The 224,364-nt window shown below is 33.3% G+C and overlaps 4 protein-coding genes and 1 long non-coding RNA gene across 6 annotated transcripts in view; 4 read left to right on the top strand and 1 right to left on the bottom strand.

Annotated features, from left to right (window-relative positions):
* Positions 1-14,657: 14,657 nt before the first annotated feature.
* LOC129227643 (uncharacterized) lies at positions 14,658-17,125 on the top strand. The gene is made up of 2 exons (XR_008580860.1): positions 14,658-14,770; positions 16,737-17,125. It is a non-coding gene; the product is annotated as an uncharacterized LOC129227643 (long non-coding RNA).
* A 34,884-nt stretch (positions 17,126-52,009) lies between these two features.
* Positions 52,010-52,798, top strand: LOC129234339 (uncharacterized protein K02A2.6-like). The gene has a single exon (XM_054868332.1). It carries the CDS (start codon positions 52,010-52,012, stop codon positions 52,796-52,798), a length of 789 nt encoding a protein of 262 aa, XP_054724307.1.
* A 1,032-nt stretch (positions 52,799-53,830) lies between these two features.
* On the bottom strand, positions 53,831-79,741 carry LOC129234522 (transcription factor IIIB 50 kDa subunit-like). Of its 2 annotated transcripts, none has more exons than XM_054868529.1 (3): positions 79,586-79,741; positions 69,365-69,412; positions 53,831-57,959 (listed from the first exon to the last, which is right to left on the bottom strand). In XM_054868529.1, the coding sequence occupies exons 2-3, from the start codon at positions 69,410-69,412 to the stop codon at positions 56,826-56,828; spliced, it is 1,182 nt and encodes a 393-aa protein (XP_054724504.1). In that variant the 5' UTR covers positions 79,586-79,741; the 3' UTR covers positions 53,831-56,825. The 2 variants fall into 2 exon arrangements, with proteins under 2 accessions (XP_054724504.1, XP_054724503.1); XM_054868528.1 differs by lacking the exon at positions 79,586-79,741 and adding an exon at positions 76,435-76,486.
* An 8,304-nt stretch (positions 79,742-88,045) lies between these two features.
* On the top strand, positions 88,046-171,806 carry LOC129234520 (trichoplein keratin filament-binding protein-like). Its single transcript, XM_054868527.1, has 12 exons — positions 88,046-88,495; positions 89,489-89,603; positions 123,674-123,787; positions 136,535-136,588; positions 137,337-137,405; positions 141,542-141,715; positions 146,676-146,788; positions 146,883-146,949; positions 155,765-155,934; positions 158,927-159,008; positions 165,133-165,318; positions 170,786-171,806. Exons 1-12 carry the CDS (start codon positions 88,305-88,307, stop codon positions 170,867-170,869), a joined length of 1,419 nt encoding a protein of 472 aa, XP_054724502.1. The 5' UTR covers positions 88,046-88,304; the 3' UTR covers positions 170,870-171,806.
* Positions 171,807-217,147: 45,341 nt separating this feature from the next.
* Positions 217,148-224,364, top strand: part of LOC129234338 (LIM/homeobox protein Lhx1-like) — a 119,817-nt gene continuing 112,600 nt past the window's right edge. Inside the window, exon 1 of the mRNA XM_054868331.1 lies at positions 217,148-217,323. Within this exon, the coding sequence (XP_054724306.1) occupies positions 217,148-217,323 (176 nt within the window). The remainder of the gene's footprint in view (positions 217,324-224,364) is intronic.

Below are 224,364 nucleotides of genomic sequence, written 5' to 3'. Positions count from 1 at the left end.
CGGCATTCAAAGGAGTGGTACGGTGTCCATCCCCACAAAAACGATACCCTCCCCCCTCCATAAGAAAAGAAAAGAGACCCCACAAATCATCAGGGGTCATCACGACGGTTTAGCATGATCAAAACTCCTGCTAAGTTGTCGTTTCATGAAAATTTCAATGGTACGATCTGCGCTACAACCCCAGCAACTCTCTCGTGGGCACACCTGACATGGTTAACTATCTGAAAAGGCATAAACAATTGCTTGTATAGTATGGTTCTGATAAAAAGATGTATGACCTTGAGAGAATTCATTTCAGTGTGGGCTAAAGAAGATAGGGATACTCGAGGGGGAGGAGGAGTCCTGACGCAGACTGCGGCATTGATATATTTCAGGAGGGGGAATAGTTTTAGAAGTTTTTGATTTTTTTTTTTTTTTGTCTTATTTATGGGGATGCTGTGTACCATTTGAAGGGAGGATTTGATTAGGCGGAATAGTTTTTCAGGGTTCCTGATATCATTTTGAGGGGGTTGTGACTGGAGGATAAACGAAGCGTTCGAGGGGTTACTACTCTGCCTATCCTCCCAAGAACGAGATCCCCGAATGTGAGATCAAAAATCCTCTAAAATACCCGCCACCCTATTAAAATTGCAATGGTACAGTCTACGTCATGAACCCTATACCCCTTGTAAGCTTCCCCAACATATATTTGTCTGAAAAAGCTTAATCGAGCAATCATAAGTATGGCTCTGATAAAAAGTTATTTGACCTTGAGAGAGTTATTTTCCATTTCGAAAGAAAGAAAATAGTATTGTTAATTTCTTTCACTACTAAAGCTAACCGCAACAGTAGGTTAGCTTTAGAAATGATTTTTTTAGGAATTGAGGATTATATGGATTATATTGGGAACCTCCCTGTAAATGATAGCATTCTTAAACTCATCTTTAATTTCGAAAAAAGAAAAAATCAGAGGGAACTTCAAACCTACTGCACCCTCTTTCCTCTATTGATAACAAAGCCTATGAAAAGTTGCTTCTTTATAACTTCTGTATGAAAAAAATCTCGAGGAAAACCTACCCTTAAAGTATTCTACAATTGCAGGGGTTGTGCGTCATTGCGTCAAGGTTTCGATTTTGAAATTTTTCCGATGGAGACCACCGAACCCATTCCTTATCTGGCAGTTTGTCACTAAAAATACCCTACAATTTCGTTTCTCAGAATTCAGTGAAAATTTTCTGAAGAGGACTTCCGAATATTCCTCTCATCATCACCGATAGTGCTTTTAAAGCATCAATTTCAGAAAACTTGTAGGAGGAGCCTCCAGTCCTCTAAGTCAAATTAAAACGTCTTCAGATTAAAAAAAAAAAAAAAAAAATCAAAAATCGAAATTTATATAAATCAATTTAGAAAAGTTCTCTGAGGGAAAATCTGCACTCCTTAACCCTCACATCACAAAAATTGCGTCCTTATATACCACTAAAATCGTGTCCCCTCCTAAATATATCTATGTATAATGTATATATACTTGTGTCTGTGCATCAAATAAAACGTTACCATTGCGTTAATAGAAAGGTAAGCGATTACGACCGTCTAGGCCCGGATCTGCGTGCCCGCTGACCCCACAATGCGGGGGAGGGGGGGGGGCACGTCCTTAAGGAGCCCTACGCAAAAGAAATGGGAGGGGAAAAAAGCATTAAAGGCTTGTTAACGTTTCAAATATACTGCCTTGTGGGGAGGGTCCTACAGATTTTGCTGCAGAGGGGGGGGGGGGGCAAAATTTAGGGTTTATAAGAGTCAAGGAAATTTAAATTATTCCTTAAAATTTAAGGAAAGGTCGTCCTGAAAGAAGTATCAGCAAAGTTTACTAAAAAACGCTATTTCTTAGCTTTACACAGAAACACAGTCAGACCTTGACTAAATTAGGGAGCTAACCACCTCCCCCCTCAAAAAAAAAAAAAAAAATAAATAAATAAAAAAGAGGTAAACTCTCAACTGAACAGTTTGCGCCTACCCCCCCCCCCCCTTCGATACGAGGTCACCCCGCATATACAATCACTTTTTTAATGTTTCATATATTGAATAGAAATTCCATTCTACATTTCGGACTAAAAGTCAAATATGAACTTTTCTTCATTTGACTTTCTATTATTTTTTTCACACTGGGAAGGATTTAATCCCTAAATCCCCCCCCTTGGACACAGCCCTGGAATTGAAAGGAGGAAAACCACACTGTGGCCATCCGTTTCGGATTTTAAGGCTTTGTCCTGTATTTTGTAGAGGTCATTCAATAAATTATGACGTTAAAATTTAGTTGTCTAGTTCTTTAAATGAAGAGTTAGTTTCAAGCCACCCCCCCTCCCTCCCCGCCCAAGGTTTTTTTTATACCAATTGCCTCTGGACATTGACAGAAAATAGTGAATCGGGGATACACAAGCATCATCAAGGTTCGACTGTATACAAATACTATAGAATTATAACTGTCCGAGTCCGTCGGGCCCGAACTCGGATAATTGGATAGGCAATTAAAGGATGTCCATGACTGAAATGAAATTAAAGTTATTTTTTAAAATGACTCAAGTTTTTTGAAGAGAGCAAATGTCTGTTTTTGTAAAATTTAGTAAAAAGTTATTATCGTATTGGCATGTGTGTTCAAGCTTAGGATTGTAGCTGTTAATGCTGGTACAACATTTTCTGAATTGCAGAATAAAATGGAAAAAAAAAAAAAAAAGCAGAAAAACTAAAACTTTCCAGTTTTTTTGCTACAAAAAAAGATGATTATGAAATCTTTTAAAATTCAGTGAACTCCAATCATCTGAATCAATTGGAACCGGACCCCATTCAAATAATTAATTTTCTTCAAAAAACAGGGTCTATTTCAATTAATTACTGAAGGTATGCATTAAATAAGGGGGAAAAATTTATTTTCAAAGAAGAGCTTTTCATTGATGAATGTACTTTTAGGGCTATACATTAGCAGAATGGCCAGAGGTTGCAAAAATAGTTTGCTTCATATATATATATATATATATATATATATATATATATATATATATATATACCAAGATGTTACTTTATGTTTTTTACCTCAGAATATTCAATGCATCATTGAAACAGGAATCCAAATGTTAAGCTAGTTCTCTTAGTAAAAAGCTTTGAAAGCAGAATAAAGGGGAGAGTAAAAATGAATAAAATAACTCACTGGCTTTGGTTTAAAGGTTAAGCCCCCCCCCCCCCCACCTTTAGAAGGTGGATGTAGGCCTGCATTACTGGATATAACTAAGAACAAACTTTATCTTTCAGTTAATTTTCATTAGTGAAACCATGTCAAATTGGCTATGCTATCAGGACAATAAAAATTTGAAGAGAAACAAACTGTAACTAGTATGTGTCATTATAAACTAGTATGTTGTGGCCATCACGATACTTTCTTCTATATCTTTCTTATAATTCTGATCCCTCACCACTCTTGACGAGGAAGCAATATTCCCAACAAAAACAAAATTACACATGCAAAAACTTGACAACCATCCCAATGTCTGAATTATCGCAAAATCAAAGCAAAGAGTGAAAATTGAAGGTTATTTTAAAAGACTTGCTTGTATTAGCTACAAATATTTTATTTGTTAACAAACATGAGATGGCAACAGTTAAAAGTTTCAAATCATTTTGAGATAATATTTCCAATCATTTCCATACAATTAAAATCACAAGGAATACGCAGACGACAGTTTATTACGATTTATCTTTCTCATTGTTGCATTCATAAAGCGATTTTTATTCGCAAAAAAAAAAATCAGCACCTTTTGGAGCGATTGGCGTGAAAATTGAACCAATGCCTGTTTCATATGAATTCACATTTATTCCGAATTTCATGCAGAACGTAACATTACTTCTTGAGATATGGCACTCACAATGGAAAAAAAGAATGTTCGATTACCCCACCCCCTTTTCAGTTGTTGACACCAAAATAAAATCAGCTCTTATACCTTCTAAGGGCTACCTGTCAATAAATTTTTGTTTGATTCCGTTCATTATTTCTTGAGATACAGCAGTCACAATTGAAGACAAAAAACGTTCTATAGCTCAACCCCCGTTTGAGATATCGACACCAAAAATGAATCAGCACCTGCTCCTGTTAATGGCAACATACGGACCAATATTTGTTTGATTCCGCCAGTTACTTCCAGAGGAATAGCAAGCACGCATAATTCAAGAAACGTCCCATTGCTCCACCCCCCTTGGAGGAATTCGCGCCAAAAACCAATGGGCACAAGTTCACATTGAGGCACATATGTGTACCAAATTTTGTTTGATTTCATGTGGTAGTTTTTGCTGTAGAGCGGCCACAAAAAACTGGTCACACACGTACGTGACACACACACAAACACTACTCTGCACACCCCAAAACGTTCAAATCTATCAAAATTTGCACGAATTCAATACTTTTTTCTATATATTAGACATAGAAGAAAGTAAAAATAGTTTAACCCATATTAAAGTACAGGTAACTTGAATAATTAAAATATCCTAAAATTTTCTACTTTTGATTTTCCAAAATTGCAGAGAAAAAAAAAAAAATAATAATCTTCATGTACAAGTATATTTGGAGTTCTTGATTGAGAATTATTAAAATTGTTTTAATAATATTCTGATTTAGGTCTTAATTGTATTGTGAACAAAATTATACATATATTTTTATTTTTTAAGAGAGGACTAAAATGTAAATTTTTCCATAACCATCTCTCTTCATTACAACCTTAAAATTTCATGATAGACGTTGTTCAGTGTCGCACTTTATTCTGACTGAATAATAAATAGCCAATTTATCTGCTTCAAAATGATTGATTTGTTTTTTAACAAATAAAGTACAAATTTGATAATTCATTAACAGCAGTTTTCATAACTTCAGACTTTCAGCTGTATATTTTCATTATTTATTTACATATTTAACTCTTTGCACTAGACACCTTTTTTTCTTGCTGAATTTTCATTTCCAAAATTTGAATGGAATAAGTTAATTCCCTGGTATCAAATAAAATTGAATATCCTCTAGATACGGCAATATATCACATAATGCATAGGGATTAAAATTATTTCTGATGTAGAAGTAGAAACTTTCTAAAATTACATGGAGATGTTTACTTTAAAGTTAAAAATATACACATAATCCAAACAAAGTTTTGTGAATAAGAGTTTTATATGCATTTTACAGGTACATTCATAGTTCATGATTTCAATACATCTTTTTTATAACAATAAAAATTCAAAAGTAGTTGATATAAGAATACATAAAATAAATCTCACAAGATTCTCAAGTTAAAGTACATTTCAGAATCTTCATACACTGAGTAATTGAATTATCATTCCACTCGAAAAGCCTAGCGCACCACATTGCTAATATTAGACAAAACAGAGCAACACATCATTCAGGATTAGTAGTAAAGTGAAATAGTCTGTTCAAATCTTCAATTTTTGAGGAGATATCCAGATAGACCACAAGCATCTTCAAAACATACAACTGGTAACATCAACTGTTGGAGGGGTAGGGGTCCAGGAGCAGTATTTTTCAAAGAACTAAAACCTACAAAATATAGAATAAGTACAGTTAATACAAATAAACAAACTCGGGGGAAAAAAAGGAAAAGTTCTAGGATAGTTCTTTAGAATTTATAAGCACATGCATTTTCAAAATATGTAACTGTATGACCAATAAATGCATTATATCATTTAATGTTTTTCCAGACTAAAAATCGGAAAAGAAAAGATTAAAGTAGAATTACTACAGGAGCATATGAAAACGATACAATTGTTTGTATAGATATTTCAAAACAAATAAACAGATTGCATGGGCCCAGCAGTGTCACCATAATCAATTTTTTTCAACTTATAGCATCTAACAAAGTTTCCACAGATTGTAGAACTGCAGAGTAAAAAATTATATATTTATGATTTAATACATCTTTTTCACCAGTACAAATATAACTGTTTTCAACAATATGTTTACATGCCAGAAACCGGAAGCAAGGCCCACATAGTATCCCTTTGACACCGGTCTTCATTTCTTCATCAAGATTTTTTTCCCTGGCTTGTTTATCACTCAATTTGATATTACAGTTACCCCTTGTTATATTATGCTTTTCGGGGGACAAAGAAAAAGCACGTATTATCCGAAAGCGTGAAGTAACCAAGGTTATTAAAAATAGTAATCTATCCAACACATACATGTAAATTAGCACTCACTCTTTTTGACATGATTTTCAAAAGGTTTCGATATATTTCAAGAATTTACTATCGCACGTATTAAAACTTATACAAGATTCAAATTTAAGCAAATTTTCAGCGTCAATATGAAATGGTGACTAAAGATGATCTTCATCAAGAGTGAGCATTCCAATACCCTCTTATTCCCAAGGGACTTTCTAATCCCTTCGATTTGCAGTAGAAAGGATGTGAAAAGTAAAAGTAACCAGATTGTTTAGAGAACTCTTTTGCCCGTCCAGAGCATTCTTCCTTTCTTTGATGCAAATCTTGATCCGTGGAACCAAGCACAAATCTTCTGTGCTAACAGGCAGTCAGAGAGGGTGTATGTTCTCTTCTACTTAGACCAGTATGACACCTGCCTGCTCTCTCAATCATTGTAAAGGTCTTGGTATCAATACAAAAGAAAACGTGAAGTAGTTTCCAAGCTATATCTTAAAATGAAATATACTGCATGTATGTACATTTGGATAACAAGAGTTGCCACTGCTTTTCCAGCAAATTCAGAAGTTATTAAATACAAACAAAAAACCTGACTGCGTAAAAACCAAAAAAACTTAAAAGAAAAATGTATAAGCCCAGTAGTTTAGAATGTTATTAAGTACTACTGAATAACTACACCATTGAAATAGTTTTATAACCGTACACAGGTAAGACAACAGTGGGACAGGATCAACAGTGGGGGCCCCATTCCTTTCTGATTCAAGGAACCTCGTAAAATTTGAATGGGCTCCGACTGTTGATCCTTCTCTTCTGCTTTTGAATTTATGATTAGTCTTATCTGTGTACAATTATAAAACTATTTCAATGGTGTAATTATCAGAAACACTTAATAACATTCTTAACTACTGGGCTTATACATTTTTCTTTTTAGGTTTTTACGCAGTCGGGGTTTTTTTTTTTTTTAATATTTCTTTTTTATTTTACACTTTTTAGTTAATTTTCATTGATTTAGATGATTATGAGAGGATACACTTCTCAATCTTGTCATTTTATTAAGAGAGTTTGTATCTTGAGGTTTATTAAGTAACTTGCGGTGGTCTAAACTACTGATAATTAGTCCCTCTAGGCAGGGTCCGATTAAAATATTGAGGGGTCCTATGCCAAATACTTTTTTGGGGGCCCTTGTGTTCAAACTTTATAGCATTAGCCATCGGCTGAATAAATTTTAGCAAGACTAAAGTAATTTCAGACATTTAGGGGCCCCTAAATATCGGGAGCCCTAAGCCCCGGCCTAGTTGGCCTGTTCAGCAATCAAGTCCTGCTCATGGGTGCAAGTTTGGTGATGTGTTCAAGACGGAAAATATTTTTAGCCCCCCCCCCACCCACATGCAGGCTTAAGGAAAAATTTGTATGTATAAATGTTGTAGATTTTAACAATGCCTGTTTTTGAATCTGTTTGATTTAAATTTTAAGCCTTAACATTGTAATATTTAAGTGATTTGACATCACAATTCCAAAAAGTCTAAAATCCGGCAATAAAAGGGGGGAGGGGGGTCTGGGGGTCCCCCCCATAAATTTTTTCAAATTGAAGTCCAAAAAACGCTATGGTAGGCCATTTTGGTAAAGTTCAGGGAAAGGAGGGGTTCAGGGACTCTTACATCAATTATTTCAAACTGATAGTCCCAAAATCACAATATTGGGCAACCTTCAAAAAATATAAGAGAAGGGGGGGGGGATGCTATGGGCTTTTCCTGAAATTGAAGATTTAAAAACAAATTGTAATTTAAATTTCATAACGTTTGTACGCTTTTTGAATGCACTATTGAAGGGATGAAGTTCAGGAACCCACCTTCGGTAACATTTCGAAATTGAAGTTTCAAAAACACAATTTTAGACTATGTTGGATAATGTAAGGGGTAAAAGCGTTTGCAGCACCCCACCATTAGTTTTTTGCCGATCGTAAACGTTTTTATTGTAGCAATAAAATCGCTTAGGACATAAGATTTTCACTTTTGCAACATAAATCAGTTCTGATCGGAAAGTCTACCCAAGGTAGCGCTAACAAACTAGAAAAGAAGGAAAGGTGGGGGAAGGGTAAAGCCGACTAATGATAATGAACTGTCACCATTCCCCCACACAGTCTTCATTTGAAAAAGAATTCTTTTATAAGATAGAATTAGCAATGAAAAATCGCTTCAGTGAAGTCGATATATTTTTTAAACAAGGTACCCTTTCCAACATTCATTAATTAAAAAAAGAAATAGGGGAACCGAATCCTAACCCCAGGCAGAGTTCCCGAATCACATCCCTCTTAAGGCACTCAAATATAGTCTAAAGTGGAGCTTTAAATATTTCAGCATCAGAGAATTTTTGGAAGAGAACTCCCGAAACCCTTCCTCTGAATTCACCACAAATGTCCTAAATTTCAATTTTTAAGGCTTCAGTTTCTAAATTGTTTTGTAAGAATAGTACCTCTTACCTATAAACATGACTTATGACCGCCTAAAAATTTTAATACTTTAATTTTGGAAACTTTTTTAAAGAATCTTCCTACATCCTTCCCCCTTAAGTCAGTCAAAGATAGCCCAAAACAAAGCTCTAAAAATTTCAGAAACGAAAATATTTCGGGCTGAGGGTGCGGAATACCCCCCTCCTCTCATTGTGTTTACTAAATGCAGTGTAAGTTTTTGTTTAAGGTTAATTTTTCTATTGAGAGAGCAACTCCCTTCCACACATCGCCAATGACAACCCAAAGTTTTAAGACTTCAATATCGAAAACGTTTCGAGAAAGACCCCTGAATTCCCTATCTCTTAACTCACTCAAAAATAGCTAAAATAGCATTTCAATACTTCCGGGGAGAGAGACCCCCCCCCCCCCGAACTCTTTCCTCTAAGTTCACTAAATTTTACTTAAATTTACGGTTTCCCCTTTTCATCACCGAAGATTTAAGAATTTAAATTCTAAAACGTATTGAGAGAAAGCCTTCGAATTCCCTCTTCTTAAGTCTTCCAAAGATTACCTAAAGCTGAGTACTTCAGCTTTGAATATTTTTTGGGAAAGGAGAACCCCGAACCCCAAGATGGTCTTAAGTTGTGCTTTTAAGTCTCCAATTTCGGAATTTCGCCTAAAGAGAGCGCCCTCCCTCCCTCTTAACATTGCCAAAGACAGCATGAAAGTTTTAAGACTTCAATTACAAACACTTTTCGGAAGAGGGTCTCAAATTCCCTTTAACTTAAGTCATTTACGTATAGCCTCAAATAGTTTTTAATACATCAGATACAAAACATTTTCATGTTAAAACACCAAAACCATCTCTCATAAATTCACCAAAGATTGCCTAAATTAGTGTTTTTAAGTCTCCAGTCTTCGATTTTTTTTTAAAACCTCCCCCTCCCCGCTTTTACATCATTAAAGACAGCCTAAAACTTTTTGACTTTTAAATTTTTAAGGGTTTGCAGAGGAGAAATATCGAACCACTCCTAGCTTCAAAAATATTTTCAATTCGGTTTTTCGATATTTTATACTGTAACCCGTGAGTAACCCCCCACCCCGCCTTAGATTGTCTAAGATATCAACGTTTTAAAACCAACGTTTTAATTTGCGAACAGATTACCCTCTTTGCAAGAGCAGCGTTTTTTCGCAAACTCGTGCTCCGTTATTTTTCTTCTTTCCTTTCTCTCTCCCCCCCCTCCAATATTCCCAGTCTAGCGAGTGTTAGATTCAATGACAGAATTTAGTGTTTCCTCAAGTCTTTGTCAAAAATGCAGGAACGGTTGCCCATCGGTGTTTCCAACCAGCAACTCCTTGGTCAATGCAGTGAGTTGGAAATAACAGAGCTACACCTAAAAAAAAGTGAAACGGCACGAGTCGAAAAGCCACTCCTCCAAAATGCAAACAAAACGAGCCCTGGCAGAAAACCGAGAGAATGTCGATGTAAATTCGTGGTTATGGAACGGTCCAGTAATATTAAAGCATATTTTTCAAACACTCAATTTTTCTTTTTTCATTAAAAACTAAAAGAAAGTCATCGAATTTTTCCGTCCCGACCTCCGTCTCGGAAATTTTGTCAAGACGGAAATCCGTCCTGAGACGGAAGGTCTTGCACCCATGGTCCTGCTTCTAGAGGCCTAACTTGGCTTAAAGCTACATGTGCATGACCTTAAGCAAAAGCAGCCTGTATAACTCATGCTGACGCGAGCTAGGAAACGGCGTCAGTCAAATCTCGCAAAACTAAAAAAGGTAGACAAGAAAGTACATAACGCAAAACTCAATCTCCTGAATCACGACAAAAACAAATGCAACATGTTAGAGATGAAAATTGAATTAGTAGACTTTCTTTCTTTTGGTGCTTATTGCACGGGTTTATTTTGATGAGGACTACAATCTGACTGTCTTGCCTCCCTTACGCATGATATATTTTTTATTTCAGTAGATTACATATAAACAACACATGAAAGAATTTACATCAGAAAGAGGGGGAAGTACATGCGGAGCGAGGGTGGGAGTTGAACTCACTGCCTCAAGCGTGAGAAAAGCCTGATCGGTAGAGTGTCGGATTCGGGGCCGGAGGGTCCTGAGTTCGAACTGCGATGGTCGAAGACACACTGTCGTCATTAAAGGGGACTGGGCGACGTTAAATATGCTCGTGGTCTCAATGTCCTCCAAGTGAAACGATACCTTTGGGGGTGCTAGTACCAGGTAGCTATTAGCTCCTGGACTAATTCTAAATTCTCATTAACTGTTCGATCCGGTGATGGTGCTGCCATCTATCGGTATAAAAAATAATGGAAGCAAGGCACTTAGTATGCAGTCCTCGACATAAATACAGTTGTGACTCGGAAGCGGAAGTGTGAGAAAGAATCGCTTAGACCACTCGGCCACTGAGGCGGGACCGCCGCGAATCTTAAGAGAGAAGGGAGGAAAACATGGACATGGGAACCGGTTCGCTTAACTAGATGGATGTCCATGTGGTAGAAAAGTGATTCCTTTTCAACCAACGATCGTCTGCCATTTTGTGGGCAAGTACTTCCCACTGCACATCCAATAAGCTTCCTATGGGTTCGTTTTCCGCAATTTTTGCGGGGATTTTCCATTTTAAAGTACCACTTTCAATGGAACATCTTATTTTTTGAAAAAAAAAAAAAGTCTCAAAATAATTTTCTATTGGAAATTCACTATTGGAGGTAATTTCAGAACAGAAAATAGATTTCGCATCTTCCTAATTTGTAACTCATGTTTAATTCGGCTATTTGAAACATTCAAGTACCTACCTTTCTCGTCGACGAAAAACTAATTTAGGGTTTTATGGATTCCGGGTAAGTCAGTTTGAATCTCTAGAGGCCATTCATTGATTACGTAAGGATGATTTTGGCAACTTGCTTACCCTTACATGGGGGAGGGAGGGGGGTCGAAAGATTTTTCACCCCCTCCTTATCTTACGTAAAATTCCATTTCGATTTTCAAAATAATAAAATAACAAATCTTACATCGCTGGAATCGTTATTCTTTTTTTAAAAACCTTTAAGTGTAAAAAAATATTTACTAAAAGGATTCTAGACTGAATGTTTTTTCGATAAATATTTTTTGTATATAATGAAATACTAATTTAAAATAAGACATGCAATACACAGTGCGATACTTTTATTATATTTTACACTATTCATTCTATGAAAAACAAGTAAAAACAGCTCATCCTTATACATTTTTACCTTCCCGAAGAAAATAAAATATGATCCTTGCCAAACCACTTGACCGCACAATTTCTAATATAGAATATCGACTTGAAAATTGCCCCTTCTTTTTCTTATTATATTAGAGCAAAAAAAAAAAAAAAGCAAAAATGCTTTGTTCCATTTTTGCAATTTAAATAGTATTTTCGCATTTTTCAAAAAATGTGACCATAGCGGAAACCTTGATTGAGACCAGAACATTATAAATGCTTTTCAGGCCTTGACACAAGCAGTTTTTTTGGGGAGACAATATTTTTTTCAGAAAATGAGTGAGAAAAAAAAGTGCACACTGAACAAATCATATAAATGCATTTTAAACAACTTATAACAACAATTTTAAAATGACAAGTAGAGAACTTACCCTTGCCACCTTGTTCAACAAGACTCTTTCAATGGATAGATATCAAGGAACTTTGTCAACCTTTTCCATCTTCAGATTGCTCAAATTGAGGGCAGTCCAGTCGATTCACAGGGAGACTGCAAAGAAGGAAATATGTAAAGCAGGAAGATACTGGGTTCAAAGCCCAGTTTTATAGGAAAAATATCCGCTTTGTAGAGGAACCATCGTTGAAGACAGGATGCTTAGGTTTTCTGCAAAAAAAAAAAAAAAAAGGTGATTTAAAGAAAGAATATGATTCACATGAACTGCATGCATTGGGGACAATTAGTTACCTATTTCACAAACTACTTTGACAAATTGTCAAATTTTCATCTTAGTAGTAATTACCCAGGGTTGGCTTTCTGCCGGCAGAAACTAGTTTTTGCCGTGCCAGTGGCAGAAACTGGTTGTAACCGGTAAAAACCGGCAGAAACTGGCAAAAACTTAAAAGCATCTTTAATTACTTAAGTGATTGCTAAATGATATTCGTTTAAGTAAACTAAAAAATGAAACTTCATTTCATCATTTAAAAAAAATAAAATTCTATGCTAATGCCCTTGATTTAGTTCGAGAAGGGAACTTTTCATTTGCAGATGCTCGTAATGTTTGGATTAATTTAACAAAGGACGAAAAATCATATAGGTGCTCAGGAAAGAGGAGCGACATACAAAATTAAAAGGCATTTCAGATTTTAATTTGCTCACTTATATGCTTCATCTAAATTGTTTGTGATCGAAATTATCACGTGCTTCAAGAAGAAAGTGCCAGAATTTTACTTGCCAATATTAACATAGATTTTGTACCTAATGTCACAGCTTTGCAAAATAAATTGGCCCTATTTCTCGAAACTTATTTTCCAGTCGAATTTCTCCCACTACCCCAGTTACTACATGGTGGACCAGTTAAAAAAAAAACAATAGATGAAAGTTTCAAACATTGCTTGTTCCTTCATGCATTGCCTGGTAGCTCTTCTGTTGCAGGAATATTCTAAAGTTTCTCATTTGTGCATATTAGATTGAGAAACTGTTTAGATTTTAGAAATAACCTTTTTGAAGAAGCAACTGCAGGGTCCAAACAATGTAATATTTGATTTTAAATTGTGGTAATATAATTAAAATGTGCTTTGGTTAATAATTATTTTTTCCATGCACTTCCTATTGCATGTCAATAATTTTTTTTTTGTGAGTTTTTGCCAGTTTCTGCCGCAATTGTGGCAGAAAGTGGTTTTCGCCATGCCGGTTTAACCAGTTTCTACCAGTGGTTTTAACCGCCTCCGCAGAAACTTGCCAACCCTGTAGCTATCAGAATAGAGGCTCTATCCTTTGAGGAATGCACTAGCCCAAAATACATCTTGTCATCATATAATTCCATCAATCAAATATTGTTTTTAAAATTACAGATTATCAGGGGCTCTCAAACCGCTGTCCCTTCTTAGATGGCAGGACGTTTTCACCCTAGGAAGATTTGAAATTATTACATGAAAACAAATCACTTGTTGACGATTTGCAAAGCAGAGGAGAAAACACAGCATTTAACTTACTTTTACCACATTGAAACATACTTAGCATAAAAACGCATCGAGTTATATGCTTGTAGAATCGTAATGTCATGAATACAAGAAGTCATAAAATCCACCTCGGGAAGATGCTCAATATTGTTTGATATTAATTTTCAATTTTACTAATTAGCCTGCTCAAAAATTAATTTCACTCTGCTGCAATGCTTGTAGCTAACATTACAAACAGATCGGCCCAATATAATAGTTAAAACAAAAATAACATACTTCGTATATAATTATACAAAACACAGTGAAACAACCATTTAGCTCGAACACCGTTGATGCGAAATTAAATATTACGTTACAAATATAATGTTTAATATTATGCACAAGCAAAAATAACCAGCGTACTTTGCATTGATCAGTACGACTTAAATATTAGAATGAATACATTAAAGATTCAATATATATTTTCTAAGCCAACAAGAAATATAAATAATACACAATAAATATCTACAAACTGAAACTATTATGGTTAATGATTGATCAATTTTAAAAAATAATGATACAAACGCCGGAAAATTCAAAACCACATACCTCCACCAAAAACCGCTCGAACGTAAAAAAAATGGCTTCCTTCCGGAAAAACATGAATACCCTGCCAATAATCTAATCGCCAGATATACAAGCCAACGCCAAGTGCCGGTTAGATCAAAAGATGGACAATTTCTTTGGAGTGCCGCGGTTGACCTATTGTTCTCCGGTCAGGTTTTCCTCGAATGTGCAAACTCGGGAACCCATATTAAACATCGATGAGAAAAACATTTGATATCGATAGCGAAACTTCATTTTCCTTTTAATAATGTAAATAAAAAAAGACCGACATGTATCCTGATTAGATTACATGATATCAGAAGTAATGAACGTCCTTTTAAAATAAGAAATATGAATGATTTGATGAGATATGGTTACATTGAATACAGGTTAGTTTTTTTGCTGCTTTCTTTTCAAGAAAGGGACAATTTGTTTAGCAGTGTCATAGTTTCTGGGTTACTTAGTATAATTTACCCAACCAGTATTTCGTAAGGAAAATATCCAGATTAGATTACTCTCGTTATTACTTAGCAGCACTTTAATTCTTTTTACTTACCGTTCTAGTTTTGTGGTAATATTTCTTGAGGAAATTTCATTAGTATAGTACTAACAATTTCCTCAAAGAAAAAGATCTGAATAACTTGATTCCAATTATTGTTACATTTGGAGAGAATTTTCAGTGTAAGTTCGCCTCAGGTAAGATAAATAAATGACTAAAATGCTAAAGTTATTACGTTTTCCATTCGTGTTGCTTATTAATGAACAACATGTTTCTCTGAAACATGTCTTGTTTTTTGATATGAGGTGTGTCCATATTGTATTAAGAAAGAATATTACACAATAAGGTTCAAAATAATTCTTGAAACAATAAAATGAGTTTAATTTTAATATTTTGTAATGTCTTTTGTATAAGCTTTCCATATTTGCATTTCTTTATGCTAGTCTTAAGTTTAAAGAAAAAAAGATGCTAATTTTTTCTTGCCTCTATTTCATTTGCAATCAACCAAATATATATTTAAAAGAGAAAAAAAATAAAATAAGGTTTTTAAACAAATTTTTAACCAGGGGTGCCCACTTAGGGGAGGGGGGTTCATGGCGCAGACTGCGGCATTGAAATTTTTAGATGGGAGTTGTTTTGAGAGGTATTTTTCTCATTTTTAGGGGGGGGGGGTGTCTTCACAAAATTTAGGTGGGTGCGCTTTTGCTCTGAGGGGGGGGGGCTGTTTTAACTCTTATAACTGATATTTGTGGAACATCGAGTTTGATAGGTTGTAAATTAGTATGAAATCACTACGTATAAAACAAATTTTATTATGCATCCTGTAATTTTATTAATATTACCTGTTTCTCAAACTTTTATTCAAAAGTGGTGCCCTCTAGGGCCTTCAAATAGGGGAATCCGGCATTGTTGGGCACTAGTACAATAGACCTCTGGTTCAGGGGTGCCCATCCCCCTCCTCAAGGTCAATGGCGCGAATTCCCCCCCTCCCCCCCCCCCCCAATTTTCTGAACACTCTTTCCCTTTTTTTATTTTTAATTCTTTTTTAAAATTGTTTTATTTACCTTTTTTAAAAACTAGTTATTTACTTTTTTTATTTTATTTACTTTTTTTTTTCAATATTTTTCATTTATTCATTTATTTTTGTTATTACTATTATTATTATTATTTTATTAGAAAAGTCCAGTGCTACGCCAGTGACAGACATGCACACAAAGTAAATAAACAAATGAAATATAAACACAAATTGAAATTAATAATTTAAATTCAAAATAAATCAATGAATAAATTTTAAAAAATCCTCCCCAAAAATTTTGATGGCGCAACTTGTGCCATAATCCCCTGCTCTGGTTGCAGTGCTTGGTTCAATCAAGCTCCATTTCTTTTTTTCATTTAAAACAGTAAATTCTGTGTTGCAAATATACAGGCATTGTTAAGTCAATTAAATTTTGAAAGTTTTTACCCCACCCCCACCCCCACCCCTCCTTAATTCAAAGCTTTTAAATGTAAAACCAACTACTATTAAGAGGTAGTCCTTTAAAAATTTCTCCCATGTTTGTTCCTGACAATTGCTCTTTGACTCTTTTTGATAATGCCCTTTTCCAAAATGAGAAACTAGATCTGCCCTTGATTTAATACCTGTTTTTATTGGAATGATTATATAATTTCTAATTTATTCACAAAATTATTTGTGTTTTCATTATCACGCTAAAATTTTTTCATTAAAATTTTGCCCAAAATTTTAACAATAGTAATAGTAATTTATTTAGTCCCAATGCCCAACATTTCGTTGTGATAGTTTATTTTTGTTGTATATTAACTTACTATGAATTAATTAACTTTTTCTTTTCTCATAGCAAGAAAAGGGAGATTTTACTTTTCAATGGAAACTGAGAACATTGTAAAAATGTGCTAAGCATGACTAATGATGACAAACAGTGACTGATACATCAAGTGAAATAAGAAAATATAAAGATTTGAATTGGATGTTTAGTCTAAGAGAGGCATGTTTTACATTTTGTAGCACTTTTTTTTTAACTACAGGAAACAAAAGTACCAACAAATATGATGGTTAAAAATTGTTAAATATATTTTGTATTGATAAAAGTTAAGCTGGTTTTGTGAAAATGTTGTATAAAAAGATGTAATCTTTTTCAAACAGTTTAAAAAATATTTTAAAAGAGTTTGCATCTACAGATTCCTTATTTGAAACTTGATGAATAATAAAAACATGAATTTCAATGTTTTACTGCATCCATTTTAAAATACAATCTTTGGTATTAATATAGCCATTTGAATGCTTTGGTGCATGTAAAAAAAAAATAATAATAATCAAAATATTCAAGTATCTTCTGCTCTAGAATTTATTTTATTGTGTTTCTTAAATTAATTTTTGTTCTAAAAGGTTTGATTCAAAAATTACAAACTTGTAGTCAATTCAATACAATTTCAACATTTAAAACATCTTTCTGGTATTATTCATCTCATTTTAAATACATTAACAATGGTTCAGCAAATATTAGAAATGGATTCAGACATTGATGTGAAACCAGATTTAGATTTATTGCCCAAAATTGAGCAAGCAAACGTATATGAGTGTGAACACTGTAAGAAAACATTTACAGAACAAGTAAAGTTTAAAAAACATTCAAAAGCTCATGTGAGAAATAAGTCGTTCATTTGCAATGTTTGTAATAAAGCTTTCCCTGGCAGATCTCTACTTGACTCACATTTTAGAACTCACACAGGGGAAAAACCTTTTGTCTGTAATAGTTGTGGCAAAGGATTTGCTCAAAAATGTCATTTAAACTCACATGCAAGAATACATTCTGGAGAAAAGCCTTATGCTTGTGAAATTTGCCAAAAAACATTTAGCCAGAAATCCCATTTGACAACTCATGTCAGAGTGCATTCTGGGGAAAAACCATACAGTTGTGAGCATTGTGGCAGAAGATTCACTCAAGTGAGCCACCTGAAGACCCATTTAAAGTCCTTTTTATGTGAAAAAACTCCAAATCGGAAAGTATTGAATGTAGATTCGTTAGCACTCATGGAAAATGTCGAAGACATAAAGGATATCTTTGATGACATGAAGCTGATGAAACTGAACTTTCTTGGCGAAAATCGTCCTTATGAATGCAGTTCTTGTAAGAAGAGTTTTTCATCGCGACACAATTTGACATCTCATTTACGGATACATACTGGTGAGAAGCCGTACACATGCGAATTTTGTCCCAAAAGATTCACTCAAAGAGGCCATCTAATATCACATTTAAGGGTGCATTCTGGAGAAAAACCGTATTCTTGCGAAGTGTGCTATCGCAGTTTTTCTCAAAAGAGTTATTTGGCAACGCATCAGCGAACTCATTCGGGTGAAAAACCATTTTCTTGTGAACACTGCAGCAGATGTTTTACGCAAAAAAGCCACCTTAAAGCCCATTTGAAGAATTACTCTGCAGAAAACTCATGTGCAATACTTAGTAAACGAAAAGACACAGACAATTCAACCCCCACACAAAATCCTACAAAAATTAAATCTTTTTTATGTGATAACTGTGGTAAAGCCTTCACATATCAAAGTAGTCTTAAAAATCATTTGAAATCACATTTGAAAAAACAGTCACACAGCTGTGATAATTGCGGTAAAGTGTTTTTCAACAGGCAACATCTTATCTCCCATTTGAGAACACATACCGGAGAGAAGCCATTTTCTTGTGAAATATGTTCTAAAACTTTTTCTCAAAAGAGCCATTTGGTTTCACATTCAAGGACCCATTCCGGAGAAAAACCGTACTCTTGTGACATATGCCAGAAAACATTCAGTCAGAAATGCCACCTGAGGCTGCATGGTAGAACCCACTCTGGCGAAAAGCCATATGCCTGCGAAAATTGTAACAGAACATTTACCCAACGCTGCCACCTTATTGCACATTTGAAGACAAAAGCAGCCGAGAGTTCTTGTGCTTCTAATTTATGCGAAGAAATCAAAATACAAATTAAAACCGAAGAAAAAAATACTGATAAAAGTTTAAACCAAAGCCAGAAAAAAAATTCAGAATTTCAGTCAGAAAAGAAAACTTTTGAGTGCAATCAATGTGGGAAACTTTTCCCAAGCATGACTCACTTGAAATCCCACTTGAAGATTCATTTTAAAGAAAAATCTTACACTTGTGAGATATGCAAGAAAGGTTTTTATGAAAAGAGTCACTTAAATCTACATTCAAGGATCCATACCGGCGAGAGACCTTTTGCTTGTCATTTGTGCCAGAGGAAGTTCACTCAAAAAGCTCATCTAATAACACATTTGAAGATACATACTGGTGAAAAACCTTTTTCTTGTAACATCTGCGGTAAATCTTTTAATTTAAAGCATGTGTTGAAAATTCACATGAGATCTCACTCAAAAATCAAGTTGGATAACAAACCAGTTCCTAAAGCCCTACACAGTCGTACTAAAACAAGTACTCATTTCAGATGTGAAATTTGTGAGAAAATTTTTACTCAAAGAGCTCATCTCACTGTACATTTACGAACCCATACTGGAGAAAAGCCATACTCGTGCGAGCAATGTCAAAAAAAATTCACTCAAAGGGGACATCTAAAACTGCATTTGAGACTTCATTTAGGCATAATGCCTTACACTTGTGAGCACTGTCAAAGGAAATTTACGCAAAAGCCTCATTTGCTATCCCACCTGAAAATTCATACCAAAGATTCAGCCGACTCTAATCCTGCGAAAAACCAGAAAGAAAAATCCTATAAATGCTTCCTTTGTGAAAAAATATTCAACCACAAAACCAGTCTTAATCTGCACTTAAAAGTCCATGCTGGTACTAAACCTCATCATTGCGATCACTGCTTCAAGTCATTTACGCAGAAAGGTCACCTTATTTCGCATATCAAAACCCACACAGGGGAAAGGCCGTTTGCTTGTGACTTGTGTCAGAAAAGGTTTTCCCAAAAGGCGCACCTCAGGGTTCATTTAAGGATACACACGGGAGAGAAACCGTATTCTTGCGAGTACTGCGATAAACGGTTTGCTCTCAAAAGCGTTCTGAAAACACATTTGAGCTACCATACCAATGAGAAACCATTCAGCTGCGTTATATGTGAGAAAAGGTTTGTTCAGAAAGTTCATTTGAATGCTCACCTTCGGACTCACACAGGTGAAAAGCCGTTTTCGTGCGATTATTGTCAGAAGATGTTCTCTCAAAGGAATGGTCTTAAGATGCATTTGTCCCGCTGTGCATCCTATATAGAAAAAACGGCTGCCTAAATCAAAGTGGCAAATGCAGTGCAAGCTGTGTCTAAAGTCAAACTTGGTAAAATGCAGAAAATTGTCTGAGGAGAAGCAATTTTTAAATTCATGATCAAGTCTTATAGAATGAAATGGTTATCTGAAACAGCAAGGCTTAATTTGCATGGGAGCTGAGCTCCTGCACTTGATGCAGAAAACCAAGATATCATCACTGAATATGCCAACTAGAGCATGGCCTTAGGCCCTCACCTTTTAGGGGACCCCCAAAATGCTGAATTTGGTTCAGCCAATGAATAAAATTGTAAGGTTTGAATACAGAGGAGTCCCCAAAAAGTGTTTGGCCTAAGGCCTCTCAATATCTTGGTGTTCTGCAAAACACAACACTTAAGTGTGAACTAAGTTCTCTCTTGCACTCTTTTGTTGAAAATTCAGTTTTGTGAGACTGCTTAACACAGGTTCTTACTTTAATGATGATTCATTGCATATTTATATTATATTCAAGAGAGGTGCTCACTAAGGTTCATGTGCAGACTGTTATTAAAATTTTTATGCGTTAATTTTCCTCTTTTTTTTTTGAGGGGGGGGGGAGTCTCTTTTGTGTTTGAGGGCTTACCATTTCTCTTAAAAGGATGGCCACTTCTCTTTACAAGTCAACTCTCAATAACTTGCGACCTTATAACTCCCTTATCTTGAAGTTTTCATCGTGGCCTAAACTCTTGAGAAGGCTGTGAGAACTTCCCATTGCTCAAAGGTTTTAGCCAGTCCCTTGGAACTTTGAGCTATTGAGGTGTGAGTATGTGTTTTTGTGTTGTAAAAAGTTTCATAATCATAAATGATTTCATAGGCATTGTAAAGACCTACAAATGACATATATTTAGGCATAATTTTCAGTCTGTTCTAAATGTAAAAGAACTCCAATTAATTCATTTCATCCATAATGAATAATTCTAAATCAGCACACATTTAATTTAGGTGAAAGATTAAAATGAGCAATTTAACTCACGATTTCTATTAGATGATTTCTTGGAATTGTATTAATTGAAATCAAATTATAAAATTATTCAAAAAAATATTTCGAACATTAGTTTAAAAAATTGACAATTCAAATGGATTATTTTAATATTATACCTGTGAGCTAACGTTGGCAGTTGTAAAATTTTTGAAACATTATTCAAGTTAAAGATAAATTAATTTTCTGGATATTTACTTGTTGTCTGGTTTTTTGTATGATTGTAGGAGGGGAAGGGGTAGAACGTGCGCAACGAATTTATTTCATTTCTATGGCAAGGTTACCTTGTCTTAAGATATTTCTGCTGATGCTGTCCAGATTCCTGACAATAAAGAACAAGTAAAACAGCTTCAAGAGTATTTACATAAGATTTCTAAGTGAGCAGTAAAGTGGGGAATGTCATCCAAGATTAGAATGTGAGACTCCTTTGTTTAGATTGTGGAAATAAGCCTGCATACTATTATTTACTGAAATCCATTATTTGAGCAAAACAAGAACAATTTTTGATCTATATGTGTTTTAAAAAGCCAGGACTAAATGTTTAATCAGTAGTGCAATATAACAAGTAATGAATCCAATAGAATGCTGGGTTTTATTAACAGTAGATCTATTTTGTATAATTCTAAGAAGGTTGGTTAGACCTCATTTTGAATCTGCTATATTCAGTTTTGTTCTGAAGAAAACTATTAACTTATTCCAAAAGGTTTAATGGAAAGCATTATGTTTGTAAATGAACTTTCTCATTTAGATTATGATTCTATGCGTTGAGTCTTGCACTGTCTTAAGCAAATGAGATTCCAAGAAAAATAATCTAGTTCAAGAGTAGGGGGAGGCAAGGAGTCGGTGGAAATTCTAATTCTTTAAAAGGTACCTCAAGTTAGAAAATTTTGGGAGCCCGGGGCTATTTATTTGAGAAAACAGAAGATGCTGACAGACTAAAAATCTGGTATGAAAAGAAGAACCAGGGGTCATTGTTTTAAGCTATTCAAATATCAACCTTGAAAAACAAAAGCACTTGGAATAGTTTTTCTAAAGTAATTGTTACTTGAAATGGAATTCATTAGAGACCAATACATTAAATATAACCAGTCCTTGTGAGCACCTGAGCCTGTTGCTGGTCCTTAATTTTGTATTGTATTTGTGAAAAAGAAACTTTGCAGTGACAATGTGAATATATATTCATGGTATGTAATAATGGTATATTTATACATATACAGATAAAGAGACTTACAAAACTGTAAAATTTTAGATGCAAGAAAAGCATTTCAAGTGCAAGACATAATTTTTGTTGCCTTTCTGACATAACTAGTCAACAAGTAATTTTTTTAGTTACCCAGGACATGTCAGACCCTGTATAAAATATAACCAGGGGTATACTCTCCCGTCTCCCACATTAGTTCCCATAGGGTGTACTCTCAAAACATTTTTTAGACGTGTATATGATCACATACACATATTGCGCATAATGAATTACTGGGGGGTTATACCCTTAGAAAATGGGAACGTCACTGAATGTAACCTTTTGAGTTTGAGGTTATGCAGCATTACTACTAGAGTTCCGAATCATCAGATATGTCAAAATGTAAACCCCTGTTGATTCCTAGCTTTTTGAACTGATGCTTTCTTGAGAAGTTATGCACTGTGAATTCCTTAGGAGAAGCTAGATAAACAAAATGTTTTAAGCCCTTGTTTCTGACTGTGTGATAGCGTATAAGGGAAAAAAAAATAAGTAGCAGTTGAATACAGTAAAACATATTTCTGGACACATAAATTATTTGCCCTCATGGCTTCGTCATAGAAATATAAGGTCATAAAGTCTGCAAAAATTTTAAGAAATTTGCCAAAATTTAGGAGTTTCAGTGAGTAATGGAAGACATCTTTCACAGCTTTGCAATGGATGTCTTGCTGCTTGTAGATGGTGAAGCCCATTTCTTGCCAAATCTTTAATTTAATTTTGATGCTTTACTTAAAATTTTGCAGATTTTGAGACCTCAATAAGAGGGAACAAGAGCAAATAATTTTTTTGTTGAAAAAACAAAAAAAAACCCTCAATATGTTCTTTCAATTGTTACCCATGTAAATTTTTTTCATCATTCACTATTCATGTGCTTCCCGGTGAGAATAATATGCTTATGGGTGCTAATGCTGTATTATCTTGAACCAAAGGTTTAAAAAGGTTCCAACTTATGTATTTTCTGATCATTTTCAGAAAATACTTGAAAATATTTCCTTTTCCCTGGCTATGAATTCATTAGGGGAAAATTGGAAAGGGTTCAAAGGCGGGCTACAAGGCTAATAAATGGACTTTCTGAATTAGACTATGATTGCAGGCTTTACCGAGGGGACATGATTCAGTTGTTTAAATTTATTAAAATGAAAGATGTTACAGGGCTGAAGTTTAGCACTGAAAACAGGACAAGGGGTCATTGTTTTAAGCTATTTAAATCTCAGGCTAACACGGATATTAGGAAAAATTATTATAGCAGGGTAGTGGAACCTTGGAACAGCTTACCGGAAGAGGTGGTAATGATCACGGGAGTAGATAGTTTTAAGAGGGCCATTGATTTTCACTGGGGATTGTAAATTGACTAGGACAAAGTCTAGCTGGGCCCAGAGCCTGTTGCTGGTCGCCACATTTGTATTTGTATTATATAATGCATTCACATGCTATATAAATTATATAAATAAGCATGATTTACATGTTAAAATGTGCAATACTTTTTGTGCTTTTTCTTCAGAGTTTTTAACCTTTATTAAATTGGTATTGTTTAAAGAGGGGGTCTAGAAATCTGTGAATGGATTAGTTTTCACAGAATAGATTGGTTGATTTTAATGACTCAAGACGCTTCAAATTTTAAACTAATCAATGAAGTTATGGTTTTAGAATATTTATGTATATTGAAAAATAAACAAAGACTCTGTAGGAAGTTTGAATACTTTATGGATCAAACATTTGTTTCTGTTGAGAATCCAATGTTTGAAAGTATTAACTTGTTTGTCAAGGCTTGGTCTCAACAACATTCAACACAAAACAAGGTTTACTTTTAATCAACAGACCCATCGCCTAATGTTGAGCTCTTATAAATTTATGAAAAATTAAGGTTAGTAAACCTTATGTTGAGTTTTTAAATTTTATATTTTTCCCATGGGAGGAGTATCTCCACTCTTGCAGCACAGCCTTGTGTTATTCACTGATTCCCATCAAAAAAGCATTAATAGATGAATCACAATACAATATCATCTCAAACTTGAAACAAGTGAATCAGATGAACAAAAACATTCGTAAGTTCAAATCTGCAACCACAATACTACTATGGCATATTGTCACCTGAGGGCAACAATAGGATGTGAGCAAAAAGAGACTAGGATTTAACCCAGTGTGTTACCTTAAACTATGATGAAATTTGAAACCCTTAATATAAAGTTATGTTTTGTGTACAAAAGACGTGAAAGCATAAAAATGTCCGAGTGTTCCACAATAAATAAAGGCACATTTGATAATATTTGCAAGAACAAAAATATTTTCATTTATGTATTATTATTGTGAGAATTTCGATGTTTTACTGTTGCTCTAATGCGACATACTATGAGGGATATTCAGAAAGTAATGAATGTTTTGAACGCACCTAAAGCTCCTCCTCATCATCTTCGTCATCAAAGTGCTGTGTTGCTACCCAATTCTTCATTCTTGGAAACAAATGATAATCACTAGGTGCAAGATCAAGGCTATAGGAGTTTTTCTCTCATGTGCCCTAGCATCAACCTCTCCTCATCGTGAATGTTAATTCTGCCTTTTTAAACTAAATTCACCATTTCTGGACAGAATCATTCATTCATTACGTTGTTTCTGTATACTCCAAGCACTTGCCGATAGATTTCTATACATTTAGGTTACAAAAATGCCAATGCTGCAGGGGTGCAGACTGCTGCCACAGACTGCACCCCTGCAAGTTGTGGGGTGCACAGACTGCACCCCACAACTTGCAGAGTTTTCAAATGCAGTGCACATTTTAAATTTGAATATCGAAAAAACGGTCAGCACTGAGAGCTTCCCATTATTGCAGCTGGGGAGCAATCACAAACTAAAATATACATGATCGATATGCCCTAGCAGTGTCAGACAAAAAGTTCCCTACTTTCCGAATGGCCCTCATATGTTCCACTGTTCAGAGGCCGTGATTGGTCGAGGCGGCCAACCTAGCCTCCCCAGTGGCTATCATATATTAAAAAATCTTGTTTTTAAATGTATAGTATAGATCAATGTACGTATAAAGATAGTTTTATGTATTCTGTTATTCATTAGTTTAGAGTTCTATATTTATGTTAAATTATTTATGTGTGATGTTATTAAAGTTTATTGAAAAATCAACAGCATCAGGGTTTTAAACGGTGTGATTACTTTAAAATGATGTATGCAATGTCTTGTCAGCAGTTTTTTAGTCTGGTACATAAAATGCTTACTTAACAGGTAAATATTGATTATCAAAATACTTATTGATTGTATTTTATTATTTTTTGCAATACTTTATATTTGTGTGCATTTAAAAAAAATTTTGAAACTCTTACCAACTTGCACACTTTAAAATTTAAATTTCAATATGTGCAGTTGTAACTAATATAAATACCTCTTAATTGAAAGATAATAAAGTTTATAGTTCTGCTAAGATTCTCATAGTTTTTATTCACCAAAAATTTCTAAATTTCCTTTTGGTTTTCAACTGGTGTTTGCAGGTAATGCAAAACTTTCTTATTCTACAGACTTAATAGGTTAATATGTATAGCCTAGAGCAAAGGAGAGTCAAAGGGGACATGATTCAGTTGTTTAAATTTATCAAAATGAGAGATGTTAATGGGCTAAATTGTTGCATCGAAAGCAGGACGAGGGGTCACTGTTTTAAGCTATTCAAATCTCAAGCTAACCTGGAAATTAGGGAAAATTACTACTTTAGTAGGGTCGTGGGCACTTGGAACAGCTTACCGGAAGAGGCAGTAATGACCAAGGGGGTAGATAGCTTTAAGAGGGCCATTAATCTTCATTGGTGACTATTAAACTGACTAGGACCAGTCTAGCTGGGTCCAGAGCCTATTGCTGGTCGTCACATTTGTATTAGTTTCCTACTTCAATAGCTTCAATTTATTATTGGGCAATTCCACGGGTAACTGACTGGCATTCACAAAGCAAAACAATAAGTATTTTGAAACATAAACCACAAAATATTATTTTTTAAAAAGATATTTCTCCTTGCTTATTGTGCTTTTTAAGCTGAATTTTAGGGTATAATTGAATTTCCAAAATACATATTGGGTGATTTTAGAAAAATTGTTAAAAGCTTGGTAACTGACTGACATGAATGCAAGGCCGCGCCAAGCCTGATCGGCGCCATCGTGCAAATGTCCATTGAGCGCCTTCATGCATTGGTATTGGGGGGGGAATATGTTTAACACCTGGAAAAAGGTTTTGTAGACAAATATAATGTGAGTAAAAATATTTTAGGCAATTAATTTAAAAAAACAATGTGTAAACATTTTGTTCTTTGTTAATATCTACACTTAAATACATTGATTGAAACAAATTTTGTTATTTTTTAAATAGCATTGAATGCAAATTAATACTTATGTGCAACTATTACATGCTGAAGACATCCTATACTAAATAAACTGACGGGCATTATCTGTTAAGGGTTACGAATCAGTGACGAAACCGGAATTCAGTTTTAGGGGAGGGGGGAGGATACTTAATGGGTTTTGTTTTCCTTATAAACTAAGCTTCAATTCTTCATCAGCTTAAACACGCAATTTTATACGATCTATGGGGATGCAGAAGGGAGAAAAAGTTCCTGGAATATCTCCAGTATTTTCCGAAATTGATGCCTTAAAAACGCGTTTATTGACCATACTTGTTGCCATTAGAGAAAGTAATAGGATTTATAGGGTTTCTGATCGATTAAGTGTCCCCTCCCAATGTTTCAAAATTTAAGTCCTCAAAACGAAGGTTTTAGACTCTCATAACATTTTTTGCAACCCTGAACATTTTTTGAAAAAAAAAAAAAACAGTGGCGCGGCAGCCCATGATGAGCCTACTGTGCCCATCTCAGTTTTCCTGACTGAGGGCTCTGAGGTGCAAGCCTGATGTTCCGGTTAGGTGGTCAGTCGAACACAAAACCCCCAGGATTTAATTCCTAAGCACGCTTGGCACTCATTTTATCAACCCACTGAAGGGATGAACGGCTGAGTCGACCATGCCCAACCCGGGCCTGCAGCGTGGAAGTGCGAAGCGTTACCACTGAGCCTTTGGGCTTTGAAATTAAGACTTAAAAACGCAATTGTTGACCATTTTCTAGTAATCATAGGGTCTCGGCAATTTTTCCAAATAGAAGCTCCAAAAATGCAATCTAAGACTATCTTCAATGTTGTTAGATCACGGGTGTTTGGTGTCTCTCCTCAAATTGAGGACGATTTGTAATGATTTTGGTTTTATTTGGGGGGGGGGAGGGAAGAGGACTTCCAGGGCTTGGCATTTTAAAAATATTTTCATCTCGATACGAAATAAAAAAAGTAAAAAAAAGGAGGGAAATAAAAGAAAGAGAAATGAGGTTGGAACGTAAATACAGCTGACAAATAAATCTGCAACATAAACATTTTTAATTAAGAAATTTATTTTAAAAATAACTAAGATTTTCCCCCGACATTTTATAAGCTGAAGTGTGAAGATCTTAATACTAAATATGAAATGTTCTACATTTTCCTATTTATTATAAAACATTTCACAGGAAGGAAAATACAGGAAGTTAAAATCTTCATTGATTGACTATACTAGTCACGAAAATTTTTCACATGCATTTAAATCATTTTCGAGTATCCCTTTCGGTTTCAGTGCGAGGTGCATCACTACGGACTTATTATACATCCTAAACCGTTAAAGTAAGAAATGAACTATTAATTTCATACCAAATGTAGCTCAAGATGGTGGTGGTGCTCTCTACATTTTTTTATTTAAAAAAAAATCTAATTTGAAGAATACATTTAAGACATAATAAACGACTGAAAAATTTTCCTCTGAAAATCCGTATATACCCTGAAATCGGAACATGGCAAATATTTAATTTGAATACAGAGTACATTTTTACTTCATACCTCAAAGTTATTTCGAGTTCAGTACCCAAAATGAAAAATAGCAAATTTGTTGCGCTGCACCGCCTTGTATGCTCACCCAGAACCACTACAGAAAAAGCATTCACGATTGCACATTAGGAAGAAAAATGCTAATTTACGCATTAGTTAGCATCAAGTGTTTTCAGAGTAATATGCGCTTTGGAATATCATGTTTTGACACAATAAGGCAATAATTTTTCCTTAAAGATAGGTAGAACGACTGATTGCTTGTTTCAATGAGCAGTATTATTTCATCGCCACCATTCAAAAATTTAAAGTTTAACTTCATTTTTTCAGTTGTAGATTTATTCCCCTATTTGAAACATTTTTAATCGGTAGGGCTCGGCGCCTTTTTGACTTTGGCGGCGGTATGCACTCCACGACCTCGCACATAGGGACGGCACAGCCTTGAATGCAACCAATGTGAAAAGTAATACTGATTCAATAAGAGATTTTTCTGAAAGTAAAAGGCATTTTTATTAAATTCAAATTAGGGTTGAAGAACAACGAATATACTTTCGGCCTATGGCATTTGAGTTGGAAAATATTGCTACAATAAAGAATTACAGTAATTAGAACTGCTTGGTAACTGACTGACATTTCTGAAATTTTCTAAATATACTAATGCAAATGTTTAAAATTAAGCAGCAAAACAAATAAATAAGTTTACATAAAAGGCGAGCAATGAAAATACATGTTAGATTTGATACAGTGGACTCCAGTTAGTTGAATCAGTGAAAAATTGAATCAACTGCTTTAATGAATCAAATTTCCAAAAACAGAAGAAAATCCAGCTTTATTGAATTAGCCGCTTTATTGAATCAGTCATTTTGTGGAATCAAAAGTGTTTAGAACAAATAGGTTCATATACTCGGCGACCAGTCTATTGCTAAAATAAAGATTTGCAGTATTTACGACAAGTTGGTAACACTGTCAGATTGGCAACTGACTGATCTTACAAACATGCAACACAAAATATTTATTAAAAAAAAAAAAAAAAAAACATTTTCTCCTAGTTTATTGATTTCTTTAAGCTGAATTTAATGGTATTATTGAATTTTTAAAATGCATTTCAGATGATTTTAAAAAAGTTAAAAGCATGGTAACTCAGTGACATGAATGCAACCTGCGGGAAAAGTAATATAGATTCAATAAAATATTCTCCTCTGAAAGCAAAAGGAATTATTCATAAATTTTAATTGGGGTCAAAGAAAAATGACTAACCTTCCTGCAACTCTCTAGCATTTGATTTCGAAAATATTACTAAAATAACAAAACTAGAGTAATTAGAATAGCTTTGTGAGCTAACTGACTGACATTTGTAAATTTCCTACATATCCTAACATAAAAAATTCAGAATTAAACAGTAAAACATATAAATGAGTGTACACGAAAGCAGAGCTTTATTTGCCTTTAGGGCTAGATCAGAGAACCCTCAGCCTATGAAGACCCCCAAAATAATAAACGATATAGAAAATTACTATAAAATATGGTTTTAATATGCTACTTATGACGTTTAAAAGCAAGGGCGATACAAAACGTATAAAAAGATTGATTTTTAACACCAAAATAACAATTTTGTGCTATTTAGTATTTTGTTAAAAAAGTTTACACCCTCAGTGTACTCTAGCTGAAGTATATGAAATGACAGAAACTGTAGGCTATTGCAAGTCTGCAGCACTTCCACTGGTAGTATTTTGTGTAGCATCAAAATTGTGTTTGACCAAATGTCTAACAGCGTTAAAATTTGTAAATAAAACTCTACGCAAAAGAAATGCAATTTAAATAAGATCTTATTTTTTTCTATCAATAACCTCTTATCCCCTCATACTCTTTTTAATTGCTAGAGGATTTTAAAATCTTTTCCTTTCCTTCAATATTTAAAAATAGATCACATCCTTGTAAAATTAGTGAGCTATAACAGCGGTTCCCAACCTTATCTCCCTTGCGAACCCCTTGGATATTAAGTAATAAGTTACAAGAAAGAAAAAAAACGCACACACACAAACAGTAATATTTGGGAAATATTTTTTTGGCTTTGATGCTGCTCCATAGTTTGTTACAAGAACAAAACCATAATTGCAAAATATATAATTACAAATAACTGCTACAAACTAAAACGATAGCTAAATATATATGTATGCAAAATAAATTCATCAAAAAATATATCCAGTGATTACTTTTTTTAAGCTTCTGTCAACTTTGAAAAAGCTTTTAAATTGGGATATTTAAAGAACGAAAAAGGTTAAAATTAGGCTCAAATATGTGACATTTTCAATCTCATCTTAGGTTCAGCATTCAATTTGTTTCAGTATTAATCTCTGTTTATGATGAAAATCCTTCTTCACATAGAAATGTAGGTAATCAAAAAGTAATAATACAAATACAAATGTGACGAACAGCAACAGGCTCTGGGCCCAGCTAGGCTGGTCCTAGTCAATTAATTAGTCCCCAATGAAGATCAATGGCCCTCTTAAAGCTATCCACTCCCTTGCTCATTACCGCCTCTTCCGGTAAGCTATTCCAAGTGCTCACGACCCTGCTAAAGTAGTAGTTTTTCCTGATTTCCAAGTTAGCCTGAGATTTAAATAGCTTAAAACAATGACCCCTTGTCCTGCTTTCCCAGCAAAAATTTCATCCATTTACATCTTTCATTTTGATAAATTTAAATAACTGAATCATGTCCCCTCTGACTCTCCTTTGCTCCAGGCTATACATGTTAAGCCTATTAAGTCTGGCATCATAATCTAAATCTGAGAGTCCCCTTACTAATTTAGTTACCCTTCTTTGAACCCTTTCCAATATAAAAATATCTTTCTTCAGATAAGGCGACCAAAACTGAACAGCATACTCCAAATGAGGTCTTACTAAACTCCTATATAAAGGCAGAAGAATTTTCTTAGATTTGTTTGAAATAGATCTATTGATAAACCCAAGCATTTTGTTGGCTTTGTTACTAACAATACTGCACTGTTGACTAAACTTGAAGTCCTGATTAATAAAGATACCCAGATCCATAACATTGTCTGCCTGATTTATGACTGAACCCTGTAAACGATATCTCATACGTTTATTTCCATGACCTAAGTGTAGCACTTGACATTTCCCTACATTAACTGCCATACCCCATTTATCTGCCCACTTAGTAATATGATCTAAATCCTCTTGCAGCTGTTTTACGTGTTCTTCATTTTCGACAATCCCCATAACTTTACATCGTCAGCAAAACAATTCATGCTTCCAGAAATATTTTCATTGATGTCATTCATAAATATAATAAACAAAAGAGGCCCTAACACTGATCCCTGAGGAACCCCACTTAAAACATCACTCCAATTAGAATGATTTCCTCTCACAACTACTCTTTGCTTCCAAACCAGTAAGCCAATTTCTAACCCAAAGTAAAGTTTTTCCTCCTATTCCTATGTCAGCTAACTTGCTGAGAAGAGCAACATGCGGTACCTTGTCAAAAGCTTTTTGAAAATCAATATAAACAACATCCACACATTTTTTGTTATCTAAAGCTGAGGTAACCTTGTCGTAGAAATGCAATAAATTAGTAGTACAGGATTTACCTTTCCTGAAACCATACTGCAAACTAGTCAACAGACTATTAGTCTCTAAGAACTTCATGATCTTAATTTTGATCAAAGTTTCGAAAATCTTACAAATCACCGAAGTCAAACTTACAGGTCTATAATTCCCAGCAATACCTTTAGACCCCTTTTTGAAGAGTGGCGTTATGTTAGCCAGCTTCCAGTCCTCTGGCACCGTCCCCGAGTTATAAGAAGCATTGAAAATATTCAAAATAACATCCACAAATTCCTCTGCACATTCAACTAAAATGTTTGGATAAATATTATCTGGTCCCGGAGCTTTAGTTGCTTTAATCTTTTTCAAATGAAATAAAACCTCCTCCCTGGAAAATACAAAATCATCAAGTTGTATAATAGCTTGTGTCTTGTTAGTGTCAACTGTTGAGATACAGCTATCGTTAAACACACTGGAAAAAAAGTTATTTAGAACATTTGCAATATCCCTATCGTTTTGGATTAAATTTCCATACTCATCAACCAAAGGCCCAATTTGACTGTTTCGAGCTTTCCCAGAATTAGCGTAAGCAAAAAACCTCTTAGGGTTCCCATCAGTGTCATCTGCCAGCCTTTGCTCCAATTCCCTTTTCTGAATCCGTATCAAATACTTAAAATTTCGCCTTGCCTTACCATAGTGGAGTCTCTCCGCACTCTGACCACTTTCTTTAAACTGACGAAAAGTGGCTTGCTTATAATTAAGAGCTTCTTTAGTCTCCCTGGAGAACCACATGGGCCAAATTTTGGTACTAACACCTTTTCTCCTAAATGGAACATAGTCCCCAACCGTTTTAGCAAGTTTATCCTTACATTCCGTCCACTGCTGATCTACGTCGCTATTTTTCAATCCTGACGAAAAAACCTCTTTCAAGCTCTGCCTAAGTGCAACAAAATCAGTGTTTCTGAAATTGGGCACAAACCTAAAATTATCATCTTTGCACACTTCAAATTTAACCCGGAACCTAATGCTGTTATGATCACTATCTCCAATATGCTCCCCTACACACAACCCTTGAACAAAACTACCTATGTCACAAAAAACTAGATCCAAAATCACCTCCTCTCGAGTTCCCTGAGTTACAACTTGATCTAAGAAACAGTCACCAATTACTTTTAAAAATTCCTCTTCTTTGCCATTACCAGGATAAAAATTATTCCAATCAATACCCAGAAAATTGAAATCCCCCATTATGATAACGGATCCCTTACTGGACATGTCACTAATAATACGGTACATCTGTTCATCTTGTCCCTAGTCAGGATAAGATTTAAAGTATCTTTTCCTGACATAGGGATATATTTCTCGCTGTCGCTAAATTAGAAGTCAGTTAAAGAATTATCTTTAGAAATACATTTCAAAGAAATGTCTCAGACTAACCAAATGGTCTTTTTTCTTCCATTAAAATCAGAAAAGTATCTAAATTTATGTCTTCTTGAAAAAGACTACAAGTTCTGCTGGTTTATAAGTACGTAATTGCTCACAATATTCAAATACAAATACAAATACAAATGTGACGACCAGCAACAGGCTCTGGGCCCAGCTAGGCTGGTCCTAGTCAATTAATTAGTCCCCAATGAAGATCAATGGCCCTCTTAAAGCTATCCACTCCCTTGCTCATTACCTCCTCTTCCGGTAAGCTATTCCAAGTGCCCACGACCCTGCTAAAGTAGCAGTTTTTCCTGATTTCCAAGTTAGCCTGAGAAATATTTTCATTGATGTCATTCATAAATATAATAAACAAAAGAGGCCCTAAAACTGATCCCTGAGGAACCCCACTTAAAACATCACTCCAATTAGAGTGATTTCCTCTCACAACTACTCTTTGCTTCCTACCAGTAAGCCAATTTCTTACCCAAAGTAAAGTTTTTCCTCCTATTCCAATGTCAGCTAACTTGCTGAGAAGAGCAACATGCGGTACCTTGTCAAAAGCTTTTTGAAAATCAATATAAACAACATCCACACATTTTTTGTTATCTAAAGCTGAGGTAACCTTGTCGTAGAAATGCAATAGATTAGTAGTACAGGATTTACCTTTCCTGAAACCATACTGCAAACTAGTCAACAGACTATTAGTCTCTAAGAACATCATGATCTTAATTTTGATCAAAGTTTCGAAAATCTTACAAATCACCGAAGTCAAACTTACAGGTCTATAATTCCCAGCAATACCTTTAGACCCCTTCTTGAAGAGTGGCGTTATGTTAGCCAGCTTCCAGTCCTCTGGCACCGTCCCCGAGTTATAAGAAGCATTGAAAATAATCAAAATAACATCCACTAATTCCTCTGCACATTCTACTAAAATTTTTGGATAAATATTATCTGGTCCCGGAGCTTTAGTTGCTTTAATCTTTTTCAAATGAAATAAAACCTCCTCCCTGGAAAATACAAAATCCTCAAGCTGTATAATAGCTTGTGTCTTGTTAGTGTCAACTGTTGAGATACAGTTATCGTTAAACACACTGGAAAAAAAGTTATTTAGAACATTTGCAATATTCCTATCGTTTTGGATTAAATTTCCATACTCATCAACCAAAGGCCCAATTTGACTGTTTCGAGCTTTCCCAGAATTAGCGTAAGCAAAAAACCTCTTAGGATTCCCATCAATGTCATCTGCCAGCCTTTGCTCCAATTCCCTTTTCTGAATCCGTACCAAATACTTAAAATTTCGCCTTGCCTTACTATACTGGAGTCTCTCTGCACTCTGACCAGTTTCTTTAAACTTACGAAAAGTGGCTTGCTTATAATTAAGAGCTTCTTTAGTCTCCCTGGAGAACCACATGGGCCACATTTTGGTACTAACACCTTTTCTCCCAAATGGAACATAGTCCCCAACGGTTTTAGCAAGTTTATCCTTAAATTCCGTCCATTGCTGATCTACGTCGCTATTTTCCAACCCTGACGAAAAAACCTCTTTCAAGCTCTGCCTAAGTGCAACAAAATCGGTGTTTCTGAAATTGGGCACAAACCTAAAATTATCATCTTTGCACACTTCAAATTTAACCCGGAACCTAATGCTGTTATGATCACTATCTCCAATATGCTCCCCTACACTCAACCCCTGAACAAAACTACCTATGTCACAAAAAACTAGATCCAAAATTGCCTCCTCTCGAGTTCCCTGAGTTACAACTTGATCTAAGAAACAGTCACCAATTACTTTTAAAAATTCCTCTTCTTTGCCATTACCAGAATAAAAATTATTCCAATCAATACCCGGAAAATTGAAATCCCCCATTATGATAACGGATCCCTTACTGGACATGTCACTAATAATACGGTACATCTGTTCATCTTGTCCCTGGTTTGAATTAGGTGGCCTATAAATGTTTTCAAACCGTAGCTTTTTGCCCTTACTGCTCATCAACTCCAGCCAAACCATATCAATATCAGTAGGCTTATCATTTATGACCAATTCATTGCAAATAAAATTGTCTCTAACATAAAATAAAACCCCACCACCTCTTTTACCTACTCTGTCCTGTCTGAACAAATTATACCCAGCAATATGTAATAACTCTGCATCAGATTCGGTAGCCCATGTCTCTGTAATTCCAATAACATCCAACTTCTCATCCATAACTATGCTTTTCAATTCATCCATCTTGTTCCTAATACTGCGAGCATTGGTATAGAAAACTTTAAGCATGCCTAAGTTGCTTTTATTTAACACCCTGAAATTTCCTAAATTACAATTGTTAACATTACTACTCTTGTTCATCACTTTATTTCCATTTCTAGCAATACCCAAAAAAATTTCATTCTCTCGATACCTGATGCTTGAACCATGCCCCCCATTCCAACTTAGTTTTTTGACTCCGAAGCCCTTAAAATTAATCCACTAACCATTTTGACCCCTGTAGAGCTCAGATGCAGGCCATCCCTAGCAATCCAATCCCGTTTACAATGACTCCATACATCAATGAACCTGATACTGCGCTTTTCGCAAATTGACTTCAGTAGCAAGTTCATACACCTCGCACGTTGATTTAGCCAGCTCCTATGCACTCCATACCTGGGAAGCAAACCAACCACTTGGACATTCGTCGAAAAGCTGGTTGCTTTATCCAACAGGGATTCCCATTCCCTAGAAAACTCCTCATTTTTACTGTGGCCTACATCATTTGTTCCCACCCACAAAGTAACCATGTCCTCCTTATTCAATACTCCCTTCTTTTCAGCAACCATATTAACGTCTTTTACCCGAGCCCCTGGTAAACAACACCTAGCCACCTTACGCTTTACTCTCCCAACTGTGTTACCCACCTCCCTTACCATAGAGTCCCCCAAAATTACACCCTTAGTTTCCCAATCTAACTCCTCATTTGAAACTTCCCCCTGAATCTCTGGAACATTTATACCCTCTACAACTGGCTTACACCCTAATGCTAACTGGGCTTCCAAAACTAGCATCTTAAGTCTTAAGTCTGAGAGTTCAGCACATTTAGTGCAAATATAATCCTCCTCAAAAACAGACTCATTTTCCCCCTTATACAGGCAGAACATATGACATAAATCACAAGAGATCCACCTGTCCCCCTTCCCACTCTTTACCTCTTTCATAATGCATATACCCAGACAACCACAAATGTCTCTTAGACATCCAAAAAGGTCCATGACATATCCAAATATCCATTGGATTTGCCATACAGCTGATGGATATCCATATCTGGTTATGTCTATGGATATGGATTTCTGGTATATCTTCAAGACATCCAAACGGTTACATGTTCTAGATGTGGATATTCGGATAGCTTATGGATATCCAGGTTTTGGATATGGATTTTCGCAAGTCGTCTAGCTATCCAGATTTCTACATGTTTTAGATATAGATATTTGGATAGCTTGTGGATGGCTGTTCAATAACCTGAATGTTTAAAAAAAATATCCATCTAAGTCTCATTTATGGATATCTGCTAGATATTTGACTTTTGGATATTACTTGATTTGTTTATATTCAGGTCTCTGTGGCAAAATTCTTTTAATTTAAAGTTTTGTTGATTTCAGGTGAGTTTTTCTTAAATTCATTTCCTTTTAAAATGTGGTGAACTGAGAAAACTAACACTTCTTCTTCTAAACTTCATTGTTTATCAACAAAATCGCGATCGCGATGCGGCGTGAGTTCGGTGGTAACAATTTTGTACTGGATACTTTTCTTTGCTGTAACTACATTAATTAATATAGCTATTTTCTTTTCTCAGATAAGTGTTTCAGATGCTGCTGATTTTGTGTTTTTCACATTTTAGAACATTTGTTGGTCAGCAAAAGTTAAGTGTTTGTATGTTACCTACCGCTTTTCCGTTTGATTTGAATGTCGGCCATTGCTACTTTGTTTGCTGTTTTAAAAATTTAGTGGAGTATTAAACTGTTTTGAAGTTTTTCTTTTCTTTATTGGTATGTTTCTTTGTTTCTGGTAAATGTATTTTTTTTTTACTCAATGATAATTTTTTCACTAATGAGGAGTTAAGTTCACAGGTACCCTAACTTTGATTTCTGTTCGTGTATGTTCGATCTGTATTTCTTCCACAATGTTAACTTTTCATTTTTTTAAACATAAAAATCTATCTTGCAAGTAGGCTAGGTATTAACTTAGATTTCTTTGCATGTGTTGTGTTACTTTGCTGAAAGAATTAAAACTCTAAAGTTGTTTTGTGGAAATGTTTAAGGCTTATTTTCTAGAAATTTTTATGTTCATGAATGTTCAGTTTAACCATTCGATTTAAGCATGCATTCCCCCAAAACATCTATCCAGTTTGTTAATTTTTACAATTGCACATTGCTTGAATATGTGTTTGCATTATAAAGATAAAGATTGCATTTTAGTCTTTCCCCTTGTTGTCGGATGGCACAAAAAGGCCCAATGCTGAGTTTATTATTTGCATTCATGTTTTAGCACCTCTACTTTTACATTAGCAAGATGAGCACTACTATTAATATTATTTCTCCCTAAAAGCTATGAAATCTCATATGCTGGAATTTTGGTTTTACCAATGCATTAAAAGTGTCTCACTTCTCCTCCATAATAATAAGCATTTTTTGGCATGATTTTTTTTTTCAATTTCCCGATTGTTTTATTTAAATTCAAATGGTATTATATTTGCTTGAAAACTCAGCCCACTGTTGACTAAAAAGTGGTTTTGTTTAAAAATGCCAGGTTAATGAGAGTGCATATGTAAAGTTTTTCTCTCAGGTGTTTTCGTCCTGCCAGAATGTAGATGAGTTTTCTGGATTTGACGGGGTTATTAAGTATCAAGTTTTTGGAAAATCTAACATATTAAAATTAGTGTAATGTTTTATAAGTCTCTGAATGCTGTAAATTTTGCAACAATTAAATATGAATCCAAGTTTGCCAACTATTACTCATAAAAGTTTGGCTTCAAAATTCACATTGTATGTATTTGATGTGTAGGTTTCACTAGTGCCGTACCAAGTAGCTCTTAGTTCGAGTTCAGAGCATCAACCTTGTTGACATACACTTTACCGAGCACTTAGAATGACACTAAATACTCATAATACAATATACAAATTATTCTTTTGCAAATATTTAATTATTTTATAGTATGAAAGAGAAAATAGAGAATGAGAAACATCCGGAGAGGAACATTTTACCGCGACTACCTAATAAAATTGATGTAGTTTCTTTTTTATGTTCCTTCTCTGTCAAGCCAGTTTTTTTTTTTTTTTTATTGCAGTATCCTGTGTTTGTCAAGTATGTAAATATATAATTCATAAATTGTTATGAAAAACAAGATAGCAAATATTTATTTCTTTATTTTAGCAGAGAAGAAAAAAACCAAGCGGAAAAATTACTGAGAAAAACATTCAGGAGGAACTATTTAAATTAATGTAGTTTCTCTTTTATGTTTGTTCTCTGTGTTTTCGACATCTTTTAAAATTATATCCTTTAACACTCAAACATATAAGGTAAGTATATCTTATAATTTAATAATTCCAAATGTGAAAACACATGCTTTATGCAGCATCAGTCCATTATTTTTGCAATTTTCTCATTTTTTGAATTAAAAGGTTTTCTTGGCTGTTTTTCAGAACAAAAATTAGAAAAGGGAGATGTTTAATTCAAATATTTTGGAACAGTTTGGAATTTTTGGTGAAAAGGTCTTCACGCCAGTTACATCTGCAATTGTGGTTATGGCTGCAATTTTCTTGAGTATTGTATACTCGACTGCAAGCTTACTTGACAATGGAGAAATAAGATGAGACCAAATGAAGGAAATAGTTCATTGTGTCTTTTCCGATATTCGGGTGAAATTACGCTCTACCGTTTAGAAATCAGATTTGTTCGTTAAACCCACGCATACTACCTTTTTTAGTCATAATTTCTGTCAATCTTTAAATATTTTCAATTTTACGAGCGAAGCAGCGCGGAACATTAAAACCATTTGAATCAAACATGCCAGCCAGTAGCAGCTCATACACAGGTGGTGATCTCCTCTTATTTGTGAAGCAGGTAGGGTGAGGAAGCTAGTAAGTGTGACGTTTTATCTGTTAACACGGTTTTTCTTCTGTGTGTCGTGATGATGTCACTGTCCACTTGAGTTGCAGGCAAGTATAGTTCCAAATGTCATGATGTTATTGTAATTGAAATTCTAAATTTTTGCATTAAATTCTAAGTATTTTTTCCTGCTGTAATATGTATTAACAAAGTTCCAGATGTTGCATTGGCATTGCCAAAATAAGTATTTTTATAAATTGGTTTTCTCCCAGTATTAATCAAAATTCGGGCAACAGGTTCTGCCATGAAAGTTGTGGTTAAAAATTAGTTGCGGCACATCAAAACCTGACTAGATAAAATAAAATAAATAATAATATTAAACCTGAATTTTTGACATCTTGAATTAAAATTAAGCTTTTTGCAATCATGAGTGTGCATGTACTGGTGCGTGTGTTTTTGTGTATGTGTATTTGTAAAGATATGTGAATGTTTGATGGCGTGTGTGTGCGTAAAGACGTGTGTATGTTTGAAGGTGTGTGTGTAGGATACAGAAGCAACCGCACAGCAGGAGCGGATTCTGGTGGTCAGTGCTGCTGGTTTAGACCGTGCTTGCTGGAGAAGCAGGACTTGAGCCAGTTAAGGGTAGTACTCCCGAGGCTCCTTTTCAAAAATCAAAGGACTAACATCATTCACCGGTGAAGTGAAAACAAGAAGCAATTCCTGATTGCTGAAAACAAACATAGATGTTTTGTCCCTGTCAAATTTTCATGCAATTGTGATGTTTTGTTTGTATGCATTTTTTTAAATGTTAGTCAATAAAAACATTTTACAGTAATTTTGATGACATTAAAGCTTTTTTCACTACGTAGAATTTAGTTAAAAAAAGTAGAGATTTGCTGTGTGTAACTCATGTAAAGGAAGGAACATATAAAGGTAGGTCATTTTGCCTAGGAATATCAAAATTTTATTGAAGTTCAGTTTTCAGATTTGAAATTCGACATCTTTTAAGAGATATGAAACAAAATAAATATTTTCATATTTGTCTATTATTTTTTTTCAGATTATACATGCATTAATCACAATGCATCATAATATTTTAGTGTTATAGTTAATTCTTTTTGAACACTTATCAAATAAACTAAACTTTATTAAGTATTATGCTTTATTAAGTATAAAACTTCCAAAAAGAAAATGATACTTCAAAATTCAGAAAACTAGAATTTGCAAACTAAGATTAAATTTAATTCATTTTTTAGAGGAAATAGGAACCGTTTTGCAGAAAGGAGGGGGAAATACAGTCGAGCCCGCCTATTAGAATATCGGTTAACTGTATATCCTGCTTAATGTAATACATTTTCAATGTACAGAACCATTTATGTCTATTTTAATTCTGTTTAATAGAATATCCGGCATAATAGAGTAATTTTTGTGGAAGACTGGCTATTCCATTAGGCGAGCTTGACTGTATTTGGAAAAAATCGTAACACTGTGCAATAAAACATTTTATAGTGCACAAGTGATAAGAACTCATCCTTTGAGGATCATCAAGTCAATAGAACAAGCCTGTAAATAGAATGTTATTTTTATTAAAATTTTTGTGGCATATACTTTAAATCTATAGACAAACTTACACGTTTTAAGATTGTTTTTTTTTATCAGCAAATAAGTTATTTACAAATATTAACACTTTTATTCATAAGTATCAGGAACAGATCTTACTCATGGTGCCAAATAAGTTACTTAAAGTATTAAAGCTTTCGCACTTAACTACAGTTATTAACATTTTTCCGAATTATTATTAGCAGAGATGCTAAATTTAGGTGATTTATTCATCGACACCAAAGAGTTGCTACTTTTTAACTTGTAAAATTGGTTAAAGCAAATTACTTGGAAAGTCTGAAACAGTATGCGAAAAAGTAAAAACTCCTTTTATAGGTACCCACAGGATGAAAACTCATCCTTTGATGATTATTGAAAAATGAAAAGTCTGTAAATAACTTATGAATCTAGACTTCATTTATTACTAAATTTTGTGGAATATATTTTAAAGCTGTAAACAGATTACAGGTTTAAAAATTACAATTTTTTATATCAATAAATTAATTTATTTGCAAATATAACACTTATATTCATGACAATCGGTGAAAAAAATCTAGAACAGTATGCAAAAAAAAAAATTTTATAGGTAGGTATAGAATAAAAATTCCTCCTTTGAAGATTGAAAAAAAAAGAAGAAAAGTTTATAAATGACTTTTATGACTGAAGACTTTATTTAAAACTTATTACTAATTTTTCTGAAATATATTTTAAAGCTGTAGACAAGTTTACAGGTTTCAAAATCACAATTTTTGTGTATCAATAAATAAGTTATTTGCAAATATAACACTTTAATTCATATTTATCAGTAAAAAGGATCATCACTGCATTGAGAAAGCAAATTTAAGATATTTTCCAAATAACTTATTTTTTAATACACAAAAAGTTGCGTGTTTTAAACCTGTAAATTTGTTTCCAGCTTTAAAATATATTTAAAAACATGAAATCTATAAAACATCGATTCTAATATCTCCTATACATCTATATGATCAAAAATCCATATCTATAAGCAGTTATAAAGACATCCAAAAGCTTTCTGGACATTACATCCTATGAATAGGAAAGAAATATCCTCTACATGTGCATGAGCTATCCAGAATATCCCCTTCATATCTCTGAGATCGCCGCAGAACGTCTGGATATTTTGGATGTCACTGGAAGTTAAAAATTTTCAACCTTTCGACCACTGGTGGATATTCAATTAGACATTCGGACATCCCATGCACATGTTTTGTATTTGGCTCATATCCACTTCTATGGCTAGTGGATCTCTTGTAGATAACTTTTAAAGATAGGTGGTTGTCTGGGTAACACCCATTTCTACTCAGTGAATATGTTCCAAAAGGCAAAACAGAAAGATAAAAATGCAAAAAAACACAGAATAAATACTAAAAACAGCAGTAAATAAACAGAGTTGCTACACCCAATAAAGCACACAAGATCAAAAACCAGGAGATCACCACATGTTAGGCTTAGCTCCAAAAAATGCAAAAACACTTCAAGAATACAATAACAGAAAAAATGAGCCCCCAAAACACAATAAAACTAAATTACATGATAAAGTGAAGTAAAAAAACCTAAAACTAGACAGTAATAATGAAAAATTATAGTAAGAAAACACTTATCAAATCAGCAGCAATAACACTCCCTGCATCACAGGCGCCCTCTAGTGGCCCTGTGATTCATTTGATTGCTGAAGAATTTTCTTGTCCTTATGCTATAAGTGAGGAATAAACTACGTGTATTGAAAAATGTTAAAAACGTCTATGATGAATTCTAATTAATTACTAAAAAGTAAATTTTACTAAAGCAAATATTTTTAAGCTCTCACTTACTACAAAAGGAAATTTCTGCACAAGTTTTATGAATTCTTTATTTATACATATAAAGTGCAAATTAAATTACATGGTTGTAGTCCATTGATTATTTTTACTGCATATTCCTCACACTGCCAACCTTCACTCAAGAAAATTTTCTGAAGCAATTTATTTTAGCATACTTCCTTTGGTATTTTTGGGTTGCTAGCCATTCTTTTTAAACCATAAAGATCGAAGTAAATTGTAGTCTATGTAGTATGAAAGTTATAGCAGCAAATAATAGCTTGATCGAATTTCTACCACAAAAAAAGTGCAACAGCTAATTGCACACAAATAATTAAGAAACTAAACTTCAAAAATAAAGATATTTGAGATGCTCGCATATGCTACATGTAATGTTTACATCAAATTTAATTGACTTTTCCGATCAAAAGCTACTGAGAAAACCAACATCTTCATATTCTGTCAGCTGAGGACATAGTATTCAAAAGTGGAGCTTTTTTTGTTATGGGTTCAATGCTATAATTCTTAATGATGGAGCTAAAGCCCGCGTTTTGACTTAGTTCATTAAGTGTAAAATATGTATGCCAACATTTTAATGCTAAGAGTGTCAAAAGTCTAAGAGTGTCAAAGACAATGAATAACTATTGAACAAAATTTGCTTGAAATCGCTTGAACAGGAGACTTCATCTCAAACAAGAATGTTCAAATTCTGCCATTACAATATTATTTTCGTGAACCCCCTTCATACCTCTCGCGAACCCCCAGGGGTTCGCGAACCAACGGTTGGGAACCACTGAGCTATAAAATGTCAACTATTTCTATTTCTTCTACACCATCTTAGCCACTCATATGATTGAACAAGTCCTTTTTATCAAGAATTTCACCTTAGCCTTTCTCCTATTACCATTTACCACTCTTGCCAGGGGCGGCATTTCAACGTTTCATTTGGGGGGTCGATTTTTTTAAACATGAATTTTCTCAATAGGTAATAAGATATGAGTACATTTTTTTAAGTAAGGTCATTAAAGAAATTCAAATTTTAATTTCCACATTTTTAATTTATTTTATAGCAAACTGTAACAGAAAAGATCTTGATACGTACTACCGTTTCTAAAGTAAATTTTTATGTACGATTTTTGGAATCCAGAAGAAAAGGAAATCTTGGTACTATATTCCGTCAATATCCAGTGGCATGCTCTTGGCAGTATAGCTGAAGATGAAAGTTTTGCTTGTCCCATCATGCACCAAAAAAAATAAAAAATAAAAATTAATTTGTATTTTTGGCATCTTGAATTCAAATTATGTTTTTCGCAATCACGAGCGTGTGTGTTTGTGTACGCGCATGTGTGTGGGTGCGTAAGTGTATGTATGCTTGTGTGTGAGTGAGTGTTGTGTACGTACGTGTGTGTGTAGGCTTTCGTGTGTGCGTCTGTGTAGGCGTTCGTGTGTGTGTGTGTAGGCGTTGGTGTGTGTGTGTAGGCTTTCGTGTGTGTGTGTTTAGGCGTTCTTGTGTGTGTGTGTAGGCGTTCATGTGTGTGTGTGTGTGCGTTCGTGTGTGTGGGAAATGGACGCCACCACCCAGCAAAAGTGGATTTCGGGGGACAGTGCTCAGGACCAGCCGCGCCGCCGCCGGTGGACGGTGGTGCTGCAGGCCTGGTTCAAGCTGAAAAAGGCACGGATGCCAAAAACGGTCAAGTGAGAACAATAAGCAATCGTGATTGCTAAAAAAAAAATTCTCTAACCTTCTGAGACATGAAAATGATCTTTCAAAGTTAGCTGAGTTGATTGGAATCGGTGGAAAATAATTGAAGCTACAAAGTTATGTTAGGAAACGTCTTAAAAAACTTTCGCTTTAAAAACCCCACGCAAATTTAAAATTTGTGCTCTAGTCTTCATTGTTTATCATTGAAGTACACTGGCTCTTCACAAAACAATTCTTTTTGCTTCGTTCAACAACTTTTATATGTAACTGAAGTATTTTATTTATCTTGTTCAATAACCTGCACATATAATATTGAACTTAGATTTATCACTAAATCTTGTGTTAATTTCATTAGAAACTGAACGAATCTATTATTTGATACAAAATATTGAGCCTATCATGTGGATTTTTGTCACTTTTTTAAATATTTTTTAAATGGGTCCAATAAGTCCAAATTAACAAGAAGCTCTTAATAAGAGCTCAATCAAGAGTTCTAGCTTTAACTTTTGAAGACCATTTTGTACCTCTCAGTTAAAGAGCACCCCGCAAAAGTATTTGTTGATGCACGGTTTTTTTTTTTCTTTCAAAAATAGCGTGTCTTTTATAAGTTTCCATGAAAGTATACAATGTATTGAATTGCCCAAATATGCATATTAACAGAAGGAATCAATATTCACTCGCTAACTGAACGTACATTTAAAATATAAGCGTAACAATGAACTCAAAATACCAAGGAACTTCTCGTAAAAATCGGGCCAGTCACACCTCTGCACTTTTTTCACATTGGAAGCAGAAGCATCATCTTAACCCTAGACTTAGAAATATGAGGCGTTTAACCCATATGAGGAAATTTCGTCTTTAGTTGAAACAAACTTATTCTCCCTCTGCTTTTTATTCTGGAAGTTCTGAAAATGATTCATGAATTTCTAAGTTACTATCCAAATAGCGAAAAACAGTTGCTCGTGTCTGGACAGGTTTCGATTTTCATCAACTTTTACTAAAGATCATCTGTAGATTCTTTTTTTTTTATTTTTTAATTTCCTATTTAATTTTTCAATTTCCTTGTATATGATGATCACTGATTCGCGCGTTATGTAAATTGAATTTGCCGATTTCTTAATATTCTGCGCAAAATATTTCGGGGTGCAACCGCACCCTCTTGCTCCCCCTATTTGCCGCCCCTGACTATTGCTACAAAATATTGTAGATCACAAGAAACTCCACCAAAATGTTCTTTACTAGCCGTCACTTCCAATATATTTCTTAATTTTATTCCTCCTTGTGAAAGTTGTAATAGTGTAAATTTGCCATTTGGCTGTTCTGACAGTAAAATGCTCTCCTCTTTTGTTATGAATTGATGTATATTTCGAATATTAGGAATTATTTATGAAATTTAGGCTCAAGCATTACTAAATTATGTAAGAATGAATAATGTATAAAATCAATAAAATATGTAATCATTCTTAAAAATTAAAAGAGCTGGGTTGTTTGATATCACTTAAAGGGCTAAAAATGAAATACAGTTGGCTCTCTGTTTAACGACTTTCTCTATTTAACGACAGCTTTTCATGGTCCCAGCGATCCACTACAGTGTTAAAAGCATTTTATATAAGGACCCGTTCTGCTTAAGGATAATGTTTTGTGGTCTCTTGAAAGTCGTTAAACAGAGAGCCAACTGTAGTTCTGTTTTCAGGAGTATTAAATTAAATGCATTGCAGTCATTTTAAAGTTGAACAGAATGTCAGTCAGTTACCGAGGAATTTTTGGTGTTCCAGATGTAAACTTCCAATTTTACTTATTCAGCATTTAAATACTTCTGATGTACGCAGAAAATATGAATTTTCAAAAATTTCCACCAATAATCTTCATGCTGAGGGAAAAAATTCATTTTTTATGGTAACTGACTCACATTTATAAACTGATTTCAAGATTGTTTCTGAACGAAACACTATAAAGATATTTACTGATATAAGCTTCTAGTATAAAACTGTATTATGAGTACAACAAAATACACTAACCTTCTTTCCTTTTAGTTAGAATTTGTTTCAGAAAACAATTTGATTACTAAATGTCAAATTTTCCTCCAAAAATCCGGAAAAAATATAGGCATCGTTACGGCTAATTTTTAATATGAAAAGTTATAAATTAAAATTTAGTTTGGTACACTTTAAAAATATATATTTCAAGCTTTTGAATGATATACAATATTTAAAGTTTTGTTAATATTGAAATTTTGATGATCATGTTGACATTTTCGTGGAACTGCCCTATTTCAACTTTCAACATAGAAATGTGCCCCACAAAAAACATTATAAAGAAAGGACGGACTGGCTTCAAAATATTTTTGTATGGGAAAAATATTTTGCCAGCCCAGCTCTAAATTACCCCCCCCCCCAATAAATATGCATGAATCTGTTAGAAGTACAGCATTGAACAAAATGTTCAATTTAATAACCACATGTCAAATCATTAATTTTTTATGTAGAAGTTTGATTCCTTGAGAAATAAAATATTAGTGACGTCAGTGGCAGATTAGCAAAATACCCTTTCCCTGGCATACTGGAATTGTCGATTCCCCATAATCCCTGTTGATTTTAAACTGACTAATGAATTGGAATCATTTGTCAATCTTCTTTTGCTGCTTTTCTTGTTCTTTTTTTTTTTTCCAATAGCTGCTCTAAAACTCACAGAAACTAAAACGAATGGTTCTTTTTTTCATCTCCCAAAAAATTTTCTTTTGTTTTCCGATACATTTTGTAGGTGATCATCGATAGATTTGCTAAGGTGAGTGGTTTCTTTTAAAGTAGATGACATGCACAAATCTACAGGAGTTTTCGGAGGATTCATAGCAATTTTTGCTGTTGTCATATTATCTTTCAGATTTGCGTTTTGTGTTACTTATAGTCAGTATTTCAGTACTGTTGGGTCATTTTGAGAAAGCTCATTCTGAAAAAAAGCGAAACTTTGTTTAACGTAGGACATGTATTATTCGGGATTCCACCCAGAGATTTCAGTGCTTTTATTTTATCATTTCAGCTCCTATAATAATTTTGAAGTCTTTTAGAGGCATAAACTTATTTCTTACACTAGCCTCTGATTTTTCTGTAGCTAAACATTTAGAGCAATATATAGTGCTTTCATCAAAAGGACAAAAACTACATGCTCTAAACCCATTTATTATATTTTCAGACTTTAAATCATTCAAAATTGTTTTCATAATAATAGCATTGTTTAACATCGTCACAAATTACCCCACGTTTTCTGCTTAACATTGTCCTGCTTTTTGGTACGTTTTTTAAAAGATCTGAAAATGGATTCGAAAGCTGGTTGAATGATTCTGGTAGTGTAAGGATAAAGAGCAATAAATTCTATTCTAAGCTCCTAGCTACCTGTTTTCAAAAAAACATTTCTTAATGTCATTTTCAGACATGCAAGCACCTGCTTTACTTCTTTGCTGATTTTTTGAGATAAATTTGGATCACGTTTTAATAAAGTTTAAGCCATCCCTGACCAAGTCTATTATTCGCAAAAGGAATATCTCATGGATTATCAGACAAAAATGTCTGTACTGTGTCCCTATTAGAGGAAAAAATAGGTGAGAAATTAAAGTTCTCCCCCTCCTTTGTTAAAATTAGAGTGAGATTTTTAAAAAATTGAGAGCAATTTTTTAAGAAATCTTATTATTCAAGTACAATTTTACAGATGTGACAAAATTGTGAGAAAGTCCTGCATCAAAATATTTTTCAAGTGTGATTTCTTTTAAAAGTGCACGATTTTCGTGGTCTTGCACTGTGTAGAAAACATCCTCCAAGTTTCCTGAAAGCTTTGCCAGCAAGTTTAACTAACCACTCTTTGATTGTGCCTTCCTCTTCACATGTTAAATACAGTGTTGGCCTGAATTATGATCTTAAAGCTGGTGTGGTGTCTGCTTTCGAGGATATCGGAGTTTCCCGATCTCTGATAGAACTGCGTTCGAGACTAGAACGGGGACTCGGGGTGAACGAGATAAGAGGAGTGTAGCAGAGCGTGGATAGATTTGTAAATAGAATGTGTGTTTTTGCCTAGTGTACATAGTAAGAATAAATAGTGATGTATCCATAATGATATTGTTTGTTGAGCACCCTAACATGAACCTACAACCAAAGCATATACACTACAGCTGGCGACGAGGATGTGTAAGCAGTTTTTTCACAGCTTTTAGTGCAAGTGCGTAACGGTAAAGCAAAACCGAAAGTGTGGATTAAAGGGATTTCCCGAAGTCGGCTCAAGGTAAAGCTTATTTAATTTTTATTCTTAAAGGATGGAGAAGCTTGTAGAACAACTCATCAAGCAAAATGAAGCTTTGATGGCTGCATTGCAAGAGAAATCAGACCACAAACAAGATAGAATATCAGTGTCATTTGAGAAATTCGATGAAAACACTGAAAATTTTGATTCGTTCATAGAACGGTTTGAAGCTTTTTTGGACATTCAAAATGTTCCAGAGGCAAAACGTGGGAAAGTTCTGATTTCTACCTTGAATGCGAGATTGTATAATTTGTTAAAAAATTTGCTCTCTCCGGATAATCCTTCGGATAAAAATTTTGCTGAACTTAAACAGGTTCTTAAAGATCATTTGAATCCAAAAGCTTTAATAATACCTAGTCGGCATATGTTTATTAATAGAAAACAACAGGAAGGGGAATCAATAAGTAATTACATTGCTCAATTACGCTCGTTAGCAATTCCGTGTGATTATAAGGAAAATATGTTAAACACGATGTTAAGAGATGTTTTCGTTAGCGGTCTACGAGATCGTAACATCTTAGATCGATTATTTCAGGAAGATGATATAGATTTAGAGAAAACATTAAAAATAGCCTTGTCAATGGAAAAAGCTGTTAAGAGTGCAAATGAGATTATTGGGACATCCGCAGAAATGAAAGTACTTAAAACTAGGAAAAAAGGGTTTAAAACGCAGAAACAAAACTTTGTAGCTAAAAATAATAAAATCAAAAATGAAACTTGCTCGCGTTGCCTGGGGACGGATCACAATAAAAATAATTGTAGATTTTCGTCTAGTGAATGCCTTTCTTGCAGAAAAATCGGACACATTGCAAAGGCGTGTTTCGCGGCAAAGAAAAATCGGCAGGTTCAGCAGAAAAAAGTAGATGCAAATGTTGATCCTGAGTTACAAAATGTAGTTCCTATTTATGGATTTAGTTCTAAAAATAATGTGTTAAGTGAGGTAGAACCGAAACGACCGCCAATAATGGTTCAAGTTAAAATTGAGAACAAAACTGTTAACATGGAACTTGACACGGGAGGAACAGTTTCTGTAATGTGCATTAAGGAATTTAGAAAAATTTCTAATAAAGAGATTCAGCCCACAAATTTAGTGTTTAAAACATATAGAGGTGATAAACTAGTACCTTTAGGTTACGTCACAGTCAAAGTGGAATACCAAAGCCAAAAATCGGATTTGAATTTATACATTGTGAAGGAAAATTTGGATACAATTTTCGGCCGGGAATGGCTGTATAAGATCAATCTTGATTGGAGTGCCATTAAAACGTTAAAAACTTCTAACGAATTGAGTTTAAAAAAATTGCTGGAAGAGTATAAGGAAATTTTTGACGGCAAATTTGGTGAAATAAATAATCATGAGGTAAAGCTGAATTTAAAACCTAATACTCAACCTATATTTTGTAGGTCAAGACCCGTACCTTTCGCGTTAAAAAATAGAGTTGAATCGGAAATCGATCGGCTTGAGAAGGAGGGTATCATTGAAAAGGTTGAAACTTCAGAATGGGCAACACCAGTTGTACCCATTGTTAAAACAGATGGTTCCATTAGGCTTTGCGCCGACTACTCTGTAACACTTAACCCTAATTTGGAAGTACCACAACACCCTTTGCCAAAACTGGAAGAAATATTTACATGTCTTAATGGGGGTAAACATTTCTCGAAACTGGATTTTAGCCATGCATATTTGCAGATGAGGGTGCATCCGGAGAGCCAACATTTATTAACCCTAAATACCCATAAGGGGTTATACGTTTGCAAACGGTTGATGTATGGGCTAAATTCGGCCCCTGCCATTTGGCAACGTTATGTTGAGGGATTATTTCTTGGTATTGAGGGGATAAAAATATTCATGGACGATGCTAGAGTAACTGGTTCGGATGACCAGTCACATTTAAAAGCATTGGAAACATTCTTTAAGAAATGCAAACAACACGGTTTAAAATTGAACTTAGCTAAAAGCAAGTTTTTTCAAGGTGAAATTAAATTCCTTGGCCACAAAATTGATGCCCAAGGACTGCATAAAACCGATGAAAAAATTTTGGCAATTACGAACGCCCCAACTCCAAAAAACGTCCAAGACGTTAAGAGTTTTTTGGGCTTGGTTAATTTTTATGGTAAATTTTGTCCAAATTTGGCAACATTGGCTTATCCCTTAAACAACTTGACAAAAAAGGAGGTCAAATGGAATTGGTCGAAAAATTTCCAAAATGCTTTTGAAAAAATTAAACAGGTAATATGTTCAAATAGAATATTAATGCATTATGATCCCACCTTACCGTTAACTCTGGCTACGGATGCCTCTCCTGTGGGTCTTGGAGCGGTGCTCTCCCATGTTTTGTCCGATGGAACTGAAAGGCCAATAGCGTTCGCATCGAGGACACTTACTGCCACGGAGCAGAAATATGCCCAGATTGACAAGGAAGCTCTCTCAATAGTTTGGGCAGTCAAAAAGTTTTATCTTTATCTAAAAGGAAGACGGTTCACCTTGGTGACAGACCATAAGCCCTTGGTGGCAATATTCAATTCAAAAAGTGGACTTCCTATCCTCACAGCTACTCGACTGTTGCATTATGCGCTGATATTACAGGCATATCAGTTCGATATAAAGTATAGGAACACTAAAAAACACGGTAATGCCGACTGTCTTTCGCGCCTACCTCTTAAGTCCGAAGATTTGAAAATTAAGGATGATGTAGACATCTTCCAACTCACTCAAATAGAAATGTTACCAATCACCGCAAAAGAGATAGCTAAAGAAACGCGTGCGGATGAAGAATTAAGTACTCTTCTCTCGAAATTAAAATTGGGTGAAAGTCTAAAAGGTAGGGAAGCCGAATATACCTTACAAGATGACTGTATTCTAAATGGACAGAGGGTAGTTATTCCAAAGAAGTTCAGATCTAAGATTCTCGATGAGTTACATCAAGGCCATTTAGGAATCGTTAAAATGAAGGCCATCGCTAGATCCTATGTCTTTTGGAAGGGAATAGATGACGATATTGAAAACGTCACAAAAAACTGTCCCGATTGTATTAAATTTAAATCAGACCCAGTAAAGGCAAAGGTTCATCATTGGGAATATCCGAGTGCTCCATGGGAGCGCATTCATGTTGATTTTGCTGGCCCTATTTTCGAACGAATGTTCTTTATAATAGTAGACGCACATTCGAAATGGCTAGAGGTCTTTCCCTTGAAGTCAGCAAACTCTTTCAAAACAATTGAATGCCTTAGAGACTGTTTTTCCAGATACGGCCTGCCTGTCGCTATGGTGAGTGACAATGGTCCTCAATTCACATCTAGCGAATTTGAAGTATTTGCGAGGAACAATGGAATTAAGCACAGGACGTGCGCGCCATTTAAGCCTTCAAGTAACGGGCAAGCTGAGCGGTACGTTTATACTGTTAAACAAGCTCTAAGAGCCATGCAGAGTCATCCTGGAAACATTAATCAAAAACTTAGCACATTCCTAATGAATTATAGGAAAGCACCTAATTTGACAACCTTGCAAAGTCCAGCCATGCTTTTCTTAAAGAGAGAAATTAGAACTAGGATTGATCTAGTTCGTCCCAATCTGAAGCAAAGAGTTGAAGATCGTATCCGAAAGGATTCATATCATTTCAAGGACAGAAGTTTTGAGATAGGGGACAGAGTCGCTATTCGTGATTACCGATCGGCAAATCGCCGATGGAAAATTGGCACAGTGATCAACAAGGACGGTGTGCTGCATTACACTATCGATGTGCAAGGAACATTGATACGCCGTCATATTGACCAAATGAGAGCAGTAGGGAGTGAGGTACAGTCTTCTCCAGTGATTTATGAACCGTATGTAGCAGCTACTTCGAAGGATGTGAATCCAGAACCGCGGTCTGTGGTCAATGACTTTAGTAAAGAAACTGAAGTTTCGCCGACTACACCTGCTAGACCTGGAACGTTGGTGGTGTCCAGAAACACAATCCCAACACCACCGGTGAATCAGGACTTGGACTCACACCAACCTGAACTGAGGAGATCTACACGAATCCGCAAGACTCCCCAGAGATTAGATCTCTAAATAAGTGGGGAGGGATGTGGTGTCTGCTTTCGAGGATATCGGAGTTTCCCGATCTCTGATAGAACTGCGTTCGAGACTAGAACGGGGACTCGGGGTGAACGAGATTAGAGGAGTGTAGCAGAGCGTGGATAGATTTGTAAATAGAATGTGTGTTTTTGCCTAGTGTACATAGTAAGAATAAATAGTGATGTATCCATAATGATATTGTTTGTTGAGCACCCTAACATGAACCTACAACCAAAGCATATACACTACAGCTGGATTTTTGAGTTACATCTAAAGTTGTTCTTTGAATATTATACTCTAAAATTACTCTCAGAGATACTGTTTCATCATTCAGTATTCTTCTAATGCCTCGTCAAGGATTTCCTTTGTATACATTGGCTTCTTTGGCATGTTATTTTTCCTTTAGATTCAGATAGTCTGACTGTTAAAAATAATGTTTTTCTTAAAAAAAGAGAAAAAAAAAAGAGCCTTCTATTTAGTTTTGTCTTTTATTTACCATTTGTGTAACCTTCATCAAAATTAACTCAGATGGGAAAATATTGACTGATTTTTAAAAGTAATTTCATTTCAAAAAAAAATTCTTCTATTGCTTTTATTTATCATTTGCAGAAATTTGCTAATGTATTACAGTCGACTCCTGCTACAACGCGATCTGACTTACGCGAAACGGCTATAACCCTATTTTTTTCCCCGGGTAAAGAATTTCAGACCTAACGCGAATTCTTCGCCCGCAACACGAAAATTTTCCCAAAGAAATCGCGGTGTGAAAGTATCGACTTTGTTATTGGATATTAAAATTTTTTTACATTGAATGACCTTCATCCCTTTGGCATCACTGAGAGTGGAAGTTCCCACACCATACTAGTCTGAACATCGCTTATACAAATAACTACTCCTCATTTTCCATTTATTTTTTTCATTCTATATGTCAAAGTTGATGAAATATAATGACACCTAAGAGTGCTGTTCCGTTTAAAGTTTGAAGATAGAATGAAAAAGAGAAAGTTTCTGACAATTAAAGAAAACTAAAGATTATGTGCTTGAACAACTATAAAATGCGTTAAATGTAGCACGACAATTAGGTATGGGTGAATTTTTCATATCTGCAATTAAAAAGGAAGGAAAGGAAATCCATAAAAGTTCACAGAGTAGTTTCTAAGCAAAATGCAAAAATTTTGAAAATGGAAGCTGCTTTTGTATTGTGAATTTAAGAAACCAGGAAGAATGGAAACGTTATGAAAGAACTGGTAAAGCAACTTTATTGTGCATTTAAAATTACATAAGAATAACGGTTTGATCACGCTGCATAAAATCACCATCTGCGCTTTTTTAAGTTAAATATCATTACTGGATCTATTGTACAGTACAACTAGTGCATTTGTTTTTCTTACTACATAATGTATGTATCGTAGTGGTTTATTTTACGTCTTTCTTCCCCATTGATCATTGATTTTGTGCATCGTAGCAGTTTTTTATGTTGAATAAAACAGTTTTTTGTTTTAAAACGCAAATAAAAATTCAGTTTTTTATGTGAGAAACAGTAATGTATAGTTAAGAAATGGTTTTCAACAGTTTGAGGTGGTATTTACAAGAGTCTTTAACTATATGGGTATGTTTATTAAGTTTTTACGCATACCCTTTTCCACAATGCGAAATTTCGACTTACGCGAGGGGTCCTGGAACGCATCCCTCGCGTAAGACAGGACTCCACTGTAATCATATCCCACCCCGAAAAGAAAAGTGACACAACTCGAAAACAAAAACCCAGCAATGGAAAAAATCAAGGTTTTATGCAGTAGTATTTTTAAATGATTTTGTCTCAAATATTACAATAAGTGCAAAAAATTTATAATGTGATGTTCACTGGTTAGTTTTTGTTGTCTAGATTAATAATGAAAAATAGAAGTTCGAAAATTTTACTTCTAAAGTATGAAATTTTAAATGATGTGTCACTGTTGATTATATCATTTTTACACCACCATGCAGCAGTTATGTAAGCTAACTTTATGGGAGTTTAGTGGCAAGAAAGAGATTTAAATTTTAAATCAATAGCTAGTAGGTTTTTAAATTTTTGAGTTATCACTTTCCTTGTGGCGATGCAAGGAAGTATGCTTAGGCAGTGGTTAAGAGTTATGGTTTCTTTTCTTCTTTTCTTTCATGATTATGAATGTTCATGAGAGAATTATGAGGGTTTTCATTTTTTGTATTGAAATATGCTGATTTTTTTTTTTTTTTTTTTGCTTGGTTACATTAAAACTTCTCTTTTTTTTTCTTATATAAAATTGAGTTATTTTGAAATTCAACTCAGTTTTTAAGAAATGTTGAGGAATATGCTCCAACTGAAAGAAGCATAATAATTGGCCTATTTTTTACATTGGTTAGTACTACGAGTAACAAAGTAATTGGCCTGGATCACAAAGTTCCAAAATGCATGGGAATTGGAAGGAAAACATATTATTGAAATAGGATGAGTTATTTAATAAAATTTTCTTAAGCATAGGATAAATACAGTAATTAGCATATGGGGTCAATTACCGTAGGCAGCTGCTACACCAAAAAAGTAGGGGGTCAAAGAAAACATTAAAATAGAAGATATTATATAGATATTATAGAAGGTATTATAAGCCAGGGCTAAGGTTGGCTTATGGGCTTACTGCCTAATACCTAAGTTTTGTCTTTAAGAGTTGAACTGAAGCATGCTGCAGACTGTGTGAGATAAACATACATTATCTACCAGTTTGTTGGCATTCTTGGCTTCAACGAGATTATATCTGCCTCCAGCTCAGTTATTCACTATTCTAGACTGATTGGTCCATAACAAGGACAAAACTGCAGTTTCTGGATCCGTAATAACCGGATGTCTGTATATTGCATAGTTTTGCTTTAGCCCTGGCTTACGGTAACTTGCTGCTTAACACAGACACTTTTTGGAGTTTATACTTTATAGAGAGTTTACAAGTCTTGCACTAAACTAAGAAACATCAATACATGTAGCAAAACTCATGGCTGATTAAATGTTACAAAATTTTTTTATTGGAATTGTAACTTTTTGTGAAAATACATTGGCAACTTGAATAAATAAATACAGTTGATTCTCTAGCTAACGACTTTCAAGGTGCCTCAAAAAATCGTTCTTAAGTAGAATGCATCTTTAAATAAAGAAAGTCATTAAATAGATCGTCATTAAACAGAGAACCCACAGAACGTAATTCATAAAAACACATTTTACAACATTTAGATTTTAAACATCAGAGAATAACTCATATCATAAATTGCTCAAAATTAAAGTGTTTTCCCCCACAAAAAAGAAAGAAAATAGAATGTAAAATCAGAATTCGAACTTCAAAACACAAAGCTACTGAAATAATACTAACTTTTGAAACAAAAATTTGAAAAAAATAATTGTTTGAAACTGCAACAGTAATTCTTAAAATTAATTTTGACAAATATTTTACAGATTTATAGGATATTTATATAGCATTATTTTAACTTATGCTATTACTTTCTTTATCAGAGTTATTAATTATTTAAATGCAAACATGCAGTGATGGAAAAGATAGAAGTGGATTGGTTTGGGAGGGGGTCTTTGTCTCCGAGGTCAATGAAGTCAATAACTAAAAATATGTTTCTCAACTGTTTTGTTGTTATTCCCTGAAAAAATTTTAATATTAATTTCCTTGAAATCGTCTACATCTTTAAAACTTTAAATGCTTAAGAATGTAATTAAACATACAATTAGGTTATGAGTGCAATAAAAGTACAGTGTTAGTCTTCTGGCATATCTTCCATGATCATAAAATCCTGGAAACTAATTTCCTACACCAATATTTTTCTTGCTTAAGAAATTTTAATGGAAAGTCTTAAAAAATGAATATCTAAGACTTTTTCTCCTATTTCATACTGCACTTATAAGTTGACGCATGTATATATATTTTTTTCTTTGTGATTTCGTCCTTTATTTTAATAGCAGGCTTTTTTTTTCAATGCTTCTGACCCAAATATTAACGTTGTAGTCAGCTCATCATTTTAAAGCCAATATTCTATCGATCACAGTTTTTTGCTTGCTTGTAAGTAGATAACTTGAAATTTCCTCATCGTCTAAAGGTTCTTCTTCTTTATCTGAGTCATATTCTTCAATGCTTTCAGGAGGAGCAGTTAATGTTTTCTTACTAGGCTTATTTCTAAACATGGTGTATTTCTCTTGATCCATAGCTTCTTGACTCATAACTTTAAACAAATCATTGCATAATGTTTCAAAATTTTCCAGGATATAATCTAAATAATATAACACATTCTTTTTGGTAATACTATTATTAGAATAAGTAGGAATTTTGCCTCCAAGTTTTAGTAGTACATTAGTGATTTCTGAAATTCTAGCATCATAGGCTTTGGATGCCCTACTTGGCCCACTTAACGATAATTCTGAGTAAAATTCCTGAAAAGTTGTTCTTCTACGTCCAAGATTAAGAGATTTCCAACAAAGGAAGGCACAAGCTACAACTACATTATAGGGATTTCTCCCTTCACACAACCAACAAGCATTTGCCAATTTTACCAACTGCTTAGTTTTCTCTACTAAAACAGGTTTATCTTTATCATTTAAATTAATAAATAGGGAGTAAACATGTGATTCAACTGAAGTAGGCAATATAAGCTCTTGAAATTTTCTATCAGGTGTTGATAAAGCACCACTTGAAGTTTCATTAACACTTCTATGGGTGTACCAATTATCAAAATACCTCTTGCTGCGGAAAAATGTTTTTTTATCACATTTCAATTTTGAACACAAATCGGTCAGAGATGCAGACACATTGTTAATGTTTAATACCTGATTCACACAACACCCCACCATCGCTTCAATGGCCTTGCGATGTCTGTAATTCCTTGCAAAATATGCACCTTGAAATAAAGACTCAATATCGGTTTGTTGCTCTTTAGTTATAGTATAAATACGGCACAAATTTTCTAGAACATCCATTCCATATTTGAAAGATGGTGATTGCAGTCCTGATTTAGATTTTTTATTTTTTAAATATAAACGTGGTGGACCAAAACCATTGTGTGCTGATGACTTCCGTTGCTCTTTAGGCAGGAAAACATCTGTTTGAAAAGTCCACTCATCAACACAGAAGCCACATGAATGACAGATCTGATCCTAAAAAAAATTTCAAATCTTAGTAATAATATATACTAAAAAGCTCATAAATTGTTCAACTTTTATATAATTAATAGATAGAATATTTTTTTCTATTTAATATAACAATTTTTCTTACTCATTGAGCAATAGATGCAAACAAATATAATTAAAATCGTGAATAATAGAACTTTTCAAACATTTAGATTTTGAACATATAGTATTTGGAGGTACAAAAGAGAGTAACTCTCGCATCAAAGGTCAATAGATTCTAGGGCTCGACCAATGGCATTTTTTGGCCGATGGGCCGATTGTTCAAAGATGGCCGATTGCCGATGGCAAAAAAAAAAAAAAATAACAGAAATAAATTGATAAGATTGTCAGGGATTTAAAGGATCATTGAATCATTTCACTTTACTTCCCTGCTCCAAATAAGGAATTGTTATCACAAAAAAATAAAATAAAAAAACAGATTTTGACCTAAATTTCTATTTTACGATCACTCAATTTAAACTTCACAACTTTTTTCGGCACATCTGTACATGCATATGTAACTAAGAACATATAGATGACCAAAATATCCATTTTGAACCCCTACTTAGTTAATTATCGCAAATTCTCTTGTGATGTCTTCATGTGCGTAGACTTACGTCACTCAAAAAACGTTATGAAATAGTAAATTGATCTAAAAGTTCGAGGACAAGTTGTATAAAACCTTACCCTGAATATTTCACATTACCGAAGTACGTCTATCTACAAAATAGTCACCTGGAATGACTATGCACTTCTGCCAACGTTCGTATAGCTTTTAGAAGGACTCCTGGAAGACATTTATCGCAAACTCCTGTAAGGCCTCTTGTGCTGCTGCTTTAACTTCATCGTGGGGAAGAAGTCGACTTCATGTTGAGGATGCACGGTTCGATTGGTCAATGCTCTGATATGTCAAACAAATAACATAACGTTTCTTCGAACATAGCTCCGTGTGACTTTTACATGTTCCCAGCAAACAAAAATGCATGGACGCCGCTTTCATCCGTCAAGAGAAGATAAAGCTGCATCACAGAAGGTAGCGAAAAAATGGCTTCCAGGAGTGTATCCAAAAGTTATATGAACACTGGCAGAAGTACATAGCCCCTCAAGGTGACCTCTTGAAGGTGGATGTGCTTCGGTAATGTGAACTATTCTGGGCAAGGTTTGATACAGCTTGTCCTTCGAACTTTTGGATCGTACTACGTACAATCTGTATAGGGTGTAGTTATGCTTCTCCTTTTTTGACTGCTTTATGATGGAAGACAAAGAACGACAAAAAAAAAAAAAAAGAAAGAAAAAAAGGAAGAAAACAAAGAGACTGTTTAATAACCAATTGATTTGTTTTGTTTTTTAAATTGAATGTATAACCAAGATTTCTGTAATATTGTAATAATGTATGGATTTAGGTGCACTAAACATAGTTAAAAAACATTAAATTATGTTGTTTAATTATTTAAAAAAAATTAAGAATAAAACTATGAAACCGTCAACAAATTACGCAATTAAAGTGGAAAGATTGCACGTAGACTTTTTAGTCAACGATTTAAACAAAAAAGTAACAGATAAATTAGAATATTAAATCATAGCAGGAATATTTTTATACTTGTTTAAAATTTATGAACAGAAAAGTTTGCATTTTGCATAAAAGCTATAACAGTGACATAAATTTTGCGGAAAAAAGAAATAGTCATAAAAAGAGCGAAGGTCTTAAAACGCAGCCACAATAAACATTTACCCCAAGTTAATAACTGAATACATATACTACTTGATCTGATGTTTGCACACGTAATATTGAACAATTTGATTGTTTAATCTTTTATGAAGCACTAAAAACAAGTTAAAATTAAATTTTTCAATTTAACAATATTTTTCTAAAATTGAAAAAATTGCATAATAGAAAATCCTTGAAACTTTTCTCTAATACATAGAAATTGAAAATATGATGAAAACGAAAATAACTTACACATTGATTTTATATAGATGCATAAAAATAGTTACTTACAACAGAAAAACAAATCGAACGCTATTAATGATGCAAAAAAGAGGGCGCATTACGAAATATTGATGAAACAAGTATAAGAAATATGCAAAATGACATTTCTTGACCAAAATAAATAATCTCTAAATATTTAAGAAATGCTTGAAACGGCGAGGGTGGGTTAAGGGGTTCACCCTCTGATTTTGGAGTAATTCACAACATTAAATTTCGGCCCCAACTTCGGCTTCATTTTTTTAGTACAGAATCGCTACCACCAATGCCTCGGAAGAGTTTCTGAATCTACTTCAGCACTTCCGAAGAAAAAATTGAAAAGTTTCTTTGATTTCCGAATTATGTCATCATTCAAAACGTCTTTGATCAATTTTTTACATTAATGTTCTAAATTCTTCCTAAACAATAGATAAAGCTTGAAAAAAAAATCTCTAATTTTATGAATAGTGTTAGTTTTAAACAACTCAAAAGTACAACTGGAGTTTAATTTCAGAAATTGAGGGAGTGGGAGGAGGGGCACGCAAGTGTTCTCGGAAATACAAAAAATAGTCGTAAAAATAGAGTTCAAAATAATCATAATCATTGAGTAGAAAAACCCTTTTAAAACTTGCACCAGATTTTGTTTTGACGTGCAGTGGCGTATTTAACATATAGCAAATGATGCAATTGCGCGAGAGGCCCCATAACCATTAGGGGAACCGTAGGAATTACAAAAATGCTTATGATAAATGAAAATGTTTTACAACTTCTGTGACAGAGAAATAGAGCACCAAAATGTATTTCGACGAGCCCCAAACTGGTAGCTCCGCCGAAGCGATACAGAAAAGACTGCATTACTGTGATACGTATTACAAATATCGAAAATTATAAATTACCGTCGGTTCAAAGGGAATCTAACAAAATGAAACAAAACCGGTTTCGCCATCTCATATTTGTTTCCATGGTCTCCGATTCGGCAATGTATCACCAAATGATCGTCAGTCTGAGACGGTATATTAGTTTTGCATCGAAATAAGTAATTAATAGCCACAAAAAAATTAATAAATAGGCTTTTTAGAACACCCGATCGAAAACAAAAAGGGAAGTGCACAACTGGAACGTACACACACCCCACATGCAAAAATTTAGCCTTCTACAATTTACCATTTTTGAGTTATGACTTATGAGAGATACATACGTACATCCAGCCGCAAGAAACAACGCAATAATTAAATTGTTTGGTACCTGAATGCAGTATTAAAAACTCTTTCAAGGGAGACTAAAATAGAAATTCATACTGAAATTTAAGTAAATAATTTTATATGAAAACAATAACTCCCTTTACTTTGGAATAAATAGTAAAACAACAAAGGTCTTTTTTTTTTTTTTCAAAAAAATCGGCCAATTCCATCGGCTTTTGGATGTTTTTTAAGGCCGATGCTTGCCGATGCCGATGGCTAAATTGTTGAACCATTGGTGCCGATGCATCGGTAGAGTCCTAATAGATTCTACACTCAGTCCATATGAGCTTCTCTAAATGGCAGCCTCTCATCAGGATTATTTTTAAGGAAAGGGTTTTCAGACCTTTCAGTGAGAATCTAATAATTCCAATAAACTGTTAGTTTAGCTCATGTAAAATGTTTAATTGCAACTTGTAATAGTCAGTTATGATGTGTATTATACATTTCTTGAAAAACATAATCAAAGAAGGGTTAAAAAAGGTGAATACTTTTTAAAAGGTGAGAAGAATGGTTGATAGTTCTGAGAAAAAACTTGTGCAAAAATGCTTACTTAATGGAAGACAAACACAGATACAAGGTAGATACGGTGCCATTGCCCTTCCCTTGAGAGACTCGCCACTGGTAAATTTTTGATATTGCAGTTCAGAAAATGTAATTGTAGGCTATCCTTGATAATGTTAAAATTAGGAAAACAGAGGTTTGGGGCTCTCCCCTGGAAATGTTTTTAAATTGAAGTCCTACATGTTTGCAAATCAGGATACATAGCAATGGGTATGTAAAAAAATCAATCGCCCTTCCCTTTAAACATTTCTGGATAGAGGAATAATTGAAATTGAATCTTTGCATTTTTAGCTACAACTACTACAGCCCTCAGCAGCAAAATTTTCTTCAGCAGTGTGCAATCCAGATTAAAAATACAAAAAATAGCCTGCAGAATAATCCAACATTAAAGCAATATTAAAATCTAAATCCACTCCGAGAAATGCTCAAAAATAAAAAGCTAAATTAAAAAAATTACACGAGTACATGCTAGCAGTAGATCCATGTACATCCCAGAAAATATGGTACAAATCTTCCTCTGCTGAAATTCAAGTATTTTTTTCTTTCAACATTTCAGATTTTTCTTCTCTCTTAACTAAGAAATAGTCTGCAGACTATGTCAAGAATTTGCTTTGCATGTCTCAGGGTTGTCCTGTCTCTGCCACTAGGCCACAGTCTATCTGACCTTTGACAAAGGGATTTCAGCCTTGTTTCAAGCATTCAAAAATATCGATCTAAAATTAGCTGCTGAGTCATTCCATGGCAAGTGACCTAGGGGTCCCCACTCGACCATCTTTGATTTGGATGAAATTTTATAGAGGTGTAGAGATGCTTTCGAAACTAACCTATGCAAATGTTCAGCTTCCTAGATCCAAATCCTGAGGATCTCTGAAAAATGTGATCCATTACGGTGGATCAGCTTTTTGTGCCAAATTGCCAAGTTTAGACTAAGTTAACAGAAAATTTTATCAAACTGGAAGCTTGAAATTTTAGGCCCTGAAAGTACATTTGACTGTTAATATATTCCATTATTTTTGTAAATTTGAGCTCGTTAGATTACGTGTAGGATGCACATGAACTTGTGAAAAAGCGCGATGGGGAAATTTTTTTCTTGGATTTTAGGTTGTCATAAAATCTGAACAAAAAATATTCAAAAGCTAATACTTCGTGATTCTATTGTAAAAATACTTGTTTTTAATGGGTTACAGTTACAAAGCTTAAATATCTATATTCTAAAAGATATTGACATCCAAAATGGCTATCAAAACTGTTCAAGTGAAAAATTGCCTATTTTCAAAGCGCTATGGCTCAAGTTTGTTACTTCCCATCTCAGGGCATATTTCAAAGAAATTTGACTGTGTGGGCAACTCTAACTTCCTCGGAAGGGGGGAGGGGATTGTAAATGTGCAGTTTATATTAGTTGAATAATCGTCAAAAAAGAGTTGGAGTGTAAAATTGGAATTAGGAAAATTATTGCTAATGGTCGTTTTGTTCGATAGGAAAGAGTGTAAAGAACATAAACGCTGTGACTCAGTGTTTAAAATAGTTCAAACAGTCACTGAGTTTTTGAATTTTTTTAATTTCATTCATTATAATACAACCATTCATTTTCATTTTAATATAACCAAATTCAAATAACATTGTCGTTTTCAAAAAAAAAAGATTTCATATAAAACCTCTCTAAAAGTTCAGCTTCTGGTTTTCCTTCTCTTCGGTTTTTAATTTACAGAAATTTTATGACGGATGGTCGCGGGTTGAAATAGGCCGTCTCACAGCCATTTATAGCAATATTCAATCTTTTATTTATTGGTTCAATTGTCGTTCCGGCAGGATGGTACGATTTGACTATATTATAACTGGAAACTACCCGCTCCACCTGCATCGAATAGGGAGTTGCCATGATAAGTGTTCCAAGCAACTTTTTGAGTGGCCCTTTGGATACGACGAACATTTTCTTCAGTCTTGTGGAAGTGCAGGAACCAATGTCCGAATTTGCTGGGAGAGTTGGAATTTGATCAATGAGCGGCCAGCTTTCACATACCGAATCCGCAAATTTAGAAACTTCATTCGGAAACAGTTTGGAAAGTAAAATTTCTCCGATGGAGCAACACATAAGGCTTTGGCAGTTTTTCAAGTTTTGGACTGTTCGTCATTAACTCTATCTTTAAGAAGATTTATTGATGATAGGATAATTTCTTGTATTATTGATTCAAAACGTCTTGAATATGTTGTGACATTAGAATTGACTTTCTCCAGACGTTTACTGGGGTGGTATGTAGGTGGGAAATTTTATTTAACTGTGAGGACAATTTTATTTGACTGTGTGGGCAATTGTTCAAAAAAAAAAAAAAAAAAAACATTAAAATATGCCCTGTCCATCTTCTTTTCGTTAAAACTATTAGAAAGAGCGGATTTTTTTCCTTTCAAAATAAGTTTTTTCTTTGATGGTGTTTTTTCTTTAAGGATAAAAAAATGAGCTTAAATTTCGGACTGTCGTATTGAATTGCAATGTTTAAGAGCAGGTGGTGGCAAAATTTATCACATTGTAAGCATGAAATTTTAGGGGTTTAAAGTACTTTTGGTTGTCCATGCATCCTAGTATTTTTATGAATTTAAGTTCTTTAACTTTTACTTAGCATGTATGCAAAGCTGCAAGAAAAAGGCAGTGGAAAAACTTTTTCCTGGATTTTAGAATGTTATAAATTCTGAACAAAAATGATTCAAAAACTTGTACTTTATAATTCTATTGTCAAAATACATGTTTATAGTTGCAGAGCCTAAATATTGATTTTCTGAAAGATATTGGCATCCAAAGTGGCTGTCAAAATCGTTCATGTGAAAAATAGCCTATTTTTAATGTGCTGTAGGTCAAGTTTGTCACCTTGCATCATCTTTTTGTTGGCACCATTAGAAAGAACAGATTTTTCCTATAAAAATAGTTTTTCTTTACGATGGTGTTCTTTCAGATAAGCATAAAAAAATGAGCTTGAAATTCTATTTGTCGTTAGCGAGAAAATCTTGATCTGCAATAAATAAAGAATGGCGAATGGTGCTTCCAGAACAGGATTTTTTCTGTTTCTAACGCATTTAATTTGCAAAAGAATTTTTAAGAAGAAAATTAAAAACCTATTTCTGACTAATGACAGTTGCAAAATCCCATTAGTTGGTGTCCACGGCATTCAAAATTCTTTATTTATTGTAGAACGATGACATTCTAAAATCCAGGAAAAGTTTCTCCACTGCGTTTTTCTTGCGACTTTGCATTCGTGCAACAAAAAAGTTGATGAACTGGAATTCATAAAAATACTAGAACGTATTGAAAACCAAAAGTACTTTAAGCCCTTAGTGATAAAATTTGCCACAATTTGCTCTTAAATATTGCAATTCGTTACAACAGTCGAATTTTCAGCTATTTTTTTATCCTTAAACAAAAGAACATCATTGAAGAAAAAACTTATTTTAAAAGGAAAAAGTCTGTTCTTTCTAATGATTTTAATAAAAAGAAGATGCGAGGTGACAAACTTTAGCAATAGCGCTTTGAAAATAGGATATTTTTCACTTGAACGGTTTTGATAGCTACTTTGGATGTCAATATATTTTAGAAAATAGATATTTAAGCTCTGCAACTGTAATCCATTAAAAACAAGTACTTTTACAATGGAATCACAAAGCATGAGCTTTTGAATAATTTTTGTTCAGATTTTATGACAACCTAAAATCCAGGAAAAATTTTCCCCATTGCGCTTTTTCACAAGTTCACGCGCATGCTACACAAAATCTAACCAGCTCAAATTCACAAAAATACTTGAATATATTAACGGCCAAATGTACTTTAAGCGCCTAAAACTTCAGGCTTCCGGTGTAATAAAATTTTCTAAAAACTTAGTCTAAATATAGCAATTTAGCAAAAAAGCTGATCCAACATTTTGGGTCACATTTTTCGGAGATCCTAGATCCTCAGAATTCAGATCTAGGAAGCTGAAAATTTGCATAGGCTAGTTTCAAAAGCTTCTCTACACCTCTTAAAAATTTCATCGAAATCGGAGATGGTCGAGTGGGGACGATATGGAAAATTAGCCCATGACTCTGCTATGTTGGGCAAATGTCTCAAGATTGTCAAACTTTCTAATTTAGAACTTGTTTGTTTGAAAATGTAGTCAGCTGGGTGGTATGGTGGCCAAAGCATAGAAGGCACTGGCCTTCTATGCTTTGGTCCTGGGTTCAGACCCACAGTGGCTAGTCGGTGGATTTTCGAGATGCAGAAAATCATTAGCGGCCATGTCGTATGATTATGCTGCATGTAAAAGATTCCTTTGGGTGTGTTATGGTTCCTTTTAGGGAACCTATACTCACTGGGACATGTAATTGGTAATTGATCATTCACACATTATAACACTAAGACTTTACTATTCTTATAAATACATTGACTTAATACATAATGCTAAATACAAGACAGAGTGTCGCTAATGAGCACAACTCCAGAGTCCGTTTAGATCTGCTCTGTTCTGAGAGAATGTCACTACGATTAAAATAGCGGAATTTGATTAATTCGATACACCACATTCCTCCTTTTTTAATCTTTAGTAGCCCAGTCTATTTGATGCTTTTCTCGTGCAGGTGGAATGCCGAAGTGGAACATGTGCAGCTGCTGGCTCAACTGGCATCTTGGTAACTGGCATAGGTCTGGCGGCTTCTGGTCAGACATCAGTCATCTCCGAAGGCATGAACTGGTCTCCATAGAGATTGCTGCTGTCATTGTTGGCTGGACCGCTTTCAGGAGGTACGTCACTGGATCTTTCCCGAAAGAAAGGTCGGCACACCCTGTTGACATCTTCAATGTCTCCCCCGTCATGTATTTGGTCGATGTGACGTTGCCAGAGTAGACCATTCAGATCTACTGTCTAGTGTAGTTGGCCGTCTTTGTTTTTCACAGTTCCAAATGGTCATTTTCTGTCACCTTGACGATAGTTTCTAACTACAACCTTGTCTCCTACATGTAATCCTCTATCCGAAAATCTATAAGTACCCTTATAAACTCTTTCCTGGACTCTGCTCTTTTCCAGAAGCTTTTATCATCTCTATCTAATATTATGTCCATAATTTAACGGAAAAATAAATTTTCAAGGTTAAATTTTAAGCTCCAACATAAATTGTCTCATAAAGTCAAATAAAACCATAATAGCAAAAATCTTGGAAGTAATAAAAACATTGCAAAAACCAAAAATGTTCCTCAGCTGGCTATTCTCATGCTCACTCTCCTGAATGTCAAGAATTAAGAGTTGGATAAAATATATTCAAAGACAAGACATGCTTGGAAAAATAATTTTCAACTTTTGCACCTCTTAATTTCATGTTACAGTAGAGTGCCTAAAATCCGCCAACCTAAATTACGCTCACAAAGTTTTTTTAAAATTTATCTATCTTGTTTTTTTAACATTAAGAGATAAGTATCTAGCATTTATAAAGAAACTAAATTGTGCTACTCAGATTAAATGATCATTTGTAATGCAATATATGAAAAAATAAAACTTGAATTAGTGTTTCAAATTAAAGTTTTAAAGCAGGTTGTTTCTCCGTTTTTACTCTGTTATACACATTTTTAAAATTAAGTATTTTTGGCCACATATATGGTAACAGCACAAGTCACAGACATTCTTAAAACATCGCTCTCGGGTTAACTCAACTTTCTGAGCCTTTTAATGCATTGTCCGTTTTCCACGAGAAGGCACTTCTCCCTGCTTTCTCGAATGCAGACTTATGCCAAGGTCATCAGTAAAGGTGTCTCTGCTTGTAAATAAGACAACCTTAATTTTGGCGTGCATTTTAATATGCAAAATAAGTCTTAGTATCCTTTACATTGCTTGCTTCGCTTGTCTGTTTCTACTTTCGTTATTCTTACATTTTAAAAACTGCTGCTTTTAAGACGAAATGCTATGATCCAAATATGCCTTCTGCCGAAAACAGCGAAAAAGAATAATTGGATATCACGTGAGGAAGGGGGAGTCAAGTGCCTTCTTCTGGAAAACACACAATAGTTATACTTTTTAAACTATTTTTCTCTCATGCTAATGCATCCCATCTAATGTTTGGCTGCTTCTGGATCCTCTGAATTAGTTAATTCTATTTTTATTTGCTCAATTTCAAAAAAAATTCCAACCCCCAGTAACTGACACTAAAATATCTGATGGGACCCAGTAACAGACAGGATGAGTAATAGACAACATTTCCCTTTTCTTTTCAAAAAGTGTAAAAGTTCTTTATTTTTAGAACTCAAGCCTTATCAAATTTAAATGAACAGGAAACACCAGCTGAATGCTTGGTGGCTGTTCACAACCTTCTGGACTGCCTTGCAAATACCAACTGGCTCATAAAATTTACTCTGATTACACTAGATGTCTGCACTGTATTCATGGGTCACAGTTTTACCCACCTAAAAGGCTAATTATTTAAATTCAAACTGATGACTGTCTATTACAGTTACTGGACACTTGTCTGTTACTGGTGACCTTACCATAACTGTAAATATGTTATTCGATGAGAAAGTTTATACTATGTGTTTTGTTCTTTTTGCTTGAAATCTGCTTTAATAATTCAAAATAATGATCATTATTTTATGTCCCTGCAATCCTAGAATGAGCACAACCTCTGGTCCAAAGCTGTGAACTTTTCGACTATTGAATGTACGGTATCCGCCACTAATAAAATCACGAGATTATAAAATCAACAGCTTTTTAAAATCAAATCTGGAAGAACAGAACCATTACAATACCAAAACATGTTAAACACAATTTTTTAATAAAATCACTATTGCCGTTTTATAAAATCAAACTTATTGACATCATACTTAAAAAATTGTTAAAGAAGCACCAAGAAGTGAAGGAATCAGTCTCTGAAAATGAAAAAAACTCAGAGTCAAATTTGCCTCTTCAATAGATGTCAGAAAAGCGCTTGGTAATGTATGATGCACTTTAGAACAAAGAGAAAAATATAATGTTGAACGTTACAAAAACACTTTGTAAACTCGCAAACAATATTGAATCTTTGCTTTCCCGATTCTGTTAAGCAAACAACAATACACCTATATTTTAAGATCCTTGTGCAAATAATTTTAAAAATGTACCTAATGTTTAGTTAAAATGATGACTGTATTTTGAAATACCTAAAACAGAAATAAATGAAGTAATTCAATTCATTTTTAGAGTATTAAAACTTCAAAACCTTTCTTTTTTTTTTTTGAATGCCAGTTAATAAAATCAGCCACTTTATTAAATCAAATGTCCACAGAACTAATGTGATTTTAATAAGCGGCGGGCACTGTAATATGAATCAAAGATAAGTAAGAGGGTTTAGTGTAGATAGTAAAAAAAAAAGAGGCTGATATGTTGAATATTGTGAGAAAATGAAAGAATGAGTGATTTACTATTTTTTCCTGAAACAATTTACAGACAATATGGCTTTAGTAGTCTGACAGATTTAATGTTGAAAGTACATTTTATTCAATCTATCCCATTTCATTTAGAGAAAAGTGAGTATGAAGAAAACAGCTGTCTCTATGGTGTTTAAAAATGTTTACTGTTAATAGGTTTTACAAGCTTTAAAGATTACGTTCAAAATAAATGAAAACATAGTAAAACAAAAAATCTTACTTCCTCCATATCCATCTCTCCACATTTTTCACATTTGATGCTATCCATCTAAAAGGAAAAAGAAGAAAAAAATAAAACATTACATATTTAATTATTTCAGAAATGTCATTGGAATAATGTCATAGACAGAACCCAGAATCATGCAGGTGCAGATTTACTAACCACCATCAAACACTTTAAAAACTAACATAATAAAAGCTGACAAATTGCTTTTTATCACACACTGAAATGTGCTGCTGGACTTTATCACTAAGATCGATGATCAGTAGCTTGCCTTTTTAAGGAATCTAATGGTGTTGGATGACACTTATTATGTACAATTATATAGTACAGAATCAATTATTATCAACTTCAAAAAAAAAAAAAAAAAAAATAATAATAATAATAATAATGTCAGAAAATTAATGAGGAATTTCTTTATTTTGAAGGAAGCGCTAAAGAAACAATACATACAGTTTTAAATACTTAATAACCATACATAACTTACTGTCCGTCCATCACGAGAAAAGCCCCCGCCGAACTGTCTGCACCTGTCTATTGCTATAGCCACAAGGCTTGTCTCATTTTTAACCCCTGACACACAAAGGAAGGAGGTTATAAGTTTGACGTGTCTGTGTATCTGTGCGTGGCACTCTAGCGTCAAAACGGATGGATCGATTTTGAAAAAAAAAATTTGTTCGAAAGGAAAGTTGATCGAGGGTGTTCTTAGCTAGGTTGTGTCTTTGGATGACATTAATTAATGAAGATATTGATTAATGAAGACCTCTAAAAGGTTTTTTCTGATTTTTGCAATGAAAAAATATTTTTTAAATTATTCAAAATTTAATACCAGAATAAAGAGATTTTTTCTGTATCTGGTAGAAAGTGTTTGGAATTTCCATGTTACATATAATTTGAATTATAACATTTTTTAAAGCAGATTTTAATACCGGCTAAGCCTTTATGCACGCGATTGATCACCAAATTAATGGTTAGCCGACAAGGAAATTAAACACAATGATTTAAAATTTTTATCTGTTGCCAGTTTCTATTTGTTCGCAAATAAAATGACTGAAATTGATTTTTAATAGTATAAGGCTTTTAAAAGGATTTTCAATTTTCCCTCTTAATTCTACAGTTGCGACTCAGTCGGGGTTTTTTAAATTTTTTTCTTTTCAAGGGGAGCTTAATGTTTTGGAAAAACCCGTATGACTGCACAAAGGCGAGAAGACGAGTCCAAAAAACCTCCTGCTAACCCTTGCAGAAAATGAACGAAGTCCGTCTATATGGCAGTAGACAGCTCAGACTTTACGGCCGGAGCTTTCCTCGTGAAGATGACAGCAGACAGTAGTGATGCAATTAATATTCAATTTTTAAAATTAAATATTAAAAATTGAATAAAAAATACATAATTCAATTTTTAACTAAAAAGCAAGTCTACTACTGGGCTCTGGTTAAATACCACTGAAAAAACAGCATTTTTATTTTTGCATTAACAAGTGTTTATAATTGCCACATTTAATAAAAGTTTATTTAAAACTATCTATAAATCGCTTTTTATTTTTCACTTTCCTACGCTGACCAACTTTTACCACTTGTTCTAAAAGAAAGCAAATTCATGTTAAGTTTTTAAAACTACATGCTAAAAAAGAAAGTGAGCACAAAAAAATTTAAACAAGATAGCATAATGTGTTTTCTTTCAATAAGTGCTGATGCTAGAAGTTGTTTGGTAAAGCACAAAAAACCTTGTTGCCAGTGGCATTTTTTTATTGGAGAGAGGGGGGAAGAGGGGACGCCCCCAAAGGAATAAAATTAATTCAACTATTCCATTAAATATTCTTAAACTTATTTATTAATAGCACAAATTCTTTAAAGAATTACTTAAAAAGGATTTCATGAAAACTTAGTTATGAAAAATTGATTTGGAGGCACTTTTCCCTTTTACTCTCTCATGGCCCCCTCCAAAAACTATTTCTGTATCTGCCACAGTAAGGAAATTAATTTGCTAAATGGTTTATACAGTCGTCTCTTTTCAGGGTTCATACTCGATTTGGATGAAAAAATTCCATGACTTTTCCAAGACTTTTTCATGACTTCAATAAAAATTTTCATGACCTTGTTTACGAAGAGAATAACACTACTTAATCTCAAACTTGCAAAGTTTTGGAAATGAGCTTTAGCACAACGCCTATAGGAATGCCACAGCCTCATTGAAGCACTTACTCGTAATGGAAAAAATATAAGTGTACACCTAAAAAACTAAACTATTCTTATTTGTCTTCATCACTTAAATTTAAGTAAAGTAATAATGCAGTGAAACTAAAATTATGATGCTGAAATGTCTAATTTTTATATATATATATATATAAACAAGCAGAATAATAATGAATGAGACAAAGGTTGAATGAGTCATCATTAAGTTTCAATAAATTTGCTTCAAAAGTTGCCTTTTAGTGTCCAACAGCGCATTTAATCATCCACATAACTTGACAGTATTTTGGTTCTTTAAAGTAAAGCCCCATAGTTTAGTTATGTTTCTAAACCAGATATTTTTTGAAAAAACCATTCAGTAATGAATCAATCATCTGATTCAAAAGTACATGATTTGTTTACTTATTTTCACATTTTTAAATGCATATAAATTAATTGATTCAGAAAGTCCAGAACATGTTCGATTCTTGACATTGAACGTAGCAGTGGGTTGCATGGATTAGTTTTGTGGGCCGTATGTTGGGCACTACTGTAGTACAACTTTAGTGTATTAGAATTCCCCTTTTTCTGTATTCTATCGCCTGACTAAAGATCTTTATTTTATAGAACCTTCAACAAATTAAGATAAACTTTGATAAATTTAATAACAAAGATTTTACAAGTACTGGAATCAAACTCGGATGCAATTGGATTGCTTTTCTGAGCGGGCGTGACAAAACCAAGAACTTGCAAGTTCGCTACTACATAATATAAAACATAAGAAGTGTTGAAAATAACAGTAAATTCAAAATAAGAGATGTCCAAGCAGTAAAATCACATCCCAAAAAACGCAAGCAGCTGCAACAGAAGTGAATACAATAATTTTTCAAAATTCAGATTTGATTTTGGGATAGTTCAAATTTTCCACTTTTAATAACTCTTTTTTGCTATCACTCAATATTTGTAATGCTCTATTAGTTAATGTTATTTTATCTCTGTCCAGGATATTTTTCCATGACTTGAAATAAATTTCCATGACTTTTAATGGAAATTTCAATTTTCTATGACTTTTCCAGGTCTGAAATTCACTTATTTTTTTTCCATGACTTTCCAAGATTTCCATGACCTGTACGAACCCTGCTTTTTGCCAAACAGTTTTGTAGACTATAGGTATCATCAGTAACAACAAATTCAGATTAAATTAAATCAATGTCGTTATCAATTTCCTTAAACAGTATTTATAGTGCTGACTTTCTGCACGTCCTCAGCCCACCCCAATTCATATTGCATATACGTAATTTTGCAAATCTTTGTCCGATTCCTTGGTAAAGGGCTGTTCATATAAATAATGTCACACTTTTTTTCAACATTTTTAACCCCCTCCCCCCCTGTTCTTCCCTTTGTCACAAAGTTTATTTTACAAGCTTCTTTTCATACACATATTCGTATTAAAAAATGCTTGATGTCACACTTCTTACTCTTTCGTTCCCCCATATCACAAAGTCGCAATTTCACGAGCCCCCCCCCCCCCCACACACACCTTAAACATCATTTGTGCTGTAATAATCCACAAATACTTCTAATACTTCTTTATTGCCCATCAGGATTGTCGAATTCATTGAAGAAAGAGGAAGTGCGCGATCCTTTCAAGTCGGTTTGAAATTTGTAAATGGCAAGTGTTCCATTTTTTTTGCCATGAAAGTGCGTGTTTTAAATTCTGTAACTTCTGATTGGTTGAATAAAATATAGCAAAACAGCATATCAAATCAAAGGAAATTTAAAGCTATACAACTTTGTCATTGACAATTTTCATGAATACTGATCCTGGAAGGCACTAGGAACAAATGTTTGACAAAAAGAGAGAATTTTTCCGGAAATCATCGATTTTTCATAACATAAACCCAGAAAATTATTGGAAATTTGACAAATATGTGTAGAAAGTTTCATAGTAACTTTAGTCAGCTTGAATTTTTATTTCAAACGCATTTTTTCCACCGTTCCCGACATTTTCTCAAGAAACCCAAAATTTGCTTCCCCCTCCCTCCCACCTTTAGCTCACCCCCCAAGATCGGGGACTTTCAGTATGTTTAGTTACTAACTACCCCTAACAATATTCTGAAGACAAAAATTATCGCATATTCCATGTACGCTACAATGTGCTCATTGACTGGACTATTAGCCCACTTTTGGGTTTTTTTTAATTTTCTGAAAAGTTTTTAAAAAAATTAATTAATTTAAATACTTTCACACTTTAAACTTTTTTTTTATTTGTTCTTCACCACAGACAATGAACATAAAAAATGAATTTCGAACTGTAATAGTATTTCTTAACTCATAACGGCATTAAAAAAATACTTCAAAGATTTTAAATAAATGTATTTAACTTTTTTCTTAAACTGGTCGATAAATAACTCAAATTAACTTGAACAAGTCCTGTCACGTCTGATTTTCTCAATATTTGTGGATTGTATAGAGGAAACTAATCTAGTTAAAAGGCTTTCATGTGAATTATTTTCTGCAAACCAACACGTCACAAATCTCGAATAAACACAAGGTATATTTTTTAGAAATAAACAGATTTTTCAAACGGTCGACAGAAAACAGAACAGGTACAGCATTTGCATTATCTTACAAAAAAGTCGAATATTTCTTACTCTGTACACAGAAATAGAAAAACAGGCAACATAAAATTCAAAGAAATATCTTGATTAAGCTGGAATTCAGTAAAAAGGGATTTAAACTACTTGAGGATCTACAGTAGTTTTGCATAACAAAATGAAATACAATAAAGTAAAATGCAACAAAAAAAATGTAGTAATTAAAAACGAACAATAGATTTTATCACTAGAGAAGCAACTTTGCCTTAACTGTTGGTAATAATGAAAATTAAAAAAACTGAAACTTCACTATTCTTGTGTTTTTTTGTCTTTTATACTTTTCTTCAGAAAATGCTGAATTTTAACTAGATTTCCAGCTTTTTTTTTTAAACTGAAGACAATTTTTGCACTTTGTCCATATATTTACGCTACAATATGCTAAAAGTACCCCACATTTTCCCTAAAAAAACCCCCATTTCTTTTAAAAATCCCAACTGTAGTTGGGTTTTTTTGGGTTTTATTTTAAAAATCCCAAAAAACCCTGGGTCCATGGGCTTTTTTTAAAAAAAAACCTGGGTTTTTGCCAACCCTGTCCCTAATACTCGAAAAAGAGGCAAAAGTAATCAAGTCAGGGGCGGATAAAGGAGGTCATTAACCCTCTGAAACCGTGGACAGTATTTTACCAGCAAGTAATATAGCCCTATGACTCACCCGCCAAAAAGTAGCTTTATGGGCAACCCCCCTAGCACCCCCTTTTTTTGATGAATCAGCTATATAAAGAGAGAGGGCGCCATTGTTTGCCTTGCAAGCGGACGCTCAGAAGATGCCTAGTGGCAGGCCTGTAAGCTACATTATTAAATGATCAACTTGAACTGATTTTGGAATAAAAGCGTATATAGTTAATTTTAAGAGCATTAAATTAACTATGAATTTTTTAAATGCAGTGAACTCTCGATAACTCTAAGTATCCAGGGCCCCAAAGCAGAATACTACTAAATAAGCGACGTACGTTGCAGAACAGATGCCTGAGCTGCAGAACATCTCTGTTCAAATGTGAGAGCAAAACTCTGATAAATTTTCTGCAGAAATTCTACAGATTTCTGTGAAATTTCTGCAGAAACTATAGATTTTCTACAAATATTTTCCAGTTCAAGAAAGAATTTTGCAAAAATTCTGCATATTTCATTAAATTAGAAGAAAACTAAAATTATAGCAAATTACGATAACTTGGTGGAAAGCTCGTGCTGTTGAATTTGATAAGTCCTTTGCAGGAATAGATTTACTTTGAATTTAAAGAAATCTGCAGAATTTGTACAAAATTAAGATGTTTGCAAAAATGCAGAAAATAATCTTTGACTGCCTACAACCTGCTTTATGCCTTTAAGCACCCTACAGGGATGATATTTTTTCCAGCGTTCTATGTCTGTTTTGTAAAGTTTTCCCTCTTTGCTTTACTTTTTCAGGCCTCATAGCAATCTTATATTTATGATGAACCTGAAAAGATTCTGATTTTTCTAATGTTTTTGGTTCCTTTTTTCCTTATTTTTTCCAATCAATCTTCATCCACTGCAATTTGCATCATAAATGTATGTTTTGGAAACATGCCAACATTAAAACACGTTCATCACCAAAAATTAAGTGTCTTGTTTGAGATCTCAATCTCTTTGCATCCAGAAAATCTTTTAGTTCATTTAGAAAGTCTTGAAGCGTTTTATTATATGCAACACAAACTCGTTTTTTTTTATTTATTATTTTAGTAATTCATTTATTTAGTTACATTTTTTTACTGCTCCTTCACGCCATGCAAAATTAACCAAAAACACGGGGTTTGACGCCTATGTTTGGATTTTTATTAAATTCAATATCTTAGTTCTTTCTATGCATTTTAGAAAGCAAAAGAAAAAAAAAAATTTGAGAGCATCATTTAGGTTTTGCACCTTGTTAAAGTTTTTTTGATTTTATAGCTTTCATGATCAACTAATTTTATAAATTCAGTGCTCTTAAATTAGTCATTTGATTGATGTGATGTTTCCAAAAATATCTCATTTCTAAAGAAATAAATAACAACAGTCCATTTTTAAAAACTGAAGAAAAAAAGAAAACTTTTATCTGAAACGATTTAGATTTTGGACACCCAATTTGTGGAAATGTCACGTTTTTACCCGCACAATGCTGGAAGAACATGCAGAAGAATTTTGGTCAGATAATTTTACGTTGCAGAACATCGTAAAGTATTCTGCTTTGGGGCTCAAGGGACTGGCTAAAACCTTCCGAGTAATCAGTCATTCGAGTTGTTGAAAGCACCTTTTCCAGCCTTCTGAAGAACATTTTTATTTTCTTTTTCAGGAATAACAGATAGATATGGTTAACACATTGGCTATGTTCAGCGACCTCAACTGATAGCTACTGGTAGGTTGATCACATGACACCTAATGACATCAGACGAATAACCCAAATTAAAAAATACTTAATATTGGTCAAAAATTTCACGTGCTTCAATTAACAGCTTAAATTGAGGTCGACTGGTAGATTATAGAACACTGCGGTTAGTCACCGGTCGACCAGTCAAGATTGGCAAACGCAACCTTATAGTTTGGATAAAATTAATTAATAGTAATGTAAAAATATCTTCAAAGAGAATACATTTTATTAGGATATTTTGAAAAAGTAGTCCAATTTGACTGCTTACATTTTTTATCGCCATCTTAAAACGTCATTAAGTTTATTATGTCACAGGCGCAACTTCTTCTTTCTTGATTTCAATTATTTGCAACTCTAGAGCTTGAATACGCTACCTTGCGGCGATTAACAATACTAAAGAAAAAAAAACATTCCATTCCAAGTGTTTTCTTTGGAGTAAATTACAGGCTTCAGACAGCTGATGGTGTGATGTAATTTCAGAAGAATTGAAAAGAAAGCTTCCCACAAACACAATGAAAAATTACTGTCATTCACTAAGCGTCAAAGCAAGTTATAAGTTAGGGCATTTGTTTGTTTTACCTTTTTCATCCATCATTAGACAGTGGCTAAAGCGCTCCCTATAATTTATTGGAGTTGCAAATTGCATTTGTCATTTTGTCCCAAAATCAGATTATTTGAATCAGCTCCTCAATAATAGCTGGCAATGAAATTTTAGGCCATCAGCCAAAGCAAAAAATAGCTGTATCCCATACTTTTACTCAAATTCGCAATACTATGCTCATTAAAGAGCACTACAGTTTATAAATTATCTCCCTCACATAAGCTGATAAGCAAAGCAATGTGTTAAAAGGGGGGGGGGGGACTTTTCTTTTCGCTTTCTTTGCATTTTTATACATAAAACGAAAACGAAACTTTCATAAATGCTTGAACTTTAAAGAAGCACATTCGAGATAACTTTGCATTGAAAACAGTAAATTATTTTGGGATCGAATGAAAACTTTGAGATAAAGGAATATTCGAGACATAAGGCTTCGAGTTATCGGGAATATTTCGATTCGATAGACTCTTGGCGACGCTGCCAAATTTTGGCGATAAACAATTTTTCAGTTGCAACCCTGCTCCTCCAGATTCCCATCGGCAACCCTACTCGACTCCTCCGCCAGCTGTTTTGGCGATAACCGATTTTCCGATGGCAACCCTGCTCCGCTCTACTCCTCGGAATTCTGACCGGCAACCTTACTCACCCCCTCCGAACCGGTCTGCCGGGGTTTCCGCCCCCCTTTTCCCACCTCGGAAATCGCTCCACGTTGAAGCATCGCTTCCTCGTGGTATTTTTTTTTAATCATTAATGTATTTTATTAATTATTTTATTTCAATGTATGGGATCGCAAGATCCCTATTATACCTATGGATCCCCCGGAAGCTGTGAGTATCACTTTTTGATGTTTCATTTATTTCATTCTGTATGTAATTTTTCTCATAAAACGGCTGGTTAATAAATAGTGTTTCATGTTACATGACCCCCTTGTTTTGAATAATTTTCTAAAAATAATGAATTTGATAAAGGCTAATATTTGATTGAATTCTAAATTTATGCTTTTAAGTCGTTTTTTATTTTTTTGCGGCTCAGATGCTATTGGATTATTCCACACATGGGGAACAGTAATTTTGCAACCATGCCGTTTTATATTTTTAATATTGTAATTTTGTATATATATATATATATTTTTTTTTTCTTTTTTTCAACTGTTGCTAAATTTTTTGGCCTCAAAGCCTATACGTAATTATTTTCCTTCTGCCGATGAAAAAGAGGGAATTTTTTTTTTTTACTAACCTAGTGTCGTTAAAAATGGTGTTTTTGAATGCTTATTTTTTCATTAATTACCCCGTTTTGATGGGTTGATTATTTGTTTTATTGCCTTTTTTGTCGTGTTTTTTAGTATTTTTTTCTTCTAGTTTTAGTAGCTTTTTAAATATATTTTTGAGGGTTTATTTGTTTATAATAAGTGTTTTTGATGACTAAATGATTCAAATAATTACTCTGTACTGATGTGTTAATTGCTTTGCTGCCGTTTTATCGTGTTTTGTAGAATTTATTTATCTAGTTTTAGTAGTATTTTAATGTATTTTTGAGGGTTTATTTATTCAGATTTGTTTATAATTAGTGTTTTTGAGGGTTAAACTATTCGAATTTATTGCTCTGATGCGATTATTTATTCAGATTTGTTTATAATTAGTGTTTTTGAGGGTTAAATTATTTGAATTTATTGCTCTGATGTGATTATTTATTCAGATTTGTTTATAATTAGTGTTTTTGAGTATTAAATTATTCAAATTTATTACTCTGATGCGTTAATTTGTTTTAATGCCGATTTTTTTAATTTATCCAGTTTCAGTAGTTTTGATGTACTTTTGAGGGTTTGTTTATTTAGATTTGTTTATAAATTAGTGATTTTGAGAGTTAAATTATTCAAATTAATTACTCGGTTCCTATGGGTTATTTTGAGTATTGTCCTAGTTTGACGGTATTTTAACATAATTTTGAGGGTTTTCTTAGTTGAGGGTTTGTTTATTTAGATTTGTTTATAATTAGTGTTTTTGAGAGTTAAATTATTCAAATTAATTGCTCTGTTCCAATGGGTTTTTTTTGAGTATTGTTCTAGTTTGATAGTATTTTAATGTAATTTTGAGAGTTTTCTTAGTTGATAATTAGTGCTTTTGAGCATTGAAGTATTTTTTAAATTAGTTACTGTTTACTTTCTTTATTCTGTTTCAAAAACACTATTTCATTCGTTTTTCAGTTGGTTAGTAAAAAAAAATATATACTTTTTCCCTTTTTTCTCATCGGCAGAACGAAAATAATAGCATCTAGGCTTTGGCGACAAAAAATTTGGCGACAGTTTAAAAAGTCGCCAAGAGTCTACCATATCGCAATTTTCCCGAGTTATCAAGAGTCGACGACAGTACTTAGTATTATTCAAAAATGATACCTCTTGGCGGCTGCACCTAGAGGAAAAAAAAAGCAAACTAATACCTTTGTTCAGTTATTTTTGTTGTCACTTTTCTTGTTCTATTACACAAAATAACTGTATTTATACAATTGGAATTTAAAAGTGTCGAAAAAATTACATAGGGATTAATAACATTAACCTAATTAAGCCAGAAACTTTATTTTTCATTTCTGTGTTGTTTTTTTAGCGGAACAACTATCAACAAAAGAATAACAAGCAGCTATTGGTCAACCACTGATGCCAAGTTTTACTTCGAAATCATTAAATATGCTGTGGTTCCCCCTCCCCTCCCCGTTTTCTAAATTTTATTCAAAAATCTAATAAATCATAGAAATTTTAAAACATTATCTTTTTTCTCTCTTGTTTGAACTGCATTCTTTTTTTAAATGAACATTCTGGTTGTAATTTATTTAGGATACCAGGGCTACATTCGGAAATAGAGTCCCTATATGAAAACGTAGTTTTCAGAGTTGCGACAACAGCTACGCTCGGGAAGCGCTACCGGTTACAGGGGGAAAATAGGGTTGCCGCCGAGCTGCAAGATTGGCTCCTTGTTCGCTTTCGAGTTTCATTTTAAAAAATAGTCGCAAACGGGAGCGGAAAGAGTGGCTGAAACGGGTTCTGAAGGATGTAAGCACGCGGATTCGAAAATGCATGCTGTTCAATAAGTGAAACGCTCGATTTTGATTCAAACATTAAAAAAAGACAAAATGGCCCTGTGTTAGCAGAATTAAGAGCAGATTTTTCTAAAATCTTATTTTCTTTAATACGATCAATTTTAAACTAATCAAAAGATTCCGAGACAACGAAAATTATATAATAATTTTAATTGATTCAAAAGGAATGAAAGAATAAAGACTGATTAAGAAAATGAAAATAAATAAATAAGCAACAAATAACGAACATAAAAAAATTGCTTGTTTTTGCTACATTAAATTAAGCTTTATAAAGATTTTTGAACATAGAAATATTTCTTATATTGATATCAAAAGCATTACTTATTTTTTTTTCTAAAAAAGGAAAAATATACAATTTTCTGATTTAAATGGAACAAAGTTTAGCATTAGCTTAAAAATTCCGAAAGGAAATATATGCCTGGGATGCCCACATACGGCGGGGGGGGGGGAGTACTGTTAGGGGTGTGGCACCCATGTATATGCAAAGGAAAGTTTGAAAGAGTAATACTAGAAATATGTAGAAGCTTAAAACAAGGTATCCTATCCAGGCCAGGATCTATACATTTTAGGCCTCCTGCAACAAAATCTGTATAGCTCCTCCCCAGAGGCCATCAGTGTATATTTGTAACGTTAAATAAGTCTTAGTGCTAGGTTTTTTCAATTTTCTTCTTTAATATCAGAGGCCATTGAACCCCTTAAGACGTGGGGCGCCCCACACTGCGGGGATCCAATCTCGCCCCAACCCACTCCAAAAAAAAAAAAAAAAGATTAAGAACCTCTGAATATTTTAATGGTTTAGTGGGTACACAGTTAATAGATTAATTTGTATAAAGTTGAAAACTGAAATTATATTAATCAGAGGTCATTTTTATTTGAAACTAGATGCAGATAGAAATATTCAGAAATAAATTGGGAAGTAAAGGAGGGGGGGGGGTGTATTTTGACACATTATATTTTTTCAACATTCTTATATGCATAAGAAACAGATGTCTCCATTATTTTATTTATTTCTTGAAAGTACACTATCTATTATTTAAAATTTTCAACAACATTTTTATACCAAAACAATACTAGAATGAAAGGTAGTTAGATAGTAGACATTTTTTTAATGAAACAAAATTAAAACAATTCAGAGCACCAAAAAAGGACTTGTACTTATTTTGAATTTTTATGACAAAGCAAAAACTAAAAATTGAAAACAATTTAGCATGAAGAAAACTCATTTATTTCATGCTAAGTTTTCAGATCAATAGCATGATCTTATTGTTGTAATCTTGTTGTTGTTGTAAACAACACATATCTCTGTTGTTCAATTTACTTTTTGGTGTTATTGTATCTATAAATTTTATTTAAAACACAAAATTTTCAGCATTTTCATCCAAAAAAGAAAACATTAGTTTAATTAAAAACTTCAGTCACTAATGGGCTAATCTTCAAAAAGTGCAACTTTGCTGTCACATGCCTTTTACAGTTAAAACTAAGTGATAATTTATTATTTTTTAATTTCAGCAAAAATATATCCATATAAATCTGCCGACAGTTTTTTTTTTTTTTTTTTTGTAATAATTTTTTTTTTTTTTTTTGGTTAGCAGCATGTGAATTCTCACCTCCATGTGTTAGAATTTAATTGATTCAAAATAAATAAAGAGATAAAAAAAAAGGTAAGAAAATGAAAATAAATAAATGAATGGAAAGGCAAACGTTGTAAAGAGTTTTAAATCTAAAAATATATCCTGTAACCATCTAAAAAGCTATATCACTAATTAAAATGGTTTTCTATTTTAAAGAAATGCTAATTAAAATTGTATGTTTAAGTTTACCCTGTACAATTTTCTGATTTAAATGTGATTAAGTTAAACATTAAATTAAAAATTTGAAAGATAAATATGCAAAAGAAAATTTGAAAGTTCAAAACTAGAAATAGGTAACCCCCCCCCCCAAAAAAAAGAAAGAAAGAATACCAAGAACCTCTAAATATTTTAGTGGTTCAGTAGGCACTCTTGGTTAAAATATTAATTTGAATAAAGTTGAATATTATTTCTTTAATTTGATGTAGATAGAAATATTCAGAAATAAATTGAGGAGTTGAGGGGGTGTAATTTTAAACATTACTTATTTTCAACTCATATGAATAAGAAACAAATGTATCTATTGGTATTTATTTATTTCTCTGCATCATACATCATTACTTAAATTTTGAACAATATTTTCACATCAAAACAATATTACAAAGAAAAAATCATTCACAGCAAAAGTAGAGGACTAGTACTTATTTTCTATTTTCGTGGAAAAGCAATGTTTACATTTAATTTTGACAGATATTTTAAATACAACTTAGCATGAAGAAAACTCATTAATTCCATACTAAGTCTTCAGGTCATTACCACATAAAAATTACAACCAAAGTCTCTAATGTTCAATTTATTTTTTGGTGTTGTTACATCTGTAAACTTTATTTCAAACACAGAATTTCCAACATTTTTACACGAGGAAAAAACGAGGAAACAAAGACATTTTTCTCAACTAGGCAATCAAACTCAAACTCAGGGTACCGAAACAGGATTTGTAGTTTTTATAGATTTTGGGACAAACTATTATTATTAATAACGGCTTAAGTAACAAAATAGGCAAAGATTAATCTTTATGTTTGCTGAAATGCAACGTAATGTCAAAATATTTAGATGTTCAAAATGTAGTTATTATTACCAAATTTTTAAAAATTCCTTACTCCAAAGTATCATTTCCTAAAATTAATAATTATGGACAAAACATTAGTTTAATCAAAATTTTCAGTCACTTATAAACATAAAGAAAATAAATTTTGTTATAGGCTTTATTCCCATTTACTCAATCAGGGAGTTTCGATTAGACAGGGCAAAATATACTGATGCTTGTAATTTATTTTCTCTTATACTATTCGTGAAGTGAATTTTTATGAAAAAAAACTCCCTTGATTGAAATAAATTGAATTTTTTGTTCAGATTTTTTCATATAGATTGTTATTCCATTCACTACTCCATATCATGGATGGATGAACACGACGTATGTTCTAATACACTGAAAAATGCTTCCAGAACTCAGTCAGAAACAGAACAGGTGCATTGACAGTCAGAAGTGGACTATGATAACAGTTGCTACCAATCCCTTCCAAAATTGGAGCTATTTGCAGTTATTCAAATTCTGTCCTGTAGTTTAAGTGGGGAGAAAAATCTCTTTTTGAGAGGGGAGGGGGTGTTTTGGATAATTACAGGAACAGAATAAGCAGAAATGAACTGTTCATTTAATGCTGAAATAAGGTATAACAATAAACAAACCTAAATATATGTTTCATAATTTTATGTATACCTAAATTTTTTAGTCTTGCCTTAAATACCAAAAAATTTATTATAAATCTGAATTGAAAACAATATTTTTACATGACAAACAAGCATAAACCTAAAGAAAGCACTTGATTTACAAAACAAATTCAAAACTCTAAATTTAGAGAATCAAAACAGAATTCCAGCAAAATTTCTGTTGCAAAAGTATTGTTTGTTTAACCTCTTTACATTTCAATATTATTATACAAATGAATGATAATAAATTTGACAATAAGCGTAACAAATCAGAAATACAGCATTGTCTGTATGAAGATCAAAATTTCATTTAATTACACTATTTAGCATTTAAACACAAAATTTTCGTTGGTTTGTATGTCGTTGTTGAAAGTCCAAAGACCATTTCAGCAACAAATTTCCTGAAGTTTTCAACATAACAAACATGAATGGCATATTATACATGGAAATTTATTATTATTTTTTAAACAACTTCATTAAAATTAGTTTTAATAAAGCTGTCAAGCTAAGAAAACTTCGAAAATGATTTCTGGACATCCTTGTAAACTTAATACTGGAGATCATTCTATTATACAATTTTTTAAGCAAACAGTACAATATTATCATGAGTTTTCTAGAACATCTGCATCAGGGCTACAATTCAATTAGTAGTTGAGCTTTCTTTAAGTTGCAGAATATCTGGAAGAAACTTAAAAAACATTAAGGGCAAATAAATTTAAAAGCTGAAGTAAAACTCTTCAAATGTGCTAAATCATCAATACGGCTGATGTTTTGAATTGGCAGGAATGTTTTTTAAAGTAGTTCATAAAATTATAAATGGAAAATAAATAAACATACTTTAATTGAAATAGAGCTGTATTTCAACTACTTTGCATTAAGTGTGTTGTAAAGTTTAATTTCAAATAACAGGGTGTTCTAAAAACACATGAAAAAGTAAAACACATATTACAGGGAATATTTTAATTCATCAATCTCTTTTGACTAGCATAGATTGTGTTTTTCATTCATTTATGTACATAATATTATGTACATATTTTTTAGTGTGCATCATCTTTGCTCTTAAGAAGAGAAATCATCAGTTTATGATGACTAAAATAAGTAATGATTGTTCGTGATTCCAAATTTTATAGGAACCGGGAGAAAACTTTCTTGTTTTTTCTGCATTTCACTTAGGAATATCCACAGCAAAATTGTAGGGGTAGGTGGGGTATGTTGGACAGTGGGGCACGTTGTTCGAGTCCCAATTATTTTAATAATATTAATATTTTTTATTTTATTTTCTGACCAACAAATAGCTCCTATGGTCCTACAAATCCTATCACGAAATCACATGGCACAGTTATATTGAACAAATTTTTTTCCAGAAAGTGTTATTTCAGCAGTCCTGAGTAATTTTCAGAAAACTATAAATTAATTTCTTTAATGGTTTTAGTCAAGATTGAGGAGAAAAAAAATTAAACTCCTGTCTTAAACTTTTACGTGAATGCCACTACCTCATCAAAGAGCTTACTTGTGCTTGTGATTGAAAAAATGTGAGTGCATACTGTAGAAACTATTTATAAACTGTTCTTGTTTGGCTTTAACATATAAATTTAAGTGAAGTAAAAATATAGAGAATGCAATATAACTGATGCTCAAATTTAGATTCTTTAAAATAAAGCCACATTTTTCAGTAAATTCATTTATCTATACCAGATATTTCAGCTGGCTACATGAATCAGTTTTGAAAGCCGTATATTGGGCACCATTGTCTTAGAGCATTTGAATTCCCCTTTATTTCAATGTTCTATTTCCTGAAAAAAGTATTGATTTTCTAAAGCCTTTAACAAATTAAGATAATCTCTGATAAATTGAATATTTGTTTATTTATACATTTATTTTTATGAGTGGTTGAAATGAACTCGGATGCAATTGAATTACCTTTTGAGTGGGTGAGGCAAAATCACGAACATGTAATAAATGAATATAAATAATGAAAGAAACATTACTTTTAAAGTGGATGCATTATAATAATAATAATAATATAAGAGAAATAAACAACTCTGATTTAAGGAAGTAGTTACTAAACACTTTATTTTGCATTGATTGAAAACATCGGATAAATATCAAAATATCCAATATATATCAAAATATCGGATATTTTCGAACCCTGATCTTTACGGATAATCTCAAAAACCCATTATGACAGCCTTTATTTTAAAATGCCACACTAGTTAAAATTTAACTCCACATTAATCGAGATAGATTATTTAAAAATCATTTTTCCACCAAATATCGAAATTTTTACGAACTTGATGTGGGGTGAGAGCTTCATGTACTTTATTTTTCTGCTGATCTAGAAGAGTAGACTAAAGTTTGATTCCAAGAAACAGGTTGTGTCATAATGACACACGATAGACGTGAAACATTTTAACTATTCATCAAACACTTTTGAACAGATTGTATTTCTTATTCATATTTTTACAAAAAATTATATACATGTGTCCACTGATAATGATCATCTTCTTCCTTCTTAAGAAGAGAAATGATCTGTTTACGATATTTAAAGTAAGTAATTACAAATGTACATATTGATCTCTGCGCTGCCTGAACGCAGTACATGCAACCATACAAAATGAGAAAGGAAGCGAGAAGAGTGTAATGCCTCACTTTTCTCCAATACCTGAAGGCAAGCAAGCCATTGCTTTCCTTCTAACCGACATTGCTTATCCCCACCACTTTTCGTCACACAAAAAGGTTGGATCATAACTTCAAAGCTATCGCATAAAAAGTTTCACTTAAAAAATCTTTGATTCAGCATTTTATCATAAAAGTATTGATATTTCAACCTGCAAAATTTTAAATGTACCTAATTTCTGACAAACAAGAGCTGTTGCTGGAAGGATTTTTACAATCTCAAAAACCCTTGATAACGGTCCTGATCTCAAAGGTAATTCAACACTCGTTAAAACTTAATTATGTATCAATCATGGCCATAACTATTTAAAAATCATTTTCTCAATAAAAATAGAAATTTTTACTAACCTGAAGCGGGGTATAAAACCTGATGATAATAACCTGAAGCATGTACTTTATTCTTCAAGTGATAAAGAAAGAGTAGCATGTAAAGGAAATAACTAGGCAACCTAAAAATTAGTAAACCCTAATTAGAGCACAATAAAAAGTACCAACACACTACTTGAAACGAACTTAGAACATCTCAGTTTTCTGTTTATGATGGAACACACAGCGAGTGACATGCTTGTTGAATAAAAAAGAGTAAATTACCAAAATAACCAAAACTGCCAACAATTCATTAAATTTTTAATAAAATAGTACATTTTAAATTGGCTCGCTCAACCTAAAAAATCGATAAAAACTGCCGTGTGTCAAGCAAGTGTTCTACTTCATATCCACTTCAAACGCTTTGGCAATTTTTTACAATTTTTAACTAATAAATATTTGGCAGAAAATCATAACAAATCGTTTTTCCTTAAATCTAAACGTTATTAAAAGATACTGCCAGCAAGCATTGAAAGTTCTATAATTTATAAGCATTTTACTTCCTCTGCATCTCCTTTCAAAAAACAAAAATTTGACATTGTAAATACTTACGTTGCATAAAGAGAAGATTTAACTTGGAGTTTTATAGCTTGAAGGAATATTAAAAACGATACATAAGTCAATTTTTGTCAATGATCAGGAAAAATAAAAACCCTAACATTAAAACATAAGTTAAAATGGGTTTTAATATCAAGTCACATTTATTTTTAAAAAAAATTTCTGCAACATACAGCATTTATAATACAAATCACAAGTTAAGACATCCTCACGTACATCACAAGTGTATGTTTTGTTTACTTCCACTCGTCGCCAAGCACGAAATTGATCGCGCCAAACCGAATACAGAGATCTATCGTTAAAAAAATTTAATTTACACAATTTAAACTTTTGCCTTGTCTTAAAGTGTTGTTTTTCAATAACGTTGTGATTGGATTAACTGATTTAACAGGAAAACTAACAATAAAAGACCCAAATAAAGTGTCAGAAGGGAATTTTAGCACACCGGAACACATGTTCTTGATATAATTACGCGATAGTTAAAGAAATAGGAATGGACTCACTCAAGTAAAGCTACATACGTATAATTTGAACATTGTAGAACAGTAATATGAGCATTAAAATCTTGGACTCACCTTTAATTTATCAGATTCTGGGTTTTTCCACAGCACTGTCATACGCTCCATGTTAATCCTACGGGAGAAGAAGAAACCTTGCCTCAGGCGGTCTTCGACCAATAGGAAAATGATACCGCGTTGTCGCAACTCTGAAAACTACGTTTTCATATAGGGACTCTATTCGGAAATAGGCACCGGTCTCACCGGTGCCACTGCAAGCGGCCGAACGCTTGCGGTGGCAGCGGTGTGACCGGTGCCTGTTTCCGAATGTAGCCCAGACGGAAACGAACGTATCAGCAATCCGGTGTCGGAAGTCAGATAAGCGATCCGTCATCGCGCGTATTTTGTTTTCTGAAGATCTGTTTTAAAAAACTGTGTTTGACAGGAACTCCTGAGGTTATGTAAAGTTTTCTTCGTGAAAACTTTCAAATTGGTTGAAATCTGTAGTGACTTTTCGCAACGTACTCAAAGCTTTTAAATCTTCATCTAAACCGTGCATTTATGCTTCACGCAAGCTTTTAGTAGATCACTAAATAAGAGTCCAATATTTTTTGTTCTTTGTGAAAAAATAGTATGTCATTGCCTTCCTATTGGGTATCTGTAAATCGTAAAGATTTAGCAGAAAAAGCCATAGTTGCAAAGCGAGAAAAAGAGGCTTTGCGTGCTCAAAAATGTAAAGAAGTTGCTTCTTATCATAAGGAATTGGCCCTGAAGTCTTCAAAATACAGAAGTTTAGAAGAAACTCAGCCAATTAAAACTCCCAGGTATCTCGATCGTATCCTTATATCGGCATATGTTAAGTTATTTTATATTTTAATTTGATGTTGTGATATCTATTGCATGCAACATGTTTTATGTATGTTGGCTTCCATCATCTTCAATCATCTGACTTTTTCTGTGAATCAAAATGTGCTCCCTAAGAAGAAATATATGCTTTCAAAATGAAACACAAAGTCAACAGAGCAGAACTCGTAGAAAAATATTTTTAAAAGAAAAAAAATCAGAAGGTTGCTTCAATTTCTTATACCTTGTCCCCCTCTATATATGCACAGATGGATGTTCCTATTTCTTTTGCCGATAAATTTTCAGTCATAATACACGTTCATTCAAGTTTAGAAGTGAGAATTGTCCGAAAAAAACGAAAGTTTCTAGGGGAAAATTTGTTGTTTCGAGTTTTTTGTCATCATAAGGTTTATGCTCACACGAAAAATTAAGTATTTCTAGCATAAAAAAATGTATCTGGACATTTTTGTTACTGGTAGAAACAACAAATTGATAGACTAAATCATGGGCGTAGCCTGAAGAGGGCAGGGTGGGGCAGCTGCCCCTTCCTAGAAGAGAACCTCTGGCTCCCACGCTCTTGACAAATGTCACTAAAGATAATTTGAAATTACAATTTTAGGACTTGAATTTCGAAAAATTTCCAGGGGAGAGCCACATAACCACTTTTTCTGTCCGGATGTGACTAAAAATAGCAGAAAATGCTTTTTAAGGGGAGAGGAGAAACTATAATTCGAAGCAATCTCCAAACTTAGTATGGGGAGGGGGGACAACTGAAAACCACTGTCTTGTTGTGCCTATGCTTACCCCTCCCTAATGGGAATCCAGGCTATGCCCATGAACTGAATTGTGCTCTACCTAAATTTTACATGAGTTTTTCTTAACTTTTATGTGGGTGTAAATACCACTTAATTGCTTCAGTATTGCTGCTTCAATGGGGACTAATGTTTATACTGTGTTCATGTATTGTTTTTCAGACCTAATGATGAATCCAGTGTCAGAGAAAAACTTGCTGCTGATATCAAAGAGAGACTAGAAATTCGCAGACAAAGACTTGCTCATCTTTTGGCTGTTGAAAATGATCAGTATATGGTATGTAGTTCTTATGAATTACTGTAGAAATAACCCTCCTTATCTTGATCGATTGAAATGTTGTGTATCCTTATGTAGGTCCTTCTTGTGAATAATAAGAAAAACACTCAAAAGTAAATAAGTGCAAAAGTGATTGGACCATGCCCAACCCTGTGAATTGTCTGCAGTGTGGAAGCACGAAGTGCACTAAGCCCTTTGCTTACTACCCTACCTTTAGCTTCATGCTTTTAAGATACCTTGTAATATTCATAAGAAATAAAAGTTACTTGAATTAATGGCTAAACTAAGAGTCAACTGAGCATAAGCTACTAACTAAATATTTGAATTTTCATGTTGAGTTAACAGAATATAAATTTACAAGAAATAACTTGAAGAGCTTATATAGTTTTGATAAAACTTCGCAGGGTTTTTTTTTTTTTTTTTCTTTCTTTCTTTTTTTTTTCAGAAAAGTGGAAGATATTGAGAAAATCGGAAGCCAAACAAAAAGAATGTTATGGAGTATTAAAATTCATTGTTATGTAATTGGCTGGCCACCAATTATCTCTTAACAATTTATTAGTAATTTTCCAATTTGCTTATCAGTGTGTCTCTAACTATCTTCCTTAATTTTGAATTTTATTTTGTTTAGCTTATTTTGTTCATGTAAAATTCCGCTAATATTACCTCAAACATTGTAAAGTAATAATTAGAGATGCACAGAATATTCAGTTTACTGCCTATTCGGCAGACAAAGTAAATATTTGGTTTGACCAAATACTTGCAAGTATATTCTGCAACCAAATAGTAAACAAATTTAAATATTTGGCAATTGATATAAAATCATATTTTTTTTTATAAAATGAATGAATGTTGTAGTATTCAAATTGTTACTTATTAACAATCACATACATAGTAATTTTAATGAAAGAAAAAATATTCAAGTACAAATACAAAAGTGACGACCAGCAACAGGCTCTGAGCCCAGCTAGGCTGGTCCTAGTCAATTTACAATCCCCAGTGAAGATCAATGGCACTCTTAAAACAATCTACTCCCTTGCTCAGTACCACCTCTTCCAGTAAGCTGTTCCAAGGTTCCACTACCCTGCTAAAATAATAATTTTTCCTAATATCCATGTTAGCTTGAGATTTAAATAGCTTAAAACAGTGACCCCTTGTCCTGTTTTCACTGCTAAACTTTAGCCCTGTAACATCTTTTATTTTAATAAATTTAAACAACTGAGTCATGTCCCCTCGGTCTCTTTGCTCAAGACTATATTTTTAGTATTCTAAGCCTGGAAGTAAAAATAGAGTAATTAGCGAAATTATCCACACACTTTTACTGAGACTGCAATGAAATGGTGAAATCAAGCAGCATTGCTGTAAGTACCTCTTGCTGTAATGAATCAAATTCACTGATAAAATGACAATTGCTAATGAAGCTACAAGGGAAAATATCAGTGCAAGTTAATTTGGATAACAGCAAAACACACATCCTAGAGGCATCATTTTTGTCCGTAATTTGCAGTTCTTGACCCAGCATGAGGGAAAAAAATCTATTTCAGAAGAAGTTAATACGAATCTTTTTCTAAATGTCCACAATTATTTAATTTTAGTAAAACCAATTGCAGTGAGTGGAGCCACAGCACGTGTTTCCATCAAGCGCATTATTTTTAGAGGAAAAATCCTTTCCCATCCCATACAAGCGGTACACTTTTGCTTACCAAATGATAATTGCTAATTAATAGAGACGTACCGAGTACTCGGTAACTACTCTGTACTCGGCCAAATTCTGATCAGTTACTCGGCCAATACCGAGTAGCTGCAAAAAATTGAATATTGTCCAAGACAGATACTAAAATTTATAAAAAAAAAAGAGCAAGCATTATATTCTGTAATCATTTACAATTAAAATTTATAAGTCAAATTTTAATTTTGAAAATAATGAAGTTTGTTATGCTTCAATGGAATAAGTCTTTATTTTAATGTCTCCAAAGTTAATAAAACTTATTTATTAAAAATTATGCAAAAAAGGTAAGTATAGAAAATATGGAATTTTTATATTAAAAATAGATTTTTGCTTCACCCAAAAATTAGTTATAAAAAATATAAAAATACCTTTGCTTAAAAAATAAAAGGAAATAAAACAATGTTAAAAGTACAGTGCAGAAATACTGCAGACACATGTTTTGGCATTACAAGGAATTCTTTCTTCAATGCACAAAATGGGAGCTCGTAAATTTAAAGACAAAACTCGGATTTTTTTGTCGAATGTCTTTACATTCTTTAGCTCACATGTAATGCACTGAAAAAAACGTTCTTTATAATGGGGGGGAGGGGGGCAGAAACACGTGTCTGCAGTGTTCATAGGCGGATTTACGGGGGTGCCAGGGGGTGCACCGCACCCCCAACATTTTTCGTCGGGTTTTGAAAAAACTTAATTTAGTATATTTCACCCAGAAATGTCGTTGGGGGAAAAAAAATTCATAGCTGCTATACTCAGAGCTAGCTGCCAACTTTTGAAAATCCAAAATCGTAGCTGCATTTCGGGGGGGGGGGGGGGGGGGCGCTGCTTCAGAATCAAACAGTGATAAATTGTCAACAGTATAATGTAGAAAAACATGATACTTAATGAATTTCAAATATAATACAGAAAATATTAATACGGAATAAAAGATTTTATACTGAATATTTTAAGATAATAAATTCTTGATTATTAGCTGTACCTTTCACCCGGTCGTCATGTCTTTTTCAAGTAACATCACGACCACCATTTTCAATTGAAAAATCGCTATTGCAAATAGTACATCTTACTAAAACAGTCTTTAAAGATGAAACAAAGAACGACCGAATGCTTTTATATTCTTCACGACATTTTTGGCAGTTTTTCAGCTTTTTTTTGCCGAAGAACGCATAAAATGCATGAAAACTAAACCGGCAGCACACGTCTAGAAGTTTGATTTTCTGAACTTACCGATTTAGTTTTCACGCAGTTTGTGATTTTGGGGGGGGGGAGGTTCTTGGGTTATAAATTAAAAATGCAGAAAATCGTTATTTTTGGACCCGCATTCGTAGTGTCGTAGTTTTAATCGGTAATTCGTAGAAACTACGATTTTTTTGTAGCAGTTGGCAGCTGTGGTTATACTAGTAAATTTGCTTGAATCCAGTGTATCACCACAGGTCACTAGGGCGAGAAACACAGACCTGTGCTCATATTAAGAATTAAAGTAATTTTATCCATTTGGGGAAAAAAAACGTAATTCATAATTTCATGCAAATAAATAAATTTCTCAAACAATTTATTGTTCAGTGCTGCTTAATGTGTAGAATAATTGCATGTTCTGTAATTGGGCATTTATTCGTACATCAAACATCAATACCAATTCTTCTATTTTGAAACAACTATGGTTAATCAAGTCCGAAAAAATCACTATTGCAACAAACTTAATCAATAAAATCTACTCTGAAATCAACTAAAATCCAACATTTTTAAGGTAAATTTTCGAACATTTTTGAAGGAGGATTCCCGGACATTTTTCTGCAGTGGTGCATCCAGGGGGGAGGGGGCACAAGACTGGTGACCCTCCCCACAAAATGCTGAGTTGATGTTTTTAAAAAAAGTATTTTTAATTACTGAAGAGAGGAAAAGATCTCATTTTGGGAACAATCAGTTCTTTTAAGAAAAAAAAGAATTTTGGGAAAAAATCCTAATTTCTCTTTCAAAAGGGAATATTGACATTTAAATTTTTCAACAGCTTCAGATTATTGTCGGCGAATTGTATGCCTCCTACACCCCCTCTTCAAACAATCCTCTTTCTTTAATATCTCTCCACGCCCCACCCCCCACCCCCCTTTTTCATTTTTTTCTATTAGTCCTCAAAATTTTTCTTCTCCGAAGCCCTCTCTCCAGCCAAAGTTATTACAGAGTATCTCAAATTTTGTTTCTTAGGCTTCACTTTCGCAAAATTTCCAAGGAAGATCCTCTAATCACCTGAAAACATCGAAAATAGTTTACTATTGCGTTTTTGGAGCTTCGTTTTTGAAAAACTGCAGTGTCCCTAACGTTACCAAATATGGTCTAACACTCATGTGTAGACTTCAATTTTGGAAAATATTCAAACAAGGGCCTCTTTTCTAATATCATCAAAGATTGTTAATATTTTGGTTTTGAAAACTAGTATTTCGTAATATTTAAGTGGGAGAATCTTTTGGGACAGTAGCCTTCGAAATCCTTTTTTTAATACCATGGAGTATTCCATAAGAACTTCATTTTTAGGACTTCAATTTCAAAACTTTTCCTGGGGAGAGCTCCAGAACACCCTGTCGGTAACAGCATCAAAAATTGTCCACGATAGCGTTTTTGGAACTTTAATTATGAAAAACTAAAAAGGTAGTGTGTGTGGGGGGGGGGGGGGGGGCGTATTTCTATCTGTTTTTCAAAAACTCGATTGGAGACAGTGCATGAGTCTCATTCCTAACCCAAACTATAAATATGGACTATAATCACATTTATAAGACTTTAAACTTCTAAAAATAGCCTTGGAGCCCCATGTACCTTTCTTGCCCCTAAAATGTCACTAAGAACTGTAAAACTGCGTTTTTCAAAATTACTATTGCAAATTTTTTTCTGGGGCGCGAATCCCATTCCAAACTAAATATTGGATTCACGCATTGTTAATCAAATCTAACTATATGCTATCTAACAACATCGACTTTTGTTTATTTGCAGTTTGAGATGATAAAAATTGCCGATCCCCTAATGTTACTAAATATGGTTTACATCGCGTTTTTTAGACCTAAAATTGCGCCACTCCCTAAAATTATTTTCCGATTTCGCCACTTCCTTGCCCCCCCCCAGATCCCTGTTATTGTAGCACCCCCCAAATTTTCGGCCTAAATCCGCCTATGGCAGTGTTCCTGCACATTTGTTTTATCTGCTTTTAAAAATTATTTATATTTGGCAGACTAGAATTGATTGGTATACAGTGAAAACCCTCTTAACGTACACCCCTCAAAGGCAGACACCCCTCTTACGTGGACAATTTTTAATTCCCCAACAGGGCCGATCCTAGCAGGTGTGCAGAGTGTGCGCCGCACAAGGGCGGCCAAAGCAAGGGGCGGCCGCAGGCCGCATCATATAGTTCTTATAATCAAGCAAAATTCCTCCAGAATTTCTCACAAGATAACTTATAATAAGTAGAATAAATATCCTGATTTTTAAATGTTCAATTGTAAAAGTATGTGTCGATTTCCCGACAGCATAGCATAGTTTAAGAAAAATAGAATCTTAGGGAACATTGTGTTGATTCATTGTCCATTAATATCTACTCTTAACACACATGCTTCATTTGGTTGCAAAGTTTGTGACAGAACCGGTAATCAGGCATGGATACAGGGGAGGGGAAAGGCCCCCTTCTGAAGTATGAAATGGTGCCGTCTAAAAGGAGCACCAAGGGCGGCCACTAATTTTCACCCCCCAAGCTTTTATAGACCTAAACAATGAAGACATATTTTATTTATTTAAAAAAAAACTATACTGATTAGGTACTCTCGCAAGCATTTCAAACAGCAAACTATGCAACAAACTCGGTGTTTAAGAATCGTGGATGCGTGAAGAGAAAGTGGAAAATTGCGACTCTCTTGAGAGTAACATATTTGAATGACGAACTAAACTGTTTGACTTTTCCCTCTTTATGACATTTTTTTAAAAATTAAAATCTTGAATGAACTGCCCGGTTTCAGATCAGGTAAGAAGACAGGGCCCTTGCACCGGGAAGTGAATTTAAATGTAGCTCCAAAACCAAGATGGTGCCATGACCTCCTTGACAAAACTAAAGAAGGTTTAAAATTGCGTTTCTAGGACTTTACTTTCGGAAAATTTCGTTGGTTGAACTATAAATCTTAAGGACCCGATTAAGTCTCTGATTCACCTCTTCCACCTTAACTTAATCAAACATAGCCAAAAAATGTTGACTCCAAAATCCAAAACATGTTTTCAGACGACAGCCCTTCCTATCATCAAACGTCATATAAAATTTCTTTGGCATTTTTTAAAAATTTTTGCAGTGGAGGACTTTGAAATCCATTCTCAAACATTACTACCTAGGACAGTCGCAATTAGTATCTTTAGAGGAGCCCATAATTCCACACCTCTCACTTAATGTATTGAAAAACAAACTAACATTGCGTTTTTCAAACATCAGTTTCAAGAACTTTTCGGGATAGACCCCGGATCCCCCTTTTCTCCAACACAATCACTATAACTGAAAATTTCGTTTTTAAACGGTTTCGTAGAGTCACAGCTTCCTGCCTAAACTAGCCTGAAATTGACTTCAGTTTCAAAAACACAGTTCGTGAGGGCACACTGAACCCCCACCCCCTCTTAGTCCCATCGTTATTGCTTAAAATACGATTTTGGGACTTATATTTCTAAAGAAATACGGAAGAGATCTGCCAGACTTATGTAACTTTTCACGGCGCTAAGGCATATTCATCAATCGTCAAGGTGGGGTGGACAAAAGTCTATAGTTATATTTTTCGGATATTAATGTTGAAAAATATTCGAAAGATCCGTAGAAGCTTCCCAGTTTTGTTAACGTCACCAAAGATAATATAAAATTGCGATTTTATAAATACAGTAGGGGCCGCTTAATGTGATCACACTTAATGTTATCAGAATCACAAAGTCCCGGAACACCTGTATGTTAACACATGTTAAAAAAGTCGGGTATTGTAATCAGCGTCTTCGTTTATTGTTATCACTTTTTTATTAACTTTCAATTTTTTCCCCGTTTTTGTTCCTCGATTAACAGAAATAATTAGGCAAACCCTGACGAGACTAACTTTCTTTGTAGCATTTAATGGTTTTCAATAGCAGTTCAAATTTTTTCTGGGAATGAAGCTACAGAAAGTTCGTCCCCAGTGACCACAGACTCCTCCTAAGAAAACTTTCTTTTGCACCTGAAAAAAATTCAGTCGCTGGACATGTTGCAGGCATTGGTGTAGGACCTCTATTGTTGCCATTTCTTTGTAAACTATTAAAGAATTATGTAGAGATTGAAAACAAAGTCAAATTAAATTAAAATTTAAACAACAAGCAAAACCATGCTGAAAAGATAGAAAAGCTGAATGTGCTTTGAAACTGGTTTACGAATGTCAGGAAAAACGGTCGTATTTTATTTCACCTATTACTATGTGATTAAAAATTGCATAATTTAGCTTTAACTTTTTATAATTCAGATTTTTTCCATTCTGTTAATTTAATAACTTAAAACTGCTTTCAGTTGAGTCATTGTGATTTTAATTTGAGGTTGCCAAAATAAACGCACCTTAATTGGGAACAAAAATCATTATTTTGTGTCTCCTGGATTCTTATCGGTTATTGTTATCAAATTATATTTGTCTCAAAGCGATCACATTTAAGCGGCGCCTGCTGTATCCGCTTAAGAGCCCCAAAATCCTTTCTTTCCAAAAATAGCCTATAATGGATTTCAGTTCCAAAAAATATTTTGGTTCGGAATATTTTCACGTTTCCCCTATTGTTTTCAAATCTAGCCAAAAACGGGTTTTTGAAAAAATAGTGCCAAGAAATTACTGGAGGGTAGACGCCAAGATTCCCAACCGTCTACTGTCACCAAAGACGGCCTAAATTTTGCGTTTTTAAACTTATATTTCGAAATCTTTCAATGGGAGACGATTGTTGAATCTCCCTCCCTCTTGCAACGTCAACAAAGGTAACCCAAAATAACGGGTTTAAAATTTCAGTTTCGGAGATTTTTCGGGAAGAACGCCGATTCTTACTAAGCTACAGTCTTAAAAAATAGCTTCAAATTGATTTCAATTTTGAAAGAATTTTAGGAAAGAACTGCAACATTACTTTCACCTAAAGTCTCGAAAAAAGTTCCTAAAATTGCGATATTTGACGTCAATTTCGAAAAATTTTCCATGCACCTTGAATATACTTGACTCTTTTGTCCTTACAACCAAACACAACTAAAGATTAACTAAAAATATTTTTCATACGCCAATTTTGATAATTTTCTTGGAGCAATCATCCTCCCTTGAACCTCTGACACCTCACTCCACGCTTCCCCTTCCTCCGTTCATTCTCTGATGTCACCGAAGAAAGACTATAAAATGCAGAAACTTTGACAACATATAAAAAAGCACAAATTCGCAGATGGTGATCTGCGAATTTGTGCTTTTTATACATTGTTACTTTTCGTTTCTTTACAAGAGCACAAAGGTATTTATTTATCTTACTATAAAATGCGTTTCTACGACTAGTAAATTTTGGTCTCTATTACTTTTTTCAAAGATATAAATTGTACCTAAGGAGTTTCTTACTATAAAAAACTTCTTCCTTTTTATAAGATCATTCTTCTGTCCTCCCTCCCCCCCCTTTTTAAATTCGAACTTGACATAGAAATTTAAAGAAAGATTTATATCGACGTTAAAGATTAGTCAAAATATGCAAATAACTCTTGAGGGGCGGCACATTAGTTCTTTGCACACGGGCGACCGACACCCTAGGATCGGCCCTGTTCCCCAATTCCAATGCAAATAACATTCTTAAACCCCTGTCCTGCGGACACCTCTCTATTGTGGACAAAAAAATGTCCTGTTAGTGTCTGCATTAGAGGGATTTTACTGTAATTCGTTTTAATTCCAACTTGATTAATCATACCTTTTATTTATTTTTAATGTTAAAAATAATTTTTTTGTAAAATTTTAGACACAAACAAAATTGGTTATATAATGCGTAGTTAAATTTCAGCAGGAATTCAGCTTTAAAAATTATTATATGGACAAGGAGGTCTATACTACTATTCCAATAAGTTTAAAGTTCATCACATGTGTCGATGGTTCTTCTTAAAACATAATTGGTACTTCGTAACTCGGCCGAGTACTCGGTACTCGGCTACTCGGCCAAAGTGCTACTCGGTACATCTCTACTAATTAGGATCTGTCTTTGTAATGCTTTACCATTGCTGTGTGGAATTTAAGAAGACTATTAATTCAAGTAATAGAAGCATAAAAGCAGTTCTTCCTAAAAAGCATAAATAACATTTTCTATTTGACATAAAAATTTAATTTTTAGAAGAATAAAGTCGATCCCATGATCCAGCGGGATTGGCTCGTTACAATTCTGAAATCCCGCGAGACTGAATTCGGCGCAGGATTGAAAACCCTAATTACTTCTTTAGCAAACAAAAATGCTTTTATTCAAATACAATTTGTGTCCTTTGTGCTCTTTTAAATAACTAAACATTTCTTCATTTTATATAGAGAAGTCAATTTAAAAAAATTAATAAAGAAATAGTTACTTTAATTTTCCCTTTTGAAGGGTGCCCACCCCCCCCCCTGCTCCCCTCCCCCCAAAATCCACTACCCTGGTGACCCCGATGACCAAGAATTACCCCAGTAAACTAGGGAATAAATCCATATACTTTTAATACTCACTTTTAAATACAAAGCTCAAAGGCGTATAAACAATTTCGACATACGAGTATATTACTCTCCAGACCTGAAATAGCAAGCTATCTATTTTGTCTACAGTATCCGAGTTGTTATTCTAAATTTGCTTTTAATTAGCAAAATGTAACAGTGCGATTAATAAGCACTATCAATAAGTGATGTTTATCATGACTTGAAGGCTAACAAGGGCGGATCCAGAAAATATTCCAAGGAGGGGCGATTGATTTCAGATAATTTTATAAAGTCCCAACCCTCCACCCCCTAACATCAGGGGCTGCCCCCGAACCCCATTGAATATCATGTAAGTCTAAAATTGAGGTTTTAGAACTTCAGTACCGAAAATATGCCAGCGGAGAGTTCCTGCATCTTGGCTCAAGGAGGGGGCGATCGCCCCTCCCTTGTATCTGCCCTTGAAGGCTAATCGTAGCAAAGTACAGCACAGCGGCAAACCTAGAAATGGAAAAATTCCTTTTTCGTTATTTCCTTTTGGGATGTTTACGTTGTTGTAAGGAAAAAATACGTTTTGAAGCATTACGGAAATATTCTGTTAAAATCGGTCAGAAAACTACAGTGCAGAACCTTTTATCCGGGAACCAAAAAACCGGGAAATCAGAAAACCGGCAACCTTTTGCCGATTTTCCCGCCATTTTCTAAAAATATGCACTTTTGGCAATTTTTGAAAAACTAAGCTTTTTTTTTTTTTGAAATAACTAGAAGAAAATGAGCGGTTTCTTAATAAATACCATATTACTCATCTATAACTCGGGAAAATGTTTACAAAAATGAACTTCAAAGGGTTGTCTGTAACGCAGGGGAAAATTTCCGGAATATTTTCTTGAACTAAAAAGTACACACGTAAGTCTGAAAATTTTGTGTTTTATTCCAACTGAAAACTAAAGAAATGAATATTGTCAAATTATAATGCAATATTTTATTGAATGACCTTTAATTAAAACCGTTTAGAGCGGAGTTTACGTCGCAAAAGCGCGTAAAACGCCACGATTCTCGAATTTTCCGGATAGTTGATGGTGGAATCTAGAAATCGTTAAACGCAAGACTGTAATAAAGCTGCAGGAACTCATAAATTAAATTTCAATTGGTATTAACATAATGCAAAAGCAATAGTTATCAATAATCCCTAACGCCAAACCTTTACAAAAAAAGTGGAAAAAAAAACGCGTTCATGAAAACAAATTCTCTCATACACTATAGTAAAAGAATTGCACATAGACGTTCAAAAACTTGTTTCTTGCCCTTCCCTTCATTCTTTCATTTTAAAACATCGAAAATTGGTGTTTTTCTTTCCTTTTCAAAATGAGTATGAGAGTCTCAGGTCTTATTAAATAACTTAAGGTTTTTGGTGTTTAAATTATTCTCTCACTAAGTAGTTTTTAATGTTTCAATATTGATAAGCATTTCTGAACAGTTTTTTTCTTATTTTAATATGTATTACTATTTATTATAGTAATTCAAGTTTTATAAACAATCGGCCAAAAGCTCTTTTTAGCGATCCAGAAAACCGGGAAATTCAGATGTCCGGGATAGCTATGGTTCCGAACTTCCCGGATAGTTGGTTCTCTACTGTACCTGAATTTTCAGTTTTTTTTTTTTACAGTGTAGTAATACAAATACAAATATAACAACCAGCAAAACGTTCTGGGCCCATCTAGACTGGTCCTAGTCAATTTACAATCCCCAGTGAAGATCAATGGCCCTCTTAAAACTACTCCCTTGCTCATTACCACCTCTTCCGGTAAACTGTTCCAAGGTTCCACTACTGTCCTATATCGATATGTAACCAGTTAGCGGTAACCGTAACTGTGATCTTTGTGCATGAAGTTTCAGTTCGGGTTCTGTTCAAGATGTATATAGTTGTGTGTTCGTGATGTGAATAATGTGTAATAAAAGTATTGTGCTGTATTAAATTATGCCTCGCCTCTGCTATGTGTAAATACACACATGCCCACTCCATCTCAAAGGATAAGTACATCACAGCTGGCGATGAAATGATTTGCAAACTCGTGAAGTAATGAAATTCTTCAGCGGAACTCTCATGAAGTGTTTCGACAGAATCTAATGGATTAGGATAAAGTTCGATGCAGCCAAGGTCAAGATAAAAGTTTTGTATTGAATTTTCTAGTAATATTTTATCATGGAGGCTCTGGTTCAAGCTTTATTTGAGCAAAACAAACTTTTAATGGACAGATTGGCAGTTACGCCAGAAACGAAACCAAATGAAGGTTCAAAAGTTTCTGTTAATTTTGAAAAGTTTAAAGAAGGTCAGGAAAACTTCGATTCATTTCTTGAATGCTTTGATGCATATTTAAAGGTTCAAAATGTTCCTGAAGACAAATGTGGGTTAGCTTTTATTTCAAATTTATCCCTGAAAATGTATAATTTGCTCAAGAACCTGCTAGCTCCTGATAATTCTTCGGATAAAGATTTTGATTGCTTGAAAATTACTTTAAAAGAGCATTTAAATTTGAAACCACTTATTATACCCACTAGACATGTGTTCGCAAGCAGCGGGAAGGGGAAACGGTTAGTGACTATCTGGCTGAGTTAAGATCCCTTTCAGTTCCGTGTTGCTATGGGGAAGCCATGCTTAATGTAATGTTAAGAGATGTGTTAGTGGGTTGCGGGATAAAGCTATTCTTAATAGAATTTTTGAGGAAGATGATACTAATTTAGAAGGAACGCTGAAAATTGCTTTGGGTATGGAAAAAGCTCTCAAAGGTGCATCTGAGCTTTTAGATAAAACAGTAAATGTCCATCAGATGGGAGAAAGGAAAATTGAGAGGCCAGATGGGAAAAATAAATATAAACAAAAAAGTAAACAGAAAGATGCATTCAAGGCTAAGAATAAATCGTGTTCGCGTTGCTACGAAACGAATCATGATCGTAACAATTGTAAATTTATAACTAGTCAGTGTCATTTCTGTCAGAAGGTTGGGCACATAGAGAAAGCTTGTTATGCAAAACAAAAGTCTAGAGAATGTAAACAAAGACAAGTTAGTGTCAAACTTGATTCCGAAAATGGAAACCAAAACTCAGTTCCATTACATAGCATTATTTCGGAGGAGGGGAAAAGTCCTCCAATAATGCTGACGGTTACATTTGAAAGCAGCCCTATAGTGATGGAGTTAGATACTGGTGGAGTGGTTTCTGTGATGAATATAAAGAAGTTCAGGGAAATTTCTAAGAAACCTTTGCAAAAGACTAACTTGGTTTTCACTACGTATAATGGGGGGAAAGTTGTACCAATGAGAGTAGTAAATGTAAATGTTGAATATAACAATCAGAAATTAAAATTAAATTTATAAATTGTTAGGGAAGACTTAGACACCATTTTAGGTAGGGAATGGATTTTCAAAATAAAAATAAATTGGAATTCAATTAAATCAATTCATGCACATGGGAAATATGATCTGAGTAAACTACTTAATGAGTTTAAAGAATTATTTGATGATGAATTAGGGGAAATAAACAATTATGAGGTAAAATTGGAACTTAAATCAAACGTTACACCGAAATTTTGCCAATCAAGGCCTGTTCCGTTTGCTTTAAAAGGTCGTTTTGAAAAAGAAATTGACAGATTAGAAAGGGAGGGAATTATCGAAAAGGTGGAAACATCTGAATGGGCAACGCCAGTAGTACCAGTCGTAAAATCAGATGGATTAATACGTCTGTGTGCAGACTACTCGGTAACCCTTAATCCTAGTATAATGGTACAACAACACCCTTTACCAAGGTTGGAGGAGATATTTTCTTGTCTAAATGGGGGAAAAGAATTCTCGAAATTAGATTTTAGACACGCTTATTTACAATTAAAGGTACACGAAAATAGTCAAAAACTCCTAACAATTAACACAACAAAAGGGTTGTACAAATGCAAAAGGCTTATGTATGAGCTAAACGCGGCTCCAGCTATTTGGCAGTGCTATGTTGATGGTCTGTTCCAGGGAATGGCAGGGGTTAAAGTGTTTATGGACGATGTTCATATAACAGGACCTACTCAAAATGCACATTTTGAGGCACTGCAAACTTTTTTTCAAAAATGCAAAAAGCATGGATTAAAACTAAATTTGAGAAAAAGTAAATTTTTTGAGGAAGAGATTAATTTTTTGGGTCACAAGATTGACTCCAAGGGTTTGCATAAAACAGATGAAAAAGTCTGTGCAATAGCGAGTGCCCCTAAACCAAAAAATGTGCAAGAAGTTCAAAGTTTTCTGGGGTTAGTACAATTTTATGGGAAGTTTTGTCCAAATTTGGCCACAATTGCTAATCCATTGAATAATTTAATGAAAAAAGAAACAAAATTCATCTGGTCGAAGGACTGTGAACAGTCATTTCATAACATTAAAAAAGTGATTTGTTCCCCACAAATTCTGGTATACTATGACCCTGTACTTCAAGTAACATTGGCAACCGACGCGAGTCCAGTATGGTTAGGTGCGGTGCTATCCCACAAAATGTCCAACGGAACAGAAAGACCTATAGCTTTTGCATCAAGAACTCTTAACAACGCAGAGAAAAAATATTCACAAATTGATAAGGAAGCCCTTGCAATTGTGTGGGCAGTTAAGAGATTCTACCTATACTTAAAGGGACGAAGATTCATCCTTATAACAGATCACAAGCCATTAGTTGCAATTTTTGGATCGAAGAAAGGTCTACCAATTTTAGCAGCAACACGACTTCTTCACTATGCTTTGACTCTTCAATCCTTCCAATTCGACATCATCTACTGTAACACCAAGGACCATGGGAATGCTGATTTTCTCTCAAGGTTACCGACTCAGTCAGAAGAACTGGAAGTCCGAGATGATGTTGCGCTCTTCCAACTGCAACAGATTGAGACACTCCCAGTCACTGCCAGGGAATTAGCCAATGTAACAGAAAAAGATGAAGAAAGCAGACCACTGTTGCAGACACTTCGAAGTGGAGAGGGTCTAAAGGGGAAGGAAGCGGAATACAATCTCCAAGATGGCTGCATCATGTACGGATCTAGAGTCATGATTATTTATTTAAGAGTTTTAGAAAAATATAGGCACTTCAACTCAGATTTTTTTTTCACAACATAAATTGATGTTTTAGTTATATTTAATATATCAAACACAGTAGCAGCAGGGCGGGAGGGGGGGGGGGAGCATTTTTACCAACGGGAATAAACGGATAACTTTCTGGGGGGAGGGGAGCCGCCTAAAATGCGTTTTAAGAGGTTCTGAAAAATATAAGTGCAGAAATCCTGTTGTATTTTAAATTATATTTAATCCAACAAACCCAGTAAATCACAATGATGGGGGAGGAGAGGGGGGACCCTCTAGGGAGTGAAACCCAAAATGTATTTAAGAGTTTCTGAAAATATAAATACTGAAATTCCAATTTATTAGAAACAAAATTTACTTGATTTTTATATCGTTCAGACAAAAACACTGCCATCTGATGGCGCCAGAATATCTGTAACCAATTTTTTATAACACCTTGTTTCGTCTAATATTACTTCTTTTTGGAATGTTTAGAACTGTGAGTAGTGTTTAGAGATTGTTTATGTATAGATGCGTGGAAAATCCTTTTTATATCGTTTATCAGGCGGGAAAAGAGATACAAAATAACAAGTGCAACGAATTTCACAGTTAAGACCTATTTTTAAATTTAATTTTAGCCTTTAGCTATTTCTGCAAGATTAGTTAGATATAGGGCCAGGAGCGGCATTTCATTTGGGGGGTCGAGTTTCTTAAACATGAATCACCTCAGTATGGAACCAAAAGACATATTTGCTAACAGCAAGTAATCATAATATGGGTTTAGAATTAATAAAAATTAGGGTTTAAATACAAATTAAATTTTTATGACAAAATTTGTAGTTCGTTTTATAATATACAAATACAAATACAAATGTGACGACCAGCAACAGGCTCTGGGCCCAGCTAGGCTGGTCCTAGTCAATTAATTAGTCCCCAATGAAGATCAATGGCCCTCTTAAAGCTATCCACTCCCTTGCTCATTACCGCCTCTTCCGGTAAGCTATTCCAAGTGCCCACGACCCTGCTAAAGTAGTAGTTTTTCCTGATTTCCAAGTTAGCCTGAGATTTAAATAGCTTAAAACAATGACCCCTTGTCCTGCTTTCCCCGCAAAAATTTAATCCATTTACATCTTTCATTTTGATAAATTTAAATAACTGAATCATATCCCCTCTGACTCTCCTTTGCTCCAGGCTATACATGTTAAGCCTATTAAGTCTGGTATCATAATCTAAATCTGAGAGTCCCCTTACTAATTTAGTTACCCTTCTTTGAACCCTTTCCAATACGAAAATATCTTTCTTCAGATAAGGCGACCAAAACTGAACAGCATACTCCAAATGAGGTCTTACTAAACTCCTATATAAAGGCAGAAGAACTTTCTTAGATTTGTTTGAAATAGATCTCTTGATGAACCCAAGCATTTTGTTGGCTTTGTTACTAGCAATACTGCACTGTTGACTAAACTTGAAGTCCTGATTTATAAGGACACCCAGATCCATAACATTTTCTGCCTGATTTATGACTGAACCCTGTAAATGATATCTCATACGCTTATTACCATGACCTAAGTGTAGCACTTGACATTTCCCTACATTAACTGCCATACCCCATTTATCTGCCCACTTAGTAATATGATCTAAATCCTCTTGCAGCTGTTTTACTTGTTCTTCATTTTCGACAATCCCCATAACTTTTACATCGTCAGCAAAACAATTCATGCTTCCAGAAATATTTTCATTGATGTCATTCATAAATATAATAAACAAAAGAGGCCCTAAAACTGATCCCTGAGGAACCCCACTTAAAACATCACTCCAATTAGAATGATTTCCTCTCACAACTACTCTTTGCTTCCTACCAGTAAGCCAATTTCTAACCCAAAGTAAAGTTTTTCCTCCTATTCCAATGTCAGCTAACTTGCTGAGAAGAGCAACATGCGGTACCTTGTCAAAAGCTTTTTGAAAGTCAATATAAACAACATCCACACATTTTTTGTCATCTAAAGCTGAGGTAACCTTGTCGTAGAAATGCAATAAATTAGTAGTACAGGATTTACCTTTCCTGAAACCATACTGCAAACTAGTCAACAGACTATTAGTCTCTAAGAACATCATGATCTTAATTTTGATCAAAGTTTCGAAAATCTTACAAATCACCGAAGTCAAACTTACAGGTCTATAATTCCCAGCAAGACCTTTAGACCCCTTCTTGAAGAGTGGCGTTATGTTAGCCAGCTTCCAGTCCTCTGGCACCGTCCCCGAGTTATAAGAAGCATTGAAAATATTCAAAATAACATCCACTAATTCCTCTGCACATTCAACTAAAATTTTTGGATAAATATTATCTGGTCCCGGAGCTTTAGTTGCTTTAATCTTTTTCAAATGAAATAAAACCTCCTCCCTGGAAAATACAAAATCCTCAAGCTGTATAATAGCTTGTGTCTTGTTAGTGTCAACTGTTGAGATACAGTTATCGTTAAACACACTGGAAAAAAAGTTATTCAGAACATTTGCAATATCCCTATCGTTTTGGATTAAATTTCCATACTCATCAACCAAAGGCCCAATTTGACTGTTTCGAGCTTTCCCAGAATTAGCGTATGTTATCATACAAAGTATTTTGATGCTACAGTTTTCACCTTTTAATAAACTTTTGATGCTTAGTTTTTAAAATACGGAAGAACAGGAAATCTTGTTACTAATCCAGCAATGCCCAGTGTTATGCTCTTTTTCCAGCAAAGTTTTTCCCCCATTATGCTTCAAAATCATTCTCCAACCTCCTGAAACACGAAAATGATTTTTCTCTACTAGCTGAACTGATTGGAGTAGTTGAAAAATAATTGAAGTAACAAAGTTACGTATGAAAACACACCTTTCATATCTTGCTCTTCAAAATCACCAAGGAACTTTAAAAATTGGGATAATCTTCACTTTTCATCATTGAATAGCCTATTCTAGGCTACTCTCTGAACAATTCTTCTTGCCTATAAATTTTACTCATAATTGAAACAATTTATTTTTTGTTTTCAACATCCAATCCAGATAAAATAGAGCCAACAATATAGGAAAATATTAACCGTCAAATCTTGTGTTAATTTCATTAGAAACTGAATCTATTATTTTGTACTATATGGTAAATCAATGTTTGACTTAATATCATAATGTGTATTTTAGTCACCTCTTCTAAATTCATATGAATATTCTTTGCACCTTTTTAAAATTCTCTTGGAGTAAAAATTTTTTTGAAACGATCCATGCTTGGTTGTAATATACATCCATCTGAAATTTATTAACAGTTTCAACTAGTGATGTGGATCGGGTAAATACCCAGCGGGTAGGTAAATATTTTTTGGGTATTTACCCGGGTATTTACCCAAGGCCTGGGTAAATACCCAAAAACTGGGTATTTTACAAAAAAATGCAAAAAGTGAATGGGAATTTTTTTTAAATCTAATCTCTTTAATTAAAACTGGTAAAACTGATACATAAATATGTATTACACAGTTTATAATATTTTTTATTGAAAGACTTGATGAAATTATGAAAGAAACATATCGTGAACCAAAGAATCTTTCTTTTCAAAGTCATAATTGGAGATGATGTTTGCTTTTCTTTGTAACCAGTTAAGCTTTTTACTTTTTGTAGAATGGCTTTTTATACTTGAAATTTGGCTATCAACATTGATTAGGCGTATCCAACACATTTATTGTGAATATCATATTAGATTGCTTAGTTGTTTTACACAATAATTCTTTAAATATGTGATCAAAATACAATTTTTAGACAAAAATTTATTGTTTTGTATATGGTTTGTTATACAAGGTGTATTACAAAAGTAATGCAATGGTTTTTTCCAGACCGCTTTTATTGGTCGGAGTATAATCGTACTACTTGGTTTAGGTGAGGGAGACCCTAAGGCTTTCCAGAAAATCAGTCTCAGGGTTATCCAATGTGTGGAAGTGGCCAGGCGTAAGTTAAATGTTAACCTCTGAGCATCTATATCGTGTCACGGGAGAAATGGTACGCGATTAAGTTTTGTCGCTTAACTAGCAAAATTTCTTGAGGAGACTAACAAAATGATTCGTGAAGCTTACGGGGCTCTTCTCTGTCGCATTCACAAGTTTTGAGGTGGTTAAAGACCTCTAAAGAGGGACAGGAAAAGTTTCAAGATGAAGAACGCTCTGGGCGGCCGTTAACCAGCAAACCGACAATAATGCGGCTCGTGTTCCTCAATTATTGGACTTTGACTCTCGATTGACTAACAAGATGGTTGCAAATGAGCTGAACACATCGTCTACTGCTGTGTTCCACATTGCTCAAGATTTAGCGATGAGAAAAGTGTGAGGCAAGTTCGTGCCAAAGCACCTTGCCATAACGTGCTGCGAATCTGCTGGTTCCTAGCTGAAAACACCAGGTGAAAACGTTGTCCCAGCCCCCTTATAGTCCTGACATCCCCCCCCCCGGCAGACTTCTTTTTGTTCCTTCGAATTAAGGCAGGCCTGAGATAAAACCATTTTTCATCCCTAGAAGAAATCCAATCAGCCGTGATGAAGACCTTAGAGCAGGTCCCCAAAAACGTCTTTCAGGGCACTTACCATTCATGCCAGAGACGATGGATGAAATGAAGCAGGCCCAAGAAGCCCAAGGACATTACTTTGAAGAATTTTAACTGTTTGTGCAAATCTGTTCATTAAATTACCTTAAAAAAAGTAATTGTATTACTTTTGGAATAGACTGTATATAATACACAGTGCAATGCATACAGAAAAGTATTTTAGTTGAATATAAATTTTTGAAATAAATACCCGGGTAAATACCCATTTTGGGTATTTACCCGGGTATATACCCTGGGTATTTACCCCTAAAAATAAATACCCGGGTATTTTACATCACTAGTTTCAACTGTAGTTTAAACTGAAGCGTGAACAGTCCAAAAATTAAGGTTAGCTGATCGAAGATGTTTTGATACAGTAAAGCAGTGTTCAAAAACTCTCCGCAATACAAACAACAAGAATAAAAATTCATATGAAGTAGAGACGTACCGAGTACTCGGTAACTACTCGGTACTCGGCCAAGTTCTGATCAGATACTCGGCCAATACCGAGTAGTTGCAAAAAATTAAATATTGTCCAAGACAGATACTAAAATTTATAAAAAAAGAGCAAGCATTATATTCTGCAATCATTTACAATTAAAATTTATAAGTCAAATTTAAATTTTGAGAATAATGAAGTTTGTAATGCTTCAATGGAATAAATCTTTATTTTAATGTCCCCAAAGTTAATAAAACTTATTTATTAAAAATTACGCAAAAAATGTAAGTATAGAAAATATGGAATTTTTATATTAAAAATGGATTTTTGCTACAAACAAAAATTAGTTATAAAAAATGTAAAAATACCTTTGCTTAAAAAATAAAACAACCTTAAAAGTACAGTGCAGGAACTCTGCAGACACGTGTTTTGGCATTACAAGGAATTCCTTTTTCAATGCACAAAATGGGGTCTTGTAGATTTAAAGGCATCCGACAAAAGTCGTATTTTTTTGTTGAATGTCTTTACATTCTTTAGTTCGCATGTTATGCACTGAAAAAGACGTTCCTTGTAATGGGGGGGGGGGGGCAGAAACACGTGTCTGGAGTGTTCCTGCACATTTGTTTTATCTGCTTTTAAAAATTATTTATGTTTGGCAGATTAGAACTATAATTGATTGGTATACAGTGAAACCCCTCCTAAAGGGGTTTCACTGTATACCCCTCCATTCTTTCCCTTTTTCGACAATAAAGCTTGAAGTAAATTGTAGCCAATGTTGTGTGAAAATCATAGCAGCGTGATCTCACTTCTATGCATTTTTGACTCAACAGAAGGGAAGAGCGGTAGCTCTTCGTCAGACTCAAATGGTAAAGAAACTCAACATCAAATTATTTTTGGCGCTAGTCCATGCTCAGTGTTGGGCATTAATCAATTATTTTTTCAATTGCCTTGTCAATTGATTAAAAAAGTAATTGCAATTAAATTAATTGCAATTAAATCAATTGCAATTAAACTATTAATTGTACTTTGCACTTAATTTAATTACATTAATGTACGTTAATCGCTTTTCACAATTAAAATAATTGCAACTAATTTTTTAAATCGTTTTATGAAACAATTAAAACTAACAATTAACTTAATGTATCAATAGGTACAGCGCAGCGTACAGAGTTCAAAGTATTATTCGAATTCGTATTTTCGTTCAGTGTTGATTGCTTGCTCGCCGCGTGAACTATTCTCGTCTTGGTAAGTTTTTTCCACACGTAAATGTTTGTGTTTTAATTATGTGTTTTAAAATTGTGCAAATCATTGTTTGATAGTTTAACCTGTAATAGGGGAAATCAGAAAGAAGGACATAACAGGTGACGTAAGATCTCAGAAACCGCTCTGTTTATTTTTTTTTTAATCGTGTAATTAAGATGCATTTCTGTAATTTCCCTCAGATGTGCTGCGGACTTTTACTAGTACGAAAAAAAAATTTTAATTGAAATATACCTTTTTTGAGGATATTTTGCCAGAGCCATAAGATTTTTTGAGAAAAGTCATATGCTGCAGTAAATAATTTATTACTCATTATAAAGTTACTGATAAATGAAATTCACCGCCAACTCAGTCATTTCCAGCCGAGGACTGCAGCTTGATGCTTATTAGCCCTCAACAGCCAAGCATAGGAAAGCGCATGAGCTGGAGATGGAAAACATCTTAAGGAAGCCAAGAGTGCCAAACAAAGTGGTAGCTAATATAGAATTAGCGCAGACCAGGCGAGTGACCGAAGCAATGGTTCGGTTCAACTCGAGTATTTCATATATTTCTGCTTTAGCCCTGGCTATTGGGCGGTAATATACTGAAAGTTACGGATATTTTATTGATATTTTATTTGTTGCTAACATGTGTATTTAAATAGATAGTAATATAGTACCCGTTTAGTGTCCACGTCCATGGGCAGATTTATGGGGAGGGGCAGAGGGGGCAATGCCCCCCCCAGTTTTGGAAGGACTTTATGTAGTAACAACACATCTTCCAAAAAATTTTTAACATTATTTTTTTCTTTTTTGACTAGTTCAGAAAGGCATGGGTGAATTTATAGGAGGGGGCCATAGGGGTTATGCCCCTCAGTTTTGGGAGGACTTTAAATAGTAACAACACATCTTCCAAAATCTTAAAACAAAAAATCATTATTTTTTTTCTTTTTTTGAATAGTTCAATGAAAATGAAGAGGATAGCAGGCCGAGGAGTCAGTCACCTTTCTCACCTTTAGTCACCTTTTGAAAATTTGGTTACTTTTAGTCACCTTTTGCAACTTTTGTCACCTTTCTCACCTTTCTTCTTCAAATGTGTCTTAGGATTTTTTTTAAACAATTGAATCCTGGAAAAATATCTGAATGATAGCTGTAACAGTGAAATTAGTTAAAAAAGTAGCATTAAATATGCCCTCCCCCCCCACCTTGTTGTTGTTTAAGAAAAATAGCTATGCTACCGGGAAATCAAGAATTTTTTTTATCGCTTGCAATTGCACCCTATGAGCAGAACCTGTCTTTCAATCCCCCTTCAACCGTCAAACGCGTTTTCCGCAAGTCTCGTCTAAACACCATTATGTTTCCTATCGTGTTTCTGGCCATAGAGCATTGTTCGACTAAAGTTCTGTTGCGCAATTGGTTTCTGCACACTTTTTTGAGTGAGCGGTCATCTTATGCAAGTTGTCTTCTGTGTTTATCAAGTGACGTCATCTGGAGTTTCTGAATCTCACGCTCATCTCTAGCCGGGTACGTTACTTGCTTGTTTTACTTTTATTGACCTCGAAAGCCGCTACTAAGCACACAGAAATGCTTAGTTTGGGTTCTATTTTTGCTGTGCAAATGCGAAGTAAACTTGGTCTGTGTAAACATTTTTTAACATTTCCTTTTTTGGTGCTTCTCAGAGAATCTCCGAAAGTTTTTTTTTATTAGGTTTCAACGCTTAATATGGCTAGTTCCAGTAAAAATAAAGCTTTTTGAAGCAGATGCTTTCCAAAAGCTTTATTTTATGTATCAGCGAGATTGATTTTATTAAAGCAGTTTTAATATGGTTTGGTAATGTAATGATTCGGTTCTTCCACATTTTAAAAAGCAGCTGATTTTATAATACAGAGATTTTATAAGTGGCGGTTAGTGTTTATTTATTTATTGTATTTGAACAAAAAAACTGCTGTAAACCTATTTGAAACAAAATGCACTACAACAGTATTTTTGATCAATGCGATATTATTTTCCTAGATTCAATAAGGAATAAATTTATGTTCAAAAAAAAAAAAAAAAAGAGAAATAAAAAATAGCCAACCAGCGCATCTAACAAATGAATCCCGATTGAGCTACAGCTTTCGCATGTATAGTATGAAAGATACTTCCACTATTGTTGAACTAATTTGGACGATGAAATCAGTGTGCAACAACTATTCAATGGATTCAGCTCAAGATATTCCTGGTGTTTTTAAAGAGATGTTTCCTAATAACTTTCCTGAGCATTTCTCACTTTCACCTTAGATATTTAATTATAGATGGACTTGCTCCTTATTTTCGGGAATGTATGTTAAAAGAAGCATGTGTATCCTATTTTACTTTGAGCTTTGATGAAACTATCAATATCAAAGACGAAAAGGAACTGCAAGTAAAAGTAAAATATTGGTCTGAAAGCCAATGTTGCATCACAACAAGGCATCTCAAAACTTTCTTCTTGGACAAGGCAGGGGGGAATTTTGATTGAGAAGCTATGTGAAGCACTTACCGAGAGTAATTTATCCATGAATAAATGTCTCATGCTTGCCTCAGATGGTCCTTATGTTAATAAAAAGGTTTTTATGTTGTTTGACCCAATTATCCTTGAGACACGAGGAAAAAGCCTAATAAATATTGATATTTGCACTGTTCATACAATGAATAATGCATATGTCAAAGCATTGCAGTATTTAGGTGAAGAAGCATCAGAACTTCTTCTTAGTACTTATAGCTATTTTGATGGTTGACCTTCCCGTTGGGAGGACTTTGAAGAAGAAGTGCAAGAGCTCAACTGAATACACCTCATCACAAGTTCCTGAAACACACAACTACCCGTTGGCTTACCCTTGGACCTGCAGCAAGCAGACTGCTGGAACAGTGGGATGCTCTTCAGTATTATTTTTTTTTAACATGTGCCTTTAAAAAAGAATTCAGCTATGCAATGCAGGTCATATAAAGCTGTTGCAAATGTTTTAAGAAAACCTTCTATAAAAGCTGAGCTGCATTTTATCATTTCATCTGCTGATTTGTTCATGCAGTTCACGAAACCCTTTCAATGCCAAGTGCGTATGATACATAAATTGTACCAAGAAATAAAGACCATTGATCAGACTTTTATGGCTCGGGTTATAAAAGCCTGTGTTATAAAGAAAGTTGATTTTTCAAACGTAGACACGGATGAACTGTTTGCAGTTGGTAACAGACTACCTCTTAAAGATCTTGTTGCTAGTGGGGGAGGTGACAGATGAACTGTCAAAACTGAAAGAAAATGAGAAGGTTATGTTTTTAAGAGCTGCTCAAAAGCATTATGTGACTGCAATCAAGTATGTAATAGAAAAAAGTTGCATATCAAACGGGTTACTGAAAAGTTTTAAATTTTTGGATCCAAAAGAGAGAAGTAAATCTAGAAACTGTAAGGATTTGATAAAGGTTGCCAAAATCATGCCTTTTAATGTTCCACTTGATAGGTTGCAAGATGAATGGAAACTTTTGCAGCTGGAAAAAGATGATGAAGCATCCGAAAACAAAACCATTGATAACTACTGGCAGCAGCACATTTCATAAAAGGACTCAACTTCCAACGATCTAAAGTTTCCTAATGTTTCTAAGGTGATAAAGCTTCACTTGCATTATCACATGGTAATGCTGATATTGAAAGATGATTTTCCATTTCAAATCACCTTTTGGTGAAAATAAGACAGCAACGACCTAAAGATTTTTAAACAGCATACTTATAGTTAAAGATGCTGTAAAGAAATATCCTCATTTGCTTTCTGTATCAATTGGTCCAGAAATGATTTAATATGCACTACATGTACATGCAAATCACACAACATACATGGAGGAATGTAAAAGGAAAAAGGATTTGGAATTGAACAGAAGCAAAAAGAAAGGATTGTGAAGAAGAAATGAAGAAAATGGAAAAAATAAAAACATCTATTGAAAGTGAAACTGAAGCTCTGAATGAAAAAAGAAAGGATCAACTTCAAACCAAAGCAGCAAGAGAAGAGCTGTTTGCTGAAGTTTCTCAGAAACTAAAAAGCTCTGGAAAAAAAATGACCTTAAAGCAACAAAAGTAGCTCAAGCTATACTCGAGGGAGTTAAAAGTATCCAAGCTGAAGAAAAAGAAGTACAAATAATTCAGAAGACAGTAAAAAAAAAAAGAAGAAGAAATCACATCATTTTGCAGTAAAAAGCCAAAAATATAAGGAAATAATACCAATGCAACATTTTTCAACCCTCATATAAGCTTCAAGCCCCTACATCCCCCCCTCCACCCCCAAGGAAAACTTTCTGCATCTTGTAAACATTTCAATTTTTTTTTTAATTGAAAGTTATTCTTACTTGTACTACTTTTGATAATCTATTTTCATTATTATGTTACTATAATTTTTAATAACTTGATTTAACGCTACATTTTTTACCTCCCATGGACTTCTCATGGAATATTTTCAGAGCTTGTTAAAAAAATAAAAACAAGAAAGAAAAAATCATGAACATTTTCAGGCATAATGAAATGATATTTTCAATTTCATACTTCAACATCATTCTATTTTTGCATTGTTAGTACAATTGAATTATCATTTTGTTAAAGTGTGATTTTTCAAATTGGTTTTCTCAAAGCTTTCGATTGATGCTTTGTATTTACTAAGAAAAAAGAAAGTATGCTGATAATTTTTCAACAATCTAAAAAAAGAGAAAAAAACTACTAAAAATGTGATTGAATAACATAAATTATACGTTCAATAAATGTATCATCTTGCTCTTTACTTTACAATTGGTAAAAGTCAGTAAAAAGGGATAATCCTTTTCTGTTTTTTGAGTTCTTAACAAAGCTTTTGGTCACCTTTTAGTTACTTTTTTGTCACCTTTTAGTCACCTTGGTTTTCAAATTTGTCACCTTTCTCACTTTTTTCAAAGGCCATCAGCAGTCTTCGGCCTGGGATAGTGAATGTCCTTTTCTGATGGGAGAAAAGAAAAAAAAGAACATTAAATACAAATAGTACAGCTGTCACTGGGGTGCTGAAAATATGCCTAAATTCACTATTTGGACTGAAAACCATTTGGGCAAGTATACAAATGAAAATATAGTCAAAATGAGCTATGCATTCAGCTGCAACACTTATAATAATTGACGATTATTTTTAAATTAGAACCTAAAACAAAGGGACCCCCCTCCCCCATTTGCGCTAACAGAACGATCTGCTCGTTATGATTTGTTTTCTTTCTTTTCAGAATGTTTATTTTCAATTTGTGTGATTTCAAAAACTAGATATTTTGTGTTGTTACAGATGAAAGATTTTGAAGAACCTTCTGGATTCACACGTTCAAATTGGTAAAATTGTAAAAATCCTTTAACCGTAAAAACTGATGAACTTTCGTAAAAATTACAAAAATCTGCAGGTAATAGGGCCGGATTAGCCTATAAGATAAACTAGCTATAGCTTCGGGCCACTGCTTTGAAGTGGGTCCGTAACTTGTAAAAAAATTGCATGATTTGTTCCTTGAAAAATGGAAAGTGCTTGAAAAAACTAATTTCATCTTCAAGTGCTTGAAAACCTTGGATATTTGGAAAAGCGTGGCTACAAACCTTAAATTTTAAATTTCTAACAAATGGTGGGGGGAGGAATGCCAAAATATGTCAAATTTAGCTCCTTGCTACATCGTGCATCAAAAGTGTAAAAATCAGAGTTCTTACGTATGTAACATATTACTTGAAATAAATTTTTGTGACTCACATGTTTCATATCTTGCTATTTATTTAATCCCGAATGCAGTATTTTGGAAATTCTTTTGTATTGATTGCTTTTATCTTGCTTCTACTGCATATTGTAATCCGTTTAGTCCAGAAAAAATGATACACTACCTCTATTCCTCTTTGTTTTCTGCACTGCTTATAATTAAAAGAAAAGGTTGTTGTAATGAGAGAATTCTATAGTTTATTTTTTCTTTTAAACTTAAAATAGCTGTTTTTTTTTTTTTTTTTTTTTTTTTTTTTTTTTTATACAAAGTTTGAATAATACTGTACAACTGTATAATCTAGTGCTTAATTTCAGAGATTGGAAAGTGCAAATGAAGTGCCTTAAATTATTAAATGTTGTAAAATCCTTGAAAAAAAAAATGGCACAGTATAACCTACTGGGGCTCTGCGCTAAAACATCCAATCTAACCAACCAAACCTTGAAAAGTAATTAGACAAGTCTTTGAAAATCCTAAGCAAAATGTGCTTCGATTTTATTTCTTATCAAGTGTATAAATTATGAATTGTTCTAATAAGTAGTATGTTACTCTCATGTTACATATTTTCTAATCCTGTACAGCATCTTTTAAAGTATTAACTTACATCACAAAGCACATTTAAATCATAAAACTTAAAAAAAAAATGTCTATTTTTTCCCCGAGATTTTTGTTTTTCCAGTTAACACTTGTTAGGCTTAAAAATGCAATTTTACATCCATTTTACAAAATTTCCTCCGGGGGGAGACCCCCGGACCCCCTAAATTTGGAGATATTCTTTATCCCACTTAAAAGGGAGCCCTGCGTCACTCTCTTGATACCAGTCACCTCTCTTAAGGTCAATTCAAAAAGGACAGCAAGAAAACACACATTAATGAAAACGACACACCAAAGAAAAAAAGAGTAAAAGCATGGCCTTATGCATCGCAGGAAAACAGACCAAAAACGTGGGGGGGGGGGGGGAGCAATTTAAAATGTTGCTCAAAAAAATAATCCTGCCCCCCCCCCCAGGAACTCGGTCCTAAATCCGCCTATATCCACGTCCCAGGTAGACCTGTCGTCTGTAGAATATATTGTACAAAACCAGTAATTTTTTTATGAGTTAGTTTTAATTAAAATTCACAGAACAATCGACAATTGTTAATTGTAGTAAACTGAAATCAACAATTGTTAATTGTAGTAAACTACAATTAACAATTAATTAATTGTAGTAAACTACAATTAACAATTAATTAATTGTTAATTGTAATTTTCCACAATTACAATTGATCAATTGTTAGTTGTTGTGGTTACGTTTACCGATTAATCAATTGTTAATCTTTAATTGTCAATGCAATTAAAGTTTGACCAACTCTGTCCATGCTCCATACAATGTTTTCATCAAGTTTAATCAATCTTTCTGATCAAAAGCAACTGAGGAAACGAAAGCTCTGAAATTCTTTCATTTGAGGACATTGTATTCATAAGTAGAGCTTTTTCAGCATGGCTTCAGGGCTGTCATTGTCAATGGAAGCACTAAAACGGGCACTTTGCAATGACAGAGTAAACTATTTAAATGTAAAATATGTCAGGTAGTATGCAAATATTTTCATGTTAAGAGTGTTAAATGTTGAGAAATACAAATGAATAAAAAAGGAACAAGCATGTTAAAACTCTGCTATTACAATATTTTTTTAGCAAACCCAGGACCAGATTAAGCCAGCTCGGGGCCCGTAGCAAATATTTCCAAGGGGCCCTCGTTTTTGCATGATATAGTAAATAATAGAACTGTTTTTCATGGAGATGGGAGGTGCACTTTTAACGCGCATGAGTACATAAATGTGGATATAATTTTAGAGCTTTACGACGGTTAGGACCCTCTTATATTGCCCCTCATCTTCCCATTACCATTACTACACATTTTCAAACTTTTAATTCCAAAAATGCAATTTTTGGGCAATATAAAGGGTCCGGGGTCTTAACCACGGAAAATTTACGATATTTCAATACTAAAAACTCACTTCTAACGACTCCTGGTGATATTAGGAAACAACTCCTGGTGATATTAGGAAGAGAAGATTCAAAGGTCATCACATTTGGAGAAACTGAAGTCAAAGAACGCGATTGCATCCTATCTTAGGTAAGATCAAAGGAAAAAATTTGGGTTTACTGCAACTCTCCCCAGGCAGTTTTTTAAAACTGAAGCCTTAAATAAAACTGTAGATTATCTTTAATGATAATGATGTTGCATAGAGCGGAAAGAGGGGTGTTCAAGGAGGTCCCATTGGAAAATTTTCGAGTTTATTACATATTATGATTTATGAATCTAAAAACACAATTTTAAACGAAAATTCTCGAAATTATATACTTTGAAAGGGTAGTTTTTTACCTTCTTTGGTGATTTTGGGGCGAAGTTCACGAAAGCCATCCCCTCGAAATTTCTGGAAAGTAAAGTTGTGAAAACATGATAGATTGTAAGATTGGAGGCCATCGTGGGTTATGTATTGGTATGGGTGGGGTTCAGGCACTCTCCAAGGCAACCCAGAAAATTTCCGAAGTTGAAATCTGAAATGTACATTTTGGACTTATTGTTAACAATGTTGGAGGGGGAGAGGTACACTCCCATAGAAATTTTTCGAAATTATAATCCAAAATACGCATTTGTAGGCCACCTTATTAGTCAACGTTATAGGACAGGATCGAGCTCGGGATTGCACCCGTGGAAATTTTTTGAAACTGAAGTTCCAGAAAGCAGTTTTAGCGGCTTTTCGATTATGTTAAACAATTTTCTTTCTGAATTTTTTCTGAATTTCAAGTTCAAATAAAAAAGTTTTTGGCTACCTTTGGAGATGCAAAAGAAATGGGTTAGGTTCGGGGCATGGGCGGCAGCTTTTTAGTTCCCTACCACTCAGAGGAAAAAATTAAAAACGATAGTTAAAGTCTTTCTTCTACCCATAATTATTTTAGTTCATCAAAAAATAATATTCTCTTAACAATTTATTTATTTTGCTCAGCATAAGTGTGAAGTCTCAGAATCTTTTTCTTTTCTTCTATCATGATTCATGATCTCTTAATTTTGCTCATTGTTGTTTAGAGTGCCGGATCTACGGGCTCGTGCCGCGGGGAGGAGGGGGGGGGGGATTTTGAGGGTGACAAATTGACATGAAGTAAAGTAATCAAAGAGGATTTAGGATGACTAATAATTACCTTTTCAGAACTCCAATCTCAAAAGTTTTATTAAAAAAGGCACTTTCAAACAATTTCTGGATGGTAACCCTTTCCCATCTCTTTTCTAATATCGCCAAAGAGAAGTTTGAAATGTGGTTTTAGGATTTTTGCTTGAAGAGTTTCAGCATCCTCCTTCTCTGGCTATCAACAAAAATTGCTTAAATTATTAGACCCCAAATTCCGAAAAATTCCGGAGAAAACCCTTAAACCATCTCGATTTCAGAATTTCAAAAAAATTCCAAAGGAGATTACCCACCTACTTGCCTAGTTTCTCAACATTTGTGTAGAAAGGCTCCAAACCACCACTCTTTACCCAAAGCTAAAACTGAAGATAGCCTGTGTCTTGAAATATTTCATTTTCTAACATTTTACGAAGCAAACCTGTATCCCCCCCCCCCTGATAAAGTCTCCAGTGATAATCTAAAACTGTGTCACAATTGTTTCTGGGGGTTTCTTTCTAACCCTTTCTCTAATTTTCCCAACTAGCTTGAAATTTTGTTTTCAGCTATAACATGGGACGATCCCTTAAACCCTTTCCTCCCATTGATAGCCTGAAATTGACTTCAGTTTTGAACACAATTTCAGGAAAGAACCCCATCCCCTATCCTCTATTATTATCAAACAACCTAAATTTTCTTTTTTTTAAGCTTGAATAACTCAAAATTTTAGGACCCTAACTCCCTTAAATTTCTTAAGTTACCTTAAAATTGACTTTATTTAAAAAAAAAAAAAATCTAGAGAAAACCCAATTCTCTGTTCTCCAAACATTGCCTAAAATTGTAATTTTTAGGTCAGTTTTGAAACTTTTCTGACCCAATAGAGCTTTTTCTCCTTCCACTAAGAAAGATCAACTAAAATTGTGTTTTCAAGACTTCAATTGAGAGAAATTTCGGGAAAGCAAGCCAACGAAAAAATAAGATTTTTAAGTTACCTGCATATTTAGAAAAGCTAGATCTAAATAAAAAGATAAAGATAGAGATAAATTTAAACAGATTAAAGTGCGGAAAAGATTTTTTTTTCTGGATTTTTTTTCTCATGGGGCAGGGCCCCCAGAAGCCTGTAGCATTTTCTACTTCTGCTCTATGGCTAATCTGGCGCTGAGCAAACCCCTTGAAAATCTCTCACGAACCCCTGGGGGTTCCGCCACTATGGGAACCACCGGTTGGGAGCCACTGCTCTATGGGAACACCACTGGTGCTGTTCAAATTTGGTCTCCTTATCTCAGGAAAGATATTTCTGTATTGGAAAAGGTTCCAAAAAGTCTAGACTAGTAAGGGGACTTTCAGATTTAGATTATGACACCTGACTTAAAAGGCTTAGTATGAATAGTTGGAGCAATGGAGAGTCAGAGGGGACTTGATTCAGTTGTTTAAATTTATCAAAATGAAAGATGTTAATGGGTTGAATTTTTGCACGAAAAGCAGAACGCCGAATGCAACAACTTACACTACGGGGGTTTCTGTTTTAAACTATTCAAATCTCAGGGTAACCTGTAAATCAAGAAAAATTCGTACTTTACTAGGGTTGTGGGCTCTTGAAACAGCTTACCAGAAGAGGTGGTAATGAGCAACGGATGGATAGCTGTAAGAGGCCCATTGATCTTCCTAGCCAGGCCCAGAGCCTGTTGTTGAACATCACATTTGGATATGTGCATAAAAAACACTAGGATGTAAAATTTTGCCATAATTTTAATTTCTGAAGTTTTACAATGTATGAAATATTAAATGTTCTTTATTAACAAACCAATCAGATTGATCTTTGTTATCAAAGTTTAATAATTGTGCAAGAACATCAGGCATTCTGCATTTTCATGTTGCAGGCTATCACATACGTATTTGTACGTAAGGTAAATGCAAAATTCTTTATTTACTACATAACATGTTACCATGATTATCAGTTATCAAATCATATATCAGGAAGGAAGTAAATTGTCAATTTATGCAAAATTGCTGATAAACATAAACTAAATTACCAATTTAACTGTATCGATTTGCTTTTGCTTTTGGAGTTTATTTTAAACCAGCTTTTATCCGTGGCTTTGCTCACTTTGATGTAGTTTTTTTTCAATCGATTCAAGTTAAATGGTCAACACAGGCAGAGATCAAATAGTTAACAAAAAATGGTTTGTCCCCAGTTTCACCAACATTTTGAATTGCCTTCCCCCTTTAATATATCAAAAAGGTATGATTAAAACTGAAAATCGGGGGGGGGGGGGGGGGGGTAAATAAAATGTCAGTGAAGCTGGAAAGACACCCAAAAAATCACACTACTTATTCTCAAAATTTCCAAATCAAGTGGGGTCAACAATTCTTAAATAAAGTTGAACATTTCCTTTATAATCCCGATCCCCGTCAAATGTTGTCCAGTGCTACACCGGCAACCTAAATAATTGTATAGCTTCTTACCGGAGAAATCGTCCCTAAATAGGGTCATCAGTCACTACAAATCCTGATTCTAATAATGTCCTTAAGAGTGAGAACTTCAAACCTTTAAAATCGCCATCAGAAGGAAATCAACTGTTTCTAAATAACTTAAACGGTCCTGATTAAAAGACCAAAAAAAAAAAAAACGTTCAGAGTAAAAATACCATTAAAATCAGAGTATGCACAATAGTTTTTTTTAAGTTCCCATTTAAATAAGGACAATAGTGCAAAAAACTTCTCATTTCAGAAAAAGAAATATTCCCTAAAGTCTCTATTAGAATGGTGATATCAGCGTTTTCAAATAACATCTCCTTCTGAAGATCTCCGTCATGATTTATTCCAAAAATCATCATCAGTACAGGTCTGATAGCATAAAAAACAAATTAAAAAAAAAGAAGGATAGAAAAAAAGAACAATATTCTCCATTGTCGTATTTACAGTAGGAACAATAATTCCACAAAATCCTAATTAGCATCATTAATCCTTAAAAACACACACAAAAAGAAAAAAGAAAAAAATCATAAAAATTTAAAATAATTCGCCAATGCGCTAACGTAGTCGCCTGGTGAAACTGAAGATAAAAAATGGATTTGGCAGATTAATTTACATTTTAATAATAGTTTTAATGTTATTTGAGCGTGTTGTTTCACTAATTTGGCGGGTTAATTTTAACTTCAATACCTTATACATAGTATTTAATAATCTTTTTAACAAAATTAATTTGGCAAAATTTTTACATTTTAATGCAACTTTTGTAATTGCTGTAGTGCCAAGGTTTTTGAACACTCTTCCCAACCGCGTTATCATAACTCTGCCCATCGAATAAATTTTCAAAATGTCATTTTGTTTAACTTCATTTTCTATTTTTGCAATTAAAAGCAGTGTAAAATTGTAAAATAATAAATCCAAATCTATTGTTTATCGCCAAAGGACCACCGTATCATACATTCACCAGAGACTTGCCAAGTTTATAAAACTGAGTAAAATATTAACTTAAGAATATATATTCATGCGATATGATTTTTATCTCTGAACAGAAGATGCTACAAAGAAAATGTTTTGCATGTATTTGACCGTTCCAGCAGAAAATATATCTTTTTCAACGGTAGCTAGGCATATGGGGGCAGACTCTATTTAATAACTTTCTTTATTCAATTACCAGATTATTGAACATAGCAAAAATACCCGGCATTGCCTGGGTCTGTAATAATTATGAGAAACAATCGCTTCTTTTATTCGTTTTCTTCTACTGAAATAACTCAAAACACACTGCTTTGACATGATTAAAAATTGAGTTTCTTCCATACCCATAAAGGTAAAGTGGCAGTAAAATTTGGTAAATGTTTGAAATTGTGTGCAAATTTATGCTGTTTGCTTAATTTAGTTGGTGGATTATTTTACATGTTAACAAATGATTTAAAGAAAGAAATATTTAAAAAATGACCACATTTTGGTTACATGGTGAAAACCAAGGAACAGTATTGCGTAGTTTTTAGCTTCAAAAGCAGAGACAATTGAAAACATTGCGGAATGCCTTAGCTATTTAAATGATTCCGCAAAAAAAGTCTGGCGAGATTCTTGCTGTTTGATCAAATACCAGTCAACACAAGAAAATTAAAAAAAAAAAAACCATAAATTATTTCAAAGTTGTGTTAAACTGGAAAAAGACTAAGTTTATTGAAATTTTTTAACTTTTAAATTTCCAAAGTTTGAACAGAACAACGTCTGTCGTGTCCTCTAGTTTTATCATAAAATAAGAATTATTACAGTTGAATACTTAATATTTGGTATTTAGCAAAATATGGTATTCGGTGCATCTCTGTCAATAATGTTTGAGTTTTATTAATTGATATTTACAAATCTTTTTTTTTTTTTAAAGGTTGAGTTTAAAAAACTTTTAAAAGAAAAAATAATGAAATGTAAATTTGAAAAATATTTTAGAGAGAACTGAAAGAATTACGAGATAAAGAAAGGGAGCAGGATCCTTGGAATATAAGCAGACTAAAGGAACAGATTGAAGAGTTACAAAAAAAGAGAAAGGAGACTGAGCAAAATGTAAACACTTTTTCGTCCTTTAATATTTTGAGTTTTTATTCAACTTTTGATCATTATTATTATTAGTAGTAGTATTTTAATTGTATATAGGTAGTGATGTAAAATGCCCGGGTATTTATTTTTAGGGGTAAATACCCAGGGTATTTACCTGGGTATTTATTTCAAAAATTTATATTCAACTAAAATACTTTCTGTATGTATTCCACTATGTATAACCAACCATATACAAAACAATAAATTTTTGCCCAAAAATTGCATTTTGATCACATATTTAAAGAATTACTGTGTGAAACAACTAGTGTTGTGGATCGGGTAAATACCCAGTGGGTAGGTAAATATTTTTTGGGTATTTACCCGGGTATTTACCCAAGGCCTGGGTAAATACCCAAAAACTGGGTGTTTTACAAAAAAATGCAAAAAGTGAATGAGAATTTTTTTTTTAAATCTAAATATGAAATAATTGGTAAAACTGATACATACATATGTATTACACAGTTTATAATATTTTTTATCGAAAGACTTAATGAAATTATGAAAGAAACATATCACGAACCAAAGAATCTTTCTTTTCAATGCCATAATTGAAGAAAATGTTTGCTTTTTTTTTTTTTTTTGTAACCAGTTAAGCTTTTTACTTTTTGTAGAATTGCTTTTTATATGTGAAATTTGGCTATCAACATTGATTAGGCATATCCAACACATTTAATGTGAATATCATATTAGATTGCTGAGTTGTTTCACACAATAATTCTTTAAATATGTGATCAAAATACAAATTTTAGGGAAAAATTTATTGTTTTGTATATAGTTGGTTACACAAGGTGTTTCGTTTTAACCTGCAAGACCTTTATTTTTGCAACCGTTAGTCCTAGATGCTTACTTCCAATTGCAAAAATATTCAGATGCAGAGTAAAGATATTGGAAGTTTGAAGCAAAAATAAAAATGAGTCAAAAACTACAAAATTTAACTTTTTATACAGCTCTAGGTCCCCTAACTTATATTTAGAGAAATGATCTAAATTTAAAACTTACTGACACAAAAAAACTTGACATTTGTGCAATGAAAACTCAAGGAGATATTCCATTTGAAAGTTTTAAGGGACCATGCAGAAGATGAGATTAGAACTTATTACCCTTTCAGAATAATGACAGGTTGGCAAAGTAAAAAACACAAGGTATTACATTTTTCATTTCTACTCAAAAATTCATGCAAATGTTATGCCGTGATACACAAAACACGCTGCAAAACCTTGAACAATTTGAAAAATCACTCTGCACACATATAATTTTATATAAACACTCATTAACTGCTATATTTTCCCCCAAAAGATGTTACTGACGGCGAGTGTAAAATGGTGTAAGTTACAAAACGCTGCGTTTCATATCTCAGTGAATATTGGTCGTACTAATGTCAAACTTTTTTTGTAATTGTTTTTCAGTGGAGATTATTTCCCTAAATATCAATAAGTCAGAGGATCTGGGGCCCGTGTAAAAAGTTAAAATTTGTATTTTTTTACTCATTTTTATTTTTACTTCAAATTTTCAATATCTTAAGTCTGCATCTGATTTTGAACATTTTTGCAATTGTAAGTATGCATCTAGGACTAACGTTTGCAAAAATAGAGGTCTTGAAGGTTAAAACAAAACACTCTGTATATATACATAGTGGAATACATACAGAAAAGTATTTTAGTTGAATATAAATTTTTGAAATAAATACCCGGGTAAATACCCATTTTGGGTATTTACCCAGGTATATACCCTGGGTATTTACCCCTAAAAATAAATACAAAGGTATTTTACATCACTAGAAACAACTTAGCAATATAATATGATATTCACATTAAATGTGTTGGATATGCCTAATCATGATAACCAAATTTCAGATATAAAAAGCCATTCCCCAAAAGTAAAAAGCTTAACTGGTTACAAAAAAAAGCAAACATCAATTTTTTAAGGTCCTAGTCTTTTATAACCCAGTAATATGTCCCTGCATGCCATCAAAAGTTAACGAAATGTCGCTCAAGTTATTATTACTACTTATTTACGTAGATCTTTTGCAGAAATTTCCTCCAAACCTAGTTCAAGCATATTCTGAATCTTTATATATATATATATATATATATATATATATATATATATATATATATATATATATATATATATATATATATATATATATATATAAAATTAAGCAAACAGAATTTCAAATATTAAACAAATTATAAATAATTAATGATGATAAAAAGGAAAATTGCAAACAGCTATTAAGTAGGAAAAGATAAAGTATGAATCCTCTTTTCAATATTTTTCACTTTTATTATTATTATTATTATTATTATATATATATATATATGTATATATATATATATATCAGGGATCTGGCCAGAGGATATTTGGGTCCGTTAACGGACCCTTCACAAAAATCCGATCAACCAAAACGGACCTTTCACAAAATCCCGGTCAACCAAAACGGACCTCTCACAAACTCCCGATCAAACAAAACGGACCCTTCACAAAATTCTGATAAACAAGATCTAATCTTTTACAAATTGTTTATTGAAAGAGCAAATCTGAAAGCAAAATAATGCATATTTCTGTGTATAAACCGATAATTTTTGGAACCTTTTTTAAAATCAAATTAGAGGAATCAGCTTATACAAAATCGGCTAATTTTGAAAAAAAAAAGAAAATCGGTACTCTTGCGATGCTTCTGCAAGCGATAAATAATTGCTACTGCCAAATAAATATAATGGTTGTTTGTTTTATCACAGCTAATTAGCAGCGGTGTTGTTGTAAACTTTTCTGAAAAGGCATTGGTAAGCACTTTTCTCCCCGCTCATGATTTAATAAACAATAATAATATATATCTGCGAAATGAACTTAGAACTGCAAAGGGATAGTAATGGTGGGAGAAAAATATGATCGCTTCAGATAGGGTTACCAACTTCAAAATTATCACCACTTAGCGTCTGGCGTTGAACCTTTATAATGACTTGACTCGAAAATATTCTCATCATTTTACCAGCTTGTCAATATTTGCGTTTTTACGGATGCAGTGCGGTGCGATGTTAAATTGTTATTATGGGAGAAAATTATATGGGTTTCGATTTTTCGATGCTAACAAGGATGATTAATTTTAAATAAACTCTTTTAATTACCGTTTTTTTTTCTTTAGATGTCTACATTTTGAAAAATGCAATCTTTTAACATCCGATATGAGAATCATATTTTGTTCTTTTTTCAAGCTAACTTCGCTGTATTAGGATGCAAATAAATGAAAAGTCTCTTTATTTCTGTTAAAACTCTAATTTCAAGTTTTTAAAGCAAAATTCCATTTTCTGTTATGAGTCAAAAATTAAAATGCTGAATAGATGGTTTATTTTATTTATTTATTTATTTATTTTCTTTTTTTTTTTTTTTTGCGTCAACTGTGTCCACAGATATTAATGAAATGCTTATCATAGGACTCTAAAATGCAAATTTAAAATAATTTTATCAAAAATATTTTTTTACAAGCCGTTTTTATACTTTTGATGCCTTCACTTTGAGAATTGCGATCTCTTTGCATCCGCTATAGGAATCCAATTTTTTGAATTTTTGATGATTATTACGCTTTGTTAAGAGGTAAACAATTAAAATATCCTTTTATTTTTGTTAAAATCACGGAATTTATAAGTTTTAAACGAAATTCTGTGATTTTTAAGAGTGTCTTGGGTCAAAAAGTTAAATGCTGAACCCCCTATTCTGATTTTTATGTTATTTATTTATTTTTTTGTTACAATTATTTTAAATGCTGTACAGAAATATTTCTAATATAATTTAACATAATGTAGAAGGGTAGATAAATATTGATACTTGAGAGGGCGATGCCTCCCTCTCCCCCGAGCCAAATATTGGAAAAACACTCCAGAATGATTTTCTCGACATAGAAAAGGAAAGCACTCAACTTTAAATTTAATTGATGCAGTTTGTGCCATCTCTTAATTCTAAAATTTCGTTTTAACATTTTTTTTTTTTTTTTTTTTGCGAAGTTATTTGATTTTTCACAAAAAACGGACCCTGTGAAAAATCCTGGACAGACCCCTGTATATATATACTCACACACACATAATATACAGAAACATTTAAAATTCAAAAATAGAAAGAAACAAACCAATGATGTTCTGTAGAATGGACCTTGCGAACTAAGTGGTTGGTCTACCCCCTAATAACGTATCAGTCCTTAGTTCACTTATTTCATTTTGATATTTTGACTTTCTCTTTTTATTGTATTTCAAGCATATGTATTGAGGTGAGAAAAAATAGAGACATTACAGCTGTTTTACAAAGTTTTAATTTAAAGAACAAAACAATTTAATACTAAAAATAAATGCAGTACAACATAAATGTCTGTATAGAAATACTTGATCAATCCTTTTTCAGTAGAATGCTTTAAACTTTTGTAAATTATAAAGGAAAGAAACTGCTGAGGTTTGTTTCAAAATGATAAAGCACTGATAATGGAAAAGGAAAATTAATGATAGCTGCACTGCAGCAGGAAGTAATTTTGATACTGTCTCAAAAATCCTGTGTTACTGATGGAATGACTCTTAAAATCTCAAAATAGTATTTTAAAAAGAAGACAATTTGAGACTAAAATAGTTCATTCTAAACTCTGACAGTTTTTTTTTTTTTATTATTATTAGATTTCATTAAGCCTTTAATTTAAAAAATTATACTACGTAAATTTTTATATTTTTAATCCTTTCATTTTACGGTTTATGTTTTAAAAAGAAAATCAAAACCTTTTGATACCACCTAAAAATTTTTTGCAAAATACGCAATTACTAGGTGATTTACCCTGCCTTTGGATAAATGCCCAAAAAAAATTTACCTTTCCACCCTACATCACTAATTGCTTGTATTAAAAATAGTTTGAATAAATTTTCATAATGAAGTACCGGGGAGCAAATGCAAATGAACATTGAGCAAGGCAACAGAAAACAATAGTTTGATTTTTTTTTTTTTTTTTTTTTGGCTTATTAATGTGAAAACTTTCTGTATTTGCCACGTTATCACTCCAACAGCAATAAAATAAATAAATAACATCATAGTCTTAATAACTTCTCAGTTTATTCTTCCTAACATCCGTCATGCTTCCTTTTTTCATTTTGGATATGACTAACCTAGATTGTGATTTTGAAATCCTGAAGTTCATCATTGAATTGCTTATACTTCTCCAAATATGACATTGAAAAGAAAGAGTCTTTGGTTCACACCATATGTTTCTTTCATAATTTCATCAAGTCTTTCAATAAAAATATTATAAACTGTGTAATACATATGTATGTATTAGTTTTATCAATTATTTCATATTTAGATAGAAAAAAAAAATTCCCATTCACTTTTTGCTTTTTTTTTTTTTTTGTAAAATACCCAGTTTTTGGGTATTTACCCAGGCTTTGGGTAAATAACCAAAAAATATTTACCTACCCACTGGGCATTTACCCAATGTACATCACTATATACAGGTCACCTCACAGAAACTCATTTTCATATCCTCATTATAATTTTATGAATATTTTAAAATTGATACCAGAGGTTGTTTGTGATCCTAAAATTTCTAATTTTTGGGTTCCCGTTTCCAAAAATTTTAGGCTGACATTACATTTTTAAATTATAAAATTAGTAAAAAAAAAACAACTTTTAAAATATTTTTTTTAAATGATTTCAATGATTTTTGTATGCATATTTGAAGAGTTTTTACAGGGGGTCAGAGTTGAGCTTTGGGAAATTTCACACGTCTTCAGAAAATTTTACTTGAGTTCACTGTAACCCCCTGACTGATACATAATTTTAGAGGTTAAAACTGTCAACATGTTCATGGGACATGTTTAAAATCACAACAACTAATTGCATCAAATGTGGAACCTCAGTATATATTCATTGTAACTTAAATACTTGTACAGACCTCTCCAATGTTGAGTTTTGTGATGGTCTCCTTACCACCCGCAATAAGAAAGAATGTGTTCCTGAACTTCTTAGACAACTGGCCCTGGAAGTCATCAATAAAATCTCTCCAAACGATATTACAATATATTCAGATGGCAGCAAAATGAATATTTAGGCAGGTAGTGGAACTTACATTAAAACTCCTCAAGAGAAGTTCTTCCTAAAGCAACGAAATCCAGATTTTTGTTCAGTTTTCCCAAGTGAATTAATTGCTATTCACATAGGACTGGAGAAAATTATGTGTGAAAACAACTTCGGAGATCTTTGGATACTTTCTGACAGTAAAAGTTCAATTCAACACCTCAGAAACTGGTCCCTCATAGAAGACAAAACTAGCCTATCAATCCTACGTAAAGTAAAGCTCATATCCCTTCAGCATATGGTCCACTTTCAATGGATCCCTTCCCATGTCGATATTTATGGTAACGAGCTGGCCGATACTCTTGCCAAAGAGAGTCTTGCCCATCCAACACCTTTCACCTCAGAGCTCACCTATCTAGAACTGTTCTCCAAGCAAAAAGCCAATAATAAAGAAAAATGGTTAATACCTCCATCTCACAATTGGTACAAAGGCAAAAGGCCAAGACAATCTCTTGCCCTTCCCTGTGACAGGCAGACTAACACCCTTCTGTCTCGCCTCGCCAGTGGACATCTGAAAAGTCTCACTTTCTCTGGAAGCGCCAAGAGGTTCCCCATCTGCCTTAAATGCCAACAAGACCAGGCATCACCACAGCATATCTTGAACTGCCTGGGATTGGACAGGAATGACATATTCGACAGTCCACTGCTAGTGTCATATTTCATAAGGGTCAACGGCTTCATCGATTTGGTCTGACTCCATCAGACCAAAGGGAGATTAAAAAACAACAAGAGGTTAAATGCTTTTCGGAATAGAGATTAACAAGATAATAAAAAATATATTTTATGTAAGTAATATACCGAAATATTAATCCCTCACTTATCCCCACTGTTAGTAAAAGGTACAGCTGTACACAATTAATGGCACGAAAAGACATTCCAGCATATTTTTGTGCTCAAGTTAATAAAATTTGTTTGAAATTGTTCTGAATTCATCAAACAAGGTAAAAAAATTTACATTTGTCATTTCCTCACTTTTTTGGTAAATGGATGAAGTAAAGTATTGCACGAAATCTGAAACAATCTTAAGTTACTTCCTTGTTATTAAACTCAATCAGACCTGACAACTAAAATTAAATTTGAACAAATTTGGCATTCCCTTGCTAATGTAAAAGTGAGAAAACGATTCTGAAGCATTAACTGGTCAAAATATTCTCTTTTAATATCAAATATATTTATTTTATTTTTTCTTATTCTAAACAAATTCTTTTCATACATCGTCTTCTGTTCATAATTGTTCTAAGCATGAACTACTGAATTACAACAGTTATGCCAGCCAATTCCCCCCCCCCCCTACTTATAAATGTCACTGTTGTAATGTTTACTGCTGCTGCACTGTTATTAAAATTTTCTTATTCAATATAACTGTGTTTTTTAAAGTAAACTATACCTTGCTCTGATGATATCATTTTCATTCAGATAAAAGCCACTAATTCCAAAACTCCAATTTTGAGACATTGTGCATTTATACTTTCAAATTGTTATTTAAAAAACTATACAAACTTTACGAACCCTTAACTCTGACAGTAAGATTATTGATGTAACTCTTAACTATATAATTGATTTGCGTCATGAAATAACTTAACTACTAAGCCTAATTCATTGCAGTGATTCATCAAACTTTTTTGTTTACTTAATGGCTTTTGCAAGAACACTAACAAAAAATCAGTCTCTCATTTTGTCTTGTCGTTCCGTAACTATTTGTTGTGAATACTTTTCAGAAAACACATTTTTTACATAAAGAATGTTTAAATGGTTTCCAGCCGCCTCTACTTTTCTGAACATCATGAGCTCAAAATGACTTTTTGAGAGAATGACCCAAATAGAATAAGGGTTATCAAATATTTGAATATAACAACATTAGTAAATTTCAAGGGCGCCCATATGCAAAATTTTAAGGGGGGGGGCTCAAAAGTTTTCCCCATGGTTTAACTGAATATTTTCCCCGTGGAAACCAATTTCAGGACAGATTCGAGATTTTTAAATTTGGCATTTTTAATAACTTATTCATTAATGGCTGGAAAAGAAATTTTTATACAGTTTTGCAAAGAAAAAAGCAAAAGCAAGGGAGTTTTCATTTCTAAGGGGTGGCTCAAGCCACCTCCCCCCCCCCCTTTGCCCTCCTATATGGGCGCCCTTGGTCAAGCTGAGAAGAATCCCATGAAGAATCATTGCATGGGGATATAAAATAATTAATACAAATATATATAAATCTTTAAGTAGTAATTCTTTAATTCAATTTAACTAAATGTTTACTTGGTTACACAAAAAAGCAACTTAAGATTTTCCCGGTTTTGCAGAAAATATTGCTTCTCCACAATTCATAATCATGGTTTAAGGTCAAGTATACTATTCATATTTAATCTCCTTATCTTAAGAAAAACTTATCGGAAAGGGTTCAAAAGAGGGATATAAGATTGGTAAATGAACTTTTTGCTTCAGATTATTATTCCAGGCTTGAAAAGCTTAATATCTATAGGCTTAAGCAAAGGAGGCCAAGGGACATGATCTAGTTTCTTAAATGGATTAAAATGGAAAAATGTTGATGGGCTGCAAGTGGCAAAACCAAGACTCATTGTTTTGAGCTTTTTAAATCTCAATCTAATCTTGAAATTATGAAAAATTACTGCTTCATCAGGGTTGTAGGCATTTTGAATAGTAAAAAAGTTTTGTGAATATCTATACAGGGGCATTCTTCGAGTTTTAGTGGCCCTGTGCAAAATTCGTTTTAATTGTCAATAAATAATCATTTTTGTTATTTATTTATTCTCTCCTACAACACAACCCACGGCATTGTGTTACCCAGCTGCATAAGTTAGTTCGAGATTTTTATAAGTAATTACAATATATTAATTAGAAAAAATGTGTTAGAACAAAGTATGGTTGCAAAGAAAATTTTTGGAATCCAAAAGCGATGTAATTCATGAAATCAAGACTGGTATCCGAATTGCGTAGTTTTCAGCCTGGGGGGCATGGGCGGATTTATGGGGGGCGAGGAGGGTCAATGCCTCCCCAGTCTTGGGAGGACTTTATACATGGTAGCAACACACCTTCAAAAATGTGAAAAGAAAAAATCATGTTTTTTTTTCTTTTTTTGAAAAGTTCACAAGTGAAAATGAAGAGAATAGCGACTTTCCTTTTCTGATGGGGGGGGGGGGGGGGCAAGAGTAAAGCTGTCACCGGACATTTGAAATGTGCTGAAAACAACTACTTTGAATTGAAAACCATTAGAGCAAGTATATGAGTGAAAATATGATGAATCAGCCGTTATACTTAAAATAATCAACGACTGTTTAAACTAATTGGAAACTAAAACAAAGATCTAAGAAAAAACAGATTTACCTATAAACTAAACAAGCTATAGTTGAGGGCACCCGCTTTGTTGAAGGCCCCCAACTCCGGAAAATTTCATGATCTTTGTTCTTTAAAGAAAAGTACTTGAAAAAATAATATCCATTTTAAAGTGCTTGAAAATTTGGAAAAGTGTGGATACAAACGATAAAAATTTATAACAAATGATGTGGGGTAGGGGGAGAAATGCCGAAATGTTTCAGATTTAGCTCCTCGCGACATCCTGCATCAAAAATATAAAAATCATGGTTCTCACGTTTCTGTAGCATATTACTTGAGATAAATTTTTGTGGCTCACATGTTTCATATATTGCTGTTTATTTAATCCCAAATGCAGTAATTTTGGAAATTATTTTCAATTACTTGCATTTATCTTACTTCTTCTGCATATTGTTAATCTGTTTAGCTCAGAAGGGGAAAAAAACACTGCCTCTATTTTTTTTTTTTCGTTTTTTGCACTTCTTATAATTGAAAATAAAAAGTTGTTGTAATGAGAAATCAATAGTTTTTTGACTGAGCCCTATTTTAGGTGGAAGAGTCCGACTTTTGCTCAGACACATAAGACAGATAGCACAATTCAGATTTATTACAATACAAGGAAATCAGAAGAACACCCAGGGCAGCAGGCGGGAATTGAACCCATGCCTCTCTGCATGCAAGCAGTTGCTGAGCCACACCGCTCGGACACCGAGGCTCCAAACTTAAAATAGTTGTTTCTTACAAAATTAAAATAATACTGTAAAACAGTACAATCAAGTACTAAATTTCAGAGACTGGAAAGGCCAATTTAAGTGCCTTAATTTTAATTGTTCTCGAGTCCTTGAAACGGATTAGATGTGAGTGAAATTCCTAAGCAAAGTGTGCTTCAACTTTATTTCTTATCAAGTGTATAAATTATGAATTGTCCAAATGGGACTATTTTCTAAATCCATACACCATTTCTTTTAAAGCATTTATTTACTATTGATCATTTTGTATTTAATTCCGTGTTGTATTTGTCGGTGGGTTGGAGGCGTGATCAAAAACTGATTGAATTGAACCGACAGCCAAAGTAAGCAAATAACAATGCATAATCTTATATACTTTCTCGCTTTTTCTCTCTGAGAACTGTTGTAATTGATTTGTCAAACCCTAGAACAATTTTTACTGTGCATTACCGTAATTTACAAAAGAGTATTTTGCTATTTGTCTCCGAGATTTTAGTAGTTCCAATTACCCCTTCTATGGCTTCAAAATGTAGAATTTTATATCTATTTTACAAAAATTCCTCCGGGGGAGAAACTTCTGGACCCCCTAAAATTACAGATATTCTATTCCCTACTTAAAGAGACTCCATTTTCCACCTTAGACCTTATGTATAATGCAAGGGGAGGGAGCTTTAAAAAATGGTCTTTTTTGCCACCGATAGAAAAGTTGACCGTACTACTAAAGAGACCCAAACCCTGAAATAGTTTAGGGACAGGCTAAGTCTAAATCCAGCCAGTTGTAATCAATACAACTAATGATACTAAAAAAAAAAAATGCTGCCCCCCCCCCAGGAACTCGGTTCTAAATCCGCCTATGCTGGAGGGGGGGAATGAAATACTAAATTGAGATCTAACTTCAGAACAATGTTCCGAAAAGAATGAAAAATTTTGACCTTTGTCTGCCTTTTCTCTTTTACTACTAGCAAATATAGAAGAGTCATTCCATGTCAAGTGATCTAAGGGTCTCTGCTCGACCATCTCTGATTTGGATGAAACTTTATATAGATAAAGAGATGCCGTTGAAACTAACCTATGCAAATTTTCAGCTTCCTAGATCCAAATCCTGAGGATCTAGGATCTCTGAAAAATGATCATTATGGCGGATCAGCTTTCTGTGCTAAATTGCCAAGTTTAGACTAAGTGAACAGAAAATTTTATCACACTGAAAGCCTGAAATTTTAGGTGCTTTAAGTACAATTGGCTGTTAATACATTCAAGTAAAGTATTTTTGAAAATTTAAGCTCATTAGATTTGTTATAGCACTCATGTACGTACACTCGTGAAAAAGCGTGACGGGGAAATTTTTTCCTGGATTTTAGGTTGTCATAAAATCTGAACAAATATAATTCAAAAAGGTTCGTACTTCGTGATTACATTGTAAAAATACTTGTTTTTAATGGCTTACAGTTTCAGAGCTTAAATATCTATTTTCTGAAGGATATTGTCATCCAGTGTGACTATCCAAACCGTTCAAGTGAAAAAAAGATTATTTTCTAAGCGCTGTTGCTCAAGTGTGTCACCTCGCATCTTCTTTTCGTTTATACCATTAGAAAGAACAGATTTTTTTTTCTTTCAAAATAAGTTTTTTCTGCTATAGTGATCTTTCAAATAAGGGTAGAAAAATTAGTTTGAAATTCTGTTTGTCGTAATGAAGTGCCATGTTTGAGCTCAGATTACGGGAAATTTTATCACACATGAAGCCTGAAATTTTAGTAGCTCAAACTACTTTTAGTTGTCAATACGTTCTAGTATTTTTATGAATTTGAGTTCATTAACTTTTGGGTATCACGCAGGGCCGCAGAGAGCCAATGTCGCCCCCCCCCACCCCCCGCCTCCTGAAAAAAGAAAAGAGAAGGGAGAAAAGAAGGAAAAAGGGAGTAAGAAAGGAGAAAAATAAAGAAAAGGGAAAAAAGAAGAAAAAAGGGAGGGGGAGGCGAAACAAAAATGCTTACTAGAAAACAATTAAATCTATTTTAAGTGCCACAGAGTAAACTTTTCTAAATCTTTACTTTTTCTCTTTTTCAAAATTTTCCCCCCTTTTTATTTCTTCCTTTCTTTTTATTTTTTATTTCCTTTTCTTTCTTCCTTTCTTTTGCGTCAGTGTCGCCGAGCCCCCCCCCCCTTCCCCTAAGGCCCAAGCCCTAGTTTCCGACTAGTCTGATATGGCCTCTCATTGGGCCTGGTAGCACATTTGGGAAGTCGCAAGAGCGTAAATATTGATTTTCTGAAAGATATTAGCATCCAAAGTGGCTGTCAAAATTGTTCACATGAAAAATAGGCTATTTTTAATGCGCTGTAGTTCAAGTTTGTCACATTGTATCTTCGTTTCATTGGTACCATTAGAAAGAAGATATTTTTTCATACAGAAATATTTTGTTCACATGTAATATTTTAGTGGCCCCTTAACTTCAAAATATTTTAGTGGCCCTGTGGGGCCGCACAGTTTGCCACCCCCTAAGCATGGCCCTGTATCTATGATGTGTACTAGAGTATATTAATGTGTTCTTCCTCCTCCTAGATGCAAAAGCGACATATGCACCATTTGTTCAGAAGCAGCGCATCTGTTAAAGAGGTAACATAATTTTTAATGCTTTAACATTGTTATTTATTAAATATGATGACGCTATCACTTATAAAATATAGAAAAGAAAGCTTCCACAATTCTTTGAAGTTTATGCTACATACGTGAAGAGCAGTCTTTTCAATATCATTTGGATAAAAAGAAAATAAATAAATCAACTTGAAATTTTTTAACAAGTTATAGAAATTTTATTTCTAATTAATAATTAAAAATATATGCCTTGGGTAAATACCATATTTTTAAAAATAATACAGTTTGTTGTTTTATTCTTTTTATGTTTAAAAATAAACTATTTTAATATTATATTCAAGTAAATTACTGCCCATTAGCCAGGGCTAAAGCAGAAATACGTGAAATACAGCACCAGCTCAGTCATTTCCAGCCGAGGACTGCAGTTTCGTGCTTATTAGCACTCATCAGCCCGGCGTAGGAAAGTGGCTGAGCTGGAGATGGAAAATCTATTGAGGAAGCCAAGAGTGCGAAACAAACTGGTAGCTATCTCCAGCTCAGTCACTTTCCTATGCCGGGCTGATGAGTGCTAATAAGCACTAAACTGCAGTCCTCGGCTGGAAATGACTGAGCTGGCGCTGTATTTCACATATTTTAATATTGTTCATTTTCTGTTACATTTTATATTTAATATTAACAGCCCACCCCCCCCCCTTTTTTTTTGCTTTAGAAGTTTCAAAACAGTTCAATTTTTTTTTAGTCTAAAGTCGAAATTTATTTATTCTTCTAGTGTGAAGAAAATCAGCTGCAAGATGAAGTTGTCCAATCATGGGAACAACGTAAGGAAGAACTTGAGAGGGTAATATATCAAACTTAAAACATTTTTTTTTTCTGGAAAAAAAAAATTACTTAAGTCAAACCTTATGTTTGAACAATCCAATAATGTGTGCTTTTTCACTTATTCACACATTGCAAACAATTTCTTTTGTTTTTGTCTAAAATGAAAGCTTTGCGTAGTTGGTCGTATAGTGGAAAATAAAATGGCAGTGGGAATAAACTAAATAGCTACAGAGTATAAGTTGTGGATGACTAGAGTCTTAAAAAAGTTTTTAAACATTATCCATCCTCTCATATAGATTACAGTGAATACAGGGGTGAAAATCCTTTTCCATTCAGCAGCTTTTCTCCTGTTTGGAAAATTCAAAACTACTGCCCCAACAATAAAAAACAGTAATATTTAAGTTTAGGAAACAAAGAAATCTCTTTCTAAGCTTAGAAACAGAGGCTTCATGTTTTCCATCCGTATGGGTAAGAATCTGGTCATTTAAAAATGTCTGGAGACGTAAGCTTGATTCCAGAAAATCACTCTTATTTACTTGAGACTCTTTGAATTTTATGGTACTGCATTTTGTGTTCTATTCTGCTCTTCCCATCCATCCATCCAAGTTATTTACATATTTACAATTACTGTATGACTTTAAACACATTTCTACTTTTGAATACAGGTTTGAAGTTGGACTTTGAGTCAGATTTAACATTAATGATCACAAGTATAATGTTTTTCTTATAAATCCACATTTTTCAGGTTCTCTAAATACCAATCTATGTACTCTTTAATCAGTTTCATAACCCTTGACAAAACTTCAACTGTTTTTGGATATCATCAACTATATTTGATGGATATTTTCAATGTAATACAGGAGGAAAATAACCCTAATCTTGCTGTCAAAAATCCATGACATTTCAGTCATCAGTGTTTGTTAACGAGGTAATCGAGTTACAGAGCTGTATATTTTTCAAGCTGAACTATTGAGATATGAAGGTATTCTTAAGTCATATCCTAAATTATTCTTCATATCGTTTCATATAGCAAAAAAATTTTAATGAAAAATTCCATGAAACATGGACTTGTACACTTATTGAAAGTTGCACAATGTAAAAGTTTTGTCCATTGATCTCCCAAACATCGTGGATCTGGTGATCCAAAGAAATGACTACTGTGCCAATTCTGAGAACTTGATGTTGGTTATGGCTGTGGGCAATGGTCAAAATGTGAAGCAGTTGAATCAGAGAAAAGCATATGAGGCAAAAGATCAGGTAGATGCAAGAGATGGATTTATAAGAGCAACTTTATACCTATGTTCACAATGCCGTAACTCAATCGTAGGTCCAACTTCAACCCCTTGTCCAAACATCGCAATTTGTTTAAAATCGGTCAGTAAGAGTAAATGTAAGGCCTGTAATGACTGTGTTTCTAGGTTGGATGGATGGGAAGAGCAGAGTGGAGCATGAATTTACAGCCACTCCCTTGTAGTGAGTTCTTGGTTGTTAATGCAGTAAATATATTTGCATTTTCAGCAAACATATGCATAGTGTACATTTATTGTAAAAAAATTTTACTTGACCATAAAAGGAGAAATGTTGCAAAGTACAAAAACGAGTAAAAAAAAAATAGATTTTGGATTAGTTTCATGAAAATGTAACGTTTATTTGCGCACTTACAACTGTAAAAGAATGTAGTTAATCATAAAGACATGTGAAAAGAGTGTTAATAAGAAGCATTTGAATGGTTTTAGAACAACTTTCAAACATTAGTAGTTTCATAAAAATTTTGGAAATTGTCTATTTTTTCAAATTTTTAAACTCATGTCCCAATAGCTAAACCTTCATATCTTTCAAAAATAATACCAAAAATGATGTTCTCGGCTGCAATACATTGCATCCCAAATGTGCATGTCAAAGTTTAAAAATTTTATTTTTATGACATACACTGATGTACAGATCAAATTTCTTGAGGGGAGGTCGAGCCGGAAGGAAATTCTTAGAACAGTTTCGTACGTCTTAAAATATTATGTTGCAAGCTCTAACGGGCTGCTAAGGTCCCGCTTAATGCCTGAGTGTATATTTACTTATTAGCTTTCTATTATGTGCAATGCTTTACAGTGTAGTGCACCTTAATCCATTAAAAATAGTATTGACACAGACTTGGGAGAAAATACCTATTATTTCTTAGCGAACTCAAAAACTGTCCCACAAATATGTAACGCACCTTCGATTTTATTGTTTAAGAAATCATGATTGCGTAATAACATTACCAGAAAAAAAAAGCTTATTATTTGATTATGCCACTCTTCTTCGCAAAAGAAAACCTCTTAAGACAATTACTTCTTATTTACAAAAAGTATCAATACATTTATTGAGTAAAATAAGTACTAGCCTCAAAAAATAAAAAAACTAACGTTCACACACACAACATTTTTTGGAATCACCAAAGCGCATAAACAACAAGTGAAAAAAAAAACTACTCATAAACGTGAAAATCGGTAAAAATAAGCACATAAATCGAAATAAAATTGTAGATATTTAATTTTCGAGGATAAAAAGACACTTTGCCAATGTATTAAGATGTGTATTTTGAAATTATTTTAAAATTTTCATCTTGATTTTCAACATACGTTAAGGTTGCGTCTTTCAGACTTCACTAATAAAACCTTTCCAGAGGGACTTCTCTTCATTTCTAAAACATTACCAGTTATAGCTTAAATTTGCGTGTTTGATGTCAAGAAATCTCCGATACAAAACCGCCTAGTTACTTTACCAGAATTTACGTAAAACTCCTTCTTAAAGACTCAAATTTGAAAAAAATTCTAAAGTAAATCCTCAAAACCTTCTTCTCTTAAGTCAAAACGCTGTAGAGGCGTGGCATTCCACACGGGCGGCCGACATCCTAGGATCAGCCCTGAGCGTCGGAAAAAAATAGATTTCAAGAGAGTCAAATTTTTAATGCTAGGAAAAATTGGAAAAGTTTTTCAATGAATTTAGAAATAACCATCCTAGAAAGGAAAAATAATGAGTAATAATTATTTTAACAATTAATAACATGCAATTCCATACATGAGTAAAAAAGTCATGCTTTTTAAATCACCAATATAGTTAGATCGTTTGTACGCTATTCTTTCTAAGTGCTGCTTTGTTTCTAAACTATTACCAGTAAAATCATAACTAGAAGCAGTGTAATTTTATTTATTCATTTAGTTTCTGTTTTTTGACAAACTGCTCTTTTTAAGCTATCTCTGACCTCCTAGCAAAATTTTGAGAAACTTAGATTCGGCGATTCCGCAATATAGTGGATGTACGATTAAACCAAAATTTAATGGTTCAGATGGAACAAAAATGTGATTAGAAAAAAAATTAGTGCTGTCGTGCAAATTTAACTAATAAAAATATTTTTTCAAAGAATCTTGTTTTAAAATGTTTCTCATTTTATTTATTTTGAAATAAACAGGAAAATATGTACCAAAAATCTATTTGAAAACCACTTTCTTTTTTTTTCTCAAATTACTGTAAAGGTTACTTTTACTAGCAATGTCTTCATAAGTAGCTGTGGTTAACTAGACAAAAATTTCTCTTTTTTTGAAAACGTAAATTAAAATATTCCAAAGTATTTTCTTTTGTGATATTTTCTGCACAAGAATTTTAGTCATTTTTTAGAAAAATTTATAAAACATTTACAAAAAAAAAAAAAAACTAAAATGCTGAACTTAGTTTCAAAAACATACATCACTTTAAAACGGCACAAAATAAATTTATAAAAGATTAATAGAGCGTAAAAAAAAATCTTTCATTGAGCTTTTTTTAAGGATATTGGGCTTAAAACGCTGCAAATTTCACTATGGCTTCAAAGCCCGGTGTATATCTCTAAAAAATCTACCTTTTGAAGCCACAATAAATGGCTCCAAAATGCGATGAGTGGTTAGAAACGGCTTTTGAAGCCAGTGGCTTTGAAACGCGGTGAGCTGTTAGACGCTAGCTTCGAAACGAGATGAACTCAATTGTGTGTATATATATATAGTTTCATTTTTGAAAGCACTTCAAAGAATTGAAAAAAATTCTTTAAAAAACATTCCTAGCATCTTTTAAATCATGGTATTAAGCCTGTACTAGTAATAAATCATCAAATTAAATTTTCGGTTTGTTTCTTTTTTTCTGATATAGCTGAACTTGGAAAAGAAAGAAAAGAAAAGAGAAAGGCAAAAAGTATTAGAATTAGAATACATGAAATCAGATAAAGAAGCAAAGGAAGTGGAAATGGAACTTTTAGATGAACAAGAAAAGTGGTCATGTCTCGTACAAAGCAATGTAGCAAAGCTTAATGAAGCTGAAGCAGAGGTAAGTTCTGATGTGTAGTTATCAAATAATTGATCTGATCTGCATTAAAACAGAGCACATATATTCTGAAATGATTGCATATGTTTTCATTTTATTGCATTGGTATAAAATATTAAATTTTTGAATTTCAGTCTCAAAATGTCAGAAATTCTTTCTCTAGTGTAATAAGTAATTCAACAGAATACTTGGGTTTATCAATTGATCTATCACACAAATCTAAGAAGATTCTTCTGCCTTTGTATAGGAGTTTAGTGAGACCTCATTTGGAGTATGCTGTTCAGTTTTGGTCTCCTTATCTCAGGAAAGATATTTCTGTATTGGAAAGGGTTCAAAGAAGGGTTACTTGACTAGTAAGGGAACTTTCAGATTTAGATTATGATAACAGACTTTATAAGCTTAATATGTGTAGCCTGGAGCAAAAGAGAGTCAGAGGGGACATGATTCAGTTGTTTTAATTTATCAAAATGAAAGATGTTAATGGATTAAATTTTTGCAGGGAAAGGACAAGGTGTCATTGTTTTCAGCTATTCAAATCTCAGGCTCACCTGGAAATTCGGGAAAATTACTACTCTAGTAGGGTCGTGGGCACTTGGAACAGCTTACCAGGAGAGCCGATCATGAGCAAGGGGGTTGATAGCTTTAAGAAGGCCATTGAATTTTGTTGGAGACTTATAAACTAACTAGAACCTGCCTAGCTGGACCTGGAGCCCGTTGCTGCTCGTCACATTTGTATTTGTAACACAAATTTAAAAAGTGAAACATTGGTGCTGGAGACTATAAACTGATAGTAGCTATTTGCCAGTTAACCCACTGGCTACTAGCTTAGGGCTTAAAGTTAGTCACCACTTATGTGTTATGCATTGCATGTGAGAGACATTGAAATGACTAAGTGTCTAGTTCTAAGTTTTAGTACAGCTGTACCAAAATGTATGCCTTCCTTGTGTCAACAGGATAAGGTCACATGGTAATACAAATATGATGACCAGCAAGAGGCTCTGGGCCCAGCTAGGTTAGTCCTAGTCTATTTAAAGGTTAGTCCCAATGAAGATCAATGGCCCTCTCAAAGCTATTCACCCCCTTGCCTCTTTCTGTAAGCTGTTCCTAGTGCCTGCGACCCTACTAAAGTAGTAGTAGTAGCAGGGGTCGAAGTGGTCCTATATATCCTATATTTCCTATATTTTCAAAAAAAGTATGAAAATCGTCCTATATTTCCTATATTTTTGGAAAATATCCTATATTTCCTATATTCCTGTTTTTTATCCAATTTATTTCTTTAAAACAACAGTAAACAAACTATCTGACTTCGGATTTTTCGTCGAAAGTACGTGTGTAAACGAATTTCAAATTAAAAAACACAACTCACTAAATCCTGCAACAGGAATCTTCTCTCATTGGTCACAGCAATATGACGTCACTGCAGTGGGTGGAGTTTCGAGAACGAATTCTGAAGTTGGTTTTAGAATTTTGCGTTTGGCAACAGCAGTTTGTTTTGTTTTCCAGCGTGGTTTTTTTTTGGTTTTGTTTTCGTGGTTTTTTTTTGGTTTTTGTTTTCGCGGGTATATTTTTGTGTTCAGTGCATTTTCTGATCGGAATTATAATAGTCTTTTTGCAATCTTTTCTTTTTGTGGAATTTTATAGAACAAAATATCTGTATGTTTGTGCTACAAAGCATTGGTTATTTCCTGTTAGTTCTCAACACAAAGACGGTTTTTATTTATTTATAGAAGCTATGTTTGTGACACTTCTATCCCTGCAAAAATTGTGAGTTGCTGTGTTAATTATCAATAAATTTCACAGGGTTCGTACGGGTCATGGAAATCCTGGAAAGTCATGGAAAAAAATTAACAGAATTTCAGACCTGGAAAAGTCATGGAAAATTGAAATTTTCATTGAAAGTCATGGAATTTTTTTTCAAGTCATGGAAAAATGTCCTGGACAAAGAGAAAGGAACAGTAGCTAAAGCAGCATTAGAAATCTTGAGTAATTTAACAGTATAGCACATAAAAGCTATTAAAAGTGGAAAACTGAACGTTTTAAAAATCAAATCTGAATTTTTAAATCTCATTGCATCCACTTCTGTCGCAGCCGCTTGCCACTTTTTGCGATGTGATTTTACTGCCTGGACATCACTTATTTTGAATTTTTTGTTATTTTTAACTCTTCTTATGTTTCATATTCTGTAGTAGCAAAATTTCACGTTCTTAGTTTCGCCACGCCCACTCAAAAAAAAAAGCAATTCAATTGCATGCAAGTTCGCTTCCATCACTCGTAAGGACTTTATTATTAAATTTATCAGAGTTTATTTTAATTTGTTGAATGTTTTAGAAAATAAAGATCTATAAGTCAGGTGATAGAATACAGAAAAAGAGGAATTCTAATGCTCTAAAACAGTAGTGCCCAACATACGGCACGCAAAACTAATCCATGCGACCCACTACTACGTTCAATGTCGGGAATTACAAGTGTTCTGGAATTTCTGAACCTATTAATTTATATACATTTGAAAATATGCAAATTTGTAAACAAAACAAATATACTTTTAAAGCAGAAGATTGATTCATTACTGAATGTTTTTTTCAGAAAAGATCTGGTTTAGAAACATAAAGAACTAAACTATGTGGCTTTACTTTAAAGAACCAAAATACTGTCAAGTTACATGGATGATTAAAAGCACTGTTGACACTAAAAGGAAACTTTTGAAGCAAATTTATTAAAACTTAGTGATGACTCATTCAACCTTTGTCCCATTCAATATCATTCTGCCTGTTTTTTTTTTAAAAAATTAAGCATTACCATATTTGTTTCACTGCATTTTTACTTTACGAAAATTTATATGTTGAAGACAACTAAGAATAGTTTTTTAAGTGTGCACTTATATTTTTTCCATTACGAGTAAGTGCTTCAATGAGGCTGTGGCATTCATATAGATGTTTTGCTAATGCTCATTTCCAAATATTACCAAGTTTGAGATTAAATAGTGCTATTCTCTTCGTGTAACGAGGTCTTGGAAATTTTCATTGAAGTCATGAAAAAGTCTTGGAAAAGTCATGGATTTTTTTCATCCAAATAGAGTATGAACCCTGATTTCACTTTGTTCTTTTTTTTTTCTTTTTTTTTTTTTTTTTTTTTTTTTTCTACAAAGTACACTTTTTTCAAAAATTATTCTTTCAACTACAGGAAAGTCATTTTAGGTGTAAGTTATAATTTTGTTTGAAGGTTTTTTTTTAAACAAAATCATTGATAAGAATAAATAAATAATATGTAAGTATTATTTCTTTTTTCATAGCGAAACTATTCATATAATGTGTCCTATATTTGCCCTATATTTTTTGTGGAAAATGTCCTATATGTGACAAGTCGATCACTTCTACCCCTGTAGTAGTAATTTTTCCTAATTTCCAGGTTAGCCTGAGATTTAATAGCTTAAAGCAATGACCCCTTTTGACAAAATTTGGTCCATACGTTGCCCCTAACATGTACAGGTGCTGATTCAATTTTGGTGTTAATTGCTCAAACGGGGGTTGAGCTACAGAGCGTTTTTTGTTGTCAATTGTGGCTACTGTATCTCAAGAAAAAATGAACAGAATCAAACCAAAATTTATCGACAAGGAGCCCTTAGAGGGTATAAGAGCTGATTCTATTTTGGCATCAATAGCTGAAAAGGGGTGGCACAATCGAAAATTCTTTTTTTTTCCATTGTGAGTGCCATATCTTAAGAAGTAATGCCATGTTTTGGATGAAATTTTGAGTAAATGTGAATCCGTATGTAAACAAGCATTGATTAAATTTTGGTGGCAATTGCTCTATGGGGGGGGGGCTGATTTTTTTTTTTTTTTTTTTTTTTTGTATCAATAAAAATAGCTTTATAAATGCAACAACAAGAAAGATAAATTATAATAGACTGTTGTCTGCGTATTTCGCGTGATTTTAATTGTTGAAAAATGGACAGAAATTCGCGATGATTTAAACTTTTTAACTGTTGCCATCTTGTGTTTTTAACAAATAAATGTTTGCAATTATTTTAAGCAAGGCTTTAAAAATAATTTTCAATTTTCATTCTTTGTTTTGCTTATGAAATAAATCGGGAATCGGGATTGTCGTCAAGTTTTGGCATGTGTAATTTTGTTTTTGTTCGGAATATTGCTTCCTGGTCAAGCATGGGGAGGGATCAGAATTTTAAGAAAGATATAGAAGAAAGTTTTAATGATGGCCACAACATACTAGTTTGTTTTACTGTATTTGTGTTCCCTCTAACTCTAGGACCATCCATTTGTTATAACAGAATCTTTTTTGCCCATTTAAGCAGTTCCATTGTAAGAGCATCACATTCTCAAACATTTTTATTTATGTCTTAAGAGTTTTTTTAAACACGCTCATCTTTACTTGCTGTATTTCATTTGCCTTCTATGTTGTCACTTTGTACTCATTTTGCACCTCTTCCAATATGAATGTTCACAATTTCGTAAAATTGAGGGTGAAAGATATCTGGCTGTGTAGCATTGCATTGGCTCATTTTTTTTTTCATATGTTTTTACGATTTAAAATATCAATCTTGTTTCCTGTTAATCTTTTCACATTCTGCTATTCATTTTATCATAAATGCCATAGCAATCTACATGTGCAATAATAATTTCTATACTAGGATTGGCAATATAACTTAAAACTATAAGTTCTGGAGTGAGTTGACACCCTCCCCCCCCCCCTTCCCCCAAACTCTTGCTGTGCGTCTTGATCTTCCAGTTATGTTAAAAATGAAGAAATAGTAAAAATTCTGCAATATCCGAACATCAAAGCTTTTGCTTGCGTTCAAGTTATAGAATTTATGTGTGTGTGTGTGCTATTGAGTTGCCTTTAAAAATTCATAATTTGAAAATATTTCATTTTATTGACTAGTTGCTTTTTGTTACTTTGTTTTTATATTATAATATTTGTTCTGAGTGAGAGTTAATTTTTTTAACAGATTAAAAGGCTTAAAGTAGAGCATGAAATTCTCATAAGTCATATAGAAAAATTGCTGAAATATCAAGAAAGAAGAAAAATGCTTCGAGATTTACAAAGGCAAGGCACAACACGGTAAATACAAATTTTTTCCTAAAATGAAATTCTTTAATGATTAATTATACATTTATTATCTCTTCACTAAAGTGGTGCTTCTCTAATTTTTCAGTATTCACTCATTGTGGCAACCTAAAGAAAAACTGAGGAGGATGTCAAATGAAGCTCAACATGCCTTGGTAAATTCATTGAATACAGTAGAACCTCTTTAATCTGAAGTAATTGGAACTGGAGAGAGTTCGAACTGTCAAATCATTTTAAAACAGTACATACCTCTTGCTGGCTTTTAGCATATTTTACTGGTCTGTTCATTCTCAATGCTATGAGTACAGTAAACTCAATTATCCGCCAGCGGGATTATCCCCAAATCAATTGACTATCTTGAACATGTATTTTCTCAGCAAAAAGGAAATACCAATAGCAGTTTCTTGTCGAAAAATTAAATTTAGTTCTTTATTGAAGTCAAGTTCTGTGACATCAATAAAGAACAAGTATCAAATATAAGATCTGTTGTGCAAGGATCAAGGATCAACAGTCGGGGCTCATTCAAATTTTACGGGGTTCCTTTAATCAGAAAGGAATGGACCTCGACTGTTTATCCTTCTGAATTTATGATTTGTCTTGTCTGTGTACAGTTATAAAACTATTTCAACAGTGTATTCAGTAGTACTTAATAACATTCTAAACTACTGGGCTTATACATTTTTTTTTTTTACGCAGTTGGGTTTTTTGTTTTTATTTAATTTTTTCCTTCTCATGTATTTTTAAATTCCTTTTCTTATGACATCATTTCTCAAAATCATTTTTTTCATTGTAATTTCATTATTAATTTTGTAATTAAATATCAAACAGTTAAAAATAAATGGTTTTAATGTTGCCTTCGCTTGATCTTCAGATTTGTTAATCAAGAAGTTCAGTATATAATATATATGTACATGGTGAATTCAAGCGGTAACGGAAGGAAAAAATCGATGCATTTCTGTCTGTGAGCATATCAAAGTTAATATTTTTTCAAAAACTGATGCATAGACTTTTATACACATCATAGTAAGTTGCCAAAAAGCCAAAGCCGAGAATGTTTTGTTAGTAACTTTTTTTTTTTAAGTTAATAATTTTTTTTTCTCCAAATTTAAAAAACGGTAACGGAAGGACATTTTTGCGACAATTTTACGCTATCATGTTCTCTACAAAAGTTCAGCTAAACTATAAAAGGGTAAAAATTTGAGCACATACAGGAGTGTTCAGTCATTACAATTCCACCTCTAGTTTTAAAAAATAGTTGTTTTAAGCATATAAATTATGTATTTGTTAAGGGTAACGGAAGGACAGTAAGGGAAGGACGTGAAGTTCAAAACAAATAACTTGCAAAATGTCAGCTTACAAACATTTATTCGGCTAATACAGCAGTCTGAAACAATGATATCTAATGCCTGAGCCATCTGTTACAATTCTGAATTCTTTAAATATTCAATATTTTTATCATAATCTGAAGAACATATATCTTCTTTCCCAAGGAATGCAATGATCATTTCCACATTATTATGTATTCTCAAACAAGTTATTTCTATTCCTTCATCTTCTATATGAAGTACCTGTCCAACATTGATCTTTGTTAATTTTTTTCCCTTCCATCCAACTAACAAAACTTGTCCAAACGTTAATGAACCCCTTGGCATATTCTTATGATTTGGCGTTTTTGATTCAGAAGTGTCTTCATTTTTAACATTATTTATAACTGAGAGTCTGTTGACTTTGAAGCGAAATCTCGTTCGATTTGTTGAAGTACTAACTATATTCAATAACATAACTTGTTACAGGATTCAAATAGCACATATCTTGTGTGTCAGGATGAGAATGGATCTTTGTGGATCCTTTTCTCTCCATCTTTTTGAAAGCTGATCTATGAATTTACTGATCTCTTCGCAATGTGTTTAACAGTTAAATCAGTGCTCTCAACAGTCCTTTCCGACTTGTGGCAACAAATCTGAAAGCAGTTTCAGTATTGTTTTATTCCAATATAAATTTCAATTTTTTAAGCATATGTTTATGTTTAAATCGGCTTGTCATGTCTCAAACATGTCATACCAAAATGATTTTCACATGCTTAGAAGTTTATTTTAAGTATAGTTTTCATGATTTTTATCACATACAATAAAAAAAATAAAATTACTAAAAATTTAAAAAAAAAAATACATTTTATTTTTTAAATAAAAGCACACCTAATTTTTGTACAAATATTACTTATATATACAAACACGAGGACCAACAACAATCTCCGGGCCCAGCTAGGCTGGTCCTAGTCAATTAATTAGTCCTCACTGAAGATCAATGGCCCTCTTAAAGCTATCTACCCCCTTGCTCATTACCGCCTCTTCTAGTAAGCTATTCCAAGTGCCCACGACCCTACTAAAGTAGTAGTTTTTCCTAATTTCCAAGTTAGCCTGAGATTTAAATAGCTTAAAACAATGACCCCTCATCCTGCTTTCCCCGCAAAAATTTAATCCATTTACATCTTTCATTTTGATAAATTTAAATAACTGAATCATGTCCCCTCTGACTCTCCTTTGCTCCAGGCTATACATGTTAAGCCTATTAAGTCTGGTATCATAATCTAAATCTGAAACTCCCCTTACTAATCTAGTCACCCTTCTTTGAACCCTTTCCAATACAAAAATATCTTTCTTCAGATCAACTTTTTTCAATGCCGAGAATCAACTATAGATTCAATAAGTTGTCTTTTATTGGATGAACGCTTTTTTCATGCATGAATATTCAATAGTCGCCACAAATTTTCAATTGTATTGAGATCAGGGCTGTTCCTGGCCATGGTAATATATCTATTCCTCTATTTTGAAACCATGCTTTGCATACTTTTGCTGTGTGGCATAGAGCTGTATCCTGCTGACAAATAAATGGTGCTTTGTTGGGGTAGAGATCCCTGATGGAAGGTATCAATTTTGGTTTCTGGACAGTTTCGATGTATTTTTGGCATTCAGGATGCCATCAATCACTTATATTCGGCCCACACCATCTGCAGACAGACATGCCCAAATCATGACATTTGTTGGGTTTTTTGTAGTTGCTTCAATGCAATAAGGATGAAACGTTTCACCGACTCTACATCTCACGTATTTTCATCACTATCAAAGAACGATATTTTACTCTCATGGCTCCAAATTACTTGCATCCATTGATTTGATAACCTTCTTCTTATTGTTCTTGAACTTACTGCAATACCCATTGCATTCATTTCACATCTAAATGCATCTGATGAAATTTTTCTATCTTTAACTCATAGCCGTTTTATTTTTCTATCGTCAGTAGCTTTTGTGCATTTTTTTCGGCCTGATTTGGTCTTATTTTCCACTGATTTAGTTTTTTCATAACGTAAACACAACTTTTGTACACTAAAACAAGTCAGCATAAAAGAGGCTATTTTCTCCACTATGACAATTCGACTTCTTTTTGTAGATGTCCAATCAATTCTTCTTGTTGGTGACATTGTTTAAAATTAGTTTAATTCAAAAAATGGTTTAAAATATTCAAAAACAGCAATACTCTATTTAATTGTACTAGTATGCATCATTCCGCAGAATATTTCCACAACAATAACTCTTTTACTATTTAAATAGCCTAAACTATAGTTATAGACACTTGATTGGTCCTCAGAATAGTGTTTGTGTTTGGCTAGTACGCTTTTATTGCAAAACATGTCATCATTCAAAACAATTTGTATTCATTTGTCCTACTAAAATGAGCATAACTTTCTTTATAATTCAGATAGTTTAATTATGTTTTTAAATTAAATTCTACATTAAATTACCTTCAATTTCATATCTAAACATTTATATTTAAGTAAAAATTTTCTACAAGCACACAAAGTTGAAAAACATGGCATTTTCAAAAAAATGTCCACACTTTTGGCCACCAAGTATTTATATTAGGTTAAACCAATAAATTACACATACCAAAAAAAAAAGATTATTTAATAGCTCGTTAAAACTTACTTGCTGTGGTGAAGTTTTTAAATTTACCCATTCTTTTTTGCTTTCTTTCTTTCCCTTTTTTTTTTTTGAATATGTTTTTGAGTTTTATGAAGCAAATTTTAAAAATAGGTATCAAAGCACTATAACTTAAATGTGCACTAAAGCAGTGATGTGTTAAGCAAAGTAAATGTGTGAACAAAATTTAAATCACAGAAGAAGTGTAAGAAAAAGTAGAGCAGGACAGGACTGGTCTTTTGAGAAAAATATTAGGTGAAAAAAAATAATAATAATAATAGCAATAATAATAAATTAGTAGTTGGAGTAATGGTGGTTTTGCATCCTTATTCTCCTTTTTGTTATTTTATCAGCTCACACATGTTTCTGTTTTTGAAATATACATAGTTACCCCAAATTGATGAAAATTTGAATTTTTGCTGCTGTCAGCTGTTTCAAATTTGCAATTTTACTGCTCCAGGCTGATCCAAATTCTCTGTTTTACTGCTCCAAGCTGCTCGAAATTCAAAGTTTTACTGCTTCAAGCTGCTCCAAAAGTGAGTTTTGGTTGGCACATCCCTGTATTTGGCCTTATAAAATTTATTTGTGCTTAACATTTTATTTATTTTTTTTTTTTTTAATTGAACGCATGTTTTGTGGTAACTTCTATTCCTTTACAAGTTCAGCATTTATAAAATAAATTCCATATTTAACAAAAGAAAGCATGCACAGAATTTTTTTCATTGTGTGTGTATATATATATATATATATAATGTGTGTGTAGTAGTTCCTTACTTCAAAGCATACTTTTTGATGCTCCAATTACACTATTCTCGTGCTCCAAGTTTCTACAAAAACTTTTTGGTGAGCCAAACTGCTCCTAGTTAACTATTTTCCTGAACCAAGCTGCTCCAAAGTCACTATTTTCCTGTGCCTGAGATTGCTCCAAAAGTGGGTGGTTTGAGCTGGCACATCCCTGTTTTATAAATAGACAAGTAAACATACTTAAAAGAGCAAGATACTTTCAAAAATTAAGAAATTTCTATTTTTCTCACACACAAATACTCTCTTTATAGTAAACTAGCCACCTGCGACGACCAGCTGGTTCGCCTTCTTACGCCATTCGCCTTTCTGTGCAAGCATCCACCTACGGTGGCTATTTGGCTAACTTGTCATTTACCTTTTTACTTCAAGTTCGCCGCCTTCGGCAACTGTTTAAATAAATTTGGCAGCAGTATTAATCAATTCATCAATCTTTTTTTTTTTTTTTTGTGCCATTCACATTTTTACGCCAAGATTGCCACCTTCGGCGGCTATCTACTTTTACGATCTATCTCTAAATTTTCTTATCCATCTCTATTTATTTTAACCTCCCCGCCCATTTCCTAATAAAAACAAAGATTATTCAAAAAACTGCATTTTTTTTATTTAAGTAGAGCAAAAAAAAAAAGCTCAAATTCCCCGTAGTGCGCAAAAAGTAACGTTTCACAAAGATAAAAAAATCGTGCTGTTTTTATTGAATTAAATTCGCACAACTATGAAATGTAACGTAATATAGATACAGCAAAAGGTCCAGCTTGGGGGGGGGCGTAGAGAGGGCAGGGACCGTCGTGACAAATCCTCCTCTGAAATTTTTATTTATCTCCAAAAAATAAAGAAACGAAGACAATCTAATCAAAACTCTTCCTTCGATTCCTCCTTCACTATCACTTGGCCTTGTTATACAAATCTTCTTTCATTCAGACCTCTTCTTTTTGCCCCTCCCTCCACACCACGATACAAATTTTTTTTTTTTAATTTCAAAAAGTCCTCATTTTTTCACACCTTGGTACATTACTGATTGCTAATGACTCTTGTTACGGATAGCATTTTAAAAACATTCTTTGATATACACATCAACAAGAGACGTAACATATTTACATGATCAAAACTATCATTATACTTTTGATTACATGCTTAATTTTGAAGATTTTAATAAAGCCTTTAAGAATATTACTTTATTTTTTGAGGTGGTGAGTGTAGAAAACTTTTCAGCTGTGACTATTTTCACTTATTTGGGTGAAACTTATTCTAAAAGCCCCCGAGGCATGCATTTCTAATTGCAAACATGTAATAAACACTGTATCAAGTGTTATAGATCGTAAAAGCGTACACAGTCCTCTTATTTTGTGAACTCGCTAATAAATAATTCCGATGGAATATAAATTAGTTATCAAATATTAATGAAGTAATTAATTAAAATAATTATTTGATACAAATTTTTTAAATACATTGTTGTTTAATTTTTGCAAACAACATAATAAACATAATTTTTAAATGCTATTTTTCCACTTGATTATATGTACTGGAACCACCTTTGCCTCGACCATGTCCCTCCTTGAAAACATATTCTGGCTACGGCCTTGGGGAGAGGAAATGGAAAAAGAAATAAATGCAATCCCTAAATAGAAGAAAAAAAGCAAGCGCTGCCGGAAAAACAAAAACACGTCATAAAATGTAGAAGTAAACTATATAGTAAAAAAAAAAAAACATTGTTTGCGATTAAGATTTCATCGTAAATATCGAATCGAATTCCAGGTAGTGACGTCACAGGCATAAAAGATTGAAGAACGCTTTTTTCGACCAATGCCTGAGAAAAGACATGATGTGTTCAGCATTAAAAAATTGTAAACAAAAACAAAAAAACTATTGCGTATTTTTTAGAACTTTTTTTTCTGAAAAGGACGAAATGTTTTTACTATTCCCAACTTAAATTTTAGAAATGAGGCTTTGATTCTTCTCGCAGGATGATATTAAAAAAAAATAAAACCCAGAAAAAAATGCAAATTAAAGGTTTTTTCAAAAATTCATAAAAAATACAAAAATTGCTCAATCTTCAAAATTTTTCCATTCTTTATATTTAAAATTAAATTTTCTACACTATAGTACAAAAAATATTTGTGTGGTGCAATTGGTTCGGGGTCTGTGAGGTAAAAAGTACTAAAAAGTGCAAAAAAACACGTAAAACATTAAATAACTCTTTTCCTAATTAAAAGATAGAAAAATCGAAGCCCGAGGTGCACATCTTCAGCAAAAACTGTACCTGTATACCAAATTTCATCTTTCTAGGCCTTACCATTTTCCCGGGAAGCGCGCCACACACACACACAAAAATCTTATTTTATTATATGTATAGATAAAAGTAAGGTTTCAATTCAAATTCTGGGAGGAAATCTGTGGCGGATCTGCGTCCAGGAGACCCCGTAGTACCTACAGCCTTGAAATTTTTTACAAAGTTATTTCGAGCCCAGGGGGTGTGAACCTGGGGGTTTATTTTTTTTAATTCGAATTAGTTTTTTTGTAATTAATTTTTTAAGTTCAAATTTCGCTTAAATTGCCTATTATAGCTTATTAAAGGGGTGAAAAATTACTTGCACATATTAATATTATATATCGTTGGAAAGGGTAGAATTTTCCACTTTCTACGCAATTTGTTTCAGTGCTCTAACTTAAATTCGGCGGGAGTTATTTGCGTTTTTAGCTCCAACTTTTTTAGGCTTGGCTAAAATTTAGGCACTACTTTCTTCATTAAATCTATCAGTAAAAAGCAAAGGAATTGTCCCACAGTTTTTCTTTTTGACACCACTGGGAAGAGCGCCTTCTTTTACTCCAGATCTAACTCCACCTATGGTCGAAAAAAAAAGCTTCCATCTCCAAAACAAAAAAGAGTTACAAACAGTTAAAAATCAAGTTTGAATAATTTCATCTCCATTAAAATTATTGATGTTTTATTTGGCATTGCCATAGTTACGTCTTTTCGATTCTCATATTTCTTATTCACAAACTTTAAGGGTTTCGATTTTAACGGAAAAGCTTAGGCTCAACTCAATTCTGGCCCCGAGCAAAATATATCACTAGAGGCCACGAATATGAAAGCGACTTTTCAAACGTACAAAACTGCAGTTTTTCAATGCTCATGAGCCCCTTAGCACTTACGGCTCTGCAAGTTGGTACAAGCTATTTTGAAACCCGGAAAAGGGGTGCTTTTTGATCCAAATGGAGCTAATAATGCTTTTTTAATCTGTATCTTTCTAATTGATGATTTAAATCTTTGCAAATCAAATAAGATTGCGAAGCAATCTTTGAGGCTTGATGAGCGTTAGTGAGCAGGAGGCAGAGTCCCCTAGCTGTTTAAAAAAAAGAAGGGGAGAAAAACGATATGGTTTTTGAGGTAGCTTTATATTTAAAAAAAAAAATTGAGGGGGGGGGGGAGGATACAAGGGTATGGGTTGGCAAGCCTTTAAAATGTCATGTTTGCACTGAAATTTAAATGAACTGATGAATTCATCATTAATTTTATTATTGCATGTTTCCTTTTCTTTCAGAATGTTAGTGAGTTTACATACGTTTATAAGATTCATATACAGTTATTTTAATTGCATATCTCATAAACATATGTTTATAAGATTGAAACATATGTTGATTTAATATGTTTATAAGGTTGGAATATTCAAAGTTGTGAAAATTCTAATTCTATTCCTAATCCTTATTTTCTTTTTCCTGACATGAAAGATGTATATTTTACATAGGTATATACATTTATCTTTAAACAAATTTTAAAAAGTTGTCAACGATGATGATAATAATAAATAATAGCATGTGTCCCAAATTACCCTAGTTCTAAATATGAGCCTAAGTTGTCACATAGGTAAGATCATTATCTCTGGATTTATTAAGTTGTTGATAGTAGAGCTAAAATTTCTGAACGTAAAATTCCTTGAAATGTTTGATTTTTTTTTTGTGCAGAATTGGCTAGCTAGTGCCCTTTTTTATTTTGCTTATTGATGCCCATTAGGTCATATTAATTCTATATTGTTCCATTCCAATGTCATGTTATGAGCTCTCCTAATGTGATGTTATACTTGAATTTAAACAACGTTGGTTGAGTGTGACAATTTTTTTCACCACAGTTGTGTCATTTTATCTGCATTTCTAAAGTGTTTCAATTCTGCTAAATCCATTGTTTGTTTTTCAGGATTTGGATTATAAACTCTTGATCAGTTTATCAGAACTGAATAATTTAGTTGCTGAAGATACAGCTTTATCATTAATCAGTTTAGATTGTGTTGATGATGCGAAAAATAAGGTAGAAATGCAGTTGGCTTTAGAAAAAACTAGGGAATTTGAAATTCAACAGATGTACAAGTAAGTCAAAATTAATTAGATTGCTTATTTATTTTTATTATTGTTTGCCTTTAAAGAATAAATCAAAATGTTATTGCCAGCAACTTCGATTCTGTAATTTTGCAGCCAATCTTAATGCTTGATCTTAATTAGGTGTTCAGAAAAAGTTGTCTATAACTGAAATTGTTGGAATTCTCTTCCATTTTTCATACATGAATGATTCCCCACAAGATAATGTCTTTTGGTCCCCTCCCCAGTCAAAGTTTTTTAAACGAAATTACCCTAATAAGGAAGGGCACAAACAAAGCACTAACTGCTACTTCTTCCTTTAGAGCATTACCGAAATGTCTGAAACATACTGTTTGTCTACTTAAAAATGTAAAAGTCTCCATAGATCATTACTTTTAATAAACATCGGGCAACCATTCTTCCTTTTATTAACAATTTATGTGACTTCTATCTTCTCTTACATTTTACAATTCACATAATATTATCATTATATCTTTACTAATAATAAAGCAGAAAGTCTCTCTGTCCGGAGGATGTCTGGATGTCTGTAGGATGTCCGTAGGATGTCTGTGACGCGCATAGCGCTTAAACCGTTTCGATTTTCATGAAATTTGGCACAAAGTTAGTATGTAGCATGGGGGTGTGCACCTCGAAGCGATTTTTCGAAAATTCGATGTGGTTCTTTTTTTATTCCAATTTTAAGAAAAAAAGTATCATAAATTACGAAATTATCGTAACGTGGAACCGTAACATGGGCACAAGCCAATTGGCGAGATATGAAATTATCATAACGTGGAACCGTAATGTCGGTACAAGCCAACTGGCGAGAAAATTCACTATACATTATTTGTAAATATACAGGCGAACCAAAAGACCTTTTGATTTTTCTATTGCGGGCGAAGCCGTGCGGGTATCACTAGTATCAAATAAAACGTAAACTGAAAAAAGATTTATATATTATAAGGTAAGGACTATATATATGGTATAGCTAAGGACTAAGCTATTGTAAGCCAAATCATGTAAAAGTAGTAAATATTTGCTGTTCCATCTTTTAAATTTTATTTCATTTTGTTATTCATAGGGATGTAATGTATCTCTCTCCTCCAATCACCAAAACTTAATTTCTTTCTAATACTTTTCCACCCTTGTAAATCGATCTTTTTAAATTGTTTCTGTTAGTCAGGTTAAACCAAAAAGAGTTTTCTTTAATTGTCTTTTTTTTTTTTTTTTTTTGGTATTTGACTGTAATGTGCATAAAAATACATTGTGTTTATCTCTTTTATAGTTAGCATGCTTCTTAATATTTTTTTTTAATCAGCTTTAAAAGGAATCGACTTTATTTTCTTGATTAATTTTCCTGAGATGCTTTGAAACAATCATGCTTATCAATGGTAATTCCATTTTTAATAACTTGGACATTTTGTCAAGAACTTCTCAGTGTTACTTGACTTTTATACATCTTTCTCATTTCAAGCCGTGAGAAGCAAAGGGATGTAAGTAACAAAATTAAAAATTTGGAGATGACCAGTACAAATGGTAGGTTTACCGCTCCTCTATCTTGGGGCAAGATATACAGTAAAACTCCTCTAATGCGGACACTAACAGGACAATTTTTTTTGTCCTTAATAGAGGGTGTCCGCAGGATAGGGGTTTGATAATGTTACTTGCCTTGGAATCCGGGAATTAAAAATTGTCTGCATAAGAGGGGGGTCTGTTAGGAGGGGTTTTACTGTTGTAAAGGGTATTCCAAAATTAACTCAAGATTTCAATTTGCTGCTATCTTTGCCATAAATTGTTGGCAGCCATGAAAAAAGAACAATTTGACAGCTGAGAGTTTAGGGTTAGTAAAAATGGAGTGTTATGTTTCTATACAGCTAGTGAAACAATTTAATTACCGCATGCAGCATTTCTTGATCACGTACTCTCTCGTTTCAGTGATCAGAATTGGCACCCTTGATCATCTTATTTAACATCATTATATTTCTTCTTATGGGGTTATTTGAAGTGAAAGGTCTATGTCATCAAGCCCACAACCACCTGTGCATTACTGTGTTACGATATCAATTGCCAATAACAGTTTCACCAGCCTCAACTTCCATTATTTTTTAAGTAACTGTTCAATAATGAAAACGCGTTATAGTATCGTGTAACGCTCCGTTTTTAATGACCCTAAACTTTTCTCTGTCAAATTCTTCTTTTTTCAGGGTTGCCAACAATTTACTGCGAAAACTGCAGCAAATTCAAATTTTGCGTTGATTTTGGGACACCCTTTGTAACCCTACTAGATGCTGCTTTAAAACATGATTTAGAAGATTTTTTAAATTAAAGCCTACCTAGGATTTGAAATTTAAACACAATTCGCTTGAAACTTTAAACAGTCCACTTACATCCCTTTGCTTCTCACTGCCCCATTTATACCTGGATTTTCAATATTTTTGTTAGATCTGTAGTATAGTTATATAAACTTTTATTCGAGTTCGTTATTTCACGGCACATTCTCATAAGCAGTTTTTGAATCAATTAACATGTTAAAAATAGAACAGTGTAAGCAAAAAGAGTGATGAATTATAATCTAATTATCAGTGAAATTGCGGAATGTGGGAGAAAAGATGAAGATGTGGTTGATGTGATGAATTGAAGACATCACAATATGTGTGATTAGTTTTGAAGAAAGAAGGGGGCATTATATTTATATACTTTTTTTTATTATTTTATCTATCTATTTTTTTATTTTTCTCAAAATTTAAGAAAAAATAATAGTATATAGGCAGTTAAACAGCAGTGTAACTAAAATTTTTGAGATCTAATTGCATATTTATTTTGTTCTCGCTAAAAAATAATGGAATTGGATATTCTTTTCATTGTAGGCTTATCCTAGATCAAAGAAGCATTATTGTTTTAGTTTTATAATTTTTTCATTAAAATGATTTTTATTTTTCTTCACTAATGAAGAATATAAATGCTTCTTATGATCATTATGTAATTCTTATAACTTTGTTTTTAGTGAAGAAGCATCAAAAATGTGGAACAAGATGCAAGAGGCTTGGAGCTCAGAAGCTGTTGCTAGAGATGAAATTTTGCATGAAGTGTGTTTTATATTTTGAATGTTTTAAAATTCATATTAAGTTTTCTTTTTCTGATTTTGTTAGCTTTTTTTTTTTTTTATACAAGTCTGAAAAGAGAAAGACGGCATAGTATGCTTTCAACTTCACAAAGTCGAAGAAACCTTTTAAAGAAATGAAAGCTAACAAGGTTATAACCAAAGTACATAAGTTCAGGTATAAGCACAACATGTAATTGTTCTAAAATTTAATGTCACGATAGATGAGAATAAACTTAAATAGATAATAACTCACAATAATTTTAAATGATTCACAATAATTAATGTTCCAATCATTCTGTAAAATGACATAGTGTATGGATAGTATCCTTAACTTGGGATGCACTCCCTGCTTTTTTCCATACGCAAGCTCTCAAAGCAATTTCTGACAGATATCCAAAAGCCAGCTGGATACATATCGCTTGTTTGGAAGTAGAGTACCACAATACGAAATTTTTAATTTTCTTTTTTTTTTCTGCTAAGCACAAAGTCGTATTTGCACTTTTTGTCAAAATTGAGTTATAATCACCTGTTGGTGATCGTACCCAAAGAACTATTGGTCGATGACCAATAGTTCTCGCATATTTTACCTAAATGCAAGATTTTGTGGTGATTTGTCAATGGGAAATATTAAAAAAAAAAATCTGAAAAATTTGCATCTAAATCAAATGCAAGGAAACACAAATGACAGCTTCTCATTTTAACTTGGCTGCAGATACGACTTTTGTGCTTAGAACTTTTGTGTTTGGAACGGTAATATTCTTTTTTACTTACCCTATCATTCAGTAGTATTCAATTTTTAACCTTTCTTTGAGAAAAATTTAAATTAAAAATGCATCTAAAGTAAGAACTGAAATAAAAACTTTACGTCTTTCACTTTTTCTTTTCTTGTCTTATATAATTGTTCATTTTGCATATGACTTTAATTGTCTAGAATAAATAGATCATTCCTGGATGTGCAAATAATGCACATTTCTCCTTTGTTATGTGCCTGCTCTGTCATTGTTTTATGTTCGCGTAGCAATTACGGGATTTTTGGATCCCCATCAGTTTCTTATCTGTAATTAATAGCTTTCTTGGAGCGCAAAAGAGATATTTTATTTTCGGGAAATTGGTTGAAATGTTGAAAAACTATTAGTATAAAATCCGGCTGCAGAATTACTACACTCTCAATGGGCCGAATGGAACTCCAAATTTCCCTGAATTATGATAATTTGCTTAATGGAACTCCAAATTTTGCCGAATGATATTTTTATTATATCGTCAAACAAAATTTGCTGAATAAGAAAATTTTTGGGAGGTCACAGTGACCTCTTATCAGGGTTCCCCTATGGCTGCCCCTCAACCTCTCCTTTCATGGTTGAGCTGGATACGCCCTTGGTTGTAAGAGTTTTTAAAGTCATCGCACACACGTCAATTGCTTGTGCTCAGCCAACGATACAAACAGTAGTCAAAACAAATTTCAAACGCTCCAAATGAAATAAAATTAATAAATTTTTGTGTGGTTACATTTAAAATCCCATACAGATATAACATGTATTCCTCAATAAAAGGTAAAATGTCTTTCATATGTAAAATTAGAATAAATGATTAATATTTGTAAAAGAATATGACCCCAGTTATTTATGAAAAGACAATAGGGAAGTTTTCTATTTTTCAATTTTATTTTTATATGATAGAGTAAAATGCATGAACATCATAGGTGAAAAAAATTTTGCAATACGATAGTTTTTTTTAAATTAATTTTTAAAGTTCAAGCGCTTGTGACGTCAAATGGCATAGGAAGTGACGTCATGCGCTCTTCCGATAGGGGTAGTGATGTAAAATACCTGGGTATTTATTTTTAGGAGTAAATATCTACGGTATATACCCGGGTAAATACCCAAAATGGGTATTTACCCGGGTATTTATTTCAAAAATTTATGTTCAACTAAAATACTTTTCTGTATGTATTCCACTGTATAAATAACCAACCATATACAAAACAAACTTTCGCCCAAAAATTGTATTTTGATCACATATTTAAAGAATTATTGTGTGAAACAACTTAACAATCTAATATGATATTCACATTAAATGTGTTGGATATGCCTAATCAATGTTGATAGCCAAATTTCAGATATAAAAAGCCATTCCACAAAAAAGTAAAAAGCTTAACTGGTTACAAAAAAAAGCTAACATCATTTTTTTAAGGTTCTAGTCTTTATAACCCAGTAATATGTCCCTGCATGGCACTTAAAATTCACAAAGCCACTTCTATTATTACACTGGTTCCATGTAAATTTCTCCACCATAACAAAATATTCATAGTCTAATCCTTCCCACAATATTTTCCTTCCCCATATCCCAGTCGTTTTGCTGTAATGAACAAGTTCAGTCTTCAGTTGAACACTATCTAATTTCATATGCTTCCCAACTTGATAGATAAACGTTAAACCATTGGGCAGATCAGGTGGTTTCAGATCCCGCCTTGCACCATTGGATACAAAATACCTGCAGCAAGATGAATTGGACCAATGCCAAATTCTTTCCTTTCTTTAAATTTATTCAAAATTTCTCTTCCTTCATTTTTTTTTTTTTTTTTTTGAAAAAGGTACATGGGAAGCTGTTCCAGTAATGTAATCTGTAATATGTTGAACTGCCCATAGACCAAATGTATTTGCGGATCATTTGACTCCAGAGATAAAGTCAACTTCACCATTGGTTCTAAAATATGAACCATTTTATCAACATGAAGCCAAAAAAACTTCATCATCTAGGAACCTTTTCTTAAATTCACTGGACAACTGTGATTCACTGACTGCTAGAGTTTGAAGTACAAACTTGTTAGCTTTTAAGCTTTGGAAACAGTACAAATGACTGCCCCATGTAGATTTTTACTGGAATTAGCAGATTTCGCCACCTCTTGGTTTTGAATTTTGACGAACATTGCTTGTAATACACAGCTTTGTTTTATCGTTTTCACAATTTCAATTGTATGCAACGGAAAAAGTGATTTACACTGGAATTTTTTTTTTTTTTTTGCTTATTAATGTGAAAACTGTTTCTATAATTGCCACATTATCACTTAAACAGCAATTTAAATAAATAACATCATAGTCTTAATAACTTCTCAGTTTATTCTTCCAAACATCCCTCACGCTTTTTTTTTTTTTTCATTTTGGATATGACTAACCTAGATTGTGACTTTGAAATCCTGAAGTTCATCATTGAATTGCTTATACTTATCCAATTATGACATTGAAAAGAAAGATTCTTTGGTTCACGGTGTGTTTCTTTCATAATTTCATCAAGTCTTTCAATAAAAAATATCATAAACTGTGTAATACATATGTATGTATTAGTTTTACCAATTATTTCATATTTAGATTTTTTTTAAAAATCCCATTCACTTTTTGCATTTTTTTGTAAAATACCCAGTTTTTGGGTATTTACCCAGGCCTTGGGTAAATACCCAAAAAATATTTACCTACCCGCTGGGTATTTACCCGATCCACATCACTAGATAGGGGAGAAACTGAAGGACATGCATTCGACTTCGAAGACAAAACGTAAAAGGCTTATCTCCTCGCATTTCTGGAACATTAAACCTCTTATCCTCTCGGAAATATTCGAATATCATCATTGATGTTACTTGAGGAAGATTATTTAGATTGTGCTTTAACGAATCCGGCCTCCATAGTGTGTTCAAAAGGATTATTGAATTTCTAAAAAATAAAAATATCAGCGCGCTCAAAATGTCCCTAGCGAAAACAAGGGATCTTTGGCAGAAGGCTGCCCATTAGTGCCGTGTGACGTAAGCTCGTGACGTTTCAGAAGAGCTCACTTTTACGCGTAGATTTTTAAAAAATCAATCACGGTGTTTTAAAATTCGGCGATGGTGAATTTTTTAGTTTTGAGGGTCAATTAACAATATCCAATAGCCAAAATATGAACATTTAATAGGTTGCATCTTCCCTATTATATTATTCAAAAAATGTTTTCAAAAAGCAAGAAAATTCTTCAATTTTTTTTACAGTACACAATTTTATCTTTTATTGAGGAATATATGTTATATGTATATATATTTTGAAGTGTAACCACACAAAAATGTATTAATTTATTTCTTTTGGAGCATTTGAAATTTGTTTCTACTACTGTTTGCACCGGTCAGGGCCGGATTTGAAAGTGTGGAGGCTCGAGGAAATGAAGGAGTGGAAGCCCCTAATCAGGGTTCGAAAATATCCGATACTTTGATATATATCTGAATATTTTGATATGTATGTATATATCCGATAATTTCAACCCGTGAAAGATACGATATTTTGTAAACATTTTACTGTGCGGGCCCCTTTGTTGTGGAGGCCCCGTGGCAGTAGCCCCGCCTGCCCTCCCCTAAATCCGGCCCTAGCACTGGTGGTTGAGAACACTAGCAACTGACGCATGCTCGATGACTTTAAAAACTCCTACAACCAAGGGTGTATCCAGCTCAACCATGAAAGGAGAGGTTCAGGGGCAGCCATAGGGGAACCCTGATAAGAAGTCATTGTTACCTCCCGAAAATTTTCTTATTCAGCAAATTTTGTTTGACGATATGGCAAAAATATCATCATTCGGAAAGTTTTGTTTGAGGATATAATAAGAATGTCATTCGGCAAAATTTGAAGTTCCATTCGGCCCATTAAGAGTTCCCACCCTGATAAAATTTGAAGTTCGGGGTGTACATGAGAAGGCCCATCATTTGGGCAGTTAGGATACTAGTTTTAAGCCCCCCCCCCCCCCCCCCCCCCATTTTTTCCCAAGACTTTGGAAGCAATGAAATTCTAAAAGGAGTGCAGAATAGCCCAACTGAACACCTATTACTTTCCCTTTTCAATGAGCTCCCAAAGAAGATGTTATACACTTTCAAACTTAGGTACAAGTTACCTCATCTGAACTCTTTGATAAATTTAGAAATTGAAACAACGGTCACTTTAAAGTTTTTCTTTTTTTTTTTAATTCTAATTTTTTTTTTTTTTTCTTGAAGGGGGGAAGCTGTCCTAACTTGCCCCCCTCTGGATACGCCAATGCGTAGAGCTGGCTATCGCCATCCCTATCAAATGAATATTGCAAAGCGCTAACTGCTTCATTCTAAGCAATATTTAACAGCTGGCAACCCCCATTTGTGGCCATTTTTGCATAAGCAACCTTAGTTCATCATGTTCAGGAAAAAATTAACTTATATTTGATATAAAAATGTTGACTACACTGTATGCGTGCATTAAATGTGCCAAAATAGTACCTGTTTACATGTGGCTGCGAATAGGTTGCAGCCAGTTGGGCATTGGCAACCATAACTTTTCAAGTTCTCTAGGTATATTTCTTTGAAGTAGAGTATAGTTTATTTCAATAACATGTGTCATTTTTACCCCAAATTGTCAAACACTATTAATTTGATAAAAAATACGTGTGGGTACTTTTTGCTAGGTAACTTAGCCAAAACACATTGTCCCTTTCATAATGTAATATAAAAATTTGATTTCAACTTTATACTCAATGAGTGCAGTAATTCAGCAGCCGGATCTTATACTATATGTTTGAAACTGTTGTTTCCATCCTTAGCCAATTGAGACAGAGATTAAACTAGTGCTAGAGAATTGATGTTGATAAATGAGAGAGCAAGCTCATTGCTGTTTAAATTAGGACCCCACACATTTCTTGTTGAAAATGTGGTCTGCTCAACAGAATATTGACTCGATCACATAATTCTGTACCTCAAAACAAGACTAATGTAAGTCACATAATCGCTACTTTACAGGAGAGGGGTAAAATGGTCGCTTGGTGCATACAAAGGATTGGACTCACACTCTATTAACACTCTTAAATTGTTATGAAGTATTTTTATTTAGGATTTTGTTCACGTGTCTCAATGGGGATTTTGATTCTATATACTAAGAAATGAAAAATCGCATGTTTTGGACTTTTGGTATGGCTCTGAGATACAGAATTGTCACTTAGTGATTGCTGCTTCATAATATTGAACAAGTTTCTGCATCATTTTTCTTTTTCGAAGAAAGGTTATACATGTTGATAGTGATTAATTAAATCTCTATGATTTAGATTATAAGCTTCAGTCTTTTGATTTCTTACAGGTCTTTAAGTCTCTTTCTGAAGAAATAAATAGGAAAATTAATTGTGTTGAAGAACAGCAAAGAAACTGTATTTCAATGAAAGAAGCTTGCTTAAGAGCAATAAGTGAAATAAACGAAAATTCAAAATGTACAACGAGTATCTTACAAGATAAAATGGTGTATTATAAAGAAAAGGCAAAGAAATTGGTAAATATTTTTCATACTGTCTTACACTCTATATTTATAGCGACAGCTGAGCAGACAGTTTGTAGTTGTATTTTTCATCTAATATTTCTATATAATATGAAAATCAAATGAGCTGATAACACACAGCCAATCAGAAGTGCTTTAACATACATTAACTTCTGGTAGATAAGCCGCCCTTTTGTATATGCTGCATGTGCAATAATCGAGTACTTGAAAGAAAGTCCAACAAATAAGCCACCCCATTGCATACACCGCAGTACAGCGAATCAAAACATGGCACCGTTGACATTCACCTAGTCTATTCTCTTCTATGTGTATAGATACAATCATTTAAGATAGTTTATATTATTTTCCACACAAACCGCTATCTATAATTTAAATTAATAATAAATAAACCTATAATTTAAATTAATAATAATTACCTTGTGACTTTCCAAGAAAAACTTTGCTAAATGCAATTAACCTTTATTACTTATTCAATAAACTTTTCTTTAACTTTTAAAAATTATAGCAATTATAACATAATGTATTATATTATAACTTAAGAGTAAATAAAAAAATTAAGGCATAAAATACAATAAACTAAACAAAATAATCACACTAAAATCAAAATATTTACAAGTATTTACAGCTCATCAAAATCTTCGAAATTCGATTCCTCAATGTCTGAATTGAAAAGAGTTAGCAAATTATCGTACAAAAAAGTGGAAGCTCTCCTTTTCAGGGAGCATAGTCCTAAGTAGTGATGTTCCGGATATCCGTATCCGCGGATATCCGAGGGAAAATAAAGATCTGTATCCGTATCCGTTACTTTTTGGCGGATCTTAAACGGATCTTTTCTATTCTAAAAATTCCTAAATATTTGAATAAAAGACTCTTAAATTCCGTTTTATTCCCTAAGTTATAAGGTATCATTTTCGAAGCCAATTTGCACCCTCTGTCACAAAAAGTAAGAGGTAATAAGTTTTAAAATTTGTATATCTGTGTGTCTTTTTGTAGCATCATAGCTCCTAAACAGATAAACCAATTTTGATAGTTCTTATTTTCGTTCAAAAAATGACTTAATCGAAAGTGTTCTTATCTTGGCTTCGTTTTTGTAGAACTTTAATTACCGGAGATATTAATTAAAAACCAACTTAACGTTTTTCACAATTATGGTAGTAAAAAACTACCCTTACGCTAAAAATGTTGGCCCTAATTGAAAGAACGAAGTTTTCTGCGTTTGATATTTCTTTGGAGCTTCCAAGTTATGTACAGTAGGAGTTATAATCTTGTTGAGTAAATTTTAAATGCAATTCTAAGCCTTTATACGCGTGATTGGTAGCGACTTCAAAGTCGGAAGATAAGGTGAAAAAGCTTCAATAATTTCAAATTTCTGTCTCTTGTCAGTTCATATTTGTTAATAATGTGTGTTCTGACCCGGGAAATTCATCTTAATATGAAGTCGACCCCCTGGGATATGTTTTTTGTTTTTTTGAAATTTCTAATTTATTGGTTTTTGTTATTGATTTGGTGTTTGTGTTATTCTTCCTTTCGGTTTTCCTCGGCATCCTTCAAAAAAAAGTGAGACTAAATTCTCTATTTACGGTTTGTAAAAGTGTTTCCGGCTCTGCTATTTCGTCGGTCACTGTAAGTTGGGTGGAATGGGTCAGCGCTGCATTTATGCTGAAATAAAATGCGAAAAATTATTTCTAGCCTGTCCAGAAGCTGCTTTACACTCTTGCTCCTGTATCCTACATCTACTAAGCTATCTAGAAATAATTTTTCACATTCTATCTAAGCATTAATGTAGCGCTGACCCATTCCTTCCAACTGCACCTCAATTTTAACAGAGCTTTCTTTAAAGAGTAAATCATAGTCTTGATTATATTTTCGCTGTAGATTATTAAGAAACAGTGCCATCACCCGTACAGGAATACCTTACGTAGCAAATTTTACACTTGGGTAGTTTTATTTATTAGGGTAGGGATTTGGGGAGAAAAATTTTAAGATCCGTATCCGTATCCGCGGATCTTGACACTAATGATCCGGATCCGCGGATCTACTTTTTTAACGATCCGGCACATCACTAGTCCTAAGTGCTACTAATAAACTGTAAAAAAATCTAAATTTTTGAAATTGACATTTTTGTGAAAAATCAAAATTATTTTAAACTTTTTTTTTTCGAAATACTGTGGGAGAAAACTAAAGCACACATTTCAAAATATTTTATATGTTTTTAAACAAGAGAAAATATCCTTTTAAGTAAACCAACCCGAACAAAAAACAGGGCCGTATTTAGGGGAAGGCAGGCGGGGCTACTGCCCTGGAGCCTCCACAACAAAGGGGCCCCCACAATAAAATTTTTAGAAAATATCCTAACTTTCACGAGTCGAAACTATCGGATATATACGTATATATCAAAATATTCAGATATATATCAAAACTAGTGATGTTCCGAATATCCGTATCCGTATCTTTTTTGACGGATCTTAAACGGATCATTTCTATTCTAAAATGTTTTAAATATTCGAATAAAAGACTCTTAAATTCGGTTCAAATTAGGTTTTATTCCCTTTTTAAATTATAGGGTATCATTTCAGAAGCCAATTTGCCCCCCCCCCCCCCGTTGTAAAAAGGAAGGGGAAATAAGTTTCAAAAGTGTGTATCAGTGTGTCTTTTGTGGCATCGTAGCTCCTAAACAGATAAACCGATTTTGATAGTCCATTTTTCTTTCGAAAGGTGACTTGGATCGAAAGTTTTCTTAGCTTGGCCTCGTTTTTGAAGAACTTTAATTACTGGATACATTAATTAAAAACTGATTTAATGTTTTTCACAATTATGGTAGTAAAAATTTACCCGTACTTTGAAATGTTGGCCCTAATTGAAAGAATGAAGTTTTCTGCGTTTGATATTTATTTGAATCTTCCAACGGTAGGAGCTATAATCTTGTTAAGTAAATTTTAAATTCAATTCTAAGAGCCTGATACAGAAGCTGGTTAGGAGAAGCTTCCTTACCAGTCAGCTATCACCACCTCAGTCAGAACATTATGGTGCTCTAGACTTAAGTTCTCGTCATTTTCTTTTTTTTTTTTTGACCTAATGGGAGTACTGCGGTACCTCTGGTGACCCCCATGCGCACGCCTCTGAGCTCTACTACAGATAATACATCTGTGCCTAGCACGGCAGTATATATCTACATCATAAATATCAAAGCACAGCGACAATCGGCGCCATCTGCAAAAATGGCGGTCAATTCAAATTATGACATTACTTTTTCGTCAGCCTATATATTAGTAATTTTTAGGGTTACATTAAAAAAAGTCTCTTTATTAGACCTGCAAAAATGTAAATGTAAACAACAAGAAACTTTGAATAAACGTTATAAGAAGAAAAAAGACGACGGGTAGTGAGGTGCCTCGTCATCAAAGAGTAGAAGCAGTGGTTATATCACTATATTTGCAGGTTGCCACCTAAAGCGGTTAATTGAATACAAGTCAGCAAATTCATTTTAAGTACTGTGTTTATTAATGGAAACAACCTGCAAAATATAAATATTTGAATTGCTTAAACTAATTCTAAAATGTAAGCACAGTAATATGTATTTGAAAGAATATGGTGTCATTACCACATGTGTACAATTCGTAAGTATTGTATTATTTTAGAGTGCTAAACAAAGTGGTTGTTACATGTAAAGAGTGTACAAATGAAGCAGACTTATATAAAAAAATAAAACCTGCTCTGACCTGCAAATAAAAGAAAGGAAATACTTACATACCCAATCCAAGTGTAATAGAAACATTCTTTGAAAAAGGCTCCGAAGCAGCAAAACAAACAGAGACTTGTTCCGTGTCCAAGTATTACAGCCGGTTCTATCCAATCCAAACAAGACTCCAAACTTTCGAGCCGGAGACAGGCAAAATTTTTCGTTTAAGTTCTGTAAAAAAAGAAAAAATATTTTTAGAGTTAATATCATCTTTTTTGTTTAACAATGTATAGAATAAAAATAAAATTCAAGTTTTTGTACTGGTGTAATATCGAATCCGTGTTATAATAGTTGCAAATTTTGAACTGCGTGATTTTTTTTTTTGGCATCGCAGAAGTACCGTGTTATACAAGGGATGCCTGTATATATATATTTATTTGTGAAATATTTGAATGATTCATTTGTTCTAAGTCATGTATTATGAATAAATATTGCATACATAGGTTTTGAAGCTAGAAAAACTCCTTTCGTCAAAACAAAGTAATCAAACTGTACAACACAAAAACTAAACTATTTTATTCTACTTTTTTACTTCCTTTTACAAAAAAGGAAGTATTGTATTCGCAAAAAAAATTTCACCCAAAAATCGGCCTCAATTTCCATTTTGCTCACCGTCAAATGAATGTTGAGTTTTTTTTCAGTCCGACCACACGTGGATATGTGCCTAGGAACGTACAGACACCCGAAATATCCATTTTGACGATCCCTGAGTTAATTACAACGAGTTTTCTCATGACGTATGTATGTGTGTATGTCGCATAAGTCAAGAACGGAATGTCCTAGAAAGTTGAAATTTGGTACGTAGACTCCTAGTGGGGTCTAGTTGTGCACCTTCTTTTTTGGTTGCATTCGTATGCTCCAAAGGGGGTCTTTTGCTCCTTTTTTGGGGGAAATCATTGTTAATTTCGATGTGAACTCACGTGGTGTTATAATTTGGCGGACACTTGGCGATATATCGCTAGTCTTTTCGTCGCCAAGTTTTGTCGCCAACTTGGCAACAAATTTGGCGATTTAAAAAAAAAAAATTTAATATGGTTTCAATTTGGCCATTGTTGGTGATATTTAGAGAGTAAACTATTAAATCATATTAAAATTGCCAATAATGAGAAAATGACAATAAATTGGAGTAAAAGGAAGTCATGTGATGCACACATCAGCTCGTTTCTTAGAAAAAATTGCTCTTTGAAGCTCTGACATACATACTGCTTATTTGAAAGAAGAATGCCACAGTACAAAGAAATGAAAATTTACAGGGAGAGTGTTTGAAGTTTAACTCTTCAGGAAATTTGCTGTAAGAAGAGCAAATTTGCTGTGCTCTTCAGTGATTAATATTAGAAAAAAAAAGTCTGTGATTATTTTCTAATGAAGATAATGTCATTTGAAGCCCTTTAAGCAAAAAAATAAAAGAAAGATTAAAAATTTCTTATTGTAGCACTCTTTTTCCAAACAAGTGATATATGTAATTTTTTTGTAAAGTTGCTTAATAGTACTAGGCTTGAACAACTGTAGCATATATTTAATAATAATAACTGTAAATATTGCTTTTTAAAAGTAATGGTCAGATGTTTTGTACTTAATACACAGCTTTGTTATTGTAAGTGTTACAAAATAAAACGCTATTGTTTTGAGATTTGCATAACTTTGTGTTTTGTTCATTGTTATTAATTTTAAACACGCTTGACCATTAACTTTTAAAATTAATATTTTGCCTGAATTTTATAGGGAGAAGAATTAGAATCCTCTATTGCAAAGGTGAAGGAAGAACCAAGGCCTCAATCAAAAACATACCAAAGAATATTTTCTTAAAAGTGTTTTGGAGTTATGTTTTTATTGGTCATTTTAGTAAAAGATTTCACAAAGCAATTGTTTTTAATTACATAAAGTTATTTTTGTCATAATAGTTTAAATTAAAAAAAATATATATATAATATTTTCATTAAATGTATAGGTATTTTTAATAACTTAAATACCAATGGAGGCAGTGAGAAGCAAAGGGATGTAAGTGGACATTTTCAAGTTTTGAGTAAAACACGTTTAAAGATAACATCCTAGGTAGGCTTTCACTGAATTTTTTTTCTAAATCATGCTGTATAGCAGCAACTACCAGGGCTTCTAGTACCATATCTTGCCCCAAGACAGAGGAGAGCTTCACCTACCATGTGTACTGGTTGTCTCCAAATTTTTCATTTTCCCACTTCCCTTTGCCCACTGCCTCAATTGAAATATTTTATTTAAAAAAAAAATCAGGTATTTTTTTCCTATTAAAAGATAACTTAATGGCCTTTTTTGTTTCATTAATACCTGCAGTGTAAAGAATAATGTTTACAAAATTGAATTAATTTTACTACCAACAATGTAAAAGTTTTGTTTTTGATTCTATTATTTTAAAAAAATAAAAAAAAAAACTGCTAAAATTGAACAACACACATCTAATGCTAACAACTCTCTAAATGATGCATATCCTTCATACCCTTATTTTCTTACAAATAGTCTTTGTAAGAAAAATTTTAAAATGTGTTACATAATTCACTATGTCTTCAAAGAAAAATATTTGAGAAAACAAAATCTTTGCAGTGCATACGAAAATTTTAAAAAAGATGCAATTTATGAGTCGTTTTGAACTTTGAATAAAAGTTTTCTTTAAAATGTTTTGGTGTAAAAAATTATCCTAACTGAAATTTATTTAAGAAAAAAACAAAAGTTATGGGTTTTCTAACATTTCTCAAAGTATTCCAAGATGTTATGCACAACCTTAAAAAATCATATAAAAAAATAAGTTTATATGAGAACTTAATGTATATATTTGTAAAAATTATTTTAATAAAAACTTATTTATTTTTGTCAATATTGTCTTATAGTTATCATTTGCTTTATCACTGTCTAAATGCATCTTGTTTATTTTAAGTTACATTCTGAATGAAGTTTTTACAGCGTCCAAAAGTTAAAAGTCTAAGCAACCATTTGACTTGAATGATGTTATTATATTCAATTTTTGAGCAAAGGACATATTTATTAATGTATCTATAGTTAAAGCGAACTTGGTAGCATACACAATAGCCTGATAAGATACTTTGTAAGCGTCACAACGCTTGCCCCAACTTATGAGTGCAGCCTATGAGTTCTATCTTAAAAAGAATTATTTGAATTATTTTATGAGCCCCCCCCCCCCCACACACACACACACAAGAGAAGGGAAGAAAAAATTTAAATGCTTATTTTGTACATTTTAAAATGTTGCTCAGGTAAAAGTATTAATTTATATTGTGTTGATAAAAAAGAGTGCTTTGGAATGTACTCAAATTGAAATATGCTCTTTTCTGCTGAAAATTCAGGCTGTTTTGCAGCATATGGCAACACTTTAAGAGAGCTACTGGTAAATTGACTAGGACTAGCCTAGCTTTGCCCAAAGCCTGTTTGCTGGTCAACACTTTTGTATTTCTGTATATAGAAGTGAAATATCAGAGATAGATCTTAGAGCATCCAGATTATGTTAAGACATGGTTGAAATACTTTCAATTGCAGCAGTCTGATTTTGTTCCCAGTACTTTTAATTATTGTTGCAGTTAGAAATAGTATACCAGACTGCAATGATGTAATGAAAATTCCCTGTGCTCCAATGCCTTCATGCAACACTTTTTTTAAAAGAAAAATATTTTGTTTATGATCATTACTACACATAGGACATAGTTACACAATGTGGCTGCTTATGTTTCTCGTTTTTAACTTATCACACTTCATCTTAGATTTAAGCTCTATTTTTTGCAATGCATAGCCAATGGCAGGATCACTTGGTTTGATGCCCTCAAAAAATTGAAAATGCAATAGGAGCAAGTTTTTATTATTAAGTTACTAAGCTGAAGTTGATAATCTATGTTTTAAGGAGTTAATACTTTCAGAATCCTCCTTTTGGCTGAACCCGTAGGTCAGGATTTCCTCTACAATGCAGTAGTGGTGTAGAAACACCTCCCCTCGTATATCTGCAAGAAAAGCAACGAAAACTCTGTGTCTCATATGATGAACTGTGGACTTACCATTTAAGGTCACAATAAAAATAAGAGTATATTTTTCTGAGAATGAATTGGTATTTTTACTCTAGGTTTCAGTTTCCATACGTTCAGCAATTGAGAAAATGGGTATAATTTAAAAACATTTTTGAAAACCATCACTAAAGTTTAAAATCCATAAAATTTCGCTTTAGAAAGAATGGGGAAAGTATTACTGAATACAAATCCAGCTGGAGTAGCCTGAATGCAATGTTGGAGCACTTGTATACGATTAAGGCACTCAAAACCTTTTAACTTACAAAAAGTGCACAATATTTTTCTCCAAAGAAGAAAGCTATGAAAAACTTGGTATTATTTATATCTTCGGCACTACTCTAAAAGAGGCTACAGAAACTTGGATGAAACACAAGATGACTCGCATGATAGTGCAGTTACGTTAAACACTGATCAAGTTTTTGAATGCCTCTTGAAAGTGAGAGGTAAAATTAGCAAAGTTATCCAAAAATGTACACTGAAACTACGACTTGGAGAAACCAAGTAGCACTCACCCCTTTCTGTAATGAATCAATTGCATCACATCACACTCGAGGGTCGCCTGTTCCTATAATGAATCAAATCATGGGTGCAAGACCTTCTGTCTCAGGACGGATTTCCGTCTTGGACAAAATTTCTGAGACGGAGGTCGGGACGGAAAGAAATTCGATTACTTTCCTTCAGTTTTTACTAAAAAAAGAAAAATTGAGTATTCGAAAAATATGCTTTAATTGCAGGACCTTTCCATAACTACGAATTTACATGGACATTCTCTTGATTTTCCGCCATGGGCTTGTTTTGTTTACAACGTGCTTTTGGAGGTGTGTGTCCTTTCGTTTTTTTTCTCATTTGTCAGTTCATTAATCGCCCATACCCTTCCCCCACCTTTCTTTCTTTTCTGGTTTGTTCGCGCTATCTTGGGGAGACTTTCCGATCAAAACTGGTTTATGTTGCAAAAGTGAATCTTATGTCCCATGCGATTTTATTGCTGCAAAAAAAAAAAAGATTTAAGATTGGCAAAAAAACTAATGGCTTGGAGCCCCGATTGCTTTTACTCCTAACATCATCCAACATCGCCTAAAATTGCGTTTTTGGAACTTCAATTTCGAAACATTGCCGAAGGAGAGTTCTTGAACTCCGTCCCTTCGATAATGCATTGAAAAAGCGTGTAAATGTTATGAAAGAGGGAGTACAATTTCCTTTTTAAAGCTTCGATTTTGGGGAGAGCCAATGCCCCCTTCCTCTTTCTATAATATTTTTGAAGATCACCCAATATTGTGATTTTGGAACCCTGAACCTCTCCTTTCCCTGAACTTTACCAAAATGGCCTATCATTGCGCTTTTTAGACTTCAATTTAAAAAAATTGAAGTTTTTGAATTCAAGGAGAGCCCCCAGAGCCCAGACCCTCAATTATTGGTGGTTTTTGGAACTACGATATCAAAACTCTTAAATATTACAATTAAAACTACTAGGTCCATATTGTTAGAAAAGTCAAAAGTGAAAAATTCAAAGTAAACACAGATTCCAAAACTGCCATACTCAAAATCTACAACATTTATGATCGTAAATTTTTCCTTAAGCACGCATGTGGGGGGGAGGGGGGCTCAAAATATTTTCCGTCTTGAACACATCACCAAACTTGCACCCATGAATCAAATGCACTGATACAATGACAAACGTTAATGAAAGCCACAAAGATGTTCTCAATGCAAGTTAAATTGGATGCACGAAATATATATCCAACTAGAAGGCCCGACAGACGTTGTTCTGTTCAAACTTTGTAAATTGAAAAGTTAAAAAATTTGAATAAACTAACAAGTGTTTGAACCGAAAAAAAAGGGTAAAAAGAAAATGTTTTAAGCTGCTTGGTGTCGGAATGCGTATATTTATTACAACTTGATTTATCTAATGCCCACTGAGCAGTTGTTTTATTAACTTTTTATCCCGTACTTGATGGTTTTTTCCTTCAGCCATACTCAAAGGATAGAAAGCGTCTTCAGATATTAAGCGTAAAACTAACTACCCATCTAGAACAAACGGGAAATCCCGTTGCAACATCCCCCATATGAAAAAGAATAAAACAATCGAAAGGATATCGTTTAAAAAAATGATAAAGGTTAAAACAGTTCTCTGAATAAGCGAAAATCACTCATCCCCCCCCCCCCCCGATGTAAAATAAACACATTCTTCAACTAAAATGACTAAAAACTTTTAAAAAACGAAAAGCAATTCTTTGCAATTTGAAATATTTTTCCAAATAAACAAAAAATACAATAAATTACATTAACAGTAGCTTTAAAATATAAACAAATGATCACGCAACCTTATTGTTTACAGCCAAGCCACCACGTTACTGTAATTCAGCCGCTCAGTGAGCGAAACCAACTCCGACCGGTTAGCAGTCCGATCGTTTAAACGAAAACTTTTAAAACTTCATATATTGCATGATTTGTTCTTTCCACCAAAGATAAAGATCTCCCATTGCACTGATCTTTTGTGTACAGAACTACCCTGTTGAAATTTATCTGGAGGAAAACAAAATTTGTTTCGTCTTTAAATTCCATCATCTTTTCCTTTAATAATGAACTGATTAGTTTGATAATCCTTAAAGTATTCTTGACATTGGTGCCAAAACTCATATGGATTTTAGCCGAGAAACAAATGTTGCTAGGTACGGTACTTTCTGATCATTTAATTAGGAAAACCTAAAGCACCGATCCGGTCACATGGTTCAACTACGACGACACATACACGTTTTGCGTGAACCTTCCAGTACTTTACTTTAAAATATATCACGGGACCTCAAATCGTTGCTTTCAAGAAATGAAGGCTTCTCTCTCACTCTCTCTCTCTTTGACTCTCGTTTTATCTATTCTCAAATGACATGTCACAGTAGGAAATTTCATTACAAAAAGCTGAGCTGGCTTTCTTATCGCTCTTTGGCAACGGCAGGGCCGCGCCGTCCCTATATGCAAGGTCATGCGGGCACGACGGCGCCAGAGCCAAAAAGGCGCCGAGCTCTATCGATCAAAAAAGCTTCAAATGAAGGGAAAATAAACTCTTACCAAAAAGTAAAATGGAATTCTTCAGTACAGTCGCATCCCGCTACAACGCGATCCGACTTACGCGAAATGGCTATAACACGAGTTTTTCTTGTGTAATGAATTTTTTTACTGCTGAGGAAATTGCACGCGTGCAACATTATTTTTTTTTTTGGAAAGGAGCGGCGGCGGAGCGTTAGAGAATGGGTTTCGTTGGCATTAAATATTGGTTTTGCGAATGGACTTTCATCCCTTTAGCATCACTGAAAGCGGAAGTTCACACACTGTATTAGTCTAAACAGCGCTTTGCTTTAGTTTATACAAATATCCGCTCCCATTCTTAACGTTTTTTTTTTTTTTTTTTTTCATTCTACATATGAACGTTGATAAAACAGAATGGCTCCCAAACGCGCTTTTTCATCCAAGTTGGGGGAAGTGGAAAGAAAAGAAAAATGTTTCAGGCCATTTAAGAAAATGTCAAGATTATCTATATGCTTGAAAAATTAAAAAGTGCTGCGAAGGTAGCACGACAATTAGGTATGAGTGAATCTTTGACACGTACAATTAAAATTTAAGAAAAGGAACTCCGTAAAAGTTCAGAACCTGGATTTAATACAGAAACTTGCAGAGAAGTGTCGGAGCAAAATACAAATATCATGAAAACAATCATTGATTTTGTGCTTCCTATCAGTAATTTATGTTAAATAGTAACACTTTTTCTAAAATACAGTAAAAAGTCGGTTCTTTATAAAAGATACGGTAAGATATATAGTTAAGAAAAGGTTTGAAACAATTTGAGGGGTGTTAACTACATGTCTGAAATAATTAAGTATTCTTATAAAAAAAATTCTAAACATACGTTCTTCCACAACGCGAAATTTCGACTTGCGCGAGGAGTCTTGGAACGCATCCCTCGCGTAAGTCGGGATCCCACTGTATATCCAATAGAGGCAGTGAAATTATGCTGCTCATTGAAACAATTAATCCGTCTCGCTGATAATCTAAAAGGAAAAATTATTGACTTGTTGTGTCTAAACATGTTATTCAAAAGCGCTATCTTTTACACTGAAAACAAGTGATTTTAGCTAATGCATACATTAGCCTTTTCCTTTTTAATGTGGAGCCGTGAAAGCCATTTCGGTATGTCTATATTACTAAAGCCCTGGATCCGTCTCTTATGTGGCGACACACTTTGATCCATGCACTGCGCGCCGCTTTCGACTGCGATTGGAAGCGGGCAATCACGTGGGTTCAGTCCGCCATTTTGTGTTGTTGCCTGTGTGATTTCACTATGCGGAATACTAGATATTTTCTCTTTGCTATTCGTATTTTTCATCAAACGCTATCTTTAATGTGAAGATGCCTTGGTGTAGTGCATTAAGATGTTCTAACAGTTCAAAATTACTATATCGAAGTACATTGAAAGATTATTTATGTATTTTAAATGTTTTCATCAATACTGCTGCGCAATTTCAGATACTTTATGAAACTCTTGTTGAAATTGTAATATTTTTTAATTTTCATAAACTGCCTGATGGTTTGTTAATTTTCATGGGATAATAAGGACATTCACTTAAAATCATCATTAATAGTTCCTTCAAATATTGTAAAGCTCAACTATGTAACAACACCTAATAAATTGCTAGCAGAATTAAAATATTTGCCCTGTTTTCAAAACTGATTTTTCTGAGTTTGAGATAACAAAACCGCTAAAATTTAAATATACTAGTTATTTTATTTATTTTTAATGTAAATTTTCTATTGTTTAGTTAGTTTCAAAATGTCTCAACAACTGTAGCAAAATTATTTTAAGAACACGTCGTTTTGCTTTTAATCGTGTCATAGCCATGAGTTTCAGTGTGTTGCCAAGTTAATTATTTATCTATTTTGCGCGTAAAAATTAAGATATTAAAAGTATGAAATTATTCATTAAAAAAAATTAAGCTTCTTTGAGATTACAGTAACATGTAACTCAAGCCAAGTTATATAATTACGTGAAGATTTTTATTTATTTATTTATTTATTTATTTTATTTATTTTTTTATTTTATTTTTTATTTTTTATTATTTTTTTGCCCGGAAAAAATCTGTTTTCGTTTAATTTTTATTTTGATGTGAAAGCTTTTTTAATAAAAAATATATATATATATGATTTATCCCAGTATCTGTTAATTTACAAATTCATTATTACTATTTATAACAGTTCGTCGCAGATGTAATCTGCACTCTTTTATTTGAATTCCTATTGGTATCAAACATTTCAATTATTACTATTTTTTTAATATTGATTTAAAACTGGTTACATTTTATTATCAGTTCGTTGAATGTTTAAGAACTAGTAGTATCTTTAAAAATCAGGTTTAAATGAAAGGCATTTTTTAATGTAAAATCGTCATGAGAAACAAGAAAGTGTTGGTAAAAAAAATAAAAAAGAAAGAAAACTACACACATTAGTAATATAAATGATACTGCTTTGCATGAATAAGTTCAAACTGTTTCCCACAAATAATTTATGACATAATTAATTTAGCTCACTACTGTTCTACTCAGTAGTGGATTTAGGGGGGAGGAGACCCGTGCCCTCCCCCCCCCAAAAAAAGGATGAATTTATTTAAATATTTTATTCACAATTTTTTAATTGACTTCTCCATAGCGTTTTTTTTATATAGTTAATTAAACAGAACACAAAACACACATAGAGCATATTTTGAATAATAGCATTTTTTTTTTGCTAAAGAAGTCATACTGGAGGCCTATGGCAGAATACATTTATACATTTAACTCGCTGGTTTTGAATTCAAGGGAACGTAATATCGCGATTCGTCCATTAATTTTTCTTTGATGGAATCAATAACTAACATTCTTCAAAAAATGTGCAGGTATGCCTAAAAGAATTATTTTGATCCAGGAAGCTATTTGCGAAATAATAGCTTTTTCTTTTTCAGCTTATAAAAAATGCAAAATGAAAGAAATCATATCGTAGTTTCTTGAGAAAACCATGATATTAATGGAGGCGGTATGTAATATGAATATGTTATCTCAACTGTATCATGGCTTCAAGAACAATCAGCAACTGCTTCGAAATCCACACAAAAATTGTCCTGAATTTTTCAGTAAAACTTATATGCTTAATAGCTATGATTTTCTTAATTAAATAATATTTTATAGTTAAAATACTATAAAATATTAAAACCTCAAATGAGGATTAGGTACATTTTTTTATTGAATAACCTTGCCTTCGTGTTATAATCATTACGACATTGTTCCTAAAATTAAAACCGCTAATTGTATAGCATTTCGGTAACATTATTACGGTTTAGTATTTAATTGGCTTGAAACGTTAAAGATGTTTTACGTCCACATTCAAAGTATATTGGTACATAATATGTATGTTCTTAGAAGTGGATCATTAGCTTAAGGGATCCTAAAAAAAATAAAAAAAAAGACATTTTAAAATAAAGTAATGAAAACTTTGTTATGAAACACCGTATGTGGCAGGGGGAAGGAGGAGGTGCTATTCAATTTCCCGGGTCCCCTCCGAGAGATTTTTCTGTATCTGCCCCTGGTTCTACTACACCAACTTTCTAATAATAAAACGATATTTAAAACACTTCAAGTAATTTGTAACTCAGAAGGTCTATATGGGGAAAAAAAGAAATTACTCTTAAATAGTCGAAAATTTCTTCAAAACACCTTTTTACTAATATTCGGTTTAATAATAATAAAATATTTTTCAAAGGTAAAATTCAACATTTTTGTATGTATATTATCAGTTGCATAAGTTACGATCAAAAATCTGCAAACATTCGTTGATAAAAAGATACTTTTCAATGAGCGAAACTCTGCATTTTTCTACTATTGAGATAGGGAGAAAGTTGCGGAACGACACAAAATGGCGGGCACTGGAGCGTGTCGCCACTTAAGAGACGGATCGAGGGCTTTATATATTACACAAGGTTGAGCATACGAGGAGCAAGAAATTTGCTTAGCCCCATTTTGGTTCTTGCGGTGAATATCTTGTATTATAATTTGTGCAAACATAGTCTTTTTGTGATTTTTGATTCGATGTAGTTCCACTGTTTAATGTTATCATACATAAAAAAATACGGTTAAACATATTTGCATGTGCGTAATATTTACATATTGTAGACAATAATTTAGGTAAATTTTTTAATTCCGAAAAGTGACGAGTTGACCATAATTACTCGATTCTCCTCCCTCCTTTCTATCTATTTAACTATTTGTGCATTAAATAATAATAAAAATCTTTAGAGAGACTATGTATTTGTTTTGGATAAAAAATTCGGTGCCTTTTGAAATGGTTCCGTATTTTAGAATTTCTGATTTTACTGGAAATGATTTTAGTTTCAAATTTTAAGGGGAAATATCATCTACTTCAATTTAGAAATCTATTCAGTACTCTGTTGTCGTGTTTTGACAGGCCTAACACTTTGAGTAATTGTTTTTCAATTAGGGAGACATTTAGAGCGGTGTCCGGTGTTATATAACTTTAAAAATATTTTCTTTTCCCAAAAACGTATTAGCATATCAAAGGCAGGGTTCGTCAAACCGGGCCCAGCCTAAAAAAACCCGCCTGGTTTTTTTCGGGCAGGTATACTTGAAAAAACCCACAGTCTCGGTAAAATGAGTTTTCACAATTTTCTATATTGTGAAACATTTTCTTCCGAAACAAACTAAATATTGATCAATATGAAGTTTAGAAATAGACATCCTTCTTTCTGGACAGTATATCAAGTATTAGAAATTTAAGCTGCATACAAGCGAGCAATAATTACTTCGATCGCATTCCAAGATTTTCTTTAACTATTTGGGTAAAATGCTTTGATTAACTGTAACTGGCTATCTCTTTTTTAACGGCATCTCAATGCAAGGTTTCCAAGAGAAAAAGTCAGATTCCAAAAGTTAATTTCAATCGCCCCTGCCTTACATCTGCCCATACTTTAAATAACTTCGAGATATGAAGCAAAAACGTATACTGTGTTCCAAAATTGAAAATTTATAGATTATTTTTCTTTAATTAAATTAAATGCCAAACGTATGTTTTCCATATCAAATTTGTCTACACAACCTGACCCCAGGAGTTAACTATATTTTGCTTGTACGCCACTGCATAAAGGCTCAAAAGACATTTGCACGACGGTGCTGATCAGGTTTAGCGCGGCCCTGGGCAACGGGTTAAATATTTATTTCAGTTCTCGCTCAACAATAAGTTAAAATAAATATTGAACTTTTGGGAGATATAACCATCCAATGTTTTAATTAATTAATTAATAAAAACGTTTCCGATTCGATTCATTGCACTTCAAAACCATGCTTGCCTCATCTTAATCACACACAAAAAATTTGATCAAAATCGGTCCAGCCGTTTAGGTGAAAAGCCTTAAGGTGACAAACGTTCGCCACAGAAGATTTTTATATATTAAGATAGATATCGTTTTTGTCCAAACTTTGCAGCTTGAGAAAAAACCAAGCATAAGAAAAGAAAGATCTACTTCAAAAAGTGATGAAGTTAATGGGGATCTTATGTTATATGTTCACATTACTTAATCTCAGAAAAACCAACTGCACTAAAGAAACAGCACGAGTTTCACCCACAGCATTTTTTTTTCGAGCAAAAATCCTTTCTCATTCCGTACGAGCAAGTACGAAATTTGGGAAAACTACATATGCAAATAGCAAAAGCAGTCCTTCCTAAAAAGCTTAACTTTTTCTATTTGACGTTAAAATTTAATTTTTAGAAGAATAAAATCAATTCCGCGGGATTGGCTCCTTACAATCCCGCAGAACTGAATTCGGCTCATGTATGTACTTCTGAGTGCCGTTAGCAAAAAGGAGGGGGGGGGGTGAAACTTCTATAGATATATTTACAAAGAATTAAAACCACCTAGAGAGAGAGAGTTGCGTGAATTGGTTTTCCCTGCACTGGCAGAGTGACAACTTTTAAAGAAATAGTTTACATAGAAAATACTTTACTTGGTAACAACTGATGAGAATAGGTTTTCCCTGCAATAAAACTACACTGGTAGAGAAACAACTTCCACAGAGATAATTACTAAGAATCAAAACCACCTGGTTGCGAGGATTGGTTTTCCCTGCATTGACACTGCACTGGCAGAGCAACAACTTAAACAGGAAATACATCGAATATACTTTGCTTGGTAATAGGTGCGACATCGATGTCGATGTTTTGGAAACATCGATGTTTTTAACATCGATGTTTTACTTTCGATGTTTTCGGAACATCGATGTTTTGGTTTCGATGTTTTTTCGATGTTGTTGTATTATAATTGAAAGTTATAGTAAAATTTGCTCCAATTTTCTCGCTAGATAATTAAGTTTACTTATGGAATTGCTCCAAAAATTTCATTTATTTGCGCACATTTAAAAATATCGATTTTTCTGTGTAAAAGATGGTTTTTGGGAAGATCACTGCAAGATGGTAGAAGATAACTGGAAGGTGAGGAAGAGGTCAAAGCTATTGGAAGAACTCGACACTGGTAGTCTGTTGCCAGAACTTACAGTCGATTCTAAGGCTCCAATCCTTAAACTAAAGGAGAATCCTATATATTACTACGGTGAATATTATAACTGTAAAAATTCAGAACTGTTAAAAGTTGTGTAGAAGTATTTGATAGTGATGGCGACTTTTGTTTCATCGGAAAGAATTTTTTCTCTGCCTGGTGGAATAGTCAGTGAAAAGAGAAATGCGCTTAAACACCAAATATTGGGGGTTACTTATCGTCAACCCAGGGGCGGATACAGACTAACATTTTAGGGGGTTCATGCTAAAAAGTGACCCTTCCCCCTCCTCCATGAATAAACTTATGGTTTTTGGTATGAAATATTTCTGAAACTGCTTAGGTGTTTAAAAAATACCACATCGGTCAGGAATATGGCACCTAATAGGACAAAAACTTCACGAATAAATTTTATAAACAGTTAAAAAGAAGTAGTATTTTAAGTATTTACTTTTAAAAATAATTCAAAAACTGAAACAAAAACTGAAATCATTTACATTTTATCCATAAAGTGTTTGAATACAATGCGAACGGATAATATTGTCGACGTTTTAGGGGGGGGGGAGGTCATGACTCCTATAATCCTACCCTTGTATCCGCCGCTGCCTAGGTGGGCACCACCCCTGCGAGATCCTATGTATAATGAGGTTTTGCGTTAACACGACACTCAAATTTTAGGGGAAACCCGGGCAACGTGAATACCTTAAGCTTTTCTTGATTATTGTCGTTTAGTTACAACTTTGGAAATTGAAACAAATGTTTATAATCATTCTTCATTTAATTAACTTACGTAATGCAGCAACAGTTTTCCTTAATATTAATTACACTATTAGATATAGGGCCAGTTTTCAACAATGGCATAAATATCCACTTTGGCCTTCACCCCGGGTAAAGTGGATTCGGTAAGAGGGCAAAGCGAACAACAACATTATTTGTCATGAAACTAAACATTTAAAATAAAATAACTATCAAAAATTAAAGGAACATGTCCAAAAAACATTTTTTTGCTACAATGCTAATTACTGTAGTTATTACAAACAAAGAAAATGAACTTAAAAATAAAATAAGTATGGAAAATGAAAGGCTCATATTAAAAAAGATTTTCTACAATACTAATTATTGCAGTAATTATTAAAATAACGAAGAAATTAAACTAAAAAAAGTCAACATCCAAAATTTAGGAGCATATTAAAAAAAACGTTTTTCTGCTACAATACTAATCATTGCAGTTATCAAAAACAAAATCATTACGACTCTTTATAGCACCACTGAGTACAAATACGCCAGTGTATGTAGTTTTCTGTTGACTGATCATCTTCTTCAATGAACATTTCACCACAGAAAATGCACCTTACATCATCAAATTTCTTTACTTCCTTCCTCTTATCGTTCTCTTATTCAGTCCTATGTTCTGTATCAGAGATTTTTGATTTAGTCTTTTTGGTAGTGGTCTTTTTTATCTGTCTTCCAAGATGCTTTAGTTGAAACATCATCTAGTTACTTTGGGACAGTCTTTTTTGATTTTTCAAATTTTTGTTTCTGATTGTACTTTACTGGAGTACTTGTCAGGAGTGTAGATCTCTGTAACTTTCGGTCTTTAATGGTAGGACTGACTTGAGATCTTACAATTGAAGGACTTCAAGATTCGGATGAAGTAACTTGTCATGACCGGGGATAGTGAATATAGTATCCACTTTGCTCAATCCGCGTTACCCTTTAGGTATATTTTTGAAGATACAAAAATTACTAAGAAACCAAAGCATCTAAACTCGGTGTCTACGGATGGTTGAAAGCTATATAGCCGCACATTAAATTCTACCCATAACAAAGAACATGTCACAAATAGCATAAAAGTTATAAATGAAACACTAATCTCTGTAAACTAATATTGTTTTCCCCAAAACATACTTTATTCAGTCACTGGCGTCGCGTGATGCGAACTCGTCACGACGTGTTTGCCGCACACGTTGCGGCAACAGGTGACCGTTGCTATGACAACGCGGCTGCCGGTCTACCAATTATTTGGGAGTTATAGGCAAAATTCGCTTTGCCCGGGGTATCCACTTTAGCCGGGTTTCCCCTACATTTCTTGCACGATAATAAATCCTAAACACTGATTTAATTTAATAAACTATTTACAGCACCTTTAAAAATAAATTCAGCACGACTAAAAACTGAACTATCAAAAAAAATTACAACAGAAAGAAATTCTAATCTATAAAGACTTTACATTAAAAAAAAAAACATTTACGGACTCAAATGTTTTATCGATTGAAGCGATGCCTGAAGCTTTGGATATGGTTTTACAAAAACTATCGTTGATTAAATTTGTTGCTTATAAAAAGCAAATGGCCGTCAGACACTTCTTTGTTACTTTTCATTATACTGGCTCCTGAACCCAGCACCGCAGACTAACTGTCTCAAGAAAAGCTATTTTTACTGTCTACATATTTTAAATACATATGCTATAAACAGAAAAGTGACAGTTAATACCCCCCGCCCCAAATTGAGAACTATTTACTGTTTTTTATTATGGTTTCGGTCCGGCTTTTTTTTTTTTTTTTTTTTTTCAAGCAGTCATTTTCACTACTCAAATGCAATAAACCTTGAAACAGATTACAAAGTATTGTCGCAGATTCTGATGGGAAGGGGATCATGACCCCCATGATCCCCCTTCCTCCTTGTATACACTTTTTACGGTTTCGATCAAGTTTTTTATTTTTCCGAGCAAACATTCAAATACTGTTGCGGGTTGGAGGGGGGGGGGGCTATGACTCCCTCGCTTATATCCGCCACTGCGTCTACCCCCAACAAACCGTCCCTCAATTACTCACAATTTGTGTTTAATTATATAGCACTAACAGTACAAAACATCTTTCCTGCTCTTAAAAATAATTGTCAGAATTATTTTTGTACTTTAAATATAATTCGCACAACTCTTTCTCATCATACAACTGACTGTAAGTGCTACGATATATTTTTTAGCAGATTTAATTAGTTTGTATTAATTGTTGCATGTCTTATTATTATTTTTTGTCTTATTATAGTACCAAAATGTTGCGAAATTATTCCTATTAAATTGTATTTATGATTTGCAGTTCAGTAGTTTCAATATATTCGTGGGGTTCACATTCTTTTGTATTGCTTAAATTAGACGCAATGCCAAAAGAATTCCCTGATCCATTAAGAAACATTTGTTAGAGATTATCCTCTATGTAAGTTTGTAGTGTAGTATATTAAAAAATGTATGTTAAATATTGACAAAAAGATCGATGTTTTAAGACATCGATGTTCGGAAACATCGATGTTTTTTGGTCGATGTATCAATACCATCGATGTTTTAATTTCCAACATCGATGTCGCACCTCTACTTGGTAACGACTAGCGAAAATAGGTTTTCTCTGCAATAAAAGAACACTGACAGAGAAGCAACTTCTACAGAGATATTTACTAGGGATGTGTCGTTCATGAACGAACGGGTCAAAAAGAACGAATCCTTAAAATGAATGGATTCGTTCGTTCACCAAAAAAATGAACGACCGTTCTTTTGAACGGTGAGCAGTTTGGAACATTTTATTGATGCACTTGTGATAAAATCTTTTTCTGTTTTCACTGGTACTGCGGAATAATTTTGAAGCTCTTTAATATTTAGGTCTTTTTTTTTTAAAATTAAGTTATCCGATACTCCGGCTGAGCTAGTCATATATTTGTTGTTACTTTGTTCGTTATACTGGTCTATTGGTAATGCAATGGTGGTGAGGATTATAAGGACACACAGAAAATTTCACAGTGGAAAAAATACTTCTGAAATAATTCAGCGAAATTTAAACACGAAATGCTTTTTTATACTAGAAATAATTGTGAAATGCATAACATTTGAAAATACAAAGTATAAATGTTCTACCGGAATTAAAAAAAAATTTCAATGTTAAAACTGGACAAAACTAGCGTTTTTCCCTGAAAATCCCCAGTAATCAATAATATCCTTCTTTTTTGAAGTCAATTTTGTCAATCTTGATGTCGTGGAAGTTGAATAATGTTCTTGGGAGTATTTATCTTTACTTTTTCGATAGATAAAATGAGTTCTTGCTTGTTTCGGTATTGAATACCATTTTTTCATACTTTGGGTGCCAGAATGCTTCACAAAGTTTCCATTAAACTTTGATCGAGCCTTCTATCCGACCAGTACAGTAATTTCACAAAATAAACACGAAGAAATAATTTTGAGATTTGAGAAACATGTAATTAGGCATTATCCTGATGAAATAAATTGCTTAAACTCGTAATAAAATTTTTGGTTAAAAAATGTTTTTCTGTATATCAAAATTACTCTCGGAATTCAACAAAAAATATTGGTATAGTTTCTATCGGTTGAGAAACTTCCTCAGACCATTACTGAGCCGCCTCCAAATGTACCCTTTAAGATTTGTTTTTTCCTTCACAGAAGTCTTACTAGAAATAGCAAAAGCCATCATAAGTCCAGATTAATTTAACTTTTTATCATTAGAACAGATAACATTATCTCACTTTTTATCCATAACAACAAATTTTCGCCACGATCAACCCGTGGTCTCTTATGAACTTTTTTAAGAGTCGGTCGTGACATTAGTTTCACATCATGAAACTTTTTCTCGTTTTGTAAAATATATTGAACAATGGGAGAACTGCGTTGTAACTTAAATCCCATGTAATATCTCATGTTTGTTATTTGGAGCAAGCTCGTCTCATTATCATGTGTTTCACACGTACAGAAACAGAAGATTTCCTTTCCTAACTGTTCTCTCTGTGGTCCTTATTTTCCGAGAGTTTTGAGAAAGCTCTAAATGACCAATCTTTGTCTATTCAGATCTATTGTTATTTGACGTACAATAAGTCGTCAAGTTTTTCAATCAATCATTTTCCTTTTCTCAAATTTTTTAAGTTTAATACCTAAAGGCATGACTGTAAAAATGTAATGTGGCGTCCCCAATCGCTTACTAAGCATTTATATCGTTATCTGCTGCAGTGTGCAGAACAAAAAACAAGCAAATTTAGCTTTTTAGGGCACACAAATCTAATTGTCTTCATAATTTTGTCCAATTTACACGCATGTATAAATTCAAACTTTATTCTATAAACACGAAACTCCCATGTATTTCCAATAAAAGTAATTAAAAATGTTCCTTTTACCATTAGTTTCCGTTCATAAAATTTGCACATCATTCCGACCAAATGCAGTCAAGATTTTTGGAATTTTTCTTTTGTCCTTATAATTTTAGCCACACAGTGCTGTAGCCGTGAAAAAATATTTGAAATTACGCACCTCTTTCTTTTTGGTAGATGTCATGGTTAACAGTTGTTTGTTTGGGGTCAAAAAAGGCCAGTTTCGACAATTTACGACAGCTTTTATACAAAAAGAAGATGTTCCCTTCCACTTCAGACTTTTTATAATATTATAATATTTTTTGTTAAGTTTATGTATATTTGACGTACATAGTTTTAATAAATAAATCTTCTTTATTCTCGTGTTTTATACTATAGCCTGTTTTTTTTTAATTAATTTATTTATTTATTGAGCAATCACGATTGCTTATTGTTCTCATTTGACCGTTTTTGGTGTCCGTGCCTTTTTCAACTTAAACCAGAAGCTTCTGCAGCACTACCGCCCACCGTCCTCTGCTGGCGGCGCGGCGCGGCTGCTCCGGTTTTGAGCTATCCGCTTCTCCTGGTCGGAGGCGTCCATGTCCTACACACACGCACGTTCACACACATACACTCACACACGCCTACGTGTATACACACAGGTCTACGCACACACACAACTATGCACAAGTAACCGCCCAGAAGGAGAGGCAGACTTGGGGGGGGGGGACAGGAGCTATTTCTAGAAACAATAACTCCAATGAGTAGGGTCCTGTCTCAGTTCGTGATTGCGAAAAACATAATTTGAATTCAAAATTTCAGAATTCAAATTAATTTTCTTTTCTATTTTTTATTCTCTTTCGTTTATTTCCTGATTTACATTTTTTTAAATGTAACCAAAAGTACACATTCAAAGTTAGTTTTCTTTCTTTCTTTTTTTTTTTTTTAATTTTCACCTCTGACCATACTACACTTGCAGATATGATATTTCTATTTAGAATTAGTGCACTATTGTCAAATAAATCCAATTTTGCAAATTTTCTGACGTCGCTAACAGTTTATTTTTCTATATAGTAAAGTTTAATAACTTAATTTTGTGACATGCTGAAATGGATCCTTCTGTCTTTTATAACATCCCTATCAACTACCATCTATATTGATTTGGCTTTATTTCTAACTTGCTCGGCGACTTCCAAGCGATCCATTTTACATTCAATATCCAGAGATTTTCAATGAGGATTCTTACTGTCTATTTTTTCTCCTATTTAAAAAAAAGTTGCTTTTCCACTGTTTTAATCGATATTTTGAAATAATTTTGACGCTCCCTAATATTTTTAAATATTTTTAGGAGAATCTTTTTTTAAATTAAGTTATTCAGTATTCCGACTGAGCTACCGGTATATTTGTTCCTTTTTTCATTATACATGGTCTATTGGTAATATGGATATATGGATGTGTAGAAATAATTAATAATTAATGCTGTAGCTTGAAATAATTAATAGTTTAATTTTTCGACATACTGAAATGGAACCTGCGATTTTTGGAATGGAAAACATATCTTACCATTTGGCTACTGAGAAATACTTACAAAATGAACTATAATTGCTTTATACATCTAAACCTAAATAAAGTTTTTTTGATTCATTTTTCATATGCATATTTTCTTACTCTTAAATTATTTTAGTTATTTTTTCTTCAAAGAATATTACTGATCTAATAAAACATTTCAAATGTACGAGAGTATATCCTGTAGAGAGATCATCCGCAACTTTTTTAAATAAACAAAGTCGCTCAAATGAACGAGTTGAATGAACGGATCAAAAGGATGAACGATCCTCTGATGACCATTAAAAAGAACGACATTGCCCACCTCTAATATTACTAAGCTCAAGCGAGGTATAACAACAAAACCCCCTGGTTGCGTAGAATCGTTTTTCCTAAAATGACACTGCATTGGCGAGTAACAACTTTTACAGAAATAGTTTGTGTGGAATATAGAGGAATGCGGGGCAAAGCGAAACAGTTAAGATTACTTACTTATTTCAAAAGGAGCCAATTGAACATTTTTTCTGAAAATTACGGTACATAAAGGGAGAGCAATATATTTTATAATAAAACTTGCATTGAAGAATTATTTCTTTTTTTTTTGTCAATAAGTTTGTACCTCCAAAAAATATGGAAATTTTGATTTTTTTAAATTATTTTTTTAAGGGGCAAAGTGAAAAATAAGATATTTTTGTAATGAAATATTTTCTACGACCACTAAAGTTATTTTTGATGAAATAAATAAGTAAATAGAAGAATGAAAAAATAAACGAAAAGGAAATGAAACAATATACAAATAAATATATGCGAAAAAAAAAACAAATGAGTGAATATAATAGTGAATGAATAAGAAAATAAGTGAACGAGTGAATAAATAAGGGAATTATTAAATGAATAAATGCAATTGAAATAATTAATAGACAAATAAGTAAGTGATTTCACAAAGGATTGAATAAGTAAATGAAATGAACTATTTCACTTTGCCGCATGAACTTGAATGTTCAAAGCATTTAAAATACAAATTAACTTAATATTAAACAAATAATAAGTACTGTACTAAATGTTAGTAGTTCTCAATTAGTATTAAAAATGTTAATCACGAAAACTTGATCGTTATATGGTAACAAAAATAACTTTTGACTTACTATAAAATATTACAATATAAGTATCAATTTTTGAAAATTGCCTGTATTATTATATTCTTTAAGTTTCAACGGTATTTTTTTCTTGAATGTGACAGACTAAATTCGTTATTACATAGTTAAAATATTACCAGATAGGTTGCGCTAAAAGTAAATATTTCACCATTTCACTTTGCCCCACATCCCCCTACTTTACTTGATAAACGACTTGCGAGAATAGGCTTTCGCTGCAATGAAACTACTCTGACAAAGAAACAACTTCTACAGAGATATTTACCAAGAACAAGTGAGGTATATAACAACAAAAATCTCTGGTTTCCATGACAGGTTTTCTTTGTACTGTCAATGTACTGGCAGAAGGACAACATTAACGGAAATAGTTTACATAAAATATACTTTACTTGGTAACGACTAACAAGAATAGGTTTTCCCTGCGAAGAAACTGCACTGGTAGAGAAACAACTTCTACAAAGATATTTACTAAGATCAAGCTAAGTATAACAACAAAACCTCCTGGTTGCGTGGGATCGTTTTTCCTTAAATGACACTGCATTGGCAGAGAGTAACAACTTTTATAGAAGCTGTTTACTGAGAATACGCGAGTTATTTTGCTACCGTAATCCTTGGTAACGACTAACCAGAATAGGATTTTTCTGCGAAGAAACTACACGGCCAGAGTAACAATTTTAACAGAGGTAATTTAGGGAGAACATGCTAAGTATTTGGCAAGAAAAAGAAAGAAAATACTCCTTAGTAACGAGAATATCTTTTCTTGCACTACCTCAACACTGGCAAAATAATAACTTTTCCAGAAGAGATTTACTCCTGAGAATATACGAAGAATTTTGCGACAAAACTTCTTGGTAACGACTGAGGAATATAACTTGACCCTGCACTGAAACTACACTGGCAGAGTAACAAGTTCTTCAGCAGAGATGATTTATTGAGAACAGGCGAGGTAATAACAACAAAATCCCCTGGTAGCGGGGATTGGTTTTCCCTGCATCGACACTGCGCTGACAGAGTAACAACTTTTACAAAAATAATCTATATATATAATTCTCTTACGTGCCGGCAAATGAAGGGGTGAATTTCTAAACCTCTGTTGGCAACACTTCGCCGATAAATCATGTAAACAAACTTCTACGTTGTTTTGAAATCTTGAATCACAGAATACTCAACGAACTTTTTTTTTTTTTGAGATGAGTTTGAGTCGGGCTGTGGCCCATTTCAACCTTAATCAGCAAAGAAAAGCTCAAAGAAGGCAGGAAACCGTTCTTGAATCCAATTTAAGACGAGCCAATCGTACTGAAGCAGAGAATAGACGACGCTCAAAGCGCCTACGCGTTCAAAACAACATTGCCGATGAACATGATTGTGGAGCAATGTGTGATAAGAGTGTAAATATGTAAATATATAAGAGTGTAAATAATGTAAATACATCCCTCGGGGGAGCCTGTAACCCCTAGAGGGCGCGTCCCCAGGTGGCGGATAGGGGAATGCCTTCATTGGTTTTCCAATGGGTGGTAGAAAGGAAATAAAATACCTTCCGCGGACCAACAGGTAGAAGTGCAATCTCTCCAAAGCAATGACAGACACTTTTGTATCTATAATGGTAAAGTTGTGCACATTGCCAAGGCAGTCATCTTACATACAGCAAAGTTAAACTGTCGAAAATCTGGCTAAAGCAGACAAATTAACATTATGAACGTAATTTTCATATTGGTTAAATGGATGGTGACCTAAATGCAATTACCAACTTTAATTTTTACGGAAAATTTTAGCTAGGCTAATGTGTTGGCATACAGCGAGCGAGCGAAGCGAGCTGAGAATATCCGAGGTTGCACAGGGAACTGCGTAAGCAGTTCCGGGGGTTGGCGAGCGATAGCGAGCAGGGGGCGATAGCCCCCTAGTTTGCATGAAATATACTTTACTTGGTAACGACTAACGAGACTATGCTTTCACTGCAATGAAACTACACTGGCAGAGAAACATCTTCTACAGAGTTATTTACTAAGAACAAACGAGGTGTACCCCCCTGGTTGTGTGGACTGACTTTTTCTAAAATTACACTGCATTGGCAGAGTAACAACTTTTAAAGAAACAGTTTTCTGAGAATATCCGAGGTTGTTACCGTATTCCTTGTTAACTACTGACGAAGTTAGGTTTTCTCTACACTGAAACTGCAAGGGCAGAGTAACAATTTTTACAGATGTAATTTATTGAGCACATGCGAGGTATTGATAGCCAATCCCCCTTTGCTGTGAGAATAGTATTTCTCTGCTCCGTCAAGAAAACATCTTTTACAAAGGTAAATTATTCAGAATATGCAAGGTATTTAACAAAAAAAGAAAAGAAAACTCCCCAATAACGAGAATATCTTTTCCAGCGCGAACTCAACACTGGCAAAATAATAACTTTTACATTAATGATTTACTCCTGAGAATGTACGAAGAATTTTGCGACAAAACTTCTTAGAAACGATTAAGGAAGGTAACTTTACCCTGAACTTAAACTACAGAGGTAATTTATTGAAAACATTAACAACAAAACCACCCGTTTGCGTGGATTTTTTTTTTCTCTGCATTGACACTGCACTGGCAGAGTAACAACTTTTACAGAAATATTTTGCACCTTTTCTCAACCTTTTTTGACCCGTTTACCGCCTAGAGCGTCAGAAAAAAAAATCGTGGACCTTTGATATTTCTTTTATTTTTTCTCAAAAACTCTCATATTTGATGAGCATTATTTTTTTTTTTTTATTTTTTTTTAACGGACCGATGAGGTTTTCCCCCTTTTTCTTTCTTTTTTTCCTTCAAAAAATAAATAAGTAATAAAATAGTTTTCAACTAAAGGATCGTTGAAAACTTATGAAAAAAAATTTGCGAACGTCTCAGCTGTTCCCCTTTTTTACGAAATAATAATAAATGTATTAACAAATATATAAATTAAATTTATTTGGTGTTAAAGAAGTTATAAAAATATTTAAATGATAATAATAAAATAAGCAATTATCGCAAACAGATTCACAAAAGTAATATAAAAAATTGTTGAAAAATCATAGAAAACTACAAAAATCAATCACAAAATTCACATAAACAATGGCGTATAGAATATTATTATTGTTATCATGTATTCTTCTTTCATTTTTTTTTTTAACTTGGACGAGCAAATATCTTTGTGGACCTTATAAATTTTTCTGTGGACCGGTGCCGGACCACCGGTAGAGAATCGCTGGTATAGAATATACTTTACTTGGTAAGAGTAGGACTAACGGGAATAGGTTTTCTCTGCAATGAAATTACTCTGGCAGAGAAACAACTTCTACAGAGATATTTACTAAGATCAAGCTAGGTATAACAACAAAACCCCCTCGTTGCGTGGAATCGTTTTTCCTGAAATGACACTGCATTGGCAGAGTAACAACTTTTGCAGAAACAGTTTACTGAGAATATTCGAGGTATTTTGTTACCTCACTCCTTGGTAACGACTAACGAGGATAGGAGTTTTCTGCACTGAAACAACACGGGCAGAGTAACAAATATAACTCAGGTTATTTTTTGATAACACGCAAGGTATATGACAAGAAAAGAAGAAAAAAACTCCCCAGTAACGAGAATGTATTTTCCTGCACAAACTCAACACTGGCAAAATGATAACTTTTATAGAGGTGATTTACTCCTGAAAATATACGAAGAATTTTGCGTCAAAATTTCTTAGTAACGACTGGGGAGGATAACTAGGCCAAGTATTAACAACAAACCCCCCTGTTTTCGGGGACTGGTTTTCCCTGAATTGACACTGTGCTGACAGAGTAACAACTTTTGCAGAAATAACTTGCATAAATATACTTTACTCGGTGAAAAACTTATTTTGACTCCCCAAAATTTCCCTTTTTTTTCTGATTATTCTCCTTTCCAGTTTTCTTAAATCAGAAGCTGAAAAACGCTCTCTTTCCCTCTGTATTTAAGGTGCGTATGAAAAGTTTTCAGTGGCCATTAATTTCATACACACTTCTAATTTTCTGACCTCGCGGCTGCTGGGTATTATATACACTTAAATTGAAATTTCAATATTTTACTACTGAATACAATTTTAAGTGCGACTCAGAAAATTTCATTAGTCATTAACACCCCTAGACATTAGATAATGACAATCAAGTTTTTATAAAACGCCAGCGTTTACTTTAATGAACTTTGGTGATATCATGGAGACATACCATTATAATGACGTCTGCCGCCCCAGAATGAAATCCTGTATACATACTCAATTTAATTGCATAATTATATAATTATGTTTTTTTCTTCTAGAAATATGCATTCGGATGATGAAAAGAAAGCATAAAAAAGGGGGGAGGGTCTCCAGAACGCACAGGGTGTCCGACTTAGGAAAAATAAGCGGTTTTGATAACGCGGTTTTATTTGTTATAAACTGAATCATTAATGCAAACGGTTTTCAAAACTCATGATCAGTTAATTACTTCCATCTACTACATACTAGTAAGTGTACATTAGTTCTTACCTGCTTGGAAGTGAAGTAATGATGCTTCAAAGCCGTACTTCAAAAATTTCGTAGAACAAAAGAACAAACATTCAAACGCTACACACAAATGACTGACTCGGACTGAGCAATGGCGATCCCACAGGTTGTTGACAAAGTAATGAACCATTTAAGATGTCTACCGACAGTATGTGCCACGTATGTGGCAGAATAGACCGGCCGTCCGACTTGGTGAACTTTCTCTATATCCGTCATTAAGTCCTACACAGACGAAACCGGAAAAAATAGAATCCTTTGAAAAATTCGTATTATTTGATATATGTCTCGACTTCGACTCTCGCCAGTTTTTGAGATGTCGTGAAGTATATCAAAACATACAAACGTTTGATAAAAGCCTGTTTTTCGAAAAATAATATTTGAAAGAAAAAAAATCTAGCGAGTATTAAGTACCAGTAGATTCCCGATTATCCGGCTCGCGACTATACTGACTCCGTACTATCCGGCCTAATAAAGAATATTTGAAATCGGTCATTTGTAAAACTGGTCATGGAAGTGCATGGGGAAAATAAAGAATACTGAAATGTTTTTCTTTTTCCACCCCCTGCACGCAGCCTCCGTGCATTCTGATCCCCCAATAACACAGGTGGCACATTAGTTAGAAGCTGTCTCACTTTTGCACTCAACACTTATGACTAACCAAGAGGTTAGGTTTCTAAAAATAAAAACTGAATACAGTGGCTCCCAAAAGTGTTCGTACACCTTGAAGTTTTGTAGTAAAACCAAAATAACGCAAAACTGAATTCGAATATGAAGTCCAATTTTTTTCCACACCATTCCTATGCCATTCTGAATAAAATCCAGTAGTTTTTTTTTTTCAAAATATTGCCAGATTTTATTTTTGAAATTTGTCAAAAAACGAAGATACAGAGAAAAGATACGCCACAAAAGTCATCGTACACTAAAATATTTTCGAATAAATTCATAATTAAATTTATCATATGTGGTTTTTTTATTATTTTTGCATTGTAATGATACTATAAAGTCATTTGCCTTTAATTTTTTGTGTATTTATTCCCTAATATTCTTCTTATTATTTTTAAATGGCATGTATGCGTAGAAAACAACAAACACGATTCGAAATTCGATTTTTTTACTCACAGTAGCCGTAAATTGGTTTGAAATGTCTATAAATTGGTTAATTTATACCATTCTATAGTGAAGTGCTTGATAAAATGCTTTTAAGACAAGAATCATATCGAAAACAAGGTAAGAAAAGGTCAACTGGCAAAGTTAACAAAGCGTGATCGGAGGTTTACAGTTTGAAAAAAAAAACATGAAAAACACACATTTCAGAACTGAAAAACTTTCTGCAGAATTGAATGAAACTTACGTTTAATTTTTACCTTAAATTGTAGGCCAAGGTTTCTAATTAGCTGGATTAAATGGGACCTCTCCCCGCAGAAATTTTCTTGTTCGTGCGAAAAACAGTAAGTTTACGCTTTCCGTTGTAAAATCAATGATAAATAAGCTCAAAATGTTTTGGAACACCGTCTTACTTATAAATGAAAATAAATTCAACATTTTGGGTAAAATTGTTGTATAATTGTAAATGGAAAAAAAAAGAGGAATTTAATCTTAAGAACTTAATTGGATCAGTTAAACAGGACGGTGAGAGTGTTCTTGTGTAAAATTGCATCTCAGGATCAGGACTTGGAAATTTGGAAGTTTTTGGTGAAATAATGAATTATGCTGTTCATTTTAATATTTTAAAAAAGAATTTTAAACTATAAGCCCAAAATTTGGTAATCGGAAACAACTTTGTTTTTTATCGAGAAAACGATAAGAAGCACATGTTCGCGTTTGGTGCTTCAAAATTTGTCCTAAAGCTTAGAAATATCTCCTCAATCGCTAGATTTAAACTAAATGGAACATATTTGGAGATATCTGGTGGCTAGATTTCGAAAATACACCATTGAAACGAAAAGCGAACTAGAAACAGTAAGACCCGTAGTGCGGCTGAACACTTACTCAGAAATTGCACAAAAAAAGAAAGAAAAAACGATGAAATATATTCCCAGACGTTTAAAAGCTGTTGTTGCTACTGCATGATATTCTACTAAATAATAACTTAGTAAAAAATATTTACTAATTTTTTGACATTTTTTCAAAGTGTTCGAAGACTTTTGTGAGATAAAATTTCCGGCACTTTTTGGTTTTTGATTTAAAAAAAAATAAGTTTTAATGTTTTATAAAAAAATTTCATGTAATTTGTTAAAAATAGATCATAGATCTTATAATAAAATACCTATTCCGAAATATTAATTCTGACCAACGGATAAGGGAATATTTCATTGAAAGTCGTAGGTGTACGAACACTTTTGGGAGCCACTGTATGTATCTGTTAAATAAAACAGTAAGCACTACTTCTACTTTTGTTATTTATCTAAAATATGTAATTATATGTGTTTTAAATTAAGTAGGGGGTGGAGTTAAAAGATGGAACTCCGTACCATCCGGATTTTTTGTTATCCGGACTGCCGATCCGCTACATTAATCCGGATAATCGGGAGTCTAATGTATTTCTATAAGCTTGGTTCGCACTAAAAAACGTATAGCAAGACAAATGTACGCTTTCTTTGTTAAAACACTCAAAAACTTAATACCTTTATATTTAGGCACATTTAAAGCAGTCAAAAATATTTTTATTAAACTTTGGAGAGAAGAAATAGACGGTACACAGCACACAACTTAGTACAAATAGCTTTTACTATACCACCTATATTTCTTCCTTGCTCAATCATTAATTTAAATTTTATTGGATGCTTTAGAATTAACCTAAACATGAAGCTATTAAGATTAACTGCAATTTTTGAGTGTTGTAATCAAGAAATCATATACTTGTTTTCCTTTTCCTTCAACCTTTCTAGTGCAAACCAAGTTCATAGAATAAACTTTGATTTTTTTTTTTTTTTTTTACATTTTTTAAAAGTATTTTTTGTTTTGAAATTTATTTGAGGTGAGACTTTTTTAAATTCAAAACTACTTTTAAACATTTTTTACGTAAAAAAAATAGAGGTAACAGGTAAATAATTACCTGCTACCTATTCTTCTTCAAAATGAAAATTAAAAAATGTATGGATTTTTGTTTGGATCAAAATCTACTTCGTTTGAAATATTTCAAAAACCCAAAATAAACAAAACCATGCTTGCTTAAGTTCAGCCTTGAAATTAATTTGAGCAAAATAAGTCAACGTGTATAACAGTACAAACAAAAGCATTATAAGCTGCTATACACGCTGACTTATTTTTCTCAACAGGGTTGTTCCCAAAATTTTAAAAGTATTTTTTTCTGAAAGAGCATGCTTAAAAACATAGAGTCTGACCAATTTTTAAATAATTTAAGTTTAATATTTAAAAAAAAATACTTAAATCGGAGCGCTTTCATTGTTTACGGCTTCTGTTGATGACATCACAAATGATCAAATGCCATTCTGTGTTGCCATTCACAGTGCAGTTAATTCGCATCTTTACTCACGTGTATTGGCAACAATATGGTTGATAGCAAACGTAGAGCGCAACATTTAATTAGCTTCTTGATTATCATAACGTGGAAACGTGGTAGAAAGATGCGGCAAAGTGCATTATTTGTGACGTCATCAAGACCACGCCTTGTTTGAAAAATCGGACATTTTAAAAAGTTAATTTAAAAAAAAAACTGTTGGGAAAATGAAAATCCTTTTCTGGATCCATGGTTTTTTTTTTTTTTTTTTTTTTTTTTTTTGAGCAATTACGATTGCGTATTGTCCTCATTTGACCGTCTTTGAGGTCCGGTTCCTTTTTCAGCTTGTACCAGGGGCCTCTGCAGCCCCACCTCCAAACGGCCTCTGCAGGAGCGGTTCCACCTGCCGGTCCTGAGCTATCCACTTCTGCAGGTCAGGGTCGTCCATGTCCTACACACACGCACGCTCACACACTCACACATGCCTACGCGTATACACACAGGTCTACGCACACACACAAGCGTGCACACACACACAACTATGCACACGTAACCGCCCAGGAGGCCGCCAGGCTTGGGGGGACAGGAGTTGCGAAAAACATAATTTAAATTTAAAATTTCAGAATTCAAATTAATTCTCTCTTTTTTATTTTTATTTATTTATTTATTTATTTATTTTTTATTTTTTTTTTTGTTCATTCTATCCATTTCAACGACTAAAAGTAGTACTTTTGACTTAAGGAAACCACCCCATTCTGGGTACAAAGTTTTTCAACTGCTTTTTTTACATAATGAAATTAGTTTGTTAAATGTATTAATAAAATGTTATGAATCTTTTAATTCTCTACATTTTTGTGATAATATAAATGCTGCTAACACTTTTAAGGTTCCACTGCACATGATTTATGTTTAAGTACGCATGTAAAAGGGGGAGGGAAGTAATTTAAACTGAAAAATAAAATGCTTCGCCCATTCCTTACTCTGAACTAAAATCGAATTTAAATCAAAAGTTCTTTTCTTAATGCTGTCTTCGTATCTGTTTCCAATTATAGGAATCCAATAGGATGTTCATCAAGTTCAATAGCTAAATCCCCATTACCCTTTTAAGCTTTAATCGGCTACGGCAAAATACTTCGCACGGAAAATGGAATTTCGCATAGAATTACGTATAGCTATGGTTGCCAGATCGAGTAAGTAACTTAGCGGCCTTAATGGAAATAGCAGCTCACGTCAATCACACGTGGTCGGAAGGCGGGAAAATGAAAGTAATTTTGGAACTGTTCGAAATTCTATTACTGGAATAGTCTCTAATTTCAATTCGCAGAAGTTTTAAAGACGGGATGTGTTTCCCTCTTCATGGTTAAAAATGACTTTTTATTTCATTTTAAAAAGGTGAAGTTTCGAAGATTCTTTTTCAAGTTACATTTCAGACGGAATTTTACTGGAATTAGAATTTCAACTTCGATTGCTTTTAATGGAGAAAACGGTATGATTTCTACTTCTTCTGCACTTACTGGTTCATACTAAATTATTATGACTGTAAAAATCATTACTTTTTATTCATTTATTTTTAACGTATTGAAAGACTTTAATTATTGCCGATGATTAAATGCATTACTTTCTATATTTTAAGAGCATTGCAGCGTAGATTTTTGAAGACTGTCCTCCTGATCTTTATTCAAATGGTGCAGATACTTTGTAGTTACATTATTAAGAAAAAAAAAGTCCTGCAATGTACGTATCGACTGCACGAAGACCCTTTTAATTTGAAAACTTTCATAGGGCCTTCCAAGAAAAAAGTTCAAAGTAATAAACTTTTTTCTGCAATTAAAATAATTTCTATATTCCCCCCTCCCTCCCTTTCTTTCCTTTTCTATTTATTTTCTTTTTCCTGTAATGTTGTAGAAATAAGTTTCCTTTTCTAAATATCAACTCTACAAAGATTTAATAAAAAATACTTTTTCGAGCAATAAAGAATTGCTCATTTATTCTCATTTGACCGTTTTTGATTTTTCAGACTACCATAACAACGAGAATAGGTCTAACTCATTGTTTTTAGTACGAGACTCATTATCGTCTTAATGGTTATAAATCGTTTGCGTTCATTCAAGGAATAATTCAAGCAGATTTTACAGTAAAAAACGGAGGGGGGGGGGCTGTAAAATCACGTTTTATTTTCGGGAAAAGCACCTATATAGATAAACTTAAATAACAAAAATTCATACAAACTTTTCAGATTACTAATTTCCATCACTTAAGATTGGCAAAAAATAAAAATAGCATAACAGTATACGCTATAGATATAATTTTTATAATATATGCACTGGAGCAAGTTGGTCATAATAATTACAGTAATACCTCCTTTACGGGACACCGTTATTTAAGGGACTTTTTCTGCTCCCAGACCCTTCGAATAAGGACCTCCATGTATTTGCCTCTCATTAAGGGACACTCTATTTAAGGGACAGTCACAGAGAAATATTTCAAAAAAATTATGCATAAATGTATTAGAAATGTCAAATTTATTGAAATTCAAGGTCACACTTTTGTCCAAAAATTAATCTGCAAAAGTTTGTATGGGCATTAATATGCAAATATACGAGCATTCTAAAATTCTTGCCGAGACCTACATTCATGCTTTTCCCTTTAATCAATTTTTTTTTTTTTTTTCATATGGGTTCAGCCCGACAGATAGTGAATTCCATGACAAGCTTTGTACAGAAAACTTGTAATACGATCAGACTGTGTTCTGCATTGTAAATTATATGACCTCAAACAAATTCATATAACACATTAATTCAAAATCATAATTAATGAAAATCAGTTACAAGGCTTTGATACTACAAAATATTTGATACAAGTTTAAAATAAGGTTTTCTTTTCCAATTTGAATACATCTGAGTTTTATTTAGTATCTATAGGCATATATACACTGTTAAAAAAAACCTGAAAATTCAGGTAGTTTTCTGACTGATTTTAACAGAATAGTTCCGTAATGCTTCAAAATGTATTTTTTCCTTACAAAAACGTAAACACCCCGACGAAAACGGAATTTTTCCATTTCTACGGTTGCCGCTGTGCTGTACTTTGCTCCGATTAGTCTTCAAGTCATGATAAACATCACTTATTGATAGTGCTTATTAATCGCACTGTTACATTCTGCTAATTAAAAGCATATTTAGAATAACAACTCAGATGCTGTAGACAAAATACATAGCTTGCTATTTCATGTCTGGAGAGTAATATACTCGTATGTCGAAATTGTTTATACGCCTTTGAACTTTGTAGGTTTGGAAAAATGTTCGCGCCATTTTTAGACTGGCAGATGTGTTTTGATCGCCCTGGTGATTTGATGTGGGTTTTACCGAGTCAGTATTAGAATATTTTTGTGGTTTTAATATTTTGCTCAATACTTTGAACAATTCTATTCGTTAATCATATTGTGTGCTCCAGCAGTGAGAATAGTTTAAGGATCTCGTGTTATCAATTTAAAATAAAGTCTATTGGATTAGCTGTATCCAGATGCATTTAGCACCGCTGGTCATATGTAAGTGTTGTTGAATATCTTTGTAAATGTTAATACAAATGTATTTTCCTTGTTAATATGCATTTGATAGAATTCCGATGATAGTTTATTTAGAATTTATACAACTATTATAGAGTTATTTTTTATTGCTCTTACGCATTCTTGAAAGTTAATACACTAAATGCCATTTCGTATCTATACCGGAGATTATCGTGGTGTGCGAGCAACATAGGAAAAATCACTCTTTTGGGGGGGGGGGGGGGGATTCGCTTCACAGTTTGGAATACTGAAAGTAACTATTTTAAATCTCTAAATAAAGGTGTATTGTTGATCTTTAATATATACAATGAAAGTTTTGGCTACAATAAGTACTTAATTTAATTTAGTAAGATCTTATCCAACAACTTATTTGAGATTATTGCAAGTTTCTTGGAAAAACAGTTCGGGTAAAACGAACTGATTGATATATGCTTAAGTAATAATGATTATGTACTAAAAATCTACGTTGCGATTCCAATGAGTGAAAAATTTGGATATCATTGGGAGGGGGGGGGGGGGAATGTAGCATCTGAACCAAAAATTCTTCACGTGCATGTCAATGATTCTGTTTTTAAACACAATAGATATGCGGTACTCTCTATCAGGTATATTATTATATGATAACGTCAACCTGCTTTTAATAGCATTTTATTTGACATATTCTGCAAATAAAAATATCATATTTTTCATGTATGTTTTTCCACGCCACCCCAGACAATGTACGACGAAGGGAATATCGAACAGTATCAGCAGGGATAATTGGTGTCCTATTCAAATCCATCAATTTTTCTGCTAGTACTATTTGATTAATTTGACTCATCTGAAGTTGATATAAAAAGTTTTGGTCAGCAAATGGATGCTTGGGGTATGTTAGGTAAGTTCTCTCTCCAGATGTTAATTTAAAAAATCTTTGAGTAACAAATGCAAATAAAAAAAAGTAATATTTTTAGAACAGTTAACTATATCTGTATTATATATCATTTTAAAGAACTAAATTTTTAATGAAACGAAAAGTCAATACTTGTCATATCTTTTTAAATATTTTTTTAAAATAAAATCTTTTTATATAAATACGGGAAAGTGAGAAATGGAAAAAATATCGCAATGAAAAAATAAGGAACGTAAATTCTGTTAAAACACAGAAAGATCGTAAATGAACGGAAAAATAAGAAATGGAATTTTCGTTCAGTCACGAGAAATTTATAAACGGAAAACTACAACTACGGAGAAATAAGAAATGGAACTTCTGTTAAATCACGGAAAGTCATTGAACGGAAACGTAATATTTACGGCAACTTTGCTGCCGGTACTTTCTCCGTTATTTTCAGGAAATTTTTTTAACAGTGTATGAAACATTTTCAATAATTAATCTCAAATGTTATTAGTTTACGTTTATTATGAAATTACACTGAGTTTACGCAGCATGCGTGAATTCATCTACCTCCGAAGAAGGGACATCTCTATTTAAGGGACAAGTTGTCGGGTCCCCTAAGTGTCCCTTATTAAGAGGTTGTACTCTGTATATCTTTATTACCCCATTTTAATTACCATTTCTTTTTTATGGATATGTCTTTTGTTAAAAATCTAGAAAATCTCTAGTCATAATATAACGGGTGCGAGTTTCTCCTCCGTTTCCTTCCCATTTGTAGAAACAAGCCATTCGTGATTGCAAAAAGCATAATTTGAATTCAACGTACTGTGAATTTGAAACACAATTTTAATTTAAATAAATACCAGGCCTAGATGCAGGCTGTTTTCTTTCTTTCTTTCTTTTTTTTTTTTAATTATTGCACGTTATAAATAAGATCTACAATTCAGGAGAAAAGGCGAAACACTCGTTGTTATTTACTTATACGCATTGGGAAAGCAAATACAGTGTCAATCAACTTCTGTCAAAGTTTTCTTTTGAATGATTAAGGTAAAGTTTGAAAAGGTCATACTGAAATGAAAATTAGCTTCAAAATTCTGATTGGAATGCCATATTTTTTTGCAACAAAACTTTTATTTGTAGTACATTACTCCTGATAAATTGAAATATTTCATGTATGTCTAGAGACAATACTGTCGAAATATAAGAAGAATGGTTTGAGGTGCAGATGTTCTTCGAGAGCAAACTTCAAGCTAATCAGCTATCAATCATGGAAAGCTGAACGGCTTTATACTCTAAAATAATTCAAATTATTCAAAAAAGATATGTTTTATTTTTCTCTTTTCTCAACTTTTAGTCAAGAAGTTATGGATCAACTTATACACGAATGTGTATGGTAATCTAAAATATAGCGTTTGAATTGACTGTATACAAAACTTCTACAGATATTATGTCATCGATTTTCAAGGAAAAGTAAGTCTCAAGGCTCAAATTTTGGATAACCTCAATTTAAACTTTTGCAGCGCGATAAAAAAAAATTAGTAAAGATTTTTTTTTTTTTTTTTTTTTTTTTTTTTGACCCTTTTCCCCTATAATTGACTTGACTTGATTCTCTTAACGCCTAGTGACGCATGAGGCCGCTAGCGTGGCATTCCATCCCTAGCCGGTTTAATGCCGCCTCCCTGGCACTCCCCCAGCTTGGCCAAACAAAGGCATTTCTTTCTTGTATGGCCATCTGACGCCAGGTTAGTTTTGGACGCCCGCGCTTCCTCTTGCCATCAGGGGTCCACGGGAGAGCAGTTCTTGTTTGGGTCTTTTGCCTGCATTCCGAGAACATGTCCTATCCATGACCATCTGTGCTTGTTTTTATCAGAGAATTCTTTGCTAGCGGTTTCTGTAAATATGTTTTTTTCTTTACGCGGATGGGTGTTTAACCCATCACACAACCCTCCTCTTTTACCCGGGTTTGGGACCGGTATAGAGGCGAGACGAACTCCAGCCTATGGCAGAGTTTTTCCCTATAATAAGTTTAGTAATTTTTAAATTGCGTTAAATTCTAATTGACAACAGCAGTCCGATCTAGTTTGTCGATTTGATCAGTTATTCTTAAATGCCAAAATATATTTATAAACTTTATACACATTCTTCATGACCTTGTATACATTACTTATGTGGAAACAATTTGCACCCTAACTTATCACTATTGATTATACAATCTCTTTGAAGAATTTAAAAAACTATACATTGTAGGAATTCACTTGGGTCTTTGCAGAAATTTCGAATCTATAAATTACACTCTATCATCAAATGATTCCATTTTTGTGATATATATAGGAGAGTGACCCAAAGCGGGTAGGCCTTCGTATGCCCCCCCCCCCCATGGTGTGTAAACGGCGATGCATGCGTATGTCGTGATTACAGGAACACCCCTGACTTCTAATCAGTCCCAGCGTTAAAAATTTTAAAAAAATGACTTCTTTTTTTTCTAAATTAACTTATGCAACTTTTGATTAGTCGAAGACCAGCTTTTTTTTATTGTCAATAGCATTACGTTATTCTGACACCATCCACCTATACGAACTACGATAATCAGTTCGTTTGTTTCTTTTTTAAATTTAAGGTTATAATTATTGAAATGAAAAACGTGCCGTCGGGCAAAGCGAGTATAGGATTGAGTCATATATTTATTTATAATTTCTTGACTCGTGTGCAGCCTTAGATTTTCTATTTCAATAGGATAAGTATAACTTTAAAAAGTTATGTTTCAGGATGACAATTAACTAGTCTATTAATTTAATCAGTTAGTTCTTTATCTTTTATAAAGAACTAACTTTGAATTAGATAAGTACAACTGTTTTATATATATTTTTTTTATAATGCCAGGTAGCTAGGCAACTATTTTAATTATTTTAACTTCATATTTGATTGGCAAATGTACCAAATCACAATTAGTTTAGCTTACCCGCTTTGGGCTGCCTGATTAGGGCAAAGCGGGTTTTTCAAATGTTTGTAAAGTTTGATAATAAGTAAATATTGGGTTTGAAATAATTCAAAAATCACTTTTTATTTTGAACTTCAAGAACCTTGCTAGGAAAAAAAACCGAAATTGTTGCTATAAAGGTCTAGAAACTACAATTTTCGAGCGTTCCTCGAAAACCTACCCGCTTTGGGCCACCCTCCCCTACTCAATGAAAAAATATTTGGAAAAACACTTATTCATAGTCACAAAAAGATTTCTTTTTTTATTTCCTTACTGAGCTCACAAGTTTGAGAGAATATATTGAAAGTGAAAGTACCCAACCTCAAACGTCAAAAATGATAAATTTAAAGGGATCTTAAATTTGTTTTATTACAGTTCCATTTTAAAAAATCAGTATCATCATACCAAACGCGTTATCTATTGGAAGATTCATATTTATTAGAAGAATCTATATAGAAGGTTGGAAAACTGCTGTAAAAGTGGAATATCACCACGTTTGTAGAGAGAAAAAAAAAATTACAAAGTTCGATATATTAGAGTAGGCATCTTCACCATCCATCATCATATGAATTATACTCTGTTATCTAAATAGTGTAATCGTTTTCTTTCCGTCAAAATCTGCAAAAATATAAGGGAAGTACTAAAATACTATGATTAGATTCAATATTAGTTAAAATGGTAAGTTGGAAAATAAACTGTTTAATAAATTTTTAAAGAAAGGGAGCAATCCGAAATCGACTGACATTGGGAGCTTTAGGTTCGGGTAATAAAATCGTCTGACAGCACTGAATGAGAGGGGTTGCAAATGCAATCAAAGCGGGTCCCGAACATTGTCTCATTACGAAGATGGCCTATTGCATTGCATGCATCTGGAAGGGAGAGGGAGCGGATAATGCGCTTTCCCTAAGTGCATTAGATACGCACTTGCGCTCCGAAGTGATTGACACATTTGGCTAAAACGCGATCGCTCTTGGCTGGGTTTATTGTTTCTTTAGGGGTGCGATCGTAACACTACTCAGGAACTGCTTTTCAGAGAAAGAAAATTTTCTTTCTACAAAAAAAATTGTAGTGAGGGAATGTGGGGCAAAGTGAAATGGTGAAATATTTACTCTGCTTTTAGCACCACCAATCTAGTTGTAGTTTAACTATGCACCAACACGTGCAGTCTATTCCAGTCAAGAAAAAGTTATACCTCTGAAAATCAAAGAACATTATAATAACAGCAATTTTCAAAAATTGATATTTTGTCTTGTAATATTTTATTGTATAAATCAAAAAGTATTTTTAGTAATTACTACATAATAAAATTCTTGTTGTTAACATTTTAAATTTTAATTAAGACCTACTAATATTCAGTGCAGTATTTATTTCTTTCATGCCATGCTTATTTGAATTTTAAATGCTTTGTACGGTTTGTCAAGTGCATGCGGTACAAAGTGAAATGGTTCGTTTCTCAATCCTTTGTCACTTACATATTCATTCATTTAATATTTCATTTAAACTCCTCTATTTCATAATTCTTTTATTTATTCATTCATATACTTCTTTTGTTATTCATTCACTATTTTATTCACTCATTATTTTCTTTCTAATACGTTTATTAATTTCATTATTTATTTGTAAATTATTTCATTTTTTTCACTTATGAATTCATTCCTTTATTTACTCATTCATTTGATCAAAAATTGTAAAGGAAATATTTCATTAGAAAATATTTTATTTTTCACTTTGCCCCATGGAAAAAAAGTGAAACCTTTTCCACCTTTTTTTCGGAAATATAAACTTCTTGCCAAAAATTAAAGAAAAATGTTTCAATGCAAAAGTTTTATTATGAATTAGCCGCTACGACGACCAGCTGGTTCGCCTTTTTGCGCCAGGGTTGCCGCAGTCGGCGGCTGCTTAGACAATTTAGCGACGGCATTAATCAATATTTTTCTCTATATATCAATATTATCATTCACCTTTTTACGCCAATGTTGCCGCTTTCGGCGGCTGCAAAAATTAATTTCGTCGCGGTATCAATCAATTTATTTCTATCTATATCATTAGTAGTTTGAATAAAATATCTTCTAGATCTACACTGTTAAAAAAAAACTGAAAATTCAGGTGGTTTTCTGACTGATTTTAACAGAATATTTCTGTAATGCTTCAAAACGTATTTTTTCCTTATAATAACAGAAACATCACGAAAAGAAGTAACGAAAACAGAATTTTTCCATCTCTAGGGTTGCCGCTGTGCTGCACTTCGCTCTGATTAGCCTTCAAGTCATGATAAACATCACTTTTGATAGTGCTTATAATTCGCACTGTTACATTTTGCTAATTAAAAGCATATTTAGAATAACAACTCCGTTGCTGTAGACAAAATAGATAGCTTGCTATTTCATGTCTGGAGAGTAATAGTACTCGTATGTCAAAATTGTTTATACGCTTTTGAGCTTTGTAGGTTTGGAAAAATGTCAGCGCCATTTTTAGACTGGCAGATGTGTTTTGACCGTCTTGGTGATTTGATGTGGGTTTTACTGAGTCAGTATTAGAATATCCTTGTGGTTTTAATATTTTGCTCACTACTTAGAACAATTCTATTCGTTAGTCATATTGTGTGTTCTAGAGCGGTGAGAATAGTTTTAGGATCTCGTGTTATTCCATTTCAAATAAAGGCTATTTATTGGATTACTTGTATCCAGATGCAATGGAGATACTTAAATTTAGCACCGCTGGTCACATGTAAGTATTGTTGAATATCTTTGTACACGTCAATATACAAATGTATTTTTCTTTTTAATATGCATTTGATTGAATTCCGATGTTAGCTTATTTAGAATTTATAGAACTATTATAAAGTTATTATTTATTGCTCTAACGCATTGCATTCTTGAAAGTCATCAACGCTAAATGCCGTATCTACCGGAGAGGTGTGCGAGCAAGATAGGAAAAATCACTTAGTTTTTTTTTTTTTGGGGGGGGGGGGGGGTTCGCTTCACAGTTTGGAATACTGAAAGTCACTATTTTAAATCTCTAAATAAAGGTGTATTAATGATCTTTGAAAATACAATGAAAGTTTTGGCAACAATAAGTACTTAATTCAATTTGTTAGGCTCTTATCCAACAACTTATTTGAGATTATTGCAAGTTTCTTGGAAAAACAGTTCAGGTAAAACGAATTGATTGATATAGATATGCTTAAGTATGATGATTATGTACTAAAAATCTATGTTGCGATTCCAATGAGTGAAAAATTGGGATATCGTTGGGGGGGGGGGAGGCATGCAGCATCTGAATCAAAAATTCTTCACGTGCATGTCAATGATTCTGTTTTTAAATACAATAGATATGCGGTACTCTCTATCAGGTATATTATTAAATCATAATGTCAACCTGCTTTTAATAATATTTTATTTGACATATTCTGCAAATAAAAATATCATATTTTTCAGGTATGTTTTTCCATGCCACCCCAGACACTGTACGAAGAAGGGAATATCGAACAGTATCAGCAGGGATAATTGGTGTCATATTCAAATCCATCAATTTTTCTGCTAGTACTATTTGATTAATTTGATTCATCTGAAGTTGATATAAAAAGTTTTGGTCACGGATGCTCGGAGTAGAAATTATGTTAGGTAAGTTCTCTGTCCAGTTGTTAATTTAAAAAATCTTTGAGTAACAAATGCAAATAAAAAAAGTAATAATTTTAGAAAGTTAACTATATTTGTATTATATATCATTTTAAAGAACTAAATTTTCGATGAAATGAAAAGTCAATACTTGACATAACTTTTTAAATATTTTTTTGAAAATAAAATCTTTTTACTTAAATACGGGAAAGTAAGAAATGGAAAAAATATCACAATGAAAAAATAAGGAACGTAAATTCTGTTAAAACACAGAAAGATCGTAAATGAACGGAAAAATAAGAAATGGAATTTTCGTTTAGTCACGGGAAATTTATAAACGGAAAACTACAACTACGGAGAAATAAGAAATGGAACTTCTGTTAAATCACGGAAAGTCATTGAACGTAAACGTAATATTTACGGCAACTTTGCTGCCGGTACTTTCTCCGTTATTTTCAGAAATTTTTTTTAACAGTGTATAGTCGAAACTCATGTTTCTAACTTAAAGTGAAGCCTGCAAATAGCTGTGCATAGCCCAGACCTTTGCAATCATTTAATCGGACCAGGTCTAATTCAAAAGTCAGCATTGTTCTTTCGAGATCTATCAAACCAACTTACAGCCCAGTACCATACTCAATCTTGTTTAAGTTTTGTTTTTTTGCAAGCGCTTTTTCTCAAGTGCTAAAATAATGTAAAAAAGCAGTGCTGCGGATTCGGAGTTGAACTGATTTTGAAGAGAAGGAGTCTGAGTCGGAATTCAAAGATTAGAAATTCCAAGAGTTGGAATCGGAGTCATTTTCCCTCAATGCCCTTAACACTGCCAGTAGCGAGGTCGGAGTGAGAGTTGGAGTCGAACTGATTTTAGGGTAAAGGAGTCAGAGTTGCATGCTCTGAAATTTCCGAAGTTGGAGTCGGCCATTTTTCTCCTTGGTCTGGAAAGTGAACTAAAACTTAAAATTTGAAAATATGACAGATTTCAACTGGAATGTTCAATGAGAAGTTTGATACTAATGGTTATGCATTTTTGAATTATGAAAAATACCTTAAAAAAAATTTTAAATAAGAAAAGTAGGTAAATAGTTAATTTAAAAAAAACCTTACACAAGAAAAATTGGTGCAATTAATGTGTATCATTTTGATACTAAAAAGTTTGTTTATGGCGTAATATCGTCGGCATCATGCTGAACTAACGAATGTGAAAATTGGCTCTTTTCAGGAGAGCCAAAACAATATTTTTGTCCAACAGACGCGTTTAGTTATTTTCAACGTTTTAATTTTATAGATACCTTTAAGTGTAAAACTTATCGTTTGTTGAAGTTATAACCAATAATAGCCCTTTTTGAGTACTACAGCAAACCATTGAATTTGAAAAACGCGATTCGCGATTTTTCACGTTTGTTTGTTTAGCAAGTTTAGCATGGTGCTGACCATATTATCAAGTGTTTTTTTTTTTTTTGAATACACAAAACACACCCACACACACACACACACACATTACTTTCGTTTTGTACATTCAAATATTTAGAACCAATGCTGTGAAGTTGGAGTCGGACTGATTTTAGGGTAAAGAAGTCGGAGTCAAGAGTCGAAGGTTTAAAAATTCAAGAGTCACAGTCAATCATTTTCCCTTAAAGTCTGCAACCCTGCCAGTTCTTGTAGAATCGGAGTCGAAGGCTCCAAAATTCCCCCAAAGTCTGAACACAGTTCAGTTTGCTCGACTCAATCACGCCCAATGATTCTGATTTTGAGATGAAAATTTCAGTTTGACTCCAAGCAATAGAAAAAAATCTAATAAGATTGAAAAATAGCAGTAAAAAATTGTTGTTCGTTACTCCAAAGTCTAAAGCGCCCTCTATCGGCATTTTTCAAACTACATCTTCAAAATTTGTTTTTAAGAAAACACTGATAAAAAGAGTAATTTTAGCTAAAACTGCAAACTAATCAACCAATTTTTCCCCTTTTTCTGATCATTTGAAATTTTGGACCCTAAACTTTAATGACGTCTTTCTCCTTCGGAAGACGTTTGGGATCCTTATTTTTACCATTATATTGTTTGTCCTGATGTGTACTCTCGCCCCTTAAAGTTTTGCCCAAGAGCTCAGAAACACCCTGTATGTATAGTCGATTCCGGTTAATATAGGACCACATTGGGAAGGACCATTTTGGTCCTAATAACCGGTTGCTCCGATTAAGCGAATAGGACCTGTGTAGCTTAACCGATCATGCTATACACTGTTAAAAAAATTTCCTGAAAATAACGAAGAAAGTACCGGCAGCAAAGTTGCCGTAAATATTACGTTTACGTTCAATGACTTTCCGTGATTTAACAGAAGTTCCATTTCTTATTTCTCCGTAGTTGTAGTTTTCCGTTTATAAATTTCCCGTGACTGAACGAAAATTCCATTTCTTATTTTTCCGTTCATTTACGATCTTTCTGTGTTTTAACAGAATTTACGTTCCTTATTTTTTCATTGTGATATTTTTTCCATTTCTCACTTTCCCGTATTTAAGTAAAAAGATTTTATTTTCAAAAAAATATTTAAAAAGTTATGTCAAGTATTGACTTTTCGTTTCATCAAAAATTTAGTTCTTTAAAATGATATATAATACAGATATAGTTAACTGTTCAAAATTATTACTTTTTTTATTTGCATTTGTTACTCAAAGATTTTTTAAATTAACAACTGGACAGAGAACTTACCTAACATAATTTCTACTCCGAGCATCCGTGACCAAAACTTTTTATATCAACTTCAGATGAATCAAATTAATCAAATAGTACTAGCAGAAAAATTGATGGATTTGAATATGACACCAATTATCCCTGCTGATACTGTTCGATATTCCCTTCTTCCTACAGTGTCTGAGGTGGCATGGAAAAACATACATGAGAAATATGATATTTTTATTTGCAGAATATGTCAAATAAAATATTATTAAAAGCAGGTTGACGTTATGATTTAATAATATATCTGATAGAGAGTACCGCGTATCTATTGTATTTAAAAACAGAATCATTGACATACATGCACGTGAAGAATTTTTGATTCAGATGCTGCATGCCTCCCCCCCCCCCCCCCAACGATGTCCCAATTTTTCACTCATTGGAATCGCAACATAGATTTTTAGTACATAATCATCATACTTAAGCATATCAATATCAATCAGTTCGTTTTACCTGAACTGTTTTTCCAAGAAACTTGCAATAATCTCAAATAAGTTGTTGGATAAGAGTCTAACAAATTGAATTAAGTACTTATTGTTGCCAAAACTTTCATTGTATTTTCAAAGATCATTAATACACCTTTATTTAGAGATTTAAAATAGTGACTTTCAGTATTCCAAACCTGTGAAGCAAACCCCCCCCCCCCCCAAAAAAAAAAAAAAAAAAACTAAGTGATTTTTCCTATCTTGCTCGCACACCTCTCCGGTAGATACGGCATTCAGCGTTAAGAATGTAATGCTTTAGAGCAATAAAAAATAACTTTATAATAGTTCTATAAATTCTAAATAAGCTAACATCGGAATTCTATCAAATGCATATTAACAAGAAAAATACATTTGTATATTAACATGTACAAAGATGTTCAACAATACTTACATGTGACCAGCGGTGCTAAATTTAAGTATCTCCATTGCATCTGGATACAAGTAATCCAAAAAATAGCCTTTATTTGAAATGGATAACACGAGATCCTAAAACTATTCTCACCGCTCTAGAACACACAATATGACTAACGAATAGAATTGTTCAAAGTAGTGAGCAAAATATTAAAACCACAAGGATATTCTGATACTGACTCAGTAAAACCCACATCAAATCACCAAGACGATCAAAACACATCTGCCAGTCTAAAAATGGCGCCGACATTTTTCCAAACCTACAAAGCTCAAAGGCGTATAAACAATTTTGACATACGAGTACTATTACTCTCCAGACATGAAATAGCAAGCTATCTATTTTTTTTACAGCATCGGAGTTGTTATTCTAAATATGCTTTTAATTAGCAAAATGTAACAGTGCGAATTATAAGCACTATCAAAAGTGATGTTTATCATGACTTGAAGGCTAATCAGAGCAAAGTACAGCACAGCGGCAACCCTAGTGATGGAAAAATTCTGTTTTCGTTACTTCTTTTCGTGATGTTTCTGTTATTGTAAGGAAAAAATACGTTTTGAAGCATTACAGAAATATTCTGTTAAAATCAGTCAGAAAACCACCTGAATTTTCAGTTTTTTTTTAACAGTGTACATAACAACATAATACATGTTACACAAAGCATATAAATGCCCTTATGATTATTGCGAGCCCCATATGTGTGGTAAGCGTACAAAGACATTAAAAATTGCTGTTTACAAAATCTGTCCATCAAAACATAAATTAAAGTACAGCGAATAATCTTTTTACACTCGTCCCAGATCGATATGATTTTGGCTATTCCTTCGACTAAGTAGCGTTTCAATTCAATAATATCCAGAAGTAAATAAAAATGTGATAGTGAAAAAATAAGTGCTAAAAAATACTTATCGATCATAGTTTCCAATGAAACATAAATTATATATTTTACAACTAAATTAAAAAAATTTGAAATTTCATTAAAAATTTGATTTTTTTTGGAACAGTGTCGCCTTGAAATGGGAGTTTCGTGAACCATTTTTTCCTGGTAAATATTGCTGGGTTAAATTGAAAGTTACAAGAAACCATTATAAATCTTTATTGCACTAACTATTAAGTTCGTTGACCTTACATAAAACTCGCCTCAAGTGGGAGATTTTTTATATTTTTTTCCAATTTGTTCTGACGTTCCTTGGTTCGATTAAACGGATTTTTGGTCTCAATAAGTGAATAATATTAGTCTTGTGTTATGAGATAAGTTTTGGTTCTTCAAGATTTGATCCGAATAAGCGGCTGTCCGATTAACCGGTGGTCCAATTAAGCGGAATCCACTGCGTACATATATTTTTTTTCATCTTTGAAGCACCGAGTTACCCATTAAGCACTTTGTTGAAATTGATTTCTAAAAAGTAAGTGAGATTTTAAAATCTTATTTTCTTTAAAAGACGCGCCAAAATCGCGAGAAAGTCTCGCATGGAAATATTTTTCAAGTGAGATTTATTTCAAAAGTGGGTGATTTTTCGAGCTCTATCAGGAACCCTGCATCTCGAAGAACAGTGCTATAAGATCTTGCATACTGCATAAGGTGATCGAACCGTAGTCTGTTTGGAAAAAAAACGTGCAGTCTGTCGTTATGTGAATATAAATGTTTGATAGACATAACTTAACACTGCACCTTGAAGTCTATCTTCTACGATATAGTTACTCCCCAGCGAGAAATCCAAGGAGAACTAAAAATTACCTTGGGAACCAGTTCTTTAGTTTCAATACTATTTCAGAAATCATGTTACACTGAATTTCCCTACAAACTCTGAGGAATAGTTTCTCTGGCACCAAAAATTTCTGCCTGCCACCTAAGATTTTACGATTTTTGTCAATCTTTTCTTACCTCTATTTTTTTGCTTCATCTGGAAAACAAAAAATACAAATAGCTCGTTGGAAAAGCTAAGCTCTTTCGTTCATTTGCTGCAACTTACCGGTGCGAATCCAGATTTTTATCTATACAAGCACGAAAACTAAATACCAAAGCTGTGTGGATGCTGATCCGGATATTCCGACCCTAGCAATAAAAACCTACACACATTCGTACTAGTTACAACAACCTCACATTTCTCATCAATAATTGGATGTTCAATTTGGAATTAGAATCCTTATGGTTTCTGTTTGTTCAATGTTATTTTTGAACACCAGAATTTGTAAATGAAGGTAAGCATTGTAAAATTTCTACCCTTTATTTTAAGTAGTAATCTTCCCCTTGAAATTCATACGTGTTAACTTAATTAAATTCAATTAACTACAAGCCAAAAGTATCTACTCTAATGACGGGGGTCCGCACTGAACATTGGTCCAAGAAAAGGGTTCGCTTGCAATAAAATTTGGAAAGACCTGCTTCAAGGTATATTTCAGTAAAACAAATTTTCATCAGATAAATAAATACCTTTGTGCTGAACAGTAAAGTAAGAAATAAGAACGTCGTAAATTGTTATCAATTAGCAACAATAAATTAATTTTCAGAATTTAAGTAAAATGATATTTTGCTGCCAGGGATTTGTTGAAAATCAGTGAAACATAATCTTGGAGCTTAATATCTATATGATGAGTGACCCTTGTTCTGATGATCTGCTCTTTGGTAAATAATCTAAAATAAGACTTGAAACTCGAAAAATGGATGGTACGTAAATGTGCTAAGAACATTTGAAAAAAAAATGTAACCGTAAAAAACAAATTATTCCCTGACAGAAGATGCATTGATATCTGAGAGAGAGACAAACTTAGCGTTATTTTGTTAACTATTCTTTCAAAACTACGGCTTCGTTCGTAAAAGGAAGTTTACATCGATATCTTTACCGCCAGTTGGCCTCGCCCTATCACATCCATTTTACATTGGTTGCATCAAATCAGCCTCCACGCATGACCGACATTGATTGACGTCGCAGTAGGCAATTGGCCCCGCCTTTGACACCGCCCACTTATTTTGTCCGCCCCATCTGCCGCTTCTCCACTCCAAGTGCCAGAACATGCGAATGCCGCATGGAAACTTGATGCTCGTGTCCGTTTCTCTCTGATTCCCAGTGCTAGAACGAGTTTTTGGCGGGATCATATCACATCTCCGGCATTGGTTTCCGCTGGAGAAAGTTGATTGTGGGATGAGAATTATCGATTGGAAGTAAAGTTTCTGTCAACATTGTTGACTGTTGAATTCTGCTTTGCAGTTTGGTAAAAAATTTCACTTGCCATAAATATAATTGGATGAACTAGAATCGTTATATAACGTAAGAGGAATATGTAAGATATTACTCAGCAAATCCGGTGGAAAGGAAGCACACATTTGTCTAATTCAGTAAAACTATCAGTGATATCTTCATTAGAAGGTAGAAGTGTAGCAAATTCTCTCAGGTTGGAAAATGTACAAGAATCCACCTCATGTTGTTTTAAAAATGGGTTAAGAAAAGAGTTTAGAGGATAAATGAAGTTGACAAAGAGTTTAGAGAGAGAAGTTGACAAAGAATGTTTCTTAATTTAGAACCATCACGCTGGATTGTGTGTTCCTGGATCTCTCACAAAATTTACTCTGATAACCATTTAACGATCTACAAATAATAATGCGCCATACAATTGAAGAGACTTGTTTCGAATGTGAAACTTTTAAACCATTTCCTTGCTGAAACAGCTTGTTGAAATTCAAACGAAGTGTAATTTAGAGGTCCTCAAGAGCTTTTACGTTTCATCAAGAATTTTAAACCAACTGAAAATATAACATTGCAAAGAATCATCAAAAAGCTGTAATCATTTCGAGTAACTAAAAGACCCAATTCAGCAACAGTGAATCGTTTCGAACCATGATATAATCCTAAACCATAAAGTAACTATCCTGCAGCGGAATCGAAAACAATTCCTGCAACGGAATTGCACTTTTACACGATCCTCAGAAGTGTCGTCAAAAACAAAAACCGAAAAACTTGAGCAAGATGCAACAGAAGTCGTAGGTCGTGTGGAAGAATTTGCTAAGCAGTCATGAAGCGAGTGCTGTGTGCGGGATGTGACACCCCGATTCTGGACCGTTTCCTCCTGAAGGTGGAGGATAGGGCCTGGCACGCTAAGTGCGTCAAGTGCTGGGACTGTCAAGGAACACTGGCAGAGAAGTGCTTCTCGCGCGAAGGGAAACTCTTCTGCCGCACAGATTTCTTCAGGTGAGTTTCTATCTGTGTGTGCTTATCGTTTAAATTTTCTAATGCCTATGATTTAAAAAAAAAAAGAAAATCAGTCTATCAGCATTTTGATCTGATTAAGGACGAACAAAAAGACTTGCTCAGTACACTGTAAAAAAATTCCGAAACGTTACTGGGTATTTCCGTGTCACGTTTCGGGATTTTAATGGTTTTTATCCACTTCCTGGAAAAATTAAGTATTCTTGACTAAAAGTTTCCTGAATTGCTACAAGTCGCAAGAATACAGACTTTTCACTGTTGTGAAAAATATTTTTATCTCCCAGTTTAAAGATTAACTGAGCGTATATATAAAGTGTATCGGCTTTACTTCAGGTACGACCCGTCCATGCTAATTAAGCTCCCAAAGGAAGCGAAAAAGAGTGGACTGCATTGCTTTGCGAGATTTGCAGGCAAGTAAAGTTTTCGTTACTTACTTACAATTCTGGCATAGCTTTGGCCATAAGTGCAATAATGCTCTTTTAACTTGCTTGAAAAATCAGAATGATGCCAAGATATTACTTCCACAGACACGGCTGGTTTTAAACGGGAAGATTTCTGAATTTTTCAGGAAGCTTCCAGGATAATATCAGGAATGTATCTGAATTTTAGCTGAAAAAGTTCCTGGAATTTGCAAGATATGTTGCTGGCAGATATTGGGCACATCAGCTGCCCATTATTTTCCAGGAACGTTTCTGAATCGTTTTTACAGTGTAGTTTCTAATCTGTGGGGTTGCTCTATCCCCCAAGAGAGGGATAGAGCAACTTTAAAGGGGGCACGCAGCTCTTTTTGACATATGACCGAAAAAAAAATCGATGTCAGTAAGTAAGAGTCGGTAATGTTTCATTGGCACTGCATTTGAGTTTGAGTGCTCACACTATGAACATCAAAATATTTTCAATGACACCAGGTTTTGGGAAAATGTGTGCTTAAAAGCAAGCCCATCAGTCCATCGCATTGACATTGCATTAATATTTCACTTATATAATATTTTTATAATGTATAGTTTCTGCAAAAAAAAAAAAAAAAAAATGAGTTATAAAATGTAGTAAAATTATTTATCACTACTCAAATTACAATATAATAGTAAATAAATATGCATTGCGTGAACACTATTTTGTAAAAGTTATGAAATTGTTTTTCTAAACAATTAAATAAACTGAAACTTCAGGATGGCATTTGGGAAATTGAATTGTTACGAAAACTATATGGAGAAGGGGTGGATAGTTTCTTTATGAAAAAAAGGGAGCGCAGGTATAAAAAGTTTGAAAACCATTGCTGCAACCGAAGAGGTCAAAAGAATTTATAGAGGCGTAAAAAATCTCAAAATTCAACATGAAATTTTCATTTTTGTTTAAAATTAAAATATTTTTTGTCGTTTCTTTCTTCCTTTGCTTCGCGCTTATAACATTTTCATTTAGTTTGAAACGGATCTTGAATTGCTAATCGATATGGATGTTCTGTCATGAGAAGGGAAATTATCCCATAACACAAAACAACTCAATTTGAATCCTTTTTGTGCGTGTTTTAACCTTTAATAACTGACTAGCCTGCGTGCCCGGCGTTGCACGGGCTACTTAAAAAATGAAAGAGCTGCTCAACTGATGTTTTTGTTTTATTCTGACATCAGTTTCTAAAGCGCTAAGGAGTAAATAATTACGCGTAATGCAAGGTTTGCAAAACACCAGTAGAGCATATTTTTGGCAAAAATCTCTTTAACGTTAATCATATTTATCAATAATACAAGTTATGAGTGTTTTCAATTAGCACAAAAGATGAAAATATATGCATTCTCAACTATAATATGTGCTCACTTTAAACGGAATTAAATCTGATAGAATATATCTGAAATATTTATGTACAATTACAATCAGCTTTTTACATAAAATTACACACACTTTTTTGTTGATTACGTGAAACTAAAGCACCAAGACTTATTAAATACCAATAAGTATTAATTTAATATCAAGTCATCAGATTCCAATTAAACTTTAGTTAAAATCCTTAAAAACAATCTTTTTTGTTCAACTCTGTTTCACTTAAAGAAATCCAAACACTCTTAATTTAACGTGTTCTTTTAACGATACAAACTGTATTTCAAAAATCGAAACAGGAAGGAAAAAGAGATTTATTACAATTCGAAAACTCACCCATGTGACGGCAAAAAGTCCAACAAAATAAACATAATTAGTCGCACATCCTAAATGTACCAAAATATGAGGCCGGTGAATGATAAACTTACACTACAATCAATAAACATTACTAAAGAAACATTTTTCATATGCTGAAAAGAGTTAAGAACGTTGAATGTGAAAAAATAAGAAAGGACATCAGACGATAAATGTCCGAATAGAGCAACCAATTTTAAACTAATTTAAAATGAAATTCTAGATGGAAACGTTGTTTTAAGATTTGGACAGCAGCCAAAAAAGTCTTTTTTAAAACAATTTTTAGAATTTTATTTGCTCACGCATATGCAAAATGGCAACAGGAAAGAAATAAAGATTCCTGAATAACGTTATGTTAATTAACGTTTTAATTAATATCTCCACTAATTAAAGTCGCACAATTACGAGATTGGTCCTATTGTTTTCTTTGGAAAATTTTGAATCGATCGGTATCTTGTTTGACTCTTGATTCGCAGCGGTTCTCGAGAAGATCGATCTTCAGACAGACAGACAGACAGACAGACGGACGCGAACAGATTTTAATATATAGTAGATTCTCATGTCTTTTTAGACACGGATTCCGAAATTTCGGAAATCTCAAATTTAACAATTCGCAAAAAAATGAGAAAAAAAAAATCATAGTTTTAAAATAAAAGACTCCCCCCCCCCCAAGCATTTTTGGCTTATACTATGGATTGTTAAGATAGTGAGGGTTGATGAAGAAGAGGTGCTTAAACCTAACTTTTTAATTTCTAATGAAAATGGAAGAAAACTAGCCATATATTTTTCCAACTTACATTTAAATTTAACACATTGAAGTAATTTTCTGAGGTATGTCATACATTCAAAAACTTATCCCTATCTTCAACCCATCCTTGATGACGAAGCAAATAAGATGCTTACAATTTTACTCCATTTGCGCAAGCTTCTTAGAATTGCTCATGCACTGCTCCCAATTTTTTACTTTTACAACTTCTTGGTGAATCTTATGTCAATTCTCGATGCAATATCGATAAATAGTGAGCCACTAATATCGTATTAAGCCCCACTACATCGAACTCGGGATATAACGATTCCCTAGTTGTATCGACTCATTTAAATGGCCCCAACTGAACTCCTATGCCGTTAATGTATTTTAAAATGATCACCAGACAGAAGAGAATCGGTTATAGCGATGCAACTATTTCTAAAATTTTTAGGTTTTTATAACATTTGTCTCAGCTACTTTCCTTACCAATTTTCCCATAGGCAAACACGATTTGCTGCAATACCCTGTCCAAACCAATCATCACCTATAATGTTCTTCTGATAATATTGTGAACTTCACACTGACCATGGCTAAATTAGGCAAGACAACATTTTTTTTCTGTGGAGGATTAAGTGAAACTGATTCTGAAATCAAAAAGCAGTCTAATTCTCAAATTTCAAGGAAGTTTCCTTTACGAATTCTAAGTCTATGGTAGCTTTCAGTCTTTTTGGGCAAATTTTTTACGACAGAAACTATAGATAAACAACTTGTAGATTTGTTTACAATGGTTGACAGAAAAATCAACGAAATTTACATAAAATGCAAAAGTTTGCAGCCAAATACATTTCTATAGCTTATTACTGTGTACATAATACTAATATTTTGCTTAATTTTATCGTAATCACTGAATATCGGAATCACTGTATTACAAAGACATTCATTATAGAAGTCTTAACAAGTTTATTTTAATCGGTGGAAGCGAACCCTCGGTTGTATCAATTTCCTTAGACAATCCGCTGAGGGTTCGTTATAGCTGATTTTGACTATATTTTCATTTTCCTTCATACCTTTCCAATAGTTCTAATGATCGTGAATTAAGATAGGCACTTTCAAGTGCTTGTAAGTCTAAAATTTTGTGCTTTGGGCAGCATGTTCTCAACCACTGAAAGTTTAAATGCTCCTATATTTCGCAGACATTCTACGTTTTAGGAAATTTTAAAAATGAAACAAAAGTGATTCCGTCAGGGAAAATAAGAAATTTGCACGAGGATAAGAGCATAAGTGGCCCAAAGAAACAGATGGAATAAAGATGAAATTATTTGAAAAATTTCGTCATCTGGGGAATATGAAAGCCTGACTATGATTGATTAAAATTAATTGATTTAAAAAGCACTAGAAATAAATTTAGACTCGTTTTATGACATTTTTCATGTAAAATAAAGTGATCTATGGGTCCCTCTTCCTCCAAGTTTGTTTGAAGACAATATTGCTTACTATTAGTTTATTAAAATTTATTCATTTTTAACTATATTAGTCAAAAAAAAGAATAAATATAAAAAACAAAAACTTTTATTCTACTTCCAAGCAGTGTCATAGTTTATGATTTTAGCGAATTTTGAAATATTTGAAAAATTCTTAGCGCTGGAGTTGGTAACTGGAGGGAGCAAGTCCAATCATTGGCTCAGTAGGAGCTGAGGGAAAGATCCCCTGTCACGTGATTAAACTACGACGAATGGGCGACACGTTTTGCGTAAAACTAATGAAAGAAACCTAATTTAATCCTTTACTTTACTTCAGATGCTTTCCTGTGACTTAGGATCTTTGCTTCAAGAATAAAAGGCTCCACTCTCTCCATCTTTTATTTCTTCTCAATGGAAAATTCCTGACGCGATGAGAAACATTAATGTTACTTTGTGATTCAGCGATAAAAATGTTTAGAAATTAATTATCAAAACGTAAAGCTCCTAACCGTCGCAAGACTTGTATTATCTGTCGTCAGGTCAGACGTGGGAACGAAGGAACCCTAATCGAAAGATATGCCTGTCTGCGTCATTAAACACCATTCTATCTCTACTACTATCCAATTCAAAAAAGTAAATAAATAAAACAAAAAAAAAAATCTGAATGTAAAGGTTTTCGAAATAACATTGGTTTTTTATTTTTCAAAATAGAAACAAGTTAAAAGAAAAATACATTAGTTTGTAACATATTAATTTTATTTTATTTGATCTAATTTTACATGGGTATTTTACTTTTTACCGCAGAAAATTCGACACTAATTCCTGTCGTTTTAAATCACTCTTATAATCTATAATATTTGCAAAGCTATCTAGTGTAAACTTGTACGTAGCCTCGTAAGTTTGAAAAACACATTTAAATGAAACAATATATACATATAGATTAGAATTTTTTAAACTCTCTCTATTCTGTGTACAATTTTTATCAAAAACTTTTTTATAAATAAAGAAATAATTCATTGGCCGCGTAGTTTTTCTTTGGTTATTTCTGTAAGAGCCGAAATTGAAACGATATTATCAAATACTCAGAAGTTTGCTGTTAACTGTAAAATTATTTATTTATTCATTTATTTATTTGTTTATTGAGCAAGACTTAAGGAAGGAAGTGTGATATAATTCGTGTTGCATAGTAAAATTCCTGTTAGGTATTTTTTTTTTTTTTTATAATTCATACTTTATATAGTAGTTTCTAACCTAAATGCAGTAACCCTTTTCTTGTAATATTACATCTTGCTTAAGGATTCATTTGAAAATATAATTTTCTCCCAGGAAAAGAGTGGGGGGGGGGGGGGGCTTGCTGGCATTTTGGCTATGCGACAGTACAAATTGTGGGTTTCAAAACTCTTGCAAAATTGCTGTAATTTTTTTCTTCTGACAAAAGAAGGAGGGAAAACTACTCCTTTTTAAAAAGCAGCATAGACCAGAAAATATTAAGTAGGAGTGTAGTTTTCATTGATATTTTTTTAAAGAAAGCTTCCTTTAAGCAACGCTTTTTGAGCAAGCCTTACTGTATATTGTTGTCTTAGAAGATTTTCATTTAAGTAATTTTAATTTGCCCTTAAATTTATAAGGATTTCCAACAAAACATTACATTAAATTCTCCACAAACAAAGAACTAAAAATTATTCAGGATTTTTTAAATGTTCCTCAATATTTTTTGTGCTAAAAATTGCTGGTTTTTTATTTGAATTTAAAAGTTAAAACTCTTCACAGCTAATGTTTGTGAAAAAATTTAAATTACTCAGAAATACCAGTAAAAAATTAAATTCAAAATGCATTTATTTATTTTTTTATTGATTATGCGTATTCACTTCGAAAGTTTTTTTTTTTTTTTTTTTTTTTTTCGGTAGTGGTAGTTTAAGTTAAGCTCGTCCGTGTTAGATCCGTGAATAAACAAATAAATAAAGATTAGCTTATTTAAATCTTTTTAAGGATATTTTTAAGCCATCAATATTTTCTTTTAAAGGATAGCTCCTATCGATAAAACTCAATATTTTTTACTTAAAAGACAAATAATACTAACATTTTGATTTTAGATCTAAAAAATTGCAGAAATTCAAATATATAGTTTAAGTTTTTTTCAATTCACATTGAAGAATAAGTATAAATAATAAAGTCACGAATTAATACAGAAATTTTATTGCAATAGCCCAGTTGGCACAGTGAGGAGAGAAGTTGGGGGGTCCCCCCCCCCTCCCAAAAAAAAAGCCTTTTGTAGGGGCTTGTGTTATTGCCAATTTCATTTCCCTAAGATCGCAATACAAATATGCAGTGAAAGAAATATTGTCTGACCTTGCATTAATACTTTATCAACATTCATAAGCATACCATATAAATTAAATTTCCCCACAAAGTAATTTTTTTTTTTTTTTTTGCAACTACCATGACTTTGTTTAGAAGTTTTTGAAGAATCAGAACTTGATCAAGAAAATGAAGTTTATCGATCAATTGGTGCGAAATGTAAAAATATCATGATTTCTTAAGTGTCCTACCCTCCCTCGAGATTAGTAGCACGCCCTCCTAGTACCACGAAGTCCCCCGAAAGAGAAAAATGCCTCTGAAAACACCCATCCCCATGAGCATGAAAATGCC

This window comes from Uloborus diversus, chromosome 1 (assembly GCF_026930045.1).
Source record: "Uloborus diversus isolate 005 chromosome 1, Udiv.v.3.1, whole genome shotgun sequence".
NCBI classification, from domain to species: Eukaryota; Metazoa; Arthropoda; class Arachnida; order Araneae; family Uloboridae; genus Uloborus; species Uloborus diversus.
Note: the sequence above shows the minus strand (reverse complement) of the source record. Positions and strands in the feature narration are given on the sequence as shown.

Excerpts from the sequence above, each read along its gene's own strand:
- LOC129234339 (XM_054868332.1), top strand. The coding sequence starts at position 52,010 with ATGGTGAGTGACAATGGTCCTCAATTCACATCTAGCGAATTTGAAGTA.
- LOC129234522 (XM_054868528.1), bottom strand. The coding sequence starts at position 76,458 with ATGTTCTTCAGAAGGCTGGAAAAG. Across the intron at positions 69,413-76,434 it reads TCTTCAGAAGGCTGGAAAAG|ATGGATAGCATCAAATGTGA; the intron begins GTGCTTTCAACA and ends TTTTCCTTTTAG. Across the intron at positions 57,960-69,364 it reads GAGAGATGGATATGGAGGAA|GATCAGATCTGTCATTCATG; the intron begins GTAAGATTTTTT and ends AATTTTTTTTAG.
- LOC129234520 (XM_054868527.1), top strand. The coding sequence starts at position 88,305 with ATGTCATTGCCTTCCTATTGGGTATCTGTAAATCGTAAAGATTTAGCA. Across the intron at positions 146,789-146,882 it reads CAAAGGCAAGGCACAACACG|TATTCACTCATTGTGGCAAC; the intron begins GTAAATACAAAT and ends CTAATTTTTCAG. Across the intron at positions 165,319-170,785 it reads AAGAAAAGGCAAAGAAATTG|GGAGAAGAATTAGAATCCTC; the intron begins GTAAATATTTTT and ends TGAATTTTATAG.